The 288,358-nt window shown below is 42.8% G+C and overlaps 2 protein-coding genes across 2 annotated transcripts; both read left to right on the top strand.

The window, feature by feature from the left end:
- Window positions 1-7,900: 7,900 nt before the first annotated feature.
- On the top strand, window positions 7,901-43,123 carry RAB21 (RAB21, member RAS oncogene family). The gene is made up of 7 exons (XM_077468514.1): window positions 7,901-8,237; window positions 32,082-32,141; window positions 37,220-37,327; window positions 38,357-38,420; window positions 39,212-39,266; window positions 39,372-39,460; window positions 42,013-43,123. The coding sequence occupies exons 1-7, from the start codon at window positions 8,085-8,087 to the stop codon at window positions 42,147-42,149; spliced, it is 666 nt and encodes a 221-aa protein (XP_077324640.1). The 5' UTR covers window positions 7,901-8,084; the 3' UTR covers window positions 42,150-43,123.
- A 42,582-nt stretch (window positions 43,124-85,705) lies between these two features.
- TBC1D15 (TBC1 domain family member 15) lies at window positions 85,706-217,735 on the top strand. The gene is made up of 17 exons (XM_077468513.1): window positions 85,706-85,866; window positions 95,726-95,824; window positions 105,735-105,809; window positions 111,094-111,229; window positions 127,011-127,221; window positions 139,752-139,854; window positions 141,837-142,034; window positions 146,442-146,570; window positions 152,880-152,983; window positions 173,640-173,734; window positions 176,788-176,904; window positions 188,645-188,745; window positions 191,385-191,484; window positions 191,572-191,669; window positions 206,807-206,923; window positions 210,446-210,532; window positions 214,300-217,735. Exons 1-17 carry the CDS (start codon window positions 85,843-85,845, stop codon window positions 214,513-214,515), a joined length of 2,010 nt encoding a protein of 669 aa, XP_077324639.1. The 5' UTR covers window positions 85,706-85,842; the 3' UTR covers window positions 214,516-217,735.
- The last annotated feature ends 70,623 nt before the right edge of the window (window positions 217,736-288,358 follow it).

Here is a 288,358-nt window from a genome sequence, read left to right as displayed (position 1 = left end):
CAGCAGAATGTATTTTGGGGTGTAATTCCACATATGCCCATGGCATGTGTGAGCAATATATCATTTAGTGACAACTATTTGTAATTTATTTGTCATTATTCAATCACTTGGGACCAAAAAATATTCAATGTGCTCAACATGCCTCTCAGCAATTTCCTTGGGGTATCTACTTTCCAAAATGGGGTCATTGGGGGGGGGGGGGGGGGGGTTGTACTGCCCTAAATTTTTTTAATAACAAAGTAGAAAATATCTCAATTTTTTCGCTCTTTTTCCGTTTGTCTCTGCAATTTTTATTTTTTGTGATATAATCAAATACCATCAAAAGAAAGCTCTATTTGTGGGAAAATAAAGGATGCAAATTTCATTTGGGTACAGCATTGCATGACTGCACAATTATCAGTTAGAGACACAGTGCCAAATTGTAAAAAGTGCACTGGTCAGGGTCAAGGGGGTAAATACTTCTGGGGCTGAAGGGGTTAATGGGTCGAGCAGGGGTGCTCTACCTGTGCCCACGGAGTCCTCTGGCCTGCTACCTCATGCCCTGGAATGGCGAGTTGGTTTGTCCAGATCACAATCAATGGGTTTATTAAGAAGCTCAACGAAAAATGTTGACAATAATGTACTTTTTAGGCATAAATATAGATATAACAAAAAGAGGGCGGATAAATTTAAAACCATTTTTATTTCTAAAAAAACAACAAACAAAATCTCAATGCCTAAGAGCATAATCCTTCACTGTCTAGCGTATTGTAAGTACATCACATTCTACATATATTCCCATAAACGTCCAATGTGGGCAGATCAAGGAACAAAACCATCAATACAAAAAATTGTTTATATAGACAGTATATCACAGATGAATGAGCTCAGATGCTCTACATGTTTTGCGTTCACCATAACGCTTCATCAGGAGCTTATAATTTTTATTCCCTATGGATAGCCAAAAGGAAAAAGGCGTCTACAGGCATAAAGCAGTACTGTAGCCTAGAGGTCGACCGATATGGGTTTTTCTCTGGCCGATGCCGATATTTAGAAATCATGGCGGCCGATAGCCGATATATGATGCCGATTTTTTTGGGCCGATATGTTAGGCCGATTTTATTTTACTTATTTATTTTTAATCCCCCTTGATCTAACACACCTTTCCCACTGGGGCATTTTTTAAGGCGCTTTTGGGCTAAAAATAGCGCCTGTAAAGTGCCTGCAAAATGGCTCCCCTGCAGTCTGTGTGAAAGACAGAGTGGTTTCACACTGAGGCGATGCACTGGTAGGATCTTAAAAAAAAAGTCCTGCAAGCAGCACGTTTGGAGTGGTGTATACCGCTCCTCCACCACTCCTGCCCATTGATATGAATGGGCACCACTGCCGAAGCGCATGCAATGCGATTTGGCAGCGGTGCTTCATGGGCGCATTTAACCTCTTCCTTGGCCGCTAGCTGGGTTATATGTGCCCCACTAGCAGCCAAATAGCACCGCTAAAATGATGGTAAAGAGCCGCTAAAACTTGCGTTTTACCATCAACGCTCCAGTGTGAAAGCAGCCTTCATAAGTGATACAGAAAATTTCTTACACTTAAACATTTATTAAACAAAACAAACCTCCAATCAGTTTAGTTGTATGTATGATCTAGATTAAAAAAAAAAAAAAAACTATATATTAAATAAAAACGGGTAGTCAAAACTTTTGGACAAAAAAAAAAAAAAATGGGCTAACTTTACTGTTTTTATTTTATTTTTATATTTTAAATGGTGTATTTTTTTTCCCAAAAAAATGCATTTGAAAGACCTCTGTGCAAATGCCGTGTGACATAAAATATTGCAACAACCGTTATTTTATTCCCTAGGATCTCTGCTAAAAAAATATATATAATTTTTGGGGGGTCTAAGTGATTTTCTGGCAGAAAATACAGGATTTTTACTTGTAAGCAACAAGTGTCAGAAAAGATTTAGTCTTTAAATGGTTAAACTGAGAACTTCTACACACAGAGATGACTTCATTCATTCAAGTGTAAACATTGTATCATTTTGTTCTTTTCTTGGCAGCCTGCCCAGAGAGGAGGAAAGTGTTGCTATGACGACTCAGGCAACTCACACTGACTTCTTACAGAAGTCATTTCAAAGTCCCACTGTAGAATCGGCTTTTTATCAGAACAATCGGCCGATGCCGATTATTTAAAAAACGGCAAATATCGGCCGATATATCGGTCGGCCGATATATCGGTCGACCTCTACTGTAGCCCTTGCCTCATATATAAAGAGGCACAAAAGGAAGCGAGAACTACAGAAATATAATGCAGGGAGAAGGGTTGTATAACCTGTAATCTTCCAGCTATTTTTCAATTGTTTCCGACCTATCCTTGAGGTAGAGGGGGAGAAGAAAACCACCCCTCAATGCTATCCTAGCCACACACCGAGGCTGCTGTTGAGCTTCTTAGTAAATTCAAATATCGGGACGCGGCATGGGTTTTACATAATGTATCCCAAGGACCACCCTGTGGTAGATACATACCAAATTTAATTACAATCAATGGGTTGTCAAGCTACCATCCCAGAACAGCAAAGTGCCAGCAGCAGAGGAAGCAAGCGGCCGTAAAGGGGCTGCATAAGCTGATGCTTCCTCTGCAGCACCGTCTCCTTTCCTAGGTGGTGTGATACCAAGTGCACTTTACCTGTGACCTTTCTAGCAGCCTGGAGAGCGATGCCAACAGATACACTTCACTTTTGCAATTTGCATAATGGGCCTTTATAAAAAAGGGTTATTAGGCTGCTTTCACATTGATCCTCTGTTTTGGTGCCCTTTCAGAAAGTGCACCACACCTGTAAGATGTAATAGAGGTCTATGGCAAATTGCAGCATATTTGTAGGCACACTGCACCCGCTGTGTGTGTAAACCACAGTGCATCAGTGTGACAGCAGCCTTATAGGGAGCTCAGGACTCTAAGGGCGTGTTTACATTTGTGCTTTGGGGTGGTAATACCCCATAGATCATTATGGCCTGCGACTGGTTACCAAATTACTTAAAGCAGAACTATACTCACCTTGAATCCAACAATGCTCCAGCGCCGGAGCTCCCTGCCAGCTGCTGACATCTTTGGGCAGCTGGCTTCCAGGTCTCACTCTTCGGCCACTGACATTGGACAGAGTTTTGGCTCATTCGGAATTGATGAATTTCTGCAGTGATCAGCACTTGTACAGCAATGTACAGGGGCAGACAGGCTGGTAAGAAGCTTTAACCCTTTTGCTGCCAGGTCTGCATGTCGTACGGACCACCTGACAGCGGGGGGGGCAGGGTTTCACACACTACAGTCACCAGGATTGTGTGTAAAACTGACAGGCAGACTCCTGTTAGGTGAAAACATTTAGGCAGCTGCACTGCTGCCCAATTGCTCACACACTCCCCCCATGCCCTGTACCGGCGCGCCCCCTCTCCTCCCCTGTGCTATGCCATGTTTCTGCAATCTGCATTGCAAAACATTCAGTGGAGCCCAGAGGAGACATGCAAGGTCTAAACGACTCTGCATGTCTTATTAAAGAGAACCTGTCACCTAGAAATCATCACATAGGGGACTTTTAGTCACCTATGTGATAAAAAAAAAAAAAAGTTAATTTAAACATTTAAAAAAAATAAAATAAAGTTACACCCAAGCACATAAAATCCCCCTCAAAAATTTTTTGAGGCTCCCCCACATGTATGCACAAACGTAAATGCATGCGTTGGGGCACCTATCTGTGAAAACTTTGATTGAAAAATTTGATACACGCTACATATTGCTGTGCCCACCAGAGTGAAAGCAATAATTTGAGCACCAGAACTCCTCTGTAACACTAAACGGAGAACCTATAGGGGGCTTTTGAAGCGTTGCCCATAGAAAATATAGGGTACAGAAGTTTGTTGCCATTTCACAGGCCCACACAATTCTTAAGTTTGACATGTTGGGGATCTATTTACTCAGTGCAACCTCATCTTTTATATTTCACAAACAAATTGCGGGTAGTTTATTGCGTTTGTTTGCCCTAATATTTACTTTAGAGCCCGTTCACACTGAGGCAGCACGACTTGCAGCGCGACTGCCTCAGGCGACCGGGATCCGACTTTAGCGACGGCTTGTGAAATGACTTCTGTATAGAAGTCAATGCAAGTCGCCCCAAAAGTCGTACAGGAATCTTTTTCTAAGTCGGAGTGACTTGAGTCGCTCCGATTAGAACGGTTCCATTGCATAGAGCGGGACACGACTTGTCAGGCGGCTAAGTCGCCTGACGGGTCGCCCCTGTGTGAACCGACCCTTAGTGTATTGTTTTGTTTCCTAGACCTTTGTGGTAATATTGTGTGACATAAAATATTGGAACTACCACTATTTTAATTTCTAGGATGTCTGTTTTCAGAAAATATATGTTTGGGAGTTTTGTGTAATCTGCAGGCCTTAAATGATTTCTTAAAGCGGGGTTCCATCCTAAAGTGGAACTTCCACTCATCGGAACCCTCCCTCCCTCCGGTGTCACAGTGTGGCACCTTTCAGGGGGGAGGGGGGTGCAGATGCCTGTCTAAGACAGGTATTTGCACCCACTTCTGGGCATAGACTCCCATGGGAGTCTATGCTGTTTCCTGTCTCGACGCGCTGTCTGCTGGGACACACACAGGTCCCAGAGACAGCGCGGACCATTCCCATTGCGCTGCGCGACTTCCACATGCGCAGTAGGGAACCGGGAAGTGAAGCCGCAACGCTTCACTTCCTGATTCCCTCACCAAGAATGGCGGCGGCAGCAGCCGAGAGCCGATTGATCGATCGGTCTTGGCTGCCGACATCGCTGGACCCTGGGACAGGTGAGTGTCCATTTATTAAAAGTCAGCAGTGGTAGTATTTATAGCTGCTGCCATTTAATATTTTTTTTGTAGGTGGAATCCCTCTTTAACCTCTTCCGCCTGCGCTATAGCCGAAAGATGGCTACAGCGTGGGCTTGCAATGGTGGAAGGGCATCCATGGATGTCCTCTCATTCTCGTGGGTGGCGTGCTCTGTGATCGCAGATCAGGCTAAAGGCCAATCACAGTAGCCCTTTACCATGTGATCAGCTGTCAGCCAATGACAGCTGATCACATGATGTAAACAGAAGCGGTTATTGGCTTTTTTTGCCCACACGCTGACAGCATGGTGGGACATGGGTCCCACCATGGTTGACCAGTGCTGCTAATCAGTGCCCATCAGTGCATCGTCATCAGTGCCACCTCTCAACGGCCTTCAGTGCCTTCTGATCAGTGTCACTTATCAGTGCCACCTCTCAACGCCCTTCAGTGCGTCCTGATCAGTGTCAATTATCAGTGCCACCTACCAGTGCCACCTCTCAACGTCCTTCAGTGTCACCTATCAATGGAGCCTCATCAGTGCCTCCTGATCAGTGCCCACCAGTACCACCTCATCAGTGCTCATCAGTGAAGGATAAAAATTACCTGCTTGCAAAATTTTATAACGAACTATGAAAAATGTTTTTTTGTTTTTCAAAATTTTTGGTCTTTTTTTGTTGAGCAAAAAATAAAAACCCCAGTGATGATTAAATTGACTTCCTTTTTTTCCCCACAAATTGAATTTTCTTTTAGTGATATTTGATCACCCCTGAGTTTTTTTTTTTTTTGCTCTATAAACAAAAAAAATAGCGACAATTTAAAAAAAAAAAGCACATTATTTTTTCGTTTTTGCTATAATAACTATCCCCAAAAAATATTTAAAAAAACATTTTTTTTCCTCAGTTTATTCTTCTACATATTTTTGGTAAAAAAATCGCAATAAGCGTGTATTGATTGGTTTGTGCAAAAGTTATAGCGTCTACAAAATAGGGGATAGTTTTATGGAATTTTTATTGATCATTTTTTTTACTAGTAATGGCAGCGATCAGCATTGATTACTGTAAAAATGTCTCTGGCAGTGAAGGGGTTAACCACTAGGTGGTGCTGTAGGTATTAAGTGTGTCCTAGGGAGTGATTCTAACTGTGGGGGGAGTGGCTGTGTGTGACACATCACTGATCAGCGCTCCCGATTACAGGGAGCTGTGATCAGTGTCCTGTTATTAGGCAGAACGGGGAGATGCTTGTTTACATTAGCATCTCCCCGTTCTCCCTCGCCGTGGGACAATCGTGGGTATCCCCGCAGACATTGGGTCTGCGGGATCAGCTCCCTGCGGGCAAGCGCGTGCAAGCCGCCTCTTAAAGGACTTCGTACAGGTACGTTAATCTGCGGGAAGCGGAAAAATGTCACTGGTCCCAAAAAAAGTGTAAAAAGTGTCCGATCTGTCTGCCGCATTGTCGCAGTCCGGCTAAAAATCACAGATCGCCGCCATTACTAGTAAAATAATAATAATAAAAGTGACATAAATCTGTCCCCTATTTTGTAGACGCCATAACTTTTGTGCAAACCAATCAATTTACACTTACTGCGATTTTTTTTACAAAAATATGTAAAAAAACACATATTGGCCTAAACTGATAAGGAAATATTTTTTTTTACATTTTTTTTGGAGGGGGGGGGGGAATTATTATAGGAAAAAAGTAAAAAATATTGTTTTTTTTTTTTCAAAATTATCGGTCTTTTTCTTGTTTATAATGCAAAAAAGAACCGCAGAGGTGATCAAATACCACCAAACGAAAGATCCATTTGTGGGGGAGGGGGGAAAGGACATCAATTTTGTTTGGGTGCAATGTCGCACGACCGCACAATTGTCAGTTTTAGCGACGCAGTGCCGTATGCAAAAAAGAAAAAGGGCTTGGTCATTAAGGGGGCCCTTAAAGCGGAAGTCCACCCTAAAGTGGACCTTCCGCTCATTGGAATCCACCCCCCTCCGGCGCCACAATTGGCACCTTTCAGGGGGGAGGGGGGTGCAGTTACCTGTACAGTACAGGTATCTGCACCCACTTCCGGCGTAGATTCTGCAGAAGGTACGCCCCTTTCCGCAGAATCTACGCCCCTTTCCGAAAGTCCCCCGCTGCCTGCTGGGAAACACACGGATCCCAGAGACAGCGGGGACCATCCTTATTGCGCAGCGTGACTTGCGCATGCGCAATAGGGAACCAGGAAATGAAGCCGAAAGGCTCCACTTCCTGATTCCCATACCCAAGATGGCGGCGGCAGCACCTGAGAGACGATCGAGAGATCGGCTTCGGGTGCCGACATCGCGGGCGCGCTGGGCGGGTAAGTGTCATTATTTTAAAAGTCAGCGGCTGCAGTATTTGTAGCTGCTGGCTTTTAAAAAAAAAAAAACGGCGGAACTCCCGGCGGACTCCCGCTTTAACTAGTTAAATGCCACCAAAAGAAAGCTCTGTTTGTGTGGAAAAAAAATGCTAAAAATGTAGTTTGGGTTACAATGTAGCATGACCGCGCAATTGTCACAGTGTGACATTGCTGAAAATTGACCTGGGCTGGAAGGGGGTAAATTTGCCCAGTAAGCAAGTGGTTAAACATATGGGGGGGAAAAGACGCAAAAAAAGGCTCTGGCAGCAAAAAGGTCAGTGCAGAAGAGCCAAAGCATTGAAAAATCCTGTCAGCAGTACAGAATGCGTGGAGCCTGCCTATACAGATGTGGGTGAGCGCTGTGTCACGTGTTGCACTCAGCTCACTCTCTCTCTCTCTCTACACTAGCAGTACAAGGCCCTCCAGCTGTTGCGGAACTACACATCCCATGAGGCATTGTAAAACTGTGACATGACTATGCATGATGGGAATTGTAGTTCCTTGACAACTGGAGACCTTGCTGTAGCCAATACATAGGGGAACTTCCCGTTCTGACAACTTTCCCAGAAACGAAACCAGCACTGTCACCGCACCGCCCAGAGAAAACACCGCAAACCACGCCCCCCTCGCTGGCCAGGCCCCATCTCTGGCCAGACCACTCCCCCGTGGGGCGGCCGCCCGCCTGCTAGTGTCTCAGCACATCACGTGGTGTGACCGTGACGTAGAAGGAAGAAGCCGCCATTAGAGGGAGGTGTATAGTCTACCAGAGAGACCTTGGCCTGTCAGAGAGGCGCCGCGCCAGCCGTGTTAGGAAAGCCGGGACTGTGTGTGTGGCCTGGGCTCCGTGTTACCCCCGCTTGAGTTGGTGCCCATGGCGGCTGGAGGAGGAGGAGGCGGAGCCGGGGGCAGCAAGACGTACTCGTTCAAGGTGGTGCTGCTCGGGGAGGGCTGTGTGGGGAAGACGTCTCTGGTCCTGAGATACTGCGAGAACAAGTTCAACGACAAGCACATCACCACCCTGCAGGTGACACAGCTGTGTGTGTGAGAGTGAGTGTGGTAGGACCTCCTGTGCTGGGGGGGCAGTGTGGACATCTCCTGTCATCACTAGTGCCGCTCCCCCATCAGCCTGGGGGACTTGTGTGTTTGTGTATATGAACTTGTAGCCTGCAGCTCCATGTCATCACCATGTGTTGTCACTTCACAATTTGGATCACTTTTAGGGCTCCATTGAACTCAGTGGTGAAGCACTTTTCAGATGGCATTTGACAGGTGGTATGGTGCTGCCTCCTCGCTGCAACTAGCTGTGGAATGGTTGTGGCACAGCCCCATTCACTTGAACAGGGGGTTGATTTCTTGCCAGCATTGTGGCCATGCAAAGTATGCAACCTCAGCCAGCAGGTTAACCACATTCTACTTTATGGTGGGCGGCCGCCATATAGCAGAATGACAGCTGGAAAGTGGCTGCATTATCTTGGCTGGGCGTTATGTGACGTCCAGCAGGATAAGCCGATAGCGCATCGGTAGTGTGTCAGTCTGATACACCCTATTTCCGATCCCTGTAAAGAGCCTATGATGTAGGCTCTTTGCCATGTGATCAGCTGTGCCCAATCGCAGCTGATCATAATGGTAACCAGGAAGTGCTGTTTATTGGCTTTTCCTCTACTCTTGCTGACAAGGTACCAGTAGAGGAGAGCCGATCGACTGCTCTCCTGACAGGAGGGGTCTGCACTGATGATCAGCGCATTGATTATCAATGCACACCCATCGAGGGATACCAATCAGTGCCTGTCAGTGCCACCTAAAAGTGCCCACCAATGCTGCATATAAGTGCCACCTCATCAGTGACAGAGAAAACTTACTTACAAAGTTTTATAACAAAAAAAACGTTTTTTTAATTTTTGCGCTACAAATAACAAAAGTTAAAAAAAAAAACAGCAGTGATAATACTACCAAAAGAAAGCTCGATTTGTGTGTGTGTGTGTGTGTGTGTGTGTGTGTGTGTGTGGGGGGGGGGGGGGGGGGGAAATGATGAAAATTTTGTTTGAGTACAGTGTTGGATGACCACTCAATCGTCATTCAAAATACATCAGCGCTGAAAGCTCAAAATTGGCCTGAGCAGGGAGGGGGTGAAATTGCCCTGTATTGAAGTAGTTAAAGAGTAACTCCACTTTTGAGAGAAAAAAAAATCTCCTCTGGGTGATATGTTTTACAGTGCAAGGATTATAACAACCTTTATTGCAGATTCCTAACTTTTTTTTTTTGTTCTGAGGAAATAGCTGTTAGGCAGTGACTGTGTTGAAATTTAATCTAATAGGAATGATTTTTTTTTTAAATAAAAAAAAAAAAAAATATATTTATTATTATTATTTTTTTTTTTTTTACAGCCAGTGGCTGGCTTTCTCTTAAATGCTGCTCATGAGCCACTGCAAAGGGAGGGGATGTTCCTCCCACCGTCTGCCAATGTCTGTTGGGCTTACCATTTTAAGCGTTAGTAAACTGCGGCTGATTAAAAAAAAACCTGTAAAGGCAATGGTGTAATGTGCTAGTATGCATCGCATACTAGCACATTATGAAATACCTTGGAACAAAGCCTTCTTTGACACCTTACCTCGGTCTTTCTTCCACGCTCTGGCTGTGTTATTGGCTGGAGTTGCAATGATGTTGCTCCCTTGCATGCGGCAAGGTATGCTGGACCTTCAGAGCGCATGCACTAGTGACGTGGTCTGCTGCATCCAGAGTGAATATCTCCTAAAGGGTGCACATTCATTTTATCTACAGGCAAGCCTTATTATAGGCTTTCATGTAGGTAGAAATAAAGCAGACATTACTACCACTTTAAAGTTGAGGTCTTTTTGACCCCGGATCTCTCCATAACCACTTGCCTACTGGACACTTAAACCCCCCCTCCTGCCCAGACCAGTTTTCAGCTTTCGGTGCTCTCACATTTTTAATGACAATTACTCAGTCATGTAATACTGTACCCAAATTCATTTTTTGTCCTTTTTTCCTACAAATAGTGCTTTCTTTTGGTGGTATTTGATCACCTCCTGGGTTTTTATTTTTTGCTCTATAAATGAAAATAGACCGTATTTTTTTTTTTTTTTTTTTTTTTTTTTTTTTTAAAAGCATTTTTCTTTGTTTCTGTGATAAAAATTTTTGCAAATTATTAATTTTTGATCACAGCTGATGTACTGGTGGCCTATCATTTCTGGAGACCCTAACATGCCAGGAAAGTACAAATACCCCCCAAATTACCCCTTCTTTTTTTTTTTTTGAAAGTAGACATTCCAAGGTATTTAGTAAGAGGCATGGTGAGGTTTTTTTGATGTTGTCATTTTTTTTACCACAATTCTTTGCAAAATTAAGGTTTATTTTTCCACAAAATTGTCACTGTAATAGGTTAACACAAAATACATTCTGCTACTCCTTAGTATTGCGATGCCACACCTGTGGGACTTTTCCACAGCCTGGCCGCATAGAGAGGCCCAACATGCAGGGAGCACCGTCAGGTGTTCTAGGAGCATAAATTACACATCTAACTTGTTGACAACCTATTACACTTTTGAAGGCCCTGGAACACCAGGACAATGACACGTGACACTGATGTGGAGTTGTGTGTGTTTTTTTTTTTTTGTTTTTTTAACTCGCACTGCAGCAGGTCGCTCTCCCTCCTCACAGCGGTCTCTGTGTGAGGAGGGAGAGCCGGTGATGAGAGATGATCTCATATGTTTACATGTGAGATCTCTCATTGGAAGCTTCCGATCGAGTGCTAAATGGCCGCTGTGATTGACCATTTAGTGTTGTCCAAGGGACACGGCTAACACAGAATTTCTCCGATGCACGCAAAGGGGAAGTAAACAGGAGGATGTCCAGGGACGCCCTCCCGGCAATTGAGTACCGTGCTGTAGCAGTCTGTCTGTGCGTGGGCGCGAAGTGGATAAAGAGGACCTGTCATCCTTATTTTTATTACAAGGGATGTTTACGTTCCTTGTAATATGAATAAAAGGGATCAAAAAAGAATAAAGGGGCAGTGAAAAAATAAAAAGTAAAATAAATAAGAAACAACACACATGCAGTATTACCGCGAACGTTAGTGTGAGAGCAATAATTTTAGCACTAGACCTCCTCTGTAACTCTAAACGGGTAACCTGTAAAGGTGTTTAAAGTGACGCCTTATGAAATCAGTATCATCTTTCACTTTTTACAAGAAAAAGAAGGTATAATTAACTTTTTTTTATTTATTTTTATTTGTAATCCATTACAAAAAAAAAAAAAAAAAAAAACTTGGCAAAACCGCTGCACAAATACCATGACGTAAAAAATAGTAACCATTGCCATTTTATTCCCTAGGGTCTCTGCTAAAAAAAAAAAAAATGTATGTATGGGGTTATAAGTAATTTTATAGCAAAAAATACTCTATTTAATAAAACGTGTCAGAAAAAGCCTGATCTTAAAGTGGTTAATTACAAATCAGCTGCTGTACTTACAAGGTACTAATGAGGAATGGGTCAGGGTCTGCATCCCCTTAGATGTGATTTCTCTTTTGGAGACTCAGGCTGGGTTCACACCACAGCGATGCGGGAACGCCGCGAATCCGCTGCATTTTCCCGCATCGCATTACTCCCGCCAGCAGTTCACACTGCCCTATGCGAACGGCTGGGAGTGTCAATGATATGTTAATGACACCCCCAGATCCGTCCGCATATCGCAGTGCGATCTGCCGACTCGCACAGGAATCGGATCGTATGGTGTGAACCCCCATGCGATCCGATTCTGTTGCGGACCAAAAAAAGGGTCCCGTGCGAGTTTGCTGCGGGAGCGATGCGAATTCAGCCATACTATCTGTATGGCTGAACTCGCATCGCTACGGAGATCAGATGTGATTTGCACTGCAGTGCGGTGCGAATCACATCCGGATCTCCCCCCACAGCAGTGTGAACCCGGCCTCAGACAGCTCAACCACCTGTTTTTACCAAACTCCACCAGAAAGTGTAAACCTAGCTTCTAAGGCATGGGTCCTCAACCTGGTGCCCTCTAGCTGTTGTGGGACTACAAGTCCTATCATGTCTCTGCCTCTGGGAATCATGCTTGTAATTGTCAGCCTTACAATGCCTCATGGGACTTGTAATTCCGCAACAGATGGAGGGCCACAGGTTAAGCGCCCATGCTTTAAGGTGTAATAAACCGATAATGTAATATAGTGTAGGGCTGCAACTAAAGATTATTTTCATAATCGATTAGTTGGCCGATTATTGTTTCGATTAATCGGTTAATAACCTTAAAATAAAAATAAAAAAGGTAATTTTGCTGCAATTTGCATTTTTACATATTTTTTTGGCCAATTTGTTGTTGGGCAGATTAAAAAACACAAATTGCCGCAAAAACGCATTATTACATGCTTTTCTGCAGCTTCTCCATTGAAGTGTATTGAATCAAAATAGCACAGTTTTGCGTTAAAAAAAAGTTCTTGTCTTTTCCAGATACGCAGCAGCTGAAAAAATCATGGATGTGAACGTGTCCCATAGGAAACCATGTAAAGGAACTGTAGTGTGTTTCTGCAAAAAAGCACTAAAAAACAGGTGTGACCCAGGCCTGAGATGTTTAGTAACATAATGGGGTTAAAAAAACTAAAATTTGTACAAAAAGAGCAAATAATCGCTACTGTAAGGGGTTAATCTTTTACTATGGGACAGTGAAAGTAATATTTACAGTAGCGATTTGCTCTTTGTACTATAAAGGGCTAATTTTAGTTTTTTGTTAACCCCATTATGATAGTGGCCGATTATTCGTTTATGAAAATAGTAATCGATTAATTTCATAATCGATTAGTTGTTTCAGCCCTAATATAGTGTAGCTTGCCAATCATTAGATGTTGTGGCTGCATTCGTTTTTTTTCTTTTGAAACTTTTTTTTCCTCTGTTTCACCTGGTGATCTAGTCAGTAACACGCCTTCTGTTTTAGAGTGCCTACACTCTGGATGAATGAGCAACTGGGACACCTTTCGACAGCTGCATTGTCAGTCTGGGGAGGGGAGAGTTATATGTACTAGCAGATTTAGATACACTAAGGTGGGCCATATACAGGTCAGTTGTTTCTGCCAAATATGTTTTTATTCAGGAAATACAAAAAAAATCCAATGTATAATAAGTACAGGTCGGTTTTTCTTTTTCTTCTTTTTTTTTTTTTTTTTTATCAGCTGGTGGATTGATCAATAAACTGAATGGATTTCCCCATTCATACAAGCAAGATAGACGAAGGATTCCTCCCCGCTGTGTTATTGTATTCTGACCATGAGCTTCCTCTGCTGCCAGAATATAATAATCAGCGCTAATCAAAGAAAAACTTTCCAACAAGCTGTTACAAGAGAAGCTGATCTTCTCTGGATCCGCACAGCCATTTATTGGGAAGAGGAGATCAGTGTACTGCTGTTTCTCTCCTCCTTGCATAAGTAAAAGCCGATCACTTTAAGCACCCATGTCAGTGTTTAAATGGTTTGTCTCCACCCTGTAATTGCTACATCTGCAGGAAAACTAGTTCTGTTTGAAAAGCAGACTTACTGGCTGGATCACCAGGTGTAAATGGAGGAAAGCCTAAAAATTAAAACAAATGCTGCCACTACATATAAGAACTGGTAAACTACAATATAATATTTGCTTTTTGGTTTTTATACTGCTTTAAAGTCCATTCACACCAGATATGTGTTAATCAGCACGTCAACTCATAGCAGCGCATATACATTGTAAAACTGATGTATTTCAGTGGGAGCAGTTCACGTTGGTGTGTTTGGCTGATGTGTGCTGGAAAGAAAATGGCACGTGGCCTGCTTTTTTTTTTTTTTTTTTTTTTTTTTTTTTTTTTTTTCCCTCTCTCAGTAGAGTGCAATGTACTGAAAAAAATATGTAAGTCGAGTTCAATGCACACAAACATGAGAGTTAAAATCACGGCTCAGCACAAGTTTGGTATGTGCCGTAGTCCCTAGCTAACTTCCTGGAAGTGAGGAGAAAGGTCTCTTGTAGAAGACAACGTGCAGCACATATTAAAACCACAACACAGGTACATTTACATGCATTCAAAGCACACATTTTGGTGTGAGTGGACCTATGGAGCTCATTCACACCATGTAGGCTGATCTGCAAAGATCAATGCAGGCTCATCACCAGGGCACATAGAAAATAATAATTTCCCCCTTCATCGCCCGGGACAGCTACTTTGAGAGATGATTGGCTCCTCCCTGTACAGGAAACCCAAATCAGACAGCATTTGACAAGCGTCCCTTTCCCCTGACCCTCAGTTTATTTTTTTTTTATTTTATTTTTGTTTCCAGACCTACCAGAGGTACACACACTGTAAAATATATATATATATATATATATATATATATATATATATATATATATATATATATATATATATATATATATATATATATATATATATATATATATATAATATATATATATATTTTGTCCTGGTAGCTGTGGATATCGGACCCCCTCTAGTGGCTCAGATTAGGTATTGCCAGTGTCTGTTTGCTCTTTTTGCCTAGACGGTTCCCCATTCTATCCCTATGGTAACTTGCCTGGCTTCTGCTGCAAGGGCTTCCAGAGGGTGTTCGTTCAGGCCTCTGGAAGTGCTCTGCCGGGGGTTGCGCACTGCGTTAAGAATAATGTAAAGTTTAACTCTGGCTTGCTTTGTAACATATTGCACTGCTCCTGCACAGTAAACACCAGTCCGCTGTTTTCGGGCTCATGCTGCATGCTGGAGTACCTGCATCCAGAAGTCGCAGGTGTGTGGTTGCAGCCTGTACAAATCAATGACAGATGCTGCTGTTGTATGCATGTAATGCCCATTCATGTGGTTGCATGCGTACATAGATGAATGAGTAGCTCTGAATGCAAGTTATCTGCATCCAGTCCCACTCCTCTATCCCCAGCAGCATGTAACTGCTCAATTTATGCTTATATGCATATAGCTGTTACGTCTATGTCGCTATGGCTGTCATTCAATTGGGCCGGCTGCTGATTGCACATAACTGTGATCCTCACTGCAAAAATATGTTGATGCTTTGCAAAGCATGGCCCTAATCAGCCATGTGAATGAGGCCCTACAGAAATCACTAGGTCACATGGCTGTAAGCGTGATCATTTTTATCAGGGATTCCCCAAGAACTGAAAGTTATTTCAAGTTTTTGTGGGGGGTAAAAATGATAAAGACCAGGCCATATAGAACCCTTTAATTCAGGGCTCTCAAACTGGCGGCCCTCCAGCTGTTGTGAAACTACAAGTCCCTTCATGCCTCTGCCTGTGGGAGTCATGCTTGTAACTGTCGGCCTTGCAATGCCTCATGGGACTTGTCGTTTCACAACAGCTGGAGGGCCGCCAGTTTGAGACCCCTGAATTAAAGGGTTCTATATGGCCTGGTCTTTATCATTTTTACCCCCCACAAAAACTTTAAATAACTTTCAGTTCTTGGATGAGATGATATGAATGCAGTGCTATTTAACCTGCTGCACACAATAGCACAGACATGTAATTTTCTTATAGGGGAAGGCCTGCCAATAAAGGGGAAAAAATAAAACTACCAGACCATTTCCTGATGTACTGTAGAACGGTTAGTCACATGGTGCGTCTTACAGGTTTCAGATGTTATCAGATTTTTTATTTTTTTTTCCTAACTGTGCAACACTGGCAAGGCAAAAATAGTTGTTTGCAATACTGAGATGTATGCTAGTGTAGAGACTAGCTGTTAAAGTGGAGCTATTATTTAAAGTAATTTATTATTTTTGGGTAAATGAGTATCTTTTACACCTCCAATTATGTTCCTGGACAGTCATTTGTCTGTCTTCACACAGTGTATGGTCATTAAAGCTACCAATAAATGGATGGCTCTGCATCGACTGGCTTAACCACTTTCAGACCGGACCATTTTGCTGGTAAATGACCAGAGGTCTTTTTACACTTTGGCACTGCGCTGCTTTAACTGGTAATTGCGCGGTCATGCAATGTTGTACCCAAACAAAATTTGCGTCCTTTTCTTCCCACAAATAGAGCTTTCTTTTGATGGTATTTGATTGCCTCTGCGATTTTTATTTTTTGCGATATAAACGTAAAAAGACCGCAAATTTTGAAAAAAAATGATATTTTCTACTTTTTGTTATTAGAAAAATCCAATAAACTCAATTTTAGTCATACATTTAGGCCAAAATGTATTCAGCCACATGTCTTTGGTAAAAAAAAAGTCAATAATTGTATATTTATTGGTTTGCGCAAAAGTTGTCACATCTACAAACTAAGGTACGTTTTCTGGAATTTACGCAGCTTTTAGTTTACGACTGTCTATCTCATTTCTTGAGGTGCTAAAATGACAGGGCAGTACAAAACCCCCCCAAATGACCCCATTTTGGAAAGTAGACCCCCTAAGGAAATTGATAAGAGGCATGTTGAGCCCATTGAATATTTTATTTTTTTGCCTCAAGCGATTGAATAATGACAAAAAAAAAATTTTTTTTTTTTTTTTACACAAAGTTGTCACTAAATGATATATTGCTCACACATGCTATGGGCGTATGTGAAATGACACCCCAAAATAAATTCTGCTGCTTCTCCTGAGTACGGGGATACCACATATGTGGGACTTTTTGGGAGCCTAGCCGCGTACAGGGCCCCGAAAACCAAGCACCGCCTTCAGGCTTTCTAAGGGCGTAAATTTTTGATTTCACGCCTCACTACCTATTACAGTTTTGAAGGCCATAAAATGCCAAGATGGCACAAAACCCCCACAAATGACCCCATTTTAGAAAGTAGACACCCCAAGCTATTTGCTGAGAGGCATGTTGAGTCCATGGAATATTTTATATTTTGCCACAAGTTGCGGGAAAATTACAAACTTTTTTTTTTTTTTTTTTTTTTTTTCACAAAGTTGTCACTAAATGATATATTGCTCATGCATGCCATGGGCATATGTGAAATGACACCCCAAAATAAATTCTGCTGCTTCTCCTGAGTACGGGGATACCACATATGTGGGACTTTTTGGGAGCCTAGCCGCGTACGGGGCCCCGAAAACCAAGCACCGCCTTCAGGCTTTCTAAGGGCGTAATTTTTTGAGTTCACTTCTCACTACCTATTACAGTTTTGAAGGCCATAAAATGCCAAGATGGCACAAAACCCCCACAAATGACCCCATTTTAGAAAGTAGACACCCCAAGCTATTTGCTGAGAGGCATGTTGAGTCCATGGAATATTTTATATTTTGCCACAAGTTGCGGGAAAATTACAAACTTTTTTTTTTTTTCACAAAGTTGTCACTAAATGATATATTGCTCACGCATGCCATGGGCATATGTGAAATGACACCCCAAAATAAATTCTGCTGCTTCTCCTGAGTACGGGGATACCACATATGTGGGACTTTTTGGGAGCCTAGCCGCGTACGGGGCCCCAAAAACCAAGCACCGCCTTCAGGCTTTCTAAGGGCGTTACAGTTTTGAAGGCCATAAAATGCCAAGATGGCACAAACCCCCCCCCCCAAATGACCCCATTTTAGAAAGTAGACACCCCTAAATTTAGGGGTACACTAGTGAGACTAGGTAATAAATGGCGGGTGCCCTGAAACTATAAAAAAATAACTAACCAACCAGCGTCACCTGTAACAGTTATATGGTGATCACTGGTGAAAGGGTTAACTAGGGGGCAATCAGGGGGCTTTATGCGGTAGTATATGGGGGTCCCTGGCGCTATAAAAAGCTGCGGCGAACCTAAATACCTACCTGCCTAACTAGCGTCACCTGTGACACTAATACAGCGATCAGAAAAACGATCGCTTATTAGGCTGGGTTCACACTGGAGCGATGCGGGAACGCCACGAATGCGCGGCGGGTTCCCGCATCGCATGCCTCCCGGCGGCAGTTCACACTGCCCTATGCGAACTGCTGGGAGTGTCAGTGAAATGTTAATGACACCCCCAGATCAGTTCGCATATCGCAGTGCGATCTGCAAACTTGGATCGCATGGTGTGAACACCCATGCGATCCGATTCTGCTGCGGACCAAAAAAAGGGTCCCGTGCGAGTTTGCGGCGGGTGCGGCGGGTGCGACACGAATTCAGCCATACTATCTGTATAGCTGAACTCGAATCGCACAGAGATCGGATGTGATTTGCACTGCAGTGCGGTGCGAATCACATCCGTTCTCATAAACCGCTGCAATGTGAACCCAGCCTTAGTGACACTGGCGACGGGGGGTGATCACGGGGTTAAACCTTTATTGGGGGGGTTAGGGGGGTACCTTAGAACTAAAGGGGGCTAACCCTAACTGCCCTAACAGTTATTAGTCACAAATGACACCTGCCGGGTGATCAGGGGGTTAAACCTTTATTAGGTAATAAATGGCGGGTGCCCTGAAACTATAAAAAAATAACTAACCAACCAGCGTCACCTGTAACAGTTATATGGTGATCACTGGTGAAAGGGTTAACTAGGGGGCAATCAGGGGGCTTTATGCGGTAGTATATGGGGGTCCCTAGCGCTATAAAAAGCTGCGGCGAACCTAAATACCTACCTGCCTAACTAGCGTCACCTGTGACACTAATACGGCGATCAGAAAAATGATCGCTTATTAGGCTGGGTTCACACTGGAGCGATGCGGAAACGCCGCGAATCCGCGGCGGGTTCCCGCATCGCATGCCTCCCGGCGGCAGTTCACACTGCCCTATGCGAACTGCTGGGAGTGTCAGTGAAATGTTACTGACACCCCCAGATCAGTTCGCATATCGCAGTGCGATCTGCAAACTCGGATCGCATGGTGTGAACACCCATGCGATCCGATTCTGCTGCGGGCCAAAAAAAGGGTCCCGTGCGAATTTGCGGCGGGTGCGGCGGGTGTGGCGGGTGCGGCGAATGGCTGAACTCGAATCGCACAGAGATCGGATGTGATTTGCACTGCAGTGCGGTGCGAATCACATTCGTTCTCATAAACCGCTGCAATGTGAACCCAGCCTTAGTGACACTGGCGACGGGGGGTGATCACGGGGTTAAACCTTTATTGGGGGGGTTAGGGGGGTACATTAGAACTAAAGGGGGCTAACCCTAACTGCCCTAACAGTTATTACAGTCACAAATGACACCAATGCAAAAAAAAAAAAAAAAAAAAAAAAAATGACATTGGTGTCACTGTGACTGGGGGGCAGGGGTAATTGGGGGGGTGATCGGGGGGTAAAGGGGGGGTGTGAGTGTGCCTGGCATGTTCTACTGTGTGTGGGATGTGTTGGTGCAACTCACTGATCCGCTCTCCTCCGTGTCGGAACGAAAAATACCGACACGGAGGAGAGAATACATCACTTCCTCTCCTGTGTTTACATTACAGGAGAGGAAGTGATGTCACCGGGGATTTCCATTCGTCGGGAGCGATCGCGAGGGGGTGGCCATGAATGAATGGCCGTCCCCTCGTCCGGGATCGCTCCCGAACGAAAACCGACCGCCGCAGGCACCGGGCGGGGGCCCGATCGGGCCCCCGACCCGCGGGAGGCAAAGCACGTACATGTACGTGCTTATGCCTGCCCGTGCCATTCTGCCGACGTACATCGGCGTGAGGCGGTCGGCAAGTGGTTAATGTTGATCAGCTTTTTCCATCTGACAGAAGCCGATCATAGAATTTTTGTCAACCAGCAGCTGCTGATCAGAGTGCTCTGACAGTGGAGTGTCCCGCTGTCAGTATACAGTATCCTGGCAGGAGGGGGAGAGGAAATCCTCATTTTTTTTTTTTTTTTTTTTTTATTATTATACTTTTTACTCAAACTAGCAATACAACTTTTATTTTTGGTAACGCTAACAAAGTATATGTGACCCCTCACCTTGTAAAACAACCCATTCACTTTAAAATGTAAATGAAAGACAAAGTGTGTGTGTGTGTGTGTGTGTGTGTGTGTGTGTGTGTATACAGTGCCTCAAAAAGTATTCATGCCCTTTGAAATTTTGTCATGTTACAGCCAAAAACGTAAATTTTATTTATGTGATAGACCAACACAAAGTGGCATATAATTGTGAAGTGGAATGAAAATGATGATAAATGGTTTTCCTTTATTTTATTTTTTTACAAATATGTGAAAAGTGTGGCGTGCATTAGTATTCAGCCTTCATTCACTGGACAACTATAATCTAGTGGAACCAATTGCCTTTAGACGTCGGCTAGTTAATAACGTAATTTAATCTCAGTAGAAATAACTGTTCAGTGAAGCCCTCAGAGCTTTGTTAGAGAACCTTGGGGAACAAACAGCATCATGAAGGCCAAGGAATACACCAGACAGGTCAGTGATAATGTTGTAGCAAGGTTTAAAGCAGGGTTGGCTTTTAAAAATAAATTAAAAAAAATAAACATTAAAATATCCCAAGCTTTTGAACATCTCACGGAGCACTGTTCAATCCATCATCTGATAATTAGAATATGGCACAACTGCAAACTACTAAGACATGGCCATCCACCTAAACTGACAGGCCAGGCAACGAGAGCATTAATTGGAGAAGCAGCCAAGAGGTCCATGGTAACTCTGGAGGAGCTGCAGAGATCCACAGCTCAGCTGGGAGAATCTGTTTACAGGACAACTATTAGTCGTGCTCTCCACAAATCTGGCCTTTATGGAAGAGCGACAAGAAGAAAGCTTTTGTAAAACCCAAGAGAAGTCCCATTTGCAGTTTGTGAGAAGCCAAGCGGGGAACACGGCAAACAAGTGGCAGAAGGTGCTCTGGTCATTTTTGAGACAAATTTAAATTTCTCCAGTCGTCTTCCAGGACGGCACACCTGAGATGACAAGTCCCACCTGATGGGAAACTCGATCAACAACAAAGTTTAAAAGGCCCCTCCCTTCCCTCTCTCCCTCAGTTATTGATCATGTTTCCTACAGGATGGCAGCAAAACTGTTTGTTTATTTTCTACTTTTAGACCAAGATTTGGGACTGAGGTTTTCCCCTGGGAAGTCTGTTTGTAAGGCAGTCATACCTGATTTTTTTTATTTGTCTTTTCAGAGACTAAATGCCCTGCTGAGCGGATGGCCAGTAGGTCTAGCTCAAAAGCCACAGCTAAATCTAAGCGTTGTGGTAACTGTAATGAGAAACTCCTGCCAGACCATGCTAAACCCCTTTTGCTTCAGATGCATTTATAGGTTAGCTGGCAAGGAGTCTGCTTAAGCTGTGAAGGAAGGCTGGGCGCTACCGGCTGGGGTGCTGGCGACCCTTCAATCCTTTAGAGCTACTGTTGAGAAGCAGCAAGAAGCCCCTTCCACTAGGGAGAGCTCCCCCTCTGGCCAGAGGTTTTATTCCCACATATTTGTGGTGCCGAAGCCCTCGGACAAGTTTCGACCGATTATAAATTTAAGGAAGCTAAACCGGTACTTGCTGTATAAAAAGTTCCGGGTGGAAAGCATTTACAGTCTGAAGACTCCTCCAAGAAGGTGTCTTCATGATCACATTAGACTTAAACGATGCTTATTTACATGTACCCATTGCCCCAAAACACCAGAAATTCCTGCGTTTCGTGGTTCAAACAGACCAGGATGTCCATCCAACACTGGCAGTTCAGGGCACTCCCCTTTGGCCTAGCCGCCAGCCCAAGGATCTTTACAAAGGTCCTCGCAGAAGTGGTGCCTTTCCTACACCTTCAAGGGATAGCCTTGATCCCACACTTGGGCTATAAATTAGCATGTCATCCAACCCGAGAACAGCTCCGGTTAGACCGAGACAGGGTGCTGTCCACTCTAAAATCTCTGGGTTGGATGGTCAGCCAGGAGAAGTCCTCCCTGGATCCTGCACAATCCAAGATCTCTCTGGGTTACTGGGTATACTTGTTGACCCAGAGGCTCTACCATACCATAGAAAAAAATGATAAAAGTGCAGAGGGCTGTGTCCACTCTTCACAATAGTGGGGAGGCCTCTGAGGACCATTATGAGTATTTTGAGGCTGTCATCTTGCAGTTCACTGGCCCCAGTTCCACTCTCGGGGGGGTGGGGGGGGGGGTCCAGGGATTGCTTCTCTCCTCCTGGGACATAAGGGTATTCCTCTCGGGACCCACTAAACGTAACCAGGGACACAAGTGCCTGGGGCTGGGGAGCTCATCTAGGAGATCTTTGCCCAGGGCCCTCTGGACTGGGAGCAGAGCTTGGCTTCCTCCATTTTCAAAGACCTGCTAGCGGTCAGAAAAGAATTGAGCTTTTTCAGGGCCAAGTACAGATCTTCTTGGACAATGTAGTACCTGTGTCATATCTGAACCGCCAGGGAGGAGCAAGGTCCAGCAAGTTAAAGAAGCTCACCCAGGAAATCCTGCGGGAAGCAGAGAAAACGGTTCTCTCAATCTCAGCCGCTCACATAAGAAGGTCCCTCAATGCGGAGACAGATTTTATCAGCAGGCAACCCATTTATCAGGGAGAGTGGGAGCTGAAAAGCGAGGGTGTTTTCTCTGGTGTGCCAACGCTTTAGAAAATCGGAGATAGACTTGTTTTCTTGCAAGAAGAACGGAAAGGTTCACAAGTTCTTCTGTCTTGCCAGGGAGCAGGGCTCCCGGTGAGTGGATGCACTAACCCAGAGCTGGGATTTTGGCCTATTGTATGCGTTTCTTCCCCTGGTGCTCATCCCCGGGTTTTACAGAAACTATCTGCCAGACAGGTGCCTTATTCTAATTGTGCCCTGGAGGCCAAGGTGGGCATGATTCCCCACCCTGAAGAGCTGGTCTATGGCCCCTCTATTGCTTCTCCTCCACCAGGGACCAGTTTTATACCCCAATCCCGGGTTTCATCCTCAGACGTAAGGGCTATTTTGAAAAAGTGAATCATACGCTTTTGTTAAGTAGGAAACCAGTCACTGGGCAGATTTACGTAAAAGTTTGGATAGTCTTCTCTCGCTGGGATCAGTCAAGAGAAGGATTTCTTTAAACAATCCCAGCGGTCCTGGATTTTCCAGGACCCCCCAGGAGGGGGTTGACCAGTCAATACCCTTAGCAGTCAATACCCTTAGAGTCCAGGATGCAGCCTTATTGGTATTTCTGGATAGCAAGCTGGTCCTGAACCCCCTCATAAAAAGATTTTTGACAGCTAGGGAAAGTTACCCCGGTGAAAACTAACATGTTTCCACCTTGGGACTTATCCCTAGTACTAGATGCCCTAACTAAGGGGACTTTGGAGCCAGTAGCTCACGTTTCAGCTAAGTTTCTTTTCCTTAAAATGGCCTTCCTTCTGGCGATTACGACAGCCAGAAGAGTTGGCGACCTATAGCCTCTGACAAATAAAGAACCCTTTTTATTGATCCTAGAGGATAGGGTAATCCTCAGACAGGATCCTTTATATTTGCCAAAAGTGACCTCAGATTTCCACAGGTCACAGAAAATTAACTTCCCTCATTTTGTCAGAACACCAAAAGAGGAAAAGTTTAATTTACTAGACATTAGAAGGTGTCTACTGGTCTATTTAGAAAGAGTGAGAGAGTTCAGGTGATCAAACCATTTACTAATTAGTTTTTCGGGCCAAAAGGAAGGTCTTCAGGCCTCCAAGCCAATGATAGCCAGTTGGATTAAGCAGACTATCACTGTAGCCTATGAGCATTCCGGAAAACCTATCCCAACTCCTTTTTTAAAAGCTCACTCAACTAGATCTCTGGTGACCTCCTGGGCAGAGAGGGCAGGCGCTTCAGTTGATCAGATCTGCAGGGCAGCAACTTGGACAAGCCAAAATACCTTCCTGAGGCATTAGAGTGGAGCTGTTGTCCTCTCAGGACTTGGTGTTTGGCAGGAAGGTCCTACAGGCGGTGGTCCCACCCTAAGCTAGGCCTGAACATCTTGTTTATCGTCTCAGGTGTGCCGCCCTGAAAGATGACTGGAGAAAAATTAAGTTACACTTACCGGTAACGGATTTTCTAGGAAATCTTCCAGGACGGCAGGTCTACTTCCCTACCCCTAATTGTTGCTGGTGTGTTATTATTCTCACAGAATGTACCCTCTTGCACCGGGGTGGGCTTATACTTTGTCCTAACTGAGGGACAGAGGGAAGGCTGGGGCCTTTTGAACGTTGTTGTGTTTCCTGTCAGTTGGGACTCGTCATCTCAGGTGTGCCGTCCTGGAAGAAGGTAATTTTTTTTGGCCTAAAAAGCAAAATGGTATGTATGGTGGAAAACTAACACTGCACATCATCCTGAACACACCATCCCCACCGTGAAACATGATGGTGGCAGCATCCTATTGTGGGGGATGCTATTCAGCAGGGACAGGGAAGCTGGTCGGAGTTGATGAAAAGATGGATGGAGCCAAACGCAGGACAACCTTAGAAGAAAAACTGAGACTGGGGCGGAGGTTCACCTTCCAGCAGGACAACTCCCCTAAACGTATAGCCGGAGCTACAATGGAATTGTTTAGATCAAAGCATATTCATGTGTTAGACTGACCCAGTCAAAGTCCAGACCTAAATACAATTGAGAATCTGTGCCAAGACTTGAAAATTGAGACTTGCAGCTGTAATTGCAGTGAAAGGCGGTTCTACAAGTATTGACCCTGGGGTTGAATACAAAATGCACGCCACACTTTTCACATTTATTTGTAAAAAAAAAAAAAATGTGAAAACCATTTTATCTTCGCCTCACAATTATATGTCACTTTGTGTTGGTCTATCGCATAAAATTCCTATAAAATACATTTGTTTTTGGTTGTTGCATTGCATAACAAATTGTAGAAATTTTCAAGGGATATGAATACTTTTTTCAGGGCACTGTATATGTGTGTCTGTATCTATATATCCCTTCTACTTGAGTTTAGCAGTTTTTAGTGTGGGTTTTTTTTTTTTTTTTTTTGTTTGGCCAAAGCTCTTAAACTCAACTCCATTAAAATCATGTGTCCATGCACACATAGGCTTTTACCACAGTTTAGAAGCTGCTGTGGTTAGGGGAGGCTCAACCTCCCTTTCCTGAATGCCGAAGAATCGCGCTCGGTATAGGAACGTTTTGGCTGCAAAACGCAATTTTACTGTGGTTTTTTTTGTTTTCCGTGGCTGGCAGTTAACCTAGTCTGTGTACATGAGCCCTAAATCCTTTGTCCTCTGTTTTCAGCTGCATAAAAAGCTTGGAGGGGTGAGGGTGGAGAGAAGCAATACACTAACCTTCCTAGTGAATGGCTATGCAGGGGGGCGTGTCGGCACAAGACAGATCATTGGAGGACAGGCAGGCTGTTCTCCCAGCACAGCCAGAAAACTGACCACACTGAGATGAATGTGGACATGCCTAGCGTGGTCCGCTTGAAACAGGAAAGCAGGGAGAATGGTAGGAACACCAGGTATTTCACATGAAGAAATGCAGAGAAAACTGGATACTTTTGTTAAAGTACATGGTTAACATTCTTTAACTTTTGTGTGCTTCTGTTTGGTCTCATAAATATTGCAAACATTTTGTTTTTATATGTTAAGTGTAAAAACTGTTAATCTTGTTAGAAATTCTGAGATGTCCTGCATCTTGTGCACTCTTCCTGCGTTATCTCAGTCTATTTAGCCCTCCTAGTTCTTATTTTGAACTAAAAAATAAGCCTTTTTGTTGTAGAGATCAATGAGTGAGTAGTTTAGCTACACACAGAGCTGGGTCTGTCCACAAAAATAGTTTGGCCCACCACATGAACAGGGGAAGTTCCACTTGTTTTCACCTCATCCCCCTGCTACATTTTGGCATTTTTTGGAGGAGGGTGTGATTTTGACAGGTACTCGCTTCCACTTCTAGCTCACATAGCTGCGGCATGCGCAGTAGGAAACCTGGCTGTGAAGCTGCAGTGTTTCACTTCCCGTTTCTCCTTACTTGAGATGCCTGCACCCAAAGCCGATTGAAGAATTGGCTCGGGTGAGGACATCACTGGATCCCTGGCCAGCTAAGTTTCCTTTATATTAAAAGTCAGCAGTTACAGTATTTCCTCCTTTAAGCAGACCATAGATGGAGCGAATCTTGGTCAGATTAGCAGGGACCCACCAAGATTCAATCGTATGGACAGGCTGGTTGTGCTGAAGTCAGTCGACCAACTTCAGTACAACTAGCTTATCAGATTTTTTTATTTTTTTTTTGTATGCAATCTCTGCCAGTGGTTATAGTTGTCAGCAGTGATCATTCTGTTCTGCCAGCGGGGAAGGCTCACCGCTGACAGCTATACCCGCTGCCTATACAAAGCAATGATCAGCTGTATCTACACATCCAGCAGTTACCTGTGATTAGGGACACCGATGTATCCAGAGAGAGACCTCTGTCTCATACACAGATAACCTCTCTATGTGTGGATACATGTGAAGACTGGCAGGTGGCTGCAGTTGGCGTCGGCCTGTCATTGTACAGGCTGAGTGGCCTCAGTTGTGGGCACATACCTGTCAGCCCAGCCACAGCTATATGCTGTCTCTTGCTGCTGTCAGTGCCTGCTTGTCTGTGTGAATGAGGACCAGCTGTTCTCCTTTCAGAAAATAGAAGGTTCTAATAATCCTTTCAGATCTTTATTATGATGCAAGAATCAGCCTATGTATCATCAGTCTCAAACGACTCCCTCTTTGATTAGTGAAAGTACTAACGAGTATTAGCAAGCATATTTTATTTATTTTTTTCCATGATCGTGACTAGCACAGATCACAGCCATATAATCCATTTTTATGTATGCCTATTGTCAGTTTATAAAGCTATTTAATGTCACCAGAGTGCTTTTACTGTAGAATAGTGTGGAGGTGTGGGTTGTGTTGAATTTTTAATAGTTTTATTTTCATAGATGTTGTTCATCTCACACAGTCGTCTTTTATTAAAGTGTCTGCATTGCCAATAACCAGAAACATAGAAGAACCCATTTGCAGTGTACACGTGATCGGACTATCCGGCGGATTTTGCAGCTGAGGTCTGCCGGACTTTCAAGCGAACGGCCACACACAATCACTCCAAAAGTCTAGCGGATTCTAACATAATGTAGAATAAGGAAATTCATAATTAGTAGCCAATAGCTGCCCTAGCGTTGGGTTAAGTCCGCCGGACTAGCACACAGACGGAAAACAGCGGACAATTTTGAAGCAAGTCTTTATTTCTAAGTCTGCTAGACTTTTGGGAAGAAAAAGTCAATTGGAGCCCACACACGATCGAATTGTCCGCCGGGCTAAGTCTGCCGGATAGTCCGATCGTGTATGCGGCATAAGTCTCTTGCCTGCCCCTTTAATCAATTTAGATTTTAGTCCCTTTGATTTTATGGAGGCTCCGCATCACATGTGGGTGTTTCCTAAGGCGGTCTGCAAACAAGTACAGCCTCCCTAGGAGGAACACCCACTCCTCCAGATTGACATGTGCCCATCAGGGCATTTTGATATTTACATAACTCCTGCAGTGCTTGCATCAGGGCGAAGGGCGTTTTGAGGAGTAGTGAGGGAGGGTACTGTGATGTTTTCAGGAAGCAATATACAGCACTCTGGTGGGAGGAGCCAGCAATGATTTGCCTGCATTACATAGAGCAGTGATGGCGAACCTTGGCACCCCAGATGTTTTGGAACTACATTTGCCATGATGCTCATGCACTCTGCAGTGTAGTGGAGCATCATGGGAAATGTAGTTCCAAAACATCTGGGGTGCCAAGGTTCACCATCACTGACATGGAGAAACGCATATTCCCCATATTTACACTATTGGGTCTAAAATAAGGTATGTGATGAAATTGGAAAGGTTTCATTCAGTTGCATTGTTGAACTTGGGGTTTTCTGAGTGAAACGCTGCTGTGGTGGGTGTGACAATATTGCACTAACGGCGAGGGGGGGCTTAAAGGGGTATGGTTAAATAAAACCTGAGCCCATTCACTGTATACACAGCGCACACACCACAGTTTTTGAACCCACAAAATATACTTTAATTGCTGTGTCTCAAGCAAAAGTTTCAGACACACATAAATATCGGCACATTATTTTTTAAATGCAAACTTCCATTCCATATGCTTTTTTCCAAATACAGTATAATATAGACGGGGACCTATTACTTTTTTGCTAAACCAACCCATTAATTGACACCTAATTAAAATAGGCTGGGACTACTTGGCACGCAGCAGCTGTTGGCACCATGAACAATTTGGTGAGCAGTAAATACTGAACAATATAGCTTAAAATGCACATGGGTCAGGAGTAATTAATATACAGAGTGTTTGTTTGGGATGAATACACAATTTACAAATTGCAAAGAACAGGCATGTAAGGCAAAGAGTGCAAAGGTCAAGTGTACATAATGCACAAAGCCCAAGGCAGGCCATAGATGATGCAATTTTCGGTTTTGAAGGAAAGAAAATTGCTTGCTTCCCCCATCAATATAGTTAGTCAGTGTTGGTAGGGAAAACCCTCCTGTAGTGCCAGCAGGGAGCTTCCCCCACCCACCAGCAGAATTCATCTATCGCTGCTGGCAACTATTGTTGCCGGTAGTGATTGGGTGAACAAAAATTGGCTTTTTGTGAGCTCTCCAGGTTCCTATGTAGTGACATTTCAGAAGCTGCTGTGTCTTATTTGTTTCTCTTCTCCCCTTGCGTATTTAATGAACACCTTGTATTCTTGGAACCATTCACAAACCAGAAGGTGTTTTGTGAATGGGACAGGGAGAGGTTGAATAACCAATACTGCAGCTTCTGCATATGAGAGCCACAATGGGCTGAAAGTATATTGTGAGCGATACAAACTGGCGGCATGAAAGTGTAGATTTCCAAGAATGGATAGTGATCCTGAATGTTTGTTTTTTTTTGTTTGTTTAAAGTTCTGCTTTAGAATGCAATGCTAAAGGGACATCGTGAACACCTGGTTCTTTGTGTAGATCAAAGTCAAACTATTTGGTGCTCAGTTAGAGATTTTCATTTATTTCGCTCTCCTCTCAATGTTAAATCAGTTCAACCAGACAGGTAAGACAGACAAATTTCAGGTGAGGGTTAGAACCCGTCAACTTTCTTTCACAGAAGCTTTTGCGTTTTGTGATTGGTTCAAAGACTATAAAGCATTCCATAAATGGACAAGGAGAGCGAGGAATGGCAGATGAGTGACCGTAGGGCTTCTGTGTATGAGATGCAGCTCTTGGTCATGGCGCCAAAGTATTTGGCATAAATGACGTTGTGCAGTTTGCCTGATTTGTTATTTACCGTATTTATCGGCGTATAACACACCCCAAATTTAGGAGGGAGTTTTAAGGAAAGAAAAATTACATTTAAATGCCCATCAATGCAGCCTTGTCAGTCTCCATCTGCAGCCTTGTCATTTTCGGCTTTGGCGTTTTAAAAATGGCACCGCCGAGATACAGAGCCGGATGTTCTGTGTATCTCGGTGGCTTTCGGGTGCCGAGAAAGTGGCCGAAAGCCGCCCAGAGGCTCGCAATCGGTAGTAAATATGGTATATTAAATGCCATTTAGGTGAACTATGTTATTGTGTAAATTCTGTTACAAACAAGCATTGTGGCATGGTATCTTTGGTATTAATCGTCACAGCACTGCCCTATAATAGACGTATTCAAGTTTTGGCATTGTTCAGTAGTCAGGAGGATGCCGGCACCGTCAGTCATATGGCATTCACAAGATGTTATATTTTCCAGTGTTAACTTTCAGAGATAAAACACGTATGTGTTCAGCGTCATGGATATTACTGCTCTTGCAAGGTCATTCACATGACTATTTTCTGGTTGAGCCCTTACAAATTAAAATTTCATTGGACTGATCAAAGATACTGTGGAATATAAAGAAAATGCAGTACAGTAATTCAGTGTTTACCAACTCCAGCTTTTCAGTAAAGGGGTCCTGGATTGAGTTCCCATCAGGGATTCTTATCTGCTTGAATTTTCTATGTTCTTCCACTGTTTCAGTAGGTTGTCTATAAAATATTCTTGCCATTTAAAAGGTGGTAGATGTGGGGCCGTTGCGAAAACTCTGTGTGACACTTCAGTTTAAGGCCCCTTTCAAACAGGACTGACTCAGTCAAGTAGATCCAACTGCTCGGGTGATTCTGTCTGGCAGACGCAGTCCACTCTTCTTTATGGGGTGGTTGGCTGGAAACAGACCACCTGTCCGTCTCCAGCCAACTGTCATCCGATCTGCTAGATGGGTGGGGACCATCAGTTTTTTGCAGCCCGGATCAGATGCAGGCAGGTGTAAACGGACAAATGTTCATTTAGAGACACCAGGGACCATTAGGATTGCGCTGCAGGCTTCATTTCCTCATCCCCCTTGCCGAAGATGGTGGTCGGCAGCATCCGAGGACCGTGGGATGGTTTGGCCTAGGGTGCCGACATCGCTGGACCCTGGGACAGGTAAGTGTCCTTATTTTAATAGTCAGCAGCTGCAGTATTTGTAGCTGCTGACTTTAAAAAATAATAATTTGCGGGACTCCTGCTTTAAATAAAAATGACAGGTACCCTCGTGATTCTTTATCCTGAAAGCCTTTTTACGTTTTTGGTAGCGAGGGTAAGAATTAGAACGTCTGTCTGTGACCCCATTGGGGGAAATTTCCTTCCTTTCTGTCTCTGACACAAGAAGTGTAGAAGGGAGTGGAATGGTTTGCAAGTGTCCTCTCTACAGGCAGGACCTGACAGCAGTAGTAATATTGAAAAAATGTTCTAACCCTTGCTTACCCTACTAAAAAGTTTCAATGATTATGTGAACAAGCATCTGCCGTCAAAGTGTAAGTTAAACACAGTATGTTTTCTGCTGCATCTGAGTTGCTTTTGTTTTTTTGGCTTTAAAGTGCAGCTTCAGCTATTTATTAAAAACAAAAAAACACAAACTTTACCTTTTTTAACCACTTCAGCCCCGGACCATTTTGCTGGTCAAAGACCAGACCACTTTTTGCGATTCGGCACTGCGTCGCTTTAACTGACAATTGCGCAGTCATGCGACGTGGCTCCCAAAAAAACATTGTGGCGGACACATCTGACATTTTTGACACATTTTTGGGACCATTGTCATTTATACAGCAATCACTGCTATATAAATGCAGTGATTCCTGTGTAAATGACACTGGCAGTGAAGGGGTTAACCAGTGGGTGGCAGTGTAGGGGTTAAGTGTTCCTAGGGGTGTGTTACTAACTGTGGGGGGCTGGGCTTTCATTTAGTTAACACTGATCTCTGCTCCAATCACATGGAGTAGAGAGTGTCACTAGTTGCTAGGCAGAATGGGGAAATGCTGTTTACAACAGCATTTCTCCTTTCAGCTGCCCCGTGAGACTATCGCGAGTATCCCCGCGGCGATCGAGTCCGCGGGAACCGCAACCGGACTCACGGGGTCCCGACTGGCATGCAAGCATTAAAGATTGGATGTACCTGTACGCCAATATGCCTGCCCGTACCATTCTGCCGACGTACATCGGCGTGCGCTGGTCGGGAACTGGTTAACTTTCAACCCAGCTGCTATGTTTCACTGCATAGGTGCATTTACACGGCGCTTTTCGGGCACTTTGGCTTTCACACTGAGGTGGTGGGCTTACAGGACAGGAAAAAAAGTCCTACAAGTTGCAGCTTTGGTGTGGTGTATACACCGCTCCTCCACTGCCCCTGCCCATTGAAATCAATGGGCAGCGCTGCGGAAGCACCACAAAATGGGTGCGCTATTGACCCTTTTCTCGGCAACTAGCGGGGGTGAAAAGCGCTGCTAAAACTAGCGGCGCTTTATCGCTAATGCCTGCACCGCTCCCGTGTGAAGGAGATCTAATGTATAGAGCAGAAAAGCAGACCGGATACAAACACACAATACATTAGATGCTCTATTCCCAATATATTGGCTAAAATCTTGGTCTGCGTACGGCCAGGACAACTGGCCTAAAACCATAATCCATTTTGTTGAAATTCTTTCATCTACACTGTTATTTCACTACGTTTGCTTAATATATTTTTTTTTTTTCCAGGCATCCTTCTTGACAAAGAAGCTGAACATTGGAGGAAAACGGGTGAACCTTGCAATTTGGGTATGAAAATAATTTGCCATTATTGTACAGGCTAGGATAATGGATACTGGATAATGTTTCCTAAATATGAAGTTCAGACTCAAAAAAATCACGAGTTGAAATGCATTAACTACTTCAGCCAGGCAGGTTTTACCTCCTTAACCACTTCCCGCCCATGACGTCCTGGACTTTTAGTGGGAATATCTGATGCCAGCAGCTACAGGCATCATTCAGATATCCTTGTTTTCAGCCGGCGATTCTGTGTACCATCGGGGACCCGGAGAAAGAGAAAGAATTGTCTGGCGCTGGATGATGACGATAGAGATTTCCGGTGACCATATGGTCACCAGTCATCTCTCTGACCGTCGCAGGTTCCCGAAAGTAAACAAAGCCACGATCCCGGCTGGGATTATTGAAAGTGTTTTTATTTTTTTATTTTTTTTTACGATCTCATGCTTTCCAGCCTGGAGGAGAGATGTGGGGTCTTACTGACCCCACATCTCTCCATAAAGAGGACCTGTCACGAATGATTCTTATTACAAGGGATGTTTACATTCCTTGTAATAGGAATAAAAGTGATCAAAAATTTTTTTTTTTCAAATGCCCCTGTCCCTGTTAGCTCGCGCTCAGAAACAAACGCACACGTTGGTCCCACCTATATATGTAAATGCTGTTCAAAAATCTGTGACTGCCGGGTTTGGAAGACCCGGAGGATCACGGCAAATGGCCGCTGGTAGCGGTCGTTTACCACGTGATTGCTCCATCAAATGACGGAGCAAACACTTGTAAACAGACCGGCGTCATGACAGGGAGAGATTGTTTGCAGCAGCAATGTGGGCTGGATCTGTAGAGCCCACAGCGATGCTCGGTGCCCATACTCTTGCCCATACTCTGCAATAAATTTTAAAAACAACTTTATTTTTTATTTTTTTTACCAAATTTTCAGTCTTTTTTTTTTTTTTTTTTTTTTTTTTTTTTTTAAGATTGATTGATTTATAGCGTGAAAAACAAAACCCTGGGGTGATTAAATATCACCAAAAGAAAGCTATTTTTGTAGAAAACAAGGACAAACATTTCATATGGGTACAGTGTTGCATGACTGAGTAATTTTCATTCAAAGTGCGAGAACACCGAAAGCTGGAAATTGGTCTGGTTAGGAAGGGGGTTTAAGTGCCCAGTGGTCAAGGAGTTAAACAATTGTGCAGGTCGGTACCCAAATAAAATTGATGTCCTCCTTTTTCCACAAATATAACCTTTCTTTATTGTATATCATAGGACACAGTCTCGAGTAATTACTTGTTGGGTTATGGGCCTACCTTCAGATGTTGACACTGGTATAACCAATACAGGAAGTTGACTCCCCTATATAACCCCTCCTCCTTCCAGGAGTACCTCAGTTTTTTTCGATTGGTGTCTAAGGTGTTGGTCATGAGTGAAGATGTGCTCTGAGGAGCTCCTAGAGGGATTCATGACGGATTTAAAGAACCTCCACAACCAGATCCATCCTCTCCACCGTGGCCATAGGATGGTAGCTGATTAAAAAGGGGGAAAATTGGGACTTTGAATGAGGCGTGCTAGGTGGGACCAATCAAATTCACATAAGTCTGAAACATATGTATGTTTGAGACCAATGATCGACATGACATAGAAAACCTTACATACATAATTCTAAAATAGGTAAATGGAAGTATAATGGTAGACCGCATATATGACAACATGGCATAAACAGACGAAATGTGCATCCTAGTCCTCCCTGTGCTCGAGTAAACCATTACATAATAGAAAAATGGATAAAACCATCTAAAATCGATTGCTGTGTGTTGAATGCATGAAGAAAGGCCTGACGCGTTTCATGGACTTCTGTCCACTCCTCAGGAGCCAAATGCATCCATTATCTGTAACAAAATTATGAGGCTAACTATGTATTGCAATTATTGTGCCCATGGAGGTAAACAAAGGAAGCATGAATGTAAATTGAACGGACATGCCAAAATTGTACTCAAGTAGCCACAAAATGGAACCGTACATCACCATATGCCAAGGGTCGATCGAATGAGCCCGGACCAGGAGCTGAGGAGGGGAAACAGCCAGAGGTCCGGGACACAAACACCACCCCCCATGAAGGCCTGGGACTTCTAAACTATATAGAATGAAGATGTGTATCTATGACAATATAGGTCAAAGGAATAGTCTAAGGCTAAAAATAACAGCAAACAAAAGGCTCATAGCCCTAGTGGTAAAATAAATATCGTAGATTTACCTGCCATAGATCTAAAAGGGAATGGAAAACCAAATGGCAAAAACGAGGATCCAGGTGTATGGACATGCTACTAGCTCAACAATGGAGAGGATGGAAATAGGACCCAGCATTCCAGGCGGTTCCCCTCCAGCGTCACGCTGGGACTGCCCAAAAGGAGAGACATCCCGGCAAAACGCCGGAGTGACTCCCCACAAGTCAGCCCAGTTGATAAAACAGGCACGTGCGCGAACGACCGCCTCGATGACGTCCGGGGCGTGGCGCCGATGCTCGGTGGAAGCGCCAGCCCAATCCCACCACATCTAATTGATGCGGCAAAGGGGAGGGCCCACAGCGAGCATAGCAACTCCCGGCTAACCAGGCGCACAACGGCCCTCTGGCCACAGGGCAGATGGAACACAAATGGGCTGCAGTGATGGTACCTGGACCTTGATAAAAGAACGAGGTTTTGCCTGTAACGCTTCTCTTTGAGAGCTGGACCCTAGAAACCAGGACACTTTTTGGTCTTGCTACATTTCCTAAAGCTGTCCTGAGGGGTGCTATACAAGGCCCAAAAGAGCGGAACCCCTATTAAAATGGCCTGAGTCTTTGAGCGTGTGTGTTAACGCAGCCCGCTGCGATGGGTAAAGTTTGGATCTGCTGTTTCAGCAGTATCCTGCAGCGAGGATAAGGTAAGAAAAAAGTAAAGGGGGTGGGGGGGGGGGGGAACCTTGTAGGCCTAAATGCCATAGAACAGCGCTGTCTCAATAGATGTGTTGTCCAGGGGAGGGGGTTGGGGTTCTTACTTTTCCTAAGGGGTTTAGCAGGCTGGATGGTTATCAGCTGCTTAGCAGCTGAGGGGAGAAGTTATCCCAAATAATGAAAGCTCTGCAGAGTTTAGCAGCATGCTGACAGAACCCCCCTCTCCTCCCCCTTTTCCCCTCTCCTCTGAGGTGTTTCAGCTTCTTTACTTACATTTTTAGTAGGTATCCCAGCCTGCTGTTGAGCGTTTGTTTTTGGCTGAGAAGCGGCTAGCTTCACTCTCCCATCAGGTCTGCACCTTTTACAGTCAGTGGAGGGTCCTAAAGAACTATGGGGACAAGACAAGGTTTTACCCACAGATGATCGGGAAGAAAAACAAACCGGTTATTCCTCTGCGGAGGAAACGGTACTTGGAGTTTCACCTTCACATTTCACCTTCGCATTTCACCGATGCCCTCAAAGAGCTCCCTGCACAACAAGCTCAGGAGTTTGCCGAGCTACCTAAAGCATTATGGAGCTGATCTTTTCAGCAGTTGTTCCCGGGGGAGAATGGTCTCTTCACCCCGAAGTGTTACGAACTGTTTGCCAAAGATATATATAAAATATATCCCAATAATAAAAACAAATAAGAAAATCAAATTTCATCAATTTAGGCCAATATGTATTCGGCTACATATTTTTGGTTAAAATTCCAATAAGCGTATATTGATTTGCGCACAAGTTAGTGCCTACAAACTATGGGATATTTTTTATATATATATATATATTATATTAGTCGCACAGATATGAACGGTACTCATTGGAAATCATGGGGTACGACTTGCAGTCCCAAGTTGCAGGACAAGTCACAGAAGTGTGAAAGGGGCCTAAGGGGTTTTCATGTTTATCTGAATACAATTATTGTAATTTTGTTTTTGGTCCTAACTGTAATAAAGAACTAGTTTTACAAAACGGCTACATCTCTGCCCTTTAACCCAATGCAGTTTTTGGAATAAGATAGTATCACAGTATATAAACATCTACATTTCTTGAGACTAAACTGAAGAGAAACCAGTTGTGGTCTTTAACCGATTGAGATCCGCGTTATAGCCGAATGACGGCTACAGCGCAGACCTGCTTTGCCAGGACGACGTCTATTGATGTCGTCCTGTGCACAAGCGGCCTGCGCGCCCCCCTCAGACTCGCCTGATCACGGATCGGAGCAAGGAGTCGATCCCGACCCCTTACCACGTAATCAGCTGTCAGCCGATGACAGCTGATCATGCGACACAACAGAGCCAGTAATCGGCTATTTTTCCTCCTTGTGCTGTCAGCGCGAGGAGAAAAAAAAAAAAGCCAATCACCGGCGGCCGGGACATCAGTGGCGATCACCGGCAGCCGTGATCGGGACATCAGTGCCGATCACTGGCCAGCTTATCAGTGCCGACCTGCCCCCTGCCAGTGCCACCCAAATAATAAAAAAGTGCCCCCCATCAGTGCCCACAATCTGCCTCAACAACAGTGCTGCACCCCAGTGCCACATATCCGTGTCATCTACCAGTGCCGTCTTAACTGTGCCTATCGGTGCCCACCAGTGCCGCCTCATCAGCGCATTTCAATGAAGGAGAAAAATTACCTGTTTGCAAAATTTTATAACAAACTATTAAATATGATTTTTTTTATTTTGCATCTTTTTTTTTGTTTAGCAAAAAAATAAAACTCCCAGCTGTAATTAAATACCACCAAAAGAAAGTTCTATTTGTGGGAAAAAATTTTCATTTGGGTACAGTATTGTATGACTGCGCAATTGTCATTCAAAGTGCATCAGCGCTGAAAATTGGTCTGTGCAGGAGGGGGGTTTAAGTGCCCAGTAAGCAAGTGGTTAAAAGCCAAATTCACCTTTTTGGTAGATGTTAAATGTTCCACTCATATTTGGGGTGGAACATGCAACATATAATTTTATTTATTTTTTATTACACCTGCATTGCGCTGCAATGAAGAGGCCCTGGGAAAAGCAGGGTAAACACTGTTGCTTACTGTTTTGTGTGGAGAGGGGAGATGGCTTTTGGCTTCCGTACTGTGATTGGTTTTTTATTCTTTATTTTTCTTTTACATCCTACAGGATACTGCAGGACAAGAGAGATTCCATGCACTTGGTCCCATATACTACAGAGACTCTAATGGAGCTATTTTAGTGTACGACGTTACAGATGAGGACTCTTTCCAAAAGGTAAACCTGTCTGAAGCAAAGTTTCATTTTACTGCTTTATGTGAGGGTGCTCAGTTTCATTTTCACATTTAGTAGTTTAAAAAAAAAAAAAGTCTCAATTCATTTTTTTGCTACGCTCAACTTGCGTGGTGGGAATTATATCACTGACTACTTATACTAGTTCACAATACAAATTTGTTTCACCCAGTAAATTCTATGACACAACAAAAAACTTTTTGTTAATAGTATATTTAGTCTGTGCCACAGAACTTTACCAGCTTTGTTTTTGAAATTTACTTTTTTTTATAGAATTTGACGTGGGACAGAGTTCTTATTGTGCTTGATTTTCTGAGTACTACTTGGAACAATTTGACAACACCTGTTGATCCTGTCAATATCTCATTACAATATACTTTCTTCTGTAGTAAAATCCCTACAGCATTTGGCACGTAGTAAAAGCCCTAAGACCCCTTTCAAACTGAGGCGTTTTTCAGGCGATTTTTGGGCTAAAATTAGCACCTGAAAAATGGCCCCCCATGCAGTCTCCGTGTGAAAGCCCAAGTCCTTTCACACTGAGACGATGCGCTGGCCGGACATTAAAAACTCCTGCAAGCAGCATCTTTGGAGCGGATACACCACTCCTAAACTGATCCTGCCCATTGAAATGAATGGGCAGCGCCATAGTAGCGGCGCTTTGCCTGTTGTTTTTAACCCTTTTTTCGGCCGCTAGCGGGGCTTGAAAAACCTCTGCAAAAACGCTGGTAAAGCACCGTAAAAATAGCGGTGCCTTACCACTGCAGCCTAAAGCATTTGACCCTGCTGACACTGTTTGATAGCCCTCCCCAGTGAATAGTCCTTTTTAGCTCCACCCACATTCAAAACCACTCTATTTGTTCTCAGACTCTGCCCCCCCAATCCACAGTACAATTTAGGGGGTAGCGGAGAAACCCATCTTGCCAGTAGCAATTTACTGTTTAGAGGTAATAATTTTTTTTTTATTTTTTTTTTTTTTTTTTTTTTTTTTAACCCGAATCTTTTTTTCTTTTGTAGGTAAAAAATTGGGTGAAGGAACTAAGAAAAATGTTGGGAAATGAAATTTGTTTATGTATAGTAGGTAAGTTACCATTTATTTCTAGTCTGATAACTAAATACACTTTTTTTAGTTTGTGTTACTCCGAGACAGCCAGTTCTTAGGCCTGTTGTGCAGAATATGTGCTATAATGATTCGCACATACAGTTATGGATAGTTAACTATTCTGTAACTTTTTTTTTTATTTTTTTTTTTTTTTTATTACTGTATACATCTTGGGAGATTTTCATTTACTTTCTGTCCCGTGATGGCATGTTTTAATTGTCTGTCTGTGATGCAATTTCTGTTTCAGGATCTCCTCACAGGAAATAAGGAAAACTCTACTATAGTTATAAAATAGAAAAATCCAAATTTTCACTGTGAACCACAACTCTATTCAAAATCCTCTAACCTAATCTATACCTGCAATTAGCCCTGGGATCTTTATGTACTGCTGCAGTGGGAGTCATTTAAACATGTGGTGTTGGTCAAGTGGAACCAGCCTGGCCATACCTTATTTGCGCCTTCATCCAACCGGCAGAAGAAACAGCCGATTTACCCCCCCCCCCCCCCCCTTAATCTACACATTTTAAATGGAAAAACTCCTCGCCATGTCATTGTATTCTGACAGCGTGACTCCCTGCTATCAGATTTAAACCTGTCAGTGCTGAAGGCCATACATAGCCGAAATAGGGCGCACGTGATGAAACTGCCACCCCCTCTTACCTCTTACTCTGCTTGGCTCTTCTTGTTTAACAGGTGCCATATTCCTCCACCTGACATTTCTTTTGTAAATATTACTGAAAATATATACATGTATATATTTCTTTAAACAGGTAACAAAGTAGACTTGGAAAAAGAAAGGCACGTCTCTATTCAAGAAGCAGAATCGTATGTTTGCTTTTTTTTTTCTTTGTTTTTCTTTACATCTTTATTCGTCTTAAATGTTTTCCTGATGAAGCATTGTCAATTTAACTTTGCTTTTTTCCTCTAAAGTTATGCAGAATCTGTGGGTGCAAAGCACTACCATACTTCAGCCAAGCAAAATAAGGGAATTGAAGAGTTATTCCTTGATCTTTGTAAAAGTAAGTACCAGTATCTGGTTTCTGATGTCTATTAGCTAAGATTACAGTGACGGGAACATGCTTTATAGCACACTAAGGCCCGGTTCGCTTCTGTGTGTCATAATGCATGCTTTAGGATAACATATTCCAAGGATTTGACAAAAGGGGGCATGCCCTGAAATGCTATCCTGGCAATCAGCTTGAATACCTGGTGTGTTCCAGTGTCTTATGTCTGCCATCACGGGGGGGACAGCACACGCTTCCTTGCCGTGGCCAGCAGGTTTGCTCCAAAACAGATCCAATGCTAGAACACACCAGGTATTCAAGCCAATTGCCAGGATAACATGGTTTCAGGCACGCCCCTTTTGTCAAATCCTTGGAACATGTTGTCCTGGCAATTGGCTGGATTTCCTGGTGTGCTCCAGTGTTTTTAGTCCACCATCATGGATTTCCAGGTTCCGGTAATGCGCATCCGAAGTCCATGATGGTGGACAAAAAAACACACACTGGAACACACCATGAATTCAAGCAGTTTGGCAGGATAACATATTCCAAGGATTTGACAGAAGGAGAGTGCCCTGAAACATGTTGACCTGGCAATTTGTTTGAATACCTGGTGTGTTCTAGTGTTAGAGCAAACCCACTGGCCATGGCAAGGAAACGGAGTGCATCCTGTATCCCCGTGATGGCAGACGCCAAACACTGGAACACACTAGGTATTCAAGCAGATTGCCAGGATAACATGTTTGAGGGCATGCCCCTTTGTCAAATCCTCAAGAAGTGTTATCCTGGCAATTGGCTTGAATTCCTAGTGTGTTCCTGTGTTGTCTACCATCATGGACTTCCGGGTTTTGATGACGTGCATCCCTTTTTCCTTGCTGCGGCCTGCAGCTGGACCTCTGACATCCTGGTAACCCGCTATATCCTGATTGTTTGAAGGTTATGGCTGGTCATCTACTGGTAACCATCACTTTAATTCAGTGTTGGCTTTTACCATTTGTGGAATAAAGTAGACTTCGTTCTGGCAGCTCGACTTGCAACTAATTTTTGTTCTAGTATTGTCATATTGTGCGCCTTTTAACCGGTTCCCAACCGGCCATGCAGGTATACTTCGGCAGAATGGCTCTTCTGGGTGAAACCATGTACGGATATGTCCTTCCCCTTTTCAACCACCAAAGGGCACGAACCCACTGCACGTGGGGGACCTGATGCGCATGGTCGCTGCCAGCCAATCGCGAGCCTGAGCGCCAGCACGGGGATGTGTGTATGTATGTAAGCACACAAATCCCTGTGCCAGGAAAGGGGAGATATCACCGCTCCAGGAGGACAGACAGATGGTAAACCTCTCTCTCGGTTCGGAAGGTGTAGGTGGTGGCAATTGTAGTAGCAATAAATAGGAACTGATTCTGGACAGCCACACTCTTGAAAAATTACCTTCTTTTATTTAGAAAAGTTCACATCAAAATCAAAGATGAAAATCACAGCAGACACTGCTGTGATTTTCATCTTTTGATTTTGATGTGAACTTTTCTTAATAAAAGAAGACAAATCCCTGTGCTGTCAGAGGAGAGGAGACATGTTTGTACCTAGTAAGTAGGAACAGCGATATGTCTCCTCTTCAGTACTATCCCCGTACAGTTAGAAAACACTGAAGGAACACACGTTTAACCCCTCGATTGACCCTAGTGTTAACCTCTTCCCTGTCAGTGACACCCAGTAATCGGTGCATTTTTAAAGCACTGATTGCTGTATAATTGTCAATGGTCCCAAAAGTGTCCGACCTGCCCATCGCAATACTGCTAAAAAAAACGCAGATCACTGCAATTACTAGTAAAAAACAAAAAAAACAAATGTTTCTCCTATTTTGTAGACTCTATAACTTTTGTGCAAACCAATCCAATATACGTTTATTGCGGTGTGTGGTGGTGTTTTTATTTTTTTTTTTAACCAGAAATTCCTAGAAGAATACATATTGGCCTAAACCAGGGGTGTCCAAACTTTTTTCAAAGAGGGCCAGATTTCATCCCAGGTTGAGAGGGAAGCTTGAAAGATGGCTCCCGAACACAAAGTCTGGTACCTAATAAGGGGTGTGCTTTTAAGACCGGTGGTAAGTTATTGAAAAACCACAAGGCGCCTTTTAACAGTGTCCGTTTTTGAGCTGGTTCTAGTTGCACCCAAAGTTTAGAGTTATGCCAACGCCAGTCAATGACTCTGCCAAGGTGGGTAGCCTGATAATTCCAGACATCAGGAAGTGCCAATCCACCATATTGTTTGGGTAGTGAAGGTTCTCGAGGAAGGCGAGATGGTGTGTTTTTGTTTTTTTTTGTGTGTGCGCGCGCAAAGGAATTTGATGAAAAGGGAGTGTACTTTTCTCAGTGCAGAGGCGCCGAGGAACAGATGCAGCATCGAACTGATGCTGTATCCATTTAGGTTAGTATAAATCAAAAAAAAAAAGCCCCTACTTAACTTATCAGCTTTAAAATAAAGTAACAATTTTACATTGTTTTCAACCATTTAGATTGTTTGCTTCTTTAAATTACTTTATGGACTGACTTACATTTTCACTTCCTTAGGAATGATTGAAACGGCACAAGTAGATGAAAGGGCCAAAGGCAATGGCCCCAGCCAGGCAGGAGGTGCAAGAAGAGGTGTACAGATCGTAGATGACGAACCACAGGCACAGAGCGCCGGAGGATGTTGTTCTGGATAAATGTATAAACTGTGTGGATGCTTGTCCTAATCAGGAAGATTGCCATATTCCAAGTCACATGTTCTTTTACCATTGGAGTAACAGAATTTAACAGTATTGAATCCATAACAAAATCAAAGACCAAGCTCTATACTAGTGGAGTCTGTGACCAGAGAATTGGCATTTTCTACAGCTGTTAACCTAGCAGTTACCAATGGCCTTTTTACATATGTTTTTCTTTAATGAAGAATAATATGCATGTAGAAGAGACCTACTTAAAGCTTCATTTATATTCTTTTTAAATCTGATCCTTATTTAATAACTTATGTACATTGTTAGAATGGTATGCACTTTGCTGCCCTTTGTATTTTGTGGAAAACTAATTGTACTCAAAAAAAGAAAAAAGGCATTTTTTGTTTTTGTTTTGGCAAATACCAGTCATTCTATTTTTGCAAAGTTTGCACATGCTCTAAATGTCCACATTGGTTATAATCTGTTCTTTTCTGTAAAATGATCTGGTAAATGTGCTCCGTGCATTTCTTATTAAATATTTTATCTGCTTTTCCATATGCAGAAAATTGTACTAGAATGTTGAGTGTGGATTTGCAGTTGGCAGGTTTTGTTAAATACTGTTCTGCAACTGACCTGTAATCTGTTGCCACTAACACTTTTCACTTGTCTGTATAACTTGCTCTGTTTTTTCTTTCTTTCTTTCTTTCTTTCTTTCTTTCTTTTTTTTGTGACTGCATATCTATATACTTTTTTTTTTTTTCTTTCACCCACAAATATTTTTTAAATAGCATTGCTAATCGGAGAATCTAATCTGACTCAATCAGTACAATGTTATCTTAATAATCTTGATACTCTGCAACGTATACGCTTTCCAAACGTATCTGCAAAGTGTAGAACCAGCAATTGCTGCTTGGTACTTAATAATCTCTCCTTCCATGTAATTGCTATTATTCGTTGTAGAATAAATCATATGTGTCTAACAATGTAATCTCCTCTTTTTAGTTTTGGAAACTTGTATGCAGTTTGAACAAAAGGATTCCCATAAAAATGTATTTTCAGTGAATTGTAGCCCTTTTTAAACCTGTGCAAACCTGTAACGGTGGTAAAATGCTATCAAGGTAGAAAAAGCTGGTATGTACAGTTGCATTCATTTAGCTTTTTTGAGCACCCTAGAAACCCCCATGAACCTGGATTTGTCAATTAGAAAAAATTATATATATATATATATATATATATATATATATATATATATATATATATATATATATATATATATATATATATATATATATATATATATATATATATATATATATATATATATATATATATTATAATTTTTTTTTTTTTTCCTACAACAGTATGTAAACATATCTGTGACTGCTTTTGAAGCTTGCTGGTATTTTACAAGCTTTACTTTATTGAAAAGTAAGTCCTTAAACTTCCACAGGACAACTGATTCCTGTGTGAAACCCAAACATGGATGTGCTTTCATCTATGTTGTAAATTGGGTATTAAGTAGAGATTCAGTTGCTGTACACCCCATGGCAAAGTAAGGTGTTTTTAGGTATAAGCAAAATGTATTTCTGTTTTTGGCACCTGCTGGTGGTTTGTCATCCATCAGCTTTTTTAAAACTATTGGGAGTTTCCCACAATTTTATACAGAATGACTAAAACAACTAATGTTACATTATGCTGATCATTGCTGTTTTCCTTCTGGGCCGTGATCACGATGCTTGATGTAAAGGCAAATTAAAATGTCATTGGCTGAGATTTCCCATTGGGCACTGCAGAGTTGTGATTAAACCTACTGCCTAGTATCTGAGATTGGGTAAGCTTAGGAAATTATTCAAACCACCCCCCCCCCACACTTTTTTTTTTTTTTTTTTTTTTTTTTTTTTTAAATGCTCTTGTTCGGGATGATATAAAGATATTTAATTTTGTGTGGGTTTATTAATGCATTTGAAATGCAAAAGGCAATTCAGTGTAGATTTGAAGGACATATTAATAACCTTTTTTATGGTTTCATAGAAATTGCATTGTTAAATTTCTGTGTGATGGTTTCTGTATTTGTGAATCAAAACATTTTTGGTTTTGGTGAAAGGGGCTAAAAGGAAATAATTTTGAACATTTTAGGTATCATTCACAAAGAAAGTAAATGGTAATATCTAAGACCTTAGAGATCACTTTATTTATTCCTGATTATCTTAATGTTCACATCTAGAGAAATGTATGGGATGAGGGAAGATTTACACTGTAGGTTTATATATTTAAAAAAATGCAACATTGTGCACTTTTGACTTGCGTTTTGCATTTCACTTACTCTTTAAGTGCATCCTTTGCAGTGTGTTTTTAAAGCAAGTTAATGTGTGCATAAGTGTTATTAAACATGCAGTGGTTTTATTACACTACAGTGTGAATTTAGGCTAACCATGGTATAATATATGTAATCTTGGTTATATTGTAACTTTCTTTAACCTTAACCAATATTGTAGGACAGGATTTTGGCATTATGTATGTGGAAATAAGAATATTTGACAAAATCGAACTGGGTACCTAGTTAAATCAACTCCCTTCAAATAAAATGGCGTTTGATAATTCTTAATGGCCCCTTTGTAACTGTATTACTATGGCTTTACGCTTTGAGTCTGGCTGTGTGTCCTGTCTATTTAAGCTGTCAAGGAGAACTGGTAACGCAGGTATTCTACCCCTCTGTATGAAATTGGTGGAATATTGGACAGTTAAAAGAGGGGGAAGTGATACTGATGTGTCTGATAACATGGTATTGCCTGACTTTGTAAGATAATCATGGCAGTACAAATTGCACTTGATTGTAAATTAATGACACAATAAACTGTTATTCATAGTAAAGTTTTCTAGCCTTGCAAAACACTTTGTATACACGCTGGTGTAGAAAATGGTTTTCCTAAAGTCCCACGAACCGTGTGTTCTCAATAAATAAAAGCTTATTTTAAGTGAACCTGAATGCTGCTTGTAAAAACTGTCTGTGAGCAAATGTCACAAGTTACTTCTAATATTTATTACCTCCTTAAATGTAGTGTTTTTTTTTTTTTTTTTTTTTTTTTGTATTTGTCTTTTTATGGTTGAACTCCACTGACTGCAACCCCCTGTCTAAGTTCCTTTTTAATGGCAACTGTGGCAATCTTGGTAGGCAGTGCAAGACATCAATAAGTAATGTGAAGACCAAGTAACAAAAATTGGATGAGTTCCCCTGACCCCCCCCCCCCCCCCCCCCCCCCCCAAACTGTGAAGTGTTTCCTCTTAGGTGAGAATTTTACATGTAAAAGTAAAACGCTGAGAACAGTTTACTTATTCGCATTTGAAATATTTCTTAGGGCTGGTGTTTAATCTGTTAAATTCTAGAGATTACTTTAGGGCTTCATATTTCAGCCCTGGTTATTTAATGGCTAATTCTGACACCAGAAACATGAACTTTTTTTTTTTTCCAACCTGGTAGTCAGCATGAGTGCTGCAATTCTGCTATGTTTGGATGAATACAGAAGTAAAGCACCAGCTGAAGTTTAAAGCGGAGTTCCACCTTAAAGTGGAACTTCCGCTCATCGGAACCCCCCCCCCCCCCCCCCCCACGCTCTGGTGTCACATTTGACACCTTTTCGGGGGGGGGGGGGGGGTGGGTGAAGATACCTGTATAAGACAGGTATTTGCACCCACTTCCGGGCATAGACTTCCACGGGAGTCTTTCTCTTCCTCTCCCGCCGTCTGCTGCGACACACACGGGTCCCAGAGACAGCTCATTGAGCTACGCGACTTGCACATGCGCAGTAGGGAACAGGGAAGTGAAGCCGCAACATTTCACTTCCTGATTTCCTCACTGAGAATGGCGGCAGCAGCTGAGAGCCGAGCGATTGGCCTCGGCTGTCGACATCGCTGGACTCCAGGACAGGCAAGTGTCCATTTATTAAAATTCAGCAGCTGTAGTATTTGTAGCTGCTGGCTTTTAGTTTTTATTTATTTAAAAAAAAAATTCTGATGGACTCCCTCTTTTAAGTGGCTATTCCTCTTTATTATTTTTAATTCGGAAAGTATAACCTTGTTTTAAACAGTAAAAGTAACCCACGCTTGTAGGAGTTTGTGTTGTTTAAATACAAAACCAGAGCTACAATATAACCATTCTAATACAGATGCTGATTTTGGAATGTCAGACCCAGAATCCAGTGGACTGGATGTTGAAAGACTAGCCTAGAATTTAACCTGGGGGCACTGGGCTTGTGATGCTTATTAGACCATGGAATATGGCTAAAGTTAGCCGCAGAGCTAAGTATGCAAGGACTTTGAAAGTCCAAGGTGTGACCCTGTCTCTGAAGACTCAGAGTAAGCCCCTGTACACACAGTTGGAGATTTCCACAACCAAATCCGTCGGATTTTGTCTGACGGATTGTGTCTGAAACTGTTGCATACACACGGTTGGACTAAGTTGTCGAAAAATCCGATCTTTCAGAATGTGATGACGTAATTTCGTTACGCTGGGACTATATTCAGGCTAGTAGCCAATAGCTTTGATGTAGGAATTTGATCTGAGCATGCGTGGCACTTGGTCCGATCAAAATTCTCTACACATGATCGGATTACGTCCGATCGGCCCAGTTGGTCGGGAAATATTTCCAACATGATGGAAAATTGGGTCAGACGGAGATTCGGACAGAATCAGTCCAATGCATACCACACACAGTCGGATTATCTGACGACACGGTCCGATAAGACGCATTCCGACGGATTGTCTGACCGTGTGTACGCGGCATTAGGCAATTTCAGACTGAAGTACTGGGAGTTACCTCACCTGTGGACATCGCTGAGTGCCTGCCCCTTTACTGCGGTGAGTGTTACAGCGTTTACAATAACACTTCATGTTATGTCTCTTCTGTATCATGTACTTGTATGAGAAAGTATCTTGTTCTTTCTATTGCTTGATTTTATGTGGAATCCCTAGTGTTCCTGCGAGTCCCTCTGCTGTCCTATTAAAAACTGATCATGCTGCACTCCGTTCTGTAGCTTTTGCTCTGTGCGCTCCTCAATTGACCCACCCCCTGCCTGCACAGGACAGCCATTCATTGGGAAGCTCAGTGTGCTGCAGTGCCCAGCTCTTATGTAGCTTAACTGCTTCCAGACCAGCCACCACAGTTATACTGCAGCGGGTTGGCTCCCCTGCGCAGTCAGCTGTACGTCTGCTCTTCAAGATGCCTCTGGTGTGGCGTGTGCACAGATCGTGTGTTCATACTGAGTATATGTCTCTCTCTCGTCAGTCCCCCCACAGTTAGAACACACCTAGGGAGCACTTGCCCCCTAGTGTTAACTTCTTCCCTGCCAGTGTCATTTATACAGTAATCTGGGCACTTTTATGGCACTGATCACTGTATAAATGTCACTGGTCCCAAAAATGTCATGTGTCTGATTTGTCTGACGCAATATAGAGCTGCACAATTAATCGTTTAAAAAAAAATAATAATAATAATAAAGCGTGAGCTCACTTCACCCCCTCTGATCCCTCCTGCAGAGGTTGCCGATTCTTTCATAGACAGTGGGGCAAAAAAGTATTTAGTCAGCCACCAATTGTGAAAGTTTGCCCACTTAAAAAGATGAGAGAAGCCTGTAATTGTCATCTTCGGTATACCTCAAGTATACGAGACAAAATGTGGACACAAATCCAGACAATCACATGATTTTTGAAAGAATTTATTGGCAAATTATGGTGCAAATAAGTATTTGTTCACCTACAAACAAGCAAGATTTCTGGCTCTTACAAAACTGTATCTTCTTCAAGAGGCTCCTCTGGCCTCCACTCATTACCTGTATTAATTTGAACTTTTTATCAGTGCTAAAGACGCCTGTCCACAACCTCAGTCACACTCCAAACTCCACTATGGTTAAGACCAAAGAGCTGTTGAAGGACACCAGAAACAAAATTGTAGATCTGCACCAGGCTGGGAAGACTGAATCTGCAATTGGCAAGCAGCTTGGTGTGAAGAAATCAACTGTGGTAGCAATAATTAGAAAATGGAAGACATACAAGATCACTGATCATGTCCCTTGAGCTGGGGCTCCATGCAAGCTCTCACCCCGTGGGGTCAAAATGATCACAAGAGCGGTGAGAAAAAAAATCCCAGAACCACATGGGGGGACCTAGTGAATGACCTGAAGAGAGCTGGGACCAACGTAACAAAGGCTACAATCAGTAACACACTACGCGCCCCCCTGCTTAAGCCAGTACATGTCCGGGCCGTCTGAGGTTTGCTAGAGAGCATTTGGATGATCCAGAAGAGGATTGGGAGAATGTCATGATCAGATCAAACATGACGAGTTGGGTTTCTACCAAACAGTTATACTTTGGTTTCGAGGAGAGAATATGCTGAGTTGCAACCAAAGAACACCATACCTACTGTGAAGCATGGGGGCGGCAACATCATGCTTTGGGGTTGTTTGTTTTTCTGCAAAGGGAACAGCACGATCTGTGTACATGAATGGGGCCATGTATTGTGAGATTTTGAGTGCAAACCTCCTCCCATCAGCAAGAGCATTGAAGCTGAAACGTGGCTGGGTCTTTCAGCATGACAATGATCCCAAACACACCGCCCGGGCAACGAATTCGTGGCTTCATAAGAAGCATTTCAAGGTCCCGGAGTGGCCTAGCCAGTCTCAAGATCGCAACCCCATAGAAAACCTTTGGAGGGAGTTGAAAGTCCGTGTTGCCCAGCGACAGCCCCAAAACATCTTTGCTCTAGAGGACATCAGCATGGAGGAATGGGCCAACATACCAGCAACAGTGTGTCACAACCTTGTGAAGACTTACAGAAAACAGATCTCATGTTTACATATGAGATAATTTCACATTGGATACGCCAATCGTGCTGTAAACGGCCGCTGTGTTTGGCCATTTACAGCGATCTGTGTCCAAGGGACACAGGCAGCACAGAACTTCCCCAATGCGCTCTTGCGGGAGAGCACATTGCGGAAGTAAACAGGAGGATGGCCTCCCGGCAATTGGCGTCCGTGCTGCAGCCGTCTTTCGGCTATAACACGGAAGCCTAGTGGTTAAGTGGGAGAACTTGCACAATTGGTGGCTGACTAAATACTTAGTTTCTCCACTTGTTTACAGTGGGGCAAAAATCTGCTCACTCAGCTGTCAAAAGAAAACATCTGGGCAGTCTGCCAAGTTCTTTTTTAACTTGCAACATTATAACTAAGCTTCCTTCTTGAAACGTTATATATATTTTAGCAGAAACCCTAGGGAATAAAATGGCAATTGCTGCAATATTTTATGTTGCACTGTATTTGCCCAGCGAGGTGCAATTTTTTGGGAAAAAGTTCGATTCAATTAATAAAAAAACAAAACCGTAAAGTTAGCCCATTTTTTTTATTTATTTATTTATTTTTTTTTATGTGAAAGAAGATGTTACACCACGAGAATCGTGATCTATTTTCTAAGCAAAAAAAATTGTGATTCTCATTTTAGCCAGAATCGTGCAGCTCTACCCCAATATCGCAGTCCTGATAAAAATCGCTGATTACCGCCATTACTAGTAAAAAAATAAAAATAAAAAAAAAAATTCAAAATGCCATAAATCTATCCCCTATTTTGTAGACGCTATAACTTTTGTACAAGCCAATCACTATATGCTTATTGCAATATTTTTGGTAAAAAAAAAAAAAAAAAAAAGTATAAGAATACATAGCCTAAACTGAGGAAAAAAATAGTTAAAAAAAAAAATAAAAGTTGGGGGTATTTATTATAGCAATAAATTAAAAGATGTATTGTGTGTTTTTTGTTCTTTTCAAAATTGTCACTCTTTTGCTTAAAAACTGCAGCGGTGATCAATAAAAGCTTTGTGGGGGTGCGTTACTTTTTTTTTGCACAACCGTGTAATTGTCAGTTAAAGCAACGCAGTGCCGTATTGCAATAAAATGGCCTGGTCATCGAGCAGCCAGATCTTCTTGGGCTGAAGTGGTTAAAACAGAGGGGATGTGATCATTTAAAAAAATATATAAAATACTTTTTTTTTTTTTTTTTTTTTTTTATATATCTATACAAAAAAGTTTTTTTCCTTTTTCATTTCAATTTTAAACTGAATGGGTTGTTTTACAATCACTTTAAACATAAGGGATCGAGCGCTGCTAGGTGGAGAATTGTGTGTACATTCCTCAGTATCTTTTTGCCATTCAGCCTAGAGGAAACGCCATCCTGCTGCTGCTTGTAAATTGCAATGTGGATCTCTGGTCGGATTCCGGTGCCCACCTACATTGATGTCTAGCTGGAAACATTACCCATAACAACTTGATAAAAAAAAAATGTTCTTTTAGGATGGAGCATACATTCCACAATGTAATAATTGATCCACAGTGCTGTCTTGGACCATTTACAGAAGATTCACAATCTGCATATACCGCATATAAATGACCAAAAATAAATTATATACAAATATGATTTGTCCCACCTTAGCAGAAAGAGCCTAAAGGGTGGAGCTAAATTGCTGAAAAACCACATAGTATGTCACTACGTTCGTGTTTGGCCAACAATTCCTTGCCGTTTGTATGCAAGACAAGTTTGGGGCCAACACCCTTCGGACAAAAGTCTGAAAATCCGATTGTGTGTACGAGATCTAGACTGTGTGTTTTTGAAATGCATTGGACACTCTGTCGTTTTGACAGATTTTTGGGCTTCCCTTTCAGCTGGCTGCATATCTGCCCCAACTTTTGTTTCCTTTTATTGTTTTTCGAATGTTTGTCATTTATGTCTTTTGAAAAAAAAAAAAAATATATATAAATTATATATATATATATATCTATATGGATGTAAATGGACAGGCGGTCTGTTTCCATCCAACCGCCTGGTAGGGAGCAGCAGGCTGTGTCCAAATCCACTTCTCATCAGCAGAGTGAACACAGACCTGTCATCTGCCTGCTCAGCGCAGAGATCTCCTAATGAGCAGGTGGATCCGCTGGTGGACTCCACCCTGTGTGAAAGGGGCCATTGGGATTCCACTTAAGGTGATGGGCAGTTGGAGTCTGATTTAACTGGGGTTTTTCGCTCCACCCCATGGTAGTGGTGATTTTATTCTGTTAAACCATTTCAGAATAGGTGGATTCCCTCCAAAAGGGATTTGCCAGAGTGAGCTCCTACCCCACTATAGGAGGACCATGGGATGTCAGTGTTCTGATGCTGCATCTGTCTGCTGCTGCCCCTACCCAAAAAATTGAATGACCAAAGACTGCTGAGCGCTCTGTTCTCGGTTCATCGGTAAGCAGAGAGCCAATGACTGTCAGTCACTGGCTCTCTGCTCTGCCCCTCCAGCACTCACTGGAGTTGATGTCTCAGGCTCTAAGCTGTGCTATGAGACTGAGCCAGCTGCCAGTCCCGGCATCTGGATGGATCCCAACATTATGCTGGGATCTCTCAAGAGCTTGGACCGTCTGAGTAATTTCAGCCGACAGGGGACTTTAGCCCTCTGTTGGATGAATATGGGTTACATGTGTGCAAAACTAAGTTCACTCCTGTGACCCACAAATGAAGTAGGACTAAAAGAGCTTTGGCCCTACTTCTCCTTTAACCTGCAAATCCTGCAGATAATATGCTTCCTGTCCCTTAGGCGGCTTTATTACTCATGCACTGTATCTATGGAAGGAGCCATGGTTGTCAACCTAGGCTGCTCTTCTGGTACGAACTACAAATATGTTTGTATCTCTTTATCTCTATTACATGAAGGGCAGGGCACATTGATAAATTACAAGAGATGGTTAGGAAGGAAGATATTCCTCTGTGTAGCTCATAAGTAACAAGAACACTACATTTCTGGCAAGATTACGAGGTAATTTCTGTATTTGTGAAACTGTTTTCAGCTTCAAAGAAAAAAGAAAACTAAGGTAGCCAGTGTATTAAAATACTGCAGATACAGTATATGCATATATTGCATTTTTGTTGTTGGGTTTAGTTATCCTTTAACTCAGTTAAGAAGCAGCAATAGGCAGTCACTTTAAACAGAGTTTCCATTACCTCATATACAATTTTGAAAATAAGTATAACTTAGAAGCCAAGTTTGTTTTTTGTATGACAAATCTGCATTTCTGTTATTTAGATCAATAAAATGAATACACTATGTCAATTGTATGAAATTTGTTCAAGTACGGTATATAAATTTTATCTGTAGACACTTTGAAACAAGATCAGATTTTTGCCTGTTAGGCAATGTTGAAAAAGCCAACAATCTCCACTGGGTGTGCTTACTTTTTCACGTAACTGTACTTCTAAAAGAAAAACACACAACAGTAACATCCACTTAAAGGAGAAGTACGAGGAAAGCTTGTTTGACCGTACAGTACTTCTCCTGTGGATCAGAGGAGCAGCTGAAGCCTGCTGTTAGCTGATGTCACAGATCCAGTCCAGGCTGGGGCAAGATCGTGACAATGAAGTTGGGATCTGCCCACATGCCTGGACCAACACACGGCTCAACCTCTCAGTGAGCCGCTGAGTGCCTAAGCTGACTGCTCCTGCCCCCTCCACAGCCCCAGCACTCCAGTGAGCGAGGAAGGGGCAGAGCATAGAGCTGCTGACTCGACTGACAGTCAGCAGCTCCCTGCTCAAGGAGCTGTGAGAAGAAAATGATAAGCGGTGTTAGATTGTTCGGTTCTCAATGTTGGAGCCGACGGGGAACAGATGTAGGATCAGACTGAAGCTGCATCCACCTAAATTTGCAAAGGAAAACAAAGCCTGTACTTCTTTTAAAGTGATTCTAAAGTCTGAGTTTTTTTTTTTTACCTTAATGCATTCCCTACATTAACCACTTAAAGTGGTTGTAAACCCTTACAAACCACTTTGACCTACAGGTAAGCCTAGATTAAGGCTTACCTGTAGGTCCAAGCAATATCTCCTAAACCTATATGGTTTAGGAGATATTTGCCCGAAAACGGGCACCGCTGTCTACGGCGCATGCGCCGTAGACAGCGGCGCGCAGGCGTACTGAGCGCGGCATTTCCAAAAATGGAGCTGCTGCGCGTGTCGACTCCCGTGCGCATGCGCGGGAGTGACGTCACCGCGGCTTCAGCGAATAACAGCGGCGGAGCTGCGAGACGCCACCAGCAAGATGGATGCGGCGGATTACAGGGGACAGCGGCGACTTCGCTGGCTCCTGTGTCAGGTAAGTGACACATAATGGGCTACTATGCGATGCATAGTAGTCCATTATGCTTTGCCTTTGCAGGGAATGAAAGAGGAAGTAAACCCATTAGGGTTTACTTCCTCTTTAAACACCCTTAATAACCAGACCCATTTTCAGCTTTCAGTGCTCTGACACTTTGAATGACAATTACTCAGGCATGCAACACTGTACCCATATGAAATTTTTGTCCTTTTTTTCACACAAATAGAGCTTTCTTTTGGTGGTATTTAATCACCGCTGGATTTTTTCTTTTTTGTGCTATAAAACAGTGGTCATCAACCCTGTCCTCAGGGCCCACTAACAGGTCAGGTTTGTAAGATAACTGAAATACATCACAGGTGATATCATTTGCTGCTCAGTGATTGCAGTATTCTAGTTTGCATCTCCCCCAAGGTAATACATAAAACCTGGCCTGTTAGTGGGCCCTGAGGACAGGAGTTGATGACCACTGCTATAAAAGAAAAAAGACTGAAAATTCTGTAAAAAAATGAATTTTTCTTCATTTCTGTTGTAAAATTTAGCAGATTAGTAATTTTTCTTCATAAATTTTGGCCAAAATTTATACCACTACATATCTTTGTTAAAAATAAGTACAAATTGGTGGATATTATTTGGTCTTTGTGAAAGTTATAGAGTCCACAAGCTATGGTGCCAATATCTGAAAATTGATCACACCTGAAGTACTGACGGCCTATTTCAATTCTTGAGACCCTAACATGCCATAAAAGTACAAATACCCCCCAAATGACCCCTTTTTGGAAAGAAGACATTCCAAGGTATTTAGTAAGAGGCAGGATGAGTTTTTTGAAGTTGTCATTTTTTCCCACAATTCTTTGCAAAATCAAGATTTTTTTACTTTTGTTTTTTTTTTTCACAAAATTGTCATATTATCAGTTTATTTCTCACACACAGCAGATGTATATCACAAATTACACCCCAAAACACATTCTGCTATTACTCCCGAGTATGGCAATACCACATGTGTGAGACTTTTACACAGCGTGGGCACATACAGTGACCCAACATGCAGGGAGCGCCATCAGGCGTTCTGGAGCACCCAGGACAATTCTGACATTTCTCTCCTACATGTAAAAATCATCATTTATTTGCTAGAAAATTACATAGAATCCCAAAACATATATTTTTTTTTAGCAAACACCCTGGAGAATACAATGGTGGTCGTTGCAACTTTTTATCTCGCACGGTATTTGCGCAGCACTTTTTCGAACGCTTTTTTTTGGAAAAAAGTTTTGTGCTTAAAAAAAAAAAAAAAAACAGTAACGTTAGCCCAATTTTTGCATAATGTGAAAGATGAAGTTACGCCGAGGAAAAATAGATACCTAACATGTCACTCTTCAAAATTGCACACGCTCGTGGAATGGCGCCAAACGTTGCTACTTAAAAATCCCCATAGGCGACGCTTTAATTTTTTTTTTTACTGGTTACATGTTTTGAGTTACAGAGGAGGTTTAGGGCAGTGATGGCGAAGTTTTGGAACTACATTTCCCATGATGCTCATGCACTCTACAGTGTCGTTGAGCATCATGGGAAATGTAGTTCCAAAACATCTGGGGTGCCAAGGTTCGCCATCACTGGTCTAGGGCTAGAATTATTGCTCTCGCTCTAATGTTCGCAGCGATACCTCACATGTGTGGTCTGAACACCGTTTTCATATGTGGGCGGGACTTACGTATGCGTTTGCTTCTGCATGCGAGCACATGGGGACAGGGGCGCTTTAAATAGTTTTTTTGTTTTTTTTATTGTTCATTTTACTTTATTTATTTTAGTTTGACATTTTTTCCCCAAAAATAAATTTTTTGATCACTTTTATTCCTATTACAAGGAATGTAAACATCCCTTGTAATAGGAATATGGCATGACAGGTCCTCTTTACAGTGAGATATGGGGTCAATAAGACCCCACATCTCACCTCTAGGCTGGGAAGCCTGAAATAAAATAAAAAAGATTCTGGCTTTGATCGTATTGGCGAGTCGGTAGAAGCACCAGAGGGCGGCGGGAGGGGGGGACATCTATGGCTGGGTATTGCAGGGTATCACCGAGTATGGCTGGGTATTGCAGGGTATCTCCGAGTATGACTGGGTATCTCCGGGTATGGCAATTTATGGCAGAGTATTGGCAGGGTATTGCAGAGTATTGGCAGGGTATTGCAGAGTATTGGCAGGGTATTGCAGAGTATTGGCAGGGTATTGCAGAGTATTGGCAGGGTATTGCAGAGTATTGGCAGGGTATTGCAGAGTGTTGGCAGGGTATTGCAGAGTGTTGGCTGGTATTGCAGAGTGTTGGCTGGTATTGCAGGGTATTGCAGAGTATTAACGGGTATTGCAGAGTATTGGCAGGGTATTGAGGGGTTAAATTCAGTGAGCAGAGATGTGGGCACTGCAGATGCAGCCCATAGCGCTGCTGACACCGATCTCTTCCCCCTCCGCTGTACTGATCAGTACAGAGAGGAGAGGGAGGAACCGGCGTCATAACATGACACCGGTTTGTTTACAAGTGATCACTCCGTCATTTGACGGAGCGATCACGTGGTAAACGGCCGCGATGAGCGGCCGTTTACCGTGATCCGTGAGGCGCCGGGTCCACTGGTCATGGATGCTCTCGAGTGCGCGCGAGAGCGGAATTCTGATAGGACGTCATATGATGGCCTCTCAGAGTTAAACAACCGCCCTATAGCCGTCATTCGGCTATGGGCCGGTTGTTAAGTGGTTAAGGTAAAAATCACCCACCAACTGCCCACCCCTCCCCAAATCCCTACCTAGCTCCATCTGCAGCACTGCTTGACTGTCTTCCTGGTCTCCCAGGTCAAATCCTGTGAGAAGGGAGTGGCGGAGTAACGCCGTGTGTGTCTATAGATGCACACAGAAAAGCTCTGGAGTGCACCCGTATGGATGCCCCCGTAGCACAGGGCTGGCTATGGGGGACTCGCAGAAAGAAGGAGAGGACAGCGCTAGCGTGGGGCCACTTTGTGCAATATCATTGCACAGAGCAAATAAGTATAAACCTCTTTTTTTTTTTATTTGTAAAGGATAATATTTTGTTATTAAATCAGTCTCATTATACTTTATTAAAGCGTTTAACCCCCTGCCCACCCAAAAACCCCCCAAAAAACAGCTCCTGTTCCCTTAAACACTTCAGCCCCGGAGGATTTGGCTGGCCAAAGACCAGAGCACTTTTTGCGATTCAGCACTTTGTCACTTTGACAATTACGTGGTCGTCCGATGTGGCTCCCAAACAAAATTTGATGTCCTTTTTTTCCCCACAAATAGAGCGTTCTTTTGGTGGTATTTGATCACCTCTGCGGTTTTTATGTTTTGCGCTATAAACAAAAAAATAGCGAAAATTTGGAAAAAAAAAGCAATATTTTTTACTTTTTGCTATAATAAATATCCCCAAAAAATATATAAAAAAACTTTTTTTTCCCTCAGTTTAGGCCGATACGTATATTTTTGGTAAAAAAAAAACCCACAATAAGCGTTTATTGATTGGTTTGCGAAAATGTTATAGCGTCTACAAAATAGGGGATAGCTTTATGGCATTTTTATAAATTTTTTTTTTTTTTTTTTTACTAGTAATGGCGATCAGCGATTTTTATCGTGACTGTGCCATTATGGCGGACAGATCGGACACCTTTGGCGCTATTTTGGGACCAATCACATTTATATAGCGATCAGTGCGATTTAAAAATGCATTGATTACTGTGTAAATGTGACTGGCGTTGAAGGGGTTAACCAGGAGGGGGTGCTGCAGGGGCTAAGTGTGTCCTAAGGATGTGTTCTAACTGTGGGGGGGTGGGCTATGTGGGACATGACACTGATCACCACTCCCGATTACAGGGAGCTGTGATCAGTGTCTTGTCACTAGGGCAGAACGGGAAATGCTGATGTAGACGTGAGCCAATCGCGAGTATCCCCACGGACATTGAGTCCACGGGCACGTGCGCCTGCTATCCAAGCCCAGAAAGATCATGTAATATAGCGTGATTTTGTGCAGCGGAGCCAATATGCTGCAGTAAAACTGCTGGTCCGCAACCGGTTAAAGCATGTTATGCAGCACAGTGCTTGTGCTGTGTCATTTGGCCACCTGTAATACCTGTCTGATCCTGCCAGTTTCTACCCTCCCCCATACGCTGACTCAGATCTATCAGGGCTGCTTAACTGACACCGAAGTCAGTACGTGCGTCCATCATACGCAGCCCTGCTCTGTCTCCTGTGTCTTCTCCCCCTCCAATCTGAGTGTCTGCTCGTGTCACGCCCCTCTGTATTAGAACAAAAAGTTCCCCCGTGTCTATGCTATATTGTAAATATGCTTAGCTGTACTGATAACACAGCATCTTCCTGTGATCACGTGACTCCTTGGCACTCTCTCTCATCCCTGGCTGAGGTCCGCTGCAGTGCTCGGCCCTGCCCACTTGAATTTTTAGCTAGGCAGAGGACAGGTGAGAGGAGGCAACTGATCACAGAAAGACACTGTGTTATCAGTACAGATGAGCATATTTATGATATAACACAGACACAGGGGAACTTATTGTTATAATACAGAGGAGACGGGAGCATTTTATAGAAGTGGCTTAACAACCACTTTAATAAAAACAGGTGTAAATCGAACTCGATCCCTTCACCACTTGTTTTTGGCTATTGATTTTTTTTTTTCTTCCCTTTCTCCTTTCTACCTTTATTGAAGTACCTTGTGTACTTCCGCCCAGCATCGCTGTGGCCCAGGCCATCATTTCCTGCTGCTCACTCACTGCCTTATGGGACCTGTGTGTCCCAGAAGACAACAGAGCCATTCAGAAAGCACCGCGCGACTCGCGCAATGTCAGTAGGAAGCCGGCCTGCCAGTTTCCCTTAGAACGGCGGTGTCTGCACCTGATCGGATGGGCGGATCGGCCTGGGGGGTCAGAGACTCCCTGGACGGGTAGGTGTCCTTATTAAAACTCAGCAGCTACAGTGTTTGTAGCTGCTGACTTTTTTTAAAATTAAATACCTTTTCAAGATATGTTAGGACTTGAGCTTGAGTAACTCGAAGTTTAACAGACATCCCTCCTCACTAATGGTAACAAATGTATTACCTGTTGTAAATAGCGCAGCTGGTGGCATGTAGTCAAATATGCATTTCTGCCTGGCTGGTATTAGAAATAAATCCAAACTTCAGTGTATTTCATAACTCCAGAGCTAATACTAGTGCAACCAGTATAAAGACATATTGACCTGTTTTGGACAACTTGCAGCATTTTAAGGCCAAAAACCACTATACTAGAATGTACTGGAGGTAAACTGGACCCATTACCACTTCTAGGTAAAATGGCCATCCAATACCCGTCTTATTTGTATTCATTTAAAAGGTAATTTCACACTAGACAATAAAGTATAAAAATATTAATGCTTGTACAAAACTGTACTTTAGGGAGTGGCTGATACAAACCATCCCATTGGCCACTCAGATCTTCACATTGGTCTGATCATTTTTGTCCACACCCTCCTCAAGCACCAGAAAAGAGGTGCATCAGCAGGCTGGAGCGCTCCTTTTACCACCAAAACAAGAATCATCAGCCAAGATCTATGAGAGACACTAATTCATCCTAGGCTTATTGATTGGAATCTGCTGAAAGCACGGGACCAAAATGTTGTTTTCAAACCCTATTTCTTTAATTTCTTTGTTCATTTATAATATCCTTTGTATGAAAATATTTAGTTTTCCATTATCATACACTATTTTGAAAAGTGATAATATTGTCTCTAATGCACTAATACAGAAATTAAAGAAACCCTGTCTCTTTGAAGAGTAGTGCTATATAGTAAATGTCTGGGTATACCTGTCTGTGGTGACAGCATGTATTATAGAAATGTATTTAAAATAATAATTGCTAAAATTGTGAACGCTTGATATTTTACGATAAAAATAGCTGGTGGCAGTGATTGAGTTTGGGTTGAAGGTGTTATTTGTGTAGTTAACCATACCTAACAACGATTGCTCTCCATTGGCTGGCACTTAGATTATGGTCCTATGAGCTGGAAAATCATGCAGGGTGTGCCATTTGTCACAAGTAGGTGAAGTTGGCCAGGGTCACAACCACTTCTCCTCACCTCAGTAATAAAATCCCTAGCCATAGATGTTTTGTTAGTGGCAATTCCATCGGTTTGTCTTTAATACTAATGTGCCTTGCAGTCTTAACTTCTGTATGGTTTCCCTATATAACACAACCTATGTGGACATTTTATCATATAAATAACAAAAAAACTTGGACATGACAAGTTATGTATAATGGAAATAAGGTAACCCTTAGGCCACTTTCAGAGGTCTGATTGGGTCCGCCTGTCCGTTTTCCAGGCAGACCTGATTGGTCTCTCAATTCTCCTCTAAGAAGTAGCAGATCTGTTTACACCCACCTCCAATCCAATCTGATGTAACAAAAGCAAACAGAAGGGGAGCCGTTTCTCTTCGCCTGGTGGATCGGATCATAGGGCAGTTGGGTGTAAATGGACAGCCGGCCTGTTAACATCCCACTGCCCACCTTAGGCCCCTTTAACACTGGGGCGGTGCGGCCATCGGCGGTAAAGCGCTGATATTTTTAGCGCCGCTTTACCGTCGTTTTAGCAGTGGTCTGTGGCTGCTAGTGGGGTGGTTTTAACCCCCACTAGCGGCCGAAAAAGGGTTAAAGTGGCGCTTTGCCGGCGGTATAGCCGCACTGTCCCATTGATTTCAATGGGTAGGAGCGGTGAATACACCACTCCTTTCACTGCTCCAAAGATGCGGCTAGCAGGACTTTTTTTACCTTCCTGCTAGAGCACCGCTCTTTCACACCGGAGTGAAAGTGTGAAAGGGGCCTTAGTGTATTTTTTTACTGAAATTTAGCTTTTCCTAGACCTTTGTGGTAATAAATCAATCACTTCAGAATTCTCTGCCTATAGGCTCCTGAGATGTAAATGTGGTCCTGACCTTAGTAGCAGAGTTTGCCTGTTCCTCACCCAGTTTTAGGCCTCATGCAGACTGGACATGTTTGCTGTTTTGGCTTTTTTTCTGCAGCCAGTAAACTCATCAGCATGTTATCCTGTGTCCGTGCACACATACAGTAGGCTTTTATCAGTGTTTTTTGGCAGGGGTGTTTTCTGGCTGGAAGACCACCCCCGAACTAATGGGTTTGAAGAGTAGATTTTTCAGCTGTAAAAACACTGAAAAACATGGCTATTCAGGGTTTATGAGCATTTTTGAGCCATAAGCTTTTGTGGGGTTATAGTTTTGCTTAAAAAAAACGCTCAAAACCGCAAACACTAAAAATGCTAATGCAAAAACACTGCAAAATGTGGCAAACCTTGCGTTTTTAACTCGCCATTTTACAGCCAAAGCTACTGGCGTTTTTATAACCTCCAGTGTGCATGAGAACTTAATCCTTCTACACAGCTGTTTTTGTTCCAGTTAATGACTGTGTTTTAACCTACATATGAAATTGGTGATCATTAGCACGTGGCTGGTATAATTGGTTAATCATGCACTTGGCTCTGAATGCCTGACTTTGTGCAAGTGTGAGAACTGATGCTGGTTTGAAGAATAGTCACAAATATGATTCGATTTCGTTTTTTTCTTCTGTTCTCTCACTTTTTTTTTCCGTTTTTGTTTATGCATTTACAAAATGCAATTAAAATTATAATTTTTTTAAAGAATTCTTACTTTACAGCATTTCTTCACACCTGCCTAACACTTTTGCACAGTACTGTAAATATGTGTGTGTTTAAAAAAGGCTCTATTAAAGTAATTGTAAATGATCACCTTGTCAAACAACCCATACAGTTTTAAGGCTCCATGCACACTACCATTTTTTTGGGCTAAAAAAACTCAGCAAAAATGATAAAACACTGGAAATAGCTTTTTGTAGTAGCATTTCAGCAGCATTTAGGAGTATTAGCATTTTCTTGAAATTTTTGCAGTAAAAGGGAAAAAAAAGCTCAAAAAACGCTATTAGCAGCGTTTAGGAGCATTTTTTCTGGAAAAATGCTCCAGGAAACGCTACAAAAACAATCTTTCTGCTCCCATATGCTGAAGCTCTGAAAACGCTAATAGCCTAAAAGTAGTGTGCATGGACACACAGGATAACACTATTTAGCCTCTAGGAGCTGAAAAATAATGCTAATAAGAGCTTCTAGGAGCTTAAAAAAACACTAGTGTGTAAGGAGCCTAAAATAGAAGTGAAAGGCAAAACCTTTTGTATAGATATTAACCACTTCAATACAGGGCACTTATACACCTTCCTGCCCAGACCAATTTTGAGCTTTTAGCGCTGTCGCACTTTGAATGACAATTGCGCGGTCATGCTACACTGTACCCAAACTAAATTTTTATCATTTTGTTCCCACAAATAGAGCTTTCTTTTGGTGGTATTTGATCGCCTCTGGGATTTTTATTTTCTGCTAAACAAATAAAAAAAGACCAAAAATCTTGAAAAAAAAACATGTTTTTTTGTTTCAGTTACAAAACTTTGTAAATAATTAAGTTTTCTCCTTCACTGATGGGCACTGACGGGGGTGGAGTGACGGGCACTGATAAGGCGGCACTGATGGGCACCGATGAGGTGGCACCAATGAAGTGGCACTGATAGGCGGCACTGATATGTGACACAGATAGACACTGATAGGTGGCATGGATTGTCATGGATAGGTGGCACGGATTGGCATGGATAGGTGGCACAAATGGGCATGGATAGGCAGCACAGATGGGCATGGATAGGCGGCACGGATGGGCATGGATAGGCAGCACAGATGGGCATGGATAGGCAGCACGGATGGGCATGGATGGGCACTGATAGGCGGCTAGGATGGGCACTGATAGGCGGCATTGTAATTTAAAGTTTTGTAGGGATGGATGCCAATCAGTGCCAAACAATAATGCATGTCAATCAGTGATGCCCATTGTGGGCACTAATTGGCATCCATTATGGGCACTGGCTGGCATCCCTGGTGGTCTAGGGGGCATACCTGGTGCTGGGCATCTCCTGGTGGTCTGGTGGCGTCCCTGGTGGTCCAGTGTGGGCATCCTTGGGGGGGCTGTGCTGATAATCGATCAGCACAGACCCCCCCTGTCAGAGGAGCAGCCGATCGGCTCTCCTCTACTCACGTCTGACAGACGCGAGTGAGGAAAAGCCGATCACCGGCTCTTCCTATTTACACTGTGATCAGCCGTGATTGGACACGGCTGATCACGTGGTAAAGAGTCTCAGTCGGAGACTCTTTATGGAGATCGTAGTTGCAGGGTGTCAGACTGACACCCCGCAACAACGATCGCCGCAATGCGCTCCCCCGGGGGCGCGCAGCGACTTAATATCCTGATCACATCATATGACGTCCGGTCAGGATATTACAACCACTTTGCCACCATCATTTTGCTATATGGCGGGTGGCAAGTGGTTAAAAAAAATTATCTTTTTCCCCTTTTTTTTTAGAAGTGATCACATTCCCTCTGTTCTCAGCTACATAGGAGCTGGAGGATAAGAAGCAGCAGCACACAGCCTCCCAGTCCCATAGCTGTGCAGCAGGAGCGTGTCAGGACAAGTCTGGTCTTTGCAGGAGAGAACACCGAGTTCCCAGCATACAGTGAGGGAAAAAGGTATTTTCTCCCCTGCTGATTTTGTACATTTACCCACTTACAAAGAAATGATCAGTCTATAATTGCAATAACAACAAAAATATCCATAAAAACACATTTCAAAATAGTCATAAACTGATTTGCATTATAAAGAATTAAATAAGTATTTGACCCCTTCATGACTTAGTACTTGGTGGCAAAACCCTTGTTGGCAATCACAGAGGTCAGACGTTTCTTGTAGTTGGCCACCAAATTTGCACACATCTCAGGAGGGATTTTCCCACTCTTCTTTGCAGATCCTCTCCAAGTCATTAAGGTTTTGAGGCTGATGTTTGGTAACTCGAATCTTCAGCTCCCTCCACATATTTTCTAAGGGATTAAGGTTTGGAGACTGGCTAGACCACTCCAGGACCTTAATATGCTCTTTCTTGAGGCACTCCTTTGTTGCCTTGGCTGTGTGTTTTTGGTCATTGTCATGCTGGAATACCCATCCACGACCCATTTTCAATGCCCTAGCTGAGGGAAGGAGGTTCTCACCCAAGATTTGACAGTGTATGGAGCCATCCATCGTCCCTTTGATGTGGTGAAGTTGTCCTGTCCCCTTAGCAGAAAAACACACCAAAATGTTTCCACCTCCATGTTTGATGGTGGGGATGGTGTTCTTGGGGTCATAGGCAGCATTCCTGCTCCAAACACGGTTGATGCAAAAGAGCTCGATTTTGGTCTCATCTGACCAAAACACTTTCACCCATTTCTCCTCTGAATTATTCAGATATTCATTAGCAAACTTCAGATGGGCCTGTACATGTGCTTTCTTGCAGTGGGACATTGTGGGCGCTGCAGGATTTCAGTCATTCACAGTGTAGTGTGTTAACAATTATTTTCTTGGTGACTTTGGTCCCAGCTGCCTTGAGATCATTGACAAGATTCTCCCGTGTAGTTATGGGCTGATTCCTCACCGTACTCATGATCATTAAAACTCCACAAGGTTCTTGCTTGGAGCCCCAGACTGCGGGAGATTGACAGTTATTTTGTGTTTGGGAGAAATTGGAATCTAAATGATTGCTTCTGTGGACAGGAGTCTTTTATACAGGTAATAATCTGAGATTAGGAGCACTCCCTTAAAGGGAGTGCTCCTAATCTCAGCTCATTACCTGTATAGAAGACACCTGGGAGCCAGAAATCCTGCTGATTGATAGGGGATCAAACACTTATTTCATGCATTAAAATGCAAATCAATTTATAACTTTTATGAAATGCATTTTTCAGGATTTTATATTTTTTGTTGTTATTCTGTCTCTCACTGTTAAAATAAACCTACCATTAAAATTATAGACTGGTCATTTGTGAGTTTATAAACATACAAAATCAGAAGGGGATCACATTTTTTTTTAGATCTGTCACGGAACCCCGTGGCACTCTACTACAGTGCTTCCGTCAGTACACTGCTTCCTCTGGTCTGGACCTTCAGCTATCAGATATTACAGCCAAATATAGTAACCAAAAGCCAGGCGAGACTAGCTCAGTTACAAAACTGCAACATAGAATGTTTTATTGGACAAGGATACAGGCTTTTTATACACTTGAAAAATAGGTTCCCCCCTCCTGATCATATTACCCTAACAATAGAAACTGTAACCAGAAACATAAATTAACATGAGCTAATTAGTCATTTAACCAGCCTAAGTGACTCAGAGGTTGACTCCTAGCTCACAAACTACAATACACAATATCATAAGTGTTAACAAAAGGACACCTTCAGACAATAGCAAGAGACCACCAGTGGCAGTGCCAGAGAACTCACCGTGTGAATGCCCGTCCCCGTGCAGCAGCAGCTTATTTTCGTTCCATTAATGCTAATGACCATGCACGGTGTCTCCGTCAGAGGCAAATGAGTTCTGGAACGAACGGGCGCACGCACACGCCAATATGAACACGTGTGCGCACTCGCGCGCCAATCCAAACGTGTGTACACACTCATGCACGCACGTTCACATCCACCAATCTTGGCGCATGACACCATATGTATACAGGGTCCTTACCTGATACCAGTGCTGGATCGTCTTCAGCTTGTTCCTGAGATACCTGACCGCTGTTGTACCTGTTACCTTGTTCCTGATTACCCGGCTTGCTCGACTATTCTCCTGGTTCACCCCTGCTTACTACTTACCTGGATTGACTATACTGACCTCGGCTTGGACTCTCTACTTCGGCTTGCTTCCTGATTCTTTACCTCGTTGCCAGCACGTTGCCAACCCTTGCCTGTCCTTGATTACGAACCTGCCTTCCGTTCCTGTACCTTGTTGCCAGCCAGTTGCCAATCTTTGCCTGTTCCTGACATTGCAGTATTCCTACTTACCTGCTTGGCTTCCACTGAACACTTCCGGTGACCAGTCTACATTCTCTCCTCCGTGAGGATCCAGTATCTCCAAGCTTCAGTCTTCAGCCTGCAGGCACCTGCACCCTTTTGCTGCCTCAGCACTCCCTGTCCTCGCTACCAGGGGTGTTGAGACCAGAACCGTGCAAGAGGCCACCCTCAGCATTCCAACTCCGCTGTAAGTTATGTGACAGGCAGACTATCTGTCTCCTACATTATAAAGAGGCCAATGTGATCAGCTCTTTCAATGAACATGTATAGTTCAGAATCAAATAAACAAGGAATAGTCTTTGTATATTTCCTGGGAGATATTGTGGATAAATATTACTGTCTCATCTGAAATAATCTAAACCACATTGTAAATATCCATTAGTAGCTGTCCATCATTTGTTTGGTCTCCCTGTGCCCCTAATAGACAAAGTGTGGCTTATACATAAGAGGGGTCTGGGGAGTTGAAACAAAAAGAAAAACATAGAGGAGCACCAAATCAGTTTAAAATATTTATTTAATAAGCAGATAAAAGTCTCACTTACATCAAAGAATTGAGAGCTATGCGAGTATACCGTCCGCTTTTTAGTCCCATTATCCGGCAGGGCTGTAGGTGGAAATGTCAGCGATATCAGCGGCAAGATGCTGGACACATAATCAGCTGTGTTACAACATCCGTGGAGACCCAATCCAGCCAGTCGGGACAGCGTGTAGGAATGCAGCAGCGTGTGACGTCAGAGGGAAACACCAAGGACACAACGCGTTTCTGAGCATGCGCCAAGTCACAAACAGACCTGCGCGCTCCTTTGTCAAGTGTGGGTGTGCAGGGAAGTGCAGTGAATGTCATTTAAATAAAAAGCTATGGACACAATGGGCTTAACCCATTGTGTACGTCGTTTGGCAATCCTAATAGTGGCAGGACAATAGATTCAAAATGTAAAAAGACATTTAAAAAGGTGAAATTAATAATACTGAATGATTAAAAGAATCGCCATTAGAAAACTGGAAGAATAAAAAACAGGAAAATGTGAAAAAAGAATAAGTAATGAAAAATAATAAAATAAGTAATCGAAGAAAAAGAAAACTCACGGACAAGGATGTAGAGGTGGACGGAGTAAACACAAATACTAATGCCAAACTACAGAAACTATAAAAAATATTTAATCTTTCATCCCATGAGCTGATTCGGGAGGATATTTCTTTGCTGGGTAGAGGTTTGACCTTTTCTCCCAACAGAATTTAGAGCCAACCACACCTCATTCCAGCATAACCCCCATAGACTTGGATTCAGAGGATTATACTGATAGTCCCACCTATATCCTTAGTGTATATAACGAGGGACTAGAGTTCAATGAAGATCTGATAGATCTTGATTGGGAACTCTACACACAACATCTTCAGACATCACCCCCGGTTTCACATACCAATTTAAAACCCAAATCTTCTTTTTTTCCCACCAAATCTAATGGGCCATACGTAGAGTCCTTTTATAGAGTGGTTATGGCTGACTTACAAAAATGATGTCAACAATCAGTGAAAAATCAGAAATATTGTATCAATAATCTAAAACCTGGAGAAAAGAAGTCCCTTAAACAATTTTTAGACAATCCCGGGGGGTTGGTATTGTTATACAAGACAGAACACTTTATGTAGCAGAGGCCATGAGATTGCTTGATGATAAAAAACTTATAGAAAATTACCAAATGATCCTTTACCTTCCTTTCACTTGGAAGCAGAGACCCTCATTCAAAAAGCCATCTCAAACCAAGTTCTTGATAAAAAAGAAGCTCTCTTTTTATGATTTTTATTTTATTTTTATCATCTACCGAAGATCCATAAAGATGCATCTCATCCACCAGGCAGACCAATTGTAGCTTCCATGAATAGTGTTAGCAGTGGCTTTTCTTTATGTTGATTCTTTTCTGCAACCCCTGGCCCAAGACCTCCCATCTTATATACGGGATTCCACACATTTGTTGGAACTTTTATCTCCCTACACCTGGAATGAGAATTATTTGTGGTTATCACTGGATGTAAACTCACTTTATACCTCTATTCCACACGATGCAGGTTTATTAGCAGTACAACACTTCTTAACACTTGATTGTAATCTCAACACTAGACAAACCACATTCATCCTTGAGGCCACTGCCTTTTGTCTGACCCATAATTATTTCCAATTTGAGTCTCAATTCTACCTACAGACCCATGGTACTGTAATAGGCGCTAATTTTGCGCCGTCTTATGCCAACCTTACCATGGGTCTGTGGGAGAATCGATATATTCTCAACAACAATCCTTTTGCACAACAAGTTGTTTTTTTCGGTCGATATATTGATGACACCGTCATTATCTGGGAAGGTAGTCCACCACAGATAGACAAATTCGTCTATACTGCAACAACAATGAACTAGGCTTATCTTTTTCTGCAGTATGGGACAAAAAGAGTTTGGCCTTTCTTGATCTAGAGTTGAATCATGAAGGGAATACCATTTTTGCTTGGAACTACATCAAACCCACTGCAGGTAACTCATATCTCCACTACAACAGTTGTCATCATCCCTTGTGGGTTAAGAACATCCCTAAGAGCCAGTTCTGCAGACTTAGAACTGTATGAGAGACTGTGATTATATAAACACAGAGTTCCCTGCGAAAAGAGAAGTTTGCGGAGAAGGGTTATCCGTCTGAGTTGGTTGAACAAGCTTATAAAGTTTATCTTTCTGGTAAAAAGCCAAAAACCACCAAACCTCAAGAACAAGAAGGACAAACTGTACGTTTTGTCACTGGTTTTCACAAACAGTATAGGAAAATGGAAAATATCCTGACAAAACATTGGGGTATCCTCAAACAGGATCCACATTTAATCTCTTCCTTAGGTGACAGACCCAAAGTCACTTATAGAAGGGCGCCCATCCTAAAAAATAAGATTGCACCCAGCAAGCTAAAACATAAACAGGAGACTGGTCCACTTTGCCTTATTCCACTTGTCGGCATGTATAGGTGTAATAAATCCCTATGCAAAACCTGTGAATTCGTCAGTCATGGCCAGAAGAATTTCTCTCATAAGGAAATTACATATCCAGTTACCCAATTCCATAATTGCTCCAGCAATTATGTTGTCTATGGCCTCACATGCCCATGTAGAATGCTGTATGTAGGCCGCTCAATATGTCCACTTAGACAGCGTTTTGGAAAACATCGCCGATTAATTGAACTAGGTTCTGATAAACATATCATGCCACGGCATTTTCTGGAATTTCATAATCGGTCTACTACGGGTCTTCAGGTTTGGGTCATCGAGTCCATACCGGCAGGATTGTCCGAGGCAGAGCGCTTCTCCAAGTTATGTGAGTGCGAAACCTATTGGATTTTCTCTTTGGACACTCTCACCCCAAATGGACTCAATGAAGAAATCGAGATTCACACTATTCTCTAATCGCCCGAAAATGTAGTCCCTTCTTTTTATCTGGTCCTTTCCTTCTTCCCCTTCCATCTCTTATACATACCTTGGTGTTTAATTGCCCTTAAGTGGGATGATATAATCTTCTTTGAATTAATTTCATGAAACTTTTAGGCCTTTACCACTATTTTGCTATATCGTATATATATATATATATATATATATATATAATATATATATATATATATATATATATATATATGTATATATATATATATATATATATATATATATATATATATATATATATTATTGCAAGTTTATATGATATCAATATTTTATTTTTATTTTTTTATTATTTAATTTTAATTTTAAATAATCAACAATTAATGGGTGATAATTAGTGAATATTTATCTTTTTTTTTTCTCCATAATCCTATGTAGCTACTCAATGATTCATATCTATTAGCATTACTATTTGTATTTGTAAGTGTATTGTCATGTACTTCAATTTGAATTCTCTTATCAATGTCATTATCCCCCTTTTTTTCTCAATTTTTTCTCATTTTTTCTGATCTTTTGTTATTATTATTATTTTTATTTATTATTATTTTTTTTCTTTTTCATTTATTATTTCATATTTTTTATTTCATATTTTTTTTATTTTATTTTTTTTTCTATTATTTTATCAGTTTTCTATTATTATTACTAATCTGATTACTTATTTTATTATTTTTCATTACTTATTTTTTCACATTTTCCTGTTTTTTATTCTTCCAGTTTTCTAATGCTGATTCTTTTAATCATTCAGTATTATTAATTTCACCTTTTTAAATGTCTTTTTACATTTTGAATCTATTGTCCTGCCACTATTAGGATTGCCAAATGACGCACACAATGGGTTAAGCCCATTGTGTGCATAGCTTTTTATTTAAATGCCGTTCACTGCACTTCCCTGCACACCCACACTTAACAAAGGAGCGTGCAGGTCTGTTTGTGACTTGGCGCATGCTCAGAAACGCGTTGTGTCCTTGGTGTTTCCCTCTGATGTCACACGCTGCTGCGTTCTTACATGCTGTCCAGACTGGCTGGATTGGATCTCCACAGATGTTGTAACACAGCTGATTATGTGTCCAGCGTCTTGCCGCTGATATCGCTGACATTTCCACCTACAGCCCTGCCGGATAATAGGACTAAAAAGCGGACGGTATACTCGCACAGCTCTCAATTCTTTGATGTAAGTGAGACTTTTATCTGCTTATTAAATAAATATTTTAAACTGACTTGGCGCTCCTCTATATGTTTTTCTTTCTGCACATGAGCTGATTTCACTCAAGAAGAGCTGCCGCCAGTAATATTGCAGAGAGTATGGGTTTTCTACCTGCCACAACCAACTAGTGATTCCCCCTGGATTGATCATACCATCCAGAGTACTTTTATATTTCTATATTTTTTATCTTTGAATAAACTATTAGACTATTAGAATAGATTAATTGGGGAGTTGAAACAAGGGTTTCCCAACCTCTCCAAGGGATTCTTGGTTCCACGGGCCCCCCACCCAAAGTGACCTCCGTCACAAGATCAAATTATTCTTCATATAGTTTATATATAATTTATGCCTTCAGATGTTAAAGTGTTGGTAAACCCACAACAGTAAAATCTGTCTGTATATGCAGTAAAGCGTGCTTGTTCTACTCACTGTGGAACCTAAGGGGCTAATCCTCTGCATTGTGTAAAGGGGCTGTTTGATCCTGTATGCACAGATCCGCCTCTTCTTCCACTGACTTCAGAACAAGACCAGATAAGGCAGAGTTCCTGGAGTGACTTTGAACATGTTCAGTTTGGTGTGTATTGCTTAAAAAACGAGAGTTTTTCTTTCTAGGGAGAGTGCATGTGATGAGCAGAGGTCCAATCAGCACTGTCCAGACAGAGGATCAGGGGTACAGCAGCCTGATAGGACAATTGAGAGAAAATGAAAACTACAAGCTTTAACCATACACTGATGGAAGACACAAGACTGCTATATACTGCTGATGAGAAAATGTACAGTGCCTTTAAAAAGTATTTATACCCCTTGCAATTTTACACATTTTGTCACGTTACAAGCAAAAACATAAATGTATTTTATGTAATAGACCAACACAAAGTGGCACATATTGTGAAGTGGAAGGAAAATGATAAATGGTTTTCAATTTTTTTTACAAATAAATATCTGAAAAGTGTGGTGTTGTATTTGTATTCAGCCCCCTTTACTCTGGTTCCCCTAACTAAAATCTAGTGGAACCAATTACCTTCAGAAGTCACCTAATTGGTAACTAGAGTCCACCTGTGTGTGCCCAGATAGCAAGTAATGTAGCAAGTTTGAAAATGACTTGCTAAGCTCTTGCTAGACTTGCCAGGCTTCACAAGTTTGTTGCACAATTGCAGCAAGTCTGCATTGCATTAATCCAGATGATGTGTAATAGTCATCCCACCACAGGGGTTACTATGACTGAATTTTCATCATTGCTCCCTGCTGTATGTAAGGTTTTTCTTTAATTGGTGCTGGAGCGTGGTGTGCAGAGAGGTGAGTGGTATCCATGAGATCTGATATGGAGTTCAGAGAAGTAGAAATCAAGAAGTGACTAATCCTAATATCCCATTGGTGGAGCACAATTTGGAATGTTTCAATTTTTCTTATTTATATGCCAGCATCTCACCTTAAACAAAGCCCACAACATGTCTAGTGGTGCTTTTAGGAGAGGAGAGTGGAGTGGAATGTGATTTACTATAAAGGATCCATATATTAAAGCCTTGTCAGAGCAGCTGTGGATTTCAATGCAGGCAAGGAGAGGAGAGCGGAATGTGAACTGCCATTAAGGCAGGGGTGTTGCTTGGTCTGCAAAAGATCTGGGGCTAGAGCCCATAGCAGTTGTCACCAACCTGGGGGGGCACGTCGGTGGTAAGCAATTTTTCGTGGGCAAAGGAAGGCTGGTGTTGGCATTTCAATCATCATGGTTGATATGGTGTCAGGGTGATTGAAGCGCATTGTTTCTATTGTTACATTGTAATATATAATGAAGTGGTTCAACTCACCATAAGCAAGAATCAGCGGGAGCACTGGGCATGTCACTTGCCACCGTTGCCTGTCGCCAGATGCAGCTTTTTAACTTGCCATCATCACCTGCCACTAAATGTGGATTGTCACTTGCCACCATTTGCAGATTGTCACTTTCCACGTCACCTGCCAATAGATGTGGGTTGTCACGTGCCACGTCACCTGCAGATTATCACTTGCTACGTCACTTGCCACCATTTGCAGATTGTCACTTGCCATGCCAGCCAGTGCCACCAAATGTGCATTGTTGCTGCATTGGTGGCAGGCTGGCAGCACTGGTCCATTTAGTGAGGGCAGGAGAGCGGAGATGCAGGGTGGGCAGTGAGAGATGATGTAATCTCTCTGCTCCCCACCGCACCTCCAACATTTAAGAGGACTGCGCTGTGAGGGCGGAAGAGCGCTGATGTGTGGCGGGCAGCGAGAGATGATGTCATCTCTCTGCTCCCCGCTGCACATCGCTCCCACACTGAAGTGGCCCGTATGTGAGGGCAGAAGAATGGTGATGGGCAGGCGGAGAGAGGTGATGTCATCTCTTCTAGTCCGCCCGCTCGTCTCTCTTCCACCTCCAATGCCGCCAGCCGCAGTCACGACCTGCTGAGACTCTGGCTATGGGCTCCACATTTGGGGCTCCAGCCTTGATAGCCACCCCCTGGTGAAGCCTATGCCATGGAGTGAGCAGATCATTCTCTAATGAGGGACAATGTAATGAATGCTGAGAGTGAGGCTTGGAGAATAAAGCTTCCATTTTGGAGTGGATGGAAAGGTTTAACCACTTCAGCCCCGGACCATTTTGCTGGTCAAAGACCAGACCACTTTTTGCGATTCAACACTGCATCGCTTTAACTGACAATTGCGCGGTCGTGCGACGTGGCTCCCAAACAAAATGGACGTCCTTTTTTTCCCACAAATAGAGCTTTCTTTTGGTGGCATTTGATCATCCCTGCGGTTTTTATTTTTTTGCGCTATAAACAAAAATAGAGCGCCAATTTTGAAAAAAACACATTATTTTTTACTTTTTGTTATAATAAACATCCCCTAAAAATGTATAAAAAAACATTTTTATTCCCTCAGTTTAAGCCGATACGTATTCTTCTACATATTTTTGTTAAAAAAAAAAATCGCAATAAGCGATTATTGATTGGTTTGCGCAAAAGTTATAGCGTTTACAAAATAGGGGATAGTTTATGGCATTTTTATTATTTTTTTTTTACTAGTAATGGCGGCGATCAGTGATTTTTATTGTGACTGCGACATTATGGACATTTTTGGGACCATTGTCATTTATACAGCAATCACTGCTATATAAATGCAGTGATTCCTGTGTAAATGACACCGGCAGTGAAGAGGTTAACCAGTGGGTGGCAGTGTAGGGGTTAAGTGTTCCTAGGGGTGTGTTACTAACTGTTGGGGGCTGGGCTTTAATTTAGTGAACACTGATCTCTGCTCCAATCACATGGAGCAGAGATCAGCGTCACTAGTTGCTAGGCAGAATGGGGAAATGCTGTTTACAATGGCCCCGTGAGATGATGGCGGGTATGCCCGCGGCGATCGAGTCCGCGGGACCCGCAACCAGACTCACGGGGGTCCCGACCAGCACGCCGCCGGCGGAGCGCTCATGATGGCAGGGCGGCATTAAAGATTGGACGTACCTGGAAGCCAATATGCCTGCCCGTGCCATTCTGCCGACGAACATTGGCGTGCACTGGTCGGGAACTGGTTAATATTAAACTTGTTGACTAGTATTTATGATTATGTGCATACACCTCAATCATTGTAGTAGTATGGACATATACATATCTAGATCTGAGAGATCTTGTACAAAAGAGGTAGTTCAATCAGCAATGCACATTTATTTACAGGGTTACATAATATATACAAATTACACACCAGACAGTATTTACATCACAATATACAGTGTAGGTCCCCTGGCTTACATTATATTTACAAATTACTCACAGAACCATATTTACAATACAATATAAGGTGCAAGTTCAGAGTTAGATTACCTGTTAACTTCAGGTCAGCCCATGGTGACTGCCGTGTGCTCCCACACCAGAGTGAGCTGGCTTGCTCACAAAGCATTATATCCCCCCCCTACTTCCTGTAGTGTGGCTAATATATTCTCCCTAATTGGTCACTGTACCTAGTAAATGTATATTGGGAACAGCCTGATTGGATGAGTCAAAGAAAGCTGTTGTTTACTTCCCAGGTGAGATGTTATCAGGGAAAACAAAAGGCCAAGCTTTGAAGTTGAACTAATTACAGTAACACCAACACAACACTCAATACTTTAAATATATATTTCCCTCTAAGGGAAATATATTTCTAATTACAATATTGTACAGGTATTAATGGAGATTTCACATAAACTCATAAGTAGTGATGGACGAACGTTTCGCCCGGCGGTCGTTTCGCGGCGAATTTCCGACTTTCGCCGTCCGCGGGTTCGAACGCCTTTTTCCGTCGTTCGCCCCGGCGGACTTACGTGTTTAATGTATACAAGAACTTTAACCTTTCGTGACACGTTTATCATGTGTTACAGGACAACCAATTGAGACATGACAGCTCATGGACACTTGGACATTCCCCCTAACCTATAAATACACCCGATCCGGTGGCCATTTTACATTCTTTCTTCTGTCACTGTAGGGAAAGGATCCTGTGTGGAGTAGGGACAGAGAAAACGCTAGCTATTTGGTACACAAAAGTTCTTTTCAGGACTGGTATAGGTGTTAGGTCAGCAGCCTGAGTTTCTTTTGTCAGTTTAGATAAAGGGACAGAGCGCTGTATGCTGCTATTTTAGGGACAGCTCAGCCAGATTAGTCTTTCTTCATCATCATCATCATCATCATCATTAGCTGTTACTATCAGGTCCACAAAAGAGCTATTCCAGCTAATCGTTCCAGCCTACTCTTTTTTGCCAATTTGTATAGGGACAGGCAGGAAGCAGTGTGTCAGGCAGTGAGGATAATTTTAAAGACTTGCTGTTACTATTAGTTCCACAAAGGTTCTTTTCAGGACTGGTATCAGTGGTACGGTAATAGGCTTGTACACGTATAATATTCTTTCTTCCAAATATAGAAAGAATATTATACTTGACTGCTGCCCTTCTGCTGCAGTCTGCTAATCATTCACAACTCACTTGTTCCACAAAGCTCTTTATCAGGACTGGTAACTTGGTCTGTCTAGGGTGCTACGGTACATAGGCTTGGGTGCGGTACAGTCTGCTGTTCTGTAAGGACCGCTATCGGTCCACAATACATAGGGTTGCCGTGCACTACTGCTGACCGCTGCCCTATACTGCAGCAGTCCTTCAGCGGTATAGGGACTGACGCACAGTCTGCTAAACACTAATACACAACCTGCTTGGTCCACAAAAGTTCTTATAAGGACTGGTAACTTGGTATAGGGTGCTACGGTACATAGGCCTGAGTGCGTTACAGTCTGCTGTTCTGTAAGGACCGCTATCGGTCCACAATACATAGGGTTGCCGTGCACTACTGCTGACCGCTGCCCTATACTGCAGCAGTCCTTCAGCGGTATAGGGACTGACGCACAGTCTGCTAAACACTAACACACAACCTGCTTGGTCCACAAAAGTTTTTATAAGGACTGGTAACTTGGTATAGGGTGCTACGGTACATAGGCCTGAGTGCAGTACAGTCTGCTGTTCTGTAAGGACTGCTATCGGTCCACAATACATAGGGTTGCCGTGCACTACTGCTGACCGCTGCCCTATACTGCAGCAGTCCTTCAGCGGTATAGGGACTGACGCACAGTCTGCTAAACACTAATACACAACCTGCTTGGTCCACAAAAGTTCTTATAAGGACTGGTAACTTGGTATAGGGTGCTACGGTACATAGGCCTGAGTGCAGTACAGTCTGCTGTTCTGTAAGGACCGCTATCGGTCCACAATACATAGGGTTGCCGTGCACTACTGCTGACCGCTGCCCTATACTGCAGCAGTCCTTCATTGGTATAGGGACTGACGTACAGTCTGCTAATCACTAACACACAACCTGCTTGGTCCACAAAAGTTCTTATAAGGACTGGTAACTTGGTATAGGGTGCTACGGTACATAGGCCTGAGTGCGTTACAGTCTGCTGTTCTGTAAGGACCGCTATCGGTCCACAATACATAGGGTTGCCGTGCACTACTGCTGACCGCTGCCCTATACTGCAGCAGTCCTTCAGCGGTATAGGGACTGACGCACAGTCTGCTAAACACTAACACACAACCTGCTTGGTCCACAAAAGTTTTTATAAGGACTGGTAACTTGGTATAGGGTGCTACGGTACATAGGCCTGAGTGCAGTACAGTCTGCTGTTCTGTAAGGACTGCTATCGGTCCACAATACATAGGGTTGCCGTGCACTACTGCTGACCGCTGCCCTATACTGCAGCAGTCCTTCAGCGGTATAGGGACTGACGCACAGTCTGCTAAACACTAATACACAACCTGCTTGGTCCACAAAAGTTCTTATAAGGACTGGTAACTTGGTATAGGGTGCTACGGTACATAGGCCTGAGTGCAGTACAGTCTGCTGTTCTGTAAGGACCGCTATCGGTCCACAATACATAGGGTTGCCGTGCACTACTGCTGACCGCTGCCCTATACTGCAGCAGTCCTTCATTGGTATAGGGACTGACGTACAGTCTGCTAATCACTAACACACAACCTGCTTGGTCCACAAAAGTTCTTATAAGGACTGGTAACTTGGTATAGGGTGCTACGGTACATAGGCCTGAGTGCGTTACAGTCTGCTGTTCTGTAAGGACCGCTATCGGTCCACAATACATAGGGTTGACGTGCACTACTGCTGACCGCTGCCCTATACTGCAGCAGTCCTTCAGCGGTATAGGGACTGACGCACAGTCTGCTAAACACTAACACACAACCTGCTTGGTCCACAAAAGTTTTTATAAGGACTGGTAACTTGGTATAGGGTGCTACGGTACATAGGCCTGAGTGCAGTACAGTCTGCTGTTCTGTAAGGACCGCTATCGGTCCACAATACATAGGGTTGCCGTGCACTACTGCTGACCGCTGCCCTATACTGCAGCAGTCCTTCATTGGTATAGGGACTGACGTACAGTCTGCTAATCACTAACACACAACCTGCTTGGTCCACAAAAGTTCTTATAAGGACTGGTAACTTGGTATAGGGTGCTACGGTACATAGGCCTGAGTGCGTTACAGTCTGCTGTTCTGTAAGGACCGCTATCGGTCCACAATACATAGGGTTGACGTGCACTACTGCTGACCGCTGCCCTATACTGCAGCAGTCCTTCAGCGGTATAGGGACTGACGCACAGTCTGCTAAACACTAACACACAACCTGCTTGGTCCACAAAAGTTTTTATAAGGACTGGTAACTTGGTATAGGGTGCTACGGTACATAGGCCTGAGTGCGTTACAGTCTGCTGTTCTGTAAGGACCGCTATCGGTCCACAATACATAGGGTTGCCGTGCACTACTGCTGACCGCTGCCCTATACTGCAGCAGTCCTTCAGCGGTATAGGGACTGACGCACAGTCTGCTAAACACTAACACACAACCTGCTTGGTCCACAAAAGTTTTTATAAGGACTGGTAACTTGGTATAGGGTGCTACGGTACATAGGCCTGAGTGCAGTACAGTCTGCTGTTCTGTAAGGACCGCTATCGGTCCACAATACATAGGGTTGACGTGCACTACTGCTGACCGCTGCCCTATACTGCAGCAGTCCTTCAGCGGTATAGGGACTAAGAGTTTTGTCACAGGGTGATTTAAAAAATGACAGGCAGAGGAAGAGGCAGGCCCTTCCGCAGGGGTGGTAGGGGTAGGGCAGGAGCAACAGCCTTGAGCCAAAGTGGGAAGTTGCAGAAGGTGCGTTCAATTACTTTAAAGGACGCACCAGACTTGGTTGAGTGGCTCACTCAGCCTTATTCTTCTGCACCCTCCTCATCCTCTCGATCTGCACCCTCTTCTTCACTCTCTGCTATGTGCACCCCCAAAGACACTACCACCAACAACACCACCACCACCACATACCTTCCGCTTGAGTGCAAATGGGGGCCTTCATGCTCCAGTGTTTTAATAGGGACCCCCGTATAAAAAGCATGAGGGTCAAGGACCAGTACTGGGTGGCAACGTACTTAGATCCCCGGTACAAACACAAAATGGCGGAAATGTTACCGCCGTCGCAGAGGGCTGTCAGAATGCAGCACTTCCAGGCCTTGCTTCGAGAAATGCTGCATTCTGCTTTTGCGTGCGCTGGCAGAGGAGCAATTCCCACTCCCAGAGAAGGATTTGCGGGTACCAATCCAACAGCGCCTGCAAGAAGAGGCCGGTTTGAAGATGTGTTGGTGACTTCGGATATGAGGTCATTCTTTCAGCCGACCCATCGACAGGTGTCATCCGGATCCAGCATCAGGGAACGCCTAGACCGTCAGGTGTCCGACTACATTGGGTTAACGGCCGATGTGGACGCTCTGAGGAGTGATGAACCCCTAGACTACTGGGTGGGCAGGCTTGACCTCTGGCCAGAGCTTGCCCAATTTGCAATCGAACTGTTGGCTTGCCCCTCATCCAGTGTCCTGTCCGAAAGGACGTTCAGCGCAGCAGGGGGGATTGTGACCGATAAGCGTACTCGCCTAGCTCACGACAGTGTTAACTACCTCACATTTCTAAAAATGAATGAGGCATGGATCTCGGAGGAATTCAACACATGTGATCAGTAGACCATGTATATGTCTATAAACAATTTTTGGAATCAAGCACACAGACCTTCTTAATTCATTTGGCTCACTTCCCTGACCCAAAAAAGCACACCGTACTATATGCCCCTACCCTCCTCTTTGAAGAGGTTGAGCGGTGTCATATTTCTACTGGGGCTGCTTATTATGAGGGGTTCCCACCATCCCTGTGCTGTGCTGACTTCCTCCTGGGTGTTCTTATTATGAGGGGCTCCCACCATCCCTGTGCTGTGCTGACTTCCTCCTGGGGGTTCTTATTATGAGGGGATCACACCATCCCTGTGCTGTGCTGACTTCCTCCTGGGGCTGCTTACGGTGCTGCTGTCAGCGCTGTATGTCACGGAGCTGCTGTCAGCGCTGTATGTCACGGAGCTGCTGTCAGCGCTGTATGTCACGGAGCTGCTGTCAGCGCTGTATGTCACGGAGCTGCTGTCAGCGCTGTATGTCACGGAGCTGCTGTCAGCGCTGTATGTCACGGAGCTGCTGTCAGCGCTGTATGTCACGGAGCTGCTGTCAGCGCTGTATGTCACGGTGCTGCTGTCAGCGCTGTATGTCACGGAGCTGCTGTCAGCGCTGTATGTCACGGAGCTGCTGTCAGTGCTGTATGTCACGGAGCTGCTGTCAGCGCTGTATGTCACGGAGCTGCTGTCAGCGCTGTATGTCACGGAGCTGCTGTCAGCGCTGTATGTCACGGTGCTGCTGTCAGCGCTGTATGTCACGGAGCTGCTGTCAGCGCTGTATGTCACGGAGCTGCTGTCAGCGCTGTATGTCACGGAGCTGCTGTCAGCGCTGTATGTCACGGAGCTGCTGTCAGCGCTGTATGTCACGGAGCTGCTGTCAGCGCTGTATGTCACGGTGCTGATGTCAGTGCTCTGTATTACGGTGCTGCTGTCAGTGCTCTGTATCTCCTGCACCCTCTTGTTTGCCTACCCTGGTCCCTGACCTTCCCTCTCCTCCATTGCCTTCATTAGCTCCATAGTCCTGAATTGTCAGAACAATTTCCCAAATAAAAAAAAAATGCTTGTAGTTATCGATCCCAAATTCACCTCATACATGTATTATGCTATTGTCCAGGTGGTGGGACTACGTGCTACCCCCTAATAATTACCCCGTGGCCGCAAATTCGACCTAAAGGTTTGCGAAATTCGCCTCCCATTGAAGTCAATGGAGCCCGCGGCGAACGGTCGTTTTCGCGAACGTTTGTGTCCGTTCGCGTTTCGCGTTCGCGAAACGTCCCGTCGGAAGTTCGTCCATCACTACTCATAAGGCTACAAACTCGTACAGGTTAATAGTCAGAGGCAATATGGTGGCCTTCCTGCAGACTGGGTTGAAGACGCTCTTCCACTTAGGACAGAAATATTTATAAACAATCTCCCTCAAGAAATCTATTTAGATAAATATTTTCCACTTTTTATTATGATGACTTTTCTGGTGGACAGATTACATATGTGAACGTTAAACACCTGACAAACAGCATTTGTGATGTACTTTGTGTATGCAGGGGTGAGCTTGTTGCAGACTGTGTGTGGTGGACTCCCTGATTAATCAAAGATCAAAGCATTGTCTGGGGTGCCTGGCTGTTCATTTGCTTACGGTTAATTGGGTCACCTATTGTTTCTGTCTGTCTGCTAATCCTCTTGGAGCTGTGATTAGTATTGTCCACTTTACCTAATTTCTGAACTATTGTAGGATGCTTTTGCTAGCTGTGCATTATTGTTAGATGTATTGCTGTAAAAAGTTTGCATTGTTTAGGATACTGTGATCAAGCTCTTATCTGATTTTGTGTGGTATATATTCTGTGTGAATTTACACTAAAAATAGTTCAAGTTTGCACCTAAGCTAGTGTCATTTAGTTCTTGGGTGCAATTCTCAGCTATAATACCTGGTCCCTGGTTCCAAAGTGAAGGAAGCTGGATCCTGGCAGATACACCCAGACATGGTACCAGGTGGTCCGTCACAGGGAGATATTCCTTCAAGACACAGCAAAGGGTTAGAGAGATTTTTTCACTCTTTTCCATAGGAATTTCCGTCACAAAATTTGAGAGCTGGTTCTCAAATTTTCCGAAAATAAAATCCATTGTTGGAATTTTCGATTGTGTGTACACAGTTCTGACGCACAAAGTGCCACGCATGCTCGGAATCAAGCAGAAGAGCAGCACAGGCTATTAAACTTCATTTTTCTTGGCTCCTTGTACATGTTGTACTTCACAGCGTTCTTGAAGTTCAGGAGTTTCCGACCAACTTTGTGTGACCGTGTGTATGCAAGACAAGTTTGAGCCAACATCCGTCGGGAAAAAAAACATGGGATTTTGTTGGCGGAAAATCCTTTCGTTTGTACAGGGCATAATTGTCCTAATCATCAGTGTCACCAGGACTGACAATGAAGGTAAATCCAAAATTCTGAGTTGCCAACTGATCAGATAGAGAAGAAATCTCATAACAGAGACTCTTGTTCCCATGACAACTGCCTAAAAGGGGATTTCTTTCACTGGCATCAGTGTCAATGTCAGCTGAAGGAATATACAAGCAGTGCGAAGGAGGCAGTACAGAGGGGGTGGGTGATGGTGGGGATAGGCAGTATAGAGTGGGCAGGTGATGGTGGGGACATGCGATGGTGGGGACAGGCAGTATAGAGTGGGCAGGCGATGGTGGGGACAGGCAGTATAGTGTGGGCAGACGATGGTGGGGACAGGTAGTATAGAGTGGGCAGGTGATGGTGGGGACAGGCAGTATAGAGTGGGCAGGTGATGGTGGGGATAGCCAGTACATAGGAGGCAGATGAATTTGGGGACAGGCAGTACATAGGAGGCAGATGATGGTGGGGACAGGTAATACAGAGGGAGCAGGTGGTGGGGACAGGTATTACTGAGGTGGCAGGCGATGATGGTGGCACCATCATCTATGCAGGGATATCTCCTGCATTTTAAAGAGGAACTGCGCCTTTTAAAAAATATATTAAAAGCCAGCAGCTACAAATATTGCAGCTGCTGACTTTTAATAAATTGACACTTACCTGTCCCAAGGTCCAGCGATGTCGGTGGCAGATGACGTGCAATCGTTCATCTCTCTGCTGCCCCCGTCATCCTCTGTCAGGGAATCGGGAAGTGAAGCATTGCGGCTTCACTGCCCGGTTCCCTACTGCGCATGCGCGAGTCCCGCTGCGCGTCTCTATTGGTCCCCGCTGTGTCCTGGGAACTGTGTGTTTCCCAGAACACAACGGGGGGGCGGGGCATCTGCAGCGGTCTGCGGCGATCTTGTCCCGGAAGTGGGTGCAGATACCTGGATTATAGGTATCTGCAACCCCCTCCCCCCTGAAAGGTGCCGATTGTGGCACCGGAGGGGGGGAGGGATCAGATGAGCGGAACTTCCACTTCAGGGTGGAGGTCCGCTTTAATAAAGAAAATGCAGGGGGCTGGTGTGAGTGTAACCGTGTAATACTTAAAGTGGTTCTTCAGCCTTAAAGGATAGACTCACCTTTGGCAATATGCTACATGTTCCACTTATTTTTAGGATGTTCCCAATGGTGCAGCCGATGCCAAATTCCCGCACACCCTGTTACAGCAGTACAGGGAAAAGTTCTCTTCTGTCACTTTTTGAAATCAGTGCGGTCATGCAGGGCTCCGCCCACGCAGCTGCATCATTCATTCACACAGCTCTGTGTGTGAATGAACTACAAGCCCCGAAATCCTTTGTGGCTGTAGCATTGTAGTTCTCAATGAACTACCACGCCACTGCTGGATGTATGGGATACTCTGACAGATCTGATGATCGCTGGTGCAATGCATTACAGGTTAAAAAAAATGCATTTATATTTTTTTTCTAAAAAGTGAACTTATCCTTTAAAATACTGTTGTAGCTGCTGACTTTTAAAAATCTACACTTGCCTCTCGAAGGATCCAACGCTATCCTCACCTGGACTGGTTCACCAGTCTATGTGCCCCCAGCGCCAGCTTGTTTACTAATGGAAGTCTGCTATGACTATTGACTTTTTCACAGCCTGCTTCACGTGTGGGCCACACTGCGCTGTGTGAATAGTACCGCAATCTTCTGAGACCTGTGACCTGTTGCAGAAGGTTGCAGGCAGAGAGGAGGGGAGTGAACTTCTGTTCTGAGGCGCTTGGATCAGAGGTTGAACCGGCTAAAATGACGTACAAGCTCCCTCCTCACCAAACAAAAAAACCTCCAAAAGTGGAAGAGGAGGGGAAGGCGGTGTTATAGTGGAACTCCCCTTTCAAGGTAAAGCTTTACATCAAAGTAGGACTATAGGCAAAACTTTTTTTTTCATTTTGTATAGAGAAAAGGAGAGTTATAACCCCTGTCAAATTTTTTTCCCCCATCTGTGTCCCATTGTGGAGACTAAGGATGAGCTCAGGCGTGTTCGCATGGACCACGTGCAGAGCCTGCCAGGAAGTCGGTCCAGGTGCAGAGCCCGCCAGGAAGTCGGCGCAGCATTTCGCCGACTTTCGCTGACCTGCTCTGCACCTGAACACTCCTGAGCTCATCCCTAGTGGAGACTTCTCTTCACTTTCTGTCCCATAGCCAAACAGGAAGTGAGAGGAAATCCCTGCAAATTAAGGACATTCCCTGGACCCCCAGGTCACTCACTAGAAGTAGTGTCCCCATTGGAAGATTTCCCCTCTATTACTTTTCTGGGGATGACCCAAAATTTTGGATTTTTCTTTAACTTTCACTTTCAATGAGGTAAACAGGACAAATAGTGAGGATGAATCTCCTTACAGTGGAAGTAAAGTCTACTTTTGCACCTGTTGCCACAGGTGAGCCTATATTAAGGCTTACCTGTAGGTACTATGAATATCTTCTAAACTTGCACTGTTTAGGAGATATTCACACTGCATGCGGCCGGTGATGTCACCAGCGCAAGTGCTCTGAAGGGACGGCATACCCGTGCTGTGCCTTTAGAGCTCCATGAGTCTTGCGCACATGCGTGGGAGTGACGTCATCGCAGCATGGCCAATCAAGCGGCAGCTGCCTGCAAACCCGGAAGAAAAAAATCGGCTTAAGATGGAAGCCCTTTCAGTGGTGACAGCGTGCCACAGGAGGACTTTGTTCTAAGGTAAGTATTTAATATTGTGCTAGTATGTGTTGAATGCTAGCACATTATGCCTTTACCTTGCAGGGTTCAAGTATAACTAAAGGCAAACCTTTTTTAGTTTTGGATAGAGTGGAGATGGATTAGAACACCTGTCAGATTTGCCTCTGCCCCCATTAAGGAGATTGTCTTGTTTATCATTATCATTGAAAGTCAAAGTAAAAGAAAATCCCAAATTTTGGGTTGTCCCCAGAAATAGGGTTGCCACCTCATCCCTTTAGGCTTGATTCACACTGGATGCCAATGCGGCTCACAGCAGGGGTCCTGTTCGTTCTGGTTCAGTGTTTCAGGTCTGATTTCAGCAGCCAGAATGTTGGGCTGAATTCGGACTTGAAAAGCACCAAAAGACGCACAGGGCTCCTGTGCAAATTCACATTGGAGCCGCCTTGGAGATATATGAACCGGAGATATGTGAATTGGACCCCGCATCCAATTCGCAATAGTGTGAACCCAGCCTTAAACTTGAACACATAAGAATTACACAGCTTCTGAGGCCAATTTCATGCAGATAAGGCATAGAGTGAGTTTAATTACCACCTTAATCGGCCACAGAACCTGTGTAATTCATGTGTGTTCTGGTTTAAAGAGATGAGGTGGCAACCCTACCCAGAAAATAATAGCGGGGACACTAGTTCTGGTGACTTGGGGGTCCCCAAGACATTTCCTTAATTTGTACGGATTTCCTTATTGGCTATGGGACAGGAAGTGAAGAAAAATCTCTGCAAGGGGACACAGGTGGCGGAAAAAAAAATCTGACAGGGGTCATCACCCTCCCTTGCTCTATCCAAAATAAAAATAAAAGTTTTGACCGTAGTTCTACTTTAAAAAAAATATATATATGTTTTTACAGATGTACAGTTTACTACCACTTCATACCTCCCAACTTTCTGAGATAGGAATGAGGGACACCTATTAGCAAACGTATGCAGGCATAGGACACACCCCTTGCCACACCCCCTTAAAGGAGAATTGTACAAAAAAGCAAGATTGTTTAAACCCACAAGTGCTTTTTTTTTTACCACCACAATTCCTTTATATTAGCTTTTGGAATTTACAAATGCAACAATTTGGAAATCAGATGAAAGGCTCAGCGCTGGGAAACACTTTTTGCTCAATAAAAAGTTAATTTTATATACACAACTATATAGATCAGACCAAAATGAGGGACAAATGAGGAGGAATGAGGGACAGAGGGACACTGCTCAAAATCAGGGACAGTCCCTTGAAATTAGGGACCGATGGGATCTATGTCGCTTTAATGGGGACACAGACAGCAAAAAAAAGTGACAAGCGTTCCAATCCCTCTGCACTCTATGCAAAAAAAAAAGAAAAGTTTTGACTTTAGTAATACATTAAAGTGGTTGTAAACCCTTACAAACCACTTTGACCTACAGGGGAGCCTAGATTAAGGCTTACCTGTAGGTCCAAGAAATATCTCCCAAACCTATACGGTTTAGGAGATATTTGCCTGAAGACGGGCACCGCTGTCTACGGCACATGCACCGTAGACAGCGGTGCGCAGGCGCACTGAGCGTGGCATCGTCGATGACGAAGATGCCGTGCGTCTCGGCTCCCGTGCGCATGCGCGGGAGTGACGTCATCGCGGCTTCGCCGAATGACAGCGGGGGAGCTGCGAGACCCCACCGAGAAGATGGATGCGCCGGACTACAGGGGACAGCGGTGACTTTGCTGGCTCGTGTCAGGTAAGTGACACATAATGGGCTACTATGCGATGCATAGTAGTCCATTATGCTTTGCAGGGAATGAAAGAGGAAGTAAACCCATCAGGATTTACTTCCTCTTTAAGTTTTAATGAAGAAGCATTTGCAAATGCAATGCCTTTGATTTATTTTTCCCAACGTGACCAACCGAAGCTAAAAACAGGCTCTTGATCCGAGAGTAAGGCTCGAAGCTCATGACAGCAGCATATGACATCTACCTAAGAACGAGGCTTACAACGCCTGACGCCGATCTAGGAGTGAGGCTGGGAACGCAGGATACTGAGCTAGGAACGAGGCTTAGAACGCAGGATACTGATCTGAGAATGAGGCTTAGAACGCAGGATTCTGGTCTGAGAGTGAGGCTTAGAACGCAGGATCCTGATCTGGGAGTGAGGCTTGGAGCGGAAGATCCTGTAACGGGCTTTTGCCTGTGTGTTGTGTTGGGGCACGTGAAGTGTGCGACGTCATCATAAACACTCGTAGGCAAGATGGAGGCGCATGTCACAGGAAAGGTAACGGAATAGGGAAGTTGTATGTTCCCGGTGAGGCCGGAAGTGCGGGCTCCGTAGTGCACGGTGTCACATTGGGTGTAGGATAATGTGCAGGCACTCCTGTGTTCTTGTATGTCACCCCCTGCTGTGTCCTATAGCCTCGTACTGTCACCTGTCAGTGTCTGTCCAGGGACCTCACTGACTTCCGGTCTTAGCAGACGCCCTGTGGAGGGGATTGTTTACTTTGATGTTCCAGCAGGGAGTGAGAGAAGCAGATTTGTACTCTATGAATACAACGCTCCTATCCTATGAGCAGATCTAGTATTCATCTAGAAGTCCTATGTGACCATGCACACTGTTTTAGTCTCGAAGTGTCTTTGAAGCTTCAGCTTTTAGGAACAGAAAATAAACTTTTTTTTCCCCCGCGTGTTTGGGAGCGATTTGCTGGCAGAAGGGAACGCTAAATGCACCTAACCGCTGCTAGGGCCTGCCACAAGAAAGCTATTCTGAGCGTTTTTCAGGCTTTTTTTTTTTTAGCTTACAACGTGCATTGAGCCTCAAACTAGAAGAGCTCGTTCACACGGACAGTGCCCTCTGAAGAGCAATCTATGTTCCCTTTTCAGAGGGCATTTGACAGATGATGAGTAAGGATGAGCTCAGGCGTGTTCGCACACCCCACGTGCAGAGCCCCCCAGGAAGTCGGTGCGGCGCTAATCACAGGCAGTGAGACATTGTCCCGATGCGCGGCTGCAGAGATGGGGAAGTGTCTCACCGCCTGTGATTAGCGCAACACTGTGCCGACTTTCTGGCGGGCTCAGCACGTGGGGTGTGCGAACACGCCAGAGCTCATCCTTAGTGAGGAGGTGTTATGTCACTGCCTGGTTTAACCCTGTAAATGCATCCCATTGACTTGCGTCGGTGACGCCTACTGAACATAACTCCCAACTGTCCCTGATTTGGAGCAATGTCCCTCGTTTTGGTCTGATCTATATAGTTGTATATAAAATTCACTTTTTATCTTTCAAAAAGTGTTTCTCAGTGCTAAACCTTTCATCCAAATTCTAAATTGCTGCATTTGTAAATTTTAAAAGCCAATATAAAAGGAATAGTATTGGTTATATAAAAAAAAAAAAATATATATATATATATATATATATATACACACACTTACCTGTCCAGGTAGCCCATGATGTCGGCACTCCAGCCGATCTTTGGATCGGCTGTTGGGTGCAGCTGCCGCCATTGCCGGTAAGGGAACCCGGCAGTGAAGCCTTTTGGTTCCCTACTGTGCATGCGCAAAGCGTGCTGAGATTTCTAATTGGCCTGGCTGACTGCCCTCTAGCTGCAAAAGTGAACACAACCTAATGGGTATTTCAGAATGTAGAGCTTTCCTGTCTGTGGCTTTAAGTGGTTGTAAAGTCAGAAGGTTTTGTATCTTAATACATTCTATGCATTAACCACTTCCGGACCACCCGCTGCATATATACTGCAGCAGGGCGGCCCGGCTGCACAAAATCACATACCTGTACGTGATTTTGTGCACGTGGTGTAGGAGACAAGTGCCGCTCTTGCTGTGATTGGCTTCCGCTGTGTCCAATCAGCTAGTCTAGCGGCCACGATCAGCCGATCATTCTGTGGAGAGACGAAGCAGCAGTGTGCCTATGTAAACCAGGCAAACCGCTGATCTGTCAGGGAGCAAAAGAGAGATCTTGTGTTTCAGCTAAGCTGAAACACGATCTCTCTTTTTCTCCAGTGTATCCGTCCCCCACACAGTTAGTGCCAGTTCCCACAGGGGCAGCTTCAAAGTCGTCAGACTCTGAAGCCACCCTGCACAGCGTGACCTCAGCGTGGCTTGCAAACGACTTCTTTAATAGAAGTCAATGCAAGCCATTCCAAAGTAGTACAGGAACCTTTTTCTAAGTCGGAGCAACTTGAGTTGCTCCTATTAGAACGGTTCCATTGTACTGAATGGAGCCTGACTTGTCAGATGTACAAGTAACCTGACAGGTTGCCCCAGTGTGAATCGGCACTTAGCACCTCCCAGGGATATGCTTAACCCTTTGATCGGCCCTGGTGTTAACCCCCTTCCCTGCCAGTGTCATTAAAACAGTGACAGTGCATTTTTTTTTATCACTGATCACAGTATTTGTGTTACTGGTCCCCAAAAAGTGCCACTTGGTGTCCGATTTGTCCACAGAAACATCGCAGTCCCGCAAAAAGTCGCTGATCGCAGCCATTACTAGTAAAAACAATAAAAAAATAAGTCCTTCAAGCATCTACAAACTATGGGAAAGATTTAACATGGGATTTTTCTTTACCAAAAATATGTATCAGAATATATATTGGCCTAAATTGATGAAGAAATTCGATTTTTTTTTTTTTTTTTACATTTTCTTTTATTGGGGATGTTTTATAGCAGAAAGTAAAAAATATTGTTTTTTTATTCAAAATTGTCACTTGTGTTTTTGTTTATAGCGCAAAAAATAAAAAACGCAGCGCATCAATTTTATTTAGGTACAGCAATTGTCAGTTAAAAACAACGCAGTGCCATATCACAAAAAATGGCCTGGTCAGGAAGTGGGTAAAACCTTTCCAGAGCTCAAGTGGTTAAGATAAAAAAAACAACTGTGTGCAGCAGCCTCCATCAGCCCCCCGAATTACTTACCGGAGCCCCATGGGGTGGGGTTGAATTGGGGACACAGGGAGCTATGACTCTGCTCGGGTGCCTCCATAGAAATCCGCTTGCTGTGGGGGCACTCAACAGGAGGCAGGGACCTGAGGAGGAGGATCTGGGCTGCTCAGTGCAAAACCATTACACAGGACAGGCAAGTATAACATATTTGTTAATTTTAGTGAAAAAAAACAAAATTTTACAATCACTTTAAAGCCAAACTTTACCCATAACAGCTAGATAAAAAATACATTCCACATTAATAATTATGCTACCAAAATTAGTGTGTGCTTTAAATTGCCTCCAACATTGCTCCTGTTTCTTCTTACTGGAGGCTGTTATTTTGCTGAAACCCAGAGCCCCTGGACAGCAGTAAATCATAAAGTGGAACTAACCCCATTGAATTAACGGTTTAAAAAAAAAACAGTTAGGCTAGGTTCACACCGGTCTGGCTCTGGTTTGCAGTCTGGTGTCCTGTGCTTTTGTGTTCACCTGTTGAGGTTTAAATTTTTCCCTGAATTTGCACCTGAACCGGACCCAAAAACGCACAGGACACCCTGCAGATGGTTCTTCCCTACGCTTCACCAGCGGATTATTCCTTGACATTCTCGCATCTAATGCTGTCCATGAACCCAGCATCACTCTTGATGATGTCAGAAGACATTAGATTGCTGGAGAAGAGCCTGCAGGGATTGGTCTAGCGGATCGGGTCTGTAAATTTGCTTTTCACAGTCCTCTATATATAAATGTGCAGTTAACTCTTGCAGAGTTTTTCATTTTCCACTGTCGGCTTAAAAGCAGAGCTAAAATGAAAATCAAAGAAAGCCTAAAATCAGCAAGCTGTCCTTTTAGTGCAGAACAGACACGGAGGGAACTTAAGAAAACTGGAGCAGACAGCGAAACTAAACCCTTCTATCGTTTTCAGCAAAGGAAGCTTCCATTTTGGCCTCTGTTTGAGCTGCAACTGCCATGCTGCTGCACATGTGATCAGTTATGACAATGGCCATTTGATGGTTTGACAGTTTGGTTGAGAGCACAAGAAAATGTGGCCATTAAATTTAGAGGTCGACCGATATATCGGCTGATATTTGGCGTTTTTTAATTAATCGGCATCAGCCAATTGTGCTGATAAAAAGGCAGATTATATCTTCAGCGCAACTTGCAAATGACTTCTGTAATAGAAGTCAATGCAAGCGGCCTGAGTCTTGCATGAAGGGACTTGTTTCCTCCCTGGGCAGTCTGCCAAGAAAAGAGCAAAGAGATACAATGTTTACACTTATGAATGAATTGAACTTAGTGTGTAGAGTTCTCAGTTTAACCATTTAAAGACTAAATCTTTTCTGACACTTGTTGCTTACAAGTAAAAATCCTGTATTTTCTGCCAGAAAATCACTTAGAACGCCCAAAAATTGTATATATTTTTTTTAGCAGAGACCCTAGGGCAGTGATGGCAAACCTTGGCACCCCAGATGTTTTGGAACTACATTTCCCATGATGCTCAACTACACTGCAGAGTGCATGAGCATCATGGGAAATGTAGTTCCAAAACATCTGGAGTGCCAAGGTTCGCCATCACTGCCCTAGGGAATAAAATAGCGGTTGTTGCAATATTTTATGTCACACGGCATTTTCGTAGAGGTCTTTCAAACGGAAATGGAAAAAAGACACTAATAATAAAAAAAAAAAAAACTAAAACAGTAAAGTTAGCCCATTTTTTTGTCCAAAAGTTTTGATTACCTGTTTTTGTGTATTTAATATATAGTTTTTTTTTAATCTAAATTATACATACAAGTGAACTGATTGGAGGTTTGTTTTGTTTAATAAATGTTTAAATGTAAGAAATTTGCTGTATCACTAATTACTTAAGGCTGCTTTCACACTGCAGCACGCAGGCGTTGGCGGTAAAATGCTGCTAGTTTTAGTGGCGCTTTACCATCATTTTAGCAGTGCTATTCAGCTGCTAGTGGGGCACTTATAACTCCGCTAACGGCCGAGGAAGAGGTTAAATACGCCTGTGAAGCGCCGCTGCCAAATCGCATTGCATGCGCTTCGGCAGCAGTGCCCATTCATTTCAATGGGCAGGAGTGGTGGAGGAGCGGTATACACCACTCCAAAGATGCTGCTTGCAGGACTTTTTTTTTTTTTAACGTCCTGCCAGCGCATCGCCTTAGTGTGAAAGCACTCGGGCTTCCACACAGACTGCAGGGGAGTCATTTACAGGCGCTATTTTTAGCCCAAAAGTGCCTGAAAAATGCCCCAGTGTGAAAGGTGTCTGTTAGATTTTATGAGATGAAGGGGGAAAAAAATTAAAAATCGGCATTACATATCGGCCATCGGCCGCCACGATTTCTAAATATCGGCATCGGCCAGAGAAAAACCCATATCGGTTGACCTCTAGTTACATTCCTGGCATATGTCAGGAATGTAACCGTTTTTTTAAAAATTTTAAATCAATAGGTTTATTTCTGCTTTAACCACTTGCTTACTGGGCACTTAAACACCCTTCCTGCCCAGACCAATTTTCACCTTTCGGTGCTCTCACACTTTGAATGACAATTACTCAGTCATACAACACTGTACCCAAATGAATTTTTTGTCCTTTTTTTCCCACAAATAGAGCTTTCTTTTGGTGGTATTTGATCACCTCTGGGGTTTTTATTTTTTGCACTATAAATGAAAAAAGACCGAAAATTTTGAAAAAAAAAACGCATATTTCTTTGACAAATTATGCAAATTATTAATTTTTCTTCATAAATTTTGGTCACAATTTATGCTGCTACATGTCTTTGGTAAAAATAACCCAAATTAGTGGATATTATTTGGTCTTTGTGAAAGAAACAAAATTGATCACATCTGATGTACTGGTGGCCTATCTCGCTTCTTGTGACCCTAACAAGTCAGGAAAGTACAAATACCCCCCAAATGACCCCTTTTTGGAAAGTAGACATTCCAAGGTATTTAGTAGGAGGCATGGTGAGCTTTTTGATGTTGTCATTTTTTCCCACAATTCTTTGCAAAATTAAGATTTTCCATTTTTTTATTTTTTTTCCCACAAAATTGTCATTGTAATAGGTTATTTCTCTCACATGGCATGTGTATACCACAAATGACACCCCCCAAAAAATTCTGCTACTCCTCCTGAGTATTACAATACCACATGTGTTGGACTTTTTCACAGCCTGGCCACATAGAGAGGCCCAACATGCAGGGAGCACCATCGGATTTTGTTGACGGGAAAATTTTAGATCCAGATCTCAAACTTTGTGTGTCGGAAATTCCGACTGAAAAAGTCAGATGGAGCCCACACACGATTGGAATTTCTGACAACACCGTCCGATCGTACGTTTTCCGTTGGAAAGTCCGACTGTGTGTACAAGGCAGTACAAGTGCTTTCCAAGTGCTTGTTAGGTTTGGGCAAAGGATGGTGGAGTAAATACTTGTCAGCGTTACAACCAGATCCCTTTAACCTGCTCCGTAAACTCCGGTTGCACTCCAGCCTCCTCAGAGTACTGAACTGTTTGGTGCTGATGCTCCACCTACTGACCAGAGCTTCAGGTGGTGCTGGAGAAGGGTAGATTTTTTAAAATGTTCCTAGATTTGGACTTTAAGCCGTAAAGCTTGTCATCTCCTTGCCCCAAGCCTGTGATTAAATAGTGAAGGTGTAGCAACAGCAATATACTCCTGTGATTACACTGCTCTCTCTTCCTGACAGCAAGTTTCTTGGCATCACATGTGCATGAAACCTACCTGATTGGCCGCTAGGGCTGCACCTTCCTCTCCTAGTGATTATTGCTGTACAAGGGAGTTCAGGAGGCTGATGCCAAGTAAAATCCAGGTACTTAGACTAGTTACATTTAAAGTGGATCTGAATTTAAAAAGTGAAGATTTGCTATGTTATTGAGAACATTTACATATTAACTGTGCCTAAGCCGCACAATGGAAAATATACACCTTTGTCTTAAAATCCTCCTTAAAAATAGCAGTCCACTTCTTTATTTTGTAGCTAGGCCCCCCTGTAAATACAGCCTCATTGCTATATATCTGTAGTGTGAGATCTAAGGTACTGATGCCTCTGACTGCTAGTCTTTAGAAGATTTGATGTGAGCTTTGTTGGTGATACTACTGTGCTGTTCACTGCATAGCATACTAGCTCATTATGAAATATTACCTGAGATTGAAGCCCCCCGCATAGGCACTCGTTCCCCTCCTCTGACGCCGCCATCTATCCCAGAGTGACTTCTGGATATCGCGGCACCGGTGCTGTGACTGGCCAGAACTGCGATGATGTCACTCCCGCGCATGCACGCTGCGGCCTTCACTAACGGCACGATCACTGTTAGAAACGGCACGCTCAGTGCGCCTTCACCCGATGTCTACGGCGGATGCGCCATAGACATTGATGCCGCTATTTCTGCAAATAACTCCTAAACCTTTTATAAGATATTTCTTGCACCTACAGGTAGGTTAAAATGGTTGTAATTGGGAAAGATCAGCTGGAGGGAGATTACAAGCAAAAATACAACTAAATGATATTCTTTCTAACAAGCAAGGATTTCTTTATGAAAATGTTACAGTAACAGTTCAGATCAAAGGTGGTATGGTGAAGTACAAAATCGACATGCACAAAGTGGTATAAAATGAGGTCTGTATAAAGCTGGTTAAAACGGAATCTGTAAGACACAGAGCAGAATTACAGGAAACAACGTAAGAATACAGTAAGTACAACTACCTAGGTAAGCGAAAAGGAGAGGGTAACAATAGTATCAGCAAAGAACTAATTGGCCATCATCAACCTTATCATATCTCTTAAGCCCCGTACACACTGTCAGTTTTTCTGCTGAGTTTTTCCTTCTGTTTACCAAAACCATGTAGTGCAAGGGCCTGGCTGATTGCACACAAATTGAAACTCCTAAGGTTTGACCTCATATTATATGGTTTTGGTAAATCTGGAGGAAAAGTTTATAGTGTGTATGGGGCTTTAGGACAATTCCTATTTATATACTGTATGTTAGCCCAATGCTTCTGAACCCCAGTTCTCAAGGCACCCCAATAGGTCATATTTTGAGGCATTTTCGTTATTTTGCACAGGTGATTTGATCAGTTTCACCGCCTTAGTAATTACCACAGCCGTTGCCAAATAAAGGAACTTACACACTGGTCAGTTTTTGAAAAAAGGACCAAGTGTGACAGTTACGTAAAAATAATACGTTTTTGGAAGAAACAACATTATGCGGATATTGATACGTACCATCAGGTATGCAAAGAGATTGGCCCATGAGGTATATTTCTCTTGGAGTTGCAGAAACAAAGGGGTACAAATTGAGACTTTAGAAACCTATATGGTTCCCGTCGCATCAGATACCTAAATACCTAGACTCTTCAACCAATAGCAGGAGGGGGGAACTGCCAGCACTTGGGCCTGAGGGATTAAAGTTTAGAAAACCAATTTAGACCAGTAATGCAGAAAACAAAATGATTTTCTAATGGATACCTATATGGATTATTTATTTTGTTTTTATATCTGCCTGGAGTTCAGCTTTAATGTGAACCTAACATGACTTAAAACATTTCTATGCTAGCTACAACTCTGAAGTTCAGAGACCTTGTGGTAGCTTCAAGTACCTGTTTGCCTTCAGACTGATCTCCATGTCCATGTGGAGCCCCTTTGATTTCTGAGCCCAGTCTGTATATGAGACCATAACCTCTGGCCAAGTCCAGATTAACCCCCCCCTTACCAGACAATATTTGAATTCTAGTGGGCAGGACTCAATTGTCACTTGAGTAGATGTTAGGGCTTGTACCAAGGATCCTAAAGGGCTTTATGAGGATCAGTGTCAGGACTAAGACGGGGACTTGCATTCACTGTAAAGTGCCCAGACTTCTGCACTATTGCTACCTTATTTGAAAAAAATCTATTCCTTTCATACCATCAGATACACTGGATTTAAATACGGTGATTTATAATTTTTTTATTTTTTTTAAAGAAAATTATGTAAATATGTTGATTTTTCAATAGAAGAATAGAGACCATTAACACAATTTCAGTGGAGATATTTGATGGAATATATATATATATATATATATATATATATATATATATATATATATATATATATATAATGTATGTATATGTGTAAAATCAATTTTTTGTGAGTGGATATAATATTCTTGCTGATATGTCTCATTTTGTAGTCTGTTTTCTCTATAAAAAATGATTTGGTATGCAGTAACATCCATGTCGTAGTAGCCTCTACCTGCAATTCCCTGAACAGACACACCCAGTGGAAAGGGCAACCTGCCAGTTGAGTTATTGCTGTGAAGACATAGAACAAAACACCTTACAAATGTTACAGAAGATCTTTCCAAGTATTTTTAGAATACAGTGTCGTTCAACGGAAACCTTTTGTTCTCTTGCACTGAGTAAATAGTAACCTGTAAAGCAAAGCTGAATGGCAAATCTTGAAGAGCCACTGGCAGCACATAGACTGGCATCACATAACAAGCTTGTCTTCCAATTCATAAACCCAGTTCCCTGATCCTCTGGTATAGAACTATTGACCTAGAGTATGGCTCTGTGCCTACCACCTCCAAAGCCAGCCAGACAGGACGGTTAGATCCTTTGACCCCCCCCCCCCCACTACAGAAGCAGCACGGCTGGGTCTAAAACCCAACTGCAATTTAAAGTGGAGATGCACCCTCTTGAACAACTGTGCCCCAATAAATTGCTGATACCTCCGCATTTACTGTTTTGGATATTGTCTTTTTGTGTATCTATTAAAAAGTACTTTTTGTTTTTTTTTTTTTATAAAAAAAAAAAAAAAAGGAGTGGAAGTTTTTTTTTATCTTTAATGTAGAGACTGCATTGAGGTAAAAAAAAAAAACCCTTTTAGACTTTAGAGTCACTTTAAGAAACTGATAAAAAAATATTTATGTGTATTGTATTTTAGCTATGCAAGTAGTTCCGGGTCAGATATTGGGTATAGTTGTTCTGTAGCATTGTAATCTGATTTATTTTAGTAATATATATTTCTTTGTTAGTCTCTGTTTCTTATTTTATCTATATCTACAGTAGTGGTTTACCCAAAATTCTAAAACTCATTTCTTATGTATCAGCAGTTATTGGCACCATATTTCACAAAAATGTAAACCTTTGTTCTTTTTGGAATGATTGCTTATCTAATTTACACAATTTTCTCTTTCTTGTAACAGATTGTGTATGACCAGGAAGGAGTGTTTATACATGCCTCCTGTGGAAAAATGGAAGATCAAGACAGTTTAATTCCGGGAGTATTACATGTTATAGAGAAGGTAGAGTTGCCGCCCCCCCTTTTTATTTTTTTATTTTTTTGTGTGTGTTATGTTACATGTATGTTTTTTTGTATATTATGAATGACAGTGGTGCAGAGCTTATGAGACAAAAATATGACAAAATAATGGGAGGATATTGAGTCCCCTGCACACAAGAGATTACAGTCTATATTGTGTAATAGAAAATAGTAGGAAATAGTGGTGCAATAAAGTAATCCTCATTGTTTCTACATTTTAAACAGTTGCATTAGCCATAGTGCATTAAAAACATGATTTGGCATGCATAAGTAAAGATTAGCTGTGTGTTCTAGAGTGAAAAGTATACTCCCCTTTAAAAATAAGCCTTTCTATCCAGATCTATTGTTTCTAGTCTAGAGTAGATTGGGTATCTGGCGCTCCAGGAATACCCATGAATTGGAATAGTGTACATAAGTTGGACAGTCTTAAAAGTAGCAAACTGTAAAAAACTGTGAATGGGGGGTAGTTTAAGAGGAGGCAGCCATCCTCAGAGTGCGTCCAGAAACTCTCTGCAAGACAGGTCGAAAAAAGAAGGGGGGAAGCGCCACTCTATGTGTAGTATTAGAATACAAACCTTTATTGCGCAAGATTAGGAACACTTACATAATGGAAGTGAGGTATGCTCATCATTATAATGCAGTCCTGGTGATTTTCTGTGCGTCCCACGATCTCCACACACAATCCGGTTAGCCGGGAAGGCGTCTGGTAGGTGTAGTTGTTAAGAAGCTGTGCTTCAGTAGAACCAGGAAGTGGTTGGCTCCATGCTGACCAGCTTTTTTTTTTCTTTTTTTTTTTTATGCCACCTCAGTGAGTTTATGCCGGAGACTTAATTCACCTTGCAGCTCATTTATATCTCCTCTCAATTCCACATCATCGTGGCGTATTTCCTTGCTTTATTCTTCCCTTGTTTTTTAGTTCCTTCATCTCAGTTAAAAAAAAGTTTTTTGTACAAAGAGCATAGTGCTTTCCACAATTAACAAATATCCACCTTACGTACATAAGTAACAATACGGAGGGACGCCCCCGACCCGCACTTCGCGCCGGGCGCGCCCTCCGCCCCGACCTCCCCATCCCTCCCACCCACCCCCTCTTCGAGCACGCACTGCTAGCACGAGCCCCGCTAATAATGGTCAGCTAATTGAAGAGCAATAACAACAAGTTGGTATGGAGAGGGAGATAAAGGAAAAAAAAAAAAAAAAAAAGGGGACAAAGGGGAGCCAGGGAGGAAGAGCCATCGCCGCCAGCGCTTCAGAAAGTGCTAGGTCGCCCTCACATTAGCCTCCTCGGGGGGATAACCCATATCGATCAGCCACGGGTTCCATATTGCTCCAAATTTTTTTAGGTTGTTTTGCTTTATAAACATAGCTCTCTCGCACCAGATGGTAGAATTGATTGCATTTGACCAATGTTCAATTGTCGGGGGGTTTTTGGCTTGCCAATTTACAGCTATCAGCCGTCTGGCCTGATATAAACATCTCAAAACCGACAGCTTGATTAAGGGGGAAATTCTATCCTCCTCAAAAATCCCTAATATGCAAATCCTGGCCTCTGGTTTCAGGGAGATCTTAAAGATCCTATTTATACTAAGTACAATTTTTAACCAGTATCCATACAATTTTGGACATTTCCAAACCATATGAAAAAGGTCCCCCAGTGCCCCGCATCTGGGACAGCTGTCGCTGGCTTTCCTGCCAATTTTCCACAATTTATAGGGGGTATAATATACCCTGTATATAAGAAACAAATGTGACACACACTGCGATGGGGATATAGAGACCAATCTCCCCTGTTCGAGGATCTTATCCCATTGTTCCTTGGTTATCGGGCCCACATCTCCTATCCACCCCAACCTGCTCTTCTCCGGGCCCTCTCCCTTCAAGGTCCTTCCCCTGATCTTGGTATATAATCTGGAGATCTGGCCTTTTGCTTGCAGGTGGTCCATGAGTCCCTGAAGTAGAGGAATTTCGGTCCGTTCGATCTCAAATGACCCGTATTGAGCTTGAATACCATGTCTAAACTGTAAATATTTGTAAAATGTCTTGTTAGAGACATCAAATTCCTGTCTGAGGGCTTCGAAAGATTTCATTACATTCCCGTCGTACAATTGCACCAACCTATTGATTCCCTGTCTGTCCCATTCTAGAGATCTATCTATATTGTTTAGTTCATATAAGTGTCGATTGTGCCATAGGGGCATGTAGCCGGTTACCCCCACGTATCCCAAGGTTTGCTTTGCATTGTGCCATACCTTCCTCATTAGTGTATTGGTGGGGCATCTATGGGCAAGTGAGTTAGCCTCTAGGGCTTCAACGAGTAGCTTGTGGGGTGCCCCGACCATCATCAATTTATGGTTTGGGGACCCTCCCTCTTGGAGCCCTGCCCCTTCTAAATGCTGGAGTTGGGCAGCCAAGAAGTATGAACTCAAGTGGGGTATGGCCAATCCTCCCTCCGCTACAGGGAGCTGCATCGTCTGTAGCCCAATCCGGGCATGCCCCTTTTTCCAGATTAAATCTCGGATAAGAGAATCCATTTTTTTAAACCACTTCTGATTAATCCAGATTGGGGAATTATGTAGAATATACAATATTTGTGGCTGCCAGATCATTTTTATTAAGTTACACCGTCCTGCCACAGAGAGAGGAAGGCCACACCACCTGTTAAGTTTCTGCTTCAGTTTAGTTATTAATGGTAATAGGTTTTCCTTGATATACTGATTCACTTCCCCGGAGATCCAGATACCCAGGTACTTCAGGCTAGATACTGTCTCCAGACCCTGGATCACCGGTGGCGTCCATTGGACCCCAGGTCTAAGCAGTGGTAGGAGAGCTGATTTACTCCAGTTGATTACAAGGCCAGATTGTTGGCCGAACTCCCCCATCATCTGCACTACCCTGTTCAGGGTTGAATCCATGTCCCCGATAAAGAACAGGACATCATCCGCGAACAGGGCGATTTTATCCTCCCTTACTCCGCGCCGGAATCCCTGGATGTCCAGGCGTGATCTTGCCATGACAGCCAGGGGTTCCATGGCTAATACGAACAAGAGGGGTGACAATGGGCACCCCTGTCTTGTGCCTCTCTCCAGCTGGAAAGCCTCCGAAAATTCAGACCCCAACTTGACTTTTGCCCTGGGCCGATTATAGAGTAGTTTTATCCATTGGATAAATTGGGTACCAAGGCCAAACCTCTCCAGCACTCCCCACAAGTAGCCCCAGTCCAGGCTATCGAAGGCCTTAGTCGCATCTAAGGCCAAAATGGCTCCCGGCCCATCGTTATCCCTGGGTGTTTGAATATTAAGGAAAACTCTTCTGATATTGGTGCTGGTTGTCCTGCCCGGGATAAAACCCGACTGGTCTGGATGTATTAGTTTATGGATATGTTTATTTAAACGGGTTGCTAGGGCCTTAGCTAGAATTTTAATATCCGAGCACAGCAAGGATATTGGCCGATATGATGAGACTTCCTGTTGGTCTTTCCCCTCCTTAAGTATTAGAGTTATATTGGCTTCCAGCATTGAGGCGGGGAGTTCACCCACCTCAAGTGCATGGTTCAATGTCTCCAGGAGCTCCGGCAGTAGCACTTCACCATAACGCTTGTAAATTTCCGTTGGCAACCCATCTGGGCCTGGAGATTTATAATTGGGCATTGCAGCTACTGCGTTTTTCAACTCCTCAAGCGTAAGTGGGGCCTCAAGACATATTTTATCCTGTTCTGGTAATGTTGGAATTGTTGCTTGAAGTAGGAAATCTGTAGCGAGGCTACCTTGACCTCGCGGTGGTGATTTATATAAGTTATTATAGTAATCATAGATTACTCTCATGATCGCGGGGGGGCTAGAGACAAGGTCGCCGTTTGGCGACTTAATCACCTGGGCTGCTGTAGGGGAGCTGTTAGTTTGGACCAGGAGGGAGAGGGCTCGGCCCACCCTCTCCCCTTCACCGAAATAGTGCTGCCGTTGGAATATTCGCCGGTTCTCTGCCTTTTTTAAAAGGGCCATTTTATAAGCTTGTTGGCTGTCTAGCCATACCTTCTGACTTTCAGGTGATGGGGCATCTAAATATGCGCTTTCCGCCATAGTAACCCTATTTCTTATTGCTGACTCCTGTTCTCGAGCTTTCTTTTTAGTTATTGTAATTTGTTGAATTAATATACCTCTAATATAGGCTTTAAGGGAATCCCACACTATTCCGGGTGAGGCTGTACCCTTGTTTATTAGAAGGAATTCCTTTATCTTATCCAGGAAAGGACTAGAACTATCCATTAGCTCCAGCCAGCCGGGGTTTATCTTCCACTCCCCTGGGCCTGTTCTAGCTCCCAAGGACACCATAATGGACAAGGGGGAATGGTCTGAAATCCCCCTAGCCCCATATTCGATGTCCTGTACCACTTCTGCTGCCTCTTTATTTCCAAAAATCATATCAATTCTTGACAACGTGTAGTAGGTCCTAGAAAAACAGGAATACTGTCTCTCCTGGGGATGTCGCATTCGCCATAGGTCGCTCAATCCTGTTTCGGATAAAAATCCCTGCAGTCGCCCTGTTCTAGCCCCGTCAGGTTTAGGAAACCTATCCAGGTTCCCATCAAGTGTTTCGTTAAAATCACCTAGTACTATCCACGGAACTCCCGGCTTATCCAAACAGAATGTCAGTAATTTGTACATAACCTCCAGCTTAAAAGGAGGAGGTATATAGATATTGGCAAAGATGTAGTATTGCCCTCTCATCAGACCATATAAAAAAACAAATCTCCCCACCTCGTCGATAGAGGCCTCCTTACATAGAAAATCCGTGCCCCTCCTAACTAAAACACTCACTCCTCTTGAATATGACGTATGAAAGGAGTGGTAGTGTGCTTGGAATTTCCGATTATTTAGCTGTGGAGCTGTGCTGGGGGTTAGGTGCGTTTCTTGCAGAAAAAGTAAACCTGGGCCCCCTCTCTCTGTTTCCAGCATAACCGCTGCTCGCTTCTTGGGATCTCCCAACCCCCTCACGTTCCACGATATAATGCTTACTCTACTCATAGCCACTGGTAGTCGCCATGTTGGCCGGGGGCAGGGGGAGAGGGGGGAGGGAAACCCACCCTCTCACGGCAGGCCCCCTCCCCTCTCCCCCCCCACTCCATCCCAGCCCCCCGTACCCACAGTGCGCGCTCGAAGATCCCCCCTCCCTCCTGCCCTCCCACCCACCCCTACCTACCCATGGCCCTCCGCCCCACCCATCCCTGCTTCTCAAAGTGTCCCTTAGCCCCCCCACCACCCCACCCCCACTACTCTGCCCATCAGGGCATCCCCTAGGGGTCGCTATGGTGGCCCTCTTATGCATTCACTCAAAAAGACCCAAGGCGCCCCGCCCCCCCCCCCCCCCCCCCCCCGCCCCTCAGTTTACCTGGAGGTCCGCCCCAGCTAGTTCCAAACATAATGTTCATATAACACCATCTTAATCCAGCATTCAATTGAGCTCATCCCCTCATATAGAGAGAGAGAGAGAAGAAGAAGAAAAAAAAAAAAAAAAAAAAAAAAACTCATCGTGGCCGGATGAGTGAGTGAGAGTGTGAGAGGTTGCACTGCCTGCGCCTCCCCTCGTCCCCCTCGATAGTTGCCTGGATGTAGCGCTTTTAGAACATGCAGCCTACACTGGGATGGCTCTACCTCTTTCCCCTGTAAACTCTGTGGAGGTAGCCCGAGCGAAACGGAGCCTGGGTGTCCGTAGCGGCTGAGGGCGATCCCGCGGGTGATCCAGCTATCGCGAGATCCCCTCCCAGCGTCCCCGCGGAGAAGCGTAGAGCGAGCGGCGTACCCGGAGGTAGCCGAGGAGAGCCGAGGGGAAGCTACGTCACCGCATAGGCCAAAGCATCGCGAGATTACAGACGAACTGTAGCGCAGAAGAGGGCTCTTTGAACGCCGCATGTGGAACGGGGATTCCAGAATCTTGACTGGCCAAGCGGAGCATCTGTGCAACCTGTGGCATCGGCCTGGGTTGAGTGGTAACACGGGGAGACGAGTGGGGGGTGAGGAGGTAGAAATACAAGAAATACAAGTGAAAATGTATGGGACAAGATCTGCCATGTATGACCACTGGTAACAAGTAGATTTACATATAGCGGATACCCTCCATCCAACTCCCTGTTCTCCCCTGTTTCTCTTGTGATAAGCAAAAATACGTAACCATCCGGCCTCACTGTTGAACTGCTCCCTAAGGGCTTAAGAGCCGAAAAGCACTACATAACGCAACATAAATCTACCTGCTTTGTGGTACTACTTGGACTGTATTTGAATGCGCAGTCGCATTGATCCTGGTGTGGGGTTGGCGGGATTGCCGGGCATTTGGGTTGAGGTCGCTGTGCTGGTTGCATTGCTCTGTGTTGTAGTGGTATAGTACAAAGGGAGGAATAGAGGGCTTTGCCCACCATTGCTATATTCCTGCCGTACCATTTTTTCATTCCTAGTTAAGCCGCCCCTAGCCCCAGACCATGCTCAGTAAAAAGGCCACGGAGGATACACTCCTTAGCGAGGGGAACCAGAAAACCCGGGCAGGCAAAGAAAAAGCAAGCCAGGCCTCTGCAGCAGCAGCTGCAAAACTCGAACGCTATGCACATGCAACTTCACCAACTAGGAAAGGTCATCACCAGATAGTCGGGCAGTCAAGGTCACAAGGGATGACATCAGAAAGGAGAAGCACTGGTCACCCAGCATTAAACCCTACTGCCTCACTAATTGGCAACAAAGCAAATAACCCGGGGCTAGTAGAGGGCACGGTAACATGTAATGTACCAGCACCAGTAGAACCCGCAATACGTCCACTAGCAGGGGAAGGTGAACCCACGCTACGAGACATATTGGCTGCAGTTAATGATTGTAAAGACTCTATCCGCGGCCTTGATAACCAGCTAACTAGCATTAAAGTTGAACTACACTCCATGGGCCAATTGCTGAGTAACACTGTGGGAAGAACCACAGTACTTGAGGGGAAACTAAGCACGGTTGAGGATGAGCTTTATCCGCTCCAGCAAAAAATAATTGGGCTACAGAAGCAGCTTACTATCCAGACGTCAAAATTAGATGAATTTGAGAACAGAAATCGCAGGAATAATGTACGCTTGATTGGTCTACCAGAGGGGAGTGAGGGCTCTAACCCCATAGCCTTCTTGGAAAACTGGTTTAGAGAACTCCTGGGGGACGTTTCCTTTACAGCGCTCTTTGCTATAGAAAGGGCACATAGAGTGCCAATTAGAGCTAGGCTACCAGAAGGCCGCATTAGACCACTGATACTGAAATTTATGAACTACAACGATCGAGTTATTCTGATGCAAAGGGTCAGAGAATTAAGGGACATCTTCTATAAAGGGACTAGAGTGTCATTTTACCCGGATTTTTCACCAGATTTGCAGAAGCAGAGGGCGGAATTCATCCCCATCAAGCGTATTCTGCAAGAACATCATATAGCCTATGCATTATTATACCCGGCTCGACTACGCATGACTGCTCTGGGCTCAACCCTCTTCTTTAGCACCCCAAGTGAGGTTAAGAGGTGGCTGGAGGAACATGGGGGGGATCTTTAGTGCTCACCAGCGCTATTGTGTCTGGGGAGCTGGGGATCCCTCTTGGTATCCTCCTCCCTCCTCTTCTCAAAAAAAAAAATTTTTTTTCCCTTTTTTTTTTTTTTTCTTCCTAAGTTAATTTGAGACCTACACGAAGAAATCCTTAATCACCAATCAACTATGTTAATTATACACGCAGAATTATAATGTCTAGGAATGGTATGTTATGTAATTTGAGATATTGTAACATGTATAGGTAATACGAGCTTGGCACGGAGGGGGAAGAGGGGGAAAGAAAAGAAAGAAAGAATTTAATCATTTAGCATATCGCATGCACATAATAGGCACAAATGCACTTATTGTCTAGAGATGGAATGCTATGCAATAAATGGGATATTAGGGACACTTTTTATTACGTAGGTGGGGGGTCAAGCTAGTACCCCCCCCTTCTTCTTTCCTTTTTTTTTTTTTTTTTTTTTTCTTCTCTCTCTCACTATATCGGGGGGAATTGAATAATAACAGTATAGCAATTATAGAATAATAGAGTGATCGGATTAGCATTTATATATGATTTAGGGGATAAGTCGCACCAAGCAAGGCCACCTGTATAGTGTGAAAAATAGCACAAACATATAATATACATGCTGACCAGCTTTAACCGCGGAAGCAGAAATTACATCACCAGTACGGGGCAGGAGGAAGGGGTCAGGACTCTCTGTGAAAGGAAGGCTACGTTCTTGGAGCTCACAGCTCCTCCTACTGGCCAATTGTTTCCTGGAGGAGAGCAACATTTATATATACGCTTTCATTAGCATGACATCTGCAGCCGTGGGACTAAAATGGCTAGCGGACCTAAAACACAAAAAATGGGAGCATTAAAACATTTCTCATTGCAAAAAGTAAAAAAAAAAAATGTTGTGGGACTGGAGTGGGTTAGCAACTAATGGTAAAATGGAGCATGTTAAGCCGATTAAAAAACAAAAAACAAAAAAAAAACAGACAAATAACATAAAAAAAACAAACTAACAAACGCACATGTCTGGATGTAAAAAAATAAAAATAAAAATAAATAAAATAAATATATACACATATGCCATTAAGCTTACGCTGCTGTCATCCAAAAGAAGCTCATGTTCCTTGTTCCAACAAGCATATCACGATTTGCCATGATTGGGGTGCCATTAGAAGTAATGGCATCGCAATTTTGTCGCCACGTTTTGCAGCCATTTGATATCGCAGGGGGGGAATCGCGGTGGTTCCGCCCTCGATCGTGTGTGCATGTAGCCTTAGGCCCCATTCACACCCGAGCGTAGTATTTTCAGGCAGAAAGTCATGCGATTTTTTTGCCACAATTTTTTACTGAAAAAAGATTAATATATAAAAAGAAAAAGTGGGAAAAAAATAAAAAATCTTGATAGATGCATATGTAGCAGAGATACCAAAAAAGAAGGAAAAAATTGTTTAGTCTGAGGATTGGGAATCCGAGAAATAAATCAAATTATAAATGATAGGGTTTCTTGCATAGAAAATATCTTGAAAAACTATAACATATAATATCCTTCAAGGTTTCCAATACAAGGACATCTAAAAAGATGTTGATACGAACACAAAAAAAGGTTTAAAGTTTTTTTCTGACCGCCGAGTAAGGCAAGTCAAATCATTTGGCTGCGAATATTAAAGATAATGCCAAAGGAATGCCTAGTTGGCACTTCTAGATATTTATTCATTCTCCATGACTTGCATTATCAGGAGTCCAAAAAAAAACAAAAAACACATGGCCACTTTTACTAACAGTGTGATGCTGGCGCTCTAGCAAGTCTTCACATGTAACCTTTTTTGTGTTTTTTACTGCGCTCAGAAAATACTGTGAAATAACACCTATATGTGCATGCAGTATATATGAGTCCTTACAGTTGGACTTTAAATTGTTCTTATTTTAGGTTTCTGTTGTACTAACTGGCAAATAAATTCTGAATAATGCTTAACCCAGCAGCTGAAGTTGTATGCAAACCTTGATTTTTTTTTTTTTTTTATCCACCACGGCCACCTCCAAAGCCTTCCTGTTGGTTTGTAAGGCTGCAGATCATGTTAAAGGATCAAAAGGAAGGCTCAAGAGGTAAGAAGTAGTAGGGTCTGGAAAACTCTTTCCAGAGTAAGTGAAGATTTACAAATGGCTTCAGCAGTATGGACAAGCAATTTAAAATCTGCTTATGTTCAAATTGCTTTTTATTTTTCACAGATTTACGTAAATTTTTTAATTTTTTTTGATTCGTATGCTGAGTAAAACATATTGATTTACATTTGAAAGCTGTTTGGAAATGTGCGCTTTTGGTTTTATTAATATTCTGTTTTCTAGGATGTTGAAGTTATAGTAGATTGGAAACCCCTTGAAGAAACTTTGGAGTCATCAAACATTCTATGTGCTGTAAAGGTAATTTAGTTATCCATCCATCCTAAAAAGTACCAAAACTTTTTTCAACTTTTGAGGACGTGAAACAGCGAAAACTGGAGAAACGCACTGCAATTGTTAATGATGCCTACCCTAAATTTCTCAGAATGTGGAACCACCATATGTACTTGGAAAATTCTCTTCTCTCACTCTGAATCCATCCCCCACCAAACCAATGTTGCCTGCGTGTTTGTTTGGGTCCCACAGGTCTCCTTGTTTCCTCCTTTCTCCCCCTTCACCCTTTAATCTTTTCTCCCCTCTATTCCCTTTTGCCCTATCCCCTTCCTTATTCCCTTTCCTCTCTCTTCTATTTCCCCTCATTCTTTTTCTCTTCTCTCTTTTTTGATACTCCTTTTTTTTCCCTTTCCCTAGCTAGATTCAATAGTTCTACAATTTTTGCCATGTTTCTTTCAACCACTGTTATAAGCTGGGACAAATGCCAAACATTCCTGAAACCATCCCTTGCCTAACTGACCTCCGGCACCATTTGTTAATTGCAAATTGTACAATTAAACCACAGCTGTCCTCTCAATTCGCCAGCCTATATTTATCCTGCCACACAATCACATTTTCTGACATTTGATCTTTCTGCCCCCCTTTCTTTTTTTATGTTAATTATCTTGTTGCTCTGTAGCCCGATTGTCTCCCCCTACTATTATGGTGTTATTTTCTGTATGTCTTTTTGAAATTTTAAAACATTACAACCTTTTTGTAAGGCCTCATTTACACTAGAATTGCTCTCTGAAGAGGAGCCCACATTTGGATTCCCCTTCAGAAAGAATTTGGCAGGTGGTGAGAAGGCATTGTATTGCCTTTTCACTGCTTGTTATAACCCTGTAAATAGTGGGCTAACGCTCAGCAATCGCATGTTTTGCATGGTGGTTCTAGCACAGCCCCATGAATCACTTGGTTGTACTTGGTGGGGGGTCGCTGAGTGCGACAGGTGGTTTAATTCCCGCTGTAGCCATGTCATGTGTGCCTTTCCAGCTAAAGGGGGGGGGGGCAAAAATGTGAAGAGAGTAGAGCCAAAAGCTAGGTGGTGTGTAAGTGTAAATGTATGATTACTTTAGATCAGTGGTCTCCAAACTGTGGCCTGGGGGGCCGGATGCAGCCTTTTTCTCAACTTTATCCATCCCCTGGGGCGCTTTTCCTCCAACTGATACAAGACAACATCCCTTCCACTGACGCCAACAATGGGGCGTTATTCCTGCTACTGACATGAACAACAGGGCACTATTTCTCCCATTGACACCAACAATGGGGCACTATTTCTCCCATTGACACCAACGATGGGGTACTATTCCTCCCACTGACGCCAATGATGGGACGCTATTCCTCCCGCTGACGCCAATGACGGGACGCTATTCCTCCCGCTGACGCCTATGACGGGACGCTATTCCTCCCGCTGACGCCAATGACGGGACGCTATTCCTCCCGCTGACGCCAATGACGGGACGCTATTCCTCCCGCTGACGCCAATGACGGGACGCTATTCCTCCCGCTGACGCCAATGACGGGACGCTATTCCTCCCGCTGACGCCAATGACGGGACGCTATTCCTCCCGCTGACGCCAATGACGGGACGCTATTCCTCCCGCTGACGCCAATGACGGGACGCTATTCCTCCCGCTGACGCCAATGACGGGACGCTATTCCTCCCGCTGACGCCAATGACGGGACGCTATTCCTCCCGCTGGCGCCAATGACGGGACGCTATTCCTCCCGCTGACGCCAATGACGGGACGCTATTCCTCCCGCTGGCGCCAATGACGGGACGCTATTCCTCCCGCTGACGCCAATGACGGGACGCTATTCCTCCCGCTGGCGCCAATGACGGGACGCTATTCCTCCCGCTGGCGCCAATGACGGGACGCTATTCCTCCCGCTGGCGCCAATGACGGGACGCTATTCCTCCCGCTGGCGCCAATGACGGGACGCTATTCCTCCCGCTGGCGCCAATGACGGGACGCTATTCCTCCCGCTGGCGCCAATGACGGGACGCTATTCCTCCCGCTGGCGCCAATGACGGGACGCTATTCCTCCCGCTGGCGCCAATGACGGGACGCTATTCCTCCCGCTGGCGCCAATGACGGGACGCTATTCCTCCCGCTGGCGCCAATGACGGGACGCTATTCCTCCCGCTGGCGCCAATGACGGGACGCTATTCCTCCCGCTGGCGCCAATGACGGGACGCTATTCCTCCCGCTGGCGCCAATGACGGGACGCTAGTCCTCCCGCTGGCGCCAATGACGGGACGCTATTCCTCCCGCTGGCGCCAATGACGGGACGCTATTCCTCCCGCTGGCGCCAATGACGGGACGCTATTCCTCCCGCTGGCGCCAATGACGGGACGCTATTCCTCCCGCTGACGCCACTGACGGGACACTATTCCTCCCACTGACGGGACACTATTCCTCCCACTGACGGGACACTATTCCTCCCACTGACGGGACACTATTCCTCCCACTGACACCAATGACGGGACACTATTCCTCCCAATGACGGGACACTATTCCTCCCACTGACGCCAATGACGGGGCACTATTCCTCCCACTGACGCCAATGACGGGGCACTATTCCTCCCACTGACGCCAATGACGGGGCACTATTCCTCCCACTGACGCCAATGACGGGGCACTATTCCTCCCACTGACGCCAATGACGGGGCACTATTCCTCCCACTGACGCCAATGACGGGGCACTATTCCTCCCACTGACGCCAATGACGGGGCACTATTCCTCCCACTGACGCCAATGACGGGGCACTATTCCTCCCACTGACGCCAATGACGGGGCACTATTCCTCCCACTGACGCCAATGACGGGGCACTATTCCTCCCACTGACGCCAATGACGGGGCACTATTCCTCCCACTGACGCCAATGACGGGACACTATTCCTCCCACTGACGGGACACTATTCCTCCCACTGACGGGACACTATTCCTCCCACTGACGCCAATGACAGGACACTATTCCTCCCAATGACGGGACACTATTCCTCCCACTGACGCCAATGACGGGGCACTATTCCTCCCACTGACGCCAATGACGGGGCACTATTCCTCCCACTGACGCCAATGACGGGGCACTATTCCTCCCACTGACGCCAATGACGGGGCACTATTCCTCCCACTGACGCCAATGACGGGGCACTATTCCTCCCACTGACGCCAATGACGGGGCACTATTCCTCCCACTGACGCCAATGACGGGGCACTATTCCTCCCACTGACGCCAATGACGGGACACTATTCCTCCCACTGACGGGACACTATTCCTCCCACTGACGGGACACTATTCCTCCCACTGACGCCAATGACGGGACACTATTCCTCCCACTGACGCCAATGACGGGACACTATTCCTCCCACTGACGGGACACTATTCCTCCCACTGACGGGACACTATTCCTCCCACTGACGGGACACTATTCCTCCCACTGACGGGACACTATTCCTCCCACTGATGTCAATGACGGGACACCATTTTTTCCACTGATGTCAATGACGGGGCACCATTTTTTCCACTGATGCCAATGATGGGGCATTATTCTTTACAAGCATACTAATGATTAGGCACCATTCCTCCCACTGACACCAGTGATGGGCCGCTGCACCTCCCACTGACACCAGGTTTGGAAAGAAATGATTTGTGTATTCATTAGCCATGTTATGTTATGATTTTGCCATATGTAGCACATGGTCTGGGTGTAGTACGTGTGAGGGATTTTTGATTCTTGCCATGTTTCATACAGCAGTTGGATAAGATTTAGGCCAGTAAACCCTTCCATATAAGTAAGAAATCAGTATCTGTAAATAGGTTATAAAAAAAAAAAAAACTTGTTAAACAGGAAGTGAATTGTGTAATTATGGAAACCACTTCATATTTGCCTCAATTAGAAATGAATTTTCTTTCTTTTAGTTGAGGTGATTTAGGGAAAGGGAGGTAAAATGGACTAGTGTTTTCTTCAAACATCCAGTCATGGAAAGAAATGATATTTTTCCCTTGCACCTATTTGGATATTTCATCACATGTTCACTTCACCTGACTACACACTTTATTAAACCAGGCGCTGTGTCCTTGCTTCAGGCCATACTGTTTTATGCATCACCAGTACGTGCCAAACAGGCAGTAATTGGAAGACTTTCATTTAATAAAGCATATGTCAATTAATAAAATGCATTGCATCTCTGCCGTTCATGCACATTTCTTACATTCCCACATTGATATCTATATCTGTTGTCAGCCCACAATAGGAAATTACCACTGGATTTCTGGCAGATCAACAGGTATTCTCTGTACTTACTACATTTTTAAAGAGCCAACACATGGGGAAAGTTGCATGTATTTCATCGATGTACTGCAATTTGTATTCTTCCTTTTTTTTTTTTTTTCATATACTTCAATAGTTCAGTGACTGCTCTCTGATGTTAAATAGATGGTCATGTGTCCCCTCTCCTCCTCAATCTAAAGCTAGGAGGAGGAGGAGAACACCTGATCCCCACCCCCTGCTGGTAAAACATAATGTCGCTGTATAACACGTAGGCACTGTTTGTCCTCTGTTTTCAGCGGGAAAAAAAGTATGTGTTATATGCCGGTAAATAAAATAATTAATTGACCGTGTTTACTTGCAACCATGTGCTTCATTCAAAGTTCAGCCCCCTCTTCTTTTTCTTATAACTTTACAGTAGTGTATTATTTTTATTAATATATATATATATATATATATATATATATATATATATATATATATATATATTTAAATGTAAAATGAGAGTGAGATGTTTATTATTTTGCTAAAACCTTAAAGCTGAAGTTTAGTTAAGTTCCAACATAAGTTGCCTCTAATGAAGTGTATCCTTTTGTCCTGCTGGCTGACGATTACTGTAAAAATCCTCCTTTTACTGAAGTTGGCTCACAGTGCTGAACTTCAAGCACTGCACATGTTACCTGCCTCAGCTCTAACAGTGAAGGATCACGCTGCTCACCCTCCACTTCCTTTCCCCTCTTCTATTCACAAAACTGCTTTTAATATTTTCCAAGTGTACAGAGCACCACAGAATGCTTTGCACCACTAAAGGGAGAATCTGGCATTACTAGCAGCCAGCAGAGGAGGCACCTGATTAAAGGGGCGTTATGTTCCTGGTGCTGTACACCCAACATTTTTAATTAACCTTCACCTTAGATGGAAAATGAGAGTGATAATTAGCTATGCTTTCCACAAGAAGTTTTTTTTTTATATGGGTATCTTTTATCATTTCTAGGATTCTAGTTCAGTCGTAGAGTGGAATCAAACTCCAAAAATGCGGGCTAACTGCACGGAACATCAGAACAGCTATGAAGCAGAGTGGGATATGGTCAATACAGTTTCCTTCAAGAAGAAGAACTTTCCAAAATGTGGTTTGTATTAACGTTCACATTTGTTTTGACTGAAGTGAAGGTATACTATCATTGTCCTGTATAGGTTTTGTAAGCACAAACTACTGTTACTTAGGCTGTATTTTTTAAATGTTAGCACCATTCTGCCTAGCCCTGGCATCCCCCTTAACTGGGCTATTACGAATAGGGGGCCGGAATGTCTGCTCAATCACGTGTCCGTGTGATTGGCTGTTAGTGTGCCGCCAGCTCTCGATCATGAGTATGGAGAGCTGGCTTACACAGCTCAGTCACTGTGCTGAAAGTGCGCAGGGAGCATGCTCCCTGCTGCCCATTGACACACGTTTGTTTGTGCCGATAAACCCCACCTTTGTTGCCATACACATGAATTGTGGGTGGCAGCAGGTTAAGCTTGTGCTTCATACACAACATCTGAGTAGTTGAAATGACAAGCTACATATACCCCATTTATTTATTTATTTTTTGTTACGGTTTTTGGATTAGAGGTGCACTGAAATTTTGAAAGTTCAGGATGCACTTGGCTGAAACTGAAAAAAAAAATGTGTGTGTGTGTGTGTGTGTGTGTGTGTGTGTGTGTGTATATATATATATATATATATATTGGTATTATATTGAATTTTTTAATTAGTATGAATTTATTGTTGGTCATTATCAGCACCTTTAGCGCAAGTAAAGCTCAAGAAAAATATAGCCCATTAAATTCTATGTACGTCTTTACGCTGGTCTGTTTCACTTCCATTGTAGTGTTAAAGATCTTGCTTGCTGCATTTTTAGTCAGTTAAAAAAAAGATGCACCTCCCCGTTGAAATGCATTGAAAATGCAGCAAGAATGCATCAATAATGCACCTGTGTCACATGACATATGGAAAACACACCATAAGCACAGTAAAATCATGCTGTTTTCGGTGCCATTATCGGCACCTTTCTCTCTATCAGCAGAATGCCGAAAACGCTATTTTCAGCCAATATGTTGCTCTTTTGCTCTCTATTTTGGATTAAGTGGAGTGTTTTTGTCAGGTTTTTATTGCCGTCGGTTTAGGGTTAGGCTAATTCCCCTATTTCTCATACCCCTGTACCAGACAGGAAGTGAGCGGAAAATCTTTCCAAAGCAGACAGAAACCGACATAAAAACGCGTTGCGTTGAGTGTAGGAGATCTAGAACAGTTGTTGGGTATTTATTGCTGCTTGGATAACCGTTGTAGTGGCATGTAATATGTCATTATTAATGGGACGCCAGGGCTCGGGGGTAAGGGGTTAAGGAACTCAGTTGCCTGTATGGGTATAAATACTGGAGTATTTATTTGTACTGAGGAAGTTACTTGAGTGAGTGGTGAAATGATCATCATTGCAGAACAAATAGCTGAATATGAATAACTACTTTCCTTTTTCTCATTTTTTTTTGTCTGTGTTCCTTCACTTGTAAGTGTACTTTTACAGCTTGTCAAATAAAGCCACATGCATTTGAAAATGTGCATGTGAAAGTAGATCTAAACTCTTAAGTAGATGATATTTGATTTGCTAAAGTACCGTCTGTTCGTTTTTATGGTCATAAAATTCTGGAGTTTTTTTTTTTTTTTTTTTTTTGCATTTCAGTGCTGCTGATTTTCTCCAACCTTCTTTTTTTTAAACTTGTTTACATGTACTTGCTCAAGCATTAGCTATAGCTTACTTTGGATCAGCTTTCTATTATGCAGTATGTGTCGGCATGACTGCTTGTAGTCTCCACCACCTCTTTATCACTTTTGGCCATTATGAAATGTACAGGCAAAGAATAATGCATGTGGGGTGACTGTACATGGTGGCATAAGAGAGAGATAAAATATATATAATTTAAAAAGTCTACACACCCCTGATAAAATGTGGGATTCTGTGATGTAAAAAAAATGTGACAAAGATGAATAATTTCAGAACCTTTTCTACCTTTTAATGTGACCTATAAACTGTACAACAATTTTAGGGTGGAGAAGTAAAACTAAAATAACTAAAATATTGTGGTTGCATAAGTGTGCACACTTTCTTATATCTGGGGATGTAGCTGTGTAAAGAATTAAGCAATTGCATTCAAACTCATGTTAAATAGGAGTCAGTACACACCTGCCATCATTTTATAATACCTCTGATTAACCACAAATAAAGTTCAGCTGTTCTAGTAGGTCTTTCTTGACATTTTCTTAGTCGCATCCTACAGCAAAAGCCATGGTCCGCAGGGAGTTCCAAAGCATCAGAGGGATCTTATTGTTAAAATGCATTAGTTAGGAGAAGGGTTTAAAAGAATTTCCAAGGCATTAGATATACCATTGAACACAGTGATGACAGTCATCATCAAGTGTAGAAAATATAGCACAACAGTGACATTACCAAGAACTGGACATCCCTCCAAAGTTGATGAAAAGACGAGACGAAAACTGGTCAGGGAGGCTGCCAAGAGGCCTACAGCAACAATGAAGGCGCTGCAGTAATATCTGGCAAGTACTGGCTGTGTGGTACATGTGACAAAAATCTCCCGTATTCTTCATAAGTCTGGGCTATGGGGTAGAGTGGCAAGACAGATGCCTTTTCTTACGATGAAAAAACATCCAAGCCCAGCTAAATTTTGCAAAAACACATCTGAAGTCTCCCAAAACCATATGAGAAAATGTGTTTTGGTCTGAAGAAACCAAGATTGAACTTTTTGGCCATAATTCCAAAAGATATGTTTTTAGCAAAAACAACACTGCACATCGCCAAAAGAACACAGTGAAGCTTGGTGGTGGCAGCATCATGCTTTTGTGGCCATTTTTCTTCATCTGAAACAGGGGCCTTAGTCAAGGTAGAGGCAATTATGAACAGCTCCAAATACCAGTCAATATTCGCACAAAACCTTCAGGCTTCTGCTGGAAAGATGAACATGAAGAGGAACTTCATCTTTCAACATGACAACGACCCAAAGCATACATCCAAATCAACAAAGGAATGGCTTCAGCAGAAGAAGATTAAAGTTTTGGAATGGCCCAGCCAGAGCCCAGACCTGAATACAATTGAAAATCTGTGGGGTGATCTGAAGAGGGCTGTGCACAGGAGATATCCTCACAATCTGACAGATATGGAGTGTTTTTTCAAAGAACATTGCGCAAATATTGCTAAGTCCAGATGTGCCATGCTGATAGACTCATACCCAAAAAGACAGAGTGTTGTGGAAAAAAGTATTAGTTTAAGGGTGTGCACACTTATGCAACAGATTATTTTATTTTTATTCCCTCCACCTAAAATATTTGTTTGGCTCAAAAACAACACTACACATCGCCAAAAGAACACACACACACACACACACACACACACACATATATTTTACACACACACTGCCTTGAAAAAGTATTCATACCCCTTGACATTTTCCACATTTTGTCATGTTACAGCCAAAAACGAAAATATAATTTATTGGGATTTTAAGTGATAGACCAATGCAAAGTGGCACATAATTGTGAAGTGGAAGGAAAATGATAAATGGTTTTCAAAACTTATTGCAAATAAATATGTGAAACGTGTGGCATGCATTTGTTTTCAGCCCCCCTGAGTCAATACTTTGTAGAACCACCTTTCGCTACAATTACAGCTGCAAGTCTTTTTTTGGGGATGTCTCTACCAGCTTTGCACATCTAGAGGGACATTTTTGCCCATTCATTCCTCTTTGTAAACTAGCTCAAGCTCTGTCAGATTGGATGGAGAGCATCTGTGAACAGCAATTTTCAAGTTTTGCCACAGATTCTCAATTGAATTTAGGTCTGGACTTTGACTTGACCTTTCTAACTCATGAATATGCTTTTCCTAACGCATTCCGTTGTCCTGCTGGAAGGTGAACTTCCGCCCCAGTCTCAAGTCTTTTGCAGACTGTAACAGGTTTTCCTGTATTTGGCTTCATCCATCTTCTCATCAACTCTGACCAGCTTGCATGTTCATGCTGAAGAAAAGCATTCCCACAACATAATGCTGCCACCACCATATTTCATGGGGGGGTGGTTTATGTCAGGGCGATGTGCAGTGCCACACACAGCGTTTTGCTTTTATGCCAAAAATTAAAATTTTTTAGTCTGATCTGACCAGACCAGAGCACCTTCTTCCACATGTTTGCTGTGTCCCCCACATGGCTTCTCACAAACTGCAAACTGGACTTCTTATGGCTTTCTTTCAACAATGGCTTTCTTCTTACCACTCTTCCATAAAGGCCAGATTTGTGGAGTGCACGACTAATAGTGGATAGATTCTCCCACCTGAGCTGTGGATCTCTGCAGCTCCTCTAGAGTTACCATGGGACTTTTGGCTGCTTCTCTGATGAATACTCTCCTTGCCTGGCCTGTCAGTTTAGGTGGACGGTCATGTCTTGGTAGGTTTGCAGTTGTGCCATACTCTTTCCATTTCGGATGATGGATTGACCAGTGCTCTGTGAGATGGTCAAAGCTCAGAATCAGAGGGGGCAGCTGCAACTATTCACAAGTGATCTGACACCAATAAAGAATTATATATGTGTGCATTAAACCCAAAATTATATAAAATATAATACAATAGATGGTGTAATATAAAAAAACAAAACAAAAAAAACCCGCGATTTTAGATGTGTCCATATTCTGTGATACACTCTGGAGAATACAGGTGATAAAAAGGATAATTGTCACCGCCACCTCTGTGGCAATGCCTGCTCACCTCAAAGAAAGACCCCCTTGGGTCTAGTCATGCTTTTTTAGTAATAATCAGCCAAACAAAGAGTGTCAGACATCAGTTGTTTGATTCAGGATCCAGCAAACTTCTCCCCAAATGATGGAATCAAAATCTCCAAATATAAATACTCAAAGCAAACAAAAAGATCATCATCACACAAGATTTTTAAATGAATGCTTGCTTTATTTAAGATATACTATAAAGATGCACTCACATTCTAATATTTGTAAAAAAAGAAAAGCCTTATACGATCAATTAGAACAGGATCTGGATTATTACAAAAAAAAGTGAGACTAGACCCAAGGGGGTCTTTCTTTTGAGGTGAGCAGTCATTGCACACAGAGGTGGCAGTGACCATTATTCTCCAGAGTGTGTCACAGAATATGGCGACATCTAAATTCACTTTTTTTTTTTTAATCACTGAAGTTTTTATTTTTGTTTTACACGTGGATTATTGCACAACTACTTTATATTTTCACTTTCATATTGCATCATCTATTGTATATTTTATATAATTTGGGGTTTATTTATACTGAGATTAAATTACACACAGGTGGACTCCATTTACTAATTAGGTGACTTCTGAAGGCAATTGGTTCCACTAGATTTTTAGCAAGGGTTATCAGAGTAAACAGGGGCTGAATACAAATGCATGCCACACTTTTCACATATTTATTTGTAAACAATCTTGAAAACCATTTATCATTTACCTTCCATCTCAGTTATTGTGCCACTTTGTGTTGGTCTATCACATAAAATCCCAATAAAATACATTTACATTTTTGGTTGTAACATGACAAAAATGTGGAAAATTTCAAGGGCATTTCAATGCAGATTTCAAAAAGGTATAGTTTTTGGCTTGTGTGAGCCTTTCATCAGGCATGAAACATTGACTACATGATATCCAACACAGAAACACATACTGTACAGATAGGAACCAGAGACATAGTAATTTAGCTATTAAGTTATAAGAAAAACATGCTATGTTATTTTAAGAAAAACCAAAACAGATTGGCACACATGCAGATGAGAAACAAGTATATAATCGTATTAGGATATCTATCACACAGTTAATCTGTAATTAACCAGAAGAAAACAAACCAATACTGCACAATATATTTCAAAGGTATAATTGTAAATGTTAATGCAATTCAAAATTAAGCCTTTGAGGCTGTAATGTACCTACACAGTAAATCCAGCATGCTTCAAAATGAATTCACAATCTCTTACCCCCCTGCTCTTAGGAATATCATCAACTTCCATACATTTTAATTGTGACACAAAATGACAGCATTCCACAAAATGTCTAGCTACTGGTAATTTAAATATTTTGTCCCTAATAGAGTATTTTTTGGCATACAAATCTGTCCTTAACTTTTTGTGTGGTCTCGTCTACATAATACAATCCGCACTAATGCTTAAAGAGGAAGTAAACCCTGATGAGTTTACTTCTTCTTTCATTCCTTGCAAAGGTAAAGCATAATGGACTACTATGCATCACATAGTAGTCCATTATGTGTCACTTACCTGACACAGGAGCCAGCGAAGTCACCGCTGTCCCCTGTAGTCCGGCGCATCCATCTTCTCGGTGGGTCTTGCTGCTCCGCCGCTGTCATTCGGTGAAGCCGCAAAATAAGTCACTCCCGCGCATGCGCACGGGAGCCGCCACGCGTGGCATATTCACAGTTGACGGTGCCGCGTTCAGTGCGCCTGCGCGCCGCTGTCTACGGCGCATTCGCTGTAGACAGCGGTGCCTGTCTTTCGGCAAATATCTCCTAAACAGTGTAGGTTTAGGAGATATTTCTTGGACCTACAGGTAAGCCTTAATCTAGGCTTACCTGTAGGTCAAAGTGTGTTGTAAGGGTTTACAACCACTTTAAGGATGTATGCAACAAAACTGGTCTGACAGGTAAAAGACCCCTTTCACACTGGGGCGGTTTTCAGGTGCTCTAGCGCTGGAAATAGCCTCTGCTAAGCGCCTGAAAACCGCCTCCTATTCATTCAAGTGTGACTTTTCACACTGGGCAGTACGCTTGCGGGACATTCTGACAAGCAGCATCTTTATGGCGGGTTGGGAACGATGTAGAGCTCCCAAAACGCCCTGTCCATTGGAATGCATGAAAAGCACGTTGAAAGTGACGCAACATGGGTGTTTTTAACCTATTAAACAGCGGTAAAGCGCCGCTAAAACGGGGGGCGCTTTACCAAAAACAAGCCCGCGCCCCTGGTGTGAAAGGGGTCTAACAGCCTTTTTAACTTGGCGTCTGATTTAGCTGATCGAAAAACTATCCTTTCATTACAGGGTCTCATGAATGTAAATAAACAGTTGTGCTCATAAGTTTACATACCCTTGCAGAACTTGATTTCTTGGCCATTTTTCAGAGAATATGAATAACAACACAAACACTTTTCTTTCACTCATGGTTAGTGTTTGGCTGAAGCCATTTATTATCAATCAACTGTGTTTACTGTTTTTAAGTCATAATTACAACAGAAACTACCCAAATGACCCCGATCAAAAGTTTACATACCCCAGTTCTTAATACCATTTATTGCCCCCTTTAACATCAATGACAGCTTGAAGTCTTTTGTGGTATTTGTAGATGAGGCCCTTTATCTTCTCAGATGGTAAAGCTGCCCGTTCATTCCTCTTGGAAAAAAGCCTCCAGTTACTGTAAATTCTTGGGCTGTCTTGCATGAACTACACCATTTGAGATCTCCCCAGAGTGACTCAATGATATTGAGATCAGGAGACTGAGATAGCCACTCCACTCTTCACTTTATTTTTCTGTAGCCAATGACAGGTCGACTTGGCCTTGTGTATTGGATCATTGTCATGTTGGAATGTCCAAGTACGTCCCACGCGCAGCTTCCTGACTGATGAATGCAAATGTTTCTCCAGTATTTTTTGATAACCTACTGCATTCATCTTGCCATCAATATTTACCAAATTTCCTGTGCCTTTGTAGCTCACGCATCCCCAAAGCATCAGCGATCCACCTCCCGTGTTTCATAGTAGGAATGGTGTACCTTTCATCATAGACCTTGTTGACTCCTCTCCAAAGATTTCAAACAAACTTCTTTCACGTTTTCATTATGGGGTATTGTTTGTAGCATTTTGAGGAAAATAATTAATTGAATCCATTTTGGAATAAGCCTAATATAACAAAATGTGAAAAAGTGAAGTGCTGTGAGTACTTTCCAGATGCATTGTGTACAAGAAAACTAGCCCGACGTGTGGTAGCCTTGAATTTTAAATAAACGTCTCTGGTGTAGGTTATTAGAATATATATATATATATATATAAAATCTCTCTAGCTATCCCTTTGTCATTGAACACATTGTATGCAATTGTGACAAGGAAAGGTCCCATTAATGCATGTACAGTTTTAACAGTAAAGCTCACTGTGCCATACTGTATTAAATACATATAGTTCAGCATACAATGGTCATCATGAGTAAGCAGCAGTGTATTCAAATGTGTATTATGCAGCAGTGCCCTCTAGTGGATACTGCACTAACACCACTTTCTGTTTCTGTAATTCTGTAATACAGCAGTGCCCTGCTCTGATGAGAAGGAACAAAAAGATAACCCGGGAGGAGGGAAGCTGTGACCTGCCACTGGTCTGTGGCTGGTGCTTGAGAATCAGTGCTGTTGACTGTGTGTGTGTGTGTGTGTGTGTGTGTGTGTGTGTGTGTGTGTGTGTGTGTGTGTGTGTAAATATCTTTTTATTTATTTATTTTTCTCCATCTAATCAAGTCTAATTTGTAACAAGGATAGTACCTGTTACAAACATCCTGACATGCTTGAAATGACTTGAAGACCCCTGGTGTGTGAAAACTGGTAAAATGCACCAACTGATTGTGACAGCTGTTGGCATGTTGAAAAGGGATTTGTATCTAAAAGCGCACAGATTGCAATCACTTGCTGCATATTACAATACCAGTTTTCACACTACGGGGGTCTTACAGTCACTTCACAGGTGTCAGGAGGGTTGTATTACCTCGTTGAAAATTAGACTTGATGATGGTGGAGGAAAAAATTACATTCTGCAGGATACCCACAAAATATGTTAAAAATGAATGATTACAGACTTTAGGGACCCAACGGGGTTGCAAAACGTTTTTTTTTTTTTTTTCCCTTGATCGAACAATTCATGCCATTTTATTTTCCCACTGATGTATTTTAGGCTTTTCTTTGTAAGCATTTCAATCATTCCTTATACTTGCCTGCACTCGTCTTTTTTTATTTTCAATATTTTTATTGATTTAATAACGTACCAAGATACATGGTACTATCAAATTCCAGTAAGGCATTTCAGTTGGGAGAACAGAAGCAAAATAGTTATACAATAATCAACTAAAGCAGACCACTAGGTAAAGCAGGTATAAGGTCATCCCACCCAAGGGAGGGTTGTGCCCAGTAGACAAGTTCACTCAGTCTTACTGTCCTAGTGTGGTATGCAGTCAACTCGGTTCCACCGACCCATAGTGTAACTGTTGTTTAACTCGGAGATAGATTACTCGTGTTGGGCCATCTCCCCACCCCAAGGGGAACACACTGTGGAGAAGACGGACCGGAACAATCCCTCCTGATAATTTACCTGGCCAGTATAAAGGAAGAAGCATGTCTACACTGGTCTGCCAATAATGTTACGTTGTTGGTGCTATGTTGAGTATAGTGGTCATAGACACAAACATTCGGTGCTATTTTGTAGGTAATTCTTGGTGTCTAATATAACGGCCTAAACTATAGCAGAGTAAGAGGATAATTGAATGTCATCGGCCGACATCCACCTGTAAAAGAATCGGACCAGAGAGGTATTTCGTTTCCATATGAAGAAAGAGAAAGAAGGGAAGAGAAGTGGGAAAAAATGAAAATCGAGTTAGGGAAAAAAGTGTCATCAGGAAAGAAAAGAGAAGAAAAGAATATAAAAAATAAATAAATGGCCACCTAGAGAGAGAGAGAGAGAAAGTAATCGGGATCGTCTACGAGCCTGGAAGTAATGGTCTCTGATAGTCGACTTTACTGCAAGGGGTATGTGTATCGCTTGAAGGAAAACATGATCTATCCTGGCATAGGCCCGGTGGGGGTCAGAGTAATGTGTATGGTCTTTGGTCCACTGGTTGAGTTCCCTCCAAATGTCCACCAGTCCTGAGTCATAGAGGAGCTTGGCAATTTTTATACTTTGATGGGTTGTCTGGAGCGTGGTTGGCCTGATCCCGATTTGTTGAGAGCAAGCTCAAACGCTATGTTCGAGTCCCCTACTAGAATAATGATTCCCTCCAACAGAGGTGTAAGGGAATGCATCATAAAGGTGTAAAAATTGTCTTGACCCTTATTTGGGGTGTAGTGTGAAACAAATGAATATAGCGTTCCATCTATGGTGCCCTTTACCAGAATGTATTTACCCAAGGGGTTTTTTGGAATATGTAACATGGCGAAATTTAAGTGTTTAGAAAAAGACGGCTACTCCTTTTTGTTTTATTCTCAGCGTTGGATAGATAGAATTGGGGGAAGTGTTGATGAATAAATGATGGGTTGTAAGACTTGGGGAAGCAGGTCTCCTGAAGCATCAGGCTTTTCAGATTGATAAACTTTTAACAATTTTCTTTGTTTGACAGGGGAGTTAAGACCCTTATGTGGTACTATATGTAGTTGCGGTGGTGGAGTAATCCATATAATAAATAAACTAAAAAAAAGGCACTTCTTTTTTTAAATATCATTAAAAAAAATTTTTTACTGTAGTTATATTTTATTCTAAAATGCCATTCACATATTTTGCAGTTTTTCCCACCTAGAAGAATAGTAGTCACAGCTAGGACATACAGAAAACAATTGTTTTATGTGCCCTGTTTGCTACACATTGTGTGTGTATGTGTGAACAAGCACGGTTATTTTCGTGTGAAACGCGTCAACTGATCATCATTGCATTTTTGTCTGGCTCATGAAAATAAAGAAATTTCAACAGCATATTTTGGATCCAAGTGTGTGCGATCAATATTTTCTTCTCTTCTTGGTATTGCCTACGGCAGTGATGGTGAACCTTGGCACCCCAGATGTTTTGGAACTACATTTCTCATGATGCTCAACTACACTGCAGAGTGCATGAGCTTCATGGGAAATGTAGTTCCAAAACATCTGGGGTGCCAAGGTTCGCCATCACTGGCCTACGGTGATGAGCCGGGATTAGCACCTTGGACCGGGTGTGTCCATTTTTTGCCTGAAGCGGTGTGTTCTGTTTCCTGATTATATATTTGGATGTAATGGGCAATGGAAATGTAATTGTTTCTTTACCTGATTAACCACTTTCAGACCGGACCAATTTGCTGGTCAAAGACCAGACCACTTTTTGCGATTCGGCACTGCGTCGCTTTAACTGACAATTGCGCGGTCGTGCGACGTGGCTTCCAAACAAAATTGACGTCCTTTTTTTCCCACAAATAGAGCTTTCTTTTGGTGGTATTTGATCACCCCTGCGGTTTTTATTTTTTGCGCTATAAACAAAAATAGAGCGACAATTTTGAAAAAAACGCATCATTTTTTACTTTTTGTAATAATAAATATCCCCCAAAAATATATTAAAAAACATTTTTTCCCTCAGTTTAGGCCGATACGTATTCTTCTACATATTTTTGGTAAAAAAAATCGCAATAAGCGATTATTGATTGGTTTGCGCAAAAGTTATAGCGTTTACAAAATAGGGATAGTTTTATAGCATTTTTATTAATAATTTTTTATTATTTTTTTTTTTACTAGTAATGGCGGCGATCTGCGATTTTTATTGTGACTGCGACATTGTGGGGGACCCATCGGACATTTTTGACACATTTTTGGGACCATTGTCATTTATACAGTAATCACTGCTATATAAATGCAGTGATTCCTGTGTAAATGACACTGGCAGTGAAAGGGTTAACCAGTGGGTGGCAGTGTAGGGGTTAAGTGTTCCTAGGGGTGTGTTACTAACTGTGGGGGGGTTGGGCTTTCATTTAGTGTACACTGATCTCTGCTCCAATCACATGGAGCAGAGATCAGCGTCACTAGTTGCTAGGCAGAATGGAAAAATGTTGTTTATACAGCATTTCCTCCATTCGGCCGCTCCGTGAGACGATCGCGGGGATGCCCGCAGCGATCGAGTCCGCGGGTCCCGCGACCGGACCCACGGGGGTCCCAACCAGCGCGGGAGCGGGCCGCCGGCGGCGCGCTCCCGATGGCACGGCGGCAACGAATATTGGACGTACATGTACGCCAATATGCCTGCCCGTGCCATTCTGTCGACGTACATCGTCGTGCGCTGGTCGGGAAGTGGTTAACCATGTTTAAAATTAATTACAATTTAACAAGTATGCTTTAGCAATAAACCCAGTTACTAAAATCTCATGTCGGTAACCCATTTTTTTTAATTGTAATTTTAAAAGTAATTTTTAGTCCTTTTATAATCTTCAGCTACGTTAAAATTAAATCCTATGATCCTGCCATTAAGGCCTTTTTTTATGCACTTCCCATTGTTGGTTGATAACGTTCGGAGATTGCAGAACATCCTCAGCACTGGATGCAAAAAAGAAAGGAAACAGTTAAAACCAGTATTTTATTGAAAATAAGTGTTTATTATAGATGGTATCATTCAGTAAAGGGATATCAAAAGCAAAAACCGTATTTGTCAACCCCTCAGCAATATAACTAGGTTGTTATATACGGTAGTGCAGGGGTTGACAAATTTGCTTGGAATCTAGGAGCCAGCTAAAAAAGTTAGGAGCCAGGTCAGTGATGGCGATCCGGACCTGTCCCTGGCCTGACATGGAGACGAGTGAGGGGAAGATAGCCCCAAGCCCCTCACCTGTCTCCAAGTCATTGCCCATAGCTCTTAGAGGGACATTTTATTATAATTTTTTTTTCAAATGACACATTTTTTTAAAATTGCATTTTAGTGTAAATATGAGATGTGAGGTCTCTCTGACCCCAGATCTAATATACAAGAGGACCTGTCATGCTTTTTTCTATTACAAGGGATTTTTACATTCCTTGTAATAGGAATAAAAGTGACACACATTTTTTTTTTAAAAGAACAGTGAAAAAAATAAAAATAAAAGTTAAAATAAGAAAAAAATAATTATTTTAAACGTGCCCTGTCCCGCCAAGCTTGCGTGCAGAAGCGAACGCATATATGAAAGCGGTGTTCAAACCACACGTGAGGTATCGCTGCGATCGGTAGAGTGAGAGCAATAATTCTTGCTCCAGACCTCCTCTGTAACTTAAAACGTGCAACCTGTAGAATTTTTTAAACTTCGCCTATGGAGATTTTAAAGGATAAAAGTTTGTCGCCATTCCATGAGCGGGCGCAATTTTTAAGCATGACATGTTGGGTATCGATTTACTCGACGTAACATTATCTTTCACAATATAAAAAAAAATTGGGCTAACTTTACTGTTGTTTTGTTTTTAGTTTTTATTAAATACATTTTCCCCAAAAAAGTGCGCTTGTAAGTCCGCTGTGCAAATACGGTGTGACAGACAGTATTGCAACGACCACCATTTTATTCTCTAGGTTGTTAGAATAAAATATATATATAATGTTTAGGGGTTCTGAGTAAAGGGAAGGAGATGGCTGGCAGGCAGGGGAAGATCCATTAGCATTGCTGGTTGTAATTCCAACGGCCACCACAAGAGGGCGCCAGATCCCAGAAGGAACCATAGGATGGTAGAAGGCCTCAAAGCTGGGGGCTCAATTACCGGCCGCCGGCGGCCCGGCGCGATCGTGCCGGGGGGGTGGGGGGTCCGCGGAGACAGGATACCCCCAGCTGTGCTGCCCCAGGCGCCAGGTCACTAATTCTAGTCGCAAATGTGACCTGGCGCCCGGGTTTTGTCGAGCCCTGCGGTAGTGTTTTTTTTTTTTTTTTTTTTTTACAGTTGTGGAGTTGAATAGTATAATTTTAGTATACAGTGAGCAGTAACTACAAAAAAGTGGCACATCATTGCGTTAATACATGATATCAAATGTAATTGATTCTTTGGAATTGTTTTTCTTACATTTATATTGGTCTTATTAACTTCAAATTGTTTGAAATACATTCCTATACTCTAGATCAATATTTCTCAACCTTTTTTCAGTCAATTTACCCTTTACAAATGGACAATCTCTCGAGGCACCCCATTCTAAAATGTAAAAACTATTCTAATAATTTTACATAATGGGGCAACAGCCACACAAGTAGGACACCCAACATTGATTTATTCCAAAGTAAACAAACTTTTGAAAACTGGTACTGACTAGTATTCCAATGTTTCTCCATCACTCGGTTAATGTGATCCCAGTGCTGATGAAGAGAAGCAGGGGAGGGTTAAAGTGGTTGTAAACCCTTACAACACACTTTGACCTACAGGTAAGCCTAGATTAAGGCTTACCTGTAGGTCCAAGAATTATCTCCTAAACCTACACGGTTTAGGAGATATTTGCCGAAAGTCAGCCACCGCTGTCTACGGCGAATACGTTGCGCGTGTCGGGTCCCGTGCGATGCATAGTAGTCCATTATGCTTTACCTTTGCAGGGAATGAAAGAGGAAGTAAACTCATCAGGGTTTACTTCCTCTTTAAAGAAGCATGCTATGCAGTCGACTGATATCCTCCATATCAACTGATGATACCAATGGTTGTTAGGACCCGGCAGCTAGAAGGTTGTAATGGTGCACAATGAAAACCTGTGACTTAGTGTATCTAAAAGGCAGGCTTCATCCACACACCAGCTTGTATACAGTTTTTGGGCATTTTTTTTAAATTTTTTTTGGCACTTTGCCAAGGCGCCCCTAAAGAAACTCTAGGGTGTCTGGGCACCTTGGTTGAAAAAGGCTGCTCTAGATGTCTGGTTTCAGATACAATATTTATTTGGTATATTTAGTACTTATTTATCTTTCTAGCTGTCTTGTCCCCTCCTGCCATGTTTGTCTCCTGGACGTCTCTAGAGTCTCTCCCATCCTCTGGAACTCTCAATGTCTGGCTATCTCCTACTCTATCCACCTTTTAGGGGATCCCTGAAAACTCATCTCTGCAGGGAAGCCTATCCTGCCTTTGCCGAATAATAATTTTACTTTAAATTCTTCCAATCAGCTCATCCCTCACAGTTATAACTTTTTGTACCACTTGCCCCATCCTGTTAGATTGTAAGTTCTTATGAGCATTGCCTTCTTAAAGGGGTTGTAAAGGTAAAAGCTTTTTCACCTTAATGCATTCTAAGCATTAAGGTGAAAAAACATCCGACAATGCCCCCATTTTACTTACCTGACCCCTCTGAAGTCCTGTGCTCGCCCCCGATCTCCTCTTCGCCACTCATCCTGGCCATTGATTGGCTAGAGGGGATGGATTGAAAGCAGCGCAGCCATTGGCTCGCGCTGCTGTCAATCACATCCAATGACGCGGCGCGCCGGTGGGCAGGGCCGTGTGGTACAGTGAGCGGCTACGGCCGCCGGCTGTATCACGGGAGCGCACCCGCAAGCACTCCACACCATGCGAGGGAGCTTGCATGAAGTTGTGGAGTCCTTGGGGGGAGGAGCCGAGACAGTTGTCGAGGGACCCCAGAAGAGCAGGTTTGTGGCCAAAATGAGCTGCACTGTGGAGGTAAGTATGTTTGTTATTTAAAAAAAAAAAAAATTGCCTTTAGTGATCTTTTAAGCCTTTTGTATTGTACCTGTGCTGTTTCCCATTTCATTGTAAAGCATTTCACAAACTATATAATAATAATAATATTATTTCGGTACATCGTTTTGTTTCTTGTGACAGTCTTTTTTTGAGCTTGGTAATATCCTATTAAAAGAAATCCTAGATTCTGCGATATTTACCCTTGATCTACCCAACCACATGCTTCCATTATGTATGCTAAACTTGCTATATGGTGACCTTTGTGGGTCACTGATTTAGCATGTCGAATAAAATGTTGCTAGAGATGCATAACTGATAGAAGTTGTATTCCGATGCTTTATTTTGAACAGGTTACTAGAGCTCGATATAACAAAACAGTTTTTAACCTAATGTGTTTGTTTATGTATGTTATCCTTTGCGATGTTGTTCTTAACTTGTTTTTTCTGTAAACTTTGTTAGGTGTTCAGAGTCCAGTAAATAGCCAGAGCAAATGGTCATTCCTCTTCAGCTTGACTGACCTCAAGTCAATTAAACAGAACAAAGAAGGCATGGGGTGGTCTTATTTTGTTTTCTGCTTGAAGGATGATGTTATCCTTCCAGCTCTTCACTTCCATCAAGGAGGAAGCGAACTTCTGCTTGAGTGCCTTGAAAAATACGTGGTGCTGTGCGAGTAAGTATCACATAATGCTTTAGGTGTTTTTCCCTTAGATGTTTGAATTTTGCTATAAATAAAACTATCAATAGAGCAATGAACACAACAATACAGATCTTCTTATACTCAACAGAAAGATGGGGTACTTAAAGCAGAACTTCCCCTTTAGGGTGAAGTTACACTTTATGTTCTCCTCCCCCTCTCATTCTTCATTTTGGATTTATTTTAATTTTTTGGGGGGAATGGGTACCTAGTTTACTCAGGTGCCCACTTCCACTGGAATTGCCTAGGCTGGAACTTTTACCCCCCACCACTTGCAACCTTCTGGGACATGTCACAGGTCCCAGCAGGCTGCAGGACCACTCACACAGCGCAGTGTGGTTGGACGCCAACTGAGGACGCTTAGAGTGCGTCATGCTGGCATATTGGACCTGAAGACCAGCAAAGAACTGGCCTGGGTGAGGACAGAGCTAATCCCTGGACAGTTAGCGGTTGTCAGTCCTTTCATATACCCAGTAAAGTGACTAGCCCCAGGTAATACACAGAGATGCAACAAATCCACCTAAATAACGTTTATCTGCAGTCTTCTTTTCTCTATATCCAATCAAAATGCTGGGTTATAAAGCTTCTCTGAGTTTAGAAAATGGGGGCGGTGAGCTGAAATTGCACTCTGAAGAGCTCAATGAGGAAAGCTCTGAGAGCTGATTGGACAGAAATGGCACACGGCACTAGAGCTGAGGCTGTCAATCAGCTAGAGCTCCTTCCCCTGTTACCTTTTTTCTGTTGGTGTCATGAAAATTTGCCACAAGCGATTCATGCTGATAGCCGAGGAACGAAGCAGGAGATAGACATGACACTTAGTGCTCCTAATTGAGACAAGTACACCCCATAGAGGCATATGCTTTGTTCATATTTCTTGTCTGAGTTTTACAACTGCTTTTAAGTGTTTTATTAGAAGTCAGCAGCTAAAGTATTTGTAGCTGTTGACTTTTTAAAAAAAAATGTTTAACCTGACTGAGGTGCCACTTTAAAGCCGAATTCTAGGCACAGAGATTTCTAAAATTTCCTGTGTTCAAAAAAAGTTCTCTCTGATTAGGTGTACGAAATGTGCAGATGTACAATTGACATTCACACAGTCGAGTTCTTTCCTGCCCACAACCATGTTTCTTCACATGTTATTTGTCTGTCTTGTTACCCTCTCCAACCCTCCTAGTCCTGAAAACATCAACAGTTTGTGGGTAGTAGTGGTCCTTTTTTCAGAAAAGGATACCATATTTTTGAAGACCTGGTGAACGGCTGGCAAAGTTGTTTGCCTTTACCATTAATGTAAAGGAGACAGCCTTGATGAAGGAGGTGAGACCCTTAACATGTGAAGCATTCAAGGTAAAAAGAGATGTAAAAAAAAGCCAGAGTGTGCTGTGAATTGACAGAGTGTGAAAGTGGAACGTGTTCAGGAGAAGGTCACAGATGTGTTTTTTTTTTTTTTTTTTTTTTTTAAAGGCTGAACTCACCGTACACAGTGACAGCGGGCTAGGGTTATTCTCTCAGCACCGGTGTACTTATAGCCACATCATTCATTCATTCATTCATTCACAGGGATCTGTGAATGAATGAACTACAAGTCCCGTCTGCCACTGCAGCCGATAAACTGCATGGGTGCTTGTGAGCACTCTTACACTTCCTACAGCTTTCAAACAACACATGGTACAGGCAGAAATCTGTAGGCAATGTCTGCAGGAGCCTGACATTGCACCTATGATCTTCTGATCATGGGTGCAATGTTCTTCAGGGTACTGATAAAAATAATGAAAATTTGTTTGCTTGCAAAAAAAAAAAACCGTATTATTATTTTGTATTTTAAAAGGTGTACCTATGCTTTACTATGAGGAAATGGTTCTGTATTGAGGTTGCTGGATTCCCAGTGTTGTAAAAGCCATTTAAGTGTGTATGCATCCTACAAAGAACCGCTTTGTATATGTTAGGATAGTTGTTTTTCATTAATCCACCCTTCTGTAGGAAATGTAGGCTGTTTATTAAAATGTGTAAAAATAGAAAGAAAAGTAATCACTGCATATGCAGAAAAGTAGGCATATCTATATTGTAGAAAGGTCTTCAATGGACTGGCTCCTTCAATATGAGTTCAGTAGGCAAGCGGCAGGTCTGTATTGCAGAGATCGGCAGGCAAGTGACTGGTGTCTGCAGAGTTTCCCGGGAAGCAGCAGGAGGGCTGGGCTGGAGAAATGTCGGGGTGGAGCGCAAGCTACTTACCGTGGCTGAGCAGCTTCTGGGAGCTTTCAGCAAGCTTCGGGAGTTCCAGAAGTTTACGTCAGTATGTTGGGGGCATGGTTACACATTTTGGTGCAACAGGCTCCACCCCTTTGTCAAACCAGTGCCTTATTAGTGAAGTGCTTTTTAATCACAAACAAGCAATCATTATTGTTCACTTGTTAATTATTGCATGACCAGTCATCCCAACCAGACCATAGATCCTTTGGCCAGCATTTAATGCCCAAACCATTCCAGCTGGCCTCTTTTAACTTAAGTGTATGTTTTGAATTACACTATACATGTACCAACTGAAATGCTGTTCAATGCTGCTAATCCAGTTGGACATTTAGATAACAGAAATTTATATTTTAGCCAACGTTAGTTGTGAGATGTTTAGATCATCACAAAAAATACTTCAGTTATATTTGGAACCTGGTAGTGTCCATCTCGTATAGGTCTTAATTAATTAAATTGTGAAATCTTGTTGACATAATTCCTTTTGTTTCTGTCTATTTAAGCATGTTCCTGCTCTTCCAGTTGTATACTTTTATAGTGTAAGACCTTGGGCACACTGAGTGTTTATCCTTTGTGCATGAGTCTCCGGTGTTTAGGAGCGGGTGCATAGGTGCACTATCCAGCCCGGCTGCCTGCTGGCAGCCTGTGAAACTCTGAGAAGGTGAATGCTGCTGCAGCTGGCCAGGGAACTTTGTGGTACAAACGTTTAGGGCAGTATGCCCCGTGGAACACAGACTGCTTGCATTCTAAGCATTTAGCCCTGGGTGCATAGCGACCTAATTTTTCGTACCACTGAGTGCACTTTCCAGCTGCAACAGCACTCTGCCTCTTATAGAGTTTTACAGGCTGCTGGATGGTGCGTCTGTACTTTCCACCCACATCCTAACACCCAGTGTTCATGGGGCCTATATAAATTTAGAGTCCAACAGAGTCCACCTGATGTGTGTATAATAACTTATACAGAATATGGAGTGTTGGATCCTTGTGTATGACTGTGATTGTAAAGCTTTCATGTGTAACACATTTGGGCACATATCTGCCGTTGCATAGTTAGTCTGGTTGAAAAAAGACACGAGTGCATCTAATTCAATTAATAAAGGGGAAATATTTTTATTTTTTATTTTACAATCCGATACTCAGTTGATCCAGTGGAAGACAGAAAAAAACAGCAAAGCATGATTTAATTTTGATCCAGCAGGGGAAAAAATTCCTTCCCGATTCCCCAAGAGGCAATCGGATATTCCCTGGATCACCTTTTACCTAAAAATCCAGTTATATTATGTACATTTAAGAAAGAGTCCAGGCCTTTTTTATCTACTAAGCCAGACAGAACGAGCTCTGGAGGGAGTCAATTCCACATTTTCACTGTTTTTACTGTGAAGAAACCTTTCCGTATTTAGAGATGAAATCTCCTTTCCTCCAGACAAAAAGAGTGCCCCCTTGTCCTCTGTGATGACCTTAAACTCCAAGTTCACCAAGTTCTTCATATGGACCAGTTATGTATTTATACATTAAATTATTATTTTTTTGTGTACAGGGTTCAAGGCTATAGTAGGCGTGTAGACCTAGAAACTCAAGTGCAGTAATCTCACAAATGGACTTTCTGAAAGATGGAAGTAGCTGTCTGGTGGTTTAAATCTCCAGCATCTACCAAACCTTAAATATTGTTTTCTAGTATACTGATCATTTTGAAGAAGTTCTTATGATGTAATGTTTTTCCAGCAAATACCAATGTGCTTGAACTGTCACATTGTAACATGTTTTGTGGTTGAGCTTGCCCTGCACTGCACCCTGAGACTGGTCGACAGAGCAAGCAGGAAACCCCTGCAGACGTCACTGCAGAAAGTGTTTTTCCTGTGGTCACACAGAGCCCATTGGTACCATTTTGTGGTCACATTATCATATGTTGAAAAAAATAAATTTGAATGTATGCAAAAAATAAAGAACACGTATGCCACTCTTGCCTACTAAATAACAACTGTTATAAAATAAATAATTATTATCTCTACAATGGCATAAACCGTTTCCACTGAAGGAGCTGAAAAACTTGTGGGACCTGCCATCTAGCATCTATAAATCACCCTGCTGGAGCCACCCTTCAGTCTGATACAGATTATAATGTGGGGTGGATAGCTGATATCACATGGGGTGGCTTCCAGAGGAGAAAGTGAACTGACAGTCTGCTCACAGCTAACAGAGGATCGCCTGGAACGTTGTTGCCACTGAGAATAGGGAGGTCCATTGAAAGGTCAGAATCAACCAGGTTTTTTTTCCAACAATGAAAATATGCACGATGGAAAGGTTATGCACACAGGATTGGAAAAGCTTTTTTAAGATGGCCTATTATAGAATATAAAAAAGTTACTTCTCTAGGGACCCATTTCCTGTAAAGCCCCATACATACATACTATCAGATTTTCTGCTGATTTTTGTTCCTTCAGATTTACCAAAACCATATAATATGAGGTCAAACCTTAGGAGTTTCAATTTGTATGCAATCAGGCAGGCCCTTCTACTATATGGTTTTAGTAAATCTGAAGACAAAAATCAGAAGAAAATCTGATGTTGTGTATGGGGCTTTATTCTCTTTCCTAAATAAAAAGCAATATGACCTTGCCCTTCTTTTTTCGAGAAGACACTCTTCATCAGTACAACCAAAATGACAATTCACCCAAGGGACTTTTAGTATGGTACCTAAAGTAGAATAGTACAACAAATGTGTATATATACAAAATTGATTTCAAATTACATAAACATATAAACGTTCACATTGTGTGGAAATAAAAAACAGGGTGTCACCAATGTACATTCCGGATGTCTAAATCAATATGCATTTGCAGGAGTTTTAATCTCTATGCATTTCATGGGATAACGCCCACTTATTTATTTCAGGTACTTGTATAGCGCCGTCAATTTACGCAGTGCTTTATGTATACATTGTACATTCACATCAGTCCCTACCCTCAAGCTGCTTAAAATCTAAGGTCTGTAACTCACATTCATACATACAGTGCCTTGCGAAAGTATTCGGCCCCCTTGAACTTTTCAACCTTTTGCCACATTTCAGCCTTCAAACATAAAGATATAACATTTTTATTTTTTGTGAAGAATCACCAACAAGTGGGACACAATTGTGAAGTGGAACGAAATCTATTGGATTTTTGAAACTTTTTTAACTAATAAAAAAACTGAAAAGTGGGGCATGCAAAATTATTCGGCCCCCTTGCGTTAATACTTTGTAGAGCCACCTTTTGCTGGGATTACAGCTGCAAGTCGTTTGGGGTATGTCTCTATTAGTTTTGCACATCGAGAGACTGAAATTCTTGCCCATTCTTCTTTGCAAAACAGCTCGAGCTCAGTGAGATTGGATGGAGAGCATTTGTGAACAGCAGTTTTCAGCTCTTTCCACAGATTCTCAATTGGATTCAGGTCTGGACTTTGACTTGGCCATTCTAACACCTGGATACGTTTATTTGTGAACCATTCCTTTGTAGATTTTGCTGTATGTTTGGGATCATTGTCTTGTTGGAAGATGAATCTCCGTCCCAGTTTCAGGTCTTTTGCAGACTCCAACAGGTTTTCATCCAGAATGGTCCTGTATTTGGCTGCATCCATCTTCCCCTCAATTTTAACCATCTTCCCTGTCCCTGCTGAAGAAAAGCAGGCCCAAACCATGATGCTGCCACCACCATGTTTGACAGTGGGGATGGTGTGTTGAGGGTGATGAGCTGTGTTGCTTTTACGCCAAACATATCGTTTTGCTTTGTGGGCAAAAAGTTCGATTTTGGTTTCATCTGACCAGAGCACCTTCTTCCACATGTTTGGTGTGTCTCCCAGGTGGCTTGTGGCAAACTTTAGACAAGACTTTTTATGGATATCTTTGAGAAATGGCTTTCTTCTTGCCACTCTTCCATAAAGGCCAGATTTGTGCAGTGTACGACTGATTGTTGTCCTATGGACAGACTCTCCTACCTCAGCTGTAGTTCTCTGCAGTTCATCCAGAGTGATCATGGGCCTCTTGGCTGCATCTCTGATCAGTCTTCTCCTTGTCTGAGCTGAAAGTTTAGAGGGACGGCCAGGTCTTGGTAGATTTGCAGTGATCTGATACTCCTTCCATTTCAAAATGATCGCTTGCACAGTGCTCCTTGGGATGTTTAAAGCTTGGGAAATCTTTTTGTATCCAAATCCAGCTTTAAACTTCTCCACAACAGTATTACGGACCTGCCTGGTGTGTTCCTTGGTCTTCATGATGCTCTCTGCGCTTTCAACAGAACCCTGAGACTATCACAGAGCAGGTGCATTTATACAGAGATTTGATTACACACAGGTGGATTCTATTTATCACCATCAGTCATTTAGGACAACATTGGATCATTCAGAGATCCTCGCTGAACTTCTGGAGTGAGTTTGCTGCACTGAAAGTAAAGAGGCCGAATAATTTTGCACGCACCACTTTTCAGTTTTTTATTTTCTAAAAAAGTTTAAATTATCCAATAGATTTTGTTCCACTTCACAATTGTGTCCCACTTGTTGGTGATTCTTCACAAAAAAATAAAATGTTATATCTTTATGTTTGAAGCCTGAAACGTGGCAAAAGGTTGAAAAGTTCAAGTGGGCCGAATACTTTCGCAAGGCACTGTACATATTCTGTACTAGGACCAATTTAGACAGAATCCAATAAACCTATCAGCATGTCTTTGGAGTGTGGGAGGAAACTGGAGCACCTGGAGGAAACCCACACAGGCACAGAGAGAACATGTAAACTCCAGGCAGGTAGTGGCATGGTTCCTCAGGAGACTGACCCAATTGGTTTGTATGTACATTTGAAAGTTACATAGGGTAAAGTCAAAACCACATAGTGAAGATTAAACCGGGTGACATCCAGATCTACAATGCTGGGAAAACCACAGCAGAGGTTCCACCCGGAAGCTGAGGGTAAATGGGTGACCAGGAGGCAGGGCTAAATGGAAGGACACCTACTGCAGGACCCCTTGTTGGGGAAAAAAAAACAGTGAGCTAGCCCAAAGAGCACAGCAGCATGGAAAGCTGCTGCGCACATCCAAATGGTCTTCATCAGTATATTTGATACAAATACTTTTCCCTTTTATGTACAGTGTAATTCAGAAAAGATGGTGCAAAAGTAAAGCCGATTTATTCATAATGGAAACAACATAACCTGACCTGTATTAACATGAAAAAAACACATTACCTGTCCCATGTTTTACCTCTGCACTACAAAGGTTTGATGTGACCCTGTTGATGACATGACAGATAATTGCCGTTTTTTACCATTGTACTCTCGCTACAAGTTAGTAATAGTAAACCACCCATTTGTTAAAAACGATGAAGGCAACAAATCTCAAATGATCATTTTTATTTGCTTGTTGATGTCTTCATCCCCGAGGCATGGTGTAGTGCTATGTACACATGGTGGCGACATTGAAGCAAGAGAAGACTTTTTGTTGGAATTTGCACGGACAGGGGCTGTTACTCTGCTGGAAAGAATGTTGTTCTAGCCTCCGCTATCGCCAGACCCAACACCCTGCGACTTCTTTCTGTGGGGGTACACCAAGGACTTGATGTATGTCCCCCCCCCCATGCTGCAGGACCTGAATGACCTGAGAGGACGCATCACAGAAGCAGTGGAGTGAGTATCCAAGGACATACTTGCACAAGTCAGAATTGAAGTAGCTCTCGACACCTGTCATGTCACCAATAGGGCTCACATTGAACATTTGTAGTGCAGTGGTAAAACTTGGACAGCTAATGCTCGCAAAACATGATGATTCACAGCCCTGTCTAGCTGTTCACAGGATAGATGAGTTTCAATACTTCCCTCTGTGAGAACACTGATTTTGTAATGTCCCTTTTACTGTCACCGAGAAGGCACACGTGCTTTCTCTCAGAACTACCTTTAGAATGTTACATTGAAGTGCTGATGAGTTTCCAACACGCATTTTGTTCACTCAGTAGTAACAACGCCATGTCTAAATTCCTGCCATGCATTTGTCCCTCACAAATTACAACATTCTCCTCACACCCCTGTGTTGTACCTCTTTCCCCAGTGCACTAGTTTTTGATGCAGTGCTTCCTACACTTTCTGCATTACTTTCTCTAGCATTCCCTCCTTCCATTTATTGCCTGACATCTTCCCCCGGTTACTACTTTCTTTGGCAGCCCCACCAATCCACACTTTGTTCTCTGGGACCTGTGCTTTTATTGTCCACATGATATTTTGAGGCATCTCCTCCATTAAGATTATATTCTCTGCCAGCGCTCTTCCCCTCCCACCCAAACTCCTGATTTGCATGCACTGCCCTAACTTTTTTTTCCTGCACAAATTGCCTGCTGTACATACCATCAACTGTCATTCTCTCCATACTGCTGACTGCCATACTCTGCACTTCTGTTCTGTACATACTAACTACCATCATAACAAAAGCAACCCTCTCCTAAAGATACTGGCTCTTATCATGCTGTTTGCACTCCTCTCCTGCTCATACTGCCCCCTGCCATACCCTTCCCTCCCATTTCCTGTACATAGTGCCCACCATGAATCCTCCACACTCCTCTTTGTTCTCTAGCAGCTGTTCGTCTTAAAAAAAATAATAATAATCTACAAAAGCTGGAGGGGTCAGTCTGTAAGTGTCTATAATGTTTAATGCCCATGCTGTCTGCCTGCTGAACAACATGCAGGAAAAACACAAATAGGGGATTTTTTTAAGGTGGCTGATGGCATGGAAACCTTGTTGTGCAGGATTTAAAACTCTTATCTTAATAATCAAAGGAGTATCTAGTAAAGTAATATTCCTGAAGGCTAGGAAAATACAGTAGTCATTTGAATTTTTTTCCTGCCATACTTGAGTAACATAAACGTGTTTGTGAATGACATGAAGTCAGATATTTGCCTGCAAACCTCTTAGCAGTATACTAATGGTTTCTGTCAGTGTTCCTGCCAACATGGCTGTCATTTGATCATCTTGTTCCTTTTCGTCTATAAAAAAATTATCAGTTGGTGTCCAGTTGCTTAGAGATTTTGCGCTGTATGTGTGTGTGTGTGTGTGTGTGTGTGTGTATGTGTATGTATATGTGTGTGTGTATATATATATATATATATATATATATATATATATATATATATATATATATATAAATTAGATAAGTGTGTGTCTATATCTCTGCATGTTACCACTTCAGTTGGTTTTAGGTGCTCATTTTTGCCCTCTGCATGGGCAACTTACATGGCCATTCGGCGTCCAGTTGTCATGAGATTTGTAGAAATTGTGTACAAAGTTTTGGCCACCCTTAGACTTTACATGCTTGGTTGTTTAAAAACACGTCAAAGGCCTTCAGTTGAAACTTGTGCATTGGTGGCTTTTTTTTTCCTTTATGGTAATCTCCTGTTTGATTTCCTCTCGCCTCATAATGGCGTCCCATTCTGTTGTGTTGAAAATAAAGAGATAAAACTTATTAAAGATGCTATCTCACACTTTAATAACACTCCAGGTAGTCCCTGCACAAGTGGAATAAGAAAATTCATTCTTTGCCCCTAGCTGAACAATTGCTGATTATATCACTATGATTGCATTTAGTTCAGGAGAGTAATATGTGGCCGATGGAATAGAGCTGTGTACCAGAATAAACATATTGTTTTATGCAGGTAGTCTACTGAGGCCTCCTCTGCCTTTGTTATCTATCATGTCTTTGCTCTTCTGAGGCAAATAATAATAATGTCTTTTTTTGGTTCTATTTGCCGACAGCTATGATGTTGGCTATAGATTGTACAAGGATACTTTGTCCTCTGTAGTTAGTCTGTTAAAGTACCTACAGATATATCCATTAACTGAATTGTACAATTGTGTTTTTTTGTGTTACTGATTTGGGGGGGAAAGAAACCCCAGCTTATTGTTCTTGGGGGCTATGGCTATCAGTTATGTGCAATATTTATTCATTTTTTTGGATGTGCCTTCTGATAACGTTTTGCATCAGATAATGACAGTGATGGGGTTGTTTTGCCATACAGCCTGCTGGGGCGATCAGAACTTTTACTGAAGTAATTAGTAGTTATTTAGAATTGACTGTGGTTGATATTGGAGGTCTGGTTGTCAAGTAGGTATTGCTTTCAACTTTTTGTTCTTCGAAGCTTGTATCAAGTCACCACATGTCATAATACCTACATCAGTAAGAATTTTAATTTTTTTTTGCCATAAAGTTTATATTGTCCCAATGCTTCAAATTATACTGTACGGCGCTTGAAAAAGTATTCACACCCCTTGAAATTCTCCTTTTTTTTTCATGTTACAACTAAAAATATAAATGTATTTTTTTATTGGGTTTTTATGTGATTGACCAACCAATCAATATTTGCCACTCTTCAACAAATATGTGTAAAAAACACCCATAATAAATTCACCATATATAAAAATATACAACAAACACGCACTACATGTGATAACACCCCAGTGCCAGAAATTATTACAGAAACTATAATATTAAAGTCCTTGTGATCCAAACTGTCTCAATTGGTAATTCCTTTTAAACGTGATATAATTGCCAAACACAAAACGATGACAGATCTTTGGTGTAGAAAAATACGACCACAACCTTCCACGTGATCCTTCACCACAGCCTTGATAATACACTAGCAAAGAGGAATACACAATCCTCAGATAAATAAAAAAAAAAAATGAAGCAAAATTGCAGCTTTGCCACCAAATAGTCCATAAGTATAAAAGTCCATATAAAGTGCGATGCTCCTTTTTAAAATGTTCAAAAATAGAAGAAATTACAACTCACCAGAAGGAGGGTACTGTCTTACTCAAGAGAACAGCCCACACACTTTATGCAATACAGTGCATTTGTAATTCTTCATGTTAAACCGCATCTGGCATTAAATGTCACCTCCTCCAAAACCATGTGCAAGTCATATCCAGCCATACAAACAGAAAAAAATCTCATAGTGTAATAATTAGTAAATATTCAGTGGAAATACCGTTAAATCCGTTCACTTGGCCTTTCCGCACATGCAATGCAAACTCACCAGAGGGAGTATATTGCCATACAGTATCTTCAGTCTTTTTAATCAACGGGGATGGATGCATGGATCTGGATAGTGCCACTTGTATTCTCTAATACCCCAATCTCATTCAGATATCTTTAAGGCAGTGGTCATCAACTCTGTCCCCAGGGCTCACTAACAGGCCAGGTTTTATGTATTACCTTGCAGAGATGCAGACTAGAATACTGCAATCACTGAGCAGCAAATGATATCACCTGTGATGTTTTTCAGTTATCTTGCAAACCTGGCCTGTTAGTGGGCCCTGAGGACAGGGTTGATGACCACTGCTTTAGGGGACATATGGTCGCTCACACCACCAAATGATATCATTAAGCAAAAGAAATAAGATATCATAGTGTAGTCGTTTTTATGTAACGGCTTTAAAATCAATAAACCAGCCAGACATGGCACCAGTATAAGACAGTAAAATAATAATGCTGCTATTTTTATTTTTAATGAACTATAAGAATTATCCATTTGACCTGCTATGTTACTGTACTTTGCTACACTGCTTTAAAGAGGAACTTCACTGCCTCCACCCTCCATGCTTTTTTCCCCCCTCCACTGTCCACTACCATATGTGACATGTAGTGAAGGAGATGTAGTGTGTTCAAACAGTCACCTGTACGGTAGTCTCCATCCATAGGGCAGAGTGACCACTCAGACGCAAACGTGTGAAAGGGACAGAGGATTGTCACCCCTTAGCAGGAAGTGCCTAAATAAGAACCCTAATCATAAGATTGCTAGGGATTTTTTTTTTTTTTTTTTTAATATAAGCTACAGATATAAAAATATATATCTTGCTTTTTTTGGGGGGGGGTTTGGAGCAGGGTAGGGAGGTGTCACAATCCCCGTAGTTTTTTTTTTTTATACCATTGGGGACATTTTCATTCACATTCTGTCCCAGAGGCACAGCAGGAAGTGAGAGCAAATCTCTTAAAGTGAGGGAAAGTCCCATCTTAAGTGGTTGTAACTGGAACAACTGTCTCCACAACTGGTCACAATGGTCAACAGTACAAATAGAGGGGTGAATCTCACCAGTGGAGCCACAGAGTGCAATAAAAACTTTTGAGAGATTCCCTTTCCCACTCTATTCAAAACAATGTTTTTCTTTATAAATATGATACAGTATACATGTTATGAATTTTAACATTTCAGTAACACGTTTTTACTCCCCCCCCCCCCTTTTTTTTTTTAAATATTGTAGATCAGATCAAGATGGTCGAATTCTTCTTGTGGATAGCCAAAACAGGAGTCTTTCCCAATCTTTTGAAAACCTCCATGAAGAGTCGACTGATGGTTTACTACAGGTAAATAGCTATTCATTTACTAATAATGTTTGAAACATGTGTTAGAATATCTTTATATAATTGCTTTATACCTGCACATAAATTAAATATTTGAGGTTTTCCTCAGTATGCAGCTTATTATTCTTTGTAGTTTAGGCTTTTTAGGACCTCTTTAAAGTGGAAGTAAACCCATGGATTTAAACAGTTAAAAAAAAAAAAAAAGGCATGCCGGGAATGCTAACTGCACATTCGCTGTGCTCTCAGCCAAAATATCAAACCATCCAATGGCTGGTGTCATAACGAATCACATGTGCAGCACCAAAGCAGTTGAAGATTAAACAGAGGCAAAGATGGCAGCTTCCTTGGCTGAAAACTATAGGGGAGTTTACTTCCACTTTAAAGTGATGGCCATTTATATTTTCATATTCCACGTGTCCTATATTTTCTCATATTATAAAGCTGCTCATTGTTCTTGGCATCAAATCTCCAGATCCTGTAAATTGTTTGGATGTCTGGCATGAAAGGCATTTTTAAGATCTCCACACAGTGACTCAATAATGTTGAGGTCAGAAGATTAAGATTGCCACTCTAGAACCTTTGCTTTTCTCTGCTGTGCCATTTTAAGGGGAACTTGACCTTATGGGGTTGATTTACTAAAACTGGAGAGTGCAAAATCTGGTTCAGCTGTGCATGGTAGCCAAGCAGCTTCTAACTTCAGCTTGTTCAATTAAGTTTTGACAAAATCTTGAAGCCAATTGGTTTCTATACAGAACTACATCAGATTTTGCACTCTCCAATTTTAGTAAATTAACCTCTGTTTGAGATGATTATCATGTTGGAAAGTCCAAGTGCGCCCAATGAGCAGCTTTCAGGCTGATAAATGTAAATTCTCCTCCAGTATTTTCTCATAATATGCTACGTTCATCTTTCCACCTCGACACTCCACTCCAGTGAGCACTGGAGGGGCAGAGTGGACCAAGAACTAAGCCATCAGTGGTCATGTGATTGTTCAATTCTTGGTTATAGAGCTAATATGGGACAGCTGCAGCATAAAACCGAAGCTGCAGCATAGAGGTGAGTATGTAGAATTTTTTTGTTGGACAATACAATTTTGTCTCCATGTCCATAGAACAATTAAAATAAGGCACATATAACCAGTAGCTGTTGACCTTTTACTATATGGCCAAACAAGACATAGCCAATCGATGTCCCAGCTCAGTCCCAACCATGGAAATTTTAGCATAGGCTAGCCCAGAACAAATGATCTTCATCTGTTCCTATTAAGGCCTATTAAAAGACTAATTTCATGACGACTGCATTATTTCCAAAGTGTATATTTACTATAGTCGCGCTACTCAAAGGGAATATAGAAAGGACAATCACAAAATGTATGTGATAAAATGGGGATTGGGCAGCCAATCACCCAATCATAACTATATTTGAAAGCTCCAGAGTTCGGTTGGGAATAGGCCATTGTATGTGGATAAGTGCCCGTTCACACAGGGGCGACACGACTTGCAGCGCGACTCACAGGGGCGACCTGCACACAACTTCAGCGGCGACTTGCAAAATGACTTCTGTATGGAAGTCAATGCAAGTCGCCTGAAGTTGCCCCAAAAATAGTACAGGAACCTTTTTCTAAGTCGGAGCGACTTGAGTCGCTCCTATTAGAACGGTTCCATAGTACAGAACGGAGCGCGACTTGTCAGGCGGCTAAGTCGCCTGACAAGTCGCGGTAGTGTGAACCGGCACTTAGAGTTTAAGAAATTTCTAGTATCTAACAAAATAGTAATTTTTCATTGGACATTGTTTGAGTGTTACATTTCCGATTAAAAATCTCACAAGTTAAAGGAATTTAATTGATTTGGGCCTCCATCATCAGTTAAGTGTCAGTTTGTTATGAAGGGAAACATAAATGCTAGTTTACTGCCTTTTAATTCCCTTGGCTATACAGCAAGTGTTTTTTAATTGTCTAATAACAATATGTACATTTTTGTTCACAGAAACTTAAGAAGGACCCATATTCTGCCACAATGATAAACTTTTCCAAAGTTACAAACTTCTTTGTTGACACTATACGAGGTACAGATCCAGCAACACACCGCAGGCCTCCTCAGGAAATGGCTGATTTCCTTGTTGATGCAATTCCTGATTTAAAAATAAATCAACAAGAAGAATCAGGGTTTGAAGTAATAACTCGTGTAAGTATTGATGTCTTTAATTTTTTGTCTTGCTGTAGGCCATAAAATACAGCAAAGAAGATTGTAAAGCTGCCCAGAGCCATAAACATATTCCCATTTAGCTGCTGAGGATGATGTATCCGGACACCAGACTGTCGAAAAGATTCTCTGTGCAAGGTTTTGAGTTATTTAGCCTGGTCTGGTGCCATAGGGATCCGTGGGGTATTGACAGTCAATTTGTCTCCACTTCCCTGGGCAATAAGAGGTTGCATTAGTATGGCTTGTCTCATTTTACTTCTTATTTTTTTGACCCAGTCCAAGTTTTAGATAGTCTGACTCCAGACTAATGTTTTTTTTTTTTTTTTTTTTTTTTTTTTTTTTTATTCAGTGCATCTTAAGAGCTGTCAGCCATAATATAGACATATAAAGCCTTTTTTTCTTCAGACAACATTTTTTTTTTTTAATATATACATCAATGTGTGTATTTTTGTGCACAGTTTATAAAATGGATATTTCGCACTAATATATGCAATGATTATCCAGTTTACCTATTTGATCATCACTGTTTATACAACACGTTGTGTTTTTTTATGGACAATGTGTTTTTGTGTGAATGGCTAAAGTGGAATTCCAGTCAAATTCTGACTAAGGCTAAATCTACTCCCACCCCCATTCTAAGACTGTTCTTTCTACCCTGTAAAAGTTGTGTATACTTACCTCTTCTGAAGCCGCTTTGGTCTTGTCTCATGATTGGGTTCCAGTGACAGCTTTAGTGTAGAGGAGAGGCAGCCAGAGATGCAGAGCCTGGGCAGTGGTGTCACTCATAGGCTTACTATGGGGCATCTGTTGGCTGTCCCTCCTCTACACTGAAGCTTGTCATGTGGCTGGACTGGAGCGGCTTCGCAATAGTTAAGTATACACACCTTTTATTTTACAGGGTAGATAGAGTAGGCTTAGAATTGGGGTGGGAGTAGAATTTGACTGGAATGGCACTTTAATATCAATATATCCACTGATCAATTTGTTCTACTGATTGCTTGTCTCTGTACATTGTTTGGGATAATGCTTTATACTTGTTTTTATATATTTAACATTTCAGATTTGTATCTTTTTAATTAATTTTTATTTTATCACACTGTTTATTGGTATTATAATTTTTTAATATCTTGTACAGCTGCTAGGATGGGGTTTTATGACATGAATTACTTTTTCGAAGCAGAGAATTTTTATTTAATTGAAGATTGATATGATGTAAGAGGCTGTCAGAAACTAGGTAAAGTGCCTTGAAAAAGTGTTTATACTCCTTGAAATTTTTCACATTTTGTCATGTCAAACGTAAATGTAATTTATTGGGATTTTATATGATAGACCAACACATAGTGGCACATAATTGATAAAATGGTTTTAAATTTTTTTTTTTTTTTTACAAATATGTGAAAAGTGTGGTGTGCATTTGTATTCAGTCCGCTTTTACTCTGATACCCCTAACTAAAATCTAGTGGAACCAATTGCCTTCAGAAGTCACCTATTTGTAAATAGAGTCCACCTGTGTGTAATTTAATCTCAGTATAAATACAGCTGTTCTGTGACGCCCTCGGAGGTTTGTTAGAGGACCTTAATGAACAAACAGCATCATGATGGCCAAGGAACACACCAGACAGGTCAGGGATAAAGTTGTGGAAAAGTTTAAAACAGGGTTAGGTTATAAAAAAAAATATCTCAAGCTTTCAACCTCTCACATAGCATTGTTCAACCCATCCTCAGAAAATGGAAAGAGTATGGCACAACTGCAAACCTACCAAGACATGGTCGTCCACCGAAACTGACAGGCTGGGCAAGGAGAGTATTAATCATAGAAGCATCCAAGAGGCCCATGATAACTCTGAAGGAGCTGCAGGGATCCACAGCTCAGAAGGGAGAATCTGTCCACAGGACAACTATTAGCCCCTCACTCCACAAATCTGGCCTTTATGGAAGAGTGGCAAGAAGAAAGCCATTGTTGAACAAAAAGCTATAAGAAGTCCTGTTTGCAGTTTGCGAGAAGCCATGTAGGGGAGACAGCAAACATAGAAGAAGGTGCTCTGGTCAGGTGAGATCAACATTTTTCAAAACTTTTTGGCCTAAAAGAAAAATTCTATGTGTGCCGGAAAACTAACACTGCACATCAATCTGAACACACCATCCCCACCGTGAAACATGTTGGTGGCAGCATCATGTTGTGGAGATGCTTTTCTTCAGCAGGGACAGGGAAGCTGGTCAGAGTTGATGGAAAAATTGACGGAGCCCAATACAGGGCTATCTTAGAAGTGAACCTGTTAGTCTGCAAAAGACGTGAGACTGGGGTGGAGGTTCACATTCCAGCAGGACAACAACCCTAAACATACAGCCAGAGCTACAATGGAATGGTTTAGATCAATGCATATTAATGTGTTAGAATGGCCCAGTCAATGTCCAGGCCTAAATCCAATTGAGAATATGTGGCAAGACTTGAAAATTGCTGTTCACAGAAGCTCTCCATAAAATCTGACAGAGCTTGAGCTATTTTGCAAAGGACGGGCAAAAATGTCACTCTCTCTAGATGTGCAAAGCTGTTAGAGACATCCCCAAAAAGACTTGCAGCTATAATTGCAGTGAAAGGCAGTTCTACAAAGTACTCAGGGGGGCTGAATAAAAATGCATGCCACACTTTTCACATATTTTATTTGTAAATAATTTTGAAAAACATTTATCATTTTACTTCCACTTCACAATTATGTGCCACTTTGTGTTGATCTATCATATAAAATTCCAATAAAATACATTTACGTTTTTGGCTGTAACATAACAAAATGTGGAAAATCTCAAGGGGTGGGAATACTTTTTAGACTGCTTTGAGATCATGTCGATTACAGTCAGAGCTCCCTGCAGCTCCCTTTAAAAATTTACTGGCATCATATTTGATCTTTTTATACCAGTAAAGAAAAACGCACAGAAAAAAGAATGGACAAAAAGTGAATAAGTGTGAAAGAAATAATCCAAGTTGTTTAGCTAGTGAAATCCAAGGAATATTTTTCTTCACTGTCCTTGAGTAAGCATATCGACATGAAAAACAGACTAATACCCCAGGCTGTAAATGGTACTTGGTATCATGACTTGTCCACATGCTGCCGTGTTTGATGTTTTTCTAAATAAAGTTGACATATCCTGAAGCAGTGTGATACCTATGCATGTCCTATAAGTAAAAGTAGGGGCCTTGTCATTTACTAGACTTTTTTATTTTAGGTGTTTTCAACCTTTCAGATGTTACACATGTTGCTATTGAACCTCCATTTCCCTATACACATTTCAAAAGTAACTTTGAAAATTCTTCTTTTACTTTATTTAGTTAATATAACAGGTACTAGTCTGAAACACTTACTTTCAAGGCCACATTGCTGTCAGTTTTCTGTTTAAGATGGAGAGAAAGGGTAATTTGGGATTTGGTGCTGCAAATGCCTATTGTAAATAGAGTCTTAAATAGCAACAAACCGTTGCAGGTTGTCAAGTGAGATAATATATGTCTTTAATATCTCATCTGTTGCAGGAGGCAGTTACATCTTTCATGGTGACTTATTGCCATGCTCTGCTGTAAATCAGGGGTTAGTTTTCACTTTTTGTTAAGACTTGTTGTCTGTAAACTCCCATTTAATAGCATCAATAAACAGATTTTCAAGTGTCTGTATAACAGGAACATTAACTGTTTATCTCGGGTTGAGCTGAGTGAATATACTGATATATACATTATAACAGACATACATTTTAACAGAATGACAAAACCCCAGATGTGCCAAGTCAGTCTTCACCTTTTGTGTTAAACATAAAAAAGTTGTAAGCTGCTTGGCCTTTTCTGTCTTTAATATATCTTGCAATAATTAGATTTTCTTTGATACTGTATATATTAATGTGCATATAGCCATGTATTTGATTTTACATACATCTTTCTGTAGCTGAATTATTTAATACCTTCTCCTCTGTTCTGATGTATTTTAGAAATCCTTTTACGGAAATGATTCTAGACATTGGCTTTACTCCGTTTCTCAAAGTTCAAGTCTTGTGGTCTCACAAAACTCTTATTACTATTCATCAAATTCTCAGCAAGGTCTTTTTTTACCAGAATAGCATACATTGAGTTAACACGCAGACAGCGGTGGCTGACAGTAGTTTGCTTAGGGAGACCTGGGACCGAGCGATTGGCGGTGTTTGATCACTCGGTTCTCAGTGTTAGAGCCAGTGGGGGACAGAAGCAACATCGGATCGATCTGATTCTTAAAAAATAAAATAAAAAAAACACTTTTAAAGCTGAGTTTGTCTTGTCTGCATGTGTACCATATTAGACATTCCTAATTTTTCAGTTATTGTTCAAGCAAACGTTTTGCTTTGCACCATCAATTTATGGCTCAATTCTTTTAGATTGATGTTGGAACTCGCCCAGAAGTCCACCGAAGAGATCCAGTTTCAACTTCTGAATGGGACAGCCATATGGATTCAGAAGGAAGAATTCAGAATGTGGACCAGCTAAAGACCATGATATTTAAAGGGGTGCGTCACTTTAAAACAGTATTCTTGTGCTTTCCTTTGAAATATTGTTTTCTATTTAAGTGTGTTCTAACTGTATGGGCTCACTATAACATGACAAAGATCACTGCTCCCAATGACGGGGAGCAGTAGATCCCTGTCATGTTGCTAGGCGGAACAGGGAACTGCCTTGTTTACATGGGCATCTCTCTGCTCTGCCTCTCCTCGCCGCAATCGCGTGCCGCCGGCAAACTTAGAGTTTGCGGGACCCACAGGCAAGCGCGCCTTCTAGGTGGCAAATTCAAAGAGACGTATGGGTACGCCATTTTGCCTGCCCGTTCCATACTGCCATGTAAATCGGCGGTCGGCAAGTGGTTAAAACGACACTGTCACCCTTCCCACACAGGGCAATGTGACAGTGTGTTTGTAAAGCCCCTCTCCCAGTCACTCACCTTACCAGTGCTCCCTTATAGTTCCTGTCTCGGTCCAAGACCAATGTAATGGCTGCTGTTGAACGAAAGGGATCAAAGACTTCACTCCTTTGAATAGGACATTGACATTAGGCTGTTAGACATAACTGTCACTTGGGGGGGGGGGGGAGGCATTGCCACGTTTTCCTTCAGAGACAGGAATGGTGAGGTATTTGTACTCACCTTATCAGCACTCCCTTTCACAAATATTAGGATGTGGAGCTAGACCAAGAATAATATTCAAATGATGTTGGACTAGAAGGCCTGGTACGCAGTCTCTGCTCTAATCCTTCCCAAAGGTGTTCTATTGGGTTGCAGTCAGGACTCAATCAAGGCTTTATGGACCTTGCTTTGTGCACTGGTGCGCAGTCATTTTGGAACAGGAAGGGACCATCCCCAAACTGTTCCCACAAAGTTGGAAGCATGAAATTGTCCAAAATATCTTGGTATGCTGACGCTTAAGCGTTCCCTTCACTGGAACTAAGGGGCCAAGCCCAATCCCTGATAAACAATCCCACGCCATAGTCCCCCCTCCATAAAATCATTTGGAGGAGTGTCCCAATACTTTTTGGCAATATAGTGTGGATGAGCCAGTTTGGGGTGGAGGAACTTGACAGGCCTGACCTCAACCTGATGGAACACCTTTGGGATGAATTGGAGCGGAAACTGCGAGCCAGGCCTTCTCACCCAACATCAGTGCCTGATCTCACAAATGCAAATCTGGAAGAATGGTCATACATTCCCATAGACGTACTCTTAAACCTTGTGGACAGCCTTCCCAGAAGAGTTGAAGCTGTTATAGCTGCAAAGGGTGGGCCAACTCAATATTGAACCCTGCGGCCTAAGACTGGGATGCCATTAAAGTTTGTGTGTGTGCATATATGTGTGTATATATTGGACACAGGCACAATTTACGTTTATTTCTATTTATTTTTTCAAATATACATTTTATTAACACCCGAAATGGACAAGAACAAGTCATTACAGCCATATTGTGTAGATAATGAAAACGTCAAATATATAGATCATGGATCTAGGAAAGATACAGTTTGGGAAATGCACATCCAATACACTTAACAAGCGAAGTTGTTAAGTGATAAAAAAAAAAGAAAAGAAATGAATGCTATCAGATTTTAACAGTCCTCGTGTCGTCACTGAACATATAGGTTGAAACATGGAGCAAGACCCGAGGTATTTTCTTGCTGTTCCCACCTCTTGTTTCTTTGATACTGCTTGGGGACTTCCCTAAGGCCAAGCTGAAGATGCTGTGTCAGTCAATGAACGAACGAAAAAAATAGGATTTTTGTCCTCACCGTAAAATCCCTTTCTCTGAAGTTCATTGACGGACACAGCATACACCCCTCCTGCTTGTACTGCTTTTGACAAACTGAGCTGCTGGATGCAGTGTGAGGGGTTATAGCCAGTAGGACTGCCCCTTGGGCGGTACTGTGCAAGTGTTGCTGTTTTTAACACTTTCTGCCTAGTCCTCTCCAAAAGGGGCGATAAAGGGGCGCCAATGAACTTCAAAGAAAAGGATTTTATGGTGAGTACAAAAATCCTATTTTTCAGCATCAGTACTGATAAAGAAACAAGGAGTATGAGTCACGTTAGCAATATGAAGCAAGTTACGAACCTTAATCTTATTCTCTCTTCCCTAGTGGGGATGAATCCTACCTGGTCCAAATGTACCAGGTCTTCTACACAATTTTAGTTTTTTTTTTTTTTACCAAAACATGTTCAAGCTGCAGTTCTATAATGGATATGGGCTGAAAGTGTGCACACTCGGGTTCATTTGAGGGTATGTACATCCAAATCGGAGGAAGGGTTTAGGAATTGCAGTTCTTAAGAATAGCCATCCCCCTTTTTCAAGGGATCAAAAGTAATTGGACAATTGAATCAAAAGCTTTTTCATGGCCAGGTGTGGGCTACTCCTTTTTTATTTCTTCATCAATTAAGCTGGTAAAAGGTCCGGAGTTGATTCAAACTGTGTGATATTTTCATTTGGAATCTATTGTTGTGAACCTTCATCATGTGTTCAAAAGAGCTGTCCATGCAAGTGAAACAGGCCGTGGTAAGGCTTCAAAAACAAAACAAATCCATCGGAGATGGCAGCAACATTAGGTGGCCAAATCAACAGTTTGGTACATTCTGAGGAAAGAAGAATGCACTGATGAGTTCAGTAGCATAAAAAGGCCTGGACGTCCACGGTAGACAACAGTGGTGGATGATCGCAGGATCCTCTCTATGGTAAAGAAAAACTTCACAACATTCAGACAAGTGAAGGACACTCTCCAGAGGTGGGAGTATCTTTGTCAAAGTCTACAATCAAGAGAAGACTTCATGAGGGCAAATACAGAGGGTTCACCACAAGGTGCAAACCATTCATTAGCCTGAAGAATAGAAAAGCCAGATTACTTTGCCAAAAAACATTTAAAAAAGACACACCAGTTCTGGAAAAACATGCTTTGAACAGATGAAACTGAGATTAATCTGTATAAGAATGATGGGGAAAAAGTGTGGAGAAGGCTTGGAACAACTCATGAGCCAAAGCACACAACGACATCTGTAAAACCTGGTGGAGGCAGTGTGATGGCATGGGCGTGCATGGCTTCCAATGGCACAGGGTCATTGGTGTTTATTGATGATGTGACAGAAGCAGCCGGATGAATTCTGCAGTGTTTAGAGAGATACTGTCAGCCCAGATTCAGCCAAACGAAGCAAAGTTGATTGGATGGAGCTTCACAGTACAGATGGACAATGATCCAAAACACACTGCAAAAGCAACCCAGGAGCTGTTAAAGGAAAAGAAGTGGAATATTCTGCAATGGCTGAGTCAATCACCTGAACTCAACCCAATTGAGTATGCATTTCACTTGCTGAAGGCAAAACTAAAGGCAGAAAGAACCGCAAAGAACAACTGAAGACAGCTGCAGTTAGAGCCCGGCAAAGCATCAGAAAGGAGTCTTTCGTAATGTCCATGTGTCATTGCCAGTAAAGTATTCTCAACAAAATATAAAAAATTAACATTTTATTTATTATTATATCAATTTGTCCAATTACATTTGAGCCCCTGAAAATGGGAGGGGAGGGGGAAGCTGACGACTGTGTAAAAATGGTTGTAGTAACTAAAATTTGTACTTGATATTTATGTTCAACCCCTTGAATTAAAGCTGAAAGTCTGCACTTCAAATTTGTTTGGATTGTTTCGATTTAATTTTATTCTGGTGGCATACAGAGCCAAAAGTATGAGAATTTTGCCGAAACCAAAGTACCTGGAGGAAACTTGCACAGGAAGAACAAGCAGACTCAGGCAGGTAGTGTCATGTTTCGATTCAAACCAATGACCCTAGTGCTGCTAGGCAGAAATGCTAACCACTATTATATGTTATGCTACTTCTTTGTTAGGCCTCATGCACACAGGGTGTCTGTTTAGCCCCTCTGAACACCAGAACTCCTGGCAGGAGAAAAGCTGTTAAACGCTCATAAAGGCGCGTATTGCGCGTAAGTTTAGATGCATTTGGCCAGAATATTAATGCATTCTGCCCGTTGGAGTGCCCGAATGCTCAAACACTAGACACGTCTAGCATTTTGGCGCATTCAGCATTTTTTCAGCTCTTTTGCTCCACTCCTGGACATGCCTGTTAGGTGTTGTGGTGTTTTTTTTGTTTTTTTTTCTAACCCGTAAATGTTCCTTTTTTATGTATGCATGGATACACATGCTTACACAGAGTTGCTTTTACAGGCTAAAAAAAAAAAGCCAAATGCTTGTAAAAGTGACATTTTTATAACCCAGTGTGCATGAGACCTAAAAATAGGTTTTTGATTTTGGTGAGAGGGTTTAAACATTAACCACTTCCTGTCTGGCCTATAACAGAATGACGGGCGGGAAGTGGTTTTGTTATCCTGACTAAGGATGAGCTCAGGCGTGTTTGCATGCTTCACGTGCAGAGCCCGCCAGAAAGTTGACGCACCACTGCGCTAATCACAGGCAGCGAGTCATTGCCCGATCCAGATTGGGTAATGTCTCACTGCCTGTGATTATCGCAGCACTGCGACGACTTCCTGGCAGGCTCTGCACGTGAAGCATGTGAACGCGCCTGAACTCATCCTTAATCCTGACTGGGCGTCATATGACATCCAGGAGGATAACATGCTGGCGCGTGCCTGCACCGCGCCGATCATGGGGTGTCAGTCTGACATGCCGCATCTCCGATCTGACAGAGGCTTCTTATCACGTGATCAGCTGTGACTAATCACAGCTGATCATTGTGTGAACCAGGAAGTGCCAGTAACTGGCATTCCTCGGTTCGCGCTGACAGGGAGAGCCGATCGGCGGCTCTCCTTGTCGGGGGGGGGGGGGGGGGGGTCTGTGCTGCACAGCCCCCTTCAAATGTACCCCTAAGCTGCCAATTTGCGCACAGTCAGTGCCCCATCATAACCCCCTGCCAGTGCCCAATAAAGTGCCAATCGGTGCCCACCACAGTGCAGATCAGTGCCCACCATAGTGGCAATCAGTGCCCAGCATTAACACCTGTCAGTACCAGCCCAATCAGTGCCCTCTGATAGTGCCAATCAGTGCTGTCTGTCAGTGCCCATCACTTCTACGTATCAGTGCCAACTCATCAGTGCCCATTGGTGCCGACTCATTAGTGCCTGTCAGTGAAGAAGAAAACCAAATTTTATAACAGAAACGAAGAAAAACTTCTTTCTTTTAGTTTGTTTAGCAAAAAACAAAAACTGCAGAGGTGATCAAATACCACCAAAAGAAATCTCTATTTGTGGGAAGAAAATGATAAAAATGTAGTTTGGGTACAGTGTTGTGTGACCGCTCAATTGTTGTTCAAAGTGTGACAGCGCTGAAAGCTCAAAATTGTCCTGGGCAGGAAGGAGCGCAATTGCTTGGTATTTAAGTGGTTAAAGGCAAATAATTTCACATTTTAATACTCTACTGTTTTGTTCTATGCATTATAGTTTTTTTAATGTATTTTTTAAATCTCTTTACTTTAAATGCCTTTTCATTTAGGGAATATATATCAAATTAAATTGATTATAAAATAAGCCTTACATATTCCAAACAGATAACATACGGTAACTGAGGTGTAAGCATTATTTAAAACTCATTTATAAAAGCTCCATCCTTTCCCACATCCTCTCGCTTGGTGTTTATCACAAAGTAAATCAAGTGTAAAGCCAGGGTAGTTATGTGTAACTCTATTTCAATATTCTGCTTGGTTATTTCCAGAATCCATGCTACTTTCATCACATCTTGTCAACATTTAATTTCTCTCCACTGCTCAGTACATTGCTTTTTTTGCTGTGACTAGTCACTTTTGTAGTTCCACATTTGACAGCTCCTCTTTGAACTTGATAAGCAGGAACCTTTTGTATTTGGTAGCGATAGCATAATCTTAATCACTTGAGTTCACAAATGCATTTCCCAGAAACCCATTTGCTCTTTTTTTTACAAATACAGAGTGATGTATTTTTGCTGCATCCAAAATGTCACTTGTGAAGCGTTGAGATACTGTACTCACTGACCTCTTTATATCACCAAAGCAGTCCTTGTAATCTCTTTACAACATGAGCATATCCTCATATGTTCAGAGCAGCCTATGCATCTAAGACGGCGATAATCTTTGTAGCGACGGCTTTGTACACTATTTCTTATTAAAGGATGGCTTTATTGATTTTCAGCCTTGCTCTGTGCTTTTGAGTTTCATGAACTGCATCTGTATAGCTACTTTTACTGGTGTCTAATAATCTAAGCTGAACTCTTAATTTTAAATACAACTTTCATAAACTTTTACAAACATTTTACTGCAGTTAAGTTGGAAGGGCTAATTGCGGTTGTGTTTTCTTGCAGGGGCTCTGCCATGCCATAAGAAAGGAGGCTTGGAAGTTTTTGTTGGGCTATTTTCCATGGAACAGCACAAGAGAAGAACGGGTTCAGCTGCACAAAAAGAAAACGTATGTACTTCGATAAAAGTTGCCAACTTTATATGTTGCATGTAACCAGGAATAAATGGACACATACATTTAGGTTTAAAGTGAAAGTAAAGGCAAAACCTTACTAACTCTAAACCTACTCTCAACCGCATTCTAAGCCCAATCTATCTAACCCTGTAAAGAAAAAAATCGCTATACTTAGCTTTTCTGTAGCTGCTCTGGTCCAGTCTCCAATGGCGGATGCTGTGTTCAAGAGAAAGATGATAACAACGGCTGGGAAGTGACATCACCCATAGAATTAATATGGGGCTTCCATTGTTGCCTGCCTCCCCTATACACACCTACACACCGAAGCCGCTGCTGACCACATTGCGTGGGACTGGACCGGAGCTTGTGCAGAACAGATTTATAGTCATTTTTTACTTTACAGGGATAGAAAGATAGATTAGGCTTATGCCGTTTTTTTTTTTTTTTTGTTTTTCCATGCTAGTCCTATATCGAACCTGAAGAGTTTACTAAAGTTACCAAAATTCTCGTACAACAGAATAAAAAATCGGAAGTGATGTCATGTGTTGTAGTGTATTTGTATTGTATTGTATTTTCGGATGAAAACTACTGATCAAAAATTGTATGATCTGGTATCGTACGAGAAAATTTTTAGTGCATGTCCGATTAAAATAATATCGGATGAACTATCGTGATTGGCTTTCGAAAGCTCTGTACGAACGATCCAATTATTCTACGATGGCGTCAAAAGTGGTATTTTTCGTCCAATTTTCGGATCGTGTGTACGGGCCATTAATATGTGGCTTGAGAGTAGGTTATTGGCTCGTACACAAGATCTGAAAATCAGACAAAAAATACAGATTTCGAAGCGACGGTTCATCCGATATTATTTTGTTGGACATGCACGAAAAATTTTCTTGTACGCTTTTCTCTTTAATCAGTACAGTTGTCATCCGAAAATACAATACAAATACTAGGGATGCACCGAAATTTCGGCTGCTGAAACATATCGGCCGAAAATGGTGTTTTCGCCAAATTGCCGAAAGGAAAATCTTGCCGAAAATAGGGGCAGGGCTCTGCCCCCTGGTGCCGCCCATTGCACGGGTGTTTTCCTGGCTCGTCCCCAGTCCTCTGTCCTCCGTCCTCCCTCCTCCTTTCCTCCCGCCCGACAGTGCGGTGATCTCCGTGTGTCACGGAGCTGTGCATTGAATTGCCTGGGTGGCTGCAGTAACAATGTCCCGCCTCCTGTGACAGATGGTACACTGATCCAATGGCGGGACATTGAATCAGCGTGACGTGATTACAGGAGGCGGGACATTGTTACTGCAGCCACCAAGGTAATTTAATGCACAGCTCCGTGAGACATGGAGATCACCGCTCTGATCCGGGCCTGGGTAAGGCTGAATTTAGACACTGGCAAGCTGCATGAGGGGGAAAGAGTGTGCCCAGGGCAAGCATTGCAGAGTTTTGTCCGCAGCTAAATCAAGTTTTTTGTGCCCACATCCAAAAGTCATTTGTTTGCCTCTGAAACTATCTACCTCTGGCCACTTGTGTGAATGTAGCCATGCTATATAAAACCAGGTCACAGGACAAAGGCTGTACTCCCTTTATTGGCCATATAAAAAAAATAATAATAATAATCTTGATTTTGACCCAGCTAGGTTTATGGGGAAGGGTTAAGTTATTGCTAGTAGAGGTAACGATATGAGCATTCCCAATAGAAATCTGTTGGAACGGAACCAGGTAGCTTGCTTGGGGCCAGTTCACACCAGATGCAGTTCCGTGTGCTTTTTTTTTTTTTTTGCACAAAATGCATGCACAGTGTTTTCCATGTATTCCAATGGCTCTAGTTCACACCATGCAGTCAGTTTCCGCACCGGAAACTGACTGCATGGTGTGAACTAAAGCCATTGGAATACATGGAAAACACTGTGCATGTATTTTTATCAGGCAGGCTGCATCTGAGGGGAACTGGTGAGGCTGCTTTGATCTCATGTACCATGCCTGCAGTTTCTGACCATCTCCTGTACCATGCCTGCAGTCTCTGACCATCTCCTGTACCATGCCTGCAGTCTCTGACCATCTCCTGTACCATGCCTGCAGTCTCTGACCATCTCCTGTAAAGAGGCCTGCAGTCTCTGACCATCTCCTGTACCATGCCTGCAGTCTCTGACCATCTCCTGTACCATGCCTGCAGTCTCTGACCATCTCCTGTACCATGCCTGCAGTCTCTGACCATCTCCTGTACCATGCCTGCAGTCTCTGACCATCTCCTGCACCATGCCTGCAGTCTCTGACCATCTCCTGCACCATGCCTGCAGTCTCTGACCATCTCCTGCACCATGCCTGCAGTCTCTGACCATCTCCTGCACCATGCCTGCAGTCTCTGACCATCTCCTGCACCATGCCTGCAGTCTCTGACCATCTCCTGCACCATGCCCGCAGTCTCTGACCATCTCCTGTCTCTGACTTTCTGCTGTATGAAAATATTTTTTAAAAACAGTCATTTTCGGTATCGGTGCTGTTTCGGTATCGGTTTTGGTTTTTCGGTCTAGTGTATTTTTCATTTTCGATATCGGTTTCGGCACCAAAAAACCCATTCGGTGCGCCCCTAACAAATACACTACAACACATGACATCACCTCCATTTTTTTATTTTATTTTGTCATACGAAAATTGTCATAACTTGACTAAACTCTTTAAGTTTGATATACGACTAGCGTGCAAAAAAAAAAACAGATGATCTGTCATCCGATTTTCGTATCGTGTGTACTGGGCATTAGAGTAAAGGCTCATACACACTATAAGAAAATCAGGCGAACATTTTCATCCAAAGAATTTTCATACGATTTTCCTATAGTATGTACACAACTTATGACAGCCGATTACGAATTTTCATACAAAAATTTCTGATGGGACAAATTCCAAAATGTTTCTCGTACGAGAACAGAATGAACGATTTTCGTTTTAATGTGTACCATTTTCTTACAAGAAAAACCTGAAAAGAAAGACTACACATGATCGGAAACAATAAACAAAAAAAGCCTTTGTCGTACAAGAATTTTCATAAGAATTTTTGTACGAATGTTCTTTCGTCTGTTCTGATTTGCTGTGAAACATTGAGAAAAATCGGATGTACGTTTGCCCGTTTTTTCTTATAGTGTGTACCCCACTTTAGTTAGATTTTGCCTTTTACTTCCAGTTGATCTATTCATGAATGCAATTTTTAAGGGGCATTATCCCTATCCCATTACATACATGCTAAAGATTAAAAAAAATCAAAAATCAAAAGCCGATTTATAATGGATAGCATTGTTTTCCTTGTTGTATATGAATATTGTGCTGTGCTGTATGAATAACTCTGCACAAGTATTGCAAAATTAATACTCAAACATGATTCCAATTCATAAAGTGCAAATGCAAGTAAGAATTGTAAATTTAAATAAATATTGTGCCACTCTGAGTGAATTGATCTGCTTCAATATTGCATAATTAACATTCAAACATGATTCTAATCCGTAAAGTGCAAATGCAAAGAATATATGCTGTAAATCATATCGGTATTTAAGTGCAATAAACCAATGTGAACAATTCATTCATTCAACAAAAAAAAGAATGAAAATCAAAACCAGTCCTTCACCGGTTCCCGACTGGCTCCTGTATAAATACGTCGGCAGAATGGCACGGGCAAAGTAATGTACCCATACGTTACTTTGAATTTCCCGCCGTGCGCTCGCCTGCCGAGAGTTCCGTGGTCGCGGGTCCCACGGACTCGATCGCTGCGGGTATACTTGCGATTGTGTCACGGAGCTCAAGAACCGTTCTGCCTAGTGACAGCACACTGATCATCTGCTCCCTGTCATCGGGAGCAGTGATCAGTGTGATGTCACACACAGCAACGCCCCTAGGAACACTTAACCCCTACACTGCCACCTAGTGGTTAACCCTTTCACTGCCAGTGACATTTTTACAGTAATCAATGCAATTTTATAGCATTGATCGCTGTATTAATGCCAATGGTCCCAAAAATGTGTGAAAATTGTCCGATGTGCCCGCCAAAATGTCAAAGTCACGATAAAAATCACTGATTGCCACCATTACTAGTAAAAAAAAATGATTAATAAAAATGCCATAACACTATACCCTATTTTGTAGATGCTATAACTTTTGCGCAAACCAATCAATAAACGCTTATTGCGATTTTTTTTTTTGTTTTTTTTACCAAAAATATGTAGAAGAATAGGTATCGGCCTAAACTGAAGGAAAAAAAAAATTTGATATATTTTTGGGGGATATTTATTATAGCAAAAAGTAAAAAAATAATGTGTTTATTTTTCAAAATGTCACACTAGGTCAATTGATCTATATACAGTGCTCCAAAGAAAATTCCTCACTGACTTGTGATGCAGGGTTAAAACTCTCGGTGACTTCACACACGTTTCCCCCCCCCCCCCCCCCCCCATGTGATTAAGTTTGGTTAGGCAAGCAGTAGAACCATCACTGGGCTCAAGGTTAATGGATTCTGCAAATTCTTAGATGCTTCAATATAGATGTCCTTGGTTCATATAAAAAAAATAGGCTGGATAGTGTAATACCGCTTTAACTAAAAACCTATTGTATAAAATAAGCCAATGTACTCACATGCTGAAGGTGCTACCAGCGCACCACTCTACATAAAGCATGGACATAAAAGAGATTCCCAATCCAACAGGCAAAAGGTTCTGTGTTTCTAGCAGCCGTGTTGAGAGATCAGCATCTCAGGTGACTACTTCACCATCCTGGCCCCTCCCCTACGCGTGTCAACACAGGGCTTGTCACATGTGTCTTCCTCGGGGGGATTTGGAACACAGGTGGAACGCGGATGGCGCCCCTGCCATTTCCTATGAGCATGATTTGATCTTCTCTTTATAACTTCTTTTTAACGGTATTGCACTATAAGGAGCTTTGTTCTTTCTTCTTGATCCATATACCATATTCACTCGGTTGTGCCAATTCCCGAGCTGCAGTTTCTGGAGAGCTGTCTGCTTTGCTGATTTTGGCTACCTGTCATGGGTGTCAATTCTGTTGAAGTTGGTGGAAGGAAGCACACCTTTGAAGACACTTTTATATGCTTTTGCCTCAAAACTTTTGAAGCATTAGAAGACACCATTGGCACATTTTTGGGATTATTTGTTTGGTGGTGGATTATTGGACATTTATTTATATGTATTTATCCATTTATTCAATTTACACCTGTGTGCTTAGCGCGGTTTACACCTGCGTGTGCTTAGCGTGGTATAAAAACCCTGTCAGGTTTTCATTGCGGCGTGTGTCCTGTGCCCACTGGAGAGATTGACCCTCTTTTTCTTAGTGTCTTTGGGACTGAGACTTTAAGTCACTGAAGCAGTGTTAGGTCTGGTTTATGCTGTGTTTTACAGTGCATCCGAAAAGCTTAACTTTTTCCACAATTTATGTTAAAGCAGGGCTCGACAAACCCCGGGCGCCAGGTCGAATTTGCGACTAGAATTAGCGACCTGGGGCAGCACAGCTGGGGGGTCTCCTATCTCAGTGCACACCCCCCCGGTGTGATCGCGTTGGGCCACGCCGCCGCCGGCGGCCAGTAATTGAGGCTGCGGCTTTGAGGCCTTATGCGGTCCTATGCGTCCTTCTGAAATCTGGTGCCCTCTTGTGGTGGCTGTTGGTATGACAACCAGCAATGTAATGGAGCTTCCCCTGCCTGTTTTCACTGCCTGCCCATCTCCTTCCCTTTCCTTAGAACCCCTAAACATTATATATATTTTTTTTATAACACCCTAGAGAATAAAATGGCGGTCATTGCAATACTGTCTGTCACACTGTATTTGCACAGCGGACTTACAAGCGCACTTTTTTGGAGGGAAAATAATGTATTTAATTAAAAAATAAGACAATAGTAAAGTTAGCCCAATTTTTTTTTAGATTGTGAAAGATAATGTTTAGGGATGCACCGAATGGGTTTTTTGGTGCCGAAACCGATACCGAAAATGAAAAATACACTAGGCCGAAAACCGAAACCGATACCGAAACAGCACCGATACCGAAAATGACTGTTTTAAAAAAATATTTTTATACAGGAGGTGGTCAGAGACTGGGGACATGGTTCAGGAGGTGGTCAGAGACTGGAGACATGGTTCAGGAGGTGGTCAGAGACTGGGGACATGGTTCAGGAGGTGGCCAGAGACTGGAGACATGGTTCAGGAGGTGGTCAGAGACTGGGGACATGGTTCAGGAGGTGGTCAGAGACTGGGGACATGGTTCAGGAGGTGGCCAGAGACTGGAGACATGGTTCAGGAGGTGGTCAGAGACTGGAGACATGGTTCAGGAGGTGGTCAGAGACTGGGGACATGGTTCAGGAGGTGGCCAGAGACTGGAGACATGGTTCAGGAGGTGGTCAGAGACTGGGGACATGGTTCAGGAGGTGGTCAGAGACTGGGGACATGGTTCAGGAGGTGGTCAGAGACTGGGGACATGGTTCAGGAGGTGGCCAGAGACTGGCGACATGGTTCAGGAGGTGGCCAGAGACTGGCGACATGGTTCAGGAGGTGGTCAGAGACTGGAGACATGGTTCAGGAGGTGGTCAGAGACTGGCGACATGGTTCAGGAGGTGGTCAGAGACTGGGGACATGGTTCAGGAGGTGGCCAGAGACTGGCGACATGGTTCAGGAGGTGGCCAGAGACTGGCGACATGGTTCAGGAGGTGGCCAGAGACTGGCGACATGGTTCAGGAGGTGGCCAGAGACTGGCGACATGGTTCAGGAGGTGGCCAGAGACTGGCGACATGGTTCAGGAGGTGGCCAGAGACTGGCGACATGGTTCAGGAGGTGGCCAGAGACTGGCGACATGGTTCAGGAGGTGGCCAGAGACTGGCGACATGGTTCAGGAGGTGGCCAGAGACTGGCGACATGGTTCAGGAGGTGGCCAGAGACTGGCGACATGGTTCAGGAGGTGGCCAGAGACTGGCGACATGGTTCAGGAGGTGGCCAGAGACTGGCGACATGATAAAAGTGATAAGTGTGGTGTCCCCTCGTGCAGCCAGTAGTGTTTGTGTCCCCTCGTGCAGCCAGTAGTGTTTGTGTCCCCTCGTGCAGCCAGTAGTGTTTGTGTCCCCTCGTGCAGCCAGTAGTGTTTGTGTCCCCTCGTGCAGCCAGTAGTGTTTGTGTCCCCTCGTGCAGCCAGTGTTTGTGTCCCCCTCGTGCAGCCAGTGTTTGTGTCCCCCTCGTGCAGCCAGTGTTTGTGTCCCCCTCGTGCAGCCAGTGTTTGTGTCCCCCTCGTGCAGCCAGTGTTTGTGTCCCCCTCGTGCAGCCAGTGTTTGTGTCCCCCTCGTGCAGCCAGTGTTTGTGTCCCCCTCGTGCAGCCAGTGTTTGTGTCCCCCTCGTGCAGCCAGTGTTTGTGTCCCCTCGTGCAGCCAGTGTTTGTGTCCCCTGTGTAGTCAGTGATGCAGAAAGAGAGGAAAGCCGCCTCTGCCGTCTGGATCAATAGAGCGCCGGGAACATCACAGCTTTAATTTTAATAGCTGTGTGTTCCCCCGTCGCGCGCCGCCGCATATAGCCCCTCCCCCTTGTCCGGGGAACTGTGATAGACAGATCCCCCGTCCAATCTGGACGGGTGATCTGTCTATCAGTTCCCCGAACGAGGGGGAGGGGCTGTAGGCGACGGCGCACGACGGGGGAACACACAGCTATTAAAATTAAAGCTGTGATGTTCCCGGCGCTCTATTGATCCAGACGGCGGAGGCGGCTTTCCTGCGATATACACCTCCCGTGATGGGCGCGGCACCAGGGGCGGGGGCGGAGCTCCGCCCCGCCCAGGCCACGCCCCATTTTCGGCTCAATTATCGGCCGTTTTTTCCTTTCGGCAAATTGCCGAAAGGGCCATTTTCGGCCGATATGTTTCGGCGGCCGAAATTTCGGTGCATCCCTAATAATGTTATGCCGAGTAAATTGATACCCAACATATCACGCTTCAAAATTGCGTCCGCTCATGGAATGGCGACAAACTTTTACCCTTTAAAATCTCCATAGGCGACGTTTAAAAAATTCTACAGGTTGCATGTTTTGAGTTACAGAGGAGGTATAGGGCTAGAATTATTGCTCTCGCTCTACCGATCACGGCGATACCTCACACTTTTATATGCGGGCACTACTCACGTATGCGTTCGCTTCTGCACAGATTGTATTGAGGCACAGATCTGGGAAAAGGTACAAAAAAATTTGGAACCACCGGGACTCTTTCTAGAGTGGCCCGCCCAGCCAAACTGAGTGATCGGGGGAGAAGGGCCTTAGTCAGGAAGGTGACCAAGAACCCGATGGTCACTCTGACAGAGCTCCAACGTTTCTCTGTGGAGAGAGGAGACCCTTCCAGAAGAACAACCTTCTCTGCAGCACTACACCACTCAGTCCTGTATGGTAGAGTGGCTAGACAGAAGCCACTCCTCAGTAAATGGCACATGACAGCCTGTCTGGAGTTTGCCAAAAGGCACCTGAAGGACTCTCAGACCATGAGAAACAAAATTCTCTGGTCTGATGAAACAAAGATTGAACTCTTATGCCCCGTACACACAGTCGGACATTGATCGGACATTGCGACAACAATATACATGGATTTTTTCCGATGGATGTTGGCTCAAACTTGTCTTGCATGCACACGGTCACACAAAGTTGGTCGGAAATTGCGAACACCAAGAACGCAGTGACATACAACACGTACAGCTAGCCGAGAAACATGAAGTTCAATAGCCAGTGCGGCTCTTCTGCTTGATTCTGAGCATGCTTGGAACCTTGTGTGTCGGAATTGTGTACACACGATCGGAATTTCCGTCAACAGATTTGGTTGTCGTAAAATTTGAGATCTCAAATTTTGTGCAACGAAAATTCCGATGGGAAATGTCCGATGGGGCCTACACACAGTCCAAATTTCCGACAAAAAGCTTCCATCGACATTTTCCGTCAGAAAATCCAAATGCGTGTACGGGGCATTAGGCCCCTTTCACACGGGCGGCTGTTCTGCCACTGTTAAAAGCATGTTTTGTTATTTTGAAAGTCCAAGACTCCAGGCACAGTGTTCATTTGCATTTGTACATTGTGATTAGCTGCGTTTTACCTGCGTTTACATGCAGCTGCGTTTAGGTGCGTTGGAACATTCTTGCCATTTCTGATGTGTGTCCTGTTTTTCTTTCCTTGTTGTCGCTGCTATCTGCAGGTGCAATGGCACACTGTGATTACCTGCAGTTATGTGCAGATAGCTGCAATAAATTGGTCCTGGACGCAGTCAAATATATTTTTTCTAACCACACCAAACCCCATGTAGCTAAACCGTTGCTAAATGCAGTGTGTGAATGGGGCCATAGGAAAACATTGTACGAGTTTAGCTGCAGTAGATAACTTGATCTATCTTCAGCTAAAAGCTGAATTCTATCCGCCCGTGTGAAAGGGGCCTTAGGCCTAAATGGCAAGGGTCATGTCTGGAAGAAACCAGGCACCTCTCATCACCTGGCCAATACCCATCCCTACAGTGAAGCATGGTGGTGGCAGCATCATGCTGTGGGGATGTTTTTCAGCTGCAGGAACTGGGAGACTAATCGGGATCGAGGGAAAGATAAATGCAGCAATGTACAGAGACATCCTTGATGAACACCTGCTCCAGAGCACTCTGGACCTCAGACTGGGGCGAAGGTTCATCTTCCAACAGGACAGCGACCTGCACACAGCCAAGATAACAAGGGAGTGGCTACGGGACAACTCTGTGAATGTCCTTGAGTGGCCCAGCCAGAGCCTAGACTTGAACCCGAACATCTCTGGAGATATCTGAAAATGGCTTTACACCCACGCTCCCCATTCAACCTGATGGAGCTTTAGAGGTTGTTCAAAGAAGAATGGGAAAAACTGCCAAAAAATGGTACGCAAAGCTTCTAGCATCATACGGAAAAAGATTTGAGGCTGTTATTGGTGCCAAATGTGCTTCAACAACGTATTAAGCAAAGTTTAAGAATACTTATTGTTGATTTTTTTTTTTTTTATTTCAAACAAACTTCTTTCATGTTGTCATCATGGGATAGTGTTTGTAGAATTTTGAGGCTCTAACATAACAAAATGTGGAAAAAAGTGAGGGGCTGTGAATATTTTCCGGATGCACTGTATGTATGCGTGTGTGGCTGGGAGTATTATGTAAAAGAAAAGCTTCTTGAAAATTCTTGGCAGGCAAAGTAAAGCTAGACACTGCTGTTAAATTCCGTAATAGCACAATAAGGTGCAGTGTAGATAAAAAGAAAGGCATGTTATTAGAAAACATCCGTTACCTACCTTTGTAAACTGCATGAGAATGTACAGGTTTGTAAACCCTTTGTCCAGTTTAACCACTTGCCGACCAGCCACCGCAGTTTTACTGTGGCAGAATGGCACGGCTGGGTGAAACAACGTTATGTAATGTTGCTTTACCCGTGCGCAGGCTGCTCGCCCCCAGAGCCGATGCGAGTGCACCGCCAGGCTCCTGCGATCGCTCGAAACACACCGAGAACCGGAATCTGTGTGTGTAAACACACAGATCCCTGTTCTCTGAGGGGAGAAGAGACCGATCATCTGTTCATGATCTGCTATCTCCTCTAGTCAGTCCCCTCCCCCCTTCAATTAGAACACAGAGAGGGAACACAGTTAACCCCTTGATCGCCCCCTAGTGTTAACGCCTTTCCTGCCAGTGACATTTTTATAGTAATCAGCACATTTCTATAGCACTGATCACTGTATAAATGCCAATGGTCCCAAAAATGTGTCAGAAGTGTCCGATGTGTCCGCCATAATGTCGCAGTCCCGATAAAAATGGCAGAGCGCCGCCATTACTAGTAAAACATAAATAAAAAATGCTATAAAACTATCCTCTATTTTGTAGGTGCTATAACTTTTGCGCAAACCAATCAATATACGCTTATTGTGATTTTTATTATCAAAAATATGTAGAATACATAGCCTAAACTGAGAAAATAAAAATTATTTTTTTTAATCTAGATATTATAGCAAAAAGTACAAAATATATATATTTTTTTTAATTGTCGCTCTTTTTTGTTTATAGCGCAAAAAATAAAAATCGCAGAGGTGATCAAATACCAGCAAAATAATCTTTGTGGGGAAAAAAAAAGGTCAATTTTGTCACTGTGCACTTGTCAGTTAAAGTGATGCAGTGCTGCATCTTAAAAAATGGCTTGGTCTTCCAGGGCTGAAGCAGTTAAACACATACTTAGGCTTGTTCTACTTAACAGTTTTTTTTTGTTTTTTTTACATTTTATCCCCCATTTATGTCACACTGATAATAATTTGCTATTAGGCCATAACTCCAATTTTTTTTTCTATTATCAAATTAGATAAATAGTAGGACCTGATGGGTTTTACTTCCTCTTTTTTTCTCCTGCAAAGTAAAAGCATAATGGGCTAGGATGCATCGCAATCGAAGCCCGTGCTGTCCCCAATGGTGGTCGCATCTTCGCCCCTTTTTCTTCCAGGGCCGCAACACAGAGGGCCATTTCTTTACAGTGCATGTGCCAATGACGTTGGCTCAAGCGTATATGGTAAATATCTCCTAAATGGTGCAGGTTTAGGAGATATTTACAGTACCTACAGGTAAGCCTTATTACAGGCTTACCTGTAGGTACGAGTGGCGTAATGGGGTTTACAACCACTTTAAGAGGGACTTAAAGTGGAACTGGAAGGTTTTTAGAATAGACCGCGTGAAGGCAGGCTATTATAGCGGAAAACTCTGCTGCAATAAAATCCACGTACCTGTCTGCTCTGTCTTCTGAGGTATGTAACCCGAGCACATGCAGCTCCGCTTAAATTGCCAGCCCTGTGCCTGTGTCCTGGGTTGACGCACAATCCCTGAGGAAGATACGAAACTCCCTTGTATCGACAGATGAAGGGGACAGAACGACACGCTTGGCAGATCGGCTGTTAGGAACGATCAGCATACCATCCCGTTACCAATTCTTCATTCTTTTTTGCTTGATGTAGGATGGCGCACCGAAGCGCCTGGATATTGCGAGTACCCTGTCTGGGACCTGTTTATTTTTTGGTTCAGTAAATTGCATAAGCATACTACACTATGAGATCCCCTTTTCATTGATTTACCGAGGCACATTGACGATTGATCCAGGATCCCGGACGCACTGTTGAACCCTGTAGTGGTTCCAAAGCGTGTATTGACCAAGCTTAACAGCAAGGTCACATACCTTAAGGTGTGTCTTCATTACATGGGGGGGGGGCACCTGAGTGAGAACACAGCGTCTGATTATCGCATCACTTTCACAGCATACTGAATCGCATGGAGTGTGGCGCACCTGTAAATTGGATGAATTTGAACTTTGCACAGTGCACTTACTGTATTTATTGGCGTATAACACTCACTTTTTCACCAGGATCTGTTTAAATTTTCACTGACTTATTTGTTTAATATTTTTTATCACTATATGAATGCACATTGCCACTTTATTATTTGGCTTGTAAGCACATCTTTTATATATTTTTCATCATATATTTTATAAATTTTTATTACCACGGTGTAGAGGATATATTTTTAGCAGTTCAGAGGCTTTTTGCTTATACCTTTTGATAGCGCAGCATTTTTAATGCGACTGAAAGTTGATATCCTCCTGTGAGAAAAAGAGACGGGCTGTACACAGCTTCTGATATACTCTGTGAGAAGCTCACAGTGTGCAGTGAGATCAGTGTAAGCAATTCCACTGCAGGAAAGCAACCTGCACTACTCATTCCCGCATCTGACTGTCCTGTGAGGTCAGTGGCCATCTTTATATTTAACCAGGCAGATATATAAATACTTTTTGATCCATTTTATAGTCTTTAAAAATGTAAGTTTCTTTACATACAATTTGTGCAAGAATGTGGATCTCTGCTTCATTGGCCTCTGCCGGGGCATTGTGTTGCTAGGTGGGGACTGCTAGGAATTAGAGAAATTTGAGGAGAGCAGTGTGCAGCCGTGGATGGACACTTTGCTGTAAAAAAGCTATGAATTGTTATCATAAGGTGTCAGTCACAAACTTCAACTCTGAATTAATATAACCAGAGTTTTTCACAAGCTTTACTTGCAGTAGATAATAATAAGCTTGGGAATCTGGGTGAGTGTTTCCATCAGGCTTGCATGGATCACGAGACTGCCTGAACAGAATTACAAATCTTTCCATGCGTTAGTTGTTTGCCTGGATTTCAGCTGAAAGACATTTGGGGTTTTATAGAATAATGAACTCTGAAAGCACTGACACTTTCATAGAAATCCTGATGACTAGGTAAGAATCTCAGCCTATGAATCTGGCAGGTATTGTTTAGGTTGTCAGTATTGGCTAATGGTGTAATGCATATGTTTGTTTAGTCACAGTGGGGTTTATTTATTTGACAGATAGATTTTATTTATTTTTTTCATTCTGAGATTTTAAAATGAAATGTGAAGGTTTCACTTGTGCAGTGTAATCTGTACTGCTTTTCATTTAAGTCAGTGACCTGTGTTTAGTATTGGCACGGAGCAGTCTAGCGCAATGCACTGCCGAATGTCATGGATGAGGTGGGGAGACGGCTGTGTCACCGTTCTGTTTACCTTGTGCTTCACTTCCCAGCTAGATATACATGCATACTGCATTTGTTTCTGCAGGACTTTTTCTGCTCAGTTTGTTTGCTCCAGGGCTGTAAGCTGCCTTCCTGCTTACTGTGTAGCTCACTTTCCATTACCCACATCTCTTCTGCTTATCACATCTGATTAGGCAGCTTTTACTGACTGAGGCTCATACTCCTCTCCAAACATTCCAGCTACATGACTGTGATTTAAGTAGTGGCTGCAGCAAGTTTAATAGTATATATCATATAATGGTATATATTTTAGTAAAATAGATCTATATATATATATATATATATATATATATATATATATATATATATATATATATATACTACAAATAAAACAGCCCTGGTAGAAATGGGTATTGTTCAAGGGAAAAAAAATGTATTCATGTATTTTTATTTATATGTATATATTATTTCTTTTTGAACAATACCTGTACCGGTTATGGAAAAGTTTATGAACCTTTAGGAAATGTTTAACACACATAGCTCTTCAAGGCTAAGTGCAACTTTACAAATATTAAATATAATTATTTTTGCAGGAAAAATTTAAATGTATTCTTACTTTTTGTGGAGTTTTACCAAAACCAAGAAACGCTCATCTGTCTCCTCCCCCTCCCCACCCGGTGCCACATTTGACGCCTTTCAGGGGGGACGGGGGAGCAAGTAGGGGTCGACCAAGATGGGTTTTTCTCTGGCCGATGCAGATATTTAGAAATTGGGGTGGCTGATAGACGATATATGATGCCGATCTTTGCGGACAATATTTTTCCTTTGGCAGGTGGCACAGGTTGGCACTAGTGGGCATTGGCAGGTGGCACTAGTTGGCACTAGCAGGTTTCACACTGAGAGACAATGTAGTGTAACCGTGTGAAACTGACATATGTAACTGAATCCAGAGAGAGACCAGCTGTCAAAATTCAGCAGTGATGTCAGGGGTGGGCAGGACCCAGCAGTTATTAAACACCAGCCAATGATTGGGCTGGTTAAAAAAGGGGGTGGGGTTACATACATGTAGCAGCCCACCCAGATCCCACCCTATTGGCTCGTGTTTGATAGCTGCTGGGTCCCGCCCACCCCCGACATCAACGCTGAATTTTGACAGCTCCCCTCTCTCTCTGCATTCCGTTAAATGTGTCAGTTTCTCACACTCAGCAGCTCTAGCAAGCATCAAGTGCCGCTCTGCCAATGGAGTGTGGGGAAAGAAGGAACACTTGTGGTTTGACGAGGTATGGCGCAGTCGGTGTTAATCGCCCGAATTTGCATAATAATCTGCCGATACTGATTTTCTTAAAAAAAGGCCATATATCGGTCGACCTCTAGGAGCGGGTCAACAGACAGTGAGAGCAGATGATTGCTGCATTAGTGCTCCATTAAGAACTACAAGTCTGTCTGCCACAGCAGAAGACAAGACTTGTAGTTTATTCATTCACTTAGTTTTTACGCCATAAAACTAGGGATTTCTCTTTGGTAATCCCTCTACTTTGTCTGTGAGATAGCATATGTGTGTGTGTGTGTGTGTGTGTGTGTGTGTGTGTGTGTGTGTGTGTATATATATGTATATACAGTGCCTTGCAAAAGTATTCACCCTCCTAGGCATTTGTTTTGTTGCCTCACAACCTGGAATTAACATGGATTGAGGACTTGCATCATTTAATTTACAAAACATGCCCACAACTTTGAAGATTTTTTTTTTTTTTTTTTTTTTTTTATTGTGAGGCAAACAACAAATAGGACAAAATAACAGAAAAAGTCAATGTGCATAACTATTCACCCCCCTAAAGTCAATACTTTGTAGAGCAAACTTTTATGGCCATCACAGCTCCAAGTCGCATTGGATAGGTCTCTGTGAGCTTGCCACATCTTACCACTGTGATTTTTGCCAATTCCTTGCAAAACTGCTCCAGCTCCTTCAAGTTGGGTGGTTTGTGCTTGTGAACAGAAATCTTTAATTCTGACCACAAATTTTCTATTGGCTTGAGGTCTGGGCTTTGACTAGGCCAAGTTTCCCCTTAAACCACTCAAGTGTTGCTTTAGCAGTGTGTTTGGGGTCATTATCCTGCTGGAAGGTGAATCTCCTTCCTAGCCTCAAATCGCACACACAGAGTGGTACAGGTTTTGCTCAAGAATATCCCTGTATTTAGCACCATCCATCTTTCCCTCAACTCTGACCAGTTTCCCAGTCCCGACTGCTGAAAAACATCCCCACAGCAGGATGCTGCCACCACCATGTTTCACTGTGGGGATGGTGTTCTTTGGGTGGTGTGATGTGTTGGGTTTGCGCCAGACATAGTTTTCTTTGGCCAAAAAGTTCCATTTTAGTCTCATCAGACCAGAGCACCTTCCTCCATACATTTTGGTAGTCTCCCACATGCCCTTTTGCAAACGCAAAATGTGCCATTTTGTATTTTGCCGAAAGTAATGGCTTTCTTCTGGCCACTCTGCCATAAAGCCCAACTCTATGGAGCGTACGGCTTATTATCGTCCTATGTACAGATACTCCAGTGTCTGCTGTGGAACTCCTCCAGGGTTACCTTAGGTCTCTGTGCTGCCTCTCTGGTTTAATGCCCTGCTTGCCCAGTTTGTGAGTTTTGGTGTGTGGCCGTCTCTTGGCAGGTTTGATGTTGTGCCATGTTCTTTCCATTTGGTTATGATAGATTTGATGGTGCTCCTAGGGATCATCAAAGATTTGGATTTTTTTTTTTTTCTAACCTAATCCTGACTTGGACTTCTGAACAACATTTTCCCTTACTTGTTTTGGAGAGTTCCTTGGTCTTCATGGCAGTGTTTGGTCAGCGGTGCCTCTTGCTTAGGTGTTGTAGCCTCTGGGGCCTTTCAAAAAGGGTGTGTATGTGTAATGGCAGATCATGTAACACGTAGATTGCACACAGGTGGACATCATTTCACCAATTATGTGACTTCTGAATGTAATTGGTTGCACCAGAGCTTTTTATGGGCTTCATAACAAAGGGGGTGAATACATACGCACATGCCAATTATAATTTTTTTATATTGAAAAATAGTTTTATGTATATATTTTTCTAATTTTACTTTGCCAACTTTAGACTATTGTGTTCTGATCCATCACATATAATTCAGATTAAAAAAACATTGAACTAAAGGCTGTAATGTAACAATATAGGTAAAAAGCCAAGGGGGTGAATACTTTTGCAAGGCACTGTATATATACAGCATCTCACAAAAGTGAGTACACCCCTCACATCATTGTAAATATTTTATTATATCTTTTCATATGACAACTCTGAAGAAATTTACACTTTGCTACACTGTAAAGTAGTGAGTGTACAGCTTGTATAACAGTGTAAATTTGCTGTCCCCTCAAAATAACTTGACACACAGCCATTAATGTCTAAACTGCTGGCAACAAAAGTGAGTACACCCCTAAGTGAAAATGTCCAAATTGGGCCCAAAGTGTCAATATATTTTTTGGCCGCCATTATTTTCCAGCACTGCGTTCATGCCCAACAGGGTTGAGTTCATCAGAGCTTCACAGTTTGCTACTAAGGATGAGCTCAGGCGTGTTCACATACAGCACATGCAGAGCCCGCCAGGAAGTTGGCACTGCACATCGCTAATCACAGGCAATGAGATATTTCCCGATCTCTGCAGCCGTGAATCGGGACAATGTCTCACAGCTTGTAATGAGCGCTGTGCAGTGCTGACTTCCTGGCGGGCTCTGCACGTGCTGTTTGCGAACACACCTGAGGTCATCCTTAGTTGCTACTGGAGTCCTCTTCCACTCCTCAATGATGATATCACTGAGCTGGTGGATGTTAGAGACCTTGCGCTCCTCCTCCTTCCATTTTTGAGGATGCCTCATGGATGCTCAATAGGGTTTGGGTCTGGAGACCTGCTTGGCCAGTCCATGCCCTTTACCCTTTAGCAAGGCAGTGGCCGTCTTGGAGGAGTGTTTGGGTTCGTTATCATGTTGGAATGCTGCCCTGCAGCCCAGTCTCAGAAGGGAGGGGATCATGCTCTTCTTCAGTATGTCACAATACATGTTGGCATTCATGGTTCCCTCAATGAACTATAGCTCCCCAGTGGCGGGAGCCCCAGATCATGACACTTGCACTACCATGCTTGGCTGTATGCAATACACACTTGTCTTTGTACTCCTCACCTGGTTGCCGCCACACACGCTTGACACCATTTGAACCAAATACGTTTATCTTGGTCTCAGCAGACCACAGGACATGGCATGGTTGCAGTAAACCATGTCCATAGTCAGCTTGTCTTCAGCAAACTGTTTGCTGGCTTTCTTGTACGTCATCTTTAGAAGAGGCTTCCTTCTGGAACGACAGCCATGCAGACCAATTTAGTGGTGTATGGTCTGAGCACTGACAGGCTGACCCTGCACCCCTTCAACCTCTGCAGCAATGTTGGCAGCACTCATATGTCTATCTCCCAAAGACAACCTCTGGCTATGGTGCTGAGCACGTGCACTCAACTTCTTTGGTCGACCATGGTACGGCCTGGTTTGTGTGGAACCTGTCCTGTTAAACTGCTGTATGGTCTTGGCCACCGTGCTGCAGCTCAGTTTCAGGGTCTTGGCAATCTTGTTATAGCTTAGGTCATCTTTATGTAGAGCAACAATTCTTTTTTTCATAACCTCAGAGTTTTTTTGCCATGAGGTGCCATATTGAAGTTCCAGTGACCAGCATGAGAGGGTGAGAGCAATAATGTCAAATTTAACACACCTACTCCCCATTCACACCTGATACGTTGTAACACTAATGAGACCCCTAAAATCAGGGAGGGAAAATGGCTAATCGGGCCAGATTTGAACATTTTCAATTAGGGGTGTACTCAATTTTGTTGCCAGCGGTTTAGACATTAATGGCTGTGTTTGAGTTATTCTTTAGGGGGCAGAAAATTTACAATGTTATACAAGCTGTACACTCACTACTTTACATTGTAGCAAAGTGTAATTTCTTCAGTGCTATCACATGAAAAGATATGATAAAATATTTACAAAAATGTGAGGGGTGTACTCACTTTTGTGAGATACTCTGTGTGTGTGTGTGTATGTGTGTGTGTGTGTGTGTGTGTGTGTGTGTATATATATATATATACACACGCATACATAAACAAATACACACATGCATTTTTATTAATCGTGTTATCCAAAAACTTTGCTCAGTCAGTGTTTTAACACCCCTCCCCCCAAATCTGTGCCTCAGAGAGAACTAGAGCTGCACAATTAATTGTTAAAAAATCTTGATCTTGAACCCCCCCTCACAATCTCTATTGTAGAGTTTGCCATTCTTTCATATAACAAGTGGAGAGACTTATCTGCTCACTCAGCTGTCAAAAGAAAACATCCAGGTAGTGTGCCAAGTTTTTAACTTGAAACATTGTAACTATTCCTTCTTGGGTCAAAGAGATAAACTTGTGTGTAAAGAAAAAATCCAGGCAGTCTGCCAAGTTTTTAAAGTGTAAATGCAGAAAGTTTAACCAGTTAAAGTCTAAATCTTTTTCTGACACTTGTTTCTTAAGTGAAAATCAATATTTTTTGCTAGAAAATTGTTTGGAGCCCCCAAACATTATATATATATATATATATATATATATATATATATATAATTTATATTTTAGTAGCGACCCTAGGGAATAAAATGTCAATTGCTGCAATATTTTATGTCGCACTTTATTTGCCCAGTGGTCTTTCAAAGGCAATTTTTTGGGAAAAATACACTTCAATAAATAAAAAAATAAATAATAAAAAAAAAACAGTAAAGTTAGCCTAATTTTTTTTTTGAAAGATGATGTTACGCCGCGAGAATCGTGATCTATCTTATAAGCAAAAAAAATCGGGATTCTCGTTTTAGCCAGAATCGTGCGGCTCTAGAGAGAACTGTGTCTGTTTATATCAGGCTGCCTCTAATCTGTCATAATTGGCTCTGTAAAAACTTTTTTTTTTTTTTTTTGGCCTAGTTGAACTCAGAGGTGAGTGGATGTAAAATGGACACGCTTCCATTTACGTCCGCCTGCCCAAAGACTTCCGATCAGGTCCGCCTGTCAGTGTTGAAGACAAAACTGATCAGAAAGTCCATGTGAAAGGATCTTTTAGTTTTTATATGAAAGAATAAGGAACTAAAATGGGCGTTCATCATTTAAAAAAAATTATCGACATGCATTTTGCAGAACTGATGAGTTCATTGTTTTGGGACGTGGTAACATTCTACACAAGAATCTATTGCTTTACAAATCTGTTGTCTGAGATGCCGCACAATGCTGTTCAGAGCATCACAGAGATCTTGTTTGCTGAATTATTGAGCGTGAACCAGTGTAGCTTTGAATGTGATATCATCTGGCAGTTTTTCATTTTGACCACCAGGAGGCACTTTGTCACAATTGTCTAATTTTTTTTTTAATTAAATGGATAATGTACGTGCGCATCAACTTTATATAACAAGCTAGGTTCCCCGTTCTGCAGATTTTACTTGAAAATACTCATTGTCCTATATTCTCGAGCCAAGTTTAGGCTTATCAGCTTTATTCAGAAAATGAAAAGGACTATTCAGGCATTGCCTTCACATCCGAAGCATGTATATTTCTCAGCTTGTGGATAGACAGACCTTTTCTACATTTATGGCTCATTACATTAAATAGTTTTATTCAGCTCTGGACACAGCGATCAGATAGGAGAAGGGAGAAAGTCATTTAAAGTAGAATAAAACCTCCAGTTTCTCCCTTAATTCGATTAACCTTTTTTTCCCTACATTGCGCTGTATAACAAAGGTGGGGAGTAATCTTTTTCTCTTGACATTTTTATTAGGGCTCACTTCTACATGGTAATTAAAGTGCCATTTCACGGCATTGTCTAATGTTTTATTTCCTTTTCTTCACAGAGAGAACAGTGTAAACTGATAATATAATTTATTTTCCATAAATGTATTAAGACCTAATGTGGGATTCTTTACCTGAGCAAACTTATTTTGGAATTGTTATAGCTAGATTGCATTGGCTGGGGCATTTTTCAATAGCTATTGTAATTGGTATCCCCCTTTATTCCTTTTATTCAGGGACGAGTATTTTCGAATGAAACTCCAGTGGAAGTCGGTCAGTGAAGAACAAGAAAAGCGCAATTCAAGACTAAGAGACTACAGGAGTTTAATAGGTATGTTGAGAAAGGAATGCGTTGCACTGCTAAGTATTAGAATGTGTTAAGGGGTGTTAACCCCCCCCCCATTTTTTTTTTATGTCAGCCAATTAGGGCACTTTTTATTCCCTTTTTTTGTAGGTTGGTCAGTGTGATATTCACTGATGAGCAAAACAACATGTTTATTTTTTGCATCAACAAGATCTTGAATCAATATGTTAAACACTGAGAAATGTTTTTTGTGGTTGATGCGTTTTTGTGGTGTGTTTTTGATATGTTTCCATGCTTCTGTGAGTTTTTGTAGGAGCAGACTAGTTGAACATAAAACCCTTCCAAAAATGCACCAAAAACACATCCACATGTGTTCTGATGCATTTTTTTATGCGGTTCCCTTGAAGTCAGTACAGACAACACATGATGCTGCATTTAAACAAAGTCCCTGCATGTTCTCCAAAAATGCACTAGAAGCTTCATAGATGTAAATGGGACCCATAGGAAATAATATTAAATGGATTGTGGTACCTTTCTGCAAATACACAGAAGTGAACCTAGCTTAAGGCTGGGTTCACACTGTGCGACACAGAGCACAGCAGGGGGTCTGGTGCGTCATCGTTTCAGGTCCGAATTAGGTCAGAATTTTCAGCTGCATTCGGACCTGAAAGGGAGTCTAAGATGCAAATGACTCTTCTGCTGTGTACTCTGTGGCCACCCCGGAGATATGTGAACTGGCTCCATTGAGAGTCGGTCACACTCTCCTGTGATATGAATTAGATGCTGAGAAACTGCATCCAATTCACAATAGTGTGAACCAAGTCTAAAGGAGAAGTCTGGGATGTAAAAATAAATAAACATTCATGCTCACTTCCATTCTGCAGCATCCCACACCAACTCCAAAACTGAGAAGTGAGTGATTACATGACCGCTGATTAATCAGTTCTCTGTCTGCTTCAAGCAGAGAGCAATGACTGTCAATCACCATTCTCCGCTCTGCTCCTCCAGCACTCATTAGAGCACCAGGCGGGGGGGAGGGGAGCAGCCCCGGCTAGCTCAGGCTCTCAGCCCAGTGCTGAATGGCAGAGCAGTATGTAGATCCCGACAATATTGTCCATATCCTTCCAGAGCCTTGCGCAGAGCTTCACTGTCAGCTAATAGCAGGCTATAGCCGTCTATCGACTGACTCTGCATCACCTGTTCCTAAATCAAACACTGTACTAAGCTGCAGTTTATATGCTGCCAAGTGACAGGTGCCCTTTAAAGTACACTTAAATAATAAACTGGTCCCAGATCTAGTTACTATGTTATAAATAAACTTAGTAAAGTGAAAGATCGTAATTTCTTTCTCTGGTTCAGCCTCCATTTGAGATTCACATGCCCCCCTTTCCAGGCATTGCAACTTACAGTGGCAGGATTTTAGCAACAGAGACAGTGCTGCCAATTCAAAAAGCAGTGAATGGGGATAGGTGTGGCCTTCTAATTGACAGGCTACAGGATTGTGACATAAGAGAGCCAGTGCTGTAGCCACACCCCCTGCAATATATTTTAATCCCACTGCGGTTAGGCCTGCACACAGCCTACATGAAGGTAACAATACTGCTCTTGATTTAGGAATAGTGCAGCAGCATCATAGGGAGATGCACAAGGTAGTACTGGTAGGATCAGCTGGTATTTGTAAGACTTTGCAGTTGAACTATGGGAAAAATTTAAATGCATATGCACTCATAAAGTGGAACATCAGTCTGCCTCCCAAGTTGGGTTGCTCCTGTTTAAGGTGTAACCATTATGGCGCATGCACAGATATGCCCATCGGCTCTGCCTGGCCTTCATGTCCTGGCAGTGCCCTTCAGCACATCTGTGCATGCGCAGAGACAGGGAAGGTCTGGCTCAGACAAAGGTCTCAGACTTCCCTTGTAGCATCTTTGAGTGTGCGTGTGGGAAACCCCATGAATTGCGCAGTTGGCTGGGGAACCTGGTGCATTGGCGCAAATGTTTGTCAGGGCTTTCACAGGACCTGGGACATACCTGTGCATGTGCAAGGGGCTGGAAAAGTTCTTGCCTAGGCAGAAAACACAGAAGTGATGCTTTGCAGCACAAATAAATTACCCCCCCCCCCCCCCCCCCAACAATGTCCATTTGTAAGAGAGAGAGTAGGAAGCAGGGCAGCATAACGTGCCCTTTAGGGTGAAGGTCCTGTTTTTAAGTGCTAGGCTCTGCAGCACAGTCTTTTTTTCATGTAGTTGATCTTCTGCTTAAGCACCATAAGGCACTTTGCTGGTTTTCTTTAACTTTTTAAGTGCTGTGGGGTGTGCCTTTATCGGATGTACTGATCAATTTAATTCCTGACTTGTTTACCATAGTTAAACAAGTACCATGGTTTTGAACATTTGGTCATTCAGTGAAGGATCAATAGAGGGCAGTCTTTGTTGTTCCTCCCATGCCTTCAGTCCAGTTTGCTGAATGATATGGGGCTGACTGGAGCATATAAAGCTTGGATTTTTTGCCGTAGCAGCCGATCGTTTTTTTCATTCTCTGTCCTGCATTAGGGATCAAAAACACGGGACCTGATTACTGCAGTATTGTGTTTTGTTTGTTTTTTTTGTTTTGTTTTTTAAAGATGTGCCTTTTCCATTGAAATTTAGATTGCACATGATAATCATTTTGTGTTAATATGTAAAATTCTATCTGTATGGAGAATATGTTCTGTATAATGTTTCCGTGTTCTGCATAATGTTTCCATGTTCTGTATAATGTTTTCTATGTCGGCACAGTCGCGTGTTTTCACATTGAGCTTTTGCAGGTTGGTTAAAGATCCTCCGACTAAAAATCAGCATCGTTACATAAAGATGTATTCGGTTAATGTGAAATATAAATCAGCTTAATGTAGCGCTGCCCTTTGAATGATCTGAAGTGCCCTGTAATGCATTCCTCCCTGGCATTCATTATGAGGAGCTGTCATTCTAAGCTCTCCGACAGAAGTATGCCAAACACTCTGTGCACACCAGATATGGCTTTGTTGTAAATTAGCCATTCCTCTCTTAAATATTTAATGTCATTTTCTTTATCCATCATGCTAGAGAAAGATGTGAACCGCACAGACCGAACAAACAAGTTTTATGAAGGCCAAGATAATCCTGGATTAATTTTACTTCATGACATTTTGATGACATATTGTATGTACAATTTTGATCTTGGTAAGTGCCTATTCCAATTTCTACTGAGGAAACGTCTTTAGTTTTAATTAGTATAACTTTCTCAGTGCTAGAAAAAAAATGCAACTCTTTTCCCACATCCCTTGAATGTCAAAAAGCTTGTGTTTTATTTTATTTTGAAGAGATGAGAAGTGTTTTTTTTTTTTTTTTTATCTGGCACAACAGTTGAAGACATACTGAAGAAATGTTAGGCCTTTCTTCAGGATCTGCAATCATCTCAATATGCCAACACATGTTTTACACTATTGTAAGAATACATCTCTGGGGACTAGGATGTGACATTTGTTTTCCTTTGTAATACCACATTCAGACTGGTACGAAAGAGCAATGATGATGTTCAGTGTGCTGTAACCTGAAGCTACCAATCCGATCTTACCTTCCATTCATTTCAGTCCATGCATTAAAAGATGACTACTGAGTATGCTATGGGTTACATAACTTTTGACGCATTGCTCAGTACTTTTTTAACTTCTTCAGGACCAGCATGTTGCACTCTCTTCCTGTCCGGATCATTTTTCCTGTGCTATGATAGTTTGACAATTGTTCAGTCAATTAACCCTTTTTTTAACAGAGCTTTTTTTGCTGATGTATAATCTTTTTTTATTAACCACTTGCTGATGGCCCTATAGCAGTTTTAATGCTACAGGGCGCAGCTGTGCACAGGATCACGTGTGTGTGTGTGTGTGTGTGTGTGTGTGTGTGTGTGTGTGTGTGTGTGTGTGTGTGTGTGTGTGTGTGTGTGTGTGTGTGTGTGTGTGAGATCCTGCACTTTTGGGTAGCTGGCACGAATGAGCACCGCCGGCTGCTCGCTCCCACTTTGATTATACACAACGAGAGTCAATCAGAAAGTACCGCAGATTTGATGCTTTCGTTCTGACAGGAGGGAAGACATGGATCCTGTGTCTTTGCAAAGCAGGGACATGGATCCATGTCTCCCCCTAGTAAAAACACTTCCCTCACTGTAGTAAAACACAGGCTTAGCACACACAGTTCACCCTTTGATCGCTTCTGATGTTAACCCATTTCCAGCCAGTGTCATTAGTACAGCGACAGTTCATATTTTTTTTTTTTTAACACTGATCCCTGTATTCATGTCACTGGTCCCCAAAAAGTGTCAGTGTCCAAATGTCAGTCGCTGATCACAGCCATAACTAGTAAAAAATGAAATACAAATATCCCATAGTTTGTCGATGCTCTAACTTTTGTGCAGACCTCAGTATATGCTTATTGGGAATTCTTTACCAAAAATATGTAGCAGAATGCGTATTGGCCTAAATTTATGAAGAAATTAGTTTTCTTTCATTTTATTGGCTGTGTTTTATAGCAGAAAGTAAAAATATAGTTATTTTTTTTTTCGTTATCAAAAATGATGGTCGTTGTATTTTTTTTTTTTTATAGCGCATAAAAAAAAAATGCCGAGGTGATCAAATACCAAAAGAAAGTTCTATTTGTGGGGAAAAAAAAGGAAGTGGGAAAGTAGGGTAAAGAGGAGAAATGATAATCTATTGCTCCGTTCCCAGGGTGGTGGGGCTGGTCAGAGACAGGGATTGGGGAAACTACTCCTTATAAGTATTGTAGAACAGCATCGGATGTACAGAAATATTCTATTGGAGCCAAGCGATCAGGAATCTCTCGAGAGGTTTCTCTTTAATGTGTATCATCTGTTCAATGGAGTGTAGTTCTCTTATTTCACAGACCCACTCAGACATAGGTGGGCAGATCGGTTTGCACCAGTTCTGACTGCTGTAATTATGTGTCATAACAGATCCTCACAAATGGCTTTAAAACGAGCCCAGGAGTATAGATAGAAAGGAGATACATATATTGGGTTGTGACCTTACCTTGTATTATGATCTTATTATAAATCCAGAAAGCTTTCTTTCTTTAGGTGCTATTTAATAATCGCTGCTTTTTCTTTGTTTACATTTTTTACTATATTTACTATATTATTTACTTTTTATAAAATGAGATTATATAAAATCTTATATTTTGAAAAAATAATTTTTCTGTTATTTATCAAATAAAAATGACAAGACAATATGAACATCCCCAAAATGACCCCTTTGGAAAGTAGACACCTAAGATGGTCACAGATTTTTGGACATTAGGAAACATGCTGGTACTGAAGTATTTAAAAACATAAATGAAAGGTGTGCTTGGCTTTTCTTATTGGTGGAAGAAAGTTGAAAGGAAGAAAAGTTAAAAGGTTTAAATTGCATTCTGTGAAATGGTTACATGTCATGGATAGATCCAAAACTTTACCCCACCCCCCCCCCCCCCCAAAAAAAAACAATACTACAATCATTTGTGGTCAGTGGCACTTTAACCACTTGCCGCCCGGGTAAATTTTGACCATTTTTGCATTTTAAAACCAGCTAAAAAGGTACTTGGAATGCTATTATATATTTTCTGAAAGCAGAGGCCCTGGAGAATAAAATGGTGTCTGTTGCATTTTTTTTATGTCACCCTATATTTATGCATCATTTATCAAACACACATTTTCAGGAAAAAATACTCTTACTGTAAATATATTTTCGTGCACTTGCGGAGTTGATTTACTAAAACTGGAGAGTGAAAAATCTGGTGTAGCTATGCATGGTAGCCAATCAGCTTCTAATTTCAGTTTGTTCAATTAAGCTTTGACAAAAAAAATGTAAAATTCTCCAAGCTGATTGGTTTCTATGCAGAACTGCACCAGATTTTTGCACTCTCTAGTTTTAGTAAATCAACTCCAATGGAAAACTATTTTTGGTAAAATAAAAAATATTATGTTGCGCCAAGTAAATGGATACCAAACCTCTTACGATTTAAAATTTTGCATGCCCAGGAAATAGCGACAAATGACAGTACCCAAAGGCTCTAAAGGCTTTTATAGGTTACCAGTTAATGGTTAAGCTCTGGTCCTAGAATTATTGCTCTCACACTGACGTTTATGGCAATACCTCACGTGTGGTGCAATCGCTGTTTACATATGCGTGCAAGACCTACATGTGCATTTGCAATTGTGCAAGGGGGGCAGTGTTGCTTTAAAAATTATTTTTGAAAAATGGATTTGGAATTTATTTTTAACACTTCTTTTTTCTTTTTTCATTTAACTATTGCTATTACAAGGGATGATCAACATTCCTTTTATGATAGGTTGGGCAGTGACAGGTGTGTGTGTGTGTATATGTATATCCCCAATCATTGGTGGACACCACTCCCTCCTCCCAAAACATTGGTGGTCAGTGGCATTTTAACCCCGAAAACAATCATATAGCCATTGATGGTGAGTGTTATTTTAAAACCCCCATCATTGGTGGTTGCTGATGCATGCATGCATACATACATACATTGGTCCAGCTTAGTCCTATGTAATTATGCAGGTAGCATACCTGTGGGATCCCTCTAGAGGCTGGAAATGTATTTTCACTAGCTTCCAGGTCCCAATGTGGAGTAAGTGCCCTGCTGCTTTTATGAACACAGGAGGTCGCCCTCAGCACGGGCGCCATTCAGAACACAAAGTGTTCTCTGATTGGGTAAGGTGAAGAGGCAGGGCAGTAACAAGAATAGACAAAAAGACATGCAGTTATGTCCCCCACCCTCACGCTTGCAAATGCACTCTGTCTGTGATCAGCTGTAAGAACACCATCAGGGCTTCCCGTGATTAGGGGCAACGAGCAGTCCTAATAAAAGCAATGGGAGGCTTCCGGCTCTTGCAGCCAATTACACCCAGTCGCATTTAATTGCTCATGCAGCGATCACATGCGAGTGATCAGCCTTGGACGCAGGTAGTCTGTGAAAAGCTGCGAGACCCGGCAACCTCCCGTTGCTTTCAAGAAGGTTGCCTACTCACAGCTAATACTAGGGTTCTTGCAGCTGATTGATGAGAGAGGTGCATTTGCACATGTGAATACACCCCAATAGGCATGCTAATATCTTCCGATTAGGGTAAATAACACGCAGTCTGCTTTTTTTTTTAATGTATATAAATTTGCCACAGGTACCCTATGATTTACCCCAAAAATTTACTTTGATATTGAGAACAGTTTTTCCTAATTTTTCAGTAACCAAACCTAATAAAGTAAACTGCACTAACCCCCACCCAGTGGTTAAGGTGTAGAGCCATGGCCCCATAGGTTTAAAGGCCTGTTCACACCAGTGTGCATTGCCATTCATTCTGTATTGCATCCCAGCGCACCCTTTCAATGCATGCGCATTGCAGCACAAGGCTTTGTGTTGCAGCACGCTGTTGAAAATCCTGCCGCCATGATTTTTGGTTCATTTTGGTGCGTTTGAAAGCCCATTCTAATAAATGGGCTGTCTTTACACAACACACAAAGTATATCTAAATGCAAAACCTTGTTTTTTAGTCTTGGACAGAGTGGAGGTAGATTAGAACACTTCAATTTATATTGTTGTCTCTGCCTCCATTAGGGAGATTCACCCTCTACTTGTCTTGTTTACCATTATCATTGAAAGTAAAAGAAAATCCCAAATTTTGGGTTGTCCCCAGAAAAGAAATAAAAGGGACATCTTCCAATGGGGACACTAGTTCTGGTGACCTGGGGGTCCCCAAGGAATTCCCTCAATTTGTAGTGATTTCTTCTCAATTCCTGTTTGGCTATGGGACAGGAAGTGCTGGGAAGTCTCTGCAATGGGGCACACATGGCAAGAAAAAATATCAAAAGTTTTTCCTATAGTTCTACTTTAAGCCCAGGTTCACACTGCTGTGAGATGAAAGTCACGTGACTTCCTGTCCGACTTTGTCCTACAACGTGATCTGATTTAATGTGACTTTTTACACTGTATGGCATTGAAGTCGGACCAAAGTACTGCAGGAACTTTTTCTAAAGTTGGAGTGTTGGATCAGTTAAGAAGGCTCTCATAGGGAAACATTGAATTTGACATGTCATGTGACTTGTGCTCTCACAAGTCGGATCACATGTTGCACCAGTATCAACCGGGCCTAACACACAATGGGGGAAGTTAACTAAAACTGGAGTGCTCTGAATCTGGTTCAGCTGTGCATGGTAGCCAATCCGCTTTTAACAATTAAACTTTGACAAAAGAACCTGGAAGCTGATTGGTTTCTATGTAGAGCTGCACCAGATTTTGCACGCTCCAGCTTTAGTAAATCTCCCCCAAAGCAGATGTGTTTAATGCACCACTGGTGACCAAAGATGTTTATTGGTCCCACACGGCAGATCACAATTTATGTAGAGTTTGGATTTTGTAATTTCAGTTTGTATAAAGAACAGCTGAAGTTTACTTGGAAACATTTTCGCAATGCTAAAGTTAGAAAGTCTGAAAAGTGTGCTAATTTAAGGATATCGTTTTCTTGGCAGGTGTATACCCTAGAGGTAAGGGATTGTTGTACAACCTCCCTGATTTTGGGTGAGTGCAGTGGGGGTACATTAAGGGTGTGAATTACCTTTTTGTTTAAACAGGACTGAGCAATTCGAATAAGACTGGGTACAGCATAAGTGCATATTACCCACTTCACCTGGGTGGGCGTCATGATATCCTGGGCTTTCAGTGGTTATACAGGTGCAGGCATCATCCTGGTATCAAATTTTACAGCTGATGCCTAGCCACTCGATCACTTTTCTCCTTTCCGATCAGGAGACCAGGACAGCTGCGATCAGCCGCATCAGCTGCACTACACGCAGAGAGAGAGGAACTGATGTTATTCCTCCCTCTGTGACCCTGGGAACCACGATGATTTTGTCACTTCCAGTTTTGGTTCTTTGTGTACTTGGATGTTAACGGCCAGGTAAGCAGCAGATCTGTGTCTGATCGACTGCATTGGAGGCCAGAGGAGAGATCTGGGGTCTAATAGACCCTAGATCTCTCCATAAAAAGGGGCCTATCACAGCCCTTGCTATATCACAAGGGATACACACACACACACACACCCCTCACATTTTTGTAAATGTTTTATTATATCTTTTCATGTGACAAGAAATTACACTTTGCTACACTGTAAAGTAGTGAGTGTACAGCTTGTATAACAGTGTCAATTTGCTGTTCCCTCAAAATAACTCAACACACAGCCATTAATGTCTAAACCTCTGGCAACAAAGGTGAGTACACCTCTAAGTGAGAATGTGTAAATGGGCCCAATTTAGCCATTTTCCCTCCCCGGTGTTATGTGACTCGTTAGTGTTACAAGGTCTCAGGTGTGAATGGGGAGCAGGTGTGTTATACTTGGTGTTTATTGCTCTAACTCTCTTACTGGTCACTGGAAGTTAAACATGGCACCTCATGGCAAAGAACTCTCTGAAGATCTGAAGAAAAGAATTGCTGCTCTACGTAAAGATGGCCTAGGCTATAAGAAGATTGTCAAGACCCTGAAACTGAGCTGCAGCACGGTGGCCAAGACCATACAGAGGTTTAACAGGACAGGTTCCACTCTGAACAGGCCTCGCCATGGCCGACCAAAGAAATTGAGTGCATGTGTTCAGCATCATATCCAGAGATTGTCTTTGGGAAATAGAGGTATGAGTGCTACCAGCATTTCTGCAGCGGTTGAAGGGGTGGGGCAGGGGGGGTTAGCCTGTTGGTGCTCAGACCATACGCCGCACACTGCATCAAATTGGTCTGCATTGCTGTCGTCCCAGAAGGAAGCCTTCTAAAGATGATGCACAAAGCCCGCAAACAGTTTGCTGAAGACAAGCAGATTAAGAACATGGACTACTGGAACCATGTCTTGTGGCCTGATGAGACCAAGATAAACTTATTTGGTTCAAATGGTGTCAAGTGTGTGTGGCAGCAATCAGGTAAGGAGTACAAAGACAAGTGTGTCTTGCCTACAGTCAATTGTGTTTGTGGGAGTGTCATGGTCTGAGGCTGCATGAGTGCTTCCGGCACTGGGGAGCTACAGTTCATTGAGTGAACCATGAATGGCAAAATGTACTGTGACATACTGAAGCAGAGCATGATCACCTCCCTTCGGAGAATGGGCCGCAGGGCAGTATTCCAACATAACGACCCCAAACACACCTCCAGGACTACCACTATCTTGCTAAAGAAGCTGAGGGTAAAGGTGATGGACTGGCCAAGCATGTCTCCAGATCTAAACCCTATCAAGCATCTGTGGGGCATCCTCAAATGGAAGGTGAGGATCGCAACTCATACGTAAGTTCCACATTCATATATACACAGTGATCGGAGCGCACAAGTGAGGTATCAGCGTGAACATCAGTGAGCGCAGTCATTTTCGCTCCAGCCCTCCTGTGTAATTCTAAACTGGTAACCTGTAAAGGCGTTTAAGTGTCACCTATGGAGATTTTTAGGTACCGTAGTTTGATGCCGTTCCACGGTCGTATGCAATTTTAAAGTGTAACCTGTTAGCTGTGTATTTACTTGGCATAATCCTCTTTTATATTTTTCCATAAAATTGTGCATTGTTTAGTATTTGTGTACAATAAAATTCAGTAAAGTATATTTTATCCCCCAAAAAAATTGCATTTGAAAAACCGCTGCACAAATACCGTGTGACTTAAAAAACGACTGAATTCTGTCCTTTTCTGCTAATACGTGGGATATCAGCACAGGGAATGATATACAAGGTACACAAGGGCTAGTTAAAGTGTTATTAAACCTTTGACCCTGCGTTCACTATGACTAGTCTCCCATGGTACACAGAAAATGGAAGTGCAATTATTTTAGTAAAAATAAACTGCTAAAAATCTTTTCTCATCAGCAGTATATAGCAGTCTTGTGACTTCTATCCGTGTCTGTCCGAGCAGCGTTTAAAGCTTGTAGAAGGGAGTTTTCGTTCTCTGACTGTCCTATGAGGCTGCATGACCCCTGACTTTGTCTGGACAGTGCTGATTGGCCTTGTGGCAATCACATGCACCCTCCCAAAGAAGAATACACACCAAACTGAGCACGTGCAGAGTGCCTCCCAGGGCTTTGTTCTATCAGCAGATGGATTGGGGACAGTAAAAAGGGGGAGGAGCCAAGAAGACTGGATCAGACAGCCTCTTTACACAGTGCAAAGAATTAACCCCTTAGGTTCCACAGTGAGCATAACAAGCATTCTTTACGTCATATACAGACTGATTTTACTGTTGGGTTTAATAACACTTTAAGTTAGTAAAACCAAAAATCAACCATTATGTGTTTGGTCTGTATCCAGGGGAAAATCATGCAAACACAAGATTACAGGGCCCTTCAGCCCTCAAGTGTCATTTTAAACCTGCTTAGTGTTGGCTACTCCTGAATCGGCGCCATTGCTCTTTAGGCATTGCAAATAAAGAGTCTTGCTTTAGGAGTGTTCTCTACATAGTCACTTAGTTGTTCCACTTAATTAGAGTCTAGGTCTAAAGCTTTAGAAGATGGAGTAGCGTAAATGCTATGCATGTTTCCTTTGATCCAATTTGTCATCAGTTAATCCTTTTGATGCTGGAGGGGGCTTATTGGTTAATTATATAACAGTGCAGTAGCGAGGCTGGGGCCTTTCAGCAATGCACGTGTTAAATAGCATGCTGGGATGATTTATCCAGATCGCTTGTGCAGTAATGAGAAATTGATTGTTGAGATATTATCAGGCTGACATTCAAATCCTCCTCTTTGAAACAAAGTGTTCAGCTGTGACGGTAATGTCTTCTATCCATTTCCTTCCAGTGTTTGCCTGATCAGGACAGAAAACAATGTTCCCAGACAAGAACAAGGCTGGCTAAATACAGTCTTATATTTTAAGCTTTGTCAAGTGCAAAAACTGCATAAGAACGATTTGTTTTCTTTTTTTTTTTATAGATTTACTTATATCATACTGAATAATATTCAGAGTTGTACATAATGAACAATCTATGGTACTGTCAATTCTTTAACGTTCTAGAGATGGATGCATTGGTTTAAACAAAACTACTGTGATGTATAGAAGTGCAGGCTCATTAGGCATGGTGAAAGCATATTGACTATGAAGCATGGAAACATGTATAGGACATGGCTAACATTTCCAGGGCTTGACCACTTCAATATGTAAAATCATCAGATTGCCTGTAACCTTGTGGTTCAGGAAAATCCTTATCCTGGGTCTAATTACTCACATGATCGCTCAGAAAGAAAATAATTCTGCTTTAGCTTCAGCGCACAGGAAGAATTGAATGCAGATGGATGCAATTCTTTGGGAGGGAAGTGTCACAGGATGATTAATATCAGGGTGCAGCCTAGCCTAGAGGCACTGTTATAGCCCTTCTTAGGCTGGACATACATCATTCAATTTTCGTGGACAATCTTTTTCCTTTTAGATTTGTCAAAACAATGTAATTATGGGGTCAAACCTAAACACTTTTAATTTGCATGCAATTAGGCAGACCCTTTTACTTCATAGTTGAAGGTAAATCTAAAGGAAATAGAATAAAATAGTTTAATGTATGGCCAGACTTAGTCTGGCTGTGATGTGTCATGAGACATTACTGTAGGATTTTAATAGGAAAAAGAAAAGCTGTGCTGAGAGAAACAGAGGTTACCATTGTTGATCTTCTATAAATTCCAGCTGCCTGGCTTCATTACTTTTCTTTATCACTGACCTAGAAGTATACACAAAGTTAGGTCAAAGTAAAAGTGGTATTAAAGGTTCATCTTTAAAAAACAAAAAAAACAAACCTCTCATACTTACCTGCTCTGTGTAGTGGTTTTGCACAGAGCAACCCAGATATTCTTGGTTTAGGGTCCCCCGCCGGTGCTCCTGGCTCCTCCCCTAGACCAGTGCCCTAATAGCAAACTGCTCGCTATGGGGGTGCTTGTGTATGCTCACTCCAAAGCCCTGCACTATGCTTCCATAAGACACAGAGGCGTGTCTCGGCCCCGCCCCTACTCTCTCCTCATTGGCTCACTGGCTGTGATCAGCCAATGAGGAGAGGGAGTCCTAGGATAGCGGAGACTCACGTGCACATTGCTTGATCGAAAGGGAACTATTGAGAATTGGGGGGTAGTAGCAAACAGAAGTCAAAAAATAAATAACCTTTACGGCCACTTTGAAGTCAGAATTCCTGATGTGCGTGTTCTGGATTACTGTCTCAGGAGGTGCTAAAGCCACTGTATGAGTGTGACAGCCAAGGAACTGATGTTTTTTTTTTTTTTTTTAAGAAGTAGTAGTCAGCAGTGGTCATCTCCATTATTCTTTTAGTAGAGATCTTTTAGGTACCTTGAGTGGACTTTGTGATTGTAGGTATGCCTACTAAATGCATCCGGGGCTAATCACTAGCAGGTGATTGCTGCATGAGTGGCCGAAGTTAGCTGCGGAATCTGGTTGTACTGTTAAAAAGTGCCCGTGCATGCACATAACCGAAGGGTGCTCCAGCTGATTTTCCGCTCATCTGGAGTGACATCACCATAGTGCATGCGCACATCGTAGGAGCTTTTTTTCGACGGTAGATACCATTTCTCAGGCACAATTTATTGCTATGCAAACAGGAGGACACCATATTTGTCATATTGCGCCTTGCTGTTGGGCTGCGGGTTTACAGCAAGACACAATCTGACATCTACAGTGTCCCTCCGCCCCTCTCTTTGCATAACTTTCAATTGTGCCATGAAATGGTGTTGCCGGTCAAAAAAAAAACTCTCATACGATGTGCACATGTGCTATGGTGATGTCACTCCTGCTAATTGGCACTTTTCGACAGAAGGCACAAATCGATAGAACACCGGCAGCTTCTCGTTGCTTTTAATCGGGCTGCCGCCCACAGCTGATTGCCTGGTTCTTGGATGCAATCAGTGTTGGGCCCATTTTCAGGTGTGAATGTGGCCCAATCGTTTTTTTTTTTTTTTTTAAATATCTCTTTTTTTGAGGTTCAGCTTTAGAGGATAACTAAACTCCAGAATAAAACTGCGATGTGTTGTAGCTTACCAGTCATTACATGTGGTGGCTGCATTTATGTTATTTCAGGCTAAGAACATTTTCAGCAAGTACAGAAGATACCTTCTTATTGTGCCAGAAATGCATTGTCCTTGTAACTTCCTGTGAGCTGAACTAAAAGCACAATGCCATCTCCCTCCTGTAAACTGCTATTCCCCCACCTCCTATGTAATGGAAATGAGGGGACAATGACATCTTCAGCCTGGGTGACAACCGTTACTCCCTAGATGGATACATCGATATGGTGGAGGAGTGAGCATACCCACTCAGGGACAGAAGTGTTTTATTTAGAGGATTACCAGGAAAAAAAAAAAGAGCGACACAGTGGTGTAGTGGTTGGCACTCTCGCCTAGCAGTAAGAAGGGTCACTGGTTCAAATCCCAACCACAACACTACCTGCCTGGAGTTTGCATGTTCTCCCTGTGCCTGCATGGGTTTCCTCCGGGTACTCCGGTTTCCTCCCACAATCCAAAGACATGCAGGTAGGTTAATTGACTTCTGTCCAAAAAATTCGCCCTAGTATATGAATGGGGACCTTGAATTCTGGGCTCTTTGAGGGTAGGAACCGATGTGAGTGTGCAATGTACAGGGGCAATTGTAGACACTCAGGTTGAACTGGATGGACTGGTGTCTTTATTCAACCTTACTAACTATGAAACTATGAAAATACTGAAAACTGTTTGGGATTAAAGCTTCACCAAAAATAATGTGCACCTTTTTTATTTGTCTTGAATAGTTTGACATTGGCCATATACTCTAAAATCATACAGGGATCCTCAAGAATAGCTGAATGTAAAGTGTCGGCTGAACAATGGAACCCTATTTGCTTTTTCTGTGTCATTCATCTTTCACAATTGTTCTCTGTTTAAGGATATGTTCAAGGCATGAGTGACTTACTTTCCCCTGTCCTGTATGTGATGGAAAATGAAGTGGATGCTTTCTGGTGCTTTGTATCATATATGGATCAAATGGTAAATGAACTGATAATGTAAACTTGTGCTTTGAGAGGAGAGACTGCAGTGACTAAAGAATTGTTCAGTTATTCTCATTAATGAAGCGTAGCTATGCATAACCATTTAAAGAAGAACCCCACTGTGCACTTTTTGTATCTGGAGTGATCACATAATATTCAACATGCTTTATACTCCCTACTGGTCCTTTTATAGTGATAGACTAATGGACCGATAGGAAGGTTTAAGTGGCAGGTTGGGGTAAGATAGTGGTTAGGCCCCTGCATTGTTTGGTCTTTCAAATAAAATTCAGTTTTCTGATACAAGTCAAAGGTTACATGCAAGAAATCAGCTCCATTAGCTGAATATTAAACAGCATTGTTACTGTACACAGTAAAACCTTGGATTGGGTGCATAATTTTGTTCTGGAAACATGCTTGTAATCCAAAACACAAAGCAAATTTTCCCATAAGAAATAATGGAAACTCAGATGATTTGTTCCACAACCATTTATTCTGAAATCCTTCAGTTTATAGTCCATATAAAAAGATTATAGCAATGTCATAGGTTGTGTAACCATAAAACATCAGACCACAAATGGCAGCCTCCACAGGGGGATTAGAAGCAAAATCCAGCAAGAGCTACAGAGTATAAAAGAGAAGAGAGGCAATATGGTTATATTAATGAAGGTACATTTAGCAACTCACATGGTTGATGAGTAACTTGCCGACCAGCCGCCGTCATTTTATACTGCGGCAGGTTGACTCGTTCCCGCAAATCGCTGTAGCTGTATGTTGGCCCTTTAAACAGCTATTGCAGACGCGCGCGCGTCCTGCTGCACAGCTGATGCATGTGGCCGGCGGCCACAATGTCTGCCAGCCACCTGCTATTGCTCCACAGAGAGGCAGAGTAGGGATCTGTCAATGTAAGCAAACAGATTCCCGTTCTGTCAGGAGAGAGAGAGAGAGAGAGAGATCTGCCTTTCCTCTCTCCTCCAGTCAGTACACTGCTCCCACAGTTAGAAACACCTCTCAGGGAAGACATTTAACCCTTTGATTGTCCATAGTGTTAGCTCCTTCCCTGCCAGTGACATTTATACAGTAATCAGTGCATTTTTATAGCACTGATTGCTGTATAAATGTCAGTGGTCCCAAAAAAGTGTCCGATCTGTCTGCCGCAATGTCGCAGTCCCGCTAAAAATCACTAATAAAAAAAAATAATACAAAATGCCATAAATCTATTCCCTATTTTGTAGATGCTAAAACATTTGTACAAACCAATCAATATACACATATTGCGATTCTCTCTTTTTTTTTAATATGTAGAAGAATACATATTGGCCTAAACTGATGAAGAATTTAAAAAAAAATTTGGGTTATTATAGCAAAATGTAAAAATATTTTTTTACAAAATTGTCGGCCTTTTTTTGTTGTTAGTGCAAAAAATAAGAGGTGATCAAATCCCACCAAAAGAAAGCTCTATTTGTGGGAAAAAAGGACGTCAATTTTGTTTGGGGACACCTTTGCATGACCGTGCAATTATCAGTTAAAGCTACACAGTACCGTATCACAAAAAATGACATGGTCATTAAGGGGGAAAATCTTCCGGTCCTTAAGTGGTTAAAAGAGCCACATCTAAGTATACAGGCATCCGGGGTAAAGCTGTCCGCATAGACCATCCTCCGCACCACCGGCTCTTACCGCTGTCAGTCTGAAGTCGTGACAGGGAAGACTACCCTACAGTAGAGCGATCTGAAAGTGAGGTTTGAAGCGCTCATGGATCGCAGCATGGAAGGGATGATGACGGTGTGGAGGACGGTCTATTTCGACAGCTTTACCCCCCGGATGCCTGCATACTTAGCTGTGCCTGTTTTATTCATCAACCATGTGAGTTGCTAAATGTTGTACCTTCATTAACTGTAACCATATTGCTACACTTAGAGGCGCCTCTCTTCTCTATTTTATACTCAGTTGTGACGTCACGCTACTTGTATATCAAGATATTGCTTGTATATCACGTCAGAATGTATAAAAAAAAATTTGTCTTGAAAAACGCTCTCAAACCAAGTTACTCTCAATCCAAGGTTTTACTGTATTTGTCAATAAAGTGGTTGCAAACCCCTTACATGAAATATGAACAAAGAATATCCCACTATAGTGTGCACGAAGTGTGATTTCTCTCTGCTGCCTGACTCCTCTGCTGTCTGCACGAGTCACTTGTGACAAGTTTTCCGGACACCAAGAGATAAAAAGGTGACGGAGGAAGGCGCTCCAGCTCACAGCCTGCAATTGGTAGCCCCAGCTCTGTTCATGTGTGCTGTGTGAAGAGAGATATGTCCTTTCTTTTCAATCAGCTCTCAGATCTCCCCTCACTGAGATCTGCAGAGTAACTTAAGCTCCCCAGCCCCCGGCTTTTTGAAAGCTCAGGCAAGCTATATAAATTATGCACTTTGGCCGTGGAGAAAAAAAGGCTGCAGATAACCAGGTACAACTTATATAGAAAGATTTGTATTATGTCTGTGTATCACCTATGGTCAGTCAGTTCACTGAATATGTGTAAGGGTTTACAACCACTTTAAACCATTCTACTATACTATATCTTATACTGTGAGATCCATTGTAAGCCTTTACTTACATATTTTTTTTTAATGTATTATTCAGCATCAAAACTTTGAGGAACAAATGCAAGGCATGAAGACACAGCTGGTGCAGCTTAGCACTTTGCTGCGTTTACTGGACAGTGGATTTTGCAGTTATCTTGGTGTGTATTATGTCACAGTAATGTAAGTCTAAGGGGACATTCGGCACTATAGTATTTAACATATGCTTTGTGTGCATTCCTTTGTAGAATCTCAGGACTCTGGTTATTTATATTTTTGTTTTCGATGGCTGCTGATCAGATTTAAAAGGGAATTTAGCTTTCATGATATTCTTCATGTGTGGGAGGTAAGTTCCATTACCATATACAATAACAATTTCGGATAATTTTACTCCCTTTCTACTCTTTGTCCTGTTTCTTAATCTATTTATGTGATTTTGCTGCTTGATGCTGTTAAAGTGGAATTATCTTCAAAACTTTGGAAGATTAGAATTTCTGTTTCCCCAATCGTCTTTCAGGACAGCCACCTTTGAGAGACACTGGCTCCTCCCCTCTTAGGAAACACCGCCTTCATTTTCATGATTTAAGCCTCCTCCTCCCTTCGTTCCTCAGTTATGGTGTTTCCTCCGGTGGGGAGACATCGCTAAGGAACCTTAGCTGAATTCGGTTGGTGAGACTGAAGCTATCCGAGCGGAGCCCCGGCCCCACTCGGTTACCCGACCGTCTATCGGTCGGCCCTTGACAGTCGGATCAGCGGGGAGCTGAAGCGTTCGTACTGTCTATACACCCTAAACTTCGCTTGGGGAAAGCAGGAAGTTTTACAGGGTCGTCCGTCCGTTCACCCGCGGGTGTTTTAACGGAACAGGCAGTCCGGTCGGCTGGGGAAGCTGAACTTTTGACTGACCTTTTTCTATATACGCACTCCAATCTTCGCTTGGGGAAAGCAGGAAGTTTTTGGGGAGGTTCATCCCTGCGTTTCGCCCAGTGGGGCGCTGCAACGAGGACGTCCAAGGCCCCCCTGTGTATCCAGTCGGCTGGGAGCCAGAGGCCGGACCGGTTGGCGGGCGACGTCAATTCCGGTGGGGGCGGACCTCTTCGTTGGATCCGCGTCTTCCGGTTCCGGACGCGGCACGTGGAGGGGAACCTAGCGTTCGGCTGGTGCAGCCTCTTTCTACAGTTGCACAGGTAGCTGTTGGAGGCACGTTCGTACCACTCTTCCTCAACAGGAGAATGTCCAAAGCAGTGGCTTCGGGAGCTCCAGGAGTAACGGCACCAGCCACTCAAAGGTAAAAGCCCTGGCGAGGGGTTCCCTTACCTTACAACCAGTAGCTCCACTGGTGTTTTTTCCCCCTAGGTGGTCGGGGGGAAGGGCAGTGCGTCTGGGATCCAGATGGAGATTGATCCTAGGGGAGGGCACTCCCGGTGGTCCTCTTAAGTAGTGCTGGTGTTTCTTTTTTTTTTTAGGATTTTATGCTGCTCTTTTATCTCTAGGTCTCTGAAGGACATGAGCAAGTCTCCCCTTGGTTCTAGGAGGGAGCGTCCTTCATATAGAGCCTCTTTGGGGAATCCCTGGTTCAAAGGCACTTGGTAAAGAGTGTATTGAAGCACCGGATAGCTCAGTCAGACCTTTAACCTAAGGTTCCAGTGGCCTCAGAGGGTTCAGGTCCCTGTTTGAGCGCCATCAGGAAACAGGCAGCAGAACACGGTGCATATCTGGCGGCTTCTGGGAAGGTTCCAGTGGCCTCAGCTCCAGAGCACTCTTTCACCAGCACAGCAGAGTGTTCCACCTAACCCGATGGATGTTCCTCCTGCAGGTTAAGGGAGAGTCTAGAGGGTTCCAGAGAGGAAGTTGAGGAAGAAGTTGACAGTGCCGTCTCAGACTCCCAAGGGAATCTGATAAAGGTGAGGGCTTGGGTGGGGAACCCAAAAGAACCCCTCGATATAAACTTCCCCCTGGATGAAGTGGATAAGCTCTTGAGAGCTATTCATACCACTTTAGGAAGAAGGCATTGTCACCCCACGATCAGATGTACTAGGACCTGGGGGAAGCGGGTGTTCCCGGTTCATGCTGTCTTGATCGATGCCATCAGGAATGGCGGGGTCCCGAAGGAAAACCTTTCTTTTCTGGTGCATTAAAGCAAAGGTTTTTTCTTGGGCGGAAGAGGAAGCTCTTGTCTGGAATAGAATCTCCCAGGTTAGAGACTACCTTTCTTCAGACGTCCAGGCATACTGACCTGTCCTCAGGGACATGGGAATGCTTTCAGACCCTATGTTTGAAATGATGGACTCACTTCTGAAGGATGCATGGGCTTTTTCTCTTAAGAAAATATCTAAGCCTGCCATAGCGGCCACAGTGGTGGCTCATAATATGAAGTGTCGGCTTAGCCAGATTAATGCATGAAGCAATGACGGCAGAGGAGACTTTCTATCCTCCTTTCCCATGCTGCTTAAGGTGTTGGCATACGCTGCTTCGATTCAATCCAGGCGAATGTATGCAAGATCTTCGGCTCTGACCAACTCAGCCTGGAGGGCCTCAAGGCTGAAGACATGGCAGGGGGTCAAGGCATGGCAGGGGGACAAGGCGTCCAAAGCAAAGCTCTGGAATCCTTTTTACAGGAGGCTGCTGTTACTGCTACTGTTTACTGCAGTTTGGGCCAGGTCTTGAAGCAGGGCTAGATCGCACGGCTGATAAGAAAAAGGCCTTTCCCCTTAAGAAGAAATATGGGGAGCAGTAAAAAAGAGGCCTTCCTCCCCCAGTGGGAGATGATCACCTCCAATCAGTTTGTGTTGGGGATCATCGTAAGAGGTTACCGTTTGGAGTTTTCAGAACTCTCCTCTTTTGAGACTCCTTGTCACTGAGCTGCCAAAATGTGCCCTTCTTTCCTCTTCAGGAGTTAGAGGAACAGGAAGTGGTAATACAGGTCCCAGCAGGATATATAGAAAGGGCTCCTATTCTCACATTTTTGTGGTTCACAAGCCTTTGGGGAAAAAAGTTCAGGCTCATCCTGAACCTGAAATGTCTGTGTGTCTTAGTCACCTACAGATGGCTTTCGTTGGTTTTGGTCACTGGGTGAGGGCACCTCTTCCACCAAAACTGTTTCAGGGCATGGATAGTATGGATGCATACCTGCATATTCCCATTGCAGAGAACCACCAGCGTTTCCTTAGGCTGGCAGTGATAACTTCTGTAGGGGTGCTACACATTCAGTTCAAAGCACTTCCCTTTTGGGCTATCCCTTTCCTCCTCCTATCTTCACCAAAGTGATGGTAGATGTTCTGGCATTCCTGCGTCTCAGGGGAGTCTCGGTGATCGTGTGTCCTGAAGATCTTCTCCGGTTTGTACCTTCTCTGACGCAGTCGATTTGGGAGCAACAGGTAACAAAAGACCTGTTAGTGAGCCTGGGTTGGCCTCTGAACCTAGAGAGACCCAACTTAAATTCCTTACCAGGGGGTCACCTTCCTGGGGTAGGTGCTGGGCTCAACAGAACAAAAGGTCTTCCCTCCTTGGAGAAGATCCAGAAGATAGACAGAGCACTGTTGTTTCTCCAGGGCAACCGTCAAAAACTCAGTTAGGCAGGTTGAGTTTACTGACAGCCACGCTCCTAGCAGTTCAGTGGACGGGGTCATGTTACCGTCCTCTGTAAACTATTCATCTTGAAGCTTTGGGACCACAGTCAGGGGTCTTGGGACTCTTTGGTTCCAACTCAGGTAAAGAGGTCCCTTTGGGAAAGGGAGCACCTTTGTTACAAGACCTAGAATGGAGTTTCCCAGTATCCAGGGTGGTTACGATACCGATACGAACGGCTTAGGTTGGGGTACACACCTAGACTCCTGTTTGGTACAGGAAGGAATCTAAGAGATCCTCAAATTGGAGGGAGTTGAGAACAGTAGATCTGGTTCTCAGGACCTCTCAGAGTTCTCTGGAGACTTCATGTAAGAGTCGTGGAAACAATCCCTTGGCAGTGGCTTGCGTCGACAGGACGGGGACTCCTGGAGCGGATCCTTATGGGTCCTAGCGAAGGCCATCCTCAGATGGGCCGAATATTAAAATCCTGTCTTTTCAGTGATCTGTCTTGAAGGAGAGCAAATCCTGATATTAGATTTCCTCAGAGCAACCAGGTTCTCAAGCAGGAGGTTCTTCGAATGGATCACCCAGAGTTGGGGGATTCCTTGGATAGACCTCTCTTTTTCTCAAGGGAAAACGCAAAGGAAGCCATCTCCTGTTCCATGAACAGGGGAGATGGGAGGTCGGGAGCAGACACACTAAAGCACAGAGTTAGGGTTTCTCTAAGTGCTATGCTTTCTCCCCTCCCGTTCTGATTCCTGCAGGGTCAGGGAAGTTTTCAGGTGGAGATTACTACCTATTTTCTAATCACACCTCTTGGGCCCAGGAGGCCGTGGTTCTCCATTCTGAAGGGCCTGTCAGTAGAACCCCCCCCCCCCGGGTTTTCCCGGTCTAGGAGTGTCCCTTCTCCCAGGGTCCAGTCTGCGGTCCCCAGGTGGATTCTTGCAGCTTGGCTACTGAGAAGGAATTGCTGAAGGGCAAAGAGGTCTCAGACTGTTTAATAGCCACTCTTCTGAATTGCAGGTAAATAGAAACTCAGACCATTTTCTTGAAGGTATGGAGACGGTTCAACAGCTGATGCTCAGAGAACTCCTTCAATGTGCACAGCCTCGTAGCCGTTCTAGAGTTCCTGCAGTCAGGGGCAGATAAAGGTTTAGCCCCATAAACATTGAAGAGTCAGGTTTTCGCTTTTAGCGTATTCCTGGAAGGGCATCTAACATCAGACCTTGGTATAGTAAGGTTCCTAGAGCCTTAAGTAGGCAAAGACCAAGCCTTTGGTCGCCCCCTTCCCAGTCGGGGTCACTCATTAGTTTTACAGGTTCCCACAAAGGAACCTTTTTCAGCAATTGGAATCTGGCTGGTTATGGTTGATCACTCTCAAAACTGTGTTTTTTGTGGCGATCACTGCGGCAAGGAAAGTGAGTAAACTCGAAACCCTTTCTGTTAAGGCACTCCCTTTCCAGACCATTCAGTTTTTAAGATCATTCTGGCCTTTTTACCTAATGGTAGTCTCTAATCCTCAGAGAGTCCGAGAGATTATGCTGCCTATTTTTCGTTCAAAACCAGTGAGCGAACAGGAACACATCTTCTTGGACGTGTCCTTCATTATTTTGGTTACACAAAGCCAGTTCAGGAAGTCTGATTTACCTTTGGTGTTACTTCCAGGGGCTAGGAAGGGTTCCAAAGCCTTTAGACGTACGCTAACCAGATGATTAAGGTCAGCCATTGGGCAGACTTGCGCGGTTGGGGTATTAAAGCCTCCAGTTAGAATTAAAGCACACTCAGCCAGGACAGCGGCAACTCCGCAGACAATGTGGGCTGGTGTGTCTCCTGAACAGATCTGTAGAGCCGCAACGTGGTTCAAGTTTTCTACGTTCGTGAAGCGCTATAGATTGGATCTTCTCTCAGCCAAAGACCAAGCCCTTTGGTCACAAGGTGCTGCAAGCAGTAGGTCCCACCCTAAGACAGGGTACTCGCTTATCCTCTCAAAGGTGGCTGTCCTGAAAGACGATTGGGGAAAAATGGAATTACGTACCGGTAATGTCCTTTTCCAGGAGTCTTTCAGGACAGCACCGGTTCCCACCCAAGTTTTTTGCAGATCATCGGGAACTCATTACATGAGGCCGTCAGGTAAGACTTAAAGGTTTGTTTATTTGACGTGTTCTTGTGTCTCCCCAGTTGGCCGGAGGTACTCTGGAAGAACTGAGGAACGAAGGGAGGAGGAGGCTTAAATCATGAAAATGAAGGCGGTGTTTCCTAAGAGGGGAGGAGCCAGTGTCTCTCAAAGGTGGCTGTCCTGAAAGACTCCTGGAAAAGGACATTACCGGTACGTAATTCCATTTTTTCTACTGCTCTCTGTACCACCATTGGCCTGTAGCGCCTTTCTGGCCTGGGGACCCCTGTTGCTAAGAGAGGGAGTTTCCAAATTTTCTGTCGCCGTCAGAATGGAGAGTGAACGATCGTCCAAAGAGGACACATTCCAGTGACGGCTATCAAAGGTGGGATTTCCCCTTTCCTTTTGTTTCTCCAGGACAGAAAGCGAAGGAAAAGTCTTACCAATGGACACACAGGAAGAAATGCGGACATTTGTTTATTAAACCAAACCAACCTGTTTTAGGGTTCACCAGCAATTTGTGTACCAAGAAGTGCCTTGGAATCCCTAAAACAGTTTGATTTTGTTTTAAAACATTTTAATCGGTAAACATGTCTTTCTCTTTTAGCCCCCTATAAGGCAGGCCATACATATATAATTTTCTAAAGAAAATTCTTTCGAAATTCAACCCAAGAATTTTCGTTCGTATTTCGCACCATTTGTGGGCTGCAGCAACAGCCCATTTTCGTGCAGCAATCGAATTTTTTTAATTTAACCACTTACCGACCAGCGCACGCCGATGTACGTCCTATATTTAAAGAGGGATATCTTGGTAACGGCAGCAGCTGCTACCACAACTGAGATATCCATCTCTTCAGGCGCCGGTCGTCTGTACGATAACGGTGGTCTCCACGGTGGATTCGCCGCAAGATCACCGCTATCGGCGGCGGGAGAGGTGCCACCCCTCCTCCCGCCGCCCTCCCGCACCTTCCGCCGCTTACTGGAGCCGTCGGTAGCGGCGGAGGCGATCGGGTCCTTCTGCTAGCTGGGTATGGAGACGAGTGAGGCTAAGATGGCTCCCACTCGTCTCTATACCATAGGAGGGCGGAAGCGACGTCAAAACGTCACTTCCGCCCATACCTCTTAAAGGTATTTTTTTTTTAAATGTCATTTTTTCTTTTATTTTTTTTTTTATTTTTTGCATTTTAGTCCAAATATGAGATCTGAGGACTTTTTGACCCCAGATCTCATATTTAAGAGGACCTGTCATGCTTTTTTCTATTACAAGGGATGTTTACATTCCTTGTAATAGGAATAAAAGTGATCCATTTTTTTTTTTTAAAACAGTGTAAAAATAAATAAAATCAATTAAAATAAATAAGAAGAAAAAAAAAGTTTAAAAAAACACCCCGTCACGACGAGCTTGCGCACAGAAGCGAGTGCATACGTGAGTAGCGCCCGCATATAAAAACCTCCCCTGTAACGCAAAAAATGCAAAAGAAAATAAAACCGCGCTGAAAAAAAAAAGGGAAACAATTCCTCTTGTTTTATCGTGCTAGTGGAAAAAATATCAAGCAAAAAAATAAGTATTTTCCTCAAATGAATTTCCCCAAAAAAATTAATCTTAGACATAAATACAAATAATCCAAAAATTACAAATGAATGTTTCACAGAATATAAGGCTGCTGCTCCACAGTGGGATACACACACATAAATATAGATAGAAAAAAGGACAAAAGAGCTGCGCCAAATAATATATAAATCTAAAAATCTAAAAAATCTAAGAAACAATTTATAAAGAAAAGTCCATGAAAACTTTGTTATCCAAGAAAGGAAAACGATCGCACCACAGTGATTCCACACTTCCTTATCGCTATAGTGTCCCACCACCGACAAAACAGTGCGCTTACCAGATGGTAAAAGCACAAGGAGCGTTTAAAGTACCAAGTCACCGGCAGCTCCTCGCTTCCACCGAACACTTTATCCTTAATCCCTCAGGAACGAACGATCCATACACTGTAGCCGCTCCACAATCTCATAAGTAACCCAGGTACACTTTCGTAATATAAAAAGAAAAGAAGCCTCCCATAGTGTAAAAAACTTCAATGCTTTTTTAATTAATAGAAATACACTTACATAAAAACGAACGTTTTTCACATGTAAAATCAAGCCGGACGGAAAAAACGAGAGCCCGTCCTCCTCTCGTAACACGTGGTGACGTCACAGCGTGCCCTCCCATACGCGTTTCGTCATACGTGACGTTTTCAATGGGGAACGGGCCCGCCGTAACGCGCCACCATTAAATAGAGCCAAACCTCGTTCTGAGACTTGGAGGTCTGGCAAATAAAACCATCTTAGTTGTGGGCAAGACGTCTCCCAAATCTCCCAACAGAAAGTAAGGGCAAAAAATTTATAAATAAAAAGAACATAGTAATCCGGATGTCACTCCCCAAAAATGTTCCACGAATTAGAGCCCCAAAACGCAAAAAATGCAACCTGTAGAATTTTTTAAATGTCGCTTATGGAGATTTTTGAGGCTAAAAGTTTGACGCCATTCCACGAGCGGGCGCTGTTTTGAAGCGTGACATGTTTGGTATCAATTTACTCGGCGTACCATTATCTTTCACAATATAAAAAAAAAATTGGGCTAATTTTACTGTTGTCTTATTTTTTATTCAAAAAAGTGAATTTTTTCCAAAAAAAGTGCGCTTGTAAGACCGCAGCGCAAATACGGTGTGAAAAAAAGTATTTCAATGACCGCCATTTTATTCTCTAGGGTGTTAGAAAAAAAAACAATAAAAACTGTTTGGGGGTTTTAAGTAATTTTCTAGCAAAAAAAACAGTTTTAAACATGTAAACACCAAATCTGAAAAAGAGGCCTGGTCCTTAAGTGGTGAAAGGGTTTTTATTGAATACATCCAACAATACAAAATCTTATGCGGTACGCAAATCAAACAAACAGAGAAGGTTGTGTACAGGATAGAGAGACTTCAAAAATCATGTAACAATCGTGTATAGGCAGATAATACATCAAACACATAACACCATCTTGTCAACCTTCTTCCAAGGGCCTGAACTGACCCCACATAGGTTTAGGCCACGGCAATCTAATTTAAGTAATCGGACATGTTGGAAATTTTTTGAAAAATAAACGATTTTCTAATCAATGATGGGAGAATCGTGCGAGAAAGGTAATTGAAAAAGAAATGCACATGTACAAGAAACGAAAATTCCCGGAAAGAAAAGAAGATTCCCGGCCACGAAAATAATTTTCTGTAGCAACGTGAGGTGCAGTTTAAGGCTTGGTTGGCCGAATTTCCAAAATCAATGGTGGCATCATCGGATCACAAAAGGCACAAATTTTCTGATTTTCAAGAGAAAACGTTTTTCGAAATTCGACCCTGTATGGCCAGCCTAACACATGCGGGAGCATTCATTTAATCGGTTCAGTCACATCTTTTCAAAGTAAAAAATGGATGAAGTTTACATCAGTTTTTTATCAGTTTCTCATCCGTTTTTACATTCGTTTTTTTTACATCCACTACCAGTGCAAAAACGGATTGAAAAAAGAGACCGTTTGTCTATTTACATTAGCTGTTTGTCCGATCTGCTCTTTTAAAGAGGAGTGCCACCTTAAGTGCCGTTTCACACAGGAGCGACTTGTCAGGTGACTTAGCCGCCTGACAAGTCGCGCTCCATTCTGTACTATGGAACCGTTCTAATAGGAGCGACTCAAGTCGCTCCGTCTTAGAAAAAGGTTCCTGTACTATTTTTGGGGCGACTTCAGGTGACTTGCATTGACTTCTATACAGAAGTCGTTTTGCAAGTCGCTGCTGAAGTCGCATGCAGGTCGCGTCTGTGAGTCGCGCTGCAAGTCGTGTCGCCCCTGTGTGAACCGGCACTAAACAAAAAATATTAAAAGTCAGCAGCTACAGATACTGCAGCTGCTGACTTTTAATAAATGGTCACATACCTGTCCTGGGTGCCTGCGATGTCAGCAGCAGATGATGAGAAATCGCTCGTCTCTCGGCTGCCCCCGCCTCCATCCTCTGTCAGGGAATCGGGAAGTGAAGCATTGCGGCTTCACTGCCCGGTTCCCTACTGCGCATGCGTGAGTCGCGCTGCACGTCTTCCCAGAACACAACGGGGGGTGGATATCTGTGGCTAGCTATTTCCGGAAGTGGGTGCAGATACCTGGATTATACGGGTATCTGAACCCTCCTCCCCCCTGAAAGGTGCCACTTTAGGGTGGAAATCCGCTTTAACGGAAGAATAATAGTGGTTTCATCCATTTCAAAAAACGGATGTTGACGAATGTGGATGTAAAATGATGTATATGGATGATCATCTATTCACATCCATTTTCCATAGAGATGTGTTGATGTACATTTTTGTCAACAGATGGATGACAAATGGTCCCCATGTGTAAAAGAGGCCTTAATCATGTTTTTTTACGCTCTCTCACATCTATAACATACACATTCTGGCTGCAATGTCAACTCTTAGCTCTGGGATCTGCAACAACCTCAGCAAAGTTGTTATACTCGCATATGCAGGTTCTGTAGGCTCCTCAACTACTTGCCGACCAGCCCCCGTCATTGTACTGAGGCAGGTCGGCTCGTTCCCGCAAATCTCCGTCATTCTATGTCGGCTCGGGAACTCTAATTTGTAGGTGCATGCTCACTGCCCAGCGGAGGGGAGCCAATCAGCGGGTGGGGCGTACTCTATGTCCGCCAGCCACCTGTGATCCTTCCCCACAGTGACAGAACGGGGCTCTGTCTGTGTAAACAATGCAAAACTCCGTTCTGACAGTGGATCATACAGATCCTATCTTTCTGCGTGTTTCCCCAGGCAGCCTATCCCCCCATACAGTTAGAACACATGTGCAGGGAACACATTTAACCCCTTGATCGCCCCTGATATTAACCCCTTCCCTGCCAGTGTCAGTACAATAACACTGCAAATTTTTAGCACTGATTACTGTAATAATGTCACTGGTTCAAAAAAGTGTCAAAAATATCAGGTGTCCGCCACAATGTCGCAGTTCCACTAAAAATTGCAGATAACCGACATTACTAGTAAAAAAAAAAGAAAAAATAATAAAAATGCCATGAATCTATTTCCTATTTTGTACACACTATAACTTTTGTGCAAACCAATCAATATACGCTTATTGCAATTTTTTTTTTTTTTTAATTACCAAAATATATATGTAGAAGAATATATCGGCCTAAACTGAGGAAGAAATTTTATTTATTTTGTTTGTTTTTTATGTTGTGTTGTTTATGTTGTTGTTTATTTTTATATATATTTTTTGGGGATATTTATTATAGCAAAAGGTTAAAAAATATAGCTTTTTTTCTAAATTGTTTATAGTGCAAAAATGAAAAACCGCAGAGAGGATCAAATGCCACCAAAAGAAAGCCCTGTTTGTAGGAAAAAAAATGGACGTTAATTTTGTTTGGTTACAGCGTCACACGACCACGCAATTGTCAGTTAAAGCGACGCAGTGCTGTATTGGAAAAAAATGGCCTGGTCATTAAAGCAGAGTTCCACCCAAAAGTGTGGAACTTTTGCTCGTTGTACTCCCCCCCCCCCCGGTGATACATTTGCCACCTTTTGGGGGGGGGGGGGCTTTCAAAGGTATCCTGTTCCCAGGATACCTCAGTATTGGTATTGACATCACCTCCCGGGCTTCCTCCTCCTCCCTCCCTCCTTGCCAGATCAGTAGGAGAGAGGAGCGGAGCGGCTTGCGCAGTAGGATTCCCAGCGTGGAGCGTAAGGCTTCACTGCCGGGTTCCCTTACTCACAATGGAGGCGGCATGCACCCAACAGCTGATGGAAACATCAGCTGTGGTGCCAACATCGCTGGACTCCAAGTGTCCGATTTATTAAAAGTCAGCAGCTGCAGTATGTGTAGCTGCTGGCTTTTCATTTTTGCAGCGGTGGGCGGACCTCCGCTTTAAGTAATAGTAAAGGCTTTTAAAATGAACATCTTATACTTACCTGCTCTGTGCAGAGATTTTGCACAGACTAGTACCCAATCCTTCTCTTCTTGAGTCCCCCGCCAGCACTCCTGGCTCCACCACTCCGCCGACTTGTGCATGCTTGCTCCCATGCTCTGTTCTGAGTATCCATAAGATACACCAAGCAGGACTTGCCCCCCCCCCCCCACACTCCTTCCCCACTGGCTCTGATTAACAGCAGCAGGAGATAGTCAGGTGTGAGAGACCCAAGAGAGCCTTGGCTCTCATGCACATTGCTGGATCAAAATCAGGCTTCGGTATATAAGTAGGGGACTGCGGGGTGGTGGAGCTGCATGCAGAAGGCTTTTTCTTCTATATTATAGAATGCAGTAAGGTAAGCCTGCCTTTACAACCACTTTAAGGGTCCATGCCCACTGGGCTTAAAAAAACAAACAAAAAAAAACTGTTTCTATAGGAGCTTTGTGTTTTGCCTGTAGAAGCAGCTCAATGTTACCTTGTCTGTGCACACTAGGATGTCTAATGCCACGTACACATGGTCGGACTTTTCGGCAGAAAAAGTCAGACGGAATCTTTTCATCGGATATTCCGATTGTGTGTGGGCCTCATCGGATTTTCTTTTTCAAAAATTCTGATGGACCTAGAAATAGAACATGTTTTAAGTCTTTCCGACTGAATCAATTCCTATCGGGAAAACCGTTTGTCTGCTATTCCGGCGGACCAAAAACAACGCATGGGCAGCTATTGGCTATTAAACTTCCTTTTTCTAGTCCCGTCGTATGTGTTGTGCGTCACCCCGTTCTAGACAATTGGACTTTGGTGTGATCGTGTGTAGGCAAGTCCGTTTCAGCGGAACTCCGTCTGAAAAACCGCCACTTTATTCTGATGGAAAAAAACGGTTGTGTGTACACGGCATTAGAGGCATATTTTAAACTTGGCATTTAGAGGCAGGGGAAAAAAAAAAAAAAAAACCTTTCTGGTTTACGTTTTTGATTGGATCTTTCTGGGAGAAAAAAAAACACTAAACACTCCCAAATGTGTAGAAAAACTATCTTTTATTTTTTTGCCAGGGGAACTGTCGTTTTTTTTAAATTAATTTTTTTAACGCCGTGTGCATGGAGCCTAATAGGAGACCAAACAGTTTGGGATTCAGTGCTCTTAACCAATACCTGCTAAGCAGTAGAAAACAAGCAAATAAAATATAGTACTGGAAATCCTATCATTAATAGTGTTGCCTGAGAAATGTGCGTCAGTTGTGCATGTTGCATAGGTTTTGTACAATACAAGTTTCTTAGCAGCACAGTGAACAACAAATGTGCTAATGAGGTGTTCACATTCTCATGAATATTTATAGCTGCCAACATGATGCAGCTTCATATATAATCGTGCTTTAGAAGGAACTACACTGCAGTAAGATATACAGCTAGTGTAATGGCAAGTTTTAGCTATTCATGTATCCTCAGACATGGGTTCATTGCTTGTTCTTTTGTCAGTAGGTTCACAACAAGCCTGTTTTGGAAGACATGGCTGAGTTTAGTTTGAGGCTATTTTATTCAGCATGTTGAAAATACTCCTATTTCCTTATTTTTGCATTTCTGGCATTTCGCTTTTTATAATTTTTGAAATGCTCTCTGTGCCTTATTTCTAATGGTGCATTCTAAATGCAGATCGGTACATATTTGTTCTAGTTTACACTCTGTATACTTTAACCACTTAAGCCCCGGACCAATTTGCAGCCAAAGGACCAGGCCCCTTTTTGCGATTTGGCACTGCATCGCTTTAACTGACAATTGCGCGGTCCAGCGACGTGGCTCCCAAACAAAATTGGCGTCCTTTTTTTCCCCACAAATGGAACTTTCTTTTGGTGGTATTTGATTGCCTATGCAGTTTTTATTTTTTACACTATAAACAAAAATAGAGTGACAATTTTGAAAAAAATTCAATATTTAAAACTTTTTGCTATTATAAATATCCCCAAAAAATCCTCGGTTTAGACTGATACGTATTCTTCCACATATTTTTGGTAAAAAAAAATCGCAGTTAGCGATTATTGATGGGTTTGCGCAAAAGTTATAGCGTTTACAAAATAGGGGATAGTTCTATAGCATTTTTATTAATATTTTTATTTTTTTTAATAGATATGGCGGCGATCAGCGTTTTTTTTTTTTTTTTTTTTTTTTTTGTGACTGCGACATTATGGTGGACACATCGGACATTTTTGAAAATTTTTGGGGACCATTGTCATTTATACAGCAATCAGTGCTATTTAAATGCACTGATTCCTGTGTAAATGACACTGGCAGTGAAGGAGTTAACCACTATGGGGTGGAGAGGGGTTAAGTGTGACGTGTGTGTTTTTTTTTTTTTTTTTTTTACTGTTGGGGGGCATGGCTTGGCATGTGACATCACTGATCGTCTTTCCCTATAACAGGGAACAGACGATCGTGACAGCCACAGTAGGAAGCACGGGGAGAGGTTTGTTTACACATACCTCTCCTCGTTCTTCAGCTCTGTGACCCGATCGTGGGACACCAGTGGCGATTGGGTCCGCTGGTCCCGCGACCACAGTCACGGAGCTCAGGCCCGGGTCACGAGCCACGGCTGGGCACTTAAAGAGCCACGTACAGGTATGTGATTGTGCCCAGCCGTGCCATTCTGCTGACGTAAATGTGCAGGAGGCGGTCCTTAAGCGGTTAATCACTTAGGCCTCATTAAGTGTAGCTGAATTTTTATGCAGTGTACTAAAATAAACATAATGTAAATGTAACTAAACAAATGATGGCTCTATGTGCCATCATTTGTCTACATTGTGTAAAAATGCAAGCACATGCTTATTTGGAAATAGTGTTTTTAAATTGTACATGCTTATGAAAACAGATGCAAGTACCTGAGGTTACATCATGTAAACTGAAGTAACAAAAAAAAAAAAAAAGTACAAAAAAAGACCCCATTCTACATGCTGTGATGCTACTCATTTGGCAACAATGGTCCTCTATGATGAGCTGTTCCTGGCTACATTGCTTTCCCTGCCCTCTCCAATGGTGTAAACCGTAATAGCTAGTAGTAGGTCAGATTCAACTGGACTTGTTCTGTAATTTTGTAATCCAGATGGCTTCCCCAATTGTAATGGCTTTCGAATGCATTCCCCAGTGTTTATAGCTCCATTAGTAACTCAGTCACCCTATTCCAGTGACTATGGTGTTACAGTAGGTAATGTGTCAACACAGATACTGATTGGCCATGAATACTTGTCCATGACTGCGATGTGGAAATGTTTAAAACCACTTTGTTCTAATTTATATAATCAACACACATAATGTCCAGCTAAGTCAATTATTCTCTTTTGAATGCATCGTTGCATCTTTTCAGGTGCTGGTAGTGGTTAGATTGTACAATGGTTTACTCTCCTATGACTACCTCACTAACAAAGCAGATCCTGCTTATGTAAAGTCCAAATATAGCTACCACATTAATAAATGTATAATCGCACACTGTGCATACAGACAAGGCGTTGAAAGCACTACCACACAATTTACATTAAGTAGATCACTTTCACGTGTTTACCTTTTATATAAAAAATAAATCATTGAAAAGGTTATACTTTCCTTTTAAATCACTGTGCCTGCCTCTAATGTAGCTACACAATTCACTAATGGAATTCATGATCACAAAATAGCTGAGTCATGCAAACATAATTACAAGGTTCTCCTTTGAATGAGAAATGTGGATGATAAAGGATCAGTAATTTGCACTTATTCCTGAATTTTATGTTGGCGCTCTGTCATTACTCATAGCAAAGAAAAAGTTTCTGAATTATTTCAACAATTTTTTTTTTTTTTTTAGGTGATATGGACAGGTTTACCCTGTCAGAACTTCCATCTGCTCATTTGTTGTGCTATATTGGAGTCGGAAAAGAAGCAAATAATGGAGCAGAACTATGGCTTCAATGAAATTCTAAAGGTATATTATGGAAATTTAACGTATCAAAATAGTTTTTAAAGTCCCAAATCCAATAAATGTATGTGAATATATATATATATATATATATATATATATATATATATATAAGTATGTGTGTGTGTTTGTGTGTGTATGTATATATATATATATATATATATATATATTATGTGTGTATATATATATATATATATATATATATATATATATATATATGTGTGTGTGTGTGTGTGTGTGTGTGTGTGTGTGTGTGTCTATGTATACTTTTTTTTTTTTTTTTTTTTTACCACACATTTGTTCTATAAAGTGTTATTCTTCAAGCATTCTTAAGTGCAGCAATCCATACCAACCAATGTGAATCCATCTTGTACTGGTCTGAGTAAGTCCTGATTGGTTACTATGGGTTGCTGCACAGAAGGATTAGTACTTGAATAGCCATTTGTCACTTTTGATGTACAGTTTAAACTGTTATACTGCTGCCATTGATCACTTTGACATGAGGGGAGCCTATTGATTTGAACCCTTTAGTTCCCCCGTGGTAGGGGGAAGTATGGGATTTCTAGAGAACATGCTAGAGAAGTTTTTAACTTTCAGTATTAGAAGGTTTGTAGAATATCTGGCATCTAACATGTGTTTGGCCTGACTTTGACATTAATATGTGATGGTCTGAATAACAAATTGGCAGCTTCAAAGCAAAGTGATTTGCCAGCATGCGTGGAGATTAGTACTGCTCACCGGTTCTCATTTTAGTAAATCCATGTAGATGTGTCTGTAGAGATTTCTATATTTGAGCTCCATGAATAAAAACTGAAAAGGATAAAGGTCCGTTATCCTAAGTAGCCAGTCAGACCACGGTTATTACTGTAGGTTAGACATTGAAAGAATGTGTTTGAGTGGTCTGTATAGATGACAAAGGATTCTGAATCTTGAAGTGACAGCTCTTTGTTGGTAAATGCACTTTCTCATTTTGTTTGCAGTCCAGAAAAAAAAAGAGAAAGCAGCAATTACAGAGCCTTACAACATTTCACTAACATTAGTCTTGTAATAAGTTAGCAAATCCCTAACCAGAATAAGGATTGAGCCAAGTATGTGTACCCTGTGCTCTTGAGACTCTAAGGAGCAGATTTATAAAGTAGTCAATCTGACATTAAGCGGACATTCTTTACAAGTGAATCTTCTAGGTACATGTGTTTTAAATGACAGTGATTGAGTCGCCTTCAGGGAATGTTTGGTGAAAGTCAGATTCACTGCTTTATAAATAGACCCCCTAATGTAGAGTAACCGCATATGTGCAGGGACATTTTTACTCCATTATTAAAAAAAGACTAATAAACAGCAAGCTTTGTTACTCTACTTTTAGCATTATTTTGCTCAGTCTAAACGTTTTTTACACAGTGCTTGCAGTTTTAATCAGTCCGCATTAAATTTTCAATCCATCTAGATTGCCATATGCTGGCCATTGTATAGAATGAACAAAATGAAAATTTAGTAAATACTGGAAGAAAACCTATTGGCTTTCCACCATATGCTGTAGTTAATAAAAAAAAAAAAAAAAAAAAAAAAAAAAAGACAGAATGAGTTGCAAACTAACATGCTGTATTTTTAATATAATAAAAGGTTTAAAGGAAAGAAAGCCTAGTGCTGACTTGAGGATAAACAGGCAAACAAATTAACTTTACTATGATTTTCTTCCTTCTTTTAGAAAGAAAACAAAAGATAAAAATTTAGATTTCAAGTTTGCAGCCCCAAGTCAAAACATGTTCATCATACGCCTAATAAAAATCAGCGTAATGGTATCTGCCTGTAAGACGGCTGCCTGAACGTGCAGTCAGAAATATGAAATCATGCCTGTGGATAAATGGATGACATTTTCCCAACCTAAAGGAGAAGTATAGCCAAAGCGATTAATCACAAAAGTACAGTTCTGCACTCCTGTGACATGTTTTCAGCCTTCGGCAGGCTAAAGTTTGCTGTGGGCTGTGGTCACTTAGCCGGTACAGGTGCTGGATCGATCCCGACTTTACAGTCGGACTCCACTTAGATGCATGGAACAGCAGCTGGCTTAGCCTCTCAGTGAGCCGCTGGGAGACTGAAGCAGCCACTCACGCCCCCTCCACAGCCTAGCACTTCAGTGAGTGTTGCAGGGGCAGACCAAAGAGTCGGTGATTGACAGTCACCGCTCTCTGCTTAGAGTGGAGAAGAGAACTGAGTGATCAATAGTTTTTGATTGCTCTTCTCAGTGCAGAGGCGGTGGGGCAGATGCGGCATCGGTCAATACTTCAATGATACATCCACCTAGGTGAGTATAAATGTTTTTTTTTTTTACCCAACCCCATACTTCTCTCTTAAAGATATTTTTAAATGCTTATTGAATACTATACACGTCCTTGCAATTATTTAAAAGAAATCATCTTTTTGTGCTTACTGTGTCCTTTCTGCATTGGCTCACTTCAGATATGTGGATGCACACCAAAACCTATGGAGCCTGACCAGAGTCTCCAGTTCATGTGCACTCCTGTTTTCTGTTTAGAGCTACTGACATTCATGCAGCTGTTTGAGAGGGACACATAGCCAAACCAACTCTCACTCAGGAGTCACTGTCATTCACCAGTGTCGACGAAGGGAAAGGAGAGGTGTGCATTTAGCTCTTCTCTTTTCTCCCTCTGTCTATGCTGGGAAAAGGCTACGTGTAAGGTTGTAGTTTTGAACAGGAGTACAAACAAACTGGAGACTCTGGCAGGACTTCATAGGTCTCAGTGGGCAGATGTGGCACTGAAGGACAGTTAGTAATGTAAGAAGAGGAGAAATTTGAAAAAGAATAATAGCAAGAGCATGTAAATTCTACTATAAACTCATCTCAATGAGATGCATTGTTTTTTTACTCCTTAGTAGGTGATGATATGAAGCCATGAACTATACCAATAGCCATTTGCTATGGTTACTGCTTTGGAGCTCTGTTCCCCTATACACCTGACATGTGATGCCGTGTACACGCGACAAGACTTTTGCAAAGTCAGCAAAGTTCAGACTGAACGAATCTGTCGGACAATTTGATCGTGTGTGCGGGCTTCATCGGACCTTTTCTGTTGAAAAATCTGACGGACTTTAGTAATAGAACGTGTTTCAAATCTTTCCGCCGGAACTAGTTCCTAACGAGAAAACCGCTCGTCTGTATGCGGGTCCAATGGACCAACAATAACGCAAGAGCAGCTATTGGCTACTGGCTATTGAACTTCCTTTTTCTAGTCCCGTCATACGTCATTGTGTTAAACGATCTGACTGTGATTGTGTGTAGGCAAGTCTGTTTTAGCGGAACTCCGTCGAAAAGTCAGTCGAAATGTCCGTCGGAGTTCATTCCGATGGAAAGTCCGGTCATGTGTACGTGGCATTAGGCCTACATTCTGATCTTCTGACCTCTTAGCTTCAGTGTGGACACATTAGGCAGTCTTAAATTCATTTCGTCTTCAAATGTATACTACAATGTGTTGTGTCTACAGCTCCTGAGTTTGTTATTTTGTTTTTTAGCATATCAATGAACTTTCCATGAAGCTGGAAATTAATGATGTTCTGTGTAAAGCGGAAGCAATCTCTTTGCAGATGATGAAATGCAAGGTATTACAAAGTCTTGTGCATGACCTTTTATCGCTTTCAATGTATTACAATCTCATTTTACAGGAACAAGAAAGTTTTTATTCTGTAGAGCTTCAGGGCAGTTTTTTTTTTGTTTTAGTTTTTAAGTAAAGGTTACAATTATGATTTTATGACATTGTAAAAGATAATAAGAATACTCAAACACGGTTTTCCATAGAGTTAACCATAAAATGGGATTATTTTAGAACCTTTGTTAAAATGTATCCTTTAATATGTAGTATTAAACTGATGGTGAACCTGTTAACTGCGTTTTTGGATCACCACCAACTTAATATTTTAAGATGCAGTCATATTTTATTAAGGCTACATTCACACCGGTGAATAAGTCTGGTGTGAATTGTAACGGCAGGATTCTTCAGATTCCTGCCGTGGCTGTGAGTGGCTAGGTGCAGCCACTGGCCCCGTTCACTATAATGACAGGTCACCAGCAGCCACAGCTATTGGCGGCTATGTACACAGTCAGCGATTACCTGCGGTGTTTGCTACTTGACGCATTTTGTGGTCCAAATAAACATTGAATTAGTGTTTATAGCTGAACCTCAGCTAAACTGCTAAATACAGTATACAATACATCAAAGTATTTTCTACTTTGTAATACAGTCACACCTATAAGACAGTGCTGTCAAGATGTGGACTCTCTGCAGACTGAACTGCATTTAAAGGAGTTGTAAAGTCTCAGGATTTTTAACCTTAATGCATTCTATTCTCCAAGATGAAAAACCACCTGTGCTGCAGCTGCCCCCCAGAGCCCCCCTTTTTATTACCTGAACCCAATTGTTCCAGTGTCGGGGACGAGAACAGCAGCTCCAGCTGGATAGATTGATAGCAACAGGAGTCATCGGCTCCCGCTGCTGTTAATCAAATCCAGTGACACAGGAGGTGGGACCAAGTCCTGCTGTCTGTGTAAAATGTACGCCGCATAGGTGCCCCCATGGAAATCGACCCTCCTTGGGGACATTCACCGAAGAGGAGAAGCCAGGAGCGCCGCTGGGGTACCCCAGAAAAGGAGGATTGGGGTCACGCTGTGCAAAACCCTTGCACAGAGTAGGTTAGTATGACATGCTTGTTATATAAAAACAAAAAAAAACAACCTTTACAATCACTTTAAGCAGTACAGATACTGCTTAGTCTGTGATTGAACATTGAAGTTGTAGCATCAGATTGATGATACCATTCTGTTCTCTGCTCCCTTTAAGCATACATAATTGAATTCATTATTGCCTTATCATATCGGCCGAGTTCAGCTTTAACAATAAAAAATAAATTAACTTGGGTTTACCAGTTAGAGGCATTTTTTTACCAACGAATATACAACTTTTGTAAGGGTTTTCTATAGGCAGCGCGTCACTGTTTTATGCAACATCCACTGATCTACACAGGGAATAATCCAAGCTCACAAGAAGACTGAATGCTGTGCAGAGAGAATGTATGCCTCTTGCACCCTGTTGGCTAATCGCTATCACTTATTTATCTGCAGTAGACTCCAGCTGCTGCTTTACAGATTTCCCACATTCCCTTTGCCTGAACAACTGCTTATTACAATTGGCATCTCTGAAAAAAGTAAGCATAGTCTGTGATGGCAAGGAAAAGCTAAAAGGAGCTCATTAGAGAACTTCTTACAAAGATATTATTTGTTTGCAATGCTTCTATACATTTAATGTTTGCATAGACCACAACAATGAACCTGCTGTAATTTGCTTCCTCTTGGTCTGCTAAATTTATTATTAACCACTTGACCTTCGGAAGATTTACCCGCTTTACCCCAGGCCATATTTTGTGATCCGGCACTGCGTTACTTTAACTGACAAATGTACGGTCCTGCGACACTGTACCCTGTAACATTTAAAAAAATGTTTGCGCTATTAAAAAAATAATATATATATATATATATATATATATATATATATATATATATATATATATATTTTTTTTATTTTATTTTTTACTTATCTGCTATAAAACATTTACAATAAATTAAAACAAAATCTAATTTCTTTATAAATTTAGACCAATATGTACTCTGGTACATGTTTTTGGTAAAACAAAATCCTAATAAGCGTATATTGATTGGTTTACATGAAAGTTATAGCGTCTACAAACTATGGGATATATTTATGTAATTTTGAAAAAAAATATTTTTTATATTAGTAATGGCACAGATCCACAGTTTATAGCGGGACTACAATATTGCAGCGGACTATCGGACACTAACTGACGCTTTTGACACTTTTTGGGAACCAGTGACACTAATACAGTGATCAGTGCTAAAAATATGCACGGTCAGTGCACTAATGACACTGGTTGGGAAAGGGTTAAACATCTAGGGTGATCAAAGGGTTAACTGTGTGCCTAGCTAGTGTTTTTGTGCACATAGAGGTGTGCTTTCACTAGGGGAAGAAATCGATTCTAGTCTCGGCTTTGCAGACACGCAGGATCATCCCCCCCCCCCCCCCCCCCCCATCAGAACTGGGATAAGCCTTACATAGACATATCTCAGTTCTCCGTGTTTTACTATCAATCGGCAGGTGTATGAGGACATCAAGTCTCTGGGACCCTCAGATATTACAGCAGAAGTGGCCTGCTGGCGGCACACATGCGCCCCTCTGCAGGAGGAGGTGCAGGATCACGTATTTATGTGATATATACATGATCCTGCGCACAGTTGCTGCCTTGTCGCAGTAAAAGTGTTATAGAGTGGTCAGCAAGTTGTTACTAAGTGATCATAAAACCTCTGTTCTCAGCTGCAAAAGGGGCTTGGAGAGGTGGGGGTGAAAAAATGTCAGTACAGTCTTCCCAGTGAATGGCTGTTCAGGGGGGGCGTGTAAGCGCAAGTCTGATCATTGTAAGACAAGCAGGCTGTTTTCCCAATATAGCCAGAAAACCGACCACACTGGGATGAATGTGTTTCCATGTCTAAGGTGGTCAGTTTGAAGCAGGAGACCTAGCAGGACCACCAGGTATTTCATGCAAGTAGAGAAATGCACATAGAACACAATACTTGTTTTATATAAGTACATGGTACAACAGACACATATCAGGAATATGAAATATTGGGGTAACATATTCTTTAAACCACAAGAGCTTTTCTTTTTTTTTTTTAACTTGCATTTTTATTTTATATGGGACTTTCAAAATCGCAAATGCAGTAATTCAGAGATTTGGATATATTGGTTTAGGGAAGCAAAATGGGGGCTAAATATGGTGTTATATATAGAGGTTATACATCAGACCAAAAAAGAGGGACATCTGAGGAGGAAAGAAGTACACTGAAAAGGGACAGCTCGGAGTTATGTATTGTGATTCAGCAGAATAAAGTAGAATTGAATGGCTGATTATAGGCAGCCACAACTTCCACCGAAAACCACTAAAAAGGCTCTAAAAGTTAAGCCAGTAAAGGCTAACCTGCAGCAAGTGACAGTGAGAGATTTACCCATACCACTTCTTATTCATAAAACTATGGCTTTTTTGCAGTTTTTCTGACCAGTGCAGTTTTATAGAGAGCGAAATAATCATAATCTTGTAGATGAAACAGATTGGGTAAATGAATCTGCGAGGATAGAAATATTGGAGCAGCCTTTGCAGACTTCATTTTAAGCAGCAGGTTTTGGGACAGTCATCCTAATAGAGAAAGGGATCTGCATGCTTTAGAACTTTGCTTTAGACTCATGTTTTAAATATGCCACATCTAAAACCATTAGCTCAGCAGATCTGTGCTTTCTGTTGCTCAGGATTTGCCTCCAGCAGTTTGCGAAGTTCTTGGACTTAACAACAACGCAGCGCCACTGTCATATGAAACAGCCGAGGATTGCATTGTCAAGAAGCATTACCAAATGTCACCGTCTCAGAATAGCTCTGTGCCTGCACACCCTGCAAATGGGACAAGAAGTAATTCAAACCTGAAAGCTCTGCCAAACAGTGTTCACACACCAACCTCTGCCTGGTAAAAAAAAAAAAGCTCCTATCAAGATATGTCTACAATACCTTGACAAGGACACTTGATTTATTATGTGGTTTCTCTCGGAGACTTTGGAAAAATCATTTTGTCTACAATAGTGTCTTTGCATTAAAACTTTTAAAACAAAGGATCTAACTTAATTATTTTTGTAGGTAAAGCTGAACCAAAATAGACTCTCCACCACTATCATTCCATTTACTTTTCACTAGTGAGATACAGATGACCTGGTGAACAGGAAAACTTTCTTCTATTAGGTTCACGTAACAACAAAATACTAATAAATCAAATGTTTTCATTTAGATATATGAACTATTTTCCTTTTAGTATTTGCACAAATGGAATCCAAAGTGACGAGGTTCAGCAGGACATTTCATGCAGCATTTTGTTTTTGTTTTTTCAATTCTTCTTATCTATTTTACTTTTTGTACCATAAAGTGGCCTATTAATATATGCTATGAAACACTGTGGCTCAAAAATGCAGACCTAACTGGTCAAGATAAGACATATGATCATTAAACAAGGACTTTATATGTATTTTTTATTTTTATTTTTTTAAATCCTGCTGTTTACATATGACTGTTCATAGAGGAGAGCTGGCTGTGTCTGTGTGCGCTCTGCATAAGTGAAGTGGACACGGACCAGCCATACTCCTGCTCAGCCCCGTGTGGAAGGGGCCTAAGGCATATAGCACACTATACACAATGAGACCGCATTCAATAAATATTTACAGTGCAGCGTTAAGAATGGCAAAGCAAATTCTATAATATGTACAGCATAGCAGAGATCAGCAACAGATGACAAAGTAAGCATTTCTTGACACAGACTCCGAGTTGGCGCTGGGGTACACTCACTCTTGGCTTCACAATGTATTGTGGATGCTTCTCTGTTGGCTCCTGAAGTGCCCATTTTGCATTGTGGTATGCTTGGAGGAAGTTCTTGCCATGTAGATTGCATTCGGGTATGGGAGGCACCTCATGCACAGTGGTTTTTACTAACTAAAAGTATACATACATACATTTTGCTAGATGTTAGAAGTTATATTAGTTTTATGTAGTGTTTCAGGGTACATTCATTTTAACAGCCTGAAAATATTCACACAGAAAGGTTTTCTGACCATTCCCATAAGAATGGTCAGAATCAAAAGATCCCTTTTCGATGCTTATTTTAGTATCTGTTCAGTGCAGATGAGGTCAGTTTCTAATATTGCTCACCCAAGCTGATTATACCAGTTTTTATTGATGCCAGCAGAGTGAGTGTATGCTTCTAGCAGTGAGATGTTCCATCTCTACCTCCTCCGCTGCACATTTCATCTTTGCTTTGTCTAGAACAACCTCACTCTTCCTGCTCTGTTCTTCATAATAATATAAAATAACTGGAAAAATTAACAGGGATATTTAAATCTCCTAATAATGAGCAAGTGGTAACTCAAGTGGGTGATTCAGTCCATCAGCATAAACAAAGAACAGTAAAATCTCTGTGGACCTCTGTACTGGCTAGTGTCTGCACTGTCAGCAATGAATAGCAGCAGGTTGGCCAAATTTCAAATCCTCACACTTAACTTTTCATTAGCCCAAGCTTTTCTGCCGTGATTACGTTTCAACTTTTATTGGGTCTGTCAGACTATAAATACTCTTCCATTTATCCATTATAGAAATATTTCTTTACTAATGCTCTGTTGATGTGGATTTAAAAAAAATGCTTTTATTGTTACAAAGGAACAATTACGCTGAGAACATGCTACAGGAATCTTCTTAGCATAATCTCTCTTGTATGACAAAGGAAAAAGCACGTTCTTACATTATGACATGTACTAAGAGGAAAAGCACAGCAGCCTAAAATGTCCAATCCAGCATCATCAAGAATTGTTTACCTACTTATTTTGTAATACAGTGTTCTATAACCATTATAACACAGTGCACGCCTATGTTTAAATATGTTGTGGTCAGCAACTTCAACTGTGAAAATAGCATTTAGAACCATGTTAATACCAACAGGGGTACATAGGTGAACTACTTTTATTGAGAACACCAATTTCTAAATAGTATCTTGCTGGGGTGCAGCTTACTGCATCTGCTGGGATACCTCACTAAAATACTTGGGCCTATTTACCAAAGGTGGTATTCGCATCCCTACAGGATCAATGTGTCACTGTCGCAAGATATCACGTGACGACTGAATAATTAGCAGTGAAGCTCCACTACAAATTTCAGAGACTGCAGCAGAACAGAGGAAATTATAGGAATGAAGTCCAATGTAACCATGTGTTTTCAGTTAGCAAGTGTTCTGTGCCCTGAATGCTGGGGTCAGAAGACCTGGTTCTTTTATATGTAAGGCCTAAAGAAATTGTGATTAAAGGGTATTGATTGGACTGCATTTGCTGGGCTCCCTGCTAAAGATCTTGTATAAGAAACCTGCCTGTTTTAGTCCTGTAATGTCACAATGGCCTCCGGAAGGCCATTGTGACATTACAGGACTAAAACACGCAGGTGGCTCTCGAGCAAATGATTGAAAAAGACGAGTCAAACTAACAAATGACCATTAGTCATTGTTGCTGTGGTCTGTATCAAATTCAAAATAAAATTGTTCAACTTTGTTTATCACCATATTTTTATTTAAAGGTATGTACTATTGATTTTCTTAAACGAATATGACCTTGTAACTGAAATGACTATTATATCTGTGTGTAAATGTTCATTCCTTTTTAAAGGAGCTGGTCATGCTGCAGTTTTTCAGAACATAAATGGAACATGATTCTTAAATTAAAAATACCTTTTGATTGCTGAATAATATACTCATTTTGTTTTTTTTGCAGTGCGTTTTCTACTATGCTATTTTTGTGAAGCTAATTTCAAAATCTATTATTACGGATAATGTTAGCCAGTATGAGGACTATTCATTACACACACAGTCATTCACTAATTATAACTTATTTTATATTCTTTCTGGTGAAGGTTTTTTTTTTCTCTGTGCTGATTAAACCAGATATGCACAGCTATCGCCTGCAAATTATGCATTTTGTTAAGGTCAGCCTGCAAATGCATGTCTATTATTTGTGACGTGCACATGACTAAATCAGTGTATTAATTGTAAAGTGAAATCTGTAAATATGAAATAAATTTCATGTGTAATTATATCAATTGGACCTTTTACATGCAGTTTGGTACTTTGCAATAAACTGTTCTTTAACATGCCCTTAGCTGGCATTTGTAGCTAGTCGTTGCTATGACTTTTTTTTAATATACAGAACCTTGATTGAATGCATATATATGGTTTATAATAAATTTGAAATGTCAGGTACTGTGAAAAGTAGATATTGTTGAAGAAAGCCTTTAGGCACACAATAGTTATGAATATTAGAGCACAATACTGATGGAAGCACGTGGCAAGTTTTTCGGACTATTTACAAAATGTTCAACAAGTTAACATTTCAACAGTAACAATTGTGATAAACGTTAATTTGGGATAAAGAACTCTAGGCAGATATAAAAGATACAAATGAATTCAGCACCGTAATCCTTAATACATCATTACATGAATGAAGTGTAAGTATCTGAATTTGACCTGGTACCAGCCTCTCACATTCCCTGTACATCAGGGCTGGAGTGTGGGAAGAAGAAGCAATGCAAGGAGGCAATCAGATGAGCTCATCACAGCACTGCTTCTCCTTTTACTGTCCAGTCATAGGCTAATTGTGGGTTCAAAACTACCTCGGCTGGGAGGAAACCTTTTGAATGATGCTCCATTAGTAAAAGGACATCCAACAGCAGAAAAAGTACTGTGGAGGAAATCTCTGGATTGAAAGTGAATATTGCAGGAAAAATTTGGATTTGTTGTTTTAAGTTTCAACAGGCTATACATATTGTTGTTTTTGGCTGGAGTTCTGATTTAACTACTTCAATACCGGGCCTATTCTGGCACTTCACTCCTACATGTAAAAATCAATTTTTTTGCTAGAAAATTACTTATGCCCTAGGGAATAAAATGGCGGCCATTGCAACTTTTTATCTTGCACGGTATTTGTGCAATAATTTATCAAACGCCTTTTTTTGGGGAAAAAAAACGTTTTCATTAATTAAAAAAATAACAAAAATCACTTTTATTCCTATTATAGGGCCTCCAACTGTCATAGAGAGGACTGGTGACCATCTGGCCACCAGAAATCTCTATCATCGTCATCTGGCGCCGGACAATTCTTTCTCCGGGCCCCTGATGGCACGGATGAGCCCGGAGAAGCACCAGATGGTGGCGGGAGGAGGGATGTCCCCTCCCGCCGCTGAATAAGAACGATTAAGCAGCGGAAATGCCACAAAGTCAAGGATGTCATATGAGGCCCTAAGGTATTGAAGTGGTTAAACTATATGATAATAGCTTATGTTCATTAGGTTACAGTTGCAAGTAAAATAAATTCCACCCAAAATATGATAAGAGCTAAAAAAAAAAAAAGAAACCATCAACTTAAATCCAGAATTTTACCCTTCAGTACTTTTTCTGCTTCAAAGAGCTGAAAGGGCATCCCTGTATAACCCCTCCCACTCTCAGTAAGCCTCATTTTTTTTCCAGGAAAATAGACCTCTCCTTTCTGCAAATTTCTGTTTTTGATCTGCTGAATTTTTATTAAAATTTTCTTATTTCATTTATCAAGTTTCTTTGGTAGCTGCAGAACCAGAAGGGGGCTCATTCAGCAATCTGGGTTGGCTGATCCTCAGTTTTGCCATCAAAGCTGTAACTGAATCCTGCTGAGGATTTGGACTCTGGACTATACTTAAGGCACTCTCCTAGGTACTTCTGTGTGAGTTAGCTGCAGAGTGCCTTTCAGGTCTAGGGCTGTAGTGCACCCATCTGGTGGGATCTTGGCCCTGGAGACCCTTTAGGAGGTATGCCAACTGAAGGGGCAGACTAGTGAGAACAGCATGCTCCCTGCCATTCTATTCCTGAATGTGCCTTTGGGGGGAGGGTCGTGAAGCTGCACAGCCTTTTCGGGACCTCATGCAATGAGTAGAGCTTTTGCACTTTGTGTACTAGGAGTCTGTTTGGTGTTCCCAGATAACCTGCTGTGTACCGGCTGTGACACGAATGGACACAGACAGTGGTGGAAATGAAAGCTGCACCAAAGTTTGGCACTCAAGCAGCACAGTGATGTAGTGGTTATCACTTCTGTCTGGCAGCAATTGGGTCACTGGTTCAAAACCCAACCATGACTGTACTTGCCTGGAGTTTGCATGTTCTCCCTTTGCCTGTGTGGCTTTACTCCGGGACCTTGGTTTGTAAGCTACTTGAGGGCAGGGACTGATGTAAATGCACAATATACCATGGATAAAATAAGTCTACACACCCTTGTTAAAATGTCAAGTTTCTGTGATGTAAAGAAAATGAGCCCAAGATAAATCTTAACTTTTTCTACCTTTTTAATGTGAACCATAAACTGTACAACTCAATTGAAAAACAAAACAAACTGAAATATTTTAGGGGGGAGTAAAAACTAAAATAATGTGATTGCATAAGTCTGCACATGCTCTTATAACTGTTGATGTAGCTTTATTCAGAATTAAGCAATCGCATTCAAACTCCTGTTAAATAGGAGTCGGTACACACCTGCAATTTTTAAAAGTGCCTTTAAAAGTGATTAATCCCAAATAGAGGTCTTTCATGACATTTTCTTAGTCGCATCCTAAAGCAAAAGCAATGGTCCGCAGAGAGCTTCCAAAGCATCAAAGGGATCTCATTGTTAAAAGGTAGCGGTCAGGAGAAGGGTACAAAAGAATTTCCAAGGCATTAGATATACCATGGAACACAGTGAAGACCGTCATCATCAAGTGGAGAAAATATGGCACAACTGTGACATTACCAAGAACTGGATGTCCCTCCAAAATTGATGAAAAGATGAGAAGAAAAATGGTCAGGGAGGCTGCCAAGAGGCCTACAGCAATATTAAAGGAGCTGCAGGAATATCTGTCAAGTACTTTTTGTGTGGTACATGTGACAACAATCTCCCATTTATTCTTTATATGTCTGGGCTATGGAGTAGAATGGCAACACAGAAGCCTTTTCTTATGAAGAAAAACATCCAAGCCTAGCTAAATTTTGCAAAAACACATCTGAAGTCTCCCAAAAGCATGTTGGAAAATGTGTTCTGGTCTGATGAAACCAAGGCTGAACTTTTTGGCCATAATTCCAAAAGATATGTTTGGCGCAAAAACAAAACTGCACATTACCAAACGAACACCATACCCACAGTGAAGCATGGTGCTGGCAGCATAATTTTTTTGGGGCTGTTTTTCTTCAGCTGGCACAGGGGCATTAGTGAAGGTAGAGCAAATTATGCACGGTTCCAAATACCAATCAACATTGGCACAAAACCTTCAGGCTTCTGCTAGAAAGCTGAACATGAAGAGGAACTTCATCTTTCAGCATGACAACGAGCCAAAGCATACATCCAAATCAACAAAGGAATGGCTTCACCAGAAGAAGATTAAAGTTTTGGAATGGTACAGCCAGAGCCCAATCTGACAGATTTGGAGTGTTTTTGCAAAAGAAGAGTGGGCAAATATTGCCAAGTCAACATTGGCTTCACCAAGGTGCTACCACCTGTTCTTGCTCTGCTACACTCTTAGGGTATTCCTATAGTGGAAGGTCTCTGTCGGCCAATGTTTAACAGACTGTGTAGACCTTATATAGATTTCAAGGTGGATACAAAATTTTCACAAATCAGTGCTGGAGTCCTCTCATCGCTTGGAGCATCTGGCCCTGATCTTGGATATTGCTCTAAACAAGGTATTTCCCTAGATAAGCTTCAGACTCTCTGCTCCCGTGTTTAGACTCTTCAGTTCAGGAGCCAACCAGCAATTCACCTAATTTCACTTAATACAATAACAACTCAACATTCTGGCAGTATTGGGCAGTCCAAGGTCATGCCATATTCCTGACCAGTAAATCTAGGATTGCTCTGGCATGTTAGGTCACAAGTCATGTGCTGGAATCTGGAAATTTTTTCCCCAAAGGTTTGGAAGGTTCTCAGGGTAAATGTCCAGTGTATCAGGCTGGGGAAGCGTCTTTGTTACAAGTGCCCTAGATATCATTGTCCTGGAATCTGGGATAATTCGGTCACCCAATTATGATTCAGGCAAACAATGCCACAGCACTACTTTACATCAACCATCAGGGAGGCAGCAAGCATTTTGTGGCTCAAAGAGAAGTGATCCTGGATCTAGCTTGGGCAGAACTTCGCATTCCAGCCTAGTCCTCAGTACACTTTACATTAATGGAAACCTGGCAGGCAGGCTTCCTCAATGTTTTTTGATGTATGGATTCCTTGAGGTGTTGCAAGTACTCTGCCATGGGTTGGGCATTCTGGATGTGGACCTCATGGCTTCCAAGTTCAACAAACTGAGCAAGTTGGTCTCCAGGCCCAGGTATCCTCTAGTTTTCACCCTGGTAACTTCATGGGATCGGTTCCACCTCCGAAACTTCTTCCTCACCATCCCTGCAGTATTGAGATGGGAGGGAGATTCCAGGGATGCACTGAACTGACCCAGGAAAGAGGGGTACTTTGACCCTCTCAGGTTCCTGGCAGATTCTCATCCAGGTCTTCTGTCTCAAGAGCTAATTTACCACTCTGCTTCTCAGTCGCTCACTTTAATGGCCTAGCTGTTGAAGCTCAGATTTGGAGGGACAGGATCCTATTGGATTATGTTAATCCTATGCTCCCGAAAGCTAGGAAATCAACTTCTCACAAAGTCTAGCATTGCACTTGGACAGTGGTATTTCTTTTTTGCTGTGAGGCAAGAAATTTCCCCATGGCAATAATCCTGTCCTTTCTTCAGTGTGGTCTGGACCAGGATTTGGCTTTGAGTACCATCATGGTTCTCGAACTTATTATAGAAACTCTTACTCTGTATTCTAGAAAGTTTAATAATCGGCAGATAAAGATACTCCACACACTTGGTGTTAGCACTTCAATCATCCCGACACCATGGTTGTTATGGTGTCAGGATGATTGAAGCACGTTATTTCTATTATTACATTGTAATTTAAAATGAAATTATTCAGCTCGCCATAATCCAGAATCAGTGGGAGCCCTGAGCGTGCCACCTGCCATGTCGCCTGCCACCAGATTCCATCAGGTGTCCCCAGCGGTGTCCCTCCTTACATCAGGTGCCCCCAGCAGAGTCCCTCCTTATATCAGGTGCCCTCAGCGGAGTCCGTTCTTACATCAGGTGCCCCTAGCAGAGTCGCTCCTTATATCAGGTGCCCCCAGCGGAGTCTGTCCTTACATCGGGTGCTCCCAGCAGAGTCCGTCCTTACATCAGGTGCCCCCAGCAGAGCCCCTCCTTACATCTGTGTCCCCATCAGCAGATCCCCCTCCTTACATCTATGTCCCCATCAGCGGAGCCCCTCTTACACTGGCTGGGGGGGCGCACCTGAGTACCCTCTATGGACGGGCCGCCACTGCTTGCAACTGCAACCCAAAACACATTCTGCTACTCCAGAGTATGGCGGTACCATGTGTTTTCCACTGCCTGGCCACATACAGAGGCCCAACATGCAGGATGCACTGCCAGGTGTTTCTAGGGACATAAATTACACATTTAATTTCTTGACTGCCTATTACATTTTTGAAGGCCCTGGAGCACCAGGACAATGGACAACACACCCACAAAATGATCCCCTTTTTCGGAAAGCAAACAAACCAACACATAATCTACTAGGCATAATGAGTCTTTTGAACGTGTCATTTTTTCCTTAAAGTTTTTGAAAAGTGTGGAAAGAAAATAAAACCGCATTTATTTAAACACAAGTTGTCAATTTATAAGATATTTCTAACACATAGCATGTAAATAGCAAACATTTCATCCCAAATACATTTTGCTACTCCTTAGTACTCCTGAGTATGGTGATACTATATGTGTGAGACTTTTCCACAGCCTGGCTACATACAGAGGCCCAAAATGCAGGGAGCACTGTCAGGATGAGTACTGATGTGGCATGGATAAGGCACAGATGAGCACTGATGTGGCATGGATGAGGCACAGATGGGTATGCATGTGGCATGGATGAAGCACAGATGGGTATGTATAAAGCATGGATGGGCATGTATAAGGCACAGATAGGCATGAGGCATGGATGGGCATGTTTGAGGCACAGATGGGCATGTATGAGGCACCGATGGGCATGGATGAAGCATGGATGAGGCATGATGGCCATGTATGAGTCACAGATGAGGCATGAATGGGCAGAGATCAGCACTGTGGGCACTTCAGATGTGACCTGGATGAGCACTGATGTGGCATGGATGGGCACAGATGAGGGACGGATGTGGCATGGATGAGATATGGATTAGCACGAAAGAGGCACGGGTGGGCATGTATGAAGCACGGATTGGCACGTATAAGGCATGTATGAGGAATGGATGGGTATGTATAAGGCACAGATGAGCACTGCGGGCACTTCAGATCCAGCCCACAGTACTCCTTCCCAGAACTAGCCGACTATGCTGTAGCCGTATTTCGGCTATGGCCTGGTCAGCAAGTGGTTAAATAGCTGTTTGGTTTATGGCGCAAAGAACTTTAAAAGATGTAAGCAAAACAGCCGCACAACACTCAGCCGCAGCCTGATGATGCAACTCTTGCACTGGAGCAGGAACCGATCTTAACAGCAGTCTCAGCATCCGATTCTATCACTATTTCAGGCATGCATCAAGCAGCCTATTTAACAAAAGTAGAATTTTCTACATCTATGTCACAATTTCTCAAACTGATTTTGGCCTTACTTCAGCCATCTTTTTCCAGAGCTCAAAAACGCCCCACCTCTTCTACTCCCATTTCTCAAGCTGAGTTTGTCCCTTGAGAACACTGAGGGTGTTTTTGTGGAAGCTTTCCCCCACGCTGTCACTATATTGAAGAGGGAGCTTCATGCAACATTATTATTATTCAGGATTTATATAGCACCAACAGTTTGCACAGCTCTTTGTGATATAAAGGAAAACAGTACAATACAGATGGAATAGGAGGGCCCTGCTCATGGTTCTTACAGTTTAAAGGGAGGAGGAGGTGGTATAAAAAGTAATAGCTGGGGATGATCTGATGAAAGTGGCCTAAGTACTCTTTTTAGGTGGAGGTGGGGTAGGCTTCTATTAATAAATGAGTTTTTAGGGATCACCTAAAGGTGAACAGGGTAGGAGCTAACCATAAATTCTTGAGTAGGGCGTTCCAGAGGTTGGAGAGATTTTGGAGAATTCCTGGAGATGAACTTGGGAGAAGGTAAAAAGGGAGGTAGAGAGTAAGAGGTCTTGGTAGGAGTGGAGTGGACAATTTGGATATGTCAAAATGAGGTTGGTAATGTAGCTGGGGCAATGTTGCGGATGGCTTTTTATGTTGTGGTTAGTAATTTGAATTTATGCTACTGGAAGCCAGTGAAGGGGTTGGCAGTTAGGGGCAGTAGCCACAGATCAGTTGGTAAGGTGTATGAGACCTGTGTAAAGGTAGGTATGCAACAAGCTTGCTAATGTGGAAAAGCCTATTGTCTCTGTACACAAGAACTGTGGTATTGTACTGTAGCTCTCCTCTGTCTCACCATGTGCTTTCCTGCCCGGCCTGGCACCCCTGCAATAAATACTGACTTCTTCTCCTCAAGCAGACTAATTCCTTACAGGTAGGGATGAGCAGAACACCCCCCCCCCCCCCCGTTCGGTTCGCACCAGAACTTGGGAACAGGCAAAAAATTTGTGTGAACACCATTAAAGTGTGTGGGACACGATCATGAAAAAGTAAAAGTGCTAATTTTAAAGTGAAGTAAAGTAAAGCTTAAAGTGAAACAATAAAAATGAAATATTCCTTTAAATATTGTGGCTGGGAGTGCGCATGCACGGGACTTCCAGTTCGCCGCACTGAACGGGAGCTCCGCACCACTCCGGCCCTCCAGCGCTGAAAAAAACATCTTCCAGCCAGCGGGAACCTTCGGCGTGACCCCTTCCCGAACACCGGTCAGAACAGGGCACCGGCCCATATGACAAGGGGCCAGCCGAAAATGGTCGACAGCCGTCAGCTACATTTCGGCCTAACCACCCCTGAGCCTCCTAAGATGGCGGCCGCTCCTCTCCCATGCCGTGACTCCGACACACAGGACAACATTGCCGACCCTCCACCCCCCCTCCAGCCCATCTTCGCTGATGTGAGTACACACCAGGAGCTCCTGGCATCCCCAGCCTCCACCATATCTCTGCTGAATAGATCACTGGCAGGCTTCTCTCACTTCCCTCTGGTCAACACTCCAAATAGCTTGGCAGATGCCATGCAGGCCTCCCCCCTGCATCACCATTCTCCTGACCTGGCCCAATTATTGAAGAGATTCTCAGAGATGCTAGCTACGGGACTGGCACAAAATGCTCTGCAGATAACATCTTCCATTAAGGCAGATTTGCAAATTCTAGGGGCTAGAATGAATATAATTGAACAGGCTGTGGATGACTCAGCTGCATGCACTAACCACAATTCTAATGCATACAGACCATGCAGGATCAACTGGACTCTGTTCTCTCTAAAATTGAAGATTTGGAAAATATTGTGGCTGGGGGGGGTCTCCTTAGTTTGCCTGTAAAATGACATTTCTAAAGGAAAAATTTAATTTAAAACTGCTCACGGCTGTAATGTATTATCGGATCCTGGCAATATAGATAAAAATCATTGAAAAAAATGGCATGGGTTCCCCCCCATCCATTATCAGGCCCTTTGGGTCTGGTATGAATGATGTTAAGGGGAACCCCACGCCAAATATTATGAAATATTATATCAAAAATTTTAATTACATGCCCCATGCACAGGGGCAGAAAAATTGGGCCTTGGGTGATGGTGGTGCCACAACACCATAACCCCTCATGGATACTCTTGTTGGGCAGAGGAACAGGCCCTGCTTAACTATTATTTCAAAAATTGTTCCTGCATGGCCCTGTTAAACAGGGGCAGAAAAATTGGGCCTTTGGTTTTGTCCATCAGGTGAGAAATGTTAACAGGTTTAATAATGGAAAACCGTTTAAAAACAAGCATGAACCCCTTTTCAGGGAATATGAACACTATGGGGGTAATGACAAATATATTGTCCAACATCCACAGCATAGACCTCCCGGTGGCTATACCATCAATTCTTGGGGCCCCCGTGGAAATTCTTCTGTATGTGAATGGTAGGGATAATGGTGGAGGTGGTGGTTATTGGGATGTTTACAATAATTATCCAACTTCCCAGTGAAATGTTAATCATTCCAATAATGACAGTTTTTTCCCGGGGAAGGAGCAAGTTTAAAAAGAAGTATAGGACCAAACGAGGGACCAGATGGGGAAGAGAGCAAGGTCTCAAAAGAAGGATGGTTTAACAGATACTGGTTTATTTAACCTAAGTACAGCTACCCTTTACAGGGCCGTCTTTAATGCAGGGCAAAAGGGGCATCTGCCCAGGGCCCAGTCATTGTTGGGGGGACCCTGCACTGCCCGCCTCTTGAGCCCCGCGCTGCCTGCTGGAGTTTGGCTGGTCGCATGCTGCCTGCTCACTAATGTCCCTTGGAAATACACAAGCGCAACTTGTGTATTTCCAAGTGACAGCGCTCCTCTCCCAGCGGCTGCTCTGATCATTCTGGTACACACACGCTCTATGAGAGCATAGAAGGAAGGGGGCGGGGAATCTGCACAGGGGAAGCTGCCTCGAACTGGCATGCTACACGGACATCGGAGGACAACATGTTGAGCCTGTGAGTAGCATTTGGGGCAGAGGAAAACTTTGCACTAGAATGGTGGGGGTGGGGGGGGGGGCGGCTTTGGGAGGAGAGTTTTGCCTTGTACCTGGGGGAGTGTGGAGCTCTGTACTGGAATCTGGAGTGGAGGGTAGTAGTACAATCCTTAACCCTGCACTCTGTACATAGCTTACACCAGAACCCTGCACTCTGTATGTAGCGCACCCATGAACCCTGCACATATTTTTCCCCTAAACCCAGCATTCTGCACATAGCCTCAACCGTGCACTCTGCACCTAGCACACACCCCCAACCCTGCACTCTGTAAATAGCGCATCCATGCACTCTGTACCTAGCGTACTTCTGAATGCTGCACTCTTTATGTAATGCACCCCTCAACCCTGCACTCTGTACATAGTGAACCCCTCAATACTAGTGCAGTTTGGCCACACTCGCAATTTGATGCAGAGGTTATGATGTGCAGTAACTTCTAGCAACCAGTCAGCAATAATGATTTGCAGTAACCTCTAGAAACCAATTAATGAGCAGTAATGATGTTTTTTAACCTCTACAACCAATCAGCAAGCGGAAATGATGTGCTGTAACCTCTAGCAGCCAATCACCATCGCTACCTGATCTGCTGCAGTAAAATAATTTTGAGTCTACCTGGAGGGGGGTCCCAATAAAATGTTTGCCCAGGGTCCAATCAATATTAAAGACGGCCCTGACCCTTTCTCATGAAGAGAAGGTGGTGCTGAATCATGGCCTTAAATTTGTTCCACCTCGCCCCCTAAATAAATTCGAAACCTATATGGACATCCACAAATATGTTTGGAAACGTAATGTTCAAATATACATCATTTTGAATCCTTTTCAAAATAGAGGTACTGTTCTCTCATCTTATCTCAATTTCAACATACTACACTATCAAATGCTTCAATATTCAACCCTTCGGGTTATTCATCTCCCTCAATTGGAGTCTTCAGGGACCTAGTATTTAAAGCGGGATTCCGCGGCCGTTTTTTTTTTTTTTACCTGTGTCACTGGTGGGCGATTCCTACGGTGTCTTTGCAGTCACGATCGGCGTCTTTTTAACCCCCGGCGTGACGATTTCATTGCTAAGGAATACTTTTAAAAAAGCAGTCCGGCGGTTTCCATTTTCACTGTGGGCGTTTGAAGCCCACAGGCATTTACTTCCTGGATGCGATGGCGCTGAGCTCCCAGCATCCACCGCTCCATCTCGTGCATGCTCATTGATAGCAGTGAGCAGCGCTGTAAAAGTGTGCTATAGTGGTAATGGCAGATAGAGCTGCCTGCCCACTTTGAAAATGGCAATTTCGGACACGCCCTCGTCACGTGACCGGCGTCCTCCTTCCGAAATCTCACGAGATTTCGGCATGACTGTGTCCCCCACGGATTCCTGGGAAATAGCTAAAAAAGTTCCCAGGGACCATTGCGAAGCCGATAAACACGCCTACTCCCACGGGAGGAGAGCCCGGAAGTCGGCAGAAACATTAAAAATAAAAGGTAAATACTGCATATTATTTTATTTCAATGGTCATAACTGCATCTATGTTCCAAAGCCATTTGAATAAGATGAACTTGCAATTTTCTGTACAAAACCGCTTTAATGATTTGGAGAAATTAACAATTAAAAAACAGACAATGGATTCAGTTTTCAAGAAAGGATTGGATTCACTTAAGCTTAGGAATGACATTATTGTTCACCCTACTGATAAGGGGGGTGGTATTGTCATATTTGATAGTACTGCTTATGTGAATGAGATGAACCGAATCTGAGTCTGATAAAGACACTTATTTTCCTCTTAGTAATAATCCTACTCAAGTATATATATATAAAAAAACTTCAGGTGATAGTGGAACAGGGTTTTCATAGAGGTATTTTGAATAAAAAGGAGAAATTTTACTTAATTCCGGAGGCATCTCGTATTCTGGTAATTTATTATCTGCCAAAGGTGCATAAAACCACTTTGAATCCACCAGGTAGGTCCACCATCAGCGGCATCAATTCTGTTACTTCTAGAATCGGAAGGTGTATAGATAATTTTTTGCAACCCCTTGTTTCTAAAACTCCCTCTTACTTGAAATACAGTACACAGGTTATTAATATCTTAAACCAAGTCAATTGGAAGGAGGGATACAGTGCCTTGCAAAAGTATTCGGCCCCCTTGAACTTTTCAACCTTTTGCCACATTTCAGGCTTCAAACATAAAGATATAAAATTTTTATTATTTGTGAAGAATCACCAACAAGTGGGACACAATTGTGAAGTGAAACGAAATCTATTGGATTTTTGAAACTTTTTTAACTAATAAAAAAAATGAAAAGTGGGGCGTGCAAAACTATTCAGCCCCCTTGCGTTAATACTTTGTAGAGCCACCTTTTGCTGCAATTACAGCTGCAAGTCGCTTGGGGTATGTCTCTATCAGTTTTGCACATCGATAGACTGAAATTCTTGCCCACTCTTCCTTGCAAAACAGCTCGAGCTCAGTGAGGTTGGATGGAGAGCGTTTGTGAACAACAGTTTTCAGCTCTTTCCACAGATTCTCGATTGGATTCAGGTCTGAACTTTGACTTGGCCATTCTAACACCTGGATACGTTTATTTGTGAACCATTCCTTTGTAGATTTTGCTGTATGTTTGGGATCATTGTCTTGTTGGAAGATAAATCTCCATCCCAGTTTCAGGTCTTTTGCAGACTCCAACAGGTTTTCATCCAGAATGGTCCTGCATTTGGCTGCATCCATCTTCCCCTCAATTTTAACCATCTTCCCTGTCCCTGCTGAAGAAAAGCAGGCCCAAACCATGATGCTGCCACCACCATGTTTGACAGTGGGGATGGTGTGTTGAGGGTGATGAGCTGTGTTGCTTTTACGCCAAACATATCGTTTTGCATTGTGGGCAAAAAGTTCGATTTTGGTTTCATCTGACCAGAGCACCTTCTTCCACATGTTTGGTGTGTCTCCCAGGTGGCTTGTGGCAAACTTTAGACGAGACTTTTTATGGATATCTTTGAGAAATGGCTTTCTTCTTGCCACTCTTCCATAAAGGCCAGATTTGTGCAGTGTATGACTGATTGTTGTCCTATGGACAGACTCTCCCACCTCAGCTGTAGTTCTCTGCAGTTCATCCAGAGTGATCATGGGCCTCTTGGCTGCATCTCTGATCAGTCTTCTCCTTGTCTGAGCTGAAAGTTTAGAGGGACGGCCAGGTCTTGGTAGATTTGAAGTGGTCTGATACTCCTTCCATTTCAAAATGATCGCTTGCACAGTGCTCCTTGGGATGTTTAAAGCTTGGGAAATCTTTTTGTATCCAAATCCGGCTTTAAACTTCTCCACAACAGTATTACGGACCTGCCTGGTGTGTTCCTTGGTCTTCATGATGCTCTCTGCGCTTTCAACAGAACCCTGAGACTATCACAGAGCAGATGCATTTATACAGAGACTTGATTACACACAGGTGGATTCTATTTATCACCATCAGTCATTTAGGACAACATTGGATCATTCAGAGATCCTCGCTGAACTTCTGGAGTGAGTTTGCTGCACTGAAAGTAAAGGGGCCGAATAATTTTGCACACACCACTTTTCAGTTTTTTATTTGCTAAAAAAGTTTAAAATATCCAATAGATTTCATTCCACTTCACAATTGTGTCCCACTTGTTGGTGATTCTTCACAAAAAATTAAAATTTTATATCTTTATGTTTGAAGCCTGAAATGTGGCAAAAGGTTGAAAAGTTCAAGGGGGCCGAATACTTTCGCAAGGCACTGTATATAATGGCCACGGCTGATGTTGCTTCTCTATACACCATAATTTCACACCATCAGGGTAGAGAGGCTGTGGAATGTTATCTGGAAAGGGACTCTAACATTCATTTTTTGTAACGGCAATTCCTTCTTCATCTCTTTGTAATGAGCCCCGATTATTTTTGGTTTGATGGCTCATATTATTTGCAAGGTTGGGGAGTAGCAATGTGCACCAAATTCGTGCCCAGTATGGCCAATTTATTTATGGCCAAGTGGAAGGAGGATGTCATTTATTGCCAATAGAGACCTGAATTAGTTTTCTGGGGCGTTGCATAGATGACGTCCTCCTCTTCTGGAATGGTGATCGTGCCTCTTTTGACCATCTTATTGATGAGTTGAACATCAATGATCTGGCCATAGTACTCCAACATGAGGCCAGTATCACTGCTATCCATTTTTTGGATATAAGGGTCAGAGTAGGGACCGATAGTTGCCACCATAGATCCTGGCTCAAATACCTCCCTATGAGCCAGTTCCTCAGATTGAAGAAGAACTGCTCCCTTCAGAATGATTACCTGATGGAGGCTGAATTCCTTAAAACATGTTTCCTTCAGAAAGGATATGAGGCAAATTACCTCAATTTGGTCATAGCTGAGGTGGGTTTGAGAAATACAGAGGATTTGTTAAAACCAAGGGTTAGAGATAATAATGTTAATTTCTCTTCTAGATTTTATTTTTTCACCACCTATTCTAACTGGCATTTCTCCTTAAAAAAGATCCTCAAAAAACACTGGGGTGTTTTAAGGAATGATAAAATACTAGATCCTTTACTCCCTGAGATTCCTATGGTCACCTATAGGGGTGCTTCTCCACTCAGACTTCAGATAGCCCCTAATATAGTTAGACCTCTGGCCAAACATAGTTTTTTGGGAACTTAAAGGTTTCTTTTTATGCAGGAGTTGTGAGCTCTGCAAAAATAATTGCCTCAGACAGAAAAAATATCTCTCTTTCGGTTCCAATATTACAGGCAAATCATATGATATTAATCATATGATATTAATTCTTTTATCACATGTTCGACCAAGAACATGGTCTATTTGATCACATGCCCTTGCGGGCTCCACTATGTAGGCCGCACTATACATAAATTAGAGGTTAGACTTAAAGAACATCTGGCCAATATACATAAAGGTTTTTTTGAACCATAGCCTGTAGAGAATGTCAGAACTGTGTTTCGATCAATCAGAACAGACGGTTCAAACACCCACATCAAATAAAATGAAATCAGACAAATTCTCAGCATTGAACATCAATTCTAATGTAGCGGCATTCATTAAACTTATGACGAAATAAAAAAATTGAAGCTATCACATGACAATTATGACAATTTATCAACAGTTGAACGAGAGGCCCTGAAATCCCTTACCAGTAATCCCATGATCGTGGTGAAACCATCTGACAAGGGGGGTAACATTGTCATCATGGATAATGAAAAATACACTGACATGTGCATGAAAATTCTTAATAACAAGCAATGGGACTGCAGGATTCCCTCCACCAAAATTGAGAAATTCACTCTAGAGTTTTACAATTTGATGGATGGAGCATATGCCGATAATGTAATATCCAAATCCGAGTGGGGAGTTTGTACATATGACTTTACCTTGTACACCCACTTTCTACTTAGTACCAAAACTACCCAAAAACCTTCATCACTCCTCTGGGAGACCGATTATTTTGGGGAATGGCTCGTTAACTGAAAACTTGAGTAAGTTTGTTGACGGAAATTTACGCCCACATGGCATTAATGTAACAAGTTACATACGAGACACAATACACTTACTGCAAAATATTGATGGACTGTTTGTCCCACGACTGCCATTTTGGCTGCAATTGATGTGGAGGTGTTGTATATCTCTATACCACATGACAAGGGGCTATCTTGCATTAGACATGTCATATCTCGAAATAGCCGCTATGAGTGGAAGTCCAATGAATTTGTCGTTGCATTGGAATTAATCTTGCACCATAATTTTTTGCCTTCAATGGTTTCCAATGGCGATGGGGATTTTCTGCGCCCCATCCTACGCCAATCTATACCTGGGGGAGTGAGAACGTATGATTGGCTTATCAGAGGACCATCTCTGAAGGTAGTCCTCTGGTATCATATCAATGGCATTTTTCTAGTTTGGGATGGGTCCCCAGACAGTCTGCAATCGTGTCTTTTTTTATTGATCAACATCAATACTTTTAATTTGACTTTCGACTCCAATTAAATTACCTTTTTAGATGTTCAAATCCAAAAAGAAAATAGATGGTTTACTTACTCGTTACCTCTATTGTAAGCCTACAGCTGGCCATTGCTGTCAGGGCTGGGCTCAGCCCTTCCTTCTCACAGCTCTGTGCTCAGCTATCGGTTAATTTCCAGCACTCTTCATTCCACAGTAACTCATCTGGTCTTAATTTCCTGCTCATCAGTTAGCTCTACTAGATATTTAAACTGCATGGATCAGATCTTCTGTGCCTTCGCCTTGGTCAACATATCCGGACTCTCTCTGCTGTGTTTTCCTGTGAAAGACTTTTGCTTGGCTGACTTCCCTTCTGGTTCCTGATCCTGTTTGCTGCACCTGACTTCGCTGATCTCTGGACTCCTGTTTCTCTGGCTTGTTGCGTCTCCCCTTCCTGGTTACCGAACTCTGGCTATGTTTTGACTATGTTTGCTCTGTTTATACCATTGTATCATTTTATTAAATAGTGTGATTTTTACTACACTTCTGTCTCAGTCTGATTCATGGTTCCATGGTTACAATTCCATACTGCATGCCAGTAGTTTCCATCCCAAGGCCTTAGTGACATCCATACCATATAGCCAGTATCCAAGCATCAGACAAAACTGCTCAAATGATGTTATCTTCAAACAAGAAGCAGATTCACTTAAAGAGAGATTATTAGCACGTGGATACTCACACACTTGTCTAAAGAAGGCCTTTAAGAGAGTGTGTACTATCACAACACATTATCTGTTATACAAGCCATCTTCCTCACTTCAAAAAACCAACCCAATTCGCTTAATCAGTCGATTCTCTAACCAATATCACTCCATTAGGAAAATTATTGAGAAATGTTGGCATATGCTTAAATTGGATCCACTAATTGACTCCTTTGTACCAAACACCCCTGGCTTTACTTATAGACGTGCAAAATCTTTGAAAGACAAATTAGTCTCAAGGGAATTCAAGGGGGGAGCAGGCAGGGATGCATGTAAATAGTCTGGCACGTTTAGATGTGGAGGCTACAATTATTGTAGATTTATGCATATATCCCATTCCGTTATTGTACCCAATGAGGAACAATATAGACCCAAACATTATGCAAACTGCAAAACAGAGGGAGTGGTTTATTTCCTTTTATGTGAATGCTTATGCTTTTTTTACGTAGGAAAGACTAAGATGCAATTTTGGCAACGTGCATACAGACACATTGTCTCCATGAAAACATGCAATCCTGATCTCCCCCTGGGTAGACATGTAGCCATGACACACAGTGATATTTTTCCCCAAATATCCTTCCTAATTTTGAATAGGATACACCTGGGCCTAAGAGGGGGAGAGTGGAAAAAAAATTCTACTTCAACATGAGCAAAGGTGGATATTCTGCCTTAATGCCACCTGCCCCCCAGGTTTAAATGACTCCTTATCATTCAGACCTTTCCTAGAAAGTTTCATATCGGGGGGGGGGGGGGGGGCAGAAATCTACTAATCAAGTATGTTATTGATACCAATGCTTTTTCATATTCTTTCATTAATGACTTTACTCCACCTGTCTCTGAGAAACACTTACCTATGGTCTTTGTACTTTCTCCCTATGAATCTTTAATTGTTATACAATCCCTTGAATGTCTCATTATTAATGTCTAGTACACCATGATATTAATCTTTTCTATCATGACTTTTTGGATATATGCATGAGATTGATTTGTGTCTTGTTCTCCTTTTGCAAGCTGCCATGCGATTCTCAGTTTGTCCTCTAGATGGGTATGCTTTAATTGGCCCCCTCTCTTCCTGTCAACCTGGCGCACAAAGGTGACGCTCCCTGTTTCTGTTGGCCCGCCCATTAGGGGATGTGATGACGTGGGTTGTGTCTCAGTCGCCATTGCACCACTGTGCATCGGTGGGCCGATGACGCGAGGCTTTAATGCGAGGCCGATGGGCGTTCACATGATGCTGGGACACTTTTATTCACAATGCGGCGTCCCTGGTGTCTAGTTCACTGTGGCCATGCAACCCTCATGCATGGGGCACTGCCGCTGGCCCCCAGCTTGTCCCTCCCGCTTGATGCCCACTCTGTCAGGGACCTCATTTCTGCCCTAGCATATTTAAGGCAGATGGATTTGGGGCTGCTCACTGCAAGCCACCCTTCAGAGCACTCTGTTTCTATCATTGAGCAATCCTGATAAGGTAACTTCTTTGGATGTATGCCTGTAACCACCCATTTTTACTGGTATTGCTAATTTGCATCAGCTCCTTTCCTCTTAGGCAGAAGGCAACATGACCACTTCAAGTATTTTGATGTATTCAAACTGATCCATGATCCCCGGCATGCAATAAATAGGCCCAACACCATTTAGTTTTTGGGAGGGGGTCATCTGACAAACTTCGGCCCCCTAGACCCATAAAGAACAATCTTGCTTTCATTAGTCCACAAAATGTTGCGCCATTTCTTTTTAGGCCAGTCAATGTGTTCTTTAGCAAATCTAACCTCTTCAGCATATGTCCTTTTTTCAACATGCATAAAGATACACTGAATACCTGTGCATCCTCATGCCCGTGTGGGCAAACATGGGTCTCACACTGGTGCATGCTTAAAGTGGATGAAAAACCCCTACGTATACCCAGCGAAGTGACTAGCCTCAAGTGATACACAGAGGTGAAATAAATTCTCCTACATAAGTTGTACCTGTTTATTTCCAGTCATTTAACCTGTACATCCTTGTACGATTTGGTAATCTGGTTGTTACCATTATTTTTTTCTTTTTCATTTCAGTCCCACCTTTCACAACTTGGCATCCCATATAAGGTTGACAAAAATCCATTGTTTTAAATATTTATGTTCTGTAGATATTGATTTTATTGTTGTTATTATATGTTTTGTAATGTTTGCACTGTTTGACTTTTGATTTAAGAGCCCAGGACGAGTGCCGATTTTTCTTCAAATGGATGTATAAGCATTCACAGCACTGGCTCCATCTGAAGTGTTGCATCATTGGTCACCTGACTTCCTCAGGGTCCTGAGGAAGTTAGGTGACCAGTGATGCAATGCATCAGGTGGAGCCGGTTATGTCATTTCCGGTCTGGGTGCGAAACTGGAAGTGTGGTGAGAGACTGCTGGTTTACTGAGACAAACACTGCTTACTTTTTTATTTTTATTTGTGAATGCAATTTTTATCAATAAATGGTAGGAAACTTTTGAAAGGTGTTGCAAAGTTAGAGTAAATGAGAGTATATCTATTGTATGTTTGAGCATCATTAGCGATTGGAGGCAGCAAGGTCTGGCCCCTTAAATGGACCACACACATGAAGTGGGCACAAATGACCAGGGGGTGGATCCACAAGGATTATATACTCAGTCGTTTCTGACCTATATTGTTATGGGTCCAGGATCAAGGTGACTGAGCATTGCACTTAGTGGTGGAATAGTTGTGCATTGGAGGGTCTGGCACTGAAGCACAGCAGTACTTATATTTGTCACTACTGAAGTTTTACGCGCTATATGTTACAGAGTGATCACTAATCCACTGTGGAGGGTGAATGCAACCTATGCATATGTAACACATATATGTATTGCTTATTCACATTTACATTAATGGTATATAATTTGAAGGAGCAGCACACCACATACATATATTTTAATTTTCAAAAACTCATTATGCATCCTAGAAAATACATTGGAGTGTGCTTTCCAAAGTGGGGTCATTTTGTGGGTGTCTCTTATGTCCTGGTGCTCCAGGGCCTCCAAACTTTGATAGGTAGTCAGGAAATTAGATGTTTAATTTATGTGTAATTTATGCTCCTTGAAAGCCCATATATATATATATATATATATATATATATAAAATATATATATATATATATATATATATATATATATATATACAGTATATATATATATATTTGGCCCCTCTGTGCATCTTTACTGTGAAGTCTCACACATGTACACTATACTCGGAAGGCATATCAGATTGTGTTTTGGGCAGTAAATATAACTATGTTGTGTGTGAGACACAACTTGTTAAAATGACAACTTAGTGAAAAAAAAAATGATTTCTTAATTTTCTCAAACAAATGTGACAAAAAATTACAACTTCAAAAATTTACCATGCCTCTTACTAAATACATCGGTCACTCTACTTTCTAAAGATAGGTAATTTGGGGGACATTTGTACTATCCTGGCATTTTAGAGCCTTAAGAAACAGTATGTCATGATTGAAACATTTTCAAATATACAGTAGATACCATAGATTTTAGAGTCTATAACTTTCACACAGGCCAAATAATATACACTGATTTGAGTTATTTTTACTAACAAAATGTAGAAGAATACATTTTGGCCTACATTTATGAAGAAAGATTATTTATTTGCAAAATGTTATAACAGAAACTAAGAATTTGGTTTCCAAACATTTCTGTATTTTTACATTTATATACTGTAGCAAAAAATAAAAACCCAGTGGTGATTAAATACCACTAAAAGAAAGCTCTATCTGTCTCAAAAAAGGATACAATTTTAATTTGGGTACAGTGTTGCATGCCTGAGTAATTGTCATTCAAAGTGTGATAGCGTTGAAAGCTGAAAAATGGCCTGGGCAGGAAAGGGGTGAAAATGTCTGGTGGTTAAAATAAACAGGTAACACAGACCAAACCATAAGAGATCAGTTTTAAGGATGGTCCCCATAAGGGAGATTCCAAAGAGGATCATACAATAAAGCGTGTCACTAATTATACATTAACCATAACCCCCCCAAAAAATACAAAGCTCAGTTTTTCCCCAAAGTGTTAGCATACCAGCATGGCAACCCACTGTACCCTCCACTGTCCATAGCCCCTCCAAAAGAAGAACATAGCAGCCTACAACCTACCTCAGATGATTAGATGTTGAGATAAACATTAGATGTTGGGACCCCCTTTGGTGTTAGTGGTAGCTGTAAGAGGCCACAGCATCCTCCTTCTCACTAGTCACTCCTATTTATGTACCCATCAGATGAGCACATGCTGGTCTCCCATAGCTGGTGCGTGACATGCTGCAAGAGCCATGCATGTGCAAATGCACTGCCTGATATCCACGCTTTAAACCATAGCATAAATAAGGGAGTCAATGGATGGTGTTGGGGGAAGGAGGAGGAATAGAGCTCAAACCATACCGCCAAATTGCTTTGGATTCTGGGAAGTCCCAGCATCCCACAGAAGTCCCAAGAATTCTAGGAAGTTCTGGCGTCCCACAGAATACAAGCTGTATCTCAGAGCCCTGTGCCAGAACACTTGTTCTGGTACTCGGTTCCACCGCTGTATTAAGCAGAGCAGTGCTGGCTGGGGAAGACTGAGCATTCTGGGCCACCACCCCGTTCTGGCCCTGCCCCATGCCCCAGAAGCCAAGCGCCCTTCATCCTCAGCCTTGCAAGGAGGACAGTAAGTATCCCTGCGATGACGAGAGTGACTTCTCTGCCATCACATACTGCCCACCGACTGCCTACCACTACATACTGCTCACTGACTGTCCTGCCACTACATACTGCTCATTGACTGCCCTACCACTGAACTTTGCCCTAACTTGCCATTACATACTGCTCACTGACTGTCCTGCCACTACATACTGCTTATTGACTGCCCTACCACTGCACTTTGCCCTAACCTGCCATTACATGCTGCTCACTGACTGTCATTCCACTGTACATGCTCAATGACTGTCCTGCCACTACATACTACCCTACTACCCATACTACCCATTACAATTTGCTTGGCCCTGCTGCTACAAACTGCTAACTGACTGCCCTGCCATTACATATTTCTCATGGACTTCCCTGCCACTACATACTGCTCTACTCTGCCATTACATACTGCTCACTGACTGCCTTGCTGTTACATACTTTACAATGACTGCCCTGCCACTACATACATACTGCTAACTGACTTCCCTACAACTACATAGTGTTCACTAACCACCCTGCCACTACATACTGCCCAATGACTGCCCTGCTGCTCTACCCTGCCACTACTTGCTACTCAATGTTTGCTCTGACACTACATACTGCTTAATGACTGCCCTGTCACTACAAACTGCTCACTGAGTATGCTGCCACTACATACTGCTAACTTATTGCCCTGCCACTACATATTGCTAACTGACTGCCCTATCACTGCATACGGCTCTGCTTTCCTTATTCCACACCACCACGCTCTGTACTCCCTACCGTGCATTCCCTATTCTACTCTGCCTCATTCTGTATACTGCATTATGCATCCCCCATTCCATACTGCCTCATTCCATACTCTGTGCTTCATGTTTCCTATTCCACATCACCTCATTCCATACTCTGCACTGTACATTCCCTATTCCAGTCTGCCTCATTCCATTCTCTGCACTGTATATTGCTTATTCCATACCTCATTCTGTACTCTGCACTGTGCATTCCCCGTTTTACGCTTCCTCATTACATTCTCTGCACTCTACATACCCTATTCTACTCCGTCTCATTCTGTACACTGTGCCGTGTGTTCTCCATTCCATACCTCTTCATTCCGTACTCTGTGCTGCACGTTCCCTAATCCACATCACCTCATTCCGTACTCTGCATTATAAGTTTCCTATTTCAATCTCCCTCATTCCATACTCTGCGCTGTATGTTCTCTGTTCCACAGTGTGAAGTTTAAAAAGCTTTGGCATGTTTATTCTAAAAGGAGAAAGCTGTGCTCTGTTTTCCTATGGTTTGGTAGCTCCAGATCTGGGCCGGGAGCTTAAACATTCCAAATTGTCTTGGATGGGACAAAACTTTGAATCTGGTATCCAGGCTTTGCTAGTGGTTTGCAGCCTGCATGAGGGCACAGGTGTACAGGATTGATATAAGCCAGATTTGAGGATAGCTCAGTGCAGCTGCTGCCATTCAAAGACACAGACAGTGTGTGTGAAGATAGCAGTGTGCTCCAACCAGGAGGGTTGACCTGCTTTGAAGACATGACCCTATGTTGGGAGGACTTCTTGCCCATAGCACTAGGAGAGTCAGAATAGCTATGTAGGCCTGAAGAGACCAGGAAAGTGAGTCCACTGAAGGGGCTGAAGAGAGTCCTGTTTTCCCGAGAAGTGGGAGAGCCCAAGATACTGGCAAAACCCTATCCAGTGAGCCCAGGATTGGGGCCCAAGAAGTAAGGTACTGCAAGCACAGACTGAGCGAGTTTGAGGAGTCTAAGGATCGGGAGACCAGAATGAGCAGCAGTGCTGCAGTGCTGCTGACTGAAGAGCCAGGTGGCTTGGCATTTTTTGGTAATTGTTTTTTTGGGAAGCTGAAAACCCTGTGTGGACAACCTGTTGGTGCTGGACTTTTGCTTTTTTTTTCCATTTTTAATACAAGTGGGCTAGCAGACTTTTAAACATGCACTGCTCAAAGAAATTAAAAGAACACTTTGAAAACACACCAGATCTCAATGGGGAAAAATATCATGCTGAATATCTATACTGATATGGACTGGGTAATGTGTTAGCCCCCATACACACGGTCGGACATTACAATTGGACCATGTTTTGTCGGATAATGTGACCGTGCGTGGGCTCCATTGGACTTTTTCCATCGGAATGTCCGACCAAGAGCTGGATATAACATTTTCCAACAACATGATCCGATTGGACTTCGTCCAATCGTTTGTAGAGAATTCCGATCAAAGTGCCACGCATGCTCAGATTAAATTATGAGACCAACGCTATTGGCTACTTGCCTGAACATAGTCCCGTCGTAACCAACGAACGTCATCACGTTCCGAACGATCGGATTTTCCGACAACTTTGTCTGACCGTGTGTATGCAACACCAGTTTCGGACAAAATCCGTCGCAAAAGATCCAACGGATTTTGTGGTCGGAATGTCTGACCGTGTGTACAAGGGCTTAGTAATGAAAGGATTCCACATCATTTGATGAAAATGAAAATTATCAACCTACAGAGGGCTGAATTCAAAGACAACCCAAAAATCAAAGTGAAAAAATTATGCAGCAGGCTAGTCTATTTCGCTGAAATTTCATTGCAGCAACTCAAAATGGTGCTCAGTAGTTTGTATGGTCCCCACGTGCTTGTATGCATGCCTGACAACATCGTTGGATGCTCCTAATGAGACGACAGATGGTGTCCTGGAGTATTTCCTCCCAAATCCGGACCAGGGCATCACTGAGCTGCTGAAGAGACGAGACTGAGGTGCAACCTTGCGGATGGACTGAAGCATAATGTCCCAGGGGTTTTCATTGGATTTAGGTCATGTTAGGTATCAATTCCTTTATCCTCCAGGAACCGGCTGCATACTCTCGCCACATGAGGCCATGCATTGTCGTGTACCAGGAGCATCCAAGGACCCACTGCACCAGCCACATTGCCACTGACAATAGGTCCAAGGATTTCATCCCGATACCTAATGGCAGTCAGGGTGCCATTTTCTAGCCTGTAGAGTTCTGTGCATCCTTCCATGGATATATCTCCCCAGACCATCACTGACCCACCACCAAACCGGTCATGCTGAATGTGCTCTCATCTGTGAAAAGCACAGGACACCAGTGGCGGACCTACCAATTCTGGTGTTCTATGGCAAATGGCAATCGAGCTCCATGGTGCCAGGCAGTGAGTACAGGGCCCATTAGAGGACGTTGGGCCCTCAGGCCACCCTCATGAAGTCTGTTTCTGATTGTTTGGTCAGAGACATTCACACCAGTGGCCTGCTGGAGGTCATTTTGTAGGGCTTTGGCAGTGCTCATCCTGTTCCTCCTTGCACAGTGGAACAGATAGAGGTCCTTATGATGTGTTAAGGACCTTCTACAGCCCTGTACAGCTCTCCCAGAGTAACTGTCTGTCTCCTGGAATCTCCTCCATGCTCTCAAGAGCATGGAGGAGATTCCTTCTGGCAATGGCATGCATTGATGTACCATCCTGGAGGAGTTGGACTGGCTGGGCAACCTCTCTAGGGTCCAGGTACCAGTAGTGACACTGACTCCAGCCAAATACAAAACTAGTGAAAAACAGTCAGAAAAGATGATTAGGGGAAAAAAAATTGTCAGTGGCCTCCACCTGTAAAACCATTTCTGTTTTGGAGGTCATCTCATTGTTGCCCATCTATAGCACCACTTGTTAACTTCATTAACACCAAAGCAGCTGAAACTGAATAACAATCTCTTCTGCTACTTAACTGACCAGATCAATATCCCAGTAGTTTGATTGACTTGATGCTATACCCTGATTAAAAAGTGTTCCTTTAATTTTTTTGAGCAGTGTAGTTCAGACTGAGGTAAACTAACTTAAAAAATGCATCTACCATGAAAGATAATCATCCCCATGTGATATTACATACTCCTGACTGCTGTGCTGAATACACTGTGATTTATGTTATATAGCCCTGACCGCTGCAACCTGAAATCTGTGCTGTATATTACATATTCCTGACCATGGCTTTTATTGTTTCAACAGTTGCTGGTTGCTATGTAGACTTTAACTATTTTAATGATGTTCTTCTTTAAGGTAGGAAAAAACAAAGTGTTAGCTGTCTGCCTATATTCTCTGCAGAGAAAGGTACAGTATGTGTAAGGAAAGCATAGCTCCCAACCATACCAAGATTCCACAAGACAGTTTTGAGATTTAATCAAACATATCCAGGCTTAATGAGTCCCGGCCCTTGGCCCCATTAATGCTTCTCACAGGAGCATGCTCTTACTGGGCACCCAGGGCATTTGCCCCACATCTCTTGCACGATGCCCCTGGTCCCATGTGATCACTATCTCTATGTTTTGCGACAGGCAGTGGCAATGAGTGAGCAGCGTCACTTGTAAGTGTTGGTTGGAGTACTTGGTAATGAGTCTTATTGTGTTTGAATACTCTTGTCTTTTAGAGGTAAAAAGTAACAATGCTCTGTTCTATCGTAGGCATCTGTGGTACACCTTCTTGAGGGTGGTTAGACTATAGCCATGTTTGAGTAATCAATTTTGTAGCTGTTTTGCTTGGAAAATGAAATCTGCATCTACGGTACAGTTGTGGCATAGTCTGATCTGAAAAATATAAGTGAAAAAACACTCTACCTGCGCAAATGGTAAAATTGTTACAAAACAAGAATAATAAAAAAAATAATAAAAAAATAAATAAAATAAAAATGACAGCAGCATGTTGTAAATAAATTGAATAAGAAATAATAATTAATAAAAAAATTATTAAACCGTGCTCCCTGTGGATAAATGCATAAACAAGTACAAGAAATGTAAAATAAAATTAGCAAAAAAAATGTAAAACCGTGAAATTATCTTAAATAAATATATAATGTCCCAAAATATGCACCAAAATGCACACAAATTAATAATCAAGTGAAAAAAACCTATAGTGAAAAAACTTAATTCAGTGTTCAATGATTTATAATATATTCTGGGTCTTGGTTAAAGAATTTCTGCCACCATCAATACCTGCCACACATCCTACTCACCGGAATCCCATGACCCCCATTACAGGTAGTCATATAAGCTTAAACGACAATCCCAGCCAGTAATCTTAGCGACCTCGCTCCTGGTTGCCACAAACGAGATTCGATCGATATTTGATTGCTGGATGTTTCAATCGGTTTGCTCCAAGCGAAATCCCCTGTCACCCATTACAGGTGGTCATATAGACTCAAACAGCAATTTCGACCCAAAATCCTAGCGACCTCACTACTAATTGCCACAAACGGGATTCGATCGGTTAAAATCACTGGATGTTTCAATGGGTATGCTCCAAGCTGGTGTATACCATACCCTTGGCAGGAATCCAATTGTTTTAGTAGAAAAAAAAAATGGAACTTCCATAGTGAAGTACGTTTGTAATTTATTCCAAAAAAGTTGTTAAAAACAAGTTAAAAAAGGCTTAGGCAAATCGGAGAATGATTCATTAGCAGCTGATACAAACACGTGTATTGAGGAAAGCCACCAGCATCCTAAAGCTGCATTACAAACAACAGAGGTAATGTGTCACGTTCAATCCACCCAACATGTTTCATCAGCAGGCTCTGACGTCATCTTTTTACAAATTTTATAGCACTTTAAATTTCTTGCACTTGTTTATGCATTTATCCACAGGGAGAGCGGCATAATCTGATATACTGGCTATAATGAATCAGGGTGAGCACTGGATAAATGCAATCATTTCCAGCAGTGGGCTTTCTATATAGAATTATGCCCATTTTGAATATACTTCCACATCCAGAAATGGAATCCTGCTCTCCTGGTATTGCATGGTGCATTTGAGAGTAAACATATTTATACTCAGCGCTTACATGAATTGCTGTAGTTGTACTTATGTACCAGTCCAAATAATTAAAACATCATCTATGTATTGGTGCCAGCTTGCCAAATGACACATATACATAGACAAAGTTTTTTCAGAAAAAAATTTTCTTTTCCACCCCGCCTAAGTTTAGGTTGGCATAAGCCACTATAGTGCACATAGCCAGTCTTTGCACCAGGAGGTAGTGGTTCTCTAAAAAGGTAAAGTGATTGTGGGTAAGCATAAATCTGAGTAAACAAATGATAAATTAATTAAAGGGCAAAGTCGCTTGGTCCTGCTCCTTATTTGCTGCCATTTGTAGTCAAGAAACCTATCCTAGATATTATTGGGAATCCAAAAGGTCTAGATAAACTTTTATAAGTTTTGAATAAGAAGTAAAGGTAGGTACAGTGCCTTGAAAAAGTATTCACCCCCTTGGCTTTTTACCTATTTTGTTACATTACAGATTTTAGTTCAATTTTTTTTTTTTATCTGAATTATATGTGATGGATCAGAACACAATAGTCTAAGATGGTGAAGTAAAATTAGAAAAAAATATACATAAAACGATTTTTCAGAAATAAAAAAACTGATAATTGGCATGTGCGTATTATTAACCCACTTTGTTATGAAGCCCATAAAAAGCTCTGGTGCAACCAATTACATTCAGAAGTCCCACAATTAATGAAATGATGTCCACCTCTGTGCAATCTAAGTGCCACATGATCTTTCATTACATATACACACTGTTTTGAAAAGCCCCAGCGGCTACAACACCTAAGCAAGAGGCACCACTAACCAAACACTACCATGAAGACCAAGGAACTCTCAAAGTAAGGAACAATGTTGTTGAGAAGTACAAGTCAGAGTTAGGTTATAAAAAATATCCAAATCTTTGATAATCCCTAGGTGCACCATCAAATCTATCATAACCAAATGGACAGAACATGGCACAACAGCAAACCTGCCAAGAGATGGCTGTACACCAAAACTCATGGGCCAGGCTAGGTAACCCTGGAGGAGCTGCAGAGTTCCACAGCAGTGACTAAAGTATTTATATATAGGACGAAAATAAGCCGTACGCTTCATAGAGTTGGGCTTTATGGCAGAGTGGCCAGAAGAAAGCCATTACTTTCAGCAAAAAACAAAATGGTACATTTTGGGTTTGTTCAAAGGCATGTGGGAGACTCCCAAAATATATGGAGGAAGGTGCTCTGGTCTGATGAGACTAAAATTGAACTTTTTGGCCATCAAAGAAAATGCTATGTCTGGCGCAAACCCAACACATCACCCAAAGAACTCCATCCCCACTGTGAAGCATGGTGGTAGTAGCATCATGCTGTGGGGATATTTTTAAACAGTCGGGACTGGGCAACCGGTCAGAGTTGAGGAAACAATGGATGGTGCTAAATACAGGGATATCCTTGAGCAAAACCTGTACCACTCTGTGTGTGATTTGAGGCTAAGACGGAGGTTCATCTTCCAGTAGGACAATGATCCCAAACACACTGCTAAAGCAACACTTGAGTGGTTTAAAGCAGTGGTCCCCAACCTTTTTGGCACCGGGGACCGGCTGTGTGGATGAAAATTGTGCCAAGGACCGGGGGGGGGGGGGGGGGTCACGATTTTCACAGGCAATGGCTGGTGTTAGTGATTCAATCATCACGGCACCGTGCTTGATATGGTGTCGGGGTGATCGAAGCACATTATTTCTATTATTACATTGCAGTAATAAATGAAACAGTTCAACTCGCCATACTGTAGAATCAGTGGGAGCCCTGAGTGTGTCACTTACCACTGTTGCTAGATGTGCCTAGTCACTTGCCACGCTGCCTGTCACCAGAAGCGGAATGTCACTTGCCACATCACCTGCCACACTGCCTGCCACAAGATGTGGATTGCCACCTACCACGTTGCCTGTCAACAGATGCGGAGTGAGTGGAGCGCCCCTTGTGGTATGTCAGGCAGACAGCTGAGGGGGTGAACTACAAGTCCCAGCACACCTCACCTGTACTCCCACACAGCTCACCTGTCACTGATGACGTCACATCTCTGTGGGATCGCCCCTCTGGATGTTGCAGGGTGTCTCTCTCCTCATGCTGCAACTGGTCTCATCAGGCAGAGGGAGGGTCCGGGACTCCTTCGGCTCTCAGTCTCTGGCTCCACCCTTCTGTCATCCCTGATTAGCTGTCTGGGGGGCAGGCAATCTGCGCCGCTGAACAATGAACCCTGTTTTCACACACCGAGGAGCTAGGGGAGAGCGGCGATGCAGGGCAGGCAGTATGAGATGATGTCATCTCTCTGCTCCCCGCTGCACCTCCGACAGACTGGCTTTGAGGGCGGAAGAGCGGTGATGCAGAGGGGGCGGAGAGAGATGATATAATCTCTACTTGCCCACCCACTCGCTTCTTCCATCCACCCAGCTCTCTCATGCCGGTAGCCCAGCATGTGTCTTGCGGCCGCCCACACCCGCGGCCCACCTGCAGAAGGGCCACGGCCCGGTAGTGGGCCGGGGACCGGGGGTTGATGACCCCTGGTTTAAAGGGAAACATGTAAATGTGTTGGAATGACCTAGTCAAAACCCAGACCTCAATCCAATAGAAAATCTGTGGTCAGACTTAAAGATTGCTGTTCACAAGCTCAAACTATCCAACTTGAAAGAGCTGGAGCAGTTTTGCCAGGAGGAATGGGCAAAAATCGCAATGGTAAGATGTGGCAAGCTCATAGAGACTTATCCAAAGCATAAATTAAATGATACAAATCCTCAAACAATCCATGTTAATTCCAGGTTGTGAGGCAACAAAATACGAAAAATGCCAGGGGGGTGAATACTTTTGCAAGGCACTGTATCTTAGGAAAATGTAAGTGTCTTTGTCAACCAAAGCTTTTTGATATGCCTCTGTAAGGATATTACGATATTCTTTATTGTATTTCTCTATATGTGTCAATGGGATTCGTTTGTACTACACAGGATAGCACAAGATATGTAAACGCGACTTTTTAGTCATCATGAGAACCACATTGCCCCCCTTGTGGGAGTTCTTAATAATTATATCTTGTCTTCTTTGTAATCCTGTAAGTGTCTTACTTTAATTAAGGGGGAGGTTATTTTTATGTTCAGAATTTGTATTTGCTGTCTTTTCTTATCAAACATGTATTTGAAAGTTACTTTTCTGGCAAATAAGTATCGATCTTTGATGAGGTCTACCTTATTCAATAGTGCAGAGGGGCAAATGCTAAGGTCCATTTTAAGTACGAATTTCTCATCTTCCGTCAGAGCATATGGTGTCAAGTTGATGATATCTAAAATGCTGCTACCTATGCTTATCTGGTTATATATAGGTCCATGCTCCCTATTATTTTGTGTTTCATAGACTGGGTTTGTCCTAAATAATTTCCAGTGCTGTTAGCATGTTTGAGCATGGCTCATAGAGCAACTATCTCATCTGATTTGGTGCATGTATAGGTGACCCAGTGAGATGTGACTAAGAACCTGTATTGTATGATGTGCCTTTAAATGATCCAGCATCTGGATCAATGTATTTAGAATATGTTATAATCATTTGATTCTGTAAAATTCTATCACCTGATTCTGTATAAGCTTGTGTACCCTTAGCGTGCATGGTATTGTTTAGTGATTGCGGTCGATTTTTCAAAGCTTGTGAGTGACTATTGGCTCCACCAGCATTTAAGTCTATCTTAAGTGGAATTCGCTGACTGTTAGCATCCCAGTTCATGTTCCTTCATTGACTCTGAAAAGAAGCAAGATACAGAACAATCAGATTCAGTGCTTAGTTCTGTGTTAGTGTGTGTTGCTGTGTGAAAATTCTCTGCTGTGTTTTTGGTTAAATGGGCTCAATTTTTTATTATGAAATCCATATGCATACCCTTCCACAAAGGCTGACTTATCTTTAACAAACTTACTTTGTTAAATTGTATCTCTTTATTTAAAGCGGTAGTAAACCCGCATTTTTTTTTTTTTTTTTTTTTAAAACCTGCAAAGCAAAAGGCCTAATGAGCTAGTATGCACCGCATACTAGCTCATTATGAAATACTTACCTTAGAACGAGGCCCCGACATCTCGCCCGATCCACGCCGAGGAAGCCGACATGCTCCCTCGGCGTCTCTTCCGGGTATCGCGGCTCCGGCGCTGTGAGTGGCCGGAGCCGCGATATCGTCACTCCCGCGCATGCGCGCGGGAGATTTAAATCCGGCCGGACGAGCGCTGCCGGATTTTCGCGGAGAGAACCCCCTTGTGCGCATGCGCCGCTGCAGTCAGCGGCGCATACCGAGGGGAATATCTCCTAAACCGTACAGGTTTAGGAGATATTTTTTTTACCTACAGGTAAGCCTTATTATAGGCTTTCCTGTAGGTAAAAGTTAAAAAAGTGGGTTTACTTCCACTTTAATCTCATTCTTTATTCTCATTTCCAACATCACTGTGTCACTTGATGGCAGACTTCGTACATCCTGATGCTGTGTTTGCAATTGCATCATTTCAATATCACATGGTTCTATATCCTGAGTGTTTTGTTGCATCAACCACTGCATGAGTAAGTTGCCACACAGGCTAAGTTTACTTTCCCATGTCTTCAAAAACTCAAGAGTAATATTTGTACTAGTGTGAAAGATTTGTATTTGTAAACCCAATAGGTTACAGCCCTCCTGTATGTACTTGATAAAAAATGGAATGTGCCTGTGTAGGTTCAATTTTTTTTTAGTACCCTTCTCAATCCCGATACATATGTTTTTAGATAATCCTCCTCTTTTCATTTTCTTTTGCAAAATCTTTTTTATTAAATTTTTCATTGGCATACAAACTACCCACATGGGGGCCAAACATTACCCACACGGGGCGAATTTCCTGATGCGGGAACAGGCCACAACAGGGCACATCATATAACAAACAGTCCACCTCTTAGGCAGCAACAAACCGCAACAAGGCAGAGCAACACAAACTTAACCTTACCTATCTATACCCCAATGTGGGGAGAGGTTAGCTCAGGAGATTCTATGCTCAAAGTTATAGTGACAGGATAATGTGTCCTGCAAGAGTATTTGGATCAATCTATTCGCGTACTAAAATCATAATGTTATACTAGGGGTTATTTACTTCATCAGTTGCCGTAGTGTCATCATCTAACCAGCAGGTCCACACCTTTTCAAATTTTTGCGGGCAACCCCTGCCCGAGTAGGTGGCTTTATAAAGGGGCAAACTGGTGTTCACCAGGTTTTTCCAGAACTTGAGAGAGGGGGGAGTCGATTGTTTCCAGTTCATGGTGATGGCCTTGCGCGCATAATACAATAACAGTGATATGAGTATTTTCCTAGCTCTGAGGATTGGCATTTGCTCCACCAGCCCTCTCTATCCCTCCAATCATCTTCGTCCAGCCCCGGTATGTGCCCCACCCATTTCCTGCGGAGGGAGGACAGCTCAGGGATGGCAGCAACCAGTAGGGACCAGTATATCTGAGACATGGGTTTCTCCAAGTCTTTCACCCGAAGGGTGGATTCAAGCTCAGAATATTCCAGTACAACTGGTTGACCCAAAAACTGACACCTATAAGCATGTGCGATTTGGAGATATCTGAAATGGGCCTGTGCAGGTATATTAAATTTGGTACCCATTACAGGAAAGGGAGTGAGTTCCCCGTCGGTGATAACATGCTTGAGAGTCAGTATTTTGCATTTGGCCCAGGCCTGTGGATCTGGGATGGTATTGAACTGTGATAGGTAGGATTCAGCCACAGGGGGGTGTGAGGAGACCGGGAGTTCGGCAGGGATGCCCTCAGTGCCTCTCCCACCTTCCACGCCCTCATAGTGGTACGCATAAAATTGGTGAGGCAATGAGGTGTTTTTGGCCCCCTGAATATCAACCCCTTCAAGGCCTCCAGAGACCCCACTATAGCCACCTCCAGCACCGTTGCAATGGGCGGTTACAAGCTGAGTGGCCAAGAAATATTTGTAACAATCAGGGAGAGCCAAACCCCCATTGCCCACAGGCCTGGTGAGAGTGGTGTATTTGAATCTAGGGGATTTAGACCCCCAGATAAAGGAGAAGAAGAGTTGCCTAAGAGAGTTAAAAAAGGTTTTATTGAGCCATTGAGGGGAGTTCTTAAATATGTACGTAAGCTTGGGGAGGACCTTCATTTTTAGAAGGTTAATGCTCCCAATGAGGGAGAGGGGAAGATTGCCCCATGCCCTCAGTTTAGATTTGATCCCTATCAGAACAGGTTCAAGATTGAGCCGGACAAAGTCCCCGCTCTCTTTTGAAATAATAATACCTAAATAGGTAAATTTATCAACCCACTGAAGCGGGGTAGAGGAGGGTGAGGTCCTGGCCCCCTCGTCCACCGGAAAGAGCTGAGATTTATGCCAATTCACCTTCAACCCATTGAAGGCGGAGAAGGCGTCCATGATTCAGAGTGCGCCCTGCAGAGAATCACCAGGATCATTTAAAAAAAGCAGTAAATCATCCGCATAGAGAGCCACTCTCTCCTCCAACCAGCCCACCCTAAGATCACGGACCTCGGCCGAGCTCTTGAGAGCCACAGCAATAGGTTCCATGGCCAGGGTGAACAAGGCCGGGGAGAGAGGGCATCCCTGCCTGGTGCCCCTCTGCAGGGGGAAAGAAGGAGACAGAGATCCATTTAGTATAATGCACGCTAGGGGACCAGTGTATAGTGTGCATATCCAGGCAATAAACTTCAGTGGGAAACCCATTCTTCTAAGCACCTCCCACAGATACACCCACTCCACCGTATCAAATGCCTTCTCCATATCAAGGGTGGCAATGGTCCTAGTGCCTTGATTAGCACGGGGGGCATGAATGCTGGAAAACAGTCTACGTATGTTGATGTCTGTGGACCTGCTTGGCATAAAGCCCGTTTGATCAGAGTCTATCAGAGATTTAATTACTTTATTGAGTCTAGAGGCCAGTATTTTGGTTAGTATTTTTAAGTCACAGTTTAGGAGCGCTATTGGCCTGTAAGAGGCGCACTGCTTGAAGTCCTTATTAGGTTTTGGAATGAGAACAATATGGGCCTCCCTCATAGAGGCCGTCAGGGAGCCCTGTTGGAGACAGGCTCGATACATCTGGGCCAACCTGGGGGCAAACAGTTCTACGTGGGCTCTATAATATTCTATGGGTAGGCCATCTGGCTCCGGGGTCTTCCCCGCCAGGAAAGACCCGATGGCCATCGCGACCTCAGTGCCAGCGTGTCCAACATAGAGGTCATTGGTGTGGGGTCAAACTTATCAGGGAGTGAGGAGACATACAGAGAGGCATAAAACCTGGTGAAAACAGATAGAATATCCTCCGGAGAGGTAACTAATGTTCCCTTTGGCGTGAGTATTTCTGGTATAACTGCTAACGGCCCGTCCTGCTGTGCCAGCATCGCTAGTAGTTTGCTGTTCTTATCTCCATGTTCAAAATATTTCTGTCTGCTATCTTGTATACCAAGCCTGGTGGTGTCTGAAACATGAAGATGCAGTTCTCGCCTAAGTGATGAAAGGTGCTTGAAGTTGGAGACCGTTGCAGAGGCCGAGTATTGATTCAAAGCCTCCTCAACCTTATGCTGCAGGTCAGAGACCTTGTCCCCAAGTTCCGCCCTAACAGCCGCCACTGCAGAGATATACTGCCCCCTGCAGTGGGCTTTGGAAGCATCCCATGTTGTCTCCAGGGAGGCTGACCCCGTATTGTACACCCAGTAGTCCTGCAAGGAGGGAGAAACTCTATCATGGACTGTCACATTGTTGATCCAATGGGGTTGTAACCTCCAAAGAGCTTTACTCCTTGCCTTGGTGGTCCTAATAGTAAGTTTAAGGGGATGGTGATCCCATAGGCCAGAAAGAAGGTCACTGGCTTCCTGGACATTGGCCAAGAGGGTATCATTAGCAAAGGCCAAATCAGTTCGGGAGGATGTTTTAAATGTGGATGAGAAACAGGAATACGTTCTATCTTGGGGATCAAATGTATAAAGGAAAACTAGTGCGCTCCACCTAATAAGTCATAGGAAGACTAAATAAATACAAAATTAATGTACACAGGAAGCAGCCAGCATAAAAACAGTGATCTCAGCACCGAAAATGAGTGTATAAATTGATATAAAAATGCGGCGCTACCTAAAAGTGCTTAAACATATACAATGAATAATAATACCAAAAATGAAAATATAGTGTAAATAAGATACTATCCACTACATGATAAATACAACATAGATAGTGCAAAAAATTATAGCTGCATAAATAATCCAAATATATATGAACGTACAAACAATATATATAAATATATAGAGTGAAAGTACGTAAAAAAATCAATCAAGTGATTAAATAAAAATAATCTGCATTAATGATCCAAAAGCCAATTTGTACGTTCGTTTATATTTGGATCATTAATGCAGATTATTTTTATTTAATCACTTGATTGATTTTTTTACGTACTTTCACTCTATATATTTATATATATTGTTTGTACGTTCATATATATTTGGATTATTTATGCAGCTATAATTTTTTGCACTATCTATGTTGTATTTATCATGTAGTGGATAGTATCTTATTTACACTATATTTTCATTTTTGGTATTATTATTCATTGTATATGTTTAAGCACTTTTAGGTAGCGCCGCATTTTTATATCAATTTATACTATCTTGGGGATGGAGCCACTTCCATACCTCTTGGAATTCCGTTGCCTGGGCCCACGTACCAAGATCAGGATTGAAGGTAGATTGCAGGGAGGGTCACGCAGATCACGGGACAATGTGGCATTAAAATCTCCCATGACCAGGACACACGCCAGACAATGCGGAGCCAGCCTTTCATATATTGTGTACAGAATGTGTACCTGGCTCGGAGGAGGCAGATAGACATTCACAATGACATATTTCTTGTTATAGATGCTCAACACCACCATAGCAAATTTCCCCTGAGGATCTAGATGAATCTCATGAATTGCACATGGCACTCATTTGCTGATTAGTATAGATACCAATCAAGAATACGAGGAATAGGTCGCATGAAGTGCCCTTTGCACCCAGGGTTTTTTCAGAGCCAGAACCTTGCTAGCAGTTAAGTGTGTTTCTTGTAGCAGGACTATATGAGGGCTATGTAGTTTTAAATATTGGAATAATAGCGAACGCTTGTATTTGGAGTTGAGTCCCCTGACGTTCCATGATATAATGGTCAATGACTCAGCATCTGAGGGGGCCATCATGGAACACCAGGGGGAAACAGAAGCAGAATGATCCTAACAGACCAATATATGTGAACAAACCCAAATTTGATGCACATAATTATCATCTGAGTAGCACAGTAATTATGAATTACTTTAAGGCAAAAAAAAACCTCTCCCCAGAACATATAACACCCTACCCAAACATCATGAGAACCAAGTTCAATGGGCAAAAAAATAGGCCAGAGAGCCATACAAACCGATGTAGGGTTTTGTCCCATAACTAGAAAAAAATAAAAATAAAATAGAATCCTTAGGTCTCTGGAACCCTTTGAAGTTGAGCCGCAGGGCCAACGGTGGATACAGTCCTTCCCAATAGAGTCCGTCTCGGTTTCGGGAGGAGAATCCAAGTTTGTAGGGGGGAAACGGGGGCTAAACTGGGGGAAGCTTCCGAACAAAAGTGAGGTAAGTCCGTGGCATTCACTGGAGCTCCTTAGGCAGGAGTAAACAGCAGTCTAGCCAGCAAAGTAAGGCAAAACACATTCAGCATGGGTAAAATGGGATGTAGCGGGGAGGAAAGGGCTGGGGACAAAGAGCAATTAGTGCTGGGAGTCAGCTAGAGTCAATTCTTTTAAAGAAGAAGAGGAATACTTAGCTACTTCCTACTGGCCATGATGGGTCACTTTTCCCTTCCGACCGCCCAATGTTAGTGGGCATCCAGCCACGCCGCTGCAGCCTCCGGAGTGTCAAAAAACCGAGTGTTGTCACCATCAGTAATTCATAGCCTGCTGGGATACAAAAGGCAAAAACGAATTCCTCTTTCTCAGAGCCGGCGTCTCACATCAGTAAAGGATTTGCGTCTTTGCTGTACTTCCTGAGAGAATCCGGGAAAAAGAGCAGTCTGGTATTTTCATACTTAATTTCAGGCATGGTACGAGCCGCCGCCAGGATGCAGTCCCGATCATGGTAATTTAGCAGCCGTAACAGGAAAGGGAGGTGCCCCAGACCTCAGAGGGAGCGGTGGAACCCTGTGGGCTCTCTCTACTACAAAAGTGGGCGGCATCTCCCCCAGGTCAAACAGGGTGGAGAAGAGCCGCTCAGTAAACTCTGCTGGCCTAGGGCCCTCAGCCCTCTCAGGGAACCCAAGTATGTGGATATTGTTCTGCCTGAGGTGGTTTTCGGTATCTATTGCTTGCTCCTGGAGCTCTTTCACCTGGATCTGCAAGGCCTTCATGTCCCTGGAATCTGATCGGACTACATCCTCCACCATGGAGATCCTGTCCTCCACTTCGGCGACACGCGAGCAGAATTTATCCGGATCATGGCAGAACCGACATCTACAGTCAAGAAGTCGATCTTTGCTGTCAGGGTTTCTTTACAGGACGTTATGGCTGCTAGAATCTCTGCTCCTGTGGGAGCCCCCACCTCCTCCGAATCCGCGGCTGCCTGTGTGCCGGATGCCATCGTAGCCACGGACCGCCTTGTAGACGAGGCAGCAGCCGACGGGGGGGGGGGCACGAGGGGATTTTCAACCAGATTTGGAGCAGCGGGTCTTAGGGTGGCCCATCAGCAGCAGAGCAAAAGCTGTGTCGGTGGTAGTGACCTGGGACAGGAGCTAAGTCTCTTTGCTGGGGGGCAGCAGTCAGGTGCCTGGGTTCTGGCTGCAGGATAGAAGGTGGAAGGTTGATGAGCTTCCTGCACTGGATCAGGGCCCTCAGCAGAGCACAGCCTCTACAGGGAGCGGGAGACACAGGGAGGGCAAAGCAGCGAGTCCGGGGCACGGATGGTGACACCGGGAGGGGAATGTGTTGTCTCTGGGGCACAGAGTGAGGCTCAGGGAGGATGGTACAAAAGTGCCACAACACTGTACCTGAGGATGGAGGATGAGCCTGGGAGAGTAGGCTGCAAGATGGCGCCTGTATTCAGCTTCTATAGATCCCTCAGCGTTTCCCCAGCCACAGACTAACCTTCTCTCAGGGACTGCAGACAGATGTGCAGGGAGTCGACGCCTCACCACCCGTGGATCGCGGTACCTGAGCCCATGGATGATGGAGGCAAAGTAGGCCTCCAGATGGTGGTAGGCCTCTGAAGGGTGGAGCCGGCCATGGCCCCGTGGAGATCAATCGGCCTGCCGGGCTCCACAATTTTGGTTGGGGCGGGTACAGCTGATGTCCAGTGGCCTCTAGAGAGAATCCCTCCAGGTTCAAGGAAAAGAAGAATGGCTCTGGATTGTCAGGCTGCAAGATGGCGGTGGGCCGCAAACTCCCGGGAGCGGCCCCCTCACCGTCCTGCACCCTCCCAGGGTCAGCCGATGCAGATGCTCCACGATGTGCTGCCTCTCTTCCCGCAGGTCGCGGCACCCAAGCCCGAGGATGCCGGAGGCGAAGTAGGCTTCAAGATGGCGGCGGGTCCATGGCCCTGTAAAGCCTCAATCGGCCAGCCGATCTTCGCAATTTCTGCCGGGGCAGTTGCAGGTGATGTGCATTGCCTTGTGGGGAGAGTTTGGAGACTCTCCAGGCGCTGGAAATAGCAGGATGGTTGCGGATTGTAGCAGGATCTGCGGAGCTCCTCTGGAACACATCCTGTTTCTGCTACATCCGGACACGCCCTCCTCCTCTTTTCATTTTTAATTGATGAATATAAGCTCAGTCCAGGCCTCATCACAGAAATCCATTACCAAAAACAACAGTGTGTAATTCAAAAGCTTAAATAACAGATCGACGTGGCTTAAAGAGTTAGTATAATGACTCTTGCCCATAGAAACATTTTTTGAGGTGTTTCAACCGGATATCATTAATATCCAGTTCCCGACCGGTGCGCGCCAATGTACGTCGGCAGAATGGCACAAGCAGGCATATTGGCGTACAGGTACGTCCATTTTAATATGTCACCCTACCATCGCGTGCGCGCCGCTGACGGCACGCTCGCGTGCCGGTTGGGACCCCCGTCAGTCCGGTCGTGGGTCCCGTAGACTCGATCGTCTCACAGGGCAGTTGAACATGGAGATGCCATTGTAAACAGCATCTCCCCATTCTGCCTAGCAACAAGTGAGGCTGATCTCTGCTCCATGTGATTGGAGCAGAGATCAGTGTTCACTAACACAAAGCCCAGCCCCCCCACAGTTAGTAACACGCCCCTAGGAACACTTAACCCCTACACTGCCACCCCCTGGTTAACCCCTTCACTGCCAGTGTAATTTACACAGGAATCACTGCATTTGTATAGCACTGATTGCTGTATAAATGACAATGGTCCCAAAAATGTGTCAAAAATATCCGATGTGTCCGCCATAATGTCGCAGTCACAATAAAAATCGCTGATCGCCGCCATTTCTAGTAAAAAAAAATTATTAATAAAAATGCCATAAAACTATCCCCTATTTTGTAAATGCTATAACTTTTGTGCAAACCAATCAATAATCGCTTATTGCAATTTTTACCAAAAATATGTAGAAGAATACGTATCGGCCTAAACTGAGGGAAAAAACGTTTTTTTTTATATATTTTTGGGAGATCTTTATTATAGCAAAAAGTAAAAAATTGCCTCTCTATTTTTGTTTATAGCGCAAAAAATTAAAACCGCAGGGGTGATCAAATACCACCAAAAGAAAGCTTTATTTGTGGTAAAAAAAAGGACGTCGATTTTGTTTGGGAGCCACGTCGCACGGCTGCGCAATTGTCAGTTAAAGCGACGCAGTGCCGAATCGCAAAAAGTGGTCTGGTCTTAAGCCAGCAATGGTCCGTTCTGAAAGTGGATATATTTTTTTTCAGGGGCTCTTATATGCGGGCACTACATCCTAATTAAGGAGTACATTGCAAATTGGAAGTGCACTCAAAAAACTCCTACTTTACCAGTGCTACATAGTTACTATAAGGGGATACCTATTGAAATACTAAGTCAAGTACCAATATGCTTAGGCTTGCATTTCAATAGGTATCAGAATTGCGTACGTAACATACTATGTACAAAATAACGTGACTAGATGACAGATATCTGCATGTCTCTCCAGAACATCTGCCTGTAGTTTCGTTTCTATACATTGCTGAGAGACACAAAAGCTAGATAAGGACTGGTTACGCAAGAATATGGTCAGTCAGTAGATGCTAAAAGGGCAAAATAACTGTCAGGAGATAACCTTTAACTTACATTTCAGGAAAGAACTAATGTCATGAGTTAAATTGTTGATGTATGTGTAAATGACCCTATTGGCCCTTCACAGGGCAGGGCTTTTGTGTAATACCACATAAAAGACGGTCCTCTCTCCCATTAAACCTTGTAATCAGTTACCACGTACCCACGAGTATGTGTATTTGGTTATCCGCCGGCGTTTGGGACCTCCATTGAGCCACTCCAGCCTAGGCTATCCAGGGGAATCTAGAAGACGAACACCTTACAGTTTTGGTACCAGAAAGTGGGGTTTGCACAGGTAAGTCATTTACACTTTTACCTCTTTTTATGGTAATTAGCGTTTATGCTTGACCTGTCCAAACAACCATTATAAGAAATTTAATTGTATATATATATAAACTGTGCCTTCGCAACGGACTAGGCTGGTCCCTTGGGGGGTGAAAAGGGTTCGCAGGTACTGAGGAGTCTGACTAGGTTGGTCCGACTATAAACTAAGAGAGATATTCATGATTTTATTCTAACACGGGAGGTATCATATACGCCCGTGACATAAGGATTGGCTAAATGGACGCCCACTTTGAGAACTTTTAAAGTGCACTATATATATAATGAAATGCATCATGATGTGATTACTTGATAATGTACATGTAACGTTTTAAAGCTGAAATCTTAAACCATAAAAATATGTCTGTTTCTCTTTAGGTGCAAGCGTAAGTATATAGAGTATTAACGTTGTATAAGATATAATTATATAGAGTGGAGATCTGTTTGAATAAACCCAAATGTTGTTAAATGAATACAGAGTATTAAGAACCAGATTGTAGTGAGGTAGTACCCGCCTGTTCACACTGCACGCTAGGTTTATTTTTTCTTAGCATTTATGAAAGGTAGATTCTTTTGACCACTAGACCTACAGGCTTCTCTTGCAGACTTGGTGTAAGAGGGGTATATCCCGCCACCAGGAAAGATTTACCCTTCATCGTATATTAAGGGTAAATCTTCATAGTTTTATATAAGTCCATCTGCCCCAAAAAAGATCAGGGATCCTACTTCCAGACCAGAGACCGGATTGTTGAACAAACCGAGTGTTATCACCTGTGTCCTGCCACTAGACACACTGCCCAGACTACTAGATGGGGAATTCTGCAGCAACCCAAGTCATGGCCACCCCATCACCCTATGAATTTGTCAGTAATATGATCCCTGGCCCCCAGGTAGAACCATTTTGGACACAAGTCCGAGAAAGGTGTCAGCAATTGGGGATACATGACCCAGGGCCATATGGTCCTTGTACTGAGGAAGACTGGCAGGAAGTAAGTAAAATATGCCAAATCCACAAAAATTCGTACCCTCCAGGGAAGTGGGAAAATATTCAATATATAAAAGATTGTTACCATGCATGGGATAAATGTCTACACAAATATAAAAAGAAGCATATTAATAAAACTACAAAGCTTACTCCAAATATAGGACCCAGTGCTATGGCTGAAGCCCCTGCACCCCCTTCACCTCCCCCTCCCCCGCCTCAATGTCCACCCCCACCTTATGTTATGGTAAAAAACGAGGATGGGACGCCAGGTCCATACCTTCAACTATATCCTTCACTGGATCCTGTAGTCCTAGCCGCCATAGCACACACCACAGCAACACCACAACAAGTGGCCCAATGGGAACAAGTAAGTAGGGGCAGAGAGGAAGAGGGGAGACAGGAGGAAGTTACAGGACAAGAAGAAGTGGGTAGTCCCGAAAAGCAGGAATTAGAGGCAAAGATAAAAGAGTTTGAAGAGAGGAAAAAGGAGGAAGAGGAGAGAATAGGGAAAAGGAGAACTGAGTTAGAAACACTTATGGAAGACCTAAAACAAAAAGAAATAGCCCTCAATGAGGCAGAAAAGGTACAAGTGGATAGGAAAATAATGTTAGAAATATATCAGAAAGACTTGGAAGAAAGGGAGAAGGAATTCCAGGAGGGAAAAGAGAGAGAGGAACATGGGATGGAGGACTTAAAAAAGGAACTAGAAAAGTTAAGAAGGCAATTAGGGAAGAAGGAGGAAATGTTAAAAGAAGCGCAGGATAGGATTATAGCGCTGCCCCCCACCACTACAAGAAGCCATACAAAAGAGACACCTATTCCCAAAACTGAGGAGTCAGGTCCAATTAGTAAAAAAGGGACATTATCCATAGAAGAGGAAACTGAGAAAGAAGCAGTAGGGGCCTCACTCAAAGCACCTTTGATGACCATAGGGGACACCGAGGTGCATATACCATTACCTTTGGGTACACTCTCCAAAATAAAAGAACTATGTCCCAATCCCAAGAAGTATCCATGAGATGCAGGTACCTTTCTGGCAAAATATAGTGCAGGCACAGGGCTTGACAAAGATGACATAAAAAGTATTCTTAGCATTGTAGACCCAGACAGCCCAGAAGAAGCCCCTGTAGACAACCTATGGACAACCCATATCCAGACCGATAAGGATTGGATATCCTTTTGGAAAGGCATGGGAGGTCATTGGTCCAAATTATATAAAGGATCATCTGCACTCCAAGAACTGATCCTAGCCAAGCAGGGACCTAAAGAGAAATTCTATGATAACTGTACCAGAGTATACTCCCTATGGAAAGCTGTAGATGGGGCCACACCACAATTATTTACTACTACCATCATGTCGGGAGGCGATCCAAAAGTGACGCACTTGCTCAAATTCACAAACCCCAAATGGGCAGAGCAAGCACCAGATGAATTCATGAAGGACGCTAGGTCCAGAGAGACTTCAGGAGTCTTTGAACAAAAAGGGGGAATTTTCCCCTCCTTGACACAAACACAAACCCTAGTCAAACCTGAAACCTCATCCTCACCACCGCACCTCATGACCATGCAGCCCTACCCACCTGACCAAGGATGTTTCAATTGTGGGGAACAGGGACATTGGAAATCACAGTGCCCATATAGACAGAGGGCGAGCTATCCAAGGGGCAGGGGAAGGGGGTACAACGCTGCTAATCGCCCCCCCCCTCACACTACAAGGTACCCCCAATATCCGCCACCTCCCCAAACACCATCTCAAAACCATGCGCTTGCACAGCCACCCTACACCCCAACCTCTAACAGACCTCCCCCTCGAATCCCCATGCAGTGGCCGTCTACCCGACAAACACACCCCCAATAGGGATGCCTAGAGTATGTCCCTTCCCTCAGTCTGGTGTGCCACAACCTATCATGGAAGAGTCTACCACAAGTTATATTACGCGTAGACAACCACATAGTGTGTTTCCTGCTTGATTCAGGTGCCACTTTTAGCTCATTAAATGATGAGAGGTATGACACACCACTGTGTACTGAGGGACACTCTATTGGAATAAATGGGACATCGGTCACTCATTCCGTCACCCCGCCTTTACCAGTCTCTACCCCGGATGGACTAGAGCTATGTATGCAGAGTTTCGCTGTCCTGACTTCCTGTCCAGTGTCCCTAATGGGCAGAGATTTACTATCCCAGTTGAACATTACCATTAAGTTTGACAAAGACGGCTCTCTCACTGCGAGTTCCCCTCTTTGTGACTTACACAGCCCAAAAAGACATGCACACAGGAGTTTCTTTCTAATGATACCTTCCTCCCTTGACCATCACACAATTTGGGCAGAAAACAAAGGTAGTGTGGGCTTTATTAATTGCACACCATATGCACCCCAAATGCGATCAGATGCGGGGATACAATATCAAAAACAGTATCCCCTACCCCCAGAGAAAGTCAAAGGCATCTCCCCTCAAATTAATGATTACATATCAAAAGGTATCCTGAAACCAATCATCAGTCCCTGGAACACGCCCATTTACCACGTAAAAAAGGCCAGTGGGGAGTGGAGACTTGTACAAGACCTAAGGGCAGTTAACAAACAAGTGATTCCACTTCCACCCCTAGTCTCAGACATCACTTTTATCTTCTCATGTATACCGGCACATTCTCTATGCTACACAGTGATTGATTTAGCAAATGCCTTCTTTAGCATTCCCATTGCGGAAGAGGCCCAGCCTATGTTTGCCTTCTCCTGGATGGAGGGCCAGTTGACGGGTCAGTTAACCTGGACACGCCTGCCTCAGGGGTATGTTGATAGTCCTGCTGCCTTCTCTATGGTACTCAATGAGACTGTCAAATCTTGGACGCCTGAGCGAGGGTCGGTGCTAATACAGTATGTGGACGACTTGCTCTTGTGCAGTCGCACTGCTGAAGATTGTGCGGTCGATTCCACATCTCTGTTGAACCATCTAGCCCACATCGGGCATTTAGCATCCAGAAAGAAGATACAGTGGTGTATGCCACAAGTGGAATACTTGGGGTGCATACTAAAAAGGGGGACAAGGATGGTCTCCCCCAAACGCGCCGCAGCCCTACAAGCTCTGAGCCCCCCAAAAGACAAGGCAGCCCTGCTCTCATTCTTGGGCGCTGTGGTATATTGCCGCCAGTGGATCCCCGACTGTTCTCATTATGATGGCATACTAAGAGAGGCCACCGCTTCAACAGCCCCTAGGCAGGTTGATTGGACAGAGGAACGGCTTAAGGCCTTCCAGGCCCTATTGAACAGTCTGTCATGTGCACCCGCCCTGGGGTTGGTAGACTATGGTAAAGCTTTTCAACTATACTGTGTAGTCTCGGGGACCTCTTTTGCCGCGGTTTTGACACAACAGCATGGAACAGGCTACCGCCCTGTCTCCTACCTATCTAAAAAACTCCCCCTTCAGGTTCAAGGCATGCCATCATGCCTTCAGAATTTAGCCGCCTGTGCTATGGCCGTACAAGATGCCAACAAGATGGTCTTGGGACACCCGATGATGCTTTACACCACACATTCTGTCACCCACCTCATACAGAACATGAACACCCAACACATGACCTCACAAAGACTCAGTGGATATGAGATTTCCCTCATGAACACAGACAATCTGTCTCTCAAATATGTTCCCGCCAACAACCCTGCCGTCCGTCTTTTGCACTCCATGTTACGCCTACCACGAGACCTAGACCAGTTTCATGACTGTATAACACAAGTGGAGTCTATCACATCACCAAGACCAGACCTCACCGACGTACCGATTACCAATGCAGACGATGTTTTTGTGGACGGTAGTTGCTCCCGTCCCTCCGATTCCACCTTCCAAACAGGATATGCAATAGTCCAGTTGCCAAACAAGGTATTAGAAGCCAAACCACTGCCCCCCTCTTCGGCTCAGGTGGCTGAACTAGAAGCCCTCACCAGGGCCTGCATTTTATTTACAGATAAGAAGGTGAACATTTACACAGACAGTAGATATGCATTTGGGGTGGTGCATGACTTCGGAGTAATATGGGCTAAAAGAGGTTTTAAAACAGCAGATAATAAACCTATTTCCAATGCTACCCAGATTCAGGCACTTCTTCGGGCTATTTTGCTCCCAAAAGAGGTGGCAATAATTAAAGTAAAAGCACATTCTTCAGATAATAGCAGACTTTCCAAGGGAAATGCCTTAGCTGACCGAGAAGCGAAAAAGGCAGCCCAGTCCTCCACCCAGGAGCCCACCCCCACGTCCATGTACTTTAAGGATCATTTCACCTGTCCTAACTTTAAATCTGTAGTGGCACAAATGCAATCATTAGCCACTGAGGAAGATGTCTTGTATTGGGTGAAGGCTGGCTTGACCAAAGACCCAGAGGGTCTGTGGTCAAAAGAGGGGAAGATATTGGGAATACCTGAGGCAAGCAGTATTCTAATTCTCTCCTACCTTCATGGTCCAGGACACATAGGTGCCGTCCCTTTAGCCACTATGTACACCAAATCTTTCTGCACAAACGCCTTGAACAAACAAGTCAAACTCCTGACCACAAGTTGCCTTACCTGTGCTCAAAACAATGTGCAGGGCAAACGGCATGGCCTACATGGTCATCTACCCCCACCAATAGGTCCCCTTACAGATTTACAAGTAGACTTCACACACATGCCAAAACAAAAGGGGAACCTAAAATTCCTGTGCGTTGTCGTAGATAAATTTTCAGGCTGGGTTGAAGCCACTCCCTGTGCAGGTGAGACAGCCAATATAGCAGCAAAATGCTTGCTGAATAACTGGATTTGTAGGTTTGGCATACCAACATCTATTTGGTCAGATAGGGGACCTGCATTCAGCTCCTCCGTTACCCAGGCTGTGGCTAAATTGTTAGGGCTGCAATGGAAACTACACATCCCCTATCACCCTCAAAGCGCAGGGGTAGTGGAAAGAATGAATAGAAATATAAAGGATAAATTGAAAAAGGCCACAGGGGGCACAATGAAGGGATGGCTTGATCACCTCCCTTCTGTGCTATTCCAGATTAGAACGGCACCCCACGCCAGAACGAAACTTTCACCTTTTGAAATTTTGATGGGAGTCCCCGCAAACATAGAATTACCCCCATTAGACCAAGACACTGATATTGACATTTATTCCCAACAGGAAATGTACGTGAAAAACCTGGTAAGTATGCTTCATGAAATGAACGAACAAGTTTCTGTCACCTTCTCTCCTCTCTCCACAGAGCCAACACACCCCTTCATCCCAGGAGATCAAGTGCTAGTCAAGCAACTGGCCCACAAAAAAAGGATCGGACCAATCTACTCTGGACCTTGGAAGGTTGAAAAGGTGTCCAGAACTGCGGTCCTGACTGACCAAGGAAACACCTGGATCCACGCCAGCAGGCTGAAAAAGTGCCCACCGCTTCCCACAACCCCCGACCCCCCACCTATTGAAGGAGAACCCGACCCACCCGAACAGCTACCGGAACTGCAAGAGATTCAGGAAGGCATTGGACAATTAACCCTTGAAACCCTACATGATAGCGAGGAAAAAGGACAAGCATAAGAACTTGTAGAAATGTTTTTACCTTCAGTGTCAGGGAAGGCTGTATGCCTTTGGGGTAGTCTGGTACTATTTGTATTCCTGCCCACATGGTTTATAGCCAACTGTATATATCATCCAAAAGACTTAGGTCTATTAAAAGGGATATGTGGACCACCTAAGACAAATAATACCCCCGGCCAAAGACATAGTAGAAGTATTATACCCGTTAATGAGTCACCTAAGGGACTGACTGACAAGATGTTACTACTAAAATTCAAATATAGCTATGCTCAAAAATCCGGTTTTGAGAAATGCTGGATTTGCAGCAAGCTACATCCCAGTACAGCTAGAATCCCTCTCATGGCAGTCCCCTTGAATTTTACCCCCCTCCTTAATGGAACACCCCCTATCGTCCTAACGAATGTTACTAGGACCCTTTCAAATAAAACCCTCACTTTCCAAATTATAGGTAGAAGCCACTTCCCAGACTGGTGTTTCCAACTGGGAAACACCACAGATGGAGCCGAGGTTTGCAAACAAGCAAAACTTAACATTTCAATGACATCGCTTAACAGTCCTTCTTTCTTCCATACTTCAGATCCCACCCTAAATGCCACCTTTTTAGACTTTCTTAGCTCCAGTACTAAGTCTACAATACACCAATTAATGTCAATTCTGATGCTCTCTGGCCTTTCTGATACTCTTAGGAACGTGTTCCATAAACGGCCCCTAGCTCTAGGAAATACCACATATATATGCTGCGGCAAACTCTGTCACCCCTGGATCCCAACCAAACCCCAGGGGTGGTGTTACCTTGCAGCCCTGGTTCCTATCATGGGGGTATTAGGGGATAACAAGGGAAGTCACCTCCTTGAAGCTAGCATGCATCCTAGATATCCCCTTAGACACCGTAATAAACGAGAATTGTTTTTAGAAAAAGATATGGCCTGGGCATGGTTCCCTTCCTGGACAGGGTGGGGAATTGACCTAATGAAAAGATTAAATAACTACACTGGCATAATTGATGAGATTCTGGAGAAAAATTCTGATGACATAACCAAACTAAATCTAGAAACTAGGGCAATTAGGAAGCAACTAGAACTACATGAGTTGGCCATAGAAAGTATGAGTGCATCCCTTACTGGCCTCTGTGAGACTACAGAGGATTATGAGTGCTGTACCTGGATTCATAATACCAGCATCGAAGTCCCAGACTATTATGACGTTATTGCCCAACACAGGGAAGAGGTAAATAAACTACAGAAAGAGGCAAGAAATATAGGAAAAAACTGGGATCCATTCTCGAGCAGTTTTAGTTTTGGGGGATTAATATCTTGGCTCCGAAATACTGCCATGATAATTGCCACTGTGATCCTCTTCATTCTATTTTTATATGCCTGTTATAAGATAATCAAATGTTTATGTAAAAAGGGAAACACGGCCGCTCCGGAGGATCTGAAACTCACTTCCATTGTTAAAGATCCAACGGTATGGTATAAAAACCAAGAGCACGAGGGTTCGGAGTATGAAGCCTGTGCTATTAAATTAGAAAAGGAATGATCATTATGTAAATCACAGAATGATCAAAGGGAGGATTATAAGGGGATACCTATTGAAATACTAAGTCAAGTACCAATATGCTTAGGCTTGCATTACAATAGGTATCAGAATTGCGTACGTAACATACTATGTACAAAATAACGTGACTAGATGACAGATATCTGCATGTCTCTCCAGAACATCTGCCTGTAGTTTCGTTTCTATACATTGCTGAGAGACACAAAAGCTAGATAAGGACTGGTTACGCAAGAATATGGTCAGTCAGTAGATGCTAAAAGGGCAAAATAACTGTCAGGAGATAACCTTTAACTTACATTTCAGGAAAGAACTAATGTCATGAGTTAAATTGTTGATGTATGTGTAAATGACCCTATTGGCCCTTCACAGGGCAGGGCTTTTGTGTAATACCACATAAAAGACGGTCCTCTCTCCCATTAAACCTTGTAATCAGTTACCACGTACCCACGAGTATGTGTATTTGGTTATCCGCCGGCGTTTGGGACCTCCATTGAGCCACTCCAGCCTAGGCTATCCAGGGGAATCTAGAAGACGAACACCTTACAGTTACATGCTTGTTTGCCATCATTAACCATTTCAATACTTTTTCCCCCTTTCTAACCCCGCCAATTTTCAGCTTTCAGTTCTGTCTCACTTTGAATGACAATTGTGCGGTCAAGCAATGCTGTATCCATAGGAAATTTTTATAATTTTTTTGGGACAAATAGAGCTTTCTTTTGGTGATATTTGATCACCTGTCAGGGTTGGGCTCTTAGCAGCTCTCTCCTCTGTGATCAGGTTGTTCAGCTGTCGCATAATTGTCAGCACTTATTTCCAGTGGTTCACCTGGTGATCATTACCTGTGAGTCAGTCCCGCCTACAGCCAGGCCCTTCTGGCAATTTAAACTGCTTTGTTCATTCCTTTTGTGTCTTCGCCTTGTCAACATATCTGGCATTTCTATGCTGTGTTCCTGTGAAAGACTTTGCCCAGCTGACATCCCTTCTGGTTCCTGATCCTGTTCTTCTGCCTCCGACTAAGCTGATCTCTGGTCTCCTGATTACTGGCTTGTCTTGACTACCCGCTTTGGCTTCCGATCTGTGGCTTATGTTTTGACTACATTTACTGATCTGTACCATTTTTACCATTACATAAAAAGTGTGATTTTTACAGAAATTTTCTATCTCAGTCTGATTCTTGGTTCCTGACAGTAGGCGAAGGCCATACATTCAGAAGAGGCAGGCAATACACAGAGTGGTAATATTTTTTACAGAATGAGCAGGACCACCACATGGATCAGTTTGCCATAGCGTTACAGATGCTCCTGATTCACACTACTCATCCGATATAGCCAGCGTTGCAGGCAGTCCCTGCTGCTGCTCTAGTCTCTGTGCAGGCACCCGCCTCAAATATTACCTCTGTAAGAGGTATGTATGATTGCGCTCTGCTTTCCCAGCAATATGGGGGCGATCTAGTTCAATGCAGAGGTTTTCTCAACCAGGTTGAGATATACTTTGAGATGCTGCCCCAAGCGTTTTCCACGGACAGAAGCAAAATAGGCTTCATTATTTCTTTGCTTTCTGATAGAGCCTTGGCCTGGGCAAATCCTCTATGTGAGATGCAAAAACCCACTGTCCTGAGTTACCCTGAGTTTGTGGTTTCCTTTGACATTCCTACTTGCTCCACTTCGGCTGCCAAGAGCCTCATGTCCATCAGAGTATGAGAACTGTTTCAGATTACACCATTGAATTCCGTACTCTGACAGCAGAGGTTACTTGGAACAATGAGGTCCTCGTGGCTGCTTTTTCTCATGGTGTCTTGGATAACATTAAAGATTAAATAGCAGCCCAAGACATACCTACGGATCTGGAAGAAGTTAATAACATTTGCCATTCTCATTGACTCCATACTCCTAGAGAGACATTCCTTTAGGGAGTGCTTGTGGAAGCCTCCTGTATGTTTGGCTCCGAGTTTTGCATTCCCACCCCTGCCTCCCTCACATCCCATGCCTCCTGATACCGAGTCTGCCAGTGAAGTAGAACCCATGCAGTTGGGCTTCACACTTCTCTCTGCAGAGGAGAAAGCCTTTAGGTGGAGAGAGAGATTGTGCCTTTATTGTGACCAGGCAGGTCCCTTTTAGAAGTCTTGACTTACCCGTCCGGGAAAAAGCTCACACTTGAGGTCCTGTAGAGGACAGACCTTAGGCGGCGTTATTGCATCCCCAGTTATCCTGGAGGATAAGCCTCTAGTTCCGGTTACCGTTTCTTGGTCTGAGTCGTCCACCGATACACAGGATCTAATCGACTCTGGGGCTGCAGGCCTGTTCATAGATAGTATCTTTGTGTCTAAGCACTTGATTCCGCTGCAGCTTCATGCTATTTCACTTACCATTATGGCTATTGATGGGAGACCTTTACAGCCTTCCCATGTCACTCATGAGACTGCTCCATTGACCATGGCCGTAGGGGTTCTTCACCATGAGATAATCCAATTTCAAGCCATTTCCTCACCTCATTACCCAGTGGTCATTGGTTATCCTTGGTTACAGAGGCACAATCCCTCTTATGATTGGCATCCTGCTAAGGTTCTTTCTTGGTCGCCATAATGCAGAAAAACATGTTTTCAGAAAGTTATTAAGGTTCTGTGCACATCTTCCCTCTACTCTTTTTACAATAGTCTCATTCTTACCCAGTACTAAGAATGTAAGGGCTGATGCATTGTCACAACAGTTTTCCTTCTCCTCTAAGATGGAGTCAGTTTCTACACCTGTGATACCTCCCGTTTATATCCAACCCACTATTCGCACTCGTCTCACTTCACCTTTGGCTGACAGAATTCTTGCTCCTCAGATCCATTCTCCTCCTGAGGAACTTTGTGACTGGTGTTTTGTCCCTAAGGCCGCGTACACACGGGCGGACTGTTCGCCCAACTTTGTCCGCTGAACAGTGTTTGGGCGGACAGTCCGCTCGTGTGTGGGCTTTCAGCGGACAGTTTCAGCGGACAGTTTCAGCGGACAGTTTGACGAACAAGGTTTTTCGGAAATTCCGTAAAACTGTCCGCTGAAACCTTGTTTGAGCGAACAGTCCGCCCGTGTGTAGGCTTGTTCGACAAACTAAGTTCCGCGCATGCTCAGAAAGGCTTAACACGCCGAAAGTTATAATGCAGTGTATAGGACGTCGTATTTTTCGTCCCGTCGTACGTGCCGTTCACGTCATCGCGCACGGTTTCAGCAAACTGTTCGTTCGTCGTGTGTGGGCATGTCCGTCCATGCTAATTTTGAGCGGACTGTTTGCCGAAACTGTTTGACGGACAAAGTTGGGCGAACAGTCCCCGCGTGTGTACGCGGCCTAAGAATCTCTGCACTGCTTTGCTCCAGACTTACCATTCTTCCAAGGCAGCTGCTCACCCAGGAAAGAATCAACTAATTTGGTCTATTTCTCAACAATTCTGGTGGCCTAGTCTCCGCGCTGATGTTACCGCCTTCATACCCGCTTGTTCCAAGTGTGCTCAGAGTAAAACACCACGACACCTTCCAGTGGGCCTCCTACAACCCATGCCCAATGGAGAGAGGCCTTGGACTCACTTGTCTATGTATTTTAGTGTGGAGTTACCACACTCCCAGGCCAACACAGTTATTCTTATGGTGGATGACCGGTTCTCAAAAATGTCACATTGTATTCCACTTAAAAATTGCCTACATCCAAAGAACTGGCATCCATATTTGCTCAGGATCTTTTGGTTACATGGGCTACCCAAGGTCATTATCTCGGACAAGGTTAGCCAGTTTGTGTCCAGGTTTTGGCGAGCCTTTTGTGCACAGTTGGGAATTCAGCTTTCCTTCTCCTCGGCGTATCACCTGCAGTCCAATGGGGCCACAGAACAAGCCAACCAAGTCTTGGACCAGTGTCTACATTACTATATTTCTGACCACCATAACAACTGGTCAGACCTCTTACCTTGGGCGGAGTTTGCTCACAATAGTGCCATCAATGCCATTTCCAGATTGTCTCTGTTTAAGGCGAATTATGGGTTCCATCAATCCATGTTGCCTGACACATTTGTTCCTCAAAGAATTCCTACGTTAGAGGGGCATTTCCATGATATCCGTTCCACTTGGGTGCAGGTCCAAATGTCCTTGGAACGTTTCAGTGATAGATACAGACTCCATGCTGACTACCAACGCCTACCTGGGCCTTCCTACCAAGTTGGGGAGAGAGTCTGCCTGTCATCTCGTAACCGTTGACTCCGTATTCCCTCACTTAAACTGGCACCACAGTATATTGGGCCTTTCTGTAGAATCAACCCAGTGGCCTGTGCTTTAGAGCTTCCTTCCAACTTGCATATTTCTAATGTATTCCATGTTTCCTTATTAAAACCTTTGGTGTGCAACTGCTTAACCACCTCGGTACCACGTCCTCACCTGGTTCTGTTTGAGTACCCTATGGAGTATTAGATAAATCTGTCATTGACTCCCGTAGGTTCTGTGGGAACATACAGTACCTTGTTCATTGGAAAGGGTACGGTCCGGAGGAATGCTCTTGGGTCTCATCCTTGGATGTACACGCTCCTGTCTCTCCTTGCTTTTCATAGACGTTTTCCCCTCAAACCTGGTGCCCCTCTGTAGTTGAGTAGGGGGTACTGTCAGGGTTGGGCTCTCAGCAGCTTTTTTCTCTGTGCTCAGGCTGCTCAGCCGCCGGATAATTGTCTGCACTCATTGTTTCCAGTGGCTCACCTTGTGTTTATTACCTGCTTGTAATATATAACCCCTTCTGGCTATATAAACTGCCTTGTTCATTCCCTTCGTGCCTTCACCTTTTCAACATATCTGGTGTTTCTCTGTTGTGTTAAAGACTTTGCCCGGCTGACGCCCTTCTGGTTCCTGATCTTGTTCTTCTGCCTCTGACTATGCTGATCTCTGGTCTCCTGATTACTGGCATGTCTTGACTACTCACTTTGACTTTCGATCCCTGCCTTATGTTTTGACTACGTTCACTGATTTGCACCATTTTTACCATTACATTAAAAGGTGTAATTCTTACTCAATTTTCTGTCTCAGTCTGTGTATTCCAAACAAACCAGAACTGACATGCCGGAAGTCCCTCCCTATGCGTTTCATAATCACCATGCAATGTCCTCAGGAGCGCTTCCACAATTACATCTTTTTTTCTCTTCTTTCAGTCACAGTGCTTTTCAGAGGGCATTAGACAGGCAGTAAGGAAGGGTTATATTACCTCTGCACTGTCTGATTTAACCATATAATGCCACTCTATCATGCTGCAATGAAGCTGGTTGCAGCTCTGCCCTAAAGAACTCAATGAGCGAATTTGGCAAGTGGTGTCACTTTTCAAACTGCTGCCAAGTTAAAAATATCCCAGCTGAAGAGCCCTGTCCGGCTGTTATTTTACAGTATGGTTGTGCTTTTTTACCGCCCATCTAAAAGAGACCTATTTCATGAGCAGTTATAGCTATTACTACTAGTGCCAGGTGTTTGTTTTCTATATGTTAACATACTCACGGACCTTCCCAGGTCCAGAATTAATATCAAGCAGAATTAAGTTCAGTTTTCTACAAAACATTTCTTATGTGGGCCCTTGGGAATATTAATTTCTCACCCCTGCGGTACACAGACATGCACAGAATTCTTGCTACTGTACCTTGCTTAAGGCAAGAAAACCCACATGCAGGAAGATTTGTTGTCTTACCTGGTAATATTACTTTTCCTGATGTGTGGCAAGTCAATTCAATCCCAGAGATTGTTATGTTCGTCACATTCTGACCTTCCTACAAACAGGTCTTGACCAGCATCTAGTTTCTGGCACCCTAAAAGGGGCAGATTTCAGTATTTATCCTTTTCCAGAGCATCTAGTTTTGTATTCCCTCGAAAAAGGATTTATTCAAGGTGTTTCTCATATCAGCCCCCCCCCCCTGCAGTGTCCTGTGCTCTGCTGGGACCTTAACTTGGTTCTTAATGTCTTGCAAGAACCACCATTTGAACCCATCAGGGATAATTCCTTAGAGTCTCTTAGCAGTAAGTAGCTTTTCTAGTGGCCATCATGTCTGTCAGACATAACTCAGAACTGGTAGCTTTTTCCTATAAAGAGCCCTGCCTCATACTTCACAACAACAAATTCATATTACTCATTTTACCATCCTTCTTTCCAAAGGTGGTTTCAGACTTCCATCTCAATGAGGACATTGTTCTGCCATCCTTGTGCCATGTTCCTAAGTATCCAAAATATGTTTTACTACATTACCTGGATGTTTTCGGAGTTATTAGAGTGTACCTAAAAGCTACTGTTACTATAAGACAGATTCTCTGTTTGTCATTTCTTCATGTCCTCACTCCTCTTCTAAATCCAACATTGCTTGGTGAATAAGAAGAGTGATTATTAGAGTCTATGCTCTAAAACAGACACCTCCTCCTGCACTATTACGTGCATACTCCATCAGATCTTTTGGAGCCTCCTTGACCTTAAGGCACTAATCCTCTGTCGGCCAACTATGTAAGGTCACTACCTTGTTTTCTGCTAATACTTTTTCCAAACTTACCAGGTACATGTTCATACTTCTGCAGATGAAGGTTTTGGCTGCAAGGTTCTTGCAGAAGCACTCTGAACCTTGTCCGTTGGTACAGTTTTGTTGCCTAGTTGCTGCCCACCCCACCCTTGCATTTATTGCTTTGGGATGTCCCATGGTGTATGAATAACGTGCCTATGTCACTTACTGGAAGATTGAGATAAGAATTTTGGCTTACCTGTAAATTCCATATCTTGGAGTACAGTACAAGGCACATACAGTACCACCCTCCCTTCAACTTTCCTTCTTTCTCTGCTTTGCTTGCTTCACAACTAAAGACTCATGGAGTGGACTAGGGTTATAGGGAAGGTTTGTTCTCTAACGTGTCCATGTACCTGAAGATGTGAGCCTATAACAGTATAAAATACTCCAAGATATGTATTTACAGGTGTGTCAATGTTCCTCTTTTTTCAGTGACCGCTTGCCTCTTACTCCTTGGTGAAGGTCTTCATGCAAGTGGTTGCCCAGGTGTTTCTCCCATACGTCTTGTTACTGGTGTAAATTTGGTATGGGGACACACGGGCCCCTTTGTTGCCATTGTGCTATGTGCTGGGTGTCCTATGTGTCCCTGTGTGTGCCTTTAAGGAGGATTGGGTTACCACCAGGCCCCCCTTCCCTCTTATCTATCCATTAGAATGCATGTGCTTCCATTGTGGAGACTCTCAAAAATGTAAAAGGGTTAGGACTGCAAACAATACACAAGGTGCCATGAAGAGGCCTTACAGTCTCAACTTTTTTCTCAAATGTTTTCTAACTAAACCCCTTTTTTTAACACAGACTGTTGGACAGGTGAGTTGAGCTGGGATTTTTCCCTGGTTTTGTGTTTTGTTTCACCCATATGTCCCCTAGTGATTCTATGAGATCACAACCCAGTTCTGCTGAGTTTTCAGAAGTGCTATTTGAACCTTACACGCAATGATGCCCTTCTCATTGCCATGACTTCTGTGATTCAAGTCTGAGTTGGCAGCCTTGACTAATAAAGAACTTTCTTGTGCTACAAACAAACAAGAATGTTTTGGGGCCCAAAGCGGTTTATTCCTTTTCACTGAAACCAGTACATAGTCGTACCATCTCCCTTTCCTACTCCAAGACATGTCTGGTATGTGCTGTTCAAATCTTTGTCTCAGCTACACTTTCATTTAGCAGCTAAAATTGTAAAAATGCAAGTTTTATTTTAATTGTCATGTCAGCTTGCACCGAAAAATCAACACGTTTTATTTACTCTGTTAGCTGTGTTTTTGGAAATCACCACAAGTAAAGAAGGAATCTATGAAATTATAAATTAACTGGTTATACTTTTGATATTTCTTTACAGTATATAATGGAATATAGAACAAGAAGCTTTCATTAAATTGCTTAAGTCATGTGTTGTCAGCTGAAGTTAGAACTGAACCCTGGTATGTCATGCCAAGCATTGTTGGAAGATTATTAATTTATCCTGTCTGATTTTAGAATTAGCCCCCATACTATGTTAATTTATTGCCTTAAGATACGCCTTAAGGCATGCCTCTAATTGTTACTGTATAAAAGATGAGAAAATCAGTTTAATAAACAGTAAACAAACTGATTCCATTGTGAAGCATGTACTGTGATTATCAAATAAGGCCATCATATTTTATAATCACCAGACAACTTCCTTAAAGCGGATCTTCACTGCATCTGAACACCATAAACCACAAACAAACCAAAACACAATTTCATTAATTTGTTATATTCAAAGCAAATGCTTCCATCCACCCATGTTTATATGCATTATTTTGAGGAGAAATCACTTTGAAAAACCACCCACTAGCATTTCTAGCCATGGCCATCTTGGGTAAGGGCAAATGATTCATGTAACATTTATTTTATATTTTATTTATTTTTTATTAGTACATAAAAGAAACAAAAGGGAAGAGAGAGGCTAAGCTCTCTCAGAAGATATGGGATTTTTAATTTGAAATAGTATGTCTGTTATTAAGGTGAGCACTCAAAACACCAAAATCTTTAAGAAAATATAAATTTATTAAATGGTATCAGACAAAAATAACATAGTCATAATACATATTTTAGACCATGAATTGATGCTTGATGTATGAAATCAGATGCGTATATATATGCAGGAGGGGGCCAACATGTTTTGCAAAATGCTTCTTCAGAGCACTGCATACATCTATGACCTCATCTAAGTTATATAGGACATAAGACATGTCATTAATATATTCTCAAGCAGACAGTTGTAAATTCATTAACAAAGGTAATAAAAATGATGTTATATTAAATGACACATTTGCATAATAGCAGCAAATGCTGCATGTGCTCACCTGGTCTGTAAAGATGAATGATATAGGCACATCATTGCACAGGTGTTCATCCGTCATAAGGTACACTACCTGAGGTTAGTCTCCTGGATGAGGCCAAGTGAGAAAATTGGATCGTGCTAGTTGCCAAAATAGTAATATAGGAACAATCTATGAATTAAACAAAGTAATAATAGTATTTCATTGTAAGAATAGTTTGTAACTAAATGTAATTTTAATGGAATTACGATGTATAATTGTTTTAAATTTAAATGGCTACTAGTAAAAAATTAACCGTGCCAGACGTGTGTTATAAAAATAATATGTACTGATTCCATTGTTATGGATATTATAATTATATTAAATAATAGTAAAGACAACTATAATTATACCATACTGATAACTGTAATTTGTACAAAGATTACATATTTTAAATTACAGTAAGGGATACACGTTAAAAAATAATGATAATAATAATAATAGAGTTCAATATATAAGGCTGCTAGTGGGAGAGGGAGGGAAAAAGAGATAGCTAATATATGATTTTATACTTTAAACTCTATAGGGTGGTATGTCCCCTGTGGACTTGCTCTTGTCTAATGTACTCATAGAGAAACACATATGATAAGAAACAAAGTCCCAATAGTAACGTACATGGTAGTAAAGGTAATAAAAATCGATACAAGCTGAAAACCCTCCCTTACTCCATAGCTAGTGAAGCATGAGGGGAAAACTGCTTGTGATAGATTCCCTTTACATAGCCAATTGGATGGCATTGGATCCCCAGATAGCGATACAGCAATGATGTGTAGAACACTACACTGATGACAAAAAGATGCGTGTCGACGTGAAGCCAGCACCGCCAACTTAAATGTCCACAATCCCACCAGAAGTAAAGGGTCAGACCTGACCCCTGACATCACTACAGGCCCGGGCGTCCCTGGAGGCACACATGCTCGCAAATGCCGTCAAGAGGCCCTGGGGTGCCTGTGCCACAAGTCACATGTTAACAATAGTGTGGACGGAAGTGAGAGGAAAAGGGAGGCTCCCTCCTCATCCACAGGGATGCACGAATGGGTAAAGAACAAGTTATAAAAAATAAAAAATAAACTTTTTTTTATACTAAGCATGGACAGCATCAGTATAAACATATACAGCAATATAGGTATACTACTGTATTTCATAGTGACGGCACCCTTAGTGTGGTATAAATAGCGATCTATTCACCCCAACTTGAATAGTTTACTACCGAAAGTAAGGGTAGTATACCTATTAATTATCCTGCCAATATGAACATTCTAGAATGAGCCAATGACTCTTTTCACATAAACTGTAGTTCAAGGATTTCAAATAAAGGTAGAACATGGGTTACAGGAAGGGTTTAAATGATAATGCCGTGTTTAGTCCTGGTGAGTAGGTGGCTCTCTGATTGAAGATCCACCTTGCCTCTTGCTGGAGGATCTTCTTATCCAAGTCCTCTCCCCTTTCTAATTCTGGGATAACTTCTAATGCAAAAAATAAAATGTATGATGGGTTATAACTATGATTAAGCCCCACGTGTTTACAAATTGGGGTATGTAATAAGCCTGCATCTAGATATTACAGATGATCTTGTATGCGCTTGGCATAGGGACGTTTGATCTTGCCAATATAAAATCTGCCGCAGAGACACATAGCTAAATAGACAATACCAATAGTACGGCAATCGGCATACCCTTTTGATTTATGGTACCCTTCTCTTGATAGGGGGCATCCCACACCTTCCTTTATCCACAGACACTGATCACAGTTGCCGCATTTATATGTCCCCTTTCCCCCTGACGCTCCAAGAAGGGGAGCGGCATGGGGAAAGTGACTGTACATATTTACTGGCGGTCTCAGTGTGGCACCCTATTCCTTACACTATAGGGCGTCCAGGTGGGTTTACAATCATTTTGTGAACTTTTGGTATTGAATAAAACGTTGGTGTAACCGGCCATTTTATCTCAAGGTATTCGAGCAGATCCTTGTCAATGAGGGTCTGCTGGTATGCCTATGTAATGATGGATAAATATTGTGATCTGGCCTCAATCATTTTCTCATATGGAATAAGCTGATACCATTCCTGATTAGTCAAGATTTTATTACACATAGCAATATATTGAGTTTTATCCACATTCCTGCCTTTATCAGACGGTTTGACTATAATCTGGTGATTATGGATTATGTTTAACATAACCAACATATCGTGGAAACGAAAAATCCTCTATTTGTTTCTCGGTTTGTTTCAGGAAAGCCCAGACTGCCGGGCATGTCTGCAGGTTAGGACATTTTAGAGACTTGGCCTTAAACTTAGATGGTTCTGGGGATACCTCCACGTCTAGTTCTTCCTCGTCCGAGGATCGGTCATGTAGATCTACTGAACTGTTGTTTTCATCCAGAAGCTGGATGAGTATTTTGAGGGCCCTAAACTCCTGAACTTTAAATCCTTTATACAGGTCGTCCTCTCTTCCTGTTACCTTCCCCCTATCATTATCAAAGATGTACTTATACATTAGGTTTCTTGCGAATAGATGTAGATCTTTAGCAAGAGTGAATTTGTCAATTTTTTGTGATGGACAAAAACTTAGACCAAGTCATAACACCTCAATCTCAATTGTGGGGCCTTATTTGATGGCTTCTGGGAAGAGACAGAAGATGATGAGACAGAGGCAGATTTATATAATATACTTTCTTGATACAAATTTTGTATCAGGAGCGCTGATCAGTGTTGTGTCACACAAAGCCCCTCCCCCCTACAGTTATAATCACACCCTAGCACACAGTTAACCCCTACAGCACCACCTAGTAGTTAACCCCTTGACTGCCAGTCACATTTACACAGTAATCAATGCATTTTTAATTGCTCTGATCGCTGTATAATTGTGAATGGTCCCAAAATCATGCCAAAAGCGTCCGATCTGTCTGCCATAAATTCACAATCATGATATAAATCACTGATTGCTGCCATTACTAATGAAAAAAAAACAATTATTAATAAAAATGCTATAAAACGATCCCTTATTTTGTAAACGCTATAAATTTAGTGCAAACCAATCAATAAACACTTATTGCAATTTTTTAACCAAAAATATGTAGAAGAATACGTATAGGCCTAAACTGAGGAAAAAACTTTTTTTTATATATTTTTTGGGGCTACATATTATAGCAAAAAGTAAAAAAATTTAGTTTTTTTTCAAAATTGTCACTACTTTTTGTTTATATCACAAAAAATAAAAACCGCAGAGGTGATCAAATGCCACCAAAAGAAAGCTCTATTTGTGGGAAAAAAGGACATCAATTTTGTTTGGGAGTCACATCGCACGACAATTATCAGTTAAAGCAACGCAGTTTTGAATCATAAAAAAGTGCTCTGGTCTTTGGCCAGCCAAATGGTCCGGGGCTTAAGTGGTTAAGAGAACACTACTCTTTGGAAGGTGTATGTCTGGGGGACCCTTGGAGTAATGTTACTTTGGATTCAAGTCCATGTCTCCCCAAGACAAACAGACTCTGGGACTCTAGGCCCGGTGTCATGTTTCACATGCTTTGTGATATGCCTTTAAATGCTATATGTATTTTTCTGACCCTAGTTCCTTCCATTTCTGTAGCTCACATTTATCCTGTATAGTTAGCTCCACCCTTTGTTAATTTTCCACAGTAATGCATCTCAGCCACATGTCTCATGGAGTAGATTACATTATGATCTTTTGATCTAATGTTGATTGTTGTAAGAGTTTCACAGTTTATGGATTAAACTTCACAAGATCTTCAAGGTGTCATCTGGATTGAGTCACTGTCCAGCTAAGATTGGGTTATTGATATCTCATCACAACAGTAAGTTACAGAGATCACACTTTCAATGCTTAGATTGGACAGTCAAAAGATTGTTGGAAGGATCAGTCAAAAGATCGTTAGAAAGATCAGTCAAAAAGATCAGTGAAATGTCTTTCATAGGATCCTTGCTACGGATACACAGCGAGATGTTATAGGGACAGTGGAAATAGCAGCTGCAACCATTACTGCAAAAGCCTGTATGTGTCTGCAAGCAAGTCTCAACATAGCACTCATCAGCCACATGACAATATTACTGCTGTGAATATTCATACAACTGTGCCATACAAGTTCATACACTGCCTCTGTATGCATTAGCACATGGATTTTTGTCTGTGAAATCTTATAAGAAAGTCAAAAGTAAACCTTTTTGCAACTGTAGCCTAAAGCCGCGTACACACGGGCGGACTGTATGGCCTACTTAGTCCGTCGAAACACATTTCAGCGGACAGTCCGCTCGTGTGTGGGCTTCAGCGGACTTTTTCAGCGTGCAGTCTGGCGTACTAAGTATTTCGGAATTTCCGAAATACTGTCCGTCATACTTTGGTTTCAGCGGACAATCCGCTCGTCAGTAGGCTAGTTCGACGGACTAAGAATGGCGCATGCTCAGAAAGGATTTACACGGCGAAAGGTTGCATTGCTGTGTATTGGACTTCCTATTTCTAGTCCCGTCGTACGTGCTGTACACGTCATCGCGCAAGCTTTCGACGGACTGTTTGTGCATCCGTGTGTGGTCAAGTCTGTTCATTCGAAAGTATGACGGACTGTCCGTCGGATTGTATGACGGACTAAGTAGGCCATACAATCCGCCCGTGTGTACGCGGCTTAAGAAACCTGAGCCAGGCACAGCAAATTGATACATTTCTCTACTACTGGAAGAACTCTTCTTGTTATCATGTTTCAGGAAAGTAACATACAATCTGGGGACACTATTACACAACCAGAATCAGAACATCCAGATCAGGAATTCAATCTTGAATCAAACAAAAAAGATAAATGCTTAATAAAACCAACCTGGAAAGTGCAAGATAATCTTAAATCTGACAAGGAAGAACTGCTGTTCTTATCAATGAATTATGGTCTAATACTGTTAAATGCATGTCTACTTTCTCCCAACAATCTTATGAGCCATTAAAACTAGAGGGTGCTATCAAGCAATTAAAAGTTCTTATGGGAGTTATCAAAGACTGTGCGTTAAATATACTGATCTCTTAAAGTGGTACAACACTCAAGGATCATTGGAAGAATTAAAGGGATTTGGGGAGCTCAATCTTGAAAGAGACAATTTAGTGGTGCAAACAAAGACAAAGGCAAAAGTGAGAAAAACACAGTTTCATGAATCCAGATCTTATTGCTCTGCATCTACTAGACACTCTACACGATCTTCCAAATCCCTACAATCAAGATCTTCTACACTCAGTCAACAACTCATAAAAGCCCGTGCAGATGCTAAAGCTTCTAAAATTCAGGCAAATTTCACCCAAAAGAAAGCAGAAATGGAAGCTGAAGCTGCACGCCAGAAAGAAGAGATGGACGCTCAAGCTGCCAGGAAGCAGAGATGTATGCTGAAGCTGCACACCCGGAAGCAGAGCTGGACGCTGAAGATGCACATTAGAAAGCCGAGATGGAAGCTCAAGCTGCACGCCTGGAAGCTCAAGCCACCATAAAGCAGAGAAGGAAGCTGAAGCCACAGACCAGAAAGTAGAAATTGAAGTATTGGAAAAACAATGTGAGCATGCCACAGCCATAGCAAGGTTAAGGGTCTTATAACAAGCCGCTATTGAAGGTGAAAGAGACAACAGTAGCAGACACTCAGTTGTATCTTATGCCTCAGATTCTAGAAGGTCAATTCCCTGTCAGGGCAGCCAAAGCACTCAATCAAAGTCTCTTCTGCACGTACTGTACCTCAAGACAATTTGCCTTTATATCTTCCGTGGCAAGTGACGTGGCAAGTGGACTTTAAAAACATGTGTTCAGCAGAGTTTGCACTGGCGTCTCATGTGCATGGGGCCTTAGTGGACAATCCGTTCGTCTGTGTGCTAGTCCGGCTGACTAAAACTGACGCTAGGGCAACTATTGGCTACTGGCTATGAAATTCCTTATTCTACGTCTTGATGTTCAAATCCGCTAGACTTTTGGAATGATTGTGTATGGCCAAGTCTGTTTGCTTGAAAGTCTGGTGGAACTAAGCTGCAAAGTCCGTTGGATTGTCCGTCGGACTAAGTCCACCGGATAGTCCGATTGTGTGTACGCGGAATTAGTCACTCTTCTGGCAGAGATGTCTGCTATAGTCAAAGCAAGGCCTCTGGTCCCTTTGTCCTCAAAACCAGTCTCCAGTATTGGTCACTCCAGCCACTCTTCTTACTCAAAAAATTGGGATAGCCATTATTCCCACAGAGGAACTTGATTACCCTATGTTTTACAAGTATCAATGGAAACGGGTTCAACATCTTGCTAATGTGTTTTGGAACTGCTAGAAGATGGAGTACCTTTCTAACCTTCAAAGTCACAGTAAATAGCAAACTAGCAAACCCAACCTACAAGTGGGAGACATAATTCTTTAGAGAGACTGATTCCCATTACAACCATTGGCCTATGGGTCTTATTACTAAGAGTAATGAGTAAGTAATGACTGAGTAATGACTGAAAAGTACAGAAAGTAGAAGTTAAAGTAACAAAAGAAGGTTCAGCACACCTTTACTTCAGGCCTATAAACAAACTAGTACTTCCTTTGCCCAAAGAGGAAAACAAGTCTCACAAGCCATCAACTTGATTGAAAGGAAGGTAAGAAGGATTGGTGCATGTCGCTGCCTCCCCTGTGAAGATGAATTTCCTTGTCACGGCCTAGGCTTTCAACACCAGCATCTGCAAGTATTATGTTAATGTTTGCCTTGTTTTCCATTGTTCTTCCCTTCCCTCTTGTTTTGCATATGTTCATGGAAAAGAATCTTCATTACTTATATTTGGACTTGGACTAAAGTTTGTTAATAATAGAAATCATAGATTTTGAAGGGGAGTGTCATGTTTCACATGCTTTGTGATATGCATTTAAATGCTATATGTATTATTCTGTCCCTGATTCCTCCCCTTTCTGTAGCTCAGATTTATCCTGTATAGTTAGCTCCACCCTTTGTTCATTTTTCCCAGTAATGCATCTCAGCCACATATTTAATAGAGTGGATCACATTATGATCTTTTGAGCTATCCAATGTTCATTGTTGTAAGATCCTCACAGTTGATGGATTAAACTTCACAAGATCTTCAAAGTATCATCTGGATGGAGTAAGAGATTGGGTTATCGATAGCTCATCACAACTGTACGTTACAGATATCACACTTTCAATCCTTAGATTGGAGAAGCAGAACACCCGGGGTCCCTGTTTAAGGCCTAGCTGCTTTAATAAAAATAGTGACTGCTTCAAAACTGTGAGACTAGCAGATGTTGATGTCATCAGCAAGTCACCTGTCTGGAGCCCCCTGTTATAAGTTACAATACCATTAACCAATATTGCAGACATCTTGCTAGAAACATCTGTAGAAATGTGGACTATGATTGCAAAGTACAGTGATTCCCTATCATTCTATAGATTGTATTGTCCCTCTAGTGCCAAGCTTCACCAACTGACATCATATTTGTGGGCCAAACCAAAGGGATTGTGGGATTAGAAGTTCCTCAGAATGGCTATTCCTCTGCATGACTATACACCCAGACTAAATATCCCAGGGATCTTTGCTACCATCAGGGAGATTGCTGGGAAGAGCTATAAAAGAGGCCAGAGACCCGCCCATCGCTCTCTTCCTCCTGGGCCTGTTGTGTGACAGACATCTCTGTACAGGGAGAGTGAGGTTGCAGCCTAACTTGTGGTGTACAACCTTCCAACCCAGCCGAGAAGGGCCTAGCGCTGCCTGCTGTTTGTCAGACATCTTTTCAGAATCAACTCGACCGTCCGACAACCCGCGCTCCATGCTTCGCATCAGTTGATCATCACAAGCGCATCCGCTGCAAGGAAGCCTCTCCGGGAGTCACTGTTCGAAAAGGCATAGAATTGGCCTGGTCATTGGTGAGAGGGCAACTGCCCATCTTTGCAAATCTTTCTTTGTTGTTTCACTGGGACACTGTGTACAGACATCTTTACCTTGGGAATACTTCTGCACTCCATTTGAACACTGTACACAGACACCTTTAGCTTCAACCATTCCAAGAAATATAATTACCCTGTTACTGCACCTTATTGGATATAGTTAATGAGCTCCGACTGCTGGTGAAGACCATCAGGCCTGAAACTGGGACATTGCTGTCATTGCTGCTTAAATGGCCCTCATACCATTCTTGTTTGCTTTAACTCTCATTTGGATTAAAGCTTAAATAGGCCGGCCTGGGTTTCCCTTTAGAAATATTGCCAGAATTAATGCTTAACTCTTGCTTCTCTTTTCAGGTCTAGTTCAAGTGGTATTTCATTGTACATACGTGTGTATAATATCCTGTTATTGCCAACCTACCTTATCTTGTATTATTATAGAGGAGTTCTTCTACTGAGCTAGGATTGTTATTCAAAGCTCAGTTGATCTATTACCTCTCCTGTGCAACAAGATGTTCTTTGAAGTACTCAAGTAAAGGTTATTAGAATATAAACACACTGAGTTGTTTGAATTATTACTTCAAGGTGGTGCAAATATTTGTGAACCTAGAGTGTCAGGTGAGTTGCAATGTTTACAGGGTCATGATGATGCAGATGAGCAGGTAAATCCAAGCAGTACCCAAGGGGGTTGTGCTACATTTGGGGGCTCATCCAGAATGCCATCTGCAGCCGGCGCTAGTCGACCTAGACAAGAGCCACAATCTGAGTGGGAAGCCCATTCAGTGGCTGCGGTTGTCTGGGGCAAAAATCAAGGAGCCCAAATGGAGATGAGCACCATTCTAGCAATCTCTGTGAGCGAACATACTGAAAGAGAGATTAGAAAGTGGATGAAAGCTCTGACCCCAGGACACCGGGCTTACATTATGGATATGGAAGCTGAGTACGACCTGGACCAAGTCAGGGTGCTGTTGGAATGGCAGGGAGAGATTCCTGTGTGCTTTCAGGGGGAAGAGGCACATCTAGCTGAAGGGGTGATTGCAAGAGTGATCCCACTTAAGGTGGGGGGAGAGTTTGCTGAGAGGCAGCCATCATCAAGTGCTCAGGAGAAGGGCCCCATATCCATAGGAGCCGACTCTCAAGGGACCAATGCGCCCGTTGTCTTTCCATATGGATACGAGCTGGATACTTGTGAAGAACTAGTCTGGAAATACCAATCAAAGCTTTCGGAGACTCAGGTTTTTCTCAGGGCAGATACCGACTCCTATGGGGAAAGATGAGTTTGAATCCTGGATGAGCCTAGCCCTTGAGGCCATGGAAGAGTGGAGTGTTTCATAAAGCTGTGAAACGCAATGGCTCAGTGAGAGTCTTCGACGTCTGGCGGCTGATGTGATCCGTAACCTGAGCATGGAAAAGAAAACTTGTGTTGTCATGGACTACATAGATGCTCTGTATGCTATATTCAGGAGGGTTGAAACTACCGCAAACCTGATGTACAAATTCAACCACACTCACCAACAAAAGGGGGGAGTTTGTCAGACTACATATCCCGCATTTTAGACAAAATGCTGCACCAAATTATCCTCAAGAGGGGTGTTGATCCCAAGGATGTTGATCAAGCTTGTCTAAACCTGGTTTTGCAAGGGGCTTGGCCAAACCATCCTATTGTATTAAAGTTGTTACTGAAGAGAACCAAGGTGGTGCCTACATACCCTGAATTTATAAGAGAAGTACGAGAAGAAGAGGCTCTATTAGAAGAGAAAAGCCAAAGAACAAGAGAATCAAGCTCTGTTGCTGGAAATAGAGAGAAAGTGGTGGCTCGAGCTGTTCATGCGGAGATGGGTTTCTCGGACGAGGATAGTGGAACTGAGTCTGAACTGGCGGGCTGGCCATTCCTAACACTAATAAGACAGTAAGTGAACTTGGGCCAACCAAACTGATGGCCCAGGTAGCTCAGACCCAAACCCAGATGTATCATACATTAATGCGAGTGATGAAGACCCAAGAGAAGGTGCAAGAACAAGGGACTTGTCAAGGAGACCCAAAAGTTTCCCAAGGGCGAGAAAAGAGATGTTACAGGTGTGGAGAGGTTGCACACTTTTGTGCCGAGTGTCCCAAGAATAGCATCAGCCCTGAATTACTCATGGAGTTTCTGAAGGCCCTATGCTGCGTACACACAATCGGAATTTTGGTCATAAAAAGCTCTGATGGTTTTCCCGACGGAATTCCGATGGGATTTCGCTCAAGCTGTCTTGCATACACACAGCCACACCAAATTCCGACCGTCAAGAACACGGTGATGTACAACACATACGACGGGACTAGAAAAATTAAGTTCAATAGCCAGTTTAGCCAATAGCTTCCATCTCGTAGGTGAATCTGAGCATGCGTCAGTTTTTGCACGTCGGAATTGCATACACACGATCGCATTTTTCTGTCGGAAAAATTGAGAACATGCTCTCAAATTTTTTATGGTGGGAATTCGGCCAGCTAAATTATGATAGAGCATACACATGGTCGCATTTTCCGATGAAAAGCTCTCATCGGTCTTTTGCTGGCTGAAATTCCAATCATGTGTATGCGGCATTACAGATGTTACTCTTCCCGAAGTCAGTGGGAAGCTTCAGGGAACCTCTAGTTGAGAGTCCCGAGAGAAAACTGTGCTCCAATGTCAAGAAAAGATCTAAGAAGAAAAAAGGACGCAAACGATCTGCTTCCCTTTCCCCTTCCTTACCAAGAAAAACAAAAGAAACAAAACCCTCAGGGAAGGAAAGACAAGGGCAAGAAATCAATGTACACCTTACTGAGCGAGTAGTTAGACCAACTCCACTGATTTCAAAGAGGCTGATTAGAGCACAAACTAATAGAGTCATTCGCTGGAAACCTGCTAAAGAACCTAGTGGGGCCCTCCCCTATAGTCTCGCTACAAGTATAGGGCATCTATACTCAAGCTGTACTGGATACTGGAGCCCAGGTGACGTTGCTGTACAGAGACTTTTACCGCAAGTACTTGAGGCATATTCCTTTGTGTAAACTGAAGTTAGAGATTTGGGGCATAGAGTCCCAGAAGTGCTCCTAAAATGGATACATACCCATCAAGATAACCATTGATACTGCCCTGGCTAGAAAACCAGAGACTTTTAAAACGTTGGCTGTTGTCTGTCCCCAAATTTCTGGGGCAGGCCGAAATTCCTTGTTAATAGGCACCAACACCAATCTGTGAAGAGACTACTCGCTCCAATAGCTGTGGTGGGTGCTCCAGTAGGCAGTTGTGGCAGGCTTTTCGGTGAGTACTGCAGTAGAAGAAGGCCCCCGCGGAAGAGGTAGGAAGACTGTGGTGTTTGGATACCTGTGAAAGGGTGTTGCAGCTGTCATGGGATCAGCTGGGTCTTTACGTGGTGGTAGAAGCTGATTCAACAGAGGAGGAGGTTGGAATCCAATTGGTCCCAGAGATCATACACACTAGGGCTTTATTGAGAAGCGGGGGGGGGGGGAATTCCTGTCAGTGTGAGGAACGTCACCGGTCACCCATTCAGCCTGACGCCCAGGATGGTGATTGGAAAAGTGAGTGCTCTAGTCCAGAAGGAAAATGGAATGATGATTCAGTCCAGAAGGGAAATGGAAGAATGACCACTGTCCACTGCCCAAATCTGCCCTCCGGATGGGAGGAGAAGATCAAAGCTCAACTAGGCCGATGTGAGAAAATGTTCTCCAAGAATGTCTTTTATGTTGGCTTTGCCAGGAGTGCTCAACATCAAATTTGGCTAACTGAAGATAAGCCTCTTCATGAGCGAGCCAGGCGAATTCCTTTGATCTGGAGAATCTTCAAGAACAGTAGGCTGAACTGACGAAATCAGGGGTCTTTAAGGAATCAAGGAGCCCTTATGCTTCCCCAATTGCTATAGTGAGAAAGAAGAATGGGTCCCTCCGGATGTGAATTGACTACCGAACCTTGAACAGAAGGACTATCCCAGATCAGTACACAACCCCCTCGCATAGAAGAGGCCCTGCAAATGATTATCAGGAACTAAATTGTTCAGTGTGCTGGATCTAAAGAGTGGATACTACCAGATACCCAGGCATCCGGATGACTGAGAAAAAACAGCCTTCATTGGTCCTCTTGGGTCTTTTGAAATCGACCGGATGCTACAAGGATTGACAGGGGACCCCACCACTTTACAGAGACTGATAGAGAACACTGTGGTTGATATGATCTTGGTAGAAGTGCTAGTGCATCTTAATGATATCATTGTGTCCAGCAGAACAATGGAGGAGCATGAAGTTTGGATGGGGAAAATTTTCCAACGATTGCACACGGAGAGGCTGAAGCTGTCATTATAGAAGTGTCAGTTCTACCAGACTTAGGTCACGTATTTTAGGTATGTAGTCTCAGCCAAGGGAATAGCCACTGACCCTCAGAAGTTGGAGGCTGTTACTTCAGGGCCTCACCCAAGTACCATCACTGAGCTGAGGTTATTTCTGGGTTTCTGCTTCTAATATAGGACATTTGTGAAGAACTTCTCACAGACTGCCCGGCCATTTTACAGAAACAAACGGAGGGGGATCAGCAGAAGGCTCAGAAAGGAGGCCCCCGGGAAGCCACGTGTATCTGTTCAAGAGTAGTGGACAGCAAAGTGTGAAAGGGCTTTTGAACGACTGAAGGGGAGCCTTGTTGAAGCACTGGTGCTGGCCTATGCTGATCCATCTAAACCTTATGAATTATATGCGGATGCCAGCAGAGTTGGCCTTGGGGAAGTGTTTTACCAGAAGTTGGAGGGGAGACTCCGCCCAGTGGCCTATGTGAGTCGCAGTCCCACCCCCTGGAGAAGAACTATCCTGTACACAAATTGGAGTTCTTGGGAGGTGCTGACGCTCTTTCCCAAAGGCCTCACTCCACAAGCGCTGGCCAGAAGAGTTAGGTCCATTTACCTTTGGAAGGAGTATTGGCAGTGTGTCAAGGAGTAGAGCATAAACACAGAGGGGGAATAGGGGCCAAAGCTGTGGGAGTCACCCTGCAGGAGTACCAAGATATTACTATGATTTGACCCAAGTGTGCAGCCAAGAACTGCCTCAGTTGACAAGAGAGGACATGAGACGTGACCAACATGAAGCTCTGTTGGAGAATCTTATGAGGAAATCTTTATCCACCCAGGACCCTCAGATACTGTTGAATAGCTCTATTGAGGGAGCAAAAATAGTCCATAGAAAGTGGTAATGGATCCAGTTGGCAGATGGGGTCATATACTGGAGAGGCCCATCTGAAGAACCAGGGGGTGTTCGTTAACTGTTCCTTCCTGAGAAATACCAACTAATAGTGTTGACCACTCTTCGTGATGATCATG

The sequence above is a fragment of the Lithobates pipiens genome, unplaced genomic scaffold, assembly GCF_037356315.1.
Source record: "Lithobates pipiens isolate NorthernLeopardFrog02 unplaced genomic scaffold, aLitPip1_a1.2 Scaffold_8, whole genome shotgun sequence".
Classification (NCBI taxonomy): Eukaryota; Metazoa; Chordata; class Amphibia; order Anura; family Ranidae; genus Lithobates; species Lithobates pipiens.
Note: the sequence above shows the minus strand (reverse complement) of the source record. Positions and strands in the feature narration are given on the sequence as shown.

What these genes read in the sequence shown, in the direction of transcription:
- RAB21 (XM_077468514.1), top strand. Translation starts at nt 8,085, where the DNA reads ATGGCGGCTGGAGGAGGAGGAGGCGGAGCCGGGGGCAGCAAGACGTAC. An exon ending in GGGTGAACCTTGCAATTTGG is followed by an intron (nt 32,142 to 37,219) that starts GTATGAAAATAA and finishes TACATCCTACAG; the next exon opens with GATACTGCAGGACAAGAGAG. An exon ending in ATGAGGACTCTTTCCAAAAG is followed by an intron (nt 37,328 to 38,356) that starts GTAAACCTGTCT and finishes TTTCTTTTGTAG; the next exon opens with GTAAAAAATTGGGTGAAGGA.
- TBC1D15 (XM_077468513.1), top strand. Translation starts at nt 85,843, where the DNA reads ATGGAGGCGCATGTCACAGGAAAG. An exon ending in AGACCATGATATTTAAAGGG is followed by an intron (nt 146,571 to 152,879) that starts GTGCGTCACTTT and finishes GTTTTCTTGCAG; the next exon opens with GGGCTCTGCCATGCCATAAG. An exon ending in CAGCTGCACAAAAAGAAAAC is followed by an intron (nt 152,984 to 173,639) that starts GTATGTACTTCG and finishes CCTTTTATTCAG; the next exon opens with GGACGAGTATTTTCGAATGA.